Source organism: Myxocyprinus asiaticus, chromosome 19 (genome assembly GCF_019703515.2).
Source record: "Myxocyprinus asiaticus isolate MX2 ecotype Aquarium Trade chromosome 19, UBuf_Myxa_2, whole genome shotgun sequence".
NCBI lineage: Eukaryota > Metazoa > Chordata > Actinopteri > Cypriniformes > Catostomidae > Myxocyprinus > Myxocyprinus asiaticus.
The window spans coordinates 25,280,651-25,530,413 of NC_059362.1; the positions used below are offsets into that span (position 1 = coordinate 25,280,651).

A 249,763-nucleotide genomic window follows, 5' to 3' on the forward strand; every position below is an offset into this window, starting at 1 on the left:
GGGTTGTTTGCGTATAACGACTTCTGAGGATCAATATTTGTGTATACCCTCGGTATACCCACTTGTTTTCCATAATCTACAGTTGTGTTAGCTTCCCTTTGACTCTATCCCATGCTGTTTTGTGAAAGCTGAACTGGCGATTCTTTGTTGTAATTGGTGCATTATCACTTGGATTCTACCATTCCCCGCCCCTGACAATCGCTTTAATCAGCTGAAGGAATTCATGGCAGTCAGTGGAGAGACACTCTCACGCTGAAGCAATTTCAGGTCAAATTAATATAAAGAAATATATGTTGCCAACCATCCCGTATAATAAGAAACTGTCCCGTATTTAAGGGAAAAAATTGTGTTCCATATGAAATCCATATGGGATGCTGTTTGTCCCGTATGTTAGCGTCACACACCCAAACTGTTGAGAATATTTCACAAATCAAGAGAAATGGACCTGAAACAGACACGTTTTGCATGAATTGTGTGAGATACTCGTTTGAGACTTCTGATTTGGATTTGTTCATTAAACTCTTCTGCATAATGGATTCTAACCCAATCTCCAGTCTGAGTTCATTACAGAATACTTCACCAGATCTGAATCCAGCAGAAGTGTCACAGATTCAAGCAGCCTTTAACTACCAGAGTGAAGTCTTACAAGGATTCCAAACTCAACTCGCCAGTCTGCATGCCACTAACGAACATCTGACTCGGTAAGTAACAGAATCTGTAAGATTTGCCCTACCAGACAAAATTGATGGTTCAGCTGATAAATGCAAGGGGATTTTGCGCCAGTGTCAGATATATTTCTCCAATCAGCCTAAGGTTTTTCATCTGAAAAGGACTAAGTGTTAGTTTACTATGAATCTACTCACTGGAAAAGCACTGGATTGGGCATCGGCTGTCTGGGACACGGACAATCAGGTACAGACCTCATTTGATTATTTCTTGAAACAGATTAAAGAAGTGGTTGAATATCCTGTGGGGGGACAGGATTTGTCTGTACAACTGTAACACTTACGCCAGGGAAAACAATCAGCTGCTGAATACTCTGTTCAATTCCACACACTAGCCGCTCAAAGCAGATGGAATGATATTGCTTTGAAATCAGTCTTCCGTGAGAGGCTTAATAACAATTTATAAGCAGAACTGGCATGCAGAGATAAAACTACTACCCTATCTTAATATATCAACATGGCGGTCAAGATGGATGATTTAATTCGAAATAATTCCCGATCGAAAATGTCTCAAGCCTCTTCTCCACCGATCACATCAGTCAATCATTAAATTCCTGAATCATCAGAATCCATGCAAATAGGATGTACCAGGTTGTCATCAGAAGAACGCCACTGATGTCGGTGCAAAAGGCTGTGTTTCTACTGCAGACATTCAGGTCACCAATGTGCTGCATGCTCCAATAAAACCAAGACCTCCAGCAAAGAAATGAGTAAGGGAATTTCTCCATTTCCTTTTAGACAAAGCTTCAAACTACCACTAACAATAGATTTTAATGGAAGTCCTAACTATGTTTCATGATTCCGGGGCAGCTGTATTTGATCCATCATGAACTCATCACTGAATTCAGTATACCTACCTTACCATGCACACCATCCATCAACATAACAGCCGTTGACAATGAACCCATAGGAACAGGCATCACATAACAAACCATACCTCTGACTAAACGAACTGGTCTATTCCACACTGAAAGGATTTCATTATATGTAATATCCTCCCCAAAGAACCAATCATCCTGGGCCACCCATGGTTAACTGTACATAATCCCAACATATCCTGGGCACAAGGTGAACTCATCAAGTGGTCAAGTTATTGTCAGCAAAACTGCTTCCAGTCTGAAATCACTCTGCCATGTCTCTCCACCAGCATAAAAAGCCCCGATATTCAAGTTCAAACCAAGATTCCAGAAGAATATGCAGAATTGCTGAAGTTTTTAATAAAACCAAAGCAAACCAACTCCCCCTCACCGTCCTTGGGATTGCACCATCAAATTCCTGCCCAATGCAGCTCCTCCTAAAAGCAAGTTGTATCCACTATCACTTCCAGAGACTCAGGCTATGGAAAATTATTTCGAGGAGGCATTAACTTCAGGCTTCTTATGCCCTTCCATGTCCTCTGCTGCAACAGGATTCTTCTTTGTGGAAAAGAAGGATGGTGGCCTCAGACCCTGCATTGACTACCGCAGCATCAATTTAGTGACAGTCAAGTATAGATATCCACTGCCACTAATTCCTTCTGCCCTAGAACAACTGCGTGAGGCTCGAATTTTCACCAAATTAGACCTCCGAAGCATATACAACCTCACCCAAATCAGAGAAGGAGATGAATGGAAAACGGCCTTTCTCACCACAAGGGGCCACTATGAATATAAAGTCATGCCATATGACCTTGCCAACTCACCAGCTGTGTTCTAGTCCTTCATAAACGAAATTTTCTGTGACCTTCTAAACCATTGTGTCATCACCTACATAGACGACATCCTTATTTACTCACAAACCAGAGCACAACATATTCAACATGTGAAGATAGTACTAACTCGGCTACAAGAGAACCAACTGTATGTTAAAGCTGAGAAATGTGAGTTTCATACCACCAGTACTACGTCCCTAGGATACAATATCAGTCACCTAGGGGTGGAGATGGATATGTCAAAGATCAAGGCAGAAACAGAATGGCCATGTCCCACGACTATCAAAGAACTTCAAAGTTTCCTAGGCTTTGCAAACTTCTAAAGACCGTTCATTAGAAACTATAGTATCACCGCAGCCCCGTTGACTTCCCTCCTGAAAGGTAAACCCAAGAAGTTGCAATGGACTGTCTCTGTGCAAACCACAATCAAAATGCTCAAGACCAAGTTCACGACAGCCCTGATTCTCAAACACTCTGACCCTAACCTTCCATATAGAAGTTGATGCTTCCAACTGTGGAATAGGAGCTGTCCTCTCACAAAGACACAGCACACCAGGCAGAATGTATCCATGTGCTTTCTTTTCCAGGAAGCTGACCACTGAAGAGCGGAACTATGATGTGGTCAACAAGGAGCTTCTCTCCATCAAAGCGGCATTAGAAGAGTGGAGACACTGGCTGGAGGGGGCGGCTCACCCATTCCAGGTAATAACAGACCACAAGAATTTAGAATACATTAAGAGTGAAAACGTCTGAACCCAAGATAAGCACGATGGTCATTATTCTTCACAAGATTTCAATTCACAGTCATGTATCGACCCGGCAGCAAAAACAGCAAAGCAGACGCCGTCTCCAGGAGATATGACCCTTCACATGCCCCAGTCACCAAGACTCCATTCTACCACCATCAGTCATTATCACCCCCATCCAATGGGACATCATGGAAGAGATTCAGCGTGAACAACAAACAGATCCAACCCCAACAGCATGTCCTCCTACCAAACAATATGTACCACATACTCTCAGACAATGCATCACCCAGTGGGTCCATACGTCTCTCAGCACCGGACACCCAGGTATCCAATGAACTATACTGCAAATACGTAATTAATTCTGGTGGCCAAGTTTAACTCAAGATGTTACTAACTTTGTCAAGTCTTGCTCCATCTGTGCACAGTCAAAAAAACCCCCAGAGAACTCCCCACTGGACTACTTGAACCACTCCCCATTCCTCAGAGACCCTGGTCCATCTATCTGTGGATTTTGTTATGGATCTCCCTAGTTCTAATGGTTTCACTACTGTTTTGGTTATTATAGACAGTTTTTCAAAGTCATGTCGTCTGGTTCCCCTTAAAGGTCTCCCTACAGCCATGGAAACCGCTAATGCCTTGTTTCATCACATTTTTCAGAGTTTACAGAATACCAGAAGACATTGTGTCGGACCGGGGTCCCCAGTTTACGAGTATGGCAGGCATTCTGCATACAGCTAGACATTAACGTCAGTCTCACCTCAGACTGGACAGATGGAGAGACTCAATCAGGAGATCGGTTGCTATCTCAGATCGTACTGCAGCCGTGAACAGGAAAAATGGAATGATTTTCTTTCATGGGCCGAGTATGCCCAGAATTTCCTTCAACCATTCTTCCACAGGACTCATTCCCTTCTAATGTGTTCTGGGCTACCAACCACCCATGTTCCCTTGGTCAGGAGAAGTGAGATGGTGTGGGATAGTGCTCATGTCAGGCTCCAATGTGCCATACGGGCTCAAAGAATTCAAGCCGACCATAGGAGACGTCCCCACCCCAACTACCAGCCAGGCCAGAGGGTCTGGTTGTCTTCAAGGGATCTTCGACTGCAGCTACCCTGCAGGAAGCTCAGCCCCAGGTACATAGGTCCATTTCGTATCCTGAGACAAATTAATCCTGTGACTTACTGTACAAGTTGGAGCTTCCTGCTAACTACCATATCTCCTTCCTTTCATGCATCTTTGTTAAAACCTGTCCACCCTGCTTCTGACCCTGAAACCATGGAAATGGATCCTCCACCGCCTTTGGAGATTGATGGAGCTCCAGCATACCTGGTCAGAGAAATCCTAGACTCAAGAAGGAGAGGGGGCCAGATTCAATATTTGGTGGACTGAGGGATATGGACCTGAGGAGAGATCGTGGTTAGCTGCCAGAGACATCTTAGACCCCTCATTGACCCACGAGTTCCATCTAAAGCACCCCAATCACCCAGCATTTAGACCAAGGGGACACCCTAGGAGAAGAACACCGGGAGGTGTTCGTAGGGGGGGGATTCTGTAAGGCCACAACCAGAGACTCACTTATCCCACCACCAGAGGGAGCCCTCTCCCGAATATTGACTCTACTCCGTTCCTTCTACAGTTACTTCCTGTTTGTAGGTTTAAAAGCCATGTGCTTCCATACGCACATTGCGAAGTATTGCCAGTTAACCTGCCTTATTGTGCGTTTTACCAGTGTATTCTCATCTTGCCTCATGTTATGATCCTCTGCCTGTTTATTGGAATTACGTTCCTGGATTACCCTTTCTGTATTGTTTGCCTGATTGGATTGTTTGCCTGTTATCAACCTCTGACTGTTATACTGACCACGTTTGAGACTTCTGATTTGGATTTGTTCATTAAAATCTTCTGCATAATGGATTCTAACCCGATCTCCAGTCTGAGTTCAATAAACATGTCATGGCCAGTGGAAGACAAGCCTTATAATCCCACTGTCTAAACGCACTTTTTTAATGCGGAGTGTATTAACACATCGCGTTTCACTCAACGAATGCTGACCTCAGATTACACTAAAACGCGCTATTTTCCCAGCTTGTATAGCTAATGCGCATGCGCGTTAGCGAGTTGATTGACAAACGATGTCTGTATCTAAAAGGTGATTGGATCTTTTACCTGCAAGGCGGGACTTCCTTTCTACATCTATCTACATGACTGTTCGGTGCTAGAGCTTCTTGGTTGGGTGTTCCAATTTCTTCCATTCATTTAAATAAAAGTGACTCATCTCTGCTAAATAGTCTCTGGCCTTACACTCTATAGAACTACAATGCCCATCATGCACTACGTCTCCTCCCCGAAGTTTGCTCACTTTTACTCCTGATTTCTCGCAATACAGGGAAAGTAGATGTGTACAAAAGCAACATGTTACTTTATTTAAAAAGTAACTCTGATATTATGGTCTAAAATAAAAAAAAAAATAGTGCATTACTTTACTCGTTACTCGAAAAAAGTAATCTGATCATGGAACACACGTTACTTGTAACATGCATGTACATTTTTCCCACCATTGTAATTTTTAAACACCAGTAAAAGCACCTATTCATGACATGTCATTAGATTTTATTGCATATGTCAGAGTTCGTAATGGAAGAGAGAAAGACTCAGCTAAATGACGGTGAGAAAAACTGCAGCACTTTTAATACAAAAGAACAGTACAGTAGTACAGGTTTAGTTAAAACACTTAAAGGAATAGTTCACCCAAAAATTTAAATTATCTCCTCATTTACTCACCCTTATGCCATCCCAGATGTGTATGACTTTCATTCTTCAGCAGAACACATTTGAAGATTTTTAGAAGAATTTCTCAGCTCTTTTGGTCCATCCAGTGTAAGTGAATGAGTGCCAAAATTCTGATGCTCCAAAAATCAAAGTCAGCATAAAAGTAATCCATATTATCTTTTTTGCGTCAGTCCGTGCTGTTTTTCCAATGTAAACAAGCTCCTATTTAACCGTTTACCATCTAGTTTATTAACTTTTTTTTATTACAATTGTATGTATTACAATTATTCAAACAAAGGATAGAATAATAAGTGTAAGAATTTACACTTTGTACAAACATTTACACATAACAATACCATTTATTCACACTGTTTGTGTGCTTTTGGCCATCTCAACCCTACACTATAAGTACCACCTACATCAAAACATTTGAATGAATTCAATAGAGCTGTTAGACAAAGAGACAGAGTTAGCAAACCTGTCTCAGACAATCTAATGTTTGTCATTTTAATACACTCTAAATTGGTTGCAGAAACACATTTCTTGAGCTCACTTGACCTCAACTAAACAAATCAACAGACAGTCATGGTCAAGTGGGGAAAGTTTTTACATGAAAGCATTTTCATGTTTTTAGAAATGAGCTATTTTCATTTCTTTTCTAAAAACGAAAAAGGTAAATATTCTGTTAATCTCCACTATGACATGGGGAAATAAAAAAACAGTTATCCTCACATAAGCAGTTTCAGCACCTTGTAACAGAGAGTTGTAGGAAAGGTAAAATCACACATTAATGGCTATAGAGCTAAATTAATGACTCCTGTAATCAGATTCCCACCTAGACAACAAGGGACAGTTTAAGTCATTTTCTGACCCATTCAGAGCATCTTTCTTGTGACAGGGAAAGTTGTGGTGTTGCTGACCTTAATTTCATCTCCTCATCATGCTGCTATGATCTCTGTGGAGCACTTCACCGTGCTAAATGACGACTCTTCCTGCATAACTTATCTCCCTCCCTCCCACACGCACACACACACACCTCGAGAATACCAGTGATGGCCTAGCAGCACATTTCTACAACTCATGGCCTGCCATCAACATCAGTTAGAGTGAGTTCTACAGCTACTGGCTAATAATAAAAAGAAAAAGACTTGAATTGTTGAAAGATGTGGGAGGACAGTTGAATATGGTAACTCTCATTAGTGCAACATTATGCAAATAACCATTTAATTAAAACTACAGTAATCATTTGTGGATCCATCTGATTTATTATAGACCCCATGAAATCGACGAGTGCCGTTTTCTGTCTTGAATTGATGTATTTCCTGATTGAACAGGAAGTTTGAGTGGGACATATTGAAGGGCTTGTCCCCCTTTTTTAACAGCCAATAGGCTTTAATCAAGACACAGTCATGAACTTGCTACTTCCTGGTCAGTTGCAGTGGGAGGGATAGATTGCAAAAGTCTGGTTCCAGAAGTAAAAAATACCATAGATTTTTACATGGACAAATTGATTTTCAACGATAACTTAAACCTTAAGATAAACCTTTAAAAACATACCTAACGTGAGCTCAGAGGTTGTTCACCGATGGTACAGCATATGCTTCTGTTTAAGACATCAGTCTGCTTTATTTCAACTTCATGGTTTAAAAATTGTGTTTGATAGTAAAAGTCACGGTAAACAACTACATTACCCATGGTCCAGCAGAGAAAGCTTCACCATCAGAGAACCGCAGCCAACAAAGCCAGCGAAACATGCCTTGGAGCGACCGCCCACTCCCATGACACACTGTTAATGACATAATCGAGTTGGTGTCTCTTCACCCTTAAACTATTTATCTATTTGTACATATCAGAATATTTTGCAGTAAATTTAAAATATATTGTTTCTGTACTTATAATCAACAACCTAAAATCAATAGTTTTATATGTTCCCATCATTTTTAAGCAACGGCATCATTCGCAATGCTTCATGGGATTGTAGTCCGTGCTCTAATGAAAGATAGTATGTACACAGTCTTGTGCCTTTATCTTTTTGTCAGATTTTCAAATACTTTACAAAAGTTTGTGATGTTGTGATTTACTTCAGAGCTGGTTGGTTTGGTTCGTGGCTTACAACTCTTTTATGAAGGATTTTATGAAAAGTCTATGGGAAAATGAATGGGAAAAAACTTGCGGAACCCAGACGGATGTAAAAGTGGGCGAGCACTGTTGCGCTCTATTCCCTCTAGAGAGCATTTGATTGGAAAAAGATCTGTTTAATGCAGTGTAGTGTGTAGTCTCTCCTTTTAGACACTATAGCCCAGATTAGTTAAATCCGTAGGCCTATAACTAATACGCAAATTAAAGAGCAAAACCAAAGAAAGTTTTGCATTTCTACATGCTCTCCTCTATGTTTATATTTCAAAGGGGCTCCCTCTTCATTTTTAAATCACTGAGAGAACTCGACCTAATTTCTTGAGAGAATGTTTAAACATGAAAAAGGCAAGAGTTTCTTTGAAGTCTAGAATTAGATATATGAACTCTTGCCCCTCAGTTCTGTTTCTTATTTATTCATAATCTGACTCCATGCTTTTGAGGCATTCAGACGATTGATCCACAGCAAAACACTCAAGTTCCTTGCATACTCTTCATAAATGTTAGGACAAATGTATTCAAAGGCAGTTATGTTTAATATCAGTCTTCAGGATTAGATTTTTTTGCATTCCCTAAAATATTTAAAGTAAAAAAGTGCTGATTATTTTCTCAGTCTAGAACAATGTTGGATTTTACTTGAATCTGCTCTACTGAACCTTTCGATACTTCACAGGATGTTATGTGAATCAGTCACGCTCAATGGCCACTTTGCTGCCTAACCATAGTAGTAAAACTTTAAGAATTTGAAAGCCACCAATTGTGCTGTCTCTGTAGCCTCCTGTAGGAGAGTACCCACTATGAAAGCATGTATTCTCTCACTCAGCTCATACTTGGAGCTCCTCAGCGGAGACAGCTGGCAGGTGAAGCACTGTAATTAGCACCTGAAGGCTAATTCTTACCCAGAGTTTATTTTTCCATTAGGGCAGCAAGGTGGGCATGCTGGGTCACAGTGGCCATTCATTGGAAACAGTTTGATTTGATTTATGCAGGTCTACAATTAGGAACATGTCTGAACTCTAAACTCTCATGGCACATTATAAAAAGAAGACATCATTGCAAAGAGAAAACAAGGCTGCCTGTAAACAGTGTTTCAGAAAAAAACAAATTGTACAGCAAATTACTAAAGCTCTCATGTTTAATCACTGAGTTTGCACACATACATTTAACATACTGAAAATTACATTCCTAGTAACAACCATCTAGTGACAAAGGCAAAGAAACTACAAAATGCTAGAATGAAGGTGGTAAAGAGAAGAGAAGGGAAAATTGGGAGAAAATATGTGCTGGGACTGATGTTGACTCAATGTTAACAGCAATTACATAATAATCCCTAAATGAAGAAAGCTGGGAACACCTAGTAACAGCTTTGCTTATAGGTGTTAATGTTCTCCTGCTCTCCAGCTGTTGTGCTCTCACCTATTGTATTGGGTGTAGTATCCTGATGTGCCTGCAGAGGGAGACAGAAATTGATTATAGATTTAGATTTTTACATAGATTTGTTTTTAGTGGCAACAGTTTTTAACCTACATGAACTTAGTGTGTAATTTGTTTGATGTTACAGTACTTTCCCCTAACACAGCTTAATATGCAGAGACAACTGCAAGTAAGCCATTTGTAGGGTGATTTCCCCATCTCAAACAGCCTGACACAGTGGCATGAACCCTTTTCAAATTTCCAGGTTTGGAACACGGAAATAAACTATAATGGGGTAAAGTTCTATAGCAGCAAATGGGAGACCACAGCAAAAAAAAAAAAAAAAAAAAAAAAATGTATCATTCCTATTTGTTTCAACAGCAAAAGAAAAACTCCACTATTACTGTGCATTTCCACAACTATCCAAAAGAGAAAACATAGAGAGCTGTGGATGATGGCAGTAGGTTAATATAACAAAGTAATCTGTTACAAATGTATTATACACAAAATAATAATAATAATTAAAAAAAAATGAAAATATAAAAAAAGTTTTCTAGATTTACACTGCTAAATAAGGCCGAAACATCACAGTTTGTGAAAAGGGTCCAATGCCTCAAACAATGGCATAAGTTTGAGGCAGGACAATTTGTGTTTTCGACCAATGGCAGATGGGGGAGTGTTCGTGAAACCTGTTTGAAAACATTACAACATAAGTTATTTTTGCAATTCCATTTGGTGGTGCAAAATATTACACATTTTAGCTTACAAAAAATATATTGCTTTAAAGGTGCACTCAGTAATGTTTTGTTTATGTCATCTTGGGCTGACAGTGACACCTAGTGGCGTCTATGCAGCATAATTCAAACACAATAGTTTTCAGTTACAGATGCCACTGTCGAAATTTATTATTCACAGTCAGCCATGATTAGTTTAATATATGTGTGAAAGTGTCCAATAACAGAGTTGTTTCTGAGATTAAGTGAGTAGTATCTAGCTGGTCATGTGATCATTACATGGCTGCCCCAACGAGGGGACCCTCTCCATGTAGAATATAAACAGCTTTTATGAAGCTACTGATATGACTAGAGTCTTCGTCTCATGTGAGTGCTCATGATTTTATAAATATGATTCAATATTAATATTCATTTCTTTGGGTGTAAAACTTTTTTATCGAGGACATTTTTTTATAAGAGTGCACCATTAAAATAGAATAAAAACAGATCATATACAGGGATGCAGCATGACATACACACATTTAAAATGAACACTACCCACAAATTCTCCTTCCAGCACTTCAGTAAACTCAAGCTCCACTTAATATTAAAACATCTAAGATTTAAGAACTCTGATTGTAAGATTAAGTTTAAAAAAACTTGGGGTCCATGAAAGCTATTTGAATTACATCACCAGGTGTCTTTGTATACAGAACAGCACCACACACACAAGTTTAATTCTGTGTGAAATGGAAACCTATGGACTCCTACCCCATTAATTTAGACCTGGCTAATCTTTCTAGGTGGACACAGCAAGGGATAAAACCACGCAGCATAAGCTGTGCTATACTATATTCATTTACACACTCACTCTGAGCAGCCCAACCTAATCTGCCAGAAAGCCATTGTTTAGATTTCATTTCCCCCCTATGTGTGAGTGGCCCTAATAAAAGAACACACGGATGGAAAATGTAGCTTTTTTGACATTTTATTCCAAATGTAACTTTAGGATAACTGAAGTAAGAGTGTATTTCTTTTATTCCTGTTCATTTGCTCAGAGGCATTTGATGGGGTAGAAGAGCCCAAATTGTGTGGGCAAAAAAAAAGGTGGTAAAAGAAAATGTTTGAACATGGTGACATCCTAAAAGACAACAAAAATGTAAAAGTTCACACACAACTCAGGTTTCATATACAAAAGCTGTGTGACTTTTCCCACCAACTCTCTTCCGAGTCTCCTCTCGCAGAGAGAGTGTCCCCTGAAAGCTGCTCGTATTTTATCCACTCTGAGGTGATGGAGGGATATGCCTGGAGGAGAGAAATGAAAAGGATCCAAGTGAAAATTAAATGGCTCCGTCTGGCAGTCAGCTCTGCAGGGGCCTAGGGTTAATCAGAGGGGGTAAGAGAGAAAGAGAGAGAGAGAGAGAGAGAGAGAGAGAGAGAGAGAGAGACTAGGAGTAAGGAAGACAGTAATGCAGACAGACAGGAAAGCAGAAGGATGGAAACTAAGAGATCAGAGAGTGTGAGACATAGAGTCAAAAACAGACATCAGGATGGAAAGTCACAGGGACAGGAGTCATGTTAGAGAGGCTTGGCTGCCCTCAGAGAACTTTTCAACCCTCTGCAGCATGTCTGTCTGTGAGTCAGCAGTACATGTGGTGAGTGTGTGTGTGATGTGCATCAGTGAAAAAGCAGGGAAAGTTGGAAGAATGTACATGTGTGTGTGTGTGTGGAACTTTTTCAATCTCACCATGCCGATGCAAGTACATGAACTCATAAACTCCCGAAATAAACATGCATGTCCTGCAAAATATGAAATAGAAAAGGCTTTATCAATTCATTTGATTTTATTTAAAAATAAATCAAAGGGTTAAAGGGATAGTTCACCCAAATATGTAAATTCTGTCATCATTTTCTCACCCTCATGTGGTTACAAACCCATATACAGTACTTTTCTTTTTTTTTTTTTTTTTTTCAGAAAATGAAAGTAAACGTTAACTGAGGCTGTCAGTCCCTAACATTCTGCCAAACATCTTTTATATTTCACAGAAGAAAGGTAAATGGGTTTGGAAAGACACGTACATGTAAGACATGGAAATAGTACATGAAAATAAAATTTTCATTTTTGTGTGAACAACAGTAAACCTTCCTGAAATGCATTTTGAAATAAACCACTTAGTGTACCCTTCAAAAAATGGTTTGCTTCTTGAAATCTAATATTAGTATTTCATAGTGTAGTAGAAGTTATTTGGCCTGCAATTTGTTTTCTGAATGTGAAGATACCACATGCAGTTCTTCAATTAAGTGTGAAATAGAATATTTACTTTGCAATGCAGGTGTAGCTTGTTTTTGAGTGTTCCCTGAATACATTCTTTGATTTATATGTGCTCTTTCTTGTAGAGTGCTTAGAGCAATACAACTATAGAACAATGCAGTCATTCATTCTGAAATCCAATGTATTAAATAGCGTGCTGACTTGGCTTTATGTACACAGAAATGCTTTTGAAACTTTTGAAGCATGCAAAGCATTCAATCTAGTCTTCTTCAGTACTGCAAATATTAATGTTTTACTTCCATTTTTCAGCATTTTGAAAATATGTATTCCATGATGTGCTTATTTTACAAGGTTGGGTCAACTTAATGTATGTCAATGTGCTTATGACGGTGTGTCAATCTCAGCCTGGGCAGCCAGTGAAGGCTACATATCCTCAATGTGATATATATTGAAAGTTCGGCTGAGTAGTCAGAAGCAGTTTAACTCAGCATGGACCTCTGAAGTCAAGGGTATGCTGCATATTATATGTGACTGAAAGGACCCATTTGACGTAAAGTACTTACAGTGTCTATAAAATTGCTGTCTTCCTGTCTCATATAAGGGTAAATGGGTCAATCTCAATGAAGAAGCTCTCAAAACATTGCTGAAGGTCTCCCAGAACAGTAGAGATACTCTTTTTAAAGTACCTAATACTGCATCAAGGCTTCTTCGTTAGGTAATTAAGGAATGTTTTAATTATTTATTTATTTTATCATCTTTGAAACTTTAGTGGAAGAGTGTTCTACATCTTCAAAAGAAAAGCAATTTCACGCTTCAGTCCAAGATCTAAAACATTCCCTTATTGGAATTAAAACTATTACACACCAAGGCTTGAAAACTTTGTTAGCAAGTTAAAACCATTTAATTATCAGTCTGTTAATGAACCAACTTTACAAAATCTTCCTGCATAATAGCATCAATAACATCACTAGATGCCTTTCAAAACATAAATTGCCCTCAAAAACAACATTTCTCCTATTTTATTTACAATAATTACATACTATAGTTCTTGGCAGTATTAGTGTTCTCAGTTTTCAATATATTTTTATATAGTTTACTTCTGTGTAACTTCTTTTTGAAACCAGAAATTACACAATAAAAGAACTGAATTTAGATGTAATGTGCACCTTGCAGTTATTCACTGTCTTCTACTGTCCTCTTGTGTCTTTACATGAAACTACAAGGACATACATACAGTGTCTGCTTTGACAGGCTGTCCAATTGTTGATGATGTATTGCTTTTAACCTAACTGCAGTATTGTATTTCTGATGTCAATTCAAAACAACACATGTGCTTCAGGTGTTTCAATACATGGAGTTAAAAATCAGAATGATTAAACACACTCTCTCACACACACACTCTCTCTCACACACACACACACACACACACACACACACACACACACACACACAAAACAGTGCTAGTGTATCTTATCATCACTCTGAATAGGATTTGATGGATGACAGGATGGATGACTAAGCCGTAAACCCTATGACTGGAATTATCATTTTACAAGTGTGCTCTTAAACTACAATATGCATTTTCACCGCTAGATGGCAATCATTGTTCACAAATGCAAAACCGCAGAATTACATTAGAATAGAATAGAATAGAATAGAATAGAATTGTGATTTTATTGCCACATGAACAGGGCCAGAATCCATGGTTCAGGTACAGCTGTGCAACATGTGACTATATACATATTTTCTCATATTTTTTGCATAATTTACACTGGTAAATCAACAGTGGCCTCCAACCCCTTCAGAATGAAGTGTTTGTGGTGCATTGTACTTAAAGGAATATTCCGGGTTCAGTACAAGTTAAGCTCAATCAACAGCATTTGTGGCATAATACTGATTACCACAAAAATTTGTTTTGACATGCCCCTCATTTTCTTTAAATAAGCAAAAATCGGGGTTACGTTGAAGCACTTACAATGGAAGTGAATGGGGCCAATCCGTAAACGTTAAAACACTCACTATTTCAAATATAAGTATAGCCACAAGACGTAAACAATATGCTTGTTAAAATTCTTTTAGTGTGACTAAATCACTTACTAACCTTTTCTGTGTAAAGTTTTAGCCAATTTTACAGCTTCACTGCCATGATGATGTAATGTCAAAAAACCCTAAAACCACTGTAAAAATGACGATTTAAACAAATTGTCTGCTTAAATAACACATGAGTTTTAACAGAAGAATTAATGTAAGTACTTTTATAAAATTACAAGGTTCTGCCTTTAAACTTCCATTGTAAGTGCCTCACTGTAACCTCGATTTTTGCTTGACATTATTTTTTGTGGTAATCAACATGCCAAAAATAGTGTCGACTGAGTTTAACTTGTATTGAACCCGGAATATTTCTTTAATAATTCAGGAGATCCAGTACCTGTTCTTCTTCTGTAATTAAGTAATCAAGATGAGTATCTTTTAACCACTAGGTTTTAGAGTGTAGAGTTATCTGCTTTTGAACTTGACAGTGATGGCGGGAAATCACAAGATAGTCTACATTACACGGGCTTATAAATGTATTGTGACTACAGACACCGTTGATTATAATGGGAGAATAATCAACGCGTGTTGTTGCTTCAATTTTGTCGCGTCGCGTCGCGTCGCTCGCTTATGGGCACGGCGGTGTTCAGCTCTACATGTGTTTCCACATCAAAGGGGAATCGCACAAGTTTCAACAGTTCAGCGGTGGGAGGCTGCCAGCGCTTGAAAGGATAATTCCTCTCCAATGCACCAAAGCAAACAAACACTCTTGCCCTCGGAAGTTACATATTTCCATAAACTGCTGCTCTATTGATAAAAAGCGTCCTTGAATGCCGTTGGTTTGGTTTTCGGTTAAGTTCTTTGCTTCCCACGACATGTCTGAAAATAAGCTCCTTTGCGCTGTAGTTTTCTTAACTTCACTGGTTTGCTTAGCGCACTCACAGGGGACGAGATTTGTTCATTCAGCTGCTTTAGATGCGGATGGGAGATACAACATTAAGTGGGGATTTGACGAGTCAACGATAACGTTTGAAGCAGAAGTAGAAACGAGGGGATATATAGGATTTGGCTTGTCGCCGAACGGTGCGATGGCTTCGTCTGATATCGTGATAGGTGGTGTGCTCAACGGAAGTCCCTACCTGCTGGTAAGTGGAAACGCACCTTTAAGGTGTGGACCGCAGCTCTCATCAACAACTGAAGTATACAACAGTGATACAGATTTACAGCTCTTAAATGCAAGAAAATGACACGTGAAAATAGAATCTCATCTTTATAAATATTTAGCTTAAGTGATTACTGCAGTGTTTGTTCCGTTTTAGTAATGAAATGGAGCAAATTCAAAATCAATTAGGAGTTCGTTGTATTTTTATTATTATTATTATTATTATTATTATTATTATGCCAAGGGGAATCTTAAACATTCCATGTCCATATATATATGCGGCATGGAGTTTATTTAAGATTTATTATAAAATAATATAAGTCTAACAATCACAGAGTGTGAGCCACATGTGTCCTGAAATCTTCTGAACTGAAATCATCCACTGAAACCCACTGACCTGACTACAATTAGGAAGCTGTCGTGACCTGGATTTCTATCAGATAATCAGACAATGCTCACATAGCTCTTGGATAACAGACACTACTGCTGATGCCCTGTACTGAAGCCCTTTTAAAGGGATAGTTCAGCCAAAAATGAAAATCCTCTCATCATTTACTCACCTTCATGCCATCCCAGATGTGTGACTTTCTTTCTTCTGCAGAACACAAATATTTTTAGAAGAAAATCTGAGCTCTGTAGGTCCATACAAAGCAAGTGAATGGTGACCAAAACTTTGAAGCTCCATAAAGCACATAAAGGCAGCATAAAATAATCAACTGCTATGGTTTAATCCTTGTCTTCTGAAGCGATCCAATAATTTTTTAGGTGAGAATAGACCAAAATATAAATCCTTTTCACAATAAATCTTGACAAATGCAGTCAAGCACTAGGAAGTGTAATCGAGCCTGCAATCATGATCGGGCCTAGCGACTGCAATGGCAGTTAAAATACAGTAAAATAGTTGTTATATTTTGGTCTGTTCTCATCCAAAATCAATTAGATGGCTTCAGAAGACATAGATTAAACCACTGGAGTGTTATGGATTACTTTTATGCTGTCTTTATGTGCTTTTTTGAGCTTCAGTATTTTTGGAGCTTCAAAGAATTGTGAGGACCTACAGTGCTGAAATATTCTTCTAAAAATCTTTGTTTGTGTTCAGCAGAAGAAAGAAAGTCTTACACATTTGGGGTGGCATGAGTGTGAGTAAGACCCCGTTTACACCTGGTATTATTATGCGTCTCGGGTGATCCGATCACATATGGTCAGTTGAGACACATCACTGTTTACAGCTGGTCACTTAAATGCGTCTCCTGTGATCACTTGTGTTTGGATTTGGAGGGTCTCTGTTTCATGACGACATCTATCAATCACTATGTCATTGTGTTACTTCATTATATTAAATCACATCAAAGTCAGGAAAGACATGCAAAAAAAAAAAAATAACGGTGGGCTGTTTCTCACAGATGCAGTTGAAATTGAATCTAAGCCAAAATGCAACATGTCAAGCAGAATTATCCGTTATTTTAGTGGATTACCTGTTTTAAATCAGCTTCAGGTGTTCGTGCTTGTCATCTTCATGCTTGTCATCATGTTGATATCAGACAGAAGATCTGTGAAGCTCTCTTGATTGTATATGTATCCGCTTTTAAAATGTTTCCAATCGGACAGTTATTTCCTTTTTAAAGCCACTTGTAACCGGAAAAGTTTAAACTCTAGTTTTTGTGCCAGCGGTTGGTTGACAGGTGAGGGGTGGAGCTTCACTGCTGCGGGGAAAGCATACAGGACTAGATTAGCATTTACATATCAAATGTGATCTTATCACATGCGTTTCTGACCACATTTGTATGTGATTTTTGTGATCTGATCACAAAATGTTTTAGACCCAGTTTAGACCTGTATTTAGGACAGACCACATGTGATTGGATCACCCAAAATGCATCTTAATACCAGGTGTAAATGGAGTCTAAATGATGAGAGAATTTTCATTTTTGGGTGAACTATTCCTTTAAATACAAGCAGAGCAGTTCTTAAACCCACAGCTGCTGTCCATCTTCAAGCTCTAAACTGTATGATGTATACAAAAATCATAGATGTTTAGGATTCGTTTTTTAACAGTTACGCAATAACTGTTAATCAGCATTGTTTATGAAGGCTCTTTTATACATACATTGCTGTCTTTAGTGTTGTAAGCATGAATGAGTTATGGCTGCTGACTCAAAACGTCTTTAAACTAATTGTGTTTCAATGTATTGATTAAGAAAAAGAACAAGACACTTTCCAAGGCAGCTGACCGAACATTTTTTGTTCAAATGTTACATTTATGCATCATATATTGGCAGATACTCTTAACCAAAGTGACTTACAGTGCATTCACGGTTTACATGTTATCAGTTTGTGTATTCCATTAGAATGGAACACATGAGCTTGGCACTGCTATAGCACTATACTCTACTAGCTAAGCTACAGGAACATACAGTATACAGGGACCACATACAGAACCAAACAGGATTTTATGACTTGAAAGTAATACTCCATCAAAATTGGCTTCTTTTCTGATTCTAACTCATAAAACACATAAAAAAGGAAAATAAAACTACTGTCAACATTTACTCACCCTCTTGATTTTCCAAAAGCGTACATGTATGACATACTTTCTTCTGCAGAACACAAAATGAACTTCTCTTATATACTCTCACTGGACATTTTCATTGAATAATTTCTTACATTTCATGTTTGTTTCTCACCAAAACTGTATGATTTCAGAAGACTTAGAATATGAAGCATAAGTCACATACTTTTATGATACTTTTTCATCCTTTTTTTTTTAGTCAATCTTACTGCTATTGTATTAAAAGGGCTTGGGACATTCTTTTTTTTTTTTTTCTCCCCAATTTGTAATGCCCAATTCCCAATGCACTCTAGGTCCTCGTGGTGGCGTAGTGACTCACCTCAATCCGGGTGGCGGAAGACGAATAGCAGTTGCATCTGCACATCTTATCACGTGGCTTGTTGAGCGCATTACCACGGAGATGTAGCACGTGTGGAGGTTTCACGCTATTCTCCCGCCCCATCGAGAGCGAGAACCACATTATAGCGACCACGAGGAGGTTAGCCTCACTCAGCACACCCTGGATTCGAACTCACGGCTCCAGGGGTGGTAGTCAGTGTCAATACTCGCTGAGCTACCCAGGCCCCCCAGCCTGCGACATTCTTAAACATTCCTTTTGTGTTTAGCTGGGGCGTTGGAAGTGTTGGAAGAGATAAGAAGCTTTTGTGTGTCGTCCCCCTTGGTTGTTTCGCTGCCAGTCTGAAATGACCCCTGACAAAGATCAGGGGCTTGGCACAATAGATCAGGGGCTTAAAGGAATAGTTCACCCTAAAATTAAAATTATCTCATCACTTACTCACCCACCCTTATGCCATCCCAGATGTGTATGAATTCCTTTCTTCTGCTGAACACAAACAAAGATATTTAGAAGAATATCTCAGCTCTGTATGTCCATGCAATTGAAGTGAATGGTGGCCAGAACTTTGAAGGTCCAAAAAGCACATAAAGGCAGCATAAAAGTAATCCATTAGACTCCAGTGGTTAAATCTTTATCTTCAGAAGCGATATGATAAGTGTGGGTGAGAAACAGATCAATTTTTAAGTCCTTTTTTACTATAAATTCTCCTCCCTGCCCAGTAGGTGGCAATATGAATGAAGAATGTGAATCGCCAAAAGCAAAAGAAGAATGTGGAAGTGAAAGTGGACATTTATAGTAAAAAAGGACTTAAATGTTGAATTGTTTCTCATTCATACTTGTCATATTGCTTCTGAAGACATGGATTTAACTACTGGAGTCATATGGATAACTTTTATGCTGCTTTTATATGCTATTTTGAGCTTCAAAATTTTGGTACCCATTCACTTGCATTCTGAAGACTACAGAGCTAAAATATTCTCCTAAAAATCTTTGTTTATGTTCAGCAGAAGAAAGAAAGTCATACACATCTTGGATGGCATGAGGGTGAGTAAATGATGAGAGAATTTTCATTTTTGGGTGAACTAATCCTTTAGCCCCCGAAGCCGTATTCCTTTAAGTCAAACCTGAGATAGACTAACTGGGTTCCTCTTCACTCTGCTCAGGACTACTTTACAGACTCAAACAGAAAGGTACATAAAGACCCACAGCAGAGCTACCGGCTGCTGTATGGCAGAGAGAATGACACGCATACGGTCCTGGCTTTCAGCAGAAAACTCCAGACCTGTGATGACAATGACAAAGTCATTACGGTAGGCTTGACTACATGTTTTCAGTGCATTGGTACATCTGGCTACAAATTTCTTCTTTCAGTAGATTTCAGTAATTTTAATTTCAGCACATTGCCTCTTCCAGGAAAAAAACAACAGTATAATGTTTTATTGGGGAATTCAACAAGAAACTCAAATCTCTAAACGGTTGTATAATTATTATTTGTATAGCACTTGAGTGTGCACTTGTGTCTGTAATTGCCCACAATTTGTCACTGCCCAGGGCAGTACAGTAAGAGTGATCTGGGCGTTCCATGCAGAGGATGTGGGAGTGTTAGGACCAGTCTACCATGGCATGAACAGAGGCAGAAAGAGTTTACGTTTACTGAACCCTGGAAGCAGCTCCAGCATCCCAGCAGGAACAGCTTTCTTTGACCTTCAAAATGAAAAGGTGAGGAAAGTGCATTTGCCAGACTGTTGGAGCCTTTGATGAGCTAAGAGTGACAGAGAACAGATTAGCCTTAGGGAATGGTGTACCTGTTGTCTATTTTTACGTTTAAAATCAAAGTTTTTTATTGGGGTAAAAACTGGGTTTTTTTTACACTTGGTCACATAGCTGTCCGATCATGAAAAGACCAAGTGTAAATGCCTCCAAGATGGATTCATTTATGTGGCCAATTGTAAATGGAATGTGCTTATTCTATCGGACAGCAATCCGATCAGTAAAAAGTGACCAAGTGTAAATACCCCATAAGTGGTTACATATGAACCTTTTTAAAATACAAAACACTTTTGCATCCTGATTGCCTGTTTTAAATGAAAACAAGGACCCCTTTTTGCCTGTGGAATACTGCCAAAAAAACAGATTTTATGAGAGTGTTCATATTTACAACCCTCATTACAAATACTGAACATTGAATAGGACAAAACTCCAAACTCTCCAGTCATTTGCTATTTGCCACAAATAAATACTGCTGTTTGTTGCCATCTAAACTGTAAATAACTATTATTAACTGTTTTGTGACTGGTACAAATGTGATTTTATTTGCAAACATTTTTAAATATCGTAGGTTCATGTTCCTCATAAGGACACAACGTACTGGTGTCAGATCTTTAAATTCCCAGAGTTGAAGAGAAAACATCATGTAATCAGAGTGAGTAATACAATTGTTTAAATTATTACTTTATTTACTGTATGTTGTTAAATATCTAATTGTTACGCATGTCCACTCTTTCCAAAATTACAATCTGCTTTTGGTTTAGCTAGCATGATAAGCTAAAGAATTGGGAAAAAATAGCATATCAAATCAAATGTTGATTTCACACATGTTGGGGACAACGGGGGGAATGCGATCAAGAAATTTCACAAGCCAGATTCAGACTCACGTTACCCACATGAGCACCAAAACTCGGTCTATCATAGCACATGCACTGACCACTAGGCCACAGCTTTGCTCTTTTAAAAGGGGAAAGTGTGTCCACTTACATTCACCCATGTCATTGTTTAAACCAGAGATAATATAAAATTTTAAAGATACATGATTAAAGGGATGGTAAACTGAAAAATGAAAATTAAATCACCATTTACTTGCCTTTACGTTGTTCCTAACCCATGTTTTCCCATGGAACACAAAGGATGTGTTGGGCAAATTGTTAGAAACTGATAGCCTCAGTCACCATTCACCTTTATTGCATCTTTTTTCCATACAATTAAACTGAATGGTGACTAAGGCTAACATTCTGCCTTATATCTCCTATTGTTTTCTATTAAGGAAAGAAAGTCAAGGTGAGTAAATTATGACATAATTATTACTTTTTGGGTGTACTGTTCCTTTGAGAAAACACAAGAAGATTGCAAACACAAGCCATATTGCCCGTTAGTTAGTCCCTGCTGTGAATTACCTTCTACCATCTAAATTATTTTCTATCTGTATGGTTATGGACTTATATGTCGTATGTTTATTTTTCTGTTACTCGTGTCAGTTTCCATCTCTCTCTCTGTCTGTCTACAACACCCCCCCCCCCCCCCCCATCATTTTTATGCCTCACCTGCTTATTATTGTCTTTTGCAGCTGCTTTTTGTAGATCAGACATGTTTCTGAAATTATATATTCCCTAACCCAGATGAAAGAGTCTTCCCGTTACTACGCTTTTCAAGTTTTTTTTAATTATAGGCAGGATAGGTAATGTTAGAAGACTTTAATCATATATTTCACTAATTTTTCAGATATACTAACTTTTAATTTACTGATTGGCATGATACAAACTGGTCTAGTCCATGTTAAATTCAGCTATAGAGGCAGGCATTCATTCATCTGCATGAATTTATCACTATGGCTACAGCTCCACGTTTTTAGTGAATAACATACTATAAGCCCTGCACATGAGACAAGAGTGAGCAGTGCACACTATGAATGTACAGTAAGCCATTTAGTTAGCTGATAAGAATGTAGTGTGTTGAATATAAAGACTGTACAGTTAAGATGCTTTTACTTATATTACAAGAAGATAAAACGTGCAGACACATTCACCCTTTTAATCCTTCAAACTAGATAGAAGCATGTACCTTAATTTTGCCCTCAGTCAAGCCATATAAATTACTAAAATACTGGTAGAAGTATTACATATTTTATGAAAGAATATGTTTCTCATATCGCCATATATGTAAATGGCATTGTTATGCTAGATATTAGAAGTTAAAGAGATAGTTCACCAAAAAGGGAAAATTCAGTCATCATTTGCTCACCCTCATGTTGTTTCAAACTTTTTCTTCTGTGGAATGCAAAAGGAGATGTTAGGCAGAATGACAGCCTCAGTCAACGTTCCTTTTAATTGTTTAGAGAAAAAGGTGCAATGAAAGTACAAAACTACTGAGGCTAACATTCTGACTAACATTTCCATTTGTAGTCCATGGAAGAAAGGGTTTGAAACAACACGATGGTGAATAAAGAAAGTGAAATAAAGAAATTCACACAGGTTTGGAATAACATGACGGTGAGTAAATGATAATAGAATTTTAGCTGAAAACAAATCAGTTGAAACGACAAGTGAATAATAATTTTCACCCCCATCTGTCCCCTTTCCTGTCTTTTCTACAGTAGCCTGGAATTTGGAAAGTTCCAGGCTGTGTTAGTCAGATGCCAGCAGCTGCCCCATAACCACACCACTGTCTGAATGTTTCCTGTTCTGTTTCTTTCCAGTTTCATGGAGCAGATGTGTAGATGTCAAATAGGAACAGACTTTCCAGACACTGTGCTCTCTCTGTTTATATTCAGGTCATTTTTTCACTGTCCAGATTTAGATCCAGCTGTCATTGTTCATATTCAGTTTTATTAGTCATACCTCATGCTATGTAATGCTAGAAGAAGCTGTCTGGGAAGTCTGTGAACTTTCTACAGTATGGCCTTAATTTACCAAGATCCCATATAAAGGGATATTTTTAATTAGCTAGTTGTCTAACAAATTGTGTGTGTTGACATATTGAGGGTGAATTATTAGGCCTTATCTAGACTCCTTGCCTCTGAGGGTCAATAATCACAGTAAGAATTTATGAAAGGTGTTTGAAAGGGATCTTAGTTTTTTTTTTTTTTTAAACATGGTAACACTTTACAATAAGGTTCCATTCGTTAACATTAGTTAATGCATTAAGTATCATGAATGAACAATATATATTTTTACAGCATTTATTAACCTTTGTTAATGTTAGTTAATAAATATACAATTGTTCGTTAGTTCATGTTAGTTCATAGTGCATTAACTAATGTTAACATATACAACTTTTGATTTTAAGACTGTATTAGTATATGTTGAAATTAACAATAACCAAGATTAACAAATGCTGTAAAAGTATTGTTCATTGTTAGTTAATTTTAAATTAATAGTTCACCAAAAATGAAAATTCTCTCATCATTTACTCATCGTCATGCTATCATAAATGTGTGTGACTTTCTTTCTTCTACTGAACACAAACAAAGATTTTAGAAGAATATTTCAGCTCTGTAGGTCCATACAATGCAAGTGAATGGTGACCAGACCTTTGAAGCTCCAAAAATCACATAAAGGCCACAAAAAAGTAATCCATAAAACTCCAGTGGTTTAATCCATAACTACAGAAGTGATATGATAAATGAGGGTGAGAAACAGATTAATATTTTTACTATAAATAGGTGGTGATATGCACAAATAATGTGAATCAGCAAAAACAAGAGATTTATAGTAAAAAGGACTTAAATATTGATCTGTCTCTCACCCACACCTTTCATCACTTCTGAAGATGTGGATTTAACCACTGGAGTCATATGGATTACTTTTTTGCTGCCTTTATATGCTTTTTGGACCTCATTTTTCTAGAAGAAATTTTTCTAAAAATCTTAATTTGTGTTAGCAGAAGAAAGTAAGTCATACACTTCTGGCATGGCATGAGGGTGAGTACATGATGAGAGAATTTTCAGCTAAAAAAATAAGGCTGGGCATAGAAATGCATAAATCCTTTGACAAAAACTCTTCAGACATGTTCAGTAAGTTCTGTTCTCTGGTTTTTGTGCAGCTGTGTTCTGTTGTTTTTTTGTCACTATTGCTGTGGTGGACCTGTTCTTAGATAAACAAAACAAGTTTTCACTTGAATTCCCCATGTTGCGAGCGGGGGCTTCGTAAACTGTTGCTCTCGTGCCCTATCATGAATGCGCACAGGAGATCAACGGTTTTACTAAATAATACATTCGATTTCAGTTTGTTTCTCATCAAACCTTATCATATGCTTTCGTAACAATCATGAGTCTCAAGGAATAATTTATTAGACTTCTGAATAATACTTTTGTGTTCTTTTGAATCTTAAAGATGTAGTCTACCATAAACTGCCATTATATGACATCACTGAGCAAAGCATGTTTTCACAATTTCTCCCCTGTATTAAAGAAAAAGAAAGGAAGTCATACAGGGTTAGAACAACATAGGGGTTAGGACTGAATTTTCATTTTGGGGCGAACTAATCCTTTAAGTTGTTAATATTAGTTAACAAATGGAATGATAACAAATGGAACCTTATTGTAAAGTGTAACCAGAAATATATTAGCAATGTATGTAGAACTGCATATTTTCACTTTCACAACATCTCTAAAGTACACTATATTCTCTCCCCTGCTGACAGTGAGAAACTTATCCATGCATCTGTTACATCCAGACTTCATTACTGCAATAGTATTTTGGCTGGTTTACCAAACAGCTTTATCAAACGCCTGCAAACAATTTATAATTCCGCAGCTACAATCTTGACTCGTACTGAGGAGACACATTACCTGGCACACAAATGAGTTTAAGATCCTCTTATTCATTTTTACTGTAAATGTCTTCATGGTGTTGCCCAAACATACTGTACCTTATCACTATGATTACTAAATACACTCCACCTAGATCACTCAGATCATCAAACTGCAATTTGCTGGTGGTACCTGAAATACGACTGAAAAGTGTATCACTTTTAAAAAGTATCTCAAAGCACATTTCTGCGCTGGGGCCTTTCCTCAAACAATCTAATGTGTTTTTATGCATTTTATTTTCTTATTCTTTTAATTCTATTTTTATTTTTTTTTATTATTATTTCAATTTATTTGTTTTAAAAATTGTTTTAGCTTTACTCTGTCTCTTATTCTATGTATGTGAACATCTTTAAAGCACTTTTTAAACACTGTTTTAAAAGATGCTATATAAATAAAGCTTTACTTAAAATCAATCCATCAATGCACAACCATGTTTGTGAAATTATAATACGCAGGATAATGAAAACAGTGCCATTATATGGAAGATAAGACCTGTATCTGTTATAGGTGGATGGATCAGAAATAATGCTGCTACAGTATTAGTTAGAAATATTATAGAGTGCTACTGTAGAATAAGCTATATTGCAACTTGTTCATTAGCTTTCGGGGCCCCCACAAAAATGGCTTCCTGTGGCTAAATAAGAGGAGGTGGAAGAGAAATAAAGGAAAGTTTGAATATTTATTCAGCCACTGTTTGGCCCTGGGTCCCACTGCTTTAGGCAGAGGTCCCTGAAAGAGAAGCACAACGATCACTCTGTTGGAAATGCTTTTATTTAGAATTCCAGTTCCGACAGAAGAAACCCACTGAGGAGAAAAATAATTCTAAAATCAGCTACTTCCTTTTACAGAGATATCTGAGCCAGTTTTAGCTCACACAGCAATCCACACATAAACATACAGACCTGCTGTTTTCACACACAGTTTTAAATGAGAGGCTATAGTTTTTGTTAATTATCTGTGGCTGATTTGTCTTTTATCAAAGCTCAGAGCAGCATGTGTGATAGAAAGTGCTGCTTTGGATAATATAATGTAACTTGTATCAATGTATAACTTTCCAGATTCATTTTTATTTCATTTCTTTTAACTAAATTACAATGACACCTTTGCTACAGTAAATTGTACAGTATATATTACTTTTGCCCAGAAACCCATTTATAGTTTTAGACATTCCTTTTCACTTTAGTGCAAAAAACTCAAAATGTGTTTCTGGGGGGCCTGGGTAGCTCAGCAAGTAAAGACACTGACTACCACACCTGGAGTTGCAAGTTCAAATCCAGGGCATGCTGAGTGACTCCAGTCAGGCTTCCTAAGCAACCAATTGGCCTGAGTGCTAGGGAGGGTAGAGTCACCTTGGGTTAGCCTCCTCGTGGTCGCTATAATGTGGTTCTCGCTCTCGGTGGGGCACGTGGTGAGTTGTTCGTGGATGCCACGGAGGATAGCGTGAGCTAGGTCTCCGCAGTAACGCGCTCAACAAGCCACGTGATAAAATGCATGAACTGATGTGGAGGCAACTGAGATTCATCCTCCGCCACCCAGATTAAGGCGAGTCACTACGCCACCATGAGGACCTAGAGTGCATTGGGAATTGGGCATGCCAAATTGGGGAGAAAAGGGGAGAAAAAAAATGTGTTTCTGGGTCAAAGACCTATATACTGTATATTCATTTTCCTCTCTTATATTTGTTGCTTTCAGATAGAGCCATTGATTCACAAGGGTCATGAGAATCTGGTTCATCACATTCTGCTTTACCAGTGTGACAGCAATCTGAACAAGAGTGAGATTAACAGGGGACATGAATGCTACCATCCAAATATGCCAAGCTCCTTCTTTACATGCGAAACCATCATGTTCGCCTGGGCCATTGGGGGCAAGGTGGTCATACTTTTGTATTAAAAGTTTCATAAGCTTTGGAAAACACGCATAGAGCATTATTATACAGCTGAAGGTCATGCTATGTCATAGTGTAATTTTACAATATTGTTACAGTATTTTTAAATCTTTTTTCTCTGATCCCTGCTTTATTTTTCTCTACTATCTAACAGTTCATTTCATGCTAATTCTATATAGTGAGAGTTTGGGCTATTGATTGAAAATAGCTGTTTGTTTGTTTGTTTTTATTTTTTTCATATATATCCATTGTAGGGCTTCACATATCCCCCACATGTTGGAATGTCTATAGGAACCTCAATAGACCCAGTTTATGTACAGATGGAGATTCATTTTGACAACCCGTCCTTACAAAGAGGTACAATATGTTCTATCTGCTAAATACTGTATGTAGTAATCCTGAAACTGTTTAAGGCCAAACCAAACAGTGTCCAACAAATATACGTTATTTTTAAATATATGTTAATGGTGCACTCAGTATTTACTTTTTTTCTCATTAAAAAGTTTGTGCAAAGCAATTTTGAAACATATGTATAAGATCATGACCACCACTCATGTGAGATGAAGACTTGACATATCAATAACCTTATAAAAGCTGTATTCTACATGGAGAGGTTCTCCTCTCCGGGGCTGCCATGTTAGGATCACATGAGCAGCTGAATACTACTCACTTAAAGGGATAGTTCACCCGATAAAATTTCTCATCATTTAATCACTCTAATGCCATCCCAGATGTGTATGACTTTCTTTCTTTTGCTGAACACAATCAAAGGTTTTTAGAAGAATATTTAAGCTCTGTAGGTCCATACAGTGCAATTGAATGGGTACCAAAAAAGCTCCAAAAAACAATTTAATCTAGCATAAAAATAATCCATACGACTCCAGTGGTTAAATCCATGTCTTCAGAAGCGATATGATAGGTGTGGTTGAGAAACTGATCAATATTTAAGTTATTTTTTTTTACCATAAATCTCCATTTTCACTTTCACATTCTTTTTTTTTTTTATTTATTTATTTTTTTTTTTTTGTCGATTCGCATTCTTTTGCACATCGCCACCTACTGGGCAGGGAGGAGAATCTATGGTTAAAACGGACTTAAATTTGTATCTGTTTCTCACCCACACTTATATCGCTTCTGAAGAAATAGATTTAACCACTGGAGTGGTCTTATGGATTACTATTATGCTGCCTTAGTGCCTTTATGTGGTTATTTGAGCTTCACAATTTTGGTACCCATTCACTTGCATTGTATGGACCTACAGTGCTGAAATAATCTTCTAAAAATATTCATTTGTGTTCACCAGAAGAAAGAAAGTCAAACACATCTGAGACTGCATGATGAGAGATGATGAGAGAATTTTCATATGTGGGTGAACTATCCCTTTTAATCTCAGTAACTGCCTTGTTATTAGACACTTTGACTCATGGATTAAAGTAATCATGGTTGACTGTGAATAGTGAATTTCTATAATTGCATCGGTAACTGAAAAATATTGCATTTGAATGATGTTTATTTTTAAATATATGTTTGAATATAACTTTTATCATATCCTGTGAGTTTTATGTTTTGGTTATTGTATTTTTATGTATTTGTGTATGAAATAAACAGTATAGTTGCCATTATATATTCAGTCATTGTCAACCATGCAGTAATGAGGACAACAATGATACAGCTTTTCTGTAACAGTTAAACCACAAACTTCAAAGTTTCTCAGAGTATTGGTCTCACCACAGGGATAGTGGACAGCTCTGGCCTGCGCCTGTACTATAGCCCAAGCCTGAGGCGCTATGATGCTGGGGTCATCGAGACAGGAGTGTGGGTCAGTCTCTACCACATGTTGCCCCCAGGCATGCACGATTATGTTACAGAAGGACACTGCACTCAGGAGTGTCTCCAGGAGGTGGGACAGCAAAAACACACCAATTATTGTCTTTACACTCCATTTACACGGTATTAGATCATATTATAGGTAAATATGCAATACCAGGACCAAAAAAGGAGTATAACTATCTCTCTCACACACACTCTTTTTGTCTCTCTCTATTTCTTATTTTAAGTCATTGGACAGTGAAATGCCCAGTGGAGTGAATGTGTTTGCAGTTCTGCTCCATGCTCACTTGGCAGGTCGAGCTATCAGAACTCGACATTTCCGGCAACAGGATGAGCTGCAGCCACTGGCCTCAGACGACCAGTTTGATTTCAACTTTCAGGAGTTCCAGCCACTCAGCCAGGAGAGGCTCATCTTACCTGTCAGTCAGAGTTCATTTCACTTTCAAAGTTTCATTATGGCTTAGGGCCTAATGTGTCCATTCTGACTCTAAAGTGAATGATTAACTTTGGCGTTAAGCACATTCTCTTTATAGCTCCTTCCGAGGGTCTACGTGAAGTGTTGCAAAAGAGCTAGTTCACCTAAAAATAAAAATTCGGTCATTTACTCTCCCTCATGTTGTTCAGTATTACTTTCCCGTATGACTTTCTACCTTCAGTGGAACACAACAGGAGATGTTGGGTAGAATGTTAGGGACTGACGCCCCAGTACCAATTCACTTAACTTAATCATCAGATACTGCGAATCTCACACTCTTTTGTACTGAATTAAAGGTGCACTTTATTTATTTTGCATTGAGTGATATGGCAGTTGTCTTGGACGTAAGGCCCGGGTATACTTTGTATTTCTGTGTTCTTAATCGTATTGTGTACGGTTGACCACGTTGCCTTTCAAATTATACTCTTTTGACCACAAGACGATATGAATGTGTTTGTGATACTCTTTTAGTACAGTCAACAGCAGGCACATGTGGTGACAATGCACACAGAAGAGGACTGTCTGCATGTTGAGAAAATCTGGGCATGGAGCCATCAGCAAAGCAGACAACTGAAGTATACTCAGGCCTTTATACTGATACCTAGGCTATGTCCACATTAATCCCAATACATTTGAAAACTGCGTTTTCGTTTTTAAAATGCTATCCGTCCACACTGCCGTTTTCAAGCATTTTCCAAAGTTGCTGGTCCACGCTGAAACTTATGAAAACCAGTGGCAGGCCATGCATTAAAATCTAGGCCTTCAGTGTGATTTATGCCATTAAGAAAACACAGTTTCACAATGAATAAGACACCCTATGCCTTTGGGCATCATACATTATGTCGCAGCAAACTAATAATACCAATTGATATTTTCAAAAACACAAAAATGTCTCCCAAGCAGAGATTCAAAAATCATAATTTTTCATATGAATCTATCAAGGAGGTCTATAATACCTGGAAAAATCTATCTAATAATATTTGCGATTTAAATGTTGCTTGCAATAAATTTCGTTTCGTCAGGGTACACGGTTATGCTGCGTTCCATGCAAGTTGGATGTGGGATATTCCTACTTGATATCTCCGACCATAAATGCATTGCATTCCCCGATATTCGGAACTGCAACGCTCCCGTTAGCTTAGCAGGGTTTTGACTCTCATTAGAGATGTCTCCTAGCAACCCAACTGATAAACAATGCTGCAGCGCTAGCATTTGTGCTTCAGGTGTACAATTATCAAAAGAGATTATAATGTTTTATACACCTGTTTCTGCAAGCGTTTGTTAAACAAGCTTTAATATCATGTAATGTGGAAACAAACTAATTTATCGATATGACGATCTCGCGCTCTTCGCTTTCAAATTACATCACTTAAAGCGTGATTGCGTCACTCAAGGCCAGCTAGAAGGCCTCGACTGGGACATAGCACACCCACCAAGAACAAATAAATCAATCTGATTGGCTGATGAATCTGACAGTCTGACTTAAGTTGCCCATTCATTTGCACTGTTGAGGGATTCTGTGGAAATTCTGAAGGCCTGACGGGGTGGAGCTCAAACTCACGCGCTGCTTCGGCTAACGGGCTTGGCTTTGGGCATGTGATTTGTGAAACAGTTGTCACGCTTCGCTTGTAAGCATCAAGGAATAAATTCTGACTGGATAAACTTAGTTTTTTCTATTTGTTTGTAGATTAATTAAGAGTGGAAAGCGATTAAAAATACATAGGCAAAAAGGTGATTGAGAATGAAAGGATGAAAAATATTTATTATTTGGCATGTTAGGCCAGCAGAGAAGGCTTTGCTGGCCCTGAGAATTCGCCACTGATGAAAACTCTTAAACCCCCTTACTGCGCATGTGAATAATCGCTATACCATGTACGGTCTGAAACTTAATTGTCCACGTGTTCCGTAGCCGGACAGCAATTCCTAGTAAACTTCCTGTTGCTTTTGAAGGAATACAATGTGAAGGTTGTACAAAGTAACATTTATCTTTAACAATGCTATCAAAGTGAATAACAGACAAAACAACACCGCTACAACATGGGCCGCCATCTTGACTGCGTCACATGACAACAAATACGTCATTGTTTTCAGATATCTCTGTTTTCCTTGTCCACATTACAATGCGAAGACGGCGTTTTCAAGTTTCAGTGTGGACGGAAGGCCAAAACCTAAAGAAAAAGATGCGTTTTCAAACAAAAACGTATTAGTGTGGATGTGGCCCTAGCTGCATGCCATACCAGCATGTATTTTTACTAAAATTTGGTTCTAAATGTACAGTCTGTTCAATATGCCTTACCCTGTTGATTATTTTGCTGAAGAAACAAATTTCAGATTTATAAAAAACACATGGGTTGAGAAAATTAAATGTGACCTACCACCTTAAAACAGTACAAAATAGGACTGTACTTCTTTCCCTCACAGCCTTGTTTTTGTTTGTGTCTACATTAAAAATGCCTAAATTAAATATGGCATGTACTCTGACTAAGGTATTTACAGTAAACTGTTCTCAGAGTCTAGATACATTAGCTGAGGGATTGGTCATGTCCTAGCAATGAAGAGTAGAGGAAATAATTATCTGTCCTAGAGTGTCTTAGGTCATATGCAAGTACTTTGTATTACCTAAGAGTGGTGTAAAAAATTCTAATTCTTTCAGAAGAATTGGGCATCTACAGTATAGGACTAATACTTATTTAAAAGGGCCCACAGACATACTGTTCTGAAATAACAATCAGAGAGCTTCTAATAGTTTATATTTACAGTAAATGCCTTTCAATAGCCTATTGTTTTTGGCTAGCACCCAATAGTGTGAACCCTTTGCACGAATAAACATAGCATGATTTGTAATGCAGTTTTAATGTCTGAGCTAATCTACAACTTTTTCTGTCACCAGGGGGACTCTCTAATCACAGAATGCAGATATAACACTAAAGGCAGAATGAACATGACCTGGGTAAGATTAAAGCTCTTAAAGCCATGTTTGTTTATACAAACAACAATCATATAGATTTTTGTCACATAACTTGGCTACATTTTCTTGTACAATTACACCAATGTAGATTTTTTTATTATACTAGTCCTGGTTATAGCATTTTTCAAACATTTCTCTTTATAACTGAATTTGTGATGACACGTAAAGCTTGGTCAAATGTAATTAGAACCACGCATTAGTCAGAATCTCAACAAGGGCTTGGGCTGTTTTTCTCCATCCAACTTATGAAAGTCTGCACGCTCTTGGCCAAACAGTGTCTCAAAACAGCTGAAAGTCTATGGAGATGGATCCAGCCACTGACATTTACCCATACACAGAGCCAGTGTGCTGCTCTTCTGACAGGCTGAGCTGAGAGACTGAGCTGCTTTTTCTCTGTAGACATTCCACAATCCATAAACATCAGTGCCAGTTCACTGGTGTTTTGGATTCAGATTAGAGGGATCAAGATATATTTGCTGCTTAGTGCTTGTCAGTTCAGCTTTGTTCAGTATATGACAATTTGTCACAGGCCTCTGGCTGTAAAAGTGCTTTAGATCATTGGTTCTCAACCTGTGGGTCGCACCCAAAAATGGGTTGCAGGTCTGTTCTGATAGAGTCGCTGACAGTAGGGAAACACAATGCTAAGTGCAAAACCAAGCATATAATCATGCATAGTTAGGATAGCAAAATAAATAGGCTTAAAAGAGAGAAGCAAACTCTTCCCAAATATTTTGTTGTTGACATCAAAGACTGTGCAATGCATTCAATCAAACTCTACAACAGGGCAACTCAACAGTGGAAAGCTCAAGGGCCGCAAAGCTGTATCCGTACATATATATATATATATATTTGGCAGATTCGCATTGATGAGTGACTCTCAAGTGAGATTGAGAGCACGCATGTTTGAGTGACAGACCGCGAGTGTGCGCACATACTGTTTCTATGAATGCGCGCGCATACTGACTGCCACTCTCATGAAACATCAGCTATGCTCAGATATTCTTTGTTGTTAATTTCATTTGTTACATCCTTTTGCAGTTTATTTTCCTCACTAACTGTGCTGTGTTTCGGCAATATAGAGAGCTACTGTAAATACCCTGGAAAATGGATACCTCACAATTCATGCACATTTGATATGGTATTGATAAATACATTTTAGATGATGAAATCAACGTGGGCCGCAAAAGATGGCTAGAGGGCCGCATGCGCCCCAGGGGCCTCGTGTTGAGTAGCGCTGCTCTACATTATTCAAATTCATCTGTCACTTGGTAATAGCAAGCCAAATTAGGCACATGGACTGGTTGTGACATGCACCCAAATAAAACCCAGACTACATAAATATAGGTTACAGATTTGGTATTGTGTTGAGTAACCACTTGATATCCAATGTAAAATATGGGACATGAAGCAAAACCAGTTGAGAACCACTGCTTTAGATGCTTAATTTTGGTGTAGTTTTTCAAGGTCTTTTTCCAATTCTGGTTTTCATTTATGTAGAATCTCTTTTGTACAGGGAGGTCTTAGCACACGGGATGAGATGTGTTTGTCATATCTACTGTACTACCCAAGGGTCAACCTAGCCAGGTGTGAGAGTTTACCAGAAATCACCGGCCAGCTCAAATTCATCGGAGTCAAAGAGATCCAGGAACCTGTTATGTAAGTTTAAAAAAAAAACATCACTTCTCCACACTCAAGAATAAGGATACGTAAATTATATATTTTGCAACTTTTTTGTATTGAAAGGGCATTGTTGACAACCTAAAGGGTTCCCAACTATCTATCTATTATTAGCAACAAGTCCACAAATACTGTACATAGAGTACTAAATGATTTATGATGCAAGTACAGTTATTGTGAATGCGAGTAAATTATAACTTTATTTTTAGCTCACATTATTATGAATTGTTATGTCTGAAAACCACTTTATAGATTTAGATGTACAAAGTGTTCAGATTACAGTGAATTTCAAGATCATAGTAGTGTAAAACAAGCAAATAGCTAAAAAATACAAATAAACCGCCTTAGAGAAGAACTGACTCTGGACCCACTTTATATTAGGTGTCTTTAATTACTAGGTACTTAAGCATTTGATACAATGTGCTTATTATAACACCTAACACCTAACCCTACTCTTAAACCTACCCGTACTTCAACCTTAGTAGCAGCAAATGTAAATCTTGTGATAATTTTGTAGAACAACATGTAGTTACACAATAAATACATTATATTATACTGTATGTATTTCAGTGTTAGTACATAGTAGTTAAAGACACCTAATATAAAGTGGTATCCTGACTTTTATAAAAAAAAAAAAAAAAAAAAAAAAAAAAAAAACTGGAACAGGGAGACTCTGGGTCAGGGGATGAAAATAAATTCAAGGGAGAGAACCATCAAGTGGGGGGGGGGGGGGGGGGTGTACAAGTTCACTTTAATGGAACATACTTGTAAAGCTCTTTGAAATCTTAGTTCACACAAGTGTGGCGTCATCAACAAAGACTCGTAAGAGCTTAAGAAACAATGATTGATGGCTCGCCGGAATGATTGAGTGATCAAATGAGGATCAATGTATTGACTTATCATGCAATGGTTTTTGCTCAAGATAACACATCTTGCTCCCATTATTGCATCAGAAAGTACAAATAGTTTGTCCTACCCACTGAAACATCTTGTATGGTCTTTGTTACATTTGTTCGTCTCCTTCCAGTCTCAAGAGAGCTAAACAGCTGAAAGACATTTTGAAATCACAAGCTTTATCTGACAGATTGTATCAAATCTTGTTTGTTCCTATTGCATGTTGAGATAAAAATTATTATTTTTTAACTTTCTCACCCTCATGTTTTTCCAAACCCATTTGGCTCTCTTTCTTCTGTGGAACACAAAATGTTAGGCAGAAAGAAAGCCTCAGTCCCCATTTACTTTAATTTTATGGCAAAAAGTTGCAATGAAAGTAAAGGGTGGCTGAGGTTGTCAGATGCCTAACATCTCCTTTTGTGTTCAGTGTCATACAGGTTTAGAACAGCATGAGAGTAAATGATGGCGGAATTTTCCTTTTTGTGTGAACAATGCTTTTAAACACGTCTCTCTTTTTACATGTTTTGTTATTGAAATTATGCTAAACAACACATTATATTTGATTGAAAACATGCCATCTGTGGGCATCATGGTTCATCGTGGTTAATAAATGTTGCATAACCCATCTGTTTAGTGACATATTTATATATAGTGGCTCTCCCACCAGTCATCTAGAAAGATAACTACTTCTTGGCTTGTTTTGGGGGGGAATTAGTTGTGTGAGATGTTATCTCAGCCAGTGGGTATAAATTTAAAGACGCACTCTATGAGTTTTAAGGGAGGTACACATAATACCTAGACCAGAGAAGTACTGCAGTCATCTTTCTAGTAGCACCACTGTGCTGCTGATGTTTTGTATAGATTTTTTTTTTCACTAGTTTGTGTAAAGAGGGGGAGAGGGGGATAGGGAGTGATGTGTATTTGTTTATATGTCCACTTATGCTTGTTTGTGATTTTGCGTGTAAGCAGGCGAGCATGTTGGATGGATGTGGGGTATGTGTACATCTAAAATGAGGAACATCTGAAGGGCCCTGTTGGTGGAGGGTGTTTATTCTACCCCCCGAGGCTCAGAGCAGTATTGTCTCAGATGCTGGAATAAGGGCAATTCTAAGAGAATAGACCTGGCAACTTTAAACAGATTTTGTTTCAAAGCTCTCCCCCCAAGGCTCTCCGCCCTCTGTCTCTCTTTCTCTGTTCTGCACACACACATCTATAAAACATCACTGAATGGATGTTCTTTCCTAAGGTGTAACTTTGATCAGTGAGAAAATTATTGCCATCATAAATAAAATGGGGAATAAGCAGTGACAGAATTTATAGGTTCAATTTGACTTCACTGTTGAAATCCTTATCTAAGTAGCACAGAAGTATGAAACATTAATTGACTCTATTATTAACCGATTCATTATTAATATTTACACACAACAGAACAATGTCCAAAAGTGTATGTACATGCATCACAGGGGATTTATGTCATTTTTGTATTTTTTATTTTTTGTATTTATTTTTTTCAGAAAATCATGAAAATTCCCACCACAATGTTATTTCCACCACACATCAAATTCTGTAGTGATTTTAATAGAATCTGTGGTGGAAATTATGGAAATAAATGGTAATAAAATGGCCCACTCCCTTGTCTCACATACTAATTTCATAGCTAACATTTTATGTATCCTAAATACACACAACTAAATAATATGTTAACACTCTTTGCATAATTTGGCAAAGCTTGATTGGAAATAATGCCCAAAAAAAGATTCTGCTCCTATGGGATATTTATCTTGGTTTTTCTTTGTGGTGGAAATGATGCAACAACTGTGAGACAAACAATCTTTCGATTATCGCCGTTTAAAACATGTACCATTTTGTATTTTTATAATGGATTTTAATATTTCATATTAAATATTAATATCAATGTTTAATATTGAAAGTCTGGTTTGTGACAAGGCTAAAATGATCAGAGCAATACATAAAAAGGCATTTGAAAAGTACCAAAAATAAATTATGAAGTTGTGATAAAAAGTTTCCAAGTCAGTTTTAATTTGACCTTCATAACAAAAAGGAAAAAAGCTTAAATATTTTAGTTTGAATAAAAATCAACCCATGGGACATGAAAGTGCCCGAAGCTGAGTATATAAATAAATATATTTATTTTACTGCAGTATGTATGATCTGCTAGGCCGAGCATAAACAATTATATTAAGACTGTGTCTTTCAAAATATGGTGAATATTTATTGGTTAAAGATGCACTCAGTAACTTTTGTCTTTGTGTCATCTTGGAAGCAGCATCATTTAAAATCAATAGTTTTCAGTTTCAGATGCCATTGTAGAAATTTAGTATTCACAGTCAGCCAAGATCACTTTAATCAATGAGTGAAAGTGTCAAATAACAGGACGGTTACCGAGATTAAGCGAGTAGTATTCAGCTGGTCATGTGATTCTAACATGGCAGCCCCTCTCCATGTAGAATAAAACAGCTTTTATAAGGTCACTGATATGACCGGAGTCTTCATTTTAATGTAAGTGGTCATGATTTCCTACATATATTGCAAAATTACAATTCATGTCTTCAGGTGTTAAACTTTTTTAATGAGAAAAAAGTGACTGAGTGCACCTTAAAAGCTGAAGTGTGTAACTTTTACTGTATTCAAATACTTTCTCTTATTCCAGTTGAATTTACAGAGAAAACAGTAAGTAAACCATTTGTCAGTTAATTTTCTCGACAACTGTAAATACTGTGTCTCTGTGGCACTATAAAAACTCCTCTGTTTTGAGCCACCCATCCATACCAACACAATAACATTGACTCAACCAATGGGGTGAATTGGGAGCGGGACTATCTGTTCATTCGATCATCAGCAGATGGGGCTAATTCAGAAAGCTATTTTAAAATTAACAAATTTTTTTGCAATTCCATTAGGTGGTGCTAGTGGTCCAGAAATTACACACTTCAGCTTTAATATACCTCTGTAAAAAAGATTATGATGTTAACTAAATGTACATACCACACCAATAATCCCAAGCCATCTCTTTTGCAGAACGTGGCCCTTTGTTATAAAGAGTCCTAAAAAATACAGCAACCTTTCTTTCACGGAGGCAATGGATAAATACAGGTGGACGAGGAAGAGAGGGAAGGCATTCAATGAGGTTGTACGAAAACTCCCCATGAACGTCCGCTGCTCCAAGATTGGCCAGGATGAGTGGTCGGTGAGTGAATACATATCTTTAATTAACAGTCTGGACATGTTAGCAGACATAATGTAGCTTACCTTTTTATAGATTACAGTGCGCTCAGAACTCAAAAATAAGGCCAGTGGGAGAGAGTTTTGGGCCAGTTGGTGGAACTGTAACTTGCCTTATTGAGCCAGTGCTGTGCTGTCACTATGTCTTATGTTCCCTAATCATGTATGTGTGCTTTTATTCCTTGCAAATGTAAACATTTGTGTTTTTTTATTTTTTATTTTTTTATGTATTTTGTGCATAGTTAATGTGAATTCTACTGATTTACAGTAAATATGTCCTGAAATTGCAAATTGATCACACTGTGAATTCGGCAACAGTAGGTCGAAAATGTTGTTACTGAAATCAGTCTGTGCTTATCGAAATTCAAATCACTGCCCCGACCATATGTAATAATTAGGGCTGTTATAATTTTTAATAGAATTAATTACATGATGTGGTGATAAATTAATTGCAAATAGTTGCATATATCAATATTTGTTGGGAAAGAATTCAGATTTTTCAAATATATTATATTATTGTGGCAGATGATAAAAGCTATGATTATACTATACAAAAAGTGGTTTTAGAAAATATTGTTTTATTTCCATATCTTTTGACTTCCTTTCCATATATTTAGTTCCATAAGCCTATTAATGGCCTACACTAGACAGTAATCCATTTTCAATTGAGTTTGTCAGTCTCTCACAGGATGCGCTCTGTCTGTGCGATTTAAAATTACTGTCTATGTAGTATGTACACAAGCATTAGACGTACGCTCTTGGAGCGTCTCACGTTGGTTGCAACACTTTCAGCGACTTGCGCCATAAACACTCATTTGAAGATGCTGTGTCGAGTTAAAAGTACATTGAAACTTCGAAATACGTGTCTCAAGATCCCTGCATTCTGTTGTGCTCTACCCAACTGACTTTGAATGCAAAAGTGCGTCATCTGTGAAAGGCCCCGTGTTCATTTTGTGTTGCACGCTTTCTTTGGTTTAACGAGGCACGTTTCCAGTATAGCCCAAGTTGAAGCTGCCCCCTAAAAGTAGTTTGAAACTTAGAAAAACATGTCTCGAGACCCCTGCATTCAGAGTTGTGCTCCATATAGCTGCACATTGCCTGTTCAGCGGGAGTTGCGCTTACTGCCTCCTGCTGACTGAGACTTGTAGAAACATAAAGGTTGTACTTCAATTGCTCCAATGGTAAAAATATTCCCTCCTATTATGTTCCAGGGCATGAATAACTGGTAAATTATTTGTACATGTTATTTTTATATATAAATAATCTCACTGAATTAACATGTTAGATCGATAGCCCTGATATTTTACTAACCCTAACCAAAACCCCAACACTAAACCAGTCAGTGATTAAATGTTTTTATTTTAGAGCAAAAATTCAACCTCCGAATTGCGCTCAACATTGTTAATATGAGCATGAGTACCCATGTTTTAGAGGCTGCTCACGCATAGTGCTATCAATATTGCTAGGAGGAAAAGTTATCATATTTGAATTAGTGCTGTCAGTCGATTCAAATTAGTAATCACGATTAATTGCAGATTTTGAAAGTGCTGACATTTTTACTCTTTATATGCTTCTTTTCCTGTCAAAATGCATTTATTTCCTTCTTAGAAAAGAAAAGAAAAGAAAACAATATTTAACAATAATGTTTTATTATCATTTTCCAAACGAAGCCTTCCACAATATAAAGATAGAAATGCACTAAAATATCATGAATTCAAGTAACATTAAATGTTTTGCTAAGTCTAAGTGTTAGTTTGACTAATTGAAAGAACTTGTCTCCCCATAGGTTGCATATTCATTGCAATGGGCATTAAATCTCTTAAACTCTCATCATCCACAATTTTAATCAGCCGGCAGACTGTGGCTATCCACTTAGTTACAGCAATCGTGAGCCACGTTCATGATTCACATCAGGGTGTCAATGTCAGTATCGAGCGCTGCTTTGAACTCCACATGAAAATGTGTTTGCAGACAAAAACATCTCATTCTGAGGGGGTCTGGGTAGCTCAGTGGTATAATATGCTGGCTACCACCCCTGGAGTTCGCTAGCTCGCTAGTTCGAACCCAGGGCATGCTGAGTGACTCCAGCCAGGTCTCCTAAGCAACCAAATTGGCTCAGTTGCTAGGGAGGGTAGAGTCACATGGGGTAAACTCCTCGTGGTCACTATAATGTGGTTCGTTCTTGGTTGGGCACATGGTGAGTTGTGCGTGGATGCCATGGTGGATGGCGTGAAGCCTCCACACACGCTATGTCTCTGTGGCAACGTGCTCTACAAGCCATGTGATAAGATGCGCGGGTTGACGGTCTCAGACGCGGAGGCAACTGGGATTCGTCCTCTGCCACCCGGACTGAGGCGAATCACTACGTGACCACAAGGACTTAAAAGCACATTGGGAATTGGGCATTCCAAATTGGGAGAAAAAGGGGAAAAAAAATAAAAAAATAAACAAAACAAAAAAAAACATCTCATTCTGCATTTTCGTGATAATTATGACTTGACGTGCTTCTGTGGTAATTAAAATGCACCTTACAGAGGCTGCAAAGTACGTGATGTATCCCATCTGGGCTTGTTTTGTACAACAAATAATCCTTTCACCATCATTTGATTACTGACACAGCTGTCGTGTGTGTGTTTGTGCTGTATGCGTCAGTGTAATGACTCTGGGTGGACACATCGCAAAGGTTTCGCCCTACTCTGACCAGTGTATATACTGGTTTATGCTTTATTTACGGTAAATGCGTTAATCGCGATTAAGAAAAATGTAACGTGTTAAACTTTTAAAATTAATTGCGTGCGTTAACACATTACCTTTGACAGCTCTAATTTGAACTGATGCAAAAATGTCTGATGTCGGATGACGTTGTCAGTAATTCGGCAGAATGCTTTCGATTTCAGGGCACAAGAACTTTTGTGTGATCGTGTTGGCCATGTAGTTACCTGATAATTGCATAATTTCCAGAATTATTGCAAATTAAAAACCTAATTAATTATTTGTTGAGAGTTTAACATTTTTCTCTCTTTGTCAGATTCAAGGCATGATTGTCTCTCCACCGGAGCTGAAGTCAGAGCAGGTGTCTACTGCTGGTGTGCCCTGCAGGAATGTCTCACAGACACGGTGTGAAAGCTCCTGCTCTCTGCTCCTCACTGTATGCCTTCTGTTCATTTTACAGACCTACCTACACCTCTAAAGTCCACTGTCATCTCAATGTCCTATATTCATGTACACATACAGGCAGTGGTGTAGTCCACTGCAACTCTGTACATATTGTAAATGGGTCATTCCTACAATTCGGTGACATTCCGGCTTTGAAACTTTTGAAAAATAAAACATACTTTTACAAGTTTCTTCATGTTTCATCATTGCAGGGACATACTAAAGATTGTATTAATCATACTGGTAAAGTAAAATTATTCAAAAATTCAGATGTCAATCCAGTTAAATGGGCTGAATCAGGGTGGACAATAACAGGTGGATATTCAGAGCCACTACATGATCTGTGATTGATATCTAGGAAACATATTTGTAAACTAATATTTATGATTTTATTTCTGTTAACATAAATACTGCATATTGAAATTTAAAAATTATATTAATTTCCCATATATCTTCCCATAATAGGGTGGACATGTTATGCTTGACCACATATGACTAACACCACAAAATAATGGAAAACATAAATAAAACAAGTTATAAGTTATAAACTTCAAATAACTCAAAGTAATTTTGCAGAATGGCTGATGTCCACCTCCATTGTGTGTGATGTCATTTCATAACACATATTGTCAATGAAAGGTCATGGTATCATGATATAGCATGGTGCGCAGTAAATCAAGGGACACACAAAAACCTCCACTATCAGTGTTAAAATTACACATTTACCACAAATGAATACATGTTAGTGAGAAAATGTAACACTAAACTCTTAACTGTATATTGGGGGGGGGGGGGGGGGGAATAGAAATCCAATGATTTAACATTTAGTTTGACATGCAGTTTTTGGGACATGAGGAAGTGACAGTGCAATGGAAAAGGATTTCAGTTGTTTAAAATGTAACTTTTAAGCCCACAGAAGTGTGTAACATTATAAAAAGTCTTTATTCTTTTTAGCAAGCCTATTAAAATTGTAATCGGGTTAAATTAAACAATATAAATACCACTGGGGACTTAAATGTCAAAGAATTGTAGGAATGACCCATATTTACAGGTGTTCCTCTGCGAGACGTTGCTTAACATTGAAAAACAGCACAGACGGACGCAAAAACGCATTCAGTGTGAACGTCCCCTACTAAACTTAAAATGAAAAACACTTTAATACAATGACCAGGAAGAGAGAGAAAGGGAGAGAAAAGGCTTAACATGAAAATAGTGTATTTCTCACTGGATTAGTGTCATTGTTTTGGCAATAAATAATGTTTATCATAAGGGAAATGTAAGAAAATCAAGTTAAGTGTTTTAACTAAACCTGTACTACAGTAAGTTTTTCTTACCTCTCTCTCTCTCTTCCAGAACGAGCTCTGACATAGGCAATAAAATGTAATGGCATGTCATGAATAGGTGCGTTTACTGGTGTTTTAAAATCCCAATGGTGGGAAACAATTAACATGCACTCCAATGCTATATGATTTTGACAAAATTATCTTGCTTCTGACAGAAAACACGACAGAAGACGTCCACTGATTGTCATTGATCTTTCCCCCATTCGCTTCTGTAAAGTGTGCCGTCCGTGTAAAGCAACATCTGATATCTCACACAACTCATGTGAAAGGTGTGTGTGTTTCAGGTCCATTTCTCTCGATTTGTGAAACATTCTCAGCAGTTTGGGTGTGTGATGCTAAAATACGGGACAAACAGCGTCACGTATGGTTTTCATACGGAACGCAATTTTTTCCCTTAATTACTGGATGATTCCTTAATTTACTGGACGTTTGGCATATTTCGTTAATTAATTTTACCTGATACTGCTTTAGCGTGAGGGTGACTCTCTTTCTCCACTCACTGTCATAAATTCCCTCAGTCGATGATGGCGGTGACAACAGTTGTCAGGGGTGGGGAATGGTAGAATTAAAGTGATAATGCATCAATGACAACAAAGAATCGTCAGTTTCACAAAACAGCATCTAATCAGTTAAAGGGGAACTAACATGACAGTAGATTATGGACTTCTGAAGCAGCAAAATAAGCGGGTATACTGAGGGTATACGCAAATATTGATCCTTAGAAGTCATTGTACGCAAACAGCCCTGGGGAAAAAAGTAAGCATAGGGCATATACGTGTGTATGGCCCCGACTACACCACTGCATACAGGTATTCCACTGGCCCCCCCAGCCCAAGTTACTATTACTGAAGTGGTTATAAACATCAGAGTAAGACTCATTCTCTGATTTATACACATTTGGAGACACTATAGAGTAATAAGGCTGTGTGACTCACCATTACCTAAATCAAGCTAATCACTTGAATTAATCACAACTATGTTGTATTAATGTAGGCTGTAGTCACCTTTAGGACCAATTCATGCTTCTCATTTAATATCTTTTGGTTCATGCTCACTGGGGTCTCTCAGCCCCTTCAAATTAATGTCTCTCCATAGCTGTAACTCATCATAATCTTACCACGTATCTGAAATAAGCTGTTACACTGCAGAGTTCCAGCTCACCATAACCTACAATGGTGTCCAAAATCTGGGAACACTTGTGAAAATGATAATTTTTTGCATTTTTCTAATGTAATAAATTTTTTTTATTTTATTTTTTTATTATGATATCTGCATAATATTGATTGATAGAAAATCTGAGTCAAAAAATAAACATGAATTTTAATAATTTCTTAGTATTTGGTTGCCCCCCTTTTGCTTTAATGACAGCATGCATTTGAGTTGTTATTGACTTATTGATTAGTGACCTATTGTACCTGTAGAAATAGTGCAGGATTTTATATATATATATATATATATATATATATACTTCATAATGTTTCTTTGTTTTTCATATTTTCTAAATCCAACCTAAAACTTTGTCAGTTTCCATGTTTAAGATTTTCAGTATGGATTCAATGTGGACATTTGAGCCCCATTGTATGTCTTGTGAGTTGGTGATCTAATGTCAGCCATATCATCAGTCACTTTGTTTTTGTAAAAATGAGCACTGTCATACAAACTTCCTTAAAAGTTATGTATATTTGAACACTTTTCATGAGTCTCTTCACAATTTTAGTTTGATTAGAAGTTACACTTTTAAACCATCCCTAAAATGTCCCCATCTAACACATACAAAAGCTATCTGTCAAGAGCTCTGTTCCTCTCATTTTAAGCTACGTAAATGTGTGTTTCATAAATGAATGCTGGCATTACATTCAAAACCATAACTGTTTTATACTCTGTATGTCTTTGAAGTAATAAATGTTTATTTCTTGTAAATATTTGGAGACTTACTATTTGAAAAGCTAGATTTTGTGTGTGTGTATGTGTGTGTATGTATATATATATATATATATATATATATATATATATAGGACAGATTCATGGACATTTTGGATTACAGATGTATCTTAGGTAATGGGTTTGTGTTTTCTAGGCATTAATCCGTTTATTTGTTTGATTGCTTCTCCATTTCAAATGTAATTTCCCAGACAAATTCTTCCTTTGTGTTAGTAAGAGAATAACAAAGTGACTTCTATTTACTAATTATGTTTTTTGCAGCACAGTTCAGGCTGGTGAAAAAAAATAGGGTCCGGAATGTCAGTAATTATCAATCACTCAGATGTTTTGCAGTTAAACAGAATATTCCTTAGGGCTAAAACAAGTTAGGAGGATGTATTTTACAGTCATTTGTGAATGCTATCACATACAAAGCTGATAGTATAAAGGGATGTGGTTATTCTGAAAGCTTGAGGTCATTTTATCCAATGTTACCACCAGGGTACTGTGGGTACTGTACTGTAAGTCCACTGTTACCGCCTGGAAGCCCCTGGTACAGCACGGAACATCTCCTGTTAAGGCCTCAAGGCTCTCCCATTTTCACACACCAACACTGCATAAATGTGCCAATGTGTGCTTGAGAATGCCACAGAAATGTTTCCTTCTCTCACTCTTAACTCTTTGAGACTGTCACCAAGATGTTCTTTGAAGATCTGCTAGAAGAGCGGTAAGCTTTGTTTCTTGTTTACTGTTTTCAGGAGGTGCTTAACTCAAGATGGCACTAATAAAGTGCCTGTTGTAATTTAGAACTGTACCAGTATCACCAACCTAAGAGTGAGAGAGAGTGAGAGAGAGAGAGAGAGAGAGAGAGAGAGAGACAGACTGAATGAGGGAAGGAGAGGAAGTATCTCCATTATCTTTTTTCTTTTTCTACAAGAGTCAACAAAATTACAGTTGCAGTCTGTATCTTGTGCTTGTCAGGTTGGTGTGATTCATGAAGTTAAGATCTAGAATATCATATAATAAAACAGCAGCCATACTGTAACAAACTCTATTTTGCCTTTCAGTTGTCATAACTTAAAATGTAGAGTTAGAATAACTGCCCTAGATTGATCTTGTTTAGATAACTCAATTATTCAAGTTTTTGTTGGCTGAACTTGTGGTAAGTTGTTGAACTTAGAAAAACTATTCAGCTGAAATAAAATATATATATATAATTCAAGAGAACTATGCACATCACACTGGTGTGTTTGGATTTCCAGTATGCACTGCAGCATTACTAAATTCTACAAATTGCAGTGTAACTGTCCTACTTTAAATTTTCTACTGTTTGCTGATTTTATTTATGCTGTTGGTTGTTGTCACTTTCAGTTATTTGTCATGTAGCAGTCACTCAAAGCTCATAGTTTTACTCAGTGATGTGCTTGATGATTTTCACCATTTTTGTGATTTGCGTATAAAATGTCTTCTCAGCAAGCTAAAGTCAGAATGTGATAGGATTAGACTTACTAATCATAAACTACCCATCGGTTCCTAATCATAAACTACCCATTTATCATCAAATGGCAGTTTATTTTATCTCTGACAATGGGATAGCTTAAACCACTTCTGTGGAGTTCAAAAATATTGAATGATAATGTAAGTAATTGAACTTCTATATTAATTTTGACGAAGTTAATTGGACTAAGAAAGTCAAGTTTACTTAAAAATAAATTAAGTTCATTTAACAAGTTATATTGATTAATGCTGATGTAATTTCTGCAACACTAGAGCCACCAAATGGAATTGCGAAAATAAACAATGTTTTCAAAACAGCTTTCCGAATACGCCCCTCATCTGCTATTGTTCAGACAGTCAGATTGTCCTGCCTCCAACTTACACCATTGGTTGAGAATCTTTGTCGGGTCTCTCAAAACAAACAGAGGATATTTTATAGTGCCACAGAGACACAGTGGTTACACTTTTCAAGAAAACTAACCTATGAATAGCTTACTTATATTGCCTCTGCATATCAAGTTGGGATAGAAGAAAGTATTTTAACACTAAAAAAGTAACATACTTCAGCTTTAAAGTCAACTTTATGTTCTATTTAAACGGCCTTCCCTCTTAAGTTACCTCTTAAGACACAACCTAAATTTTAAGGCAGCACAAACACTTTTTTGTTGAAACAACAAGATTTTTTTATTTTTAAGTGCAGGCATTATGAATACAGACAGGGTTGGGGAGTAACGAAATACAAGTAACGGGAATACGTATTTAAAATACAAAATATAAGTAACTGTATTCCACTAAAGTTACAATTTAAATCATTGGTATTTAGAATACAGTTACATTCAAAAAGTATTTTGATCACTGAAGAGATTACTTTGCATTTTATTGTCATTTGTTTCATTTAATATTTAGTCCTTTCAGATGGAAAACATTTATCCATATAAATGATGCGATCCAAAGTGCATTTGAACAGCGGTGAAACACTTTCTTATGATGTGTTACATTCATACGAGCAGACAGAGAAGTAAGTTTGAAGAAAGTTTGTATCAGAAGAAATAGAAATAAACCTTGTGTAAACTGTCAGCTTTACGCTAAGCTAAAATGCTATTTCTAGCCATTTTACATGTACATGTTACCAGGCACGATCATATTTTTTTATCAAGAAAATTCACGTTAGATCATAATTTATTTTTTTTATGGTGAGACCTTTGATATTAGGGCAAAAATCATAATCTTGGTAATAATGTTTGTATTGTTTTCCTGTAAAAATATCTAAAAATCCTTAAAACAAGATCAGTTTATCTTGTTTTAGAAACAACACTGCATAAGATATTTAGGTTTTTCAGATAATGTATTTTTAACGTGTATTTTGTCTTACTGTACTGGCAGAGTTTTTATAGTCAAAACAAGTGAAAAAAATCTACCAGTGCTGAAGAAGTAATCCAAAGTATTTAGAATACGTTAATGACCTTGAGTAATCTAACGGAATACATTTTACAGCATGTATTCTGTAATCTGTAGTGGAATACATTCCAAAAGTAACCCTCCAACCCTGTTTACAGATATGGCTCCAAATGAGCAGCTGTAGGAGATTGTGCTGAAAGTGGGGTTTAGGAGAGGAAGTCATTGATGATAAACAATGACAGGGTCAACAGCCTTTGGCTTCAGGCTACAATTCTTCCTCTCATCAGTTGTGAAAACAGAGTCGTGAAAATTACCAAGATTTTCCTAGCTCACTCATTGTGGGAGAACGGATCTTCATCAGACACACTGTAACTTCATCCTGTTTAAGCCCCAGAAACCACAATTGATTAGTTCAAACAATGATGTCAGTGTTGGTCTCCAAATTCCAATTATAAATTAATACATAATAATGAGGATAAAAAGACAAAAAAGTTGTTTTTTAACATTAATTGTTTTATGCTGTTGTTGTTGTTGTTGTTAAATTATTGCTTGTATTATGGCCTGAATTGGTTGTATCACCTAGAGATACTTACAGAAGGAGTTAAGTCTGTGCTGAACTTTAACTGAGGTTTGGATTCATGTAATGGAACATCACAGACACCTGAGAATATGGCAGAGTAATGAGAAAGCTAGCACATCCTGTAGAGCCAAGACAACTTCCTGTTGATTTTGTTTCCATTTTGACCAAGTCATGGCTGTCCGGCTCTTTTTTAAAACATAGATGTCCTCAGTGATTTCTAAAATGCACGTTCATTCAACTGTATGGCTTGAGAGCGTTTTGTAATATTATTGAAATATTGTTTTAATTATAAATTTTAAAGATGAATGAGGAAGCCTTTAAGTTATGTAAGAGACAGAAAACCTGACATGACACTTTGACACATTCAGATAGTTTTATGTCTCAGATGGTCCCAATTCCCAACATAGCCAGCAGAGAGCAGTGTTTCCAAGGGATGTAAATCACTCATGGTTCCCATCTATCACATTCTTGTCGAAACGCTGTATGTTTTTACAGTAACTCAAAAACTTTTTCAGAATAGAGCCATGATGGGCATGAAAATGAGGCTGTGACGGATCTCTTCAAGGGGTTGTAGCTACTGTTATTTAAATTTGTCTTAATAAGCTGACAAACATTACAAAAACAAATTTTTGGTAGACAAAAACGAGTTGTGAAAATAAGATGTGTTCTAAGACCTTTAGACAACTTATAAAGCACATATCAAGCTGGTAATATCATGGTTGTTTGGACATGTACCATTGAACATGGTTGTTTGGACATCAATGGTATTCTTTTAAGTTTTTTGGGGTATCGTGAAAACAATGGTAATTTTAAATGGCAGTCAGTCAGTAACCTGTTTTTTTAAGGGACTTATTGTATGATACTTAGCACATATGGGAGCTTACAGCAATAACAGACACTTTAGATGCTATAAAAGAAAACAAGGGTTGATAAATCACCACATTCATACAGTATATTATGCAGTGTTTATTAAAGTGAAGTCTCTCAAGTGTTCAACTTCATGTTGCTGGGGAGACAAATACACTGATGATGAGTGAGCTTTTTATTGGTTAGCGGTGACATCTTATTTATATTAAGTCGTTTTTTTTGCTTCAGAAAAACTCCATTGGAAGCAATCTGCTAATGTTTGCTTATAAATGACAAAGCCCATCTACTCCCATTGTAAATTCTGTCCCTTTTCATGACTCTGGAGATTTTTGTACTGACGTTAATTCACAGCAACACTGGAAGCAAGGTAACCAGATACAAATATTTCATACATCACTCGATGCTGAACTATGTTACAAAATAGTCAAAGTATTAATGGTATTCGTCCTTGAAAACCATATTCATACATACAAATTACTAAGACTCTTTTGCTTAAAATAGCTGTCTTATCCTATAAACATCCTCAGAAGCAATGCTGGATTAGGTTTATTTAATTTTTATATGACTTTGGAATCAAGAGCTTTGAGCAGCAGCAAGTATAAAAAATTCTTTATTTCTGAGGTGAAGCCCGTTGTTTGCCCCAATCTTGGTTTCCTCAAGAAGAGTTTGAGACCAGCATTCAGATTGTAAATGGAGTACTGTAGTCTGGAACAACATGGACCTAAATATCCCTCTTACGTAACTAAGCCCAAACCAACATTTCACTATTTTTCAGTAAAGAGAATAAGAGCTTCAGTTCAGGTTGTTGGAGACTGGAACAACGATGACAGTTAAAACCACAAAAGATGTCTCATTTGATAAGTTAAGTTAACTGTAATGATTAAGCCACCTATAGCTGCTGTAAAGCACAACTGGTGTGTACAAGGTATTCCAAACAAAAGACCTTACTACAGGCAGCTCTGTGACTCCAGAGGTTCTATTGGATTTTGTTCAAAAAACTAATAATCCAAGTGTGTCATAAATAAATTATTGTATTTTTGTTTTCTTCACTGTAGATAAGTCGTTCTTAACCTGTGGGTTGTAGGTATATTCTGATAGGGTCGTGGATAGCAGGGGGAAAAACAGTACCTTCCACATCTCTTTCTGTCCTTGTTAGAGCCAGTTGTCATTTGTCTTTGAAGACTGTAGTATACACCTTACTGACCTTAAGACATGCCAGTCTATTGCATACTGTGGCAACTCAAAAACAAACACAAAGACAATGTTAAGCTTCATTTAACGAACCAAATAGCTTTCAACTGTTTTTGATATAATGGCAAGTGATTTTCTAGTACCAACTTAGCAATTTAGCATGATTACTCAAGGATAAGGTGTTAGAGTGATGGCTGCTGAAAATGGGGCCTGTCTAGATTTGATCAACAATTACTTTTTCAAATAGTGATGGTGCTGTTTTTTACATCAGCAATGTCCTGACTACACTTTGTGATCAGTTGAATGCCACTTTGGTGAATTAAAGTACCAATTTCCTTCTGAAACAGCAAAATCTGCACATTATTCCAAACTTTTGGCCACCAATATATTATATATATACACTACCGGTCAAAAGCTTTGAAACACTCATTCTTTATTATAATTTTTTTTTTCTCACATTTTAGAATAATAGTAAAGTCATCAAAACTATGGAATAACATAAATGGAACTATGGGAATTATGTTGTGACTAAAAAAATCCAAAATAAATAAAAAATGTGTTATATTTTAGCATCTTCAAAGTAGTCACCTTTTGCCTAGAATTTGCAGAAATATACTCTTGACATTTTCTCAACCAACTTCTGAGGTATCACCCTGGGATGCTTTTTAAACAGTATTGAAGGAGTTCCCATCTATGTTGGGCACTTATTGGCTGCTTTTCTTTATTATTTGGTCCAAGTCATCAATTTCAAAATTTTTTTTAATTACATTTTAGTTTTATAATGAAATAAATTAATATGGTGGCACAATTATATTTTTGTCTACAATTTCAAACATTTAAGCATACGCCTTCAGATCAAAAGATTTTTAAGATCACGAGAAACATTTCAGTCAAGTGTTTCAAAACTTTTGACTGGTAGTGTGTGTATATATATATAATCTCAGCAAAAAAAGAAATGTCCTCTCACTTTCAACTGCTTTTATTTTCAGCAAACGTAACATGTGTAAATATTTGTATGAACATAAAAAGATTCAACAACTAAGAAAGTAAGTTTCACAGACATGTGACTAACAGAAATGGAATAATGTGTCCCTGAACAAAAGTAACAGTCAGTTTCTGGTGTGGCCACCAGCTGCATTAAGTACTGCAGTGCATTTCCTTCTCATGGACTGCACCAGATTTGCCAGTTCTTGCTGCGAGATGTTACCCCACTCTTACACCAAGGCACTTGCAAGTTCCCGGACATTTCTTGGGGGAATGGCCCTAGCCCTCACCCTCTGATCCAACAGGTCCCATACGTGCTCAATGGGATTGAGATCCGGGCTCTTCGCTGGCCATGGCAGAACACTGACATTCCTGTCTTGCAGGAAATCACGCACAGAATGAGCAGTATGGCTGGTGGCATTGTCATGCTGGAGGGTCATGTCAGGATGAGCCTGCAGGAAGGGCTCAAGAGTACAGGCCTCGGTGTAAAGCTCATTCCTTCGATGATAAACGTGAGACCGACCATCACCCCCGGTGAGACAAAACCACGACTCGTCAGTGAAGAGCACTTTTTGCCAGTCCTGTCTGGTCAAGCGAAGGTGGGTTTGTGCCAATAGGCGACGTTGTTGCCGGTGATGTCTGGTAAGGACCTGCCTGACAACAGGCCTACAAGCCCTCAGTCCAGCCTCTCTCAGTCTTTTGCAGACAGTCTGAGCACTGATGGAAGGATTGTGCATTCCTGGTGCAACTCGGGCAGTTGTTGTTGCCATCCTGTACCTGTCCCACAGGTGTGATATTCTGATGTACCGATCCTGTGCAGGTGTTGTTACACGTGGTTTGCCACTGCGAGGACGATCAGCTGTCCTTCCTGTCTGCCTGTAGCACTGTCTTAGGTGTCTCACAGTACGGACATTGCAATTTATTGCCCTGGCCACAACTGCAGTCCTCATGCCTCCATGCAGCATGCCTAAGGCACGTTCACGCAGATGAGTAGGGACTCTGGGCATCTTTCTTTTGGTGTTTTTCAGAGTCAGTAGAAAGGTCTCTTTAGTGTCCTAAGTTTTTATAACTGTGACCTTAATTGCCTACCATCTGTAAGCTGTTAGTTTCTTGACGACCGTTCCACAGGTGCATGTTCATTAACTGTTTATGGTTCATTGAAAAAGCATGGAAAACATTGTTTAAACCATTTACAATAAAGATCTGTAAAGTTATTTGGATTTTTACAAAATTATCTTTTAAATACAGTGTCCTGAAAAAGGGACATTCTTTTTTGCTGAGTTTATATACAGTTGTGCTCAAAAGTTTGCATACCCTGGCAATAAATTGTGAAATTTTGGAAAAAGAAATGTCTTTTATTTAAGGATAGTGATCATATGAAGCCATTTATTATCACATAGTTTTTTGGCTCCTTTTTAAATCATAATGATAACAGAAATCACCCAAATGGCCCTGATCAAAAGTTTACATACCCTTGAATATTTGGCCTTGTTACAGACACACAAGGTGACACACACAGGTTTAAATGGCAATTAAAGGTTAATTTCCCACATCTGTGGTTTTTAAATTGCAATTAGTGTCTGTGTATAAATAGTCAATGAGTTTGTTAGCTCTCACGTGGATGCACTGAGCAGGCTAGATACTGAGCCATGGGGAGCAGAAAGAACTGTCAAAAGATCTGCGTAACAAGGTAATGGAACTTTATAAAGATGGAAAAGGATATAAAAAGATATCCAAAGCCTTGAAAATGCCAGTCAGTCCACTGTTCAATCACTTAAGAAGTGGAAAATTCGGGGATCTCTTGATACCAAGCCAAGGTCAGGTAGACCAAGAAAGATTTCAGCCACAACTGCCAGAAGAATTGTTCGGGATACAAAGAAAAACCCACAGGTAACCTCAGGAGAAATACAGGCTGCTCTGGAAAAAGACGGTGTGATTATTTCAAGGAGTACAATACGACGATACTTGAACAAAAACGAGCTGCATGGTCGAGTTGCCAGAAAGAAGCCTTTACTGCGGCAATGCCAAAAAAAAGCCCGGTTACAATATGCCCGACAACACCTTGACACGCCTCACAGCTTCTAGCACACTGTAATTTGGCGTGACGAGACCAAAATAGAGCTTTATGGTCACAACCATAAGCACTATGTTTGGAGAGGGGTCATCAAGGCCTATAGTGAAAAGAATACCATCCCCACTGTGAAGCATGGTGGTGGCTCACTGATGTTTTGGGGGTGTGTGAGCTCTAAAGGCACGGGGAATCTTGTGAAAATTTATGGCAAGATGAATGCAGCATGTTATCAGAAATTACTGGCAGACAATTTGCATTCTTCTGCACGAAAGCTGCGCATGGGACGCTCTTGGACTTTCCAGCATGACAATGACCCTAAGCACAAGGCCAATTTGACCCTCCAGTGGTTACAGCAGAAAAAGGTGAAGGTTCTGGAGTGGCCATCACAGTCTCCTGACCTTAATATCATCGAGCCACTCTGGGGAGATCTCAAAAGTGCGGTTCATGCAAGACGACCAAAGACTTTGCATGACCTGGAGGCATTTTGCCAAGACAAATGGGCAACTATACCACCTGCAAGAATTTGGGGCCTCATAGACAACTATTACAAAAGACTGCACGCTGTCATTGATGCTAAAGAGGGAAATACACAGTATTAAGAACTAAGGGTATGCAGACTTTTGAACAGGGGTCATTTCATTTTTTTCTTTGTTGTCATGTTTTGTTTTATGATTGTGCCATTCTGTTATAACCTACAGTTGAATATGAATCCCATAAGAAATAAAAGAAATGTGTTTTGCCTGCTCACACGTTTTCTTTAAAAATGGAACATATATTACCAATTCTCCAAGGGTATGCAAACTTTTGAGCACAACTATATATATTATATATATATAATATATTTTGTAATATATATATATATATATATATATATATATATATATATATATATATATAATATTTATTTATTTATTTATTTTGCTGTTAACGTTAACAGCTGTGTCCAGTCAAACTCCCACTGCATTCTGACAGCCATATTTTTGGACAAGGTGAAATACATTTCTTTATTTATCTTTATCCTGAGGGAAAGGATATAACTGCACACCAAAAAGCTACAACTGTTACAAAACGTACATTCCTCCACTGCCCAATAAAATAGTTCCAGCTAATATTCACTTACAGGCACACCAGGGGATCTAGCACATTCTGTCAAATCTATCGGAATCTCTGCAGAATGCAAACTTTACTTTGGAGAGGGCATGTTATCCATGTTGTAGCAGCCCCATGCGGGTAGATGTGTTTTGCTCATGAAAGAGCATGTTTGAGCACTGAAAAAAAAAAAAAATACAGAAGAAAGTCCCCATCTCGCCCCAGGCCTAAAAGCCATGTACATGAAGGCAGGCAGCTTGGAGTTACGTTTAGGATCAGGGCTAGTCTACATCAGGGATTTTTCAGTCTGGTCAACAGAGCCTCAGGATGTTCAGGATTCCTCTCAGGTCTGTAAGGAATGTGAAACATTTGAGGTGCCAACGTTAGTGACGCACGTGACTGGGGGAAGACTTTTCCTTTCACCTTTCCTCTTCCCTTCAAGCCAGAGTCCTCTCCAGAAAAAAAAACATGTTGGGTAGCTCCATCTCATTGTATCTTATGAAGGACGCTGCGCTGACATTTTTCTTGGATTAGGCATTTAAAATGACTCATGTATTTCTTTTCCAACTAGCGTGTTGGTGCCACCAGAAATCATGGCATATTGCGTCAAAGCAAACAGAAAAATGGGTAGAAATTAGTAACGCAAATAGGGTCCATTCTGCCAAATAAGTGACATCAGCTTTGCCAGAGTAAATCATTATGGCACGTCTGTTACCATGTCAGCAGACAATGTTTGTTGTTGAAATTGCACAGTGGAAGCTTAAAAGTGGTCTGAGCAGTTGTCCGGTTAAATCCCAGTCTTTCAATTTCCAAATAATATCACTTTCTGATTATCAGAGCCAAGACCAAACTATCCTGAGTTCAGTACCTTGGGGCACCATTAACAAATACCACTTTAACTTCCTGTTCTCCATCAAGGTAAGAACTGGCACTGTCTGGAGCTTACAGTAACATCAGGCCAAACATAGCAGGTCTTTAATCAAGAATGTTCTTTAATTCTTCATGTTACATCACAGTTTGGGTTGTGGCACAGGGCTCTATTTCCTGTGGTTGGTTTCCTTTGGAAGGGGAACATGTAAATAAGACACAGTTGGGCTTCTGTAAAACCTGTTTGACCATAGCCACTGATGCCATATTTTTTATTCTCACCATCTGTCACTTAATGTGTCTTATAGGCCTGTGTAGGGGTAACAGTTTAGACTGGAATTGTGTTTTAGTTCAAATTGTGTCTAGTTTCGTGTGGGGACCCCAAACCTATCACCCACCAATACAGTAACACTATATATACTGTAAATATACATATATACGGTGCCCGGGAAGGGACGGGTTTGGTTTACTTAGTTTTGTCACGGCCACGTCATATTAAATCGTGGGAACGTGATATGTTGTGGCCACTAGATAATATATGAAGAGGGAACGCCATCCTTTTCTCGTGGCCACGATTTTGTATGTCAAGGTAACAGCATCCTTTTGTTGTGGCCACAAGGATCTTGTTTCCGTAATATAATATTTGGCCACGACTAACGTTGATGTAAAGGGCTAATTAAAGACCTAAAAGCAAAAATGGAGATGATTAATGAAATAACATTTTATTTTTAATTATGAATGGCATACAAAGATGTGTGGTCACTGACGTTAAGGTGGTTAAGAAAAAGCCATCTAAAACGCATTCTGAAAGTTGTGGAAAATGCAAGTGAATGAGACTTTCGCATTTGTTCCAGACACCTCCACAGATAGAATGCTGCTGTCAGACCTCCGATCAATATTCACTATCCATAATAATGTCCTTCCAAGCAATAATGAATAAACCAATGTACACCTGTATCAATAACCACTGCAAATGTATTTATATATTCAGTGAATATATTAAAGATACAAACCAAAATATCATTAAAAATATAGGCTATACAATAAATATATGATACAAATACATGGATTTTAATACATTTTGGATACATAGCCTATAATTGAACTGTCTGGGTCAAGCTCTTTTAAAATTAATCGAACATCTTCTTTTCTTGCATGTATTGCATTTTCCAAACATTTTGTGTGATTTACTGTGTCATTTAAATGATACAGTACATGTAAATCCGACAGTTTCATTCAAACTTGCACATTTTCATCTGCAAAGCCCAAAACTTTTAGAAAGCATTTTAGAAGGCTTTCACTTAAGCATGTCTTAATGCCAGTGACCACACTATGTCTTTGTAGGCTATGCCATTCATAATTCAAAATAAAATATTATTTTATTAATCATCATGTCTTTGTGTGTCATTTATAATTAAAATAAAATGTTATTTCATGAGTAATTTCCATTTTTGCTGTTTGTCCATGATGCGATCATATGTCTTTATTTAGCTCTTACATCATATAAAAAAGTAATGTCCACGAAATATTATGTCGAGGGAATGACTGACATCCTTTTCACGAAAAAACTAAGTGAACCGAACCCGTCCCTTGTACATATAGTGTTGTATAAAATAATATATTGAATTATTACTCAGCTCTTTGGAATACTCAATTCTGATTGGTCAGCTTCTGCATTCAGCAGTCAAATATTTTTGAATAATGATGGCACATCCGGGAGTAAATTGGTATTTCAATCATCTTTCCTACTTCTCGTATCATTATGCAATCTCTACAAGTAAACTTCTAAAATAATTTAATCTCTAATCAATATTTCATGTCGGGATAATGAGCTGTCAGATGATACAATATAAACACCAACAGAACTCCAACACAAACTGGAGGTGGAATTCAGCTGTTTCTGGAGACTGTGCAGTCTCTTTTTCTCACATAATAACATAATTTCACCTCAAATCATTATTTCATTTCCATTTAATTATTTATTTGGTAAGTAGCATTGTAATAAGCAGGACAATCTACAGTGAGCCGGTCATTATGTAGCTTTACTCTTACAGTGTGACGAAGACCCACAGCGTCGGTCCATTTTTAAATGCATCACAAAAAGCATTGTAGACTTGGGTGACTTGAGAAATTTCCAATAGAAAATCAATTCAGATCACTGAATCACTGATAATTTGACAGAATTTTTCTGAATTTCAACAAAGCACATACATGGGGGTCCTTTCATGGTTCCTAGATTGACATTCTACACACACTCTCTTTTACACACACACACAGAGATCCCCCTGTAGTTCAGCATTTATTGACTCACAACATACTGTTACTTTCGTCATACAACGCCTCCTAAGTCACTCAGGCTACTCCATTTCCATTTTGTGGTTGTTTTCCATCTCTCATTCCACCATCCAGACAGATGAACAGAAACACAGTCGTGCTAGAGAGATCACAAGCATGTGTTTGAGGAAGTGAGGTGGCATAACGCGTGAATATGACAGGTGAGTGTGCGAACACTGTACGTCTCACTTACGTATATCCTAGATGGATCACAAACGCCTGCTGAGCTCAAACTGTCGCTATGACCTGCGCCTATTTATAGGCACTTCGTTCATTCGCCACAAAACGTTGTTTTTCCCTAGCAAACTGGTTCGAGCCGACCCCTCTGCTGGACATAGTTTCAGCATCAAAAGATATTTTTTAAAAAGTGGTCAACAGCAGTTGCGCAAACATTCTAAAGTAGCTTACAAAAACAGCCGCTAGAACGGGATGTAGAGAGAGAAGCCTTCTTACAGTATGCCCAATGGAATGTTCGTAAGGCCCCGTTTCACCACCCTCATAGACACAGGGGCTCTTTGTAACCGTTAACTGACCACACAGTACACCAGATCGCTCTGGAATTCTGGGGTTGTTTGTCCTGCAACATGCAAGACTTGTTTATTTTCTTTAACATTTTTCAATACAGTATGTCCGTGTGTGTGCACACTATTGGAGTTTGTCTGTCAGAGTTAATCCTGTGAGCCTTATGAAGTAAAATTAGAAATGGACTTTATAAGTTAGGAAAATGTTTGCCTTTACTTTAGAAGTTCAAGTTTAGCTGTAGTGAATACGGTGGCCTACTTTAAACAACTTCAAAAGTGATGGAGAAATCTGTTTACAGTTTAAAATTTCAAAGCTCTCACAGATATCGTGAGTGTGTTATAAGTAACATTTTGGTAAGGTGGGCTTTTCCCCTAGCTTTGCAAGATAATCTCTTTTTACCTTACATTACCCCAAAACAAAGAAGCAGTGCAATTAGTTGAAATGGCCACTACGGTGTCTAAACTCATGACTACATAGGCCTAGAAAATAATATAATGAAATAAATAAAACAGACGAATTCATTATGGAGTTTTTTTTTTTTCTTCTTTTTTTTTTTTAGCCCTTACATTTGAAATATCTGATGCATTTTTATCTCTTTAAGTGGCATTTTGCATTCTAGTTCATTTCTGACCCTGGGCACTATGTACTGCCATTGTATTGAATTCAGCCAACTGGATATTCATTAAATTATTTCCTTGTGTGTTCCAAAGAAGAAAAAGTAATTCGGAACAACATTGAAAATGTAAATGATGACAGAATTTTCATTTTTGGGTAAACAATCTCTTCAAAAACTAATAACTGAATTAAATTAAAAGAGCAAAAGGCCATAACTCCTTCCTTTTTGTTAGCCTGTGTTCAGAAGCAAACATTACCTAAGTGTTTTCCAACTTCCCCTAATGCCCTTATATTTTCAATAAAATCTCCTGTAAATCTTGGACACGAGAAAATGATTAGAGGGCCCCTGACAGGCCTAATGCGGGTCATTCACTGACGGATAGAATCTGGAAGTTGGAGAAAAACAAAGAGTTAGCCAAGGTGAAAATATAGCTTATAAACACAAACACCATAGCATAAAATTATAAGTGAAAACCTGTGATTATTTCTATCCTAATCCAGTGTGCAGCCTCTCTCAGCCACTGAGAAAATCTTTAAACTAAATTGTGTGTTTCAGACATAATGCAGTACATAAATGACATTACCTATGCACTTCCATCTACACACCACATATACACATATGCTGTTTGTGCAATAAATATACAAATGAAGCAATCAAAATACAGCATTACAGTGATTTGAACACAATTAAGGAGTGTTCTTTGACACAATGCAAAACAGATTTGTCCCTTACCCATGGTAAAATCTCTTTTATGCACAAGATCAAATGGCATATTCATTATTAATAATTATCAGAACAAACAATTCTTCCACCAAGTAATATAGCTTATTATCCTAACATGCAAAGCAACACAACAACTTGTCACGTTAGTATAGAATGTACTGTCACAGATGAGTGTTTATGGTCATTTTACAGGTGCTTTGAAATTGGCTTATCTATTCAGAATTTAGAGTCAGAACTACCCATTTTATTAACTGTATTTTATGTTTTGGTGTGTTAAATTTCCTAATTACTTGTGAATGGAGTATGACTTCCTAGTTTAGATTCTATAAATGACTTCTAATCACATGTAAGATGTATTGCTTTTCTGACCCTTTAAAATAAGCACAGCAATCTGGCACTGTTAATGTTCGAGATGCCAAAGAGGAGGCCACACACCAACCCCACACCACCAACTCAGCATCCGTTTTAAAGGATTTCTGGGCTTTATACTGTCTCCATTTTCCAAAAGCATCTCCAATATTTATCTTTGTTTTACTATGCATCTGGTCATGGTGGTTTTTAGATGAATGGCGAGGCTTTTTAGCTTTTTGTTATCTCTGATCCAGTTCATTTGCTAGCTTCCATGGCTGCAGCCTGCAGTGTTGTTTGCCTGCAAACTTGTTCAAATCTGGCAATCCGACAGTGTCAAAATATTATTGGTGAGTGGGCAGTGGGCAGGATCACACAGGCCAAAACATAAACAGAAATTCCGGCCCGGAATGGAAACGTCAAAGTAGAATATACTGGCTGTAGCATTGTTATCGGAGAAGCCAGTATTTCAACTTAGCATGTTTCATAATTCTCTAATGACATTTTATGGTAATTTTATGATTTAGTACAGTACAAATATTACATATAGCACCTTTAACAGTCACATACATCTCTTCCTCAGTTCATCTTTGGCAACCTAAACAATTTAATTGACTTCACCCCATCTCGAGTTCTGCCACAATGATTGCAGTGTGTGCAAGCAGTCTGTTTACTTTATTGGAACTGCATTAAATGGAGGTTATATTTGGAACTGGGATTAACTGTTCTATGATTAAAGAATGCATGGCTTTTTTTGTCTTCTCTGTAACTGTGGGCGCTGCAATAATAAGAATTATCCAATTTCCCAAGCTCTCCATTCAGCACTGTGCCAAAGACGTTTGAAACAGCACGTACTCCAATCATGGCTGAGTCTCAGCTGGGTTTCTAAAAAGAATATGATAAATTAGAACTCTTGATTGGGGAAGAAAAAAGTTCCCCAAAAAATCGTTGCTTGCTGTTTTGAGAAAGATCCTGCCATTTTTGCAATATGCATCATATGGTTTGCCATCTGAGGCTGAGACTAACTTGTAGTATACCATATTCTATATCAGTTATATCTGATATATTTATATATTTACTATATCAATAATATATCAAGTTTCCCAAAAATGTGTAAGCTACTTTTTTTTTTTTTTTTTCTGCTGGCTATGCAACACACTGAAGCCTGATCATGCACTGTATGATTTTTTTTACAGAAACCAACATCCAGTAGGTCAAACAGTTATTGAGCTCACAGTTTTATTAGGAAATGAATGTGTGAAAGAAACTTGTTTTTAAAAAGATTGTTTTTCTCTTTTCTAAATATTAGAGTGACCTGAGGTACACCGTCCTCACAGTAAGGTAGTAAATCACAGTCCCAGAGCCGGAATGTCAGCTCTAAGGGCAAATAGTTCCAGCTTTAGTGCAAACAGTCCTGCCATTTACCAAGAGGATTTTTTACCCCATTCTGCAGAAATTCCAAAAAGAGGAATTGATTATGTTAAAAAACATCCTCCAGCCCTTTATGCTCCTGTTTGCACACGGGCCCTCAGGCAGTTCATCTCTGAGAGCTATCAGACTGGGTCAGGTTGCTATAACATTCATCAGCAGAATTTATTAACATTAACATTATTCACCCCTTGTCTTTCCTAAATGTGTAAAAGTCTTTCCATGTATCACTTTACAGTAATAAAATTACAGAAAATCCCACAAAACCTATTAGGGGTTTACTGTACCAAAAATGAATACCAAATAGCCTAAAAACTGCCAACAGATGGTCTATGGACAATTCATAAACCATCTTATGCATATTGCACTCAAAAATGGCAAGAGCTTTTATTAAAGCAGCAAGCTCCAATCCTAATGGCTGGTTTTATGCAATAAAATCTTTATCTTTAGGATAAAGATTAAAAGTTTTGTTTGATACACTTAAGTAAAGAAAACTAGATAATCTTGAGCACAACTGTAAATTCCACTATAGTTCTCTGGGTTATATCAGATTTCTGATTTACAGTTGCAATCAAAATTATTCAACCCCACTGAACAGCAATACATTCTGGTAATGTGAATTAAAACACATCAACTAAAACCTCAGTAAACAGTCAAAGTAAGTTTTTAATACACATTTGAGTAATTTTGAGAACAAAGAGTTCAGTTTACCCAAATTTCCACAAATGTCATGTCAAAAATATTCAACCCCCAAAGTCAATCATTTGTGGAGCATCCTTTATCCTTAATAACAACAAATAAATGTTTCAGGTAAGTGTTCTCAGGCTTCGGACACCTCTCTATTAGAATTTGTAAACATTTCTCATGAGCAAAAGCTTCCAGCTCATTGACATTCTTTGGTTTCTGTGCTGCCACTGCTTCCTTGAAATCCCAACAAAGGTTTGCAATGGGATATTAATGATAGACTGAAAGGGCCATTTAAGGACATTCCACGACCTATCCCTGAACCAGATTTTGGACAACTTGGACACATCCTTGGTTTTATTGCTGGAAAGTCCAGTGATCACCAAGCTTCAATTTACACACTGAAGGCATCACATGCCAAAATGGCCTGATACCTGAAAGAATCCATGGTGTCAGTCACATAGTCAGAATAGCCGTTTCCTGCAGCCGCAAAACACCCCCAAAACAGGACTGACCCACCTCCATGCTTGACTGTGGGGATGGTGTCGTTCTTGTCATCACCTTGTCATCTTACTCCAGACGTAATGCTGACCCATGGATCTAAAACTCATTTTCAGTTTAGTGTCATACGTCTATAAAACCTTCCGGGACTCCACAGGTCTTTCCTAATTACTTCTTGAATATTCAAGTCAACATTTTCCTTGGTGAAGTTTTGCTTTCTTCCACACCCCAAGAAGGTTACTGTTGTACCATATTTAAAAAATTTATGAATGGTGCTGCCAACTTTGTCTATTGGAAATTGAAGTGCCTTGGAAATGTACTTTTAGCCATGACCTTTCTTGTGTAATGAAATAATCTCCTCTATTAGCTTTTGAGACAGCTTATTTTTAATTGCATTTTTTGCATAGAAATACATTTTTGCTTACAACGCTAAACTTACATTTTAAAACTTAAGTGCCATTGCAGATTGATGACTTAATTTTGTTTTAAAATAATTACTTGTATAGCCTTACATATTTAAGAAACAGCTACATGCAATAGGGGTTGAATAATTATGACATGGCTGTATTTTAAAAAAAATCCTGCTATTTAGAAATATTAAGTTATATATTCACACTATGACTTTGAATGTGTCACTCAACTGATATGTAAAGTTTAAAAATTTGGGGTCATCAGAAAAGCTTACCTTTGTAAATCCTTACTGTCTTGGGGGGTTGAATAAGTTTGATTGCAACTGTACCTTATTTACAAACTAGACTATATACAAGTGGGCTATACCAAAGACCGTACAGAATGAGTTCGTACAAACAGTGGATGTGCAAATCCCTGGATGTGTAATGCAGAAGTAAGCAAAAGTTCCGTATGTCAGATGTTGTGTACATGCTTCTTAATTGTATGCCCTTAACCAAACTCCATATCTAAAACTAAGCATAAAGTAGAGTCCCAAAGTATGATTTGAAGCAGAAAGTGTAAGTTATGTATGACAGAAGAAGGTAATGATGCATTCCATTCAACTTGGTAAGTCAGATTTCCCAACTTCCTACTAGGAAAAGTGCAATGGAACGTCACTTGAAGTCGGAATTCCAACTTGGAAACTCGTGCGAAATTTGTAATTCCAATTTCAATGAGATGCAGTTTCCTTATGTCACACAAACATGTTGGCACCCAGGAAGATATACAAAGTAAGTGATAAACATTCACTTTTATTAAATAATATCGATGAGTCAAAGTTCCTACAGTGTATGATATTAAAGTGTGTTTAACAAAGGTTTGCAGAGACAGGTGTTCAAAACATGGTATATTATACTCTCTTTTGATAATCGTATCTGTAGCACAAATACTAGCACTGCAGCATTTCTTTATCAATTGGGTTGCTAGGAGTCATCTCTTTTGACAGTCGTACACTTGCTAAGCTAATGGGAGCATCACAGTTTTGTTTCCTTTTACGTCATCTTCCTAGCATCTGGCAATAGAATGCCTTTATGGTCAGAGCTCAGAGATATCCTACATCCGCCTTAAATGGAACACAGCATAATTGTCGCATTTTAGAAGGAGATGAGGGAGAGTCACCTGATTGGCTGGTGTAAAACTCAATTTCATATGATTTACCAACTTGTACAAATCCGTACATTTTCTCAGTGAGACTGCACTGATATACTCAATTGGATAAATCTTAACTCTGAATATGGCGGCTCTCTGAATGGAAGTCCCGCCTTTCTGTTACAAAAGCCAATCATCTTTTTGATTAGAGACATCACCTGTCAGTTTTCATCGAAAACACACATGCGCATAAGCTGGACCAGCCTGAAAATAGCATTTTTTAGCGTCACCTGAGTTAAATACACACAGTTTATGACACGATTGTTAGATTTAATTGCTGATTTAAAATATGTAAAAGTGAAGTGTGATAACCTAGAGTTCCCAGATGAAAGTCCTTTGTTTGCCGTAATGTGCGGTGCCGTGAGGTTTTACAAGCTCAGGGATCAGACTATAGGCTGGGCCAATCAGCGGTGAACCCACACCATAACTCCACTGTTTTTACACTCTCACTTACTTCCCAGAACTCCAATTATTAAGCTTTAAACGAATGAGACACAGACCTAACTTCTAGCAGCCTTTTCATGTTGATCCCCTGGCACTGAGATATAAATCTGAAATGCGCAGACGACAGAGGACACAGAGAGGGTATTTCCTGAGTTTTCTGAACTCCATTCAAGGCCTGCACCTCTGGAACAATGACTTCAACATGGAGGTGCATACACACACAAAGTGATGGTGGGAAAACAAAAAACATCAGGTCAGCAGCTTTACAGACAGATTATGCCCATGCCACCCAGACTACAGAGAGTGGGATTTTGTACTCAGCTGAGACTGTACAAACTTTATGACTCATATTTTCTATGCATATAAAGGGGATCATTACTGGCATTATAACTGCTAGTTATTCAGTGCTGCATTGAATTCGTCAGGGGCCAGGGCCCCATGAGATTGTTCATTGCAGTCTGGAATGTTTGTTTTTCAGTGGTGTGGAGATACTGTAGGTGACTGGATTACACAGTTTTTAGCCTAATATTGCTGTCATTCAAAGAGAAAAGGTCAAAAGCCCATAAACTCAAATGGCACCACAAAAATATTAACACAGTCCTGCTGAAAAAAACTGGTCACCAGCATATGTTGTGTTTTGAATGCTGGTCTCTAGTATGTGATGCTGGAGTGTTGGTGTCCCCAACAGGATTCTTAAGTAGCTTAAAGGGATAATTCACCCAAAAATGAAAATTCTCTCATCCTTTACTCATCCTCATGCCCTCCCAGATGTGTATGACTTTATTTCTTCTGCTGAACACAAATGAAGATTTTTAGAAAAATATCTCAGCTCTGTTGGTCCATTCAGTGCAAGTGAATGGTGGACAGTACTTTGAAGGTCCAAAAAACACATAAAGGCAGCATCAAAGTAATCCATATGATTACAGTGGTTAAATCCATGTCTTCAAAAATAATATGATAGGTGTGGGTGAGAAACAGATCAATGTTTAAGTAATTTATTACTATAAATCTCCACTTTCACATTCTTCTTTTGTTCTTCTCACAATTCTTTTTTGGCAATTCGCACAATTTTTGCACATCACCACCTCCTGGGCAGGAAGGAGAATTTATAATTAAAACGGACTTAAATATTGATCTGTTTCTCACCCACATCTATCATGTCACTTCTGAAGACATGGATTTAACTACTGGAGTCGTGTGGATTACTTTTTGCCGCCTTTATGTCATTTTTTTGGCCTTCAAAGTTCTGGCCACCATTCACTTGCACAGAGCTGAGATATTCTTCTAAAAATCTTTGTTTGTGTTCAGCAGAAGACAGAAAGTCATACAAATCTGCAATGGCATGAGGGCGAGTAAATTATGATATAATTTTCATTTGTGGGTGAACTATAACTTTAACCAGCAAATCAGCCATAAGACATGATGATGCAACATGATCACTGGATCTAAAATTAAACTTTTACTTCTCTGATGGTTAGGTTTAGGTTAGTGGTTTGGGTTAGGGGGTAGAGTTAATAAAATATGCATTCCTCTTGATATACATAATTCAAAACTAAAAAATACAACTTGCTTTTGTCACCACTCTGTGGACATTTCACCTGGAAACGGAAGCTCAGGCCCATATGTTAAACAACACTTCCAGCTATGACAGCTTGGACTATTCATTTCAGTAAGCACAGAACAATTACAGCAGCAGAACTTTGGACCTACTGTCGCCGAATTCACAGTGTAATTATTCTGGCTGGTGACCAGGTTCTGGACCAGCATGGACATTCATAAGCTTTTCAGCAGGGACATATTACTGTACATTATTGCTTTTGTGGCCACTTACAGTTACAACCACAACCCCAGACAAACTGATTTTGAGAATTCTAGTTTCAGCAGATTGACCTAAGGCCTCAGTTGGCATTTTGATTAAGTATACAGTGTTTGTTTGTTTTTTAATTCCTCTGTCACCATGTAGGTCAACCGATTCAATTAGACATTATCAAGGTACAGTATCTCAAACTGCAAATTAAGTCATGAGTATTTTAGTGATAAAAGTAGAATGATTTGCACTAAATCTGTTGGCAAATCTAGACAGTGGCTGATATACAGTATGTACCTCAAGTGACAAAACCAGAGGTGGGTAGAGTAGCCAAAAACTGTACTCAAGTAAAAGTACAATTACTTCAAAAAAACAATTACTCAAGTAGAAGTAAAAGTTCTAACATAAATAATTACTTGAGTAAGAGTAAGAAAGTATCAAATTAAAAGAGTACTCAAGTAGTGAGTAACTCGTTACTTTCACAAATGACATAATGGACGTTAACTCCCCTATATTCCATTACATAATACACACTGAACATGTACTACAGAATTATTATTATTATTAATGGAAATTCTGTTATCATTCACCATCATGTTGTTCCAAACCCGTATGACTTTCTTTCTTCCATGCAACACAATAAGGAGATATTAGACAGAATGTTTGCCTGAGTCACTATTTACTTTCAGTGAATGTGTTTTTTATATATATATTTTTTGAAAGTGAATGGTGACTGAGACTGTCAGTCCCTAACATTCTGTCTAACATATTTTGTGTTCCACATAATACAAAACATCACACTGGTTTGGAACAACATGAGGGTAGAGAAATGATGACAGAATATTAAATTATGGCTGAGCTATCACTTTAAAGAGATAGTTTACCTAAAAATGAAAATTCTCTCATCATTTACTCACCCTCATGCCATCCCAGATGTGTATGACTTCCTTTCTTCTACAGAACACAAATTAAGATTTTTAGAAGAATATTTTAGCTCTGTAGGCCAAAATTTTGATGCTCCAAAAAGCACATAAAGGCAGCACAAAAGTAATTCATAAGACTCCAGTGGTTAAATCCATGTATTCAGAAGTGATATGATAGGTGTGGGTGAGAAACAGATCAATATTTGTCATTTTTTGCTAGACAGCAGGGGGCGATATTCAGAGAAGAATCACCAAAAACACAAGAAGAAGAATGTGAAAGTGATCTGTTTCTCATCCACACCTATCACATCGCTTCTAAAGATACATATTTAACCACTAGAGTCTTATGGATTACTTTTATGCTGACTTATGTTTGTTTGTTTGTTTAGCTTTAAAATGTTGCCACCCATTCACTTGCATTGTATGGACCTACAGAGCTGAGAAATTCTTCTAAAAATCTTCATTTGAGTTCAGCAGATGAAAGAAAATTATACACATCTGGGGTGGCAAGAGGGTGAGTAAATAATGAGAATTGTAATTATTTGGTGAACTATCCCTTTAAGGGCTCTTGTCAGATCTGGATGAATTTGTCAATAAGAGGAGAGGTTTGGAAACATTTCTAGTAAATATTACGGTGAAAACATGAAAATGTCCCACAAGGACATTATATATAATGCTGAAATATAAACCAAAGCAAGATCACGCTTTATTAATGCCTTCTTTCGCTATTTCATTTACACAGGACTTTTAAAGTCCTGTGTGGATTCTTATTTCAGTGAAGTTACAGTTTTCAGTGTCAAGAATTTAGATCATTAGTTCTGTACAGCAGTATCGCCACTCTCTAAATGCAGAGTACGCAGCCTACGTAGGCACCAACTCCGGTCGCGGAACACTTGCTGAGTCTGGAACCACCCTCTATCCACTATATAGTGCACTATTTCGAGTGTCCGCTATTTTGTAGGAGTGTCTGAATTCTGAGTGAGCCACTCGTTCCCTACTTTTGTTCACTCATTCTTACCCACAATGCACTCTAATTTCAAGTGTACATTTGATTTACACTTGACAGTGGTTAATTGCCCAGAATTCACCATGGGAAAGACGTACGAGCTGGGAGTTTACTGCTTCCTTCACTCCTGCAATGTTTTATTTCATGCTGAATGCAGTAAATTACTTTTTGACAAATCATTACTTGATTAAAATAACATAATAACATACAGAGAGGCAAAACATACAGATACATTTTAAAATGTACTCTTTATTTGATAATTGTGCTTACTCTTTATATTAACACACAGTATATATTAAAAATGACAAACAGAATGAAGATTTATTGTATTAATATAATATTTAATAAGAATAACAAGGCCCAAGTATTTTAAAATTTCATATGTGACGTTTCTACGACAGCCCCAGAGCTCTGACACTCACGTCCGAATTCACTCATTTCCTTCACTTACCGCTGAGACATAGTGCACTAACTGCCATTCACTATATAGGAAATAGTGAATGAGTGAACGATTGCGGACACAGCCACTCTCTTCGCCATACGATTGCCTCGCGCCCGCACATCTCACACGCGCGCACCCCTCGCTGTGCACGTGCAGAAATGCTGTTCACGCGAATGGCAGTGATTTACACTTAACTTGGATGTTTACATGGATTTATACAGTTAATCCACCTGAAGTAGCTGCGATAGTTTCCAGTACCCCCACGAGGGCGAGGAGTAAATGCAGAAATACTGCTTATTACATGCGGGACGCGTGACAAAGCGCACTGATATATTGCTGCACTGATTTAAAAATGTACACTTAAAAACTGATGTCATGAGAGCCCAGTTACAGAATCACCCTGAAAATGACCATCACATTACACAGAAAAGCCCGCGTTAGGATTAGAGCAAAAACGTACCTCAGCGTGCTGCCTTAAATTGGAGCTGTGATTTTAATCTTGAAATATCAGCTTGTCTTCACTTTGAAGAGTTTGATGCTGCTGCAGTGATTGAGTGACAGTCTGTGACACCGGCTCAGCGTGCACAGCTGTGTGAACTTCCGCTCTCGTAAAAGTCCCATTCAATAATCTCTCAGTAAATTACACATTAATTAAAATTAAACCCAGTAATGTAACGAAAGTAACGCCACCCAATGTAAATTCATTAGAAATTTCCTTGAGTGAGAGTAAAAATTACCCATTTTTAAACCTACTCTGAAAGAAAAAATTTTCCCAAAAAGTTACTCAAGTAAATGTAACTGAGTAAATGTAGCATGTTACTACCCACCTCTGGCCAAAACAAAGATGAAAAGTTCAAACCAAGCATGTAACGTCATCACATTACAATGGCCAGGGCATAAGTTCAGACTCCTATCTAGACTTCCTTTGAAACTGACCTACTTGAGCTCATAAAAATACATGTGCCATTGCATCACAAGAATCCAAATGTATTTAGAGTGACCTTAAAGCCTGGGCTGAACTCTTGACACAGAGCAGAATATGCATGACACAACGCACACATGCCTTTATAATGGCCATATTTCTAATAACAGCACAGCAGAAATATACCAGTACAGACAGCTTAAGAAGAGCCAACATCTGCACTGTGGCCTGCCTGTGTCCTTGCCTTTTCAAGTGTGTGTGAGAGAGGATTACTTTGGTGGTTATTTCCGCCACCCACTGCCATCGTGTGTGGCTGAGAAGGCCTCGAGACCTCCAGCATGTTCTTGGAACTGTTGCTTAGTAAGACAAATAAGTAACTATATGTACACTAGAGTGGTAACAATGACAACAACAGTGGTTCCGCCTGTATGGAGTGCACTGTAGTAATTTTAATCTGCTTGTCTGATGTGAACATTCCCTTTGTTGGTCTTGCTGGCATTACTTTTGATAAACCACACAGACACACTCCCACACACACACACACACACACACACACACACACAAACATACAGTATGTGCCTTCCGGCCCAGTTTAGATCTTTCCTCTGCGTCATCACACCACACACAGACTTGCAAACATATTAAACCATGTAATGTCATTGGGCAAAGCAACCAACTTACACAACCACACAAATGAATTGTAGTTGGGCCAGCAAGATTAGGACATCTATTTCGTTTTTTAAATTTTTGTTTTTTTTTACCTCAAGTGGTTCCAAAAGGAAACTAAAAACAACATTTCTCTTTTATTAGCAGTCAAGGGTAAAAAGGGCCAGACTGTTTAGTATGCAACCTACTCACCACCAGCAAAGATTTTTAATCATTCTATGGCAATTTTGCTGCAGGCTACTTTAATAGACACTAACGCATACGCACAACGCTCCAGACAGAACCGGACATCTGTTGTGCATCCCCTGTGTGGGCCGATGGTGTGTTGTTTTGGGTCAGGTTAGTGATGTAACGGATGTGAGCAGGAACTGTTCATTCATGGACAGCTGATGCCCTGGGGTCTTGGGATTTTAAAAATATCTCTGTTTAGATTCAGCTCACTGATGGAGGAATTCCTTCTTTATTTTTATTAGTCTTTTTCAAACTCCCCTGCTGAGTTCCTTTTCTTTTCTTCCTTTCTTTCCCTCAGTGTCATCTCTCTCTTAAGGCGTTTTCACACCTAGTTTGTTTGAGCACTCCATGTGCTCTTAGAACGGTATAACGTGCATATGTGAACAACCTAAGTGGTCTCAGACCCCCCTAAAAGGACCCAAAAGCGAACCATACTCAGACCACCTCAGGAGGTGGTTCGATTGATTTGTGCATGTGAAAGCGAAGAGGTACCAGACCGCTTTGCATTTTATGACGTAAGTACCTTCTGGCTTGCCATACATAGCTGCATTGCATACTTCATATTCCAGTCACAATTTACTGTCCACATATTGGAATTTTAAGTGAATATATATATACCATGATTACCATGACGTGTTTTTGTGTCTAATATTCCGTTCTTGTTGTATTATTTGAGCGCTTAAAATGAACGGGACAGCCGCATTCAGAGCAGAGAAGTGCATTAAGATGAATCGCTTTAAAGTCCCCTGATGGGCGTACCATCTACGGAGGTTCGTGCCAAACTCCCACGAAAATGCAAGCGAGGATTTTTGTAGTTTCACTTTAATGTTATTTGCGCAATGGCAAAGGTTTTTGGCTCATACACACAATGTAAATGGCATGCAGGAGGAGATGCTTGCTTGCTCCAGTACTCTCGAGATGATAGATGATAGTGATGGGTGGATCGAACCTAAAGTATCGATACTTCCAATAATGATGTTGTATCAAAAATATTGATCGATCCTCACACAAAAATAATATATTATATATAATATATAATAATAATAATAATATAATAATATATAAAATAATATACTATATTATTTGGTTACCATGAACATGAAAAATAATCATAATCTTCAAAGTGAAATAAAAAGGATTAGACTATATTAGCAAATACTTGTGCAGGATGGGAACTATTTCTTCTTCCGCTCATCTTAACATGCATGCTGAAAAACACAAGCGCTTGCACCGTCACAAGGCTCGTTCAAACAATAGGGATCAGTGCCTTGTAGAGATAAGGAAAGAAAATCAGAGAAACAGCTTCTGTTCTATTTTGCCACAAATTATAGCACAGATTAAAAATACGATAGATAGATGGATGGATGGATGGATGGATGGATGAATAGATGGGTGGGTGGGTGGGTGGATGGATGGATGGATGATGGATGGATGATGGATGATGGATGATAGATGGGTGGGTGGGTGGGTGGGTGGATGGATGGATAGATAGATAGATAGATAGATGGATAGATAGATAGATAGATAGATAGATAGATAGATAGATAGATAGATAGATGATGGATGGATGGATGGATGGATGGATGGATGGTTGGATGAAAGATGAATAGATGGGTGGGTGGGTGGATGGATGGATGGATGGATGGATGGATGATGGGTGGATGGATGATGGATGATAGATGGATGGGTGGGTGGGTGGGTGGATAGATAGATAGATAGATAGATAGATAGATATATAGATAGATAGATAGATAGATAGATATTCAAACAGTGTCTGCCAAATGAATGAATAAACAGTAAACATTAATGTGAAAGTGTGATTGTTTTTTTATGTTTGTAGTTCATATGTATGTTATGTGTCTATGTTATATACATTTGTTGCAAGTGGGTGCCTGTGTGTAAGAAGATCTCATGTGAGAGTGTGTATATGATCTAGGCAGGTGTTTACAGATCACAGAGGCAGCCTAGAAGTTTCATCTTTGACCTCTGACCTGTGTTAAACTGATGAGTGAATTGTGTTGAGGTGTTCAGTGAGTGGTGTTTGAGCAGCCCTGGGTCATTAGAGTAGTGTAGCCATGCAGCACACAGCTCTGAGCTTCCCGAAAGGCAGGAAATTCCTCCTATGGGCCGTTCCACACCTGCACAAACATATCGTGCCATAGCATGAGCAAGACTCTACTACTGACACCCAAACAGGGCACGCAAACCACTGGGACTTACAGATCTGAGATATGCCAGCTAGAAACACTTTTTTCTTACTCTTGCAAACACACACAGTAATTTTGGAAGTTCTGAGTGTGTAAGTGTGTGTAAACATTTTAAACAGTATAGTTCAACAGAATAATACATTGTACATTCCTCAATTTTTGCCTTAACTGTATTAAAAATGACAATTCTGTCATTATTTACTTACACTCATGTTGTTTCAAACCCGTGTAACTTTCTTTCTTCTGTGAAATACAAAAGGATATGTTAGGCAGGATGTTAGAGACTGACAGCCTCAGTCACTATTCACTTTCATTGTATGGAATAAAAATGCAATGATATTGAATGGTGACAAAGGCTAACATTCTACTTAACATCTTTTGTCTTCCATGTATGAATGAAAGTCATAGGGGTTTGAAATATCATGTTTGTGTGTGAATGATGAAAGAATTTTCTTTTGAGTCAACTATCTCTATACAAGTACATACTATTTTTACATACTATCTTGGTTAAATCTTGCTTGGAACAATTCCCATGTAAATTATGAGAGCAATTAACTTCATCTGCTCCAGTATAATATAGCTGCCCATAAGTGTTGACTTTTTCCTCTGGTTATGTACAATAAAAGTAATGACATACATAGGAAAAAATGTCAAAGTACCTTTGCAAATTAGAAGCAACTGGCAGAGCAGAATGCCAAAGTTTCTTAAATACACAGTTTTTTGTTGGTACATTTTGCTTTTCATTTAAATTAAGTCTCTGCATGTCAATCAATTCATGACATAATTGTCTTTATATCATGTCAAAATTAATTTGTTGGCTGTTAAAATTGTGAGACTGCAAAATGTTTTCAACCTCTGAAACATAAACACTGTTTACTATTTTCCTTCTTATAATACTGTTTGTTATCAAGCCTTGCCTATTTCTCACTTTTCTTGCTCTTGCTCTTTTTTTTTTTTTTTTTTTTTTTTTTGTTATGTTATTCCCAGCAGGGCCTGCTGTGAGTTATTAAGGCACTTGGGTCTGTCTGGTTTTATTTCCAGAGTCTCGTTTTTCTTCTGCAACAGCAGCTGGAAAGCAGTGCAGGCTGAGAATCTGCCAGCTGTCTTTGACCAGTTCCTCTGCTTCCTTCTGACAGGAGTGAAAGTCATGGCCCAGTGCTTACTCAGACAGAGAGAGGTTGAGGGACCAGACAAGCGAGATGGAAAGAGCATGAGATGGAAAGGATACAGGGATTCCAGACCTGAAGATCAGGGGATGCTGGACCTTACACTCAAAAAAAAATAAATAAATAAAATAATAATAATAATTTTTTAATAAAAAAAAATATTTGTTTTCCAGTAAAAATATCTAAACATCCTTTATACAAGATGAATTGACATGAGAAGTAAAATAGCATAAGATAGTAAAGGCCCAATGAAATCAATATTTGGATTCTGCTTTTCTGTATTCAATTGAATTCCATTTTTTTTTTCTTGTTTTAAGCATAAATTAAACAACTTTACTAAGGTTTACACTTTAAATAAAAAGTGGCCAATGGGCTTAATTCTGAAGTCTGGCCTCTGGATGGAGGATTGTATGAGTGTAGCAGTATGTGGGTTTATGGTGAGAGAAGTCAACAGCGAGCTGTGAGAATGGGTGTAAAGCAAACACACATGCAGCGCACTAACATTACTTAAGATGTCATCAGGACCTAACATGAGAAAGTAAGCTTCTTTGCAGAATATCAAGTGTAAAACCCTTCTCTCAACAAAATGTCAAATCTAAATGATTTGATAAAAGACACACTATGCCCTAAGTAAAGTAATATTTTTATTATGAAATACAATACATGTATCACTATGTCAGTGACATATTTGAATTAGTGTGTTTTTACTGTACAGCCCATTGACAGTGTGAATCATTTAAGCCTTGTCAAATAAAACCTTTCATCACCTTGCTTCAATAAACTGGACAAGAAAAATTGGTGAATGGAAAAATGGTTAAGATCATCCTTTATAGGTGCACTCAGTAAATCTTTATTCATTAAAATGTTTTACCTTCAAGAAATGAATAGTACTTTGGAAAAACATGTTTAAAATGTACACTCACTTGAGATGAAGAGATCCAGTCATATAAGTAGCCAAATAAAAGCTGCTTTAATTTACATGGAACTGATGGGAACAAATGGGGGGCACCATGGTGACATCACAGCCAGACAAATGCAACATATTTTTTTCTTGGTAAAATGCCTAAAAAGCTCATTGAATATACAAATTATGGCTGACTGTGAATAGCGCATTTTTACAATGGCATTGGTAACTAAAATCTTGTGATCTCTCACAGACCATAAGCATAAGGTTGAGAGTCATGGAGTCAAGAAGATTTGGTGCAGTATGTTCCAATATGTGTGTACAGGTTTAAATGTGACTGTGAGTTTTGTTTTTGTGTTTATCTACACCTCATATTTGGGAGTGTTTGTGCTTGTCTCTACGATTCTGACTTTCCTTGTCAAAATCTCCAACAATCACATGGACTCATGGAGGCACAGAAGGAGGGGTGAGGGAACACCACTCTTAAACAGACTTGGGGACTCATGGGGGAACATGGATTTTCCAACCTTTAAAAACTTACCCATAAAGGTTTTATGAACATTCCAGAATATTCAAAGAAAAAGGTTTTGGAATGCCCATGGTTGATACTGGACACAGGTGAACTTTCTGGGCCTGGAGCCAGTAAATAGGCCCTCAGTGTGGCCAGTTATAGACTCACCCCATGGAGCAACAGGACCCCCTGCATCAATATTAAAATCACATAGTCAAGTCAGTGCAAATCAACACACAGTGAACCCTCTGTAACTACTCCATTAACCTTACATCTGTACAAACTGCCAACCTTCAAACATAAATTAATGCCACCTTCATTTGTACAACTTTGCTCTGTTCCAAAACCTAGTAAGGAAGCAGAATTTTAAGGCATCACAGATGAGCTCCCAAAACAAAGGCTGTTCCAAAAGGAAGACATTTAAAGTATGCTGCCTCCTAAGATACCTCATTTAGGCAACATCACATATTTTCTTCACAGTGAAGGCAATCCTATAATGCATTGCAAATGTATTCTCAATTAAGAAATGTTGATTATAAATATACTTATATTGATTAAATACTTAGAAATATCAATAATTTATTTTTAAATATCTATGGTATTTAAGGGTATTTCACCATTTGCTTGCTAACATGCTAACGTCAAACTCCATTGAAACAAAGTCTTTCTAGCAAATTGGTCCACTGGCGGCCATCTTTGGAATGCTCCCGGTAAGCTGTTTCCCGTCATGAAAGTGCAGCTCCTGTCTACTTGAATGGGGAAACAACAAAATCTCAAAAACGGTTGGTCAAGATTATGATCAAAGAACATATTTCAAATCAGCAATAAAATCTAACAACACTGGAATCATAAATTGTGCTTATTTGCCTTAGATAATGATACAAAAAACTAAATTTTCCTCGCTTGTATAGATAATGTGCATGTGCTTTCTCAAACTGATTGACAGGCGATGTCTGTATCTAAAAGGTGACTGACTCTTTTACCTGTAAGGCGGGACTTCCTTTCTACATCTGTTGACCGTTGGGCTTTCCAATTTCTGCAATTAATTTTAAAAGAAGTGGCCCGTCTCTGCTAAATACTCTCTGATTGAAATCAATTGCAAGTTGTGTCCTGTGCACTTATGAGGTTCATGACCATCACAAACATTTTTTAATACACACTAACACACAAACAACTTTCTTTTCATTACAAATCACTCTTTATCACTACAAAATCCATCAAGCTGCCATTTGTCTAAAATTACACACTAATCAACATCAAACTGTAAGCATGAACTGTGAATCCCTGTCTAGGCTATAGTCAAAGAAGATAAAGCAGGATCCTAATATTAGTAATTCTCCAGTTCCTAAGTCACTCGTGCTTGGGACTAAAAATGCAACCTATGTGTCAGCAACCCAGATCCTTAGGCATTAGGCACCATCAACCCATCTAAAAAATCTCCACTAAGGTAATTGGAGTGACTTTCTATATTTGTAATCTTAATGAAGCACTGGAGAACCCAATGGTCTAATTATGATTCATAAATTGCAATTAACTAAAACACTTAACATTTGTTAATATTTATAATATTAAATTATAAAAAAATAAAATATAAAAATTATATTTTAATAAACACAGTTTGAATAAAGAGGGATCCTAATCAGAAACAGACCACCTTTTCACAAACTCTTAAGACACAAAAATGTTACATAACTCTCACCCTCACTCTCAAGTGTCACAGGTTAAAACCTGCTGGAAAGAGGGGAAAAAAACTCTATCGTGAGGCCCTAAGACGAAAAAAACATGGTGGTTTTAAAAGTGAGTGTGTAATTTCTGGACTCTAGAACCAAAAGAAATTCTCAAAATTTGGACATTTTTCAAATATGTTTCCCAAACACTCCCCCATTTTCCATTTGTCAATCAACAGACAGTTCTCCCACAAGCTTATGCCATTGGTTGAAACTGGTTGGGATGCTCTTACTATATTTTGATAGCATCAAAGAGACACAACGTTTACACTTTTCTGGGGAATCAACCTACCAATGGCTTAAGTACAGTACAAGTACATTTGTCTCTGCAGACTAAAATGGAATAGGGGAAAGTATTTTAACATTGAAAAAAATGTCACACTTCACCTTTCGATGTTGTTTTTAAACCATGTGACCATTTCAGTACTTCTTACAACTATAGAGCTCAACAGGATGTGTGACATTCAAGTGACAAATGTCAAATGACATTCACTTTGTCATACTCTGTCCTTGGAGATTCACTACAGTATGTAGTTGTTGGTACAGTATGTTCTCTTAGGGTGTGTGTACAGGTTTAAATGTGACTGTGAGTTTTGTTTTTGTGTTTATCTACACCTCATGTTTGGGAGTGTTTGTGCTTGTCTCAACGATTCTGACTTTCCTTGACTTCTTCTGTCTTACTCTGTCCTTGGACATTCACTACTAGAGTTTCACCCCACAGTCTCAAGCAGCTACATGGAGCACAAGGACAGACTCTGTTGAGACTGTGGGGGAATTCAGGGGCCTTGATTATTCCAGATCTCTGACTAGCCCATAGCATGGGTACAGTAAAGTTATAAGCACACTGTTTAGTATGAGTAATGCCCAGACAGACAGTGCTGCTCTCAGGGGCTCCTTCATTGACACAGACAATAAGACTCCGGATCCAAATAGGTACCTGCCAGACACATCATCCAGATAGCTCCAGTTTCCAAACGGCCCATGTAATCCACTCCATTTATATAATCCTTTCCCTTGTCTCTGGCTTAAGCTGAACAGGCAACATAAATAATAAACGCCATGCTTTAAAATTGACAGATCCACTTGCTTCATGGGAGTTTAAAAAAAATAAATAAAATGTATTTCACTGATATTTACAAGTGAGTTCCATACAGCAATGGACCACCAGCTAATCCAACAGATCTCTGATTAATGTGTGAGTTTCAGTGAAATATCAACATAATTTATCAGCTTTGTTTGACTTTCAGTGGGAATGCACACACCTGTGACCCTCCAAACCTGGGTTAAATGCAGTGTGTCCAGGATCTCTCCCCCTCTCATTAAATGTGATGAAACTTCATCATTCATTAGCTGGTAAGTCTGACTCTCTTGGGACAAAAACATTTAGAATTTTCCGGAAATTATTTTTGTGTCCTTTCTTAAGAATAGTGTGGCCAAATCTTAAAACTTTTTTTCACATTTACTTTTGTTATAAACTAACATGCAAGAGTAATTTTATTCAGGATCTATTAGCACTCACTTAACTTTAAAATGGGAAAACAAGGCTTTAAATGAATCAGGCCTGATGAAAGATCAAATCTTCAAGCAGAGATCATGTAAAGATCCAAGTTCAGTGGGAATGTACTTGAACTAATGTTTCGGTCATAAACATTTTTAAAAAATTCACTGGCTTCACCTTGTATCCCTTGTAATAACTAATATCAGAATTTTCTGTTTGCCTTTCATGTGTCTTAAAATCATCTAAACTAGTAACACTACTGTAAATAAAAGTTTCAGTCAGAGAAAATTAGTTTTATAAATATAAGTATATATTATAAAAATAAACACTTATTGACCACATACTTATTTGTGGAAAATAACACATCCTCCAGAACTGTGTTATTCAGCCTTCAGAACTTTAAATGTTACACATTTAAAGTTGATGGGCAGTTTAGTTCTAGAATTAGTATCTATATCTATAATTATCTATAATTATTAAATTATAGAACTCTATAACTGTCTACCCTTACATTTCACAAAATTACTTAACATACACCCCCACAGGAGAGCGCAAGTACAAAAAATCAAGGACGTGCTTCACACCTTGCAAAAATGTACACAAGGCCTGTTGAATCATTTGTGAGAGGTCCACATTGCTTTGAAACTCTGTAATCAATTAAATGGTCTTCAGAAGTGTATCAAACTGATGCTCTAACCACAACATGAGACATGCTAGTCAGTTCCCCTCAGCTTACAACAACAAAGTTATATTTGTCTAGCAGTAAACTCAGCTTCTAACTAACAATACTTTTACTTAAATTCTCTCATCATTTACTCACCAATATGCCATCACAGATGTGCATGTCTTTCTTTTTTCCGCAGAACACAAACAAAGATTTTTAGACGATTAAATATTTCAGATCTGTAGGTCCATACAATGCAAGTGAATGGTAACCAGACCTTTCAAGCACCAAAAATCACATAAAGGCAGCCTTGTGCCTTTGTGGTCACCATTCACTTGCATTGTATGGACCTACAGAGCTGAAATATTCTACTGAAAATCTTCATTTATGTTCTGCTTAAGAAAGAATGTCACATATCTGGAATGGCATGAAAGTGAGTAAATGATCAGAGAATTTTCATTTTTGGGTGAACTATCCCTTTTCAACTGATTTTTATTCCAATTTTCATGAATGAGTAGTTTGAAGTAAGTAGTTTGTGAGAACACCCTTACTAAGCTCTAGGTGTGCCTAAACTTTTTGAAACACACTGCTATGTACTATAGTTATATTTCATGTTACCAATTTAAGTGAATCAAATTTCAGGTAACCAATTTCAGTTAACCACCCTAAAACACACGAACAAAGAGCTAAATTATATGCTCTGTCAAGTCTCTGGGTCTTTCCTGTTTCCTGTACCTTTAAAAAAAATCTCAATGTTTTTTGAGGATTCAGAATGACCTGGTGCCAATCTGTGAGGCCTCAGACACAAAATGAATCAGGTCTTGCCAGGAACATCTGAAAGGCAATATTACCACTAAAATGAGGAATGTTCAACACAAAGAAAAAAAAAAAAAAAACTATTATGGCCCTAAAAAGGTTTTTGGACTCTTAAAATGACTTTGGGACCAGTTGCTTAAACATCATTGAGGCACATAGAGTATGGAAAACCACTCACTGAACTCAAGGTTTAAGGCTAGTTTGTGAGTGTTTGCTATTTTTCAGAATCTGTGCTATGCAATACTGTTTTCCAAAACCTTCATGATCAGCCAAGGCTGAGTGACCGCACTGCAGGTTTGCATTAAGACTTTTACCCGGCTACACCCTTAAGACACACAAGTCTTTTCTTTCCACAGGCCTGGGGTTTTAGCCTATCACATCTCATCTGATTCAGCAGCAGCCAGGTGGAGCCCAGATTACAGCTGTGGGACTCAAGCAGGCCAAATGTGCAGCATCAGCTAATAAATTTCAGTAACTGTACCAGCATCTGTATCAGATCTGGGTCAACTGTGTAGACTAAACAGGTGTAGTTTTTTTCTTGCTATGATGTCTGACATAGATTTGGGAGTGTCCAGGGATTTTGAGAGAGTGGCTGAGTTTGCAGTTTCTGATGTATAACTCTGACATCATACAGTACATGAAGTATTATGTCAATGTGAATTTATCACTGTGGTGTAATTCCATTAATGCATTATAGCCAGGGTTGGAGGGTTACTTTTGAAATGTATTCCACTACAGATTACAGAATACATGCTGTAAAATGTAATTTGTACTGTATTCCATTAGATTACTCAAGGTCAGTAACATATTCTAAATACTTTGGATTACTTCTTCAGCACTGGTAGATTTTTTCACTTGTTTTGACTATAAAAACTCTGCCAGTACAGTAAGACAAAATACACATGTTAAAAATACATTCTCTGAAAAACCTAAATATCTTACGCAGTGTTGTTTCGAAAACAAGATAAATCAAATTGATCTTATTTTAAGGATTCTTAGATATTTTTACAGGAAAACAATACAAAAAATATTATCAAGATTATGATTTTTGCCCTAATATCAAAGGTCTTACTAGAAAAAAAAAAAAATTATGATCCAACGTGAATTTTCTTGATAAAAAAATATGATCGTGCCTGGTGACCTGTGCATGGCTAGAAATAACATTTTAGCTTAGCGTAAATCTGACAATTTACACAAGGTTTATTTCTATTTCTTCTGCTCCAAACTTACTTCAAACTTACTTCTCTGTCTGCTCGTATGAATGTAACACATCATAAGAAAGTGTTTCACCGCTGTTCAAATGCACTTTGGATCGCATCATTTATATGTATACATTTTTTCCATCTGAAAGGACTAAATATTAAATGATGACAATAAAATGCAAAGTAATCTCTTCAGTAATCAAAATACTTTTTGAATGTAACTGTATTATAATTACCAATGATTTAAATTGTAACTGTAGTGGAATACAGTTACTTATATTTTGTGTTTTAAATATGTAATCCCGTTACATGTATTCCGTTACTCTCCAACCCTGATTATAGCTGGATATTTGCCAAGTGTGAAATTACTGAGTTATAATTTGAGTTATTTGAGTGTATGCACCGTGCAAAGCTGTGCATGATGTAATTTGGAGGCCATAGCAAAGCCATGATGTTGTTATATTGTATTTGTGTGTGTTTGGGTCACATGAAATTTAGCATGTGTGCGTTTTCTCACAATAGCTCTATAATTGTTGTTTTCCCTGCACAGTAAGTTACAGTATGTTTAAATGTTTAAATGGCCTTCAGCATGTAATTTAATTACTGAAAATAAACACGATAGGCTTGTACGTTTGAGAACAGTGTTGGGTAAGTTACTCAAAAAAGTAATTTACAAATGACTAATTACTACTCTTAAATTGTAATCAGATTTGACTGTTTACCATTTATTGATTGTTGACAGCTACAAGTGTCACTTTAAAAAAATAAGGCCATTGCATTCAGTAGTTAAACTTCCTAATAAGGCAAAACCACAATACTGCAGTGTTGCTGTCTGATATGGGCACACACATCCCGAAGACCAAAACAAAGTTTATCTTATTGGGACAGTTAATTCTGAACTTCAATTCCCTTTCTTTTTCACTTCATTATTCTAAAAATAACAATAATTAAGCAGAAATAATTTATGGAATGAAAATATTTATATACAATTTTAAATATTTCAATCATTTGGTTGAATAATCATTATCTGGATTTAGTAATGCATTTCTTTATGGCTTGTGGTTTTTGGAGTTACCGTTTATGAGAAATTCCCAGGGTGAAATTTTACAAACCATTTGACTGGTGGTATAAAACTGTCTGGCAAGTCATAATAAGACCACAGTTATGAACAGCTTCCAGACAGAGTGGTCATTGCTGATGGGCATCTTTAGTAGTTTGGACTACACTGTTGCTAGTGTTCTCTGAGTGTCAAGGACTGTGGGGAAGAACTGAGGTAACATGATGTGACCTTTGTCCCTTTGGACAAAGATATTACTGGACATTATATATAATTGGTCCATTATGTTTCTCTGAATACCCATTAATAATTTTCTTAATATAGTCCTGGGTAGGGTTGCACCAGCTGTGCGTAAGGTCTCACTTAAAGGTGCAGTATGTAAGATTTAGAAACCCTTGTTATTAATGACACCTGTGGCTGTTAAGTGAACTGCAGCCAGCTACCTGTTGCCCATGCTCACGCACGTGCACACACTGCAGCGTCGGCCAAAACAATGATGTGACGTATAAAGAGACAACGTGATTCACCAGCATCAAACTGACAGATGAGGTAGCATAATTAAAATTACACAGTTATGATTGTTTTACTACAAACTTTGAGACTGCATATTATATTTGACTCTCCAGTGCTGGAACAGGACTAAAACAAAGTGTGGATATAGGTCTGACTATGCGAGACTATAGTTTGAAGTAATCAATTTTCTTTGCATGATACATTGACTGCATTTATAAGATAGCCTATGACGGTGTTAGCTAGCTAGCCTGCTTTATCAATAGCTGTTAGCTACATTTGATGGATGATGAGAGTAGCTGTTTATAAAATAGACTGTACATTATAAATATGTTGACACAATTCAGTATTGATGTGATTCCATCACAACTGTCATTTTGATATATCAATGCGTTATTGTTTTATAATAATAGATTGTATATATTTTCTGTATAACCAAGTTACATTATACTAATGAATGGAGCTTTTTGCATTATCCTGAACATTGTCTAGCATTCATTTCATGTGTTATTGTAGTTTACCTTGCTGAATAATTACAGATTAACATTGTTTATGACAGTTACTGTGCAGGCAAGAACAAGTTAGCTAAAATTACACAGATCAATCCTTATGGCACTATATTTCACGTGCTTTGCAGTTATGTAAGCATACCTGTCCAATAAGAAGAACGCCAATACAGGGTTGGTTTTGATCCCCAAAACCGAACGAAGGTCCCTCCAGGAATCAAATGCCCTGCCGATGTTCACTCTAGTTTTCGCTCGACCACGATCAAGTTCCCGCTTAGCCAGACGGGATTCAGTAGATAAATGGCTTACTCAGAGTTTGTGTAGGAGTCGGTGTTGTGCTGGGAGCCGGACGTTTGCTGGATTCCATCTCTAAGATAACGTTACCTAGTGTTGCAGTTTATCTGTTTATCTGAAGCTATTACTGAGGTAAGGCTCTCGGGAGCGTGCATAAACGTCACATCCTTTGGATTTCCCGGCTAAACTGACCCGCTCCCTGCTCATGAAAATCAGTCTACTGGCTTTAATAGGCAACCTAGGAAGTCTGGGAAGGGCTCATTTTTTAAGTTGCGTTAGAAAGCGTTCACACATTACATGAAAATTGTTACATATTGCACCTTTAAGTTGAGATGTAAAGTTCACACTATGGGCTTAGTAACTACTAGTTAGTTTGTAACTAAGTCAGTGCTTAATTTGGTTGCACCACCTGTTACTAAGGCAAGACTTAACTAGTAGGTTGTAAGCTCCCCGTACAGTGATGAGTAGTCACATAATATGACATTTACCTGTATTTATCCAATAAGCAGCCTTGAAATTTGACACAGAAGTCAAGCCATGAAATTCAGTTTGATCTTGTTCAAACCTTGTTTGCTCACGTAACTGTCAGCTGTAATAAATGATATCCCCATTGAAAAACGATACGTAATAAAACAAGATTTCATTAATGACATATTTAGCAATAACTGTAACTAAAATGAATAAGGGACAATAATTAAATAAATTGTAATACAACAGGCTGGAAAAATAGACATTTATTCATTTTAATATCTATTTCGTATGTTGAAACTTGACACCGGTTAGCATACACAGGTTTCATGCTGAAGAGGTAAGTTTTTTACATAATGTTTTCTCCAGTGAATGTAAGCGCGTGTTATGCAACACCATCATATATGTCGAAAGGATTAAAGCCTCTCTACCAAAACATGAGCTCATTGATGTCATTAAGTAAGTCTGCTTTTTTATTCCATCCATTACTCCTGGTCGGAGGCTTCCGTAAATCTTTAGTTTATACGTAGGGTTACGTCCTACCTACATTTAATGGTGCAACGCTCAAATATTTAGTAGTGCATCAATTGTGACTTAGTGCCCATTTGTGCCACAACTAGGCTAAGTTGTAATGTACGTATAGTTGGTGCAACTGGCCCCAGGTGATTTTTCAAAGCCTGATTCAACTTAAGCTGCAAATGAGTTCATCATTTAGTTTCAGTAGGTCAGTGAGTGCGCTGGTACAGCCTTCTGAATTCAGCCTTCAGTTCCAAAGCTTGGATTGAGAATTCAGTGGTTAAAAAGATAAATAAAAAAGCAAAAATAAAAAGTTCTCAAAACTAAATATATTTTTTAATTGGACTGGGGGATAGAATATCAAAAGGGCTAGTCAAAAAAGCCCCACTTAAATAAGATTAGAGAGAGTGTCTGATCTTGTACCATTTTGATAAAAACCCACAAAGATAACATAACAACTACAATACTAATACTAATTATATTAATAAAATAATAATAATGTGTTTAAAATCACCAAATTCCTTCACTGTTCAAATACCTGTACATTTGAAGTAATAGCTGAATGTAATTTAAAGTCTGTCTGTGACCATTTAGTAAATAAGCCATAACACCTTTTTTTGGGCTGTCAGACTCTGATAGTTCCTGCAGTAAAGGCAAAGCTACATGTATTTACAGGGTGAATGCAATGTTTTGAATTAAATATTCATTGGGGAAAAAAACAACATACCAGGATCCTTTGATATCTTTGGATCAGGACAGGCAAAATTGGGCAGGATGGCGGCGTAGCACGCTATGAAACACCTGTTTTGGAAGAAAAAATGGCAAAATAACATTTTAGTGGTCTCTCTATGAGTTTAAGAAACATTTACTTTGGCACACAATGAAACAAACAAGGTAGATTTGACCAGTACCACTCTTAGTATTAAAAGCATTTTCAGGAAACCAGTTAGAAAAAGAAATGTAAGTGCCTGCCAAATTACAGAAAGAAAGAGAGTGAAACCGGTTTCCTGTTAAATCACCCAAAAGCCAACGGCCAATGTTGGTTTATGAAGGATAGATAATGGCTGTTTGGGTATACGGCTTCCTCGCCTTCTCAATGAGTGAACCAAATTAGACAAATAAACGAAAGGAAGTCCAGTTTCCTTTTTTCTCATTTTCATGCAGCCTCTTGCATGCCAAGTCCATGCCAAATGAAGTTAACACTTTGGCAAATTGGAGAACTTGAAAGTAAGAGAGAGAGAAGGAGAGAGGTTGCCTTTGTAGCCCAGAAGATTGAGAGATCGTGACCTACTCTGCAACTTAATGTCTGAAAGTGGCATGTGAGTAGTTATAGAGGATTGAACACATCCAAAGAAAAAATGAAGAAAAAACACAGACACTGTAGAGTTGACATCTGGCAGGGTAGCATGCTAGATTGGACGTGCTGTTAGTAGGTCAAGACTCTACAGTTGTCTGGAAAACGTCTCTCTTTTTGGCACCTCTGAGGCCTGCTTTAATAATAATAATAATAATAAATCAGTGACATGATTTGCAAGCTACAGCAGTAAAACTGTACTGATTCAGCTCTGAGCCATTGGAAATGACAAGGAACTGTGGTTTTGATGTTGAAGGTACACATGTATATTTTTTATAGTTTGATTAACCCATTTGTGGATAACACTGTGTGTCTTCTGTTGTACAGAACACTAATGTTTGCCATGGCAGCATGTTTTTTAAGAATCATGCTCATGAACCCACATGAATTGCCTTTTAAGGGAATGTTAAGCACAAAGAAAGCTCTGGATAAAAAATATGCCTTTCCATTGAGGGATTCACTACTAGCAATACTGCTAAAATGAAGATAAAACTTCCAATTTTTTGTGTATTCCATAAGCAGGATTTTCAAGGCAAATACCATTCTCTGAAACACAAAGTGTTGATTGTGTATAAAGTTAACCAATAATAATTATAACAATCAATAATTATACTTGAGTGCCCTATCCATTAGCATGAAAAACTGTAAAACCCAAGTGAAAGTTTGTTACAATAATGTGGAATTGATGTTGATAATGACCACGATTACACCTGGTATTACAATGTGTCTCGGATGAGCCAATCACATGTGGTCAGGTGAGACACATCGCTGTTTACACCCGGTTGCTTAAATGCGTCTCCTGTGACCACTTGTGTTCGGATTTGGAGGGGAGGGTCTCTGTTTCATGATGACATACTTCAGTCACTATGTTAGTGTGCTACTGCATGATACTAAAGTGCAACAAAGTCAGAATAGACAAAGAAAGCACACATACACACACACAAAAAAAAACGCCATTCTGTTTCACCCAGATGCGGTTGAAATTTAATCTAAGCACAAACGCAACATGTCAAGCATTATTTTAGTGGATTACCTGCATTAAAGGAGCTTCAGGTGTTTGTGCTTCTCATCTGTGTTGATATTAGTCACACTAAAGAAGATCTGTAAACCTCTCGTGATTGTGTATCTATCCTCTTCTTTAAATATTCCGATTGGACAGTTATTTCCTTTTAAAGCCACTCGTAATCGGCAAAGTTTAAACTCTTGTTTTAGCGCAGTGGCTAGGGGGTCAGGGGGTAGAGATAATAAAATATGCATTCCTGTAGACTGTATTACATTACAGTACTTACAACTAAAACTACAACTCGATTTTGGTGCCACTCTGTGGACATTTCACCAAGAAACTGGTTAACAACACTTCCAGGCCACTGGGGGCAGCGGTTCGAATTTTGGTTAACAGAACTTGCAGTAACGCATAACTAGCTGTTCATCCACCTAGAATAGTATAGTCGCACAACTAAAAGAATGAGTTTGACAACATTACAGCAGCACATTTTGCTTTTAAACCTCTGGAAAGCATTGCTTGCCCCATGGACTTCCATTGTACTGTAATTGTTTGTTTCATTTCTGTGCTAATTGACAGCATGTGTGAATAGAGCTTAACTTGTACTGAACCTGGAACATTCCTTGAAATGACCTGCTGAATGAAGCTGCTGAGTAACTGTATGAATCATAGACCAAAATGCCGGGGAAGTCTCAGAGTCTGGGTGATGAGCAGCAGGGCGAGGCCGTTCGAGCGGTCATGTTTGTGAGGATTAGCAGGCGACCGCGCAGGTAGCGGACAGTGAGCAAGAAGTGATAGATTCCTCACTGAATGAACAGACATTTTCCCTCTTTCCTACTGGATTATGAGTGGGAAAAAATGTTTCAGGGAAGTACTAATGTACTCACCCTCCATGTTGTCGCTTCCTGCATGACCATCCTATTTTGCTAACCTTAAGAGCCGTTTAGACAGGATGTGTTCTTGTTCTAAAAAAAATTGCTTGACGCAGTGCAACAAATGACATATAGGTTTCTAGAGACACGTTTTTCTAAGTTGAAGTTTTTTTTTAATTCGACAACTTCTATAAAACACAGCGCTTCAGCGTGAGACAATGAAAAACAATGAGACGTGGTGCAATGGTTAAAGATGTCCATCTTGCTCATGTTTTCCATAGAAAAACAATTGAAAAACAGCGTTTAAGCAGACGCAAAAAAAAATCGTCCCCTTAGAATTCCATTTTTGGCAAATAGAAAAATAACTTTGTTTATGCTATGGGTGTGATGTGATGCTGTGCAGTCATGTGTTTCAAGCTTGGCTGTTTTTTGCTGTTTTGCATGTTCTTTTTGGCTGATTTGGTGTTTTCCCAAATCCTGACCTTCATAGTTTGTTGTTTGAAATGTCAGGTAGAGATGCATCAAAACTGTGTTTGTGGCTGAGGGGTGTGTGTCTGTTTATGCACTTTTGGGTGCGTTGTGTGTCACCAGTCTGCTATTTTCTGTGCCCTGTTTTGGGGTAACATTCCTGCACTACTTGTGTTGGCACTGAAGCTCTGTCCTGTACTGGTCAGATGAATCAGAGCTTTTTACAACCCCTGCCACAGACATCCACTCCTCGCTCTCTGAACACACTCTGGAATGCCAATGTTTCAAATCTAAATGAAGCTTTACAAAGAGCAGTTATATAACATCAGAGAGAGGTAAATGGATGCAGTTTAAGGAATCATCTCTTGACTTTCTTTCTTCTGTGGAAGACAAAAAGAGATGTTACACAGTTTATTTAGCCTGTCTGTAACCTCTTACTTCCCATAAACAGCCCATCTTTGCACTCATTTTAGACGACTGTATTTGGGATATATAGGTTTACTGGTACAAACTCATCTTGTTACCATAGTTCTCACTCAAACTCAGTCTATTTTGACCTTTTTGGTCTCATTATAGTGTCTAAATGCACACAGATTCAGACAGGACAAAGCTATCCTATTTGCATGAGGTTTGGCGAGGCTTCTCCAAACAGTAGATCTCTCTGGGAGAGTTGAAAATATGGAACCACATCTATAGAATGTTCTAGTAACTGCTCTGTGGGGGCAGGAGGAGATGCATACCTTGGCGTTGTCTGGTAAAACAGTAATGTTGGTGTATGTCTGGGGGAGAGGGGTGTTCAGGGGCCTATATTTGGATCACTGCTCTTTGTCGTGATAGTGTTCAAACCATGATTTAGATTTCAGGAGAACAGAGGACTCAATAAACTAACTAAAGCCAGTCGGGCGGCCATATGGAATATCACTCAGTGTGATTGGTGGGTTGCTCAAAATTGCACTGGTTTAGTATTGTTACTGTGGAGACTTTCTCACTGCTGTAAATCTTACAAGGAGACATGTAAGACCACAACGCTGCCTTAAATTTTCAGATCTAGTCTGAAGAATACCTTAAAAGGATTGTTCAAGCTAAAATGAAAATTCTGTCATCATTTACTCAAATTCATGTCATTCCAAACCTGTATGACTTTATTTATTTCATGTAACACAAAAGGAGATGTTAGGTAGTAGGGGTGTAACGATCCATCGATCTGGATTGATGCATCGATCCAATAACCAATGATCCACTGTTATCGATACGACGTGTAAATATAGATATAGAATTTTTTTAAGGTGCGCCTTTATTTTAATACTCTCATGTCAGCCACGTCCGTACGCATTTCCTTCAGGCAATGAAGCAACCTTATTACATTCATTTCACTTTATGAGTGCTAAATACACTTTTCATGTTGGACAAGGATGTGCGTAGGGTCTGTGAAGCCAAATTGTGCTCTGCTATCCATGCGGGACTCTTCCAGGCTTCCCGCGAAACACGAGCTCCGGACCAGTGACAGAATCAGTGCGTGTGTCAACCGGGCGCTCCTTAAAATGCAAGTTCCCGTGACAAATGCAGAGCAGCACACATGCGCGATTAATTCGGGCTTCCATTGATATCGTTGTGCATGTGACCCATTTGAATTTTACATGAGAATTTTCTATTTTAAAGCACCATGGAGAAGTTCAACCATCATGTGAAACGTCTTGACATTGCCGCCATACTGAGCAGCATTAATGAGGGAAAGAGAAACACCTGCTCGGCTCCAGCATCAGTTATAAGACTTTACACATCAATTATCCCAGTTAACTGTAACAAAATTTTCCATTACAACTGTGGAAGTCGAGGGGCGAAGTTGTGGAAGGCGGAGCCGTGAGAAGCTCGAGGGGCAAAACCGTGGAAGGCGGAGCCATGGGAGGCTCGAGGGGCAAAACCGTGGAAGGCGGAGCCATGGGAGGCTTGCGGCTAAGAGTCCTGGATGACTGGGAAACGACCTCCGTGGTCGTAAACACTGGCAGAGACTCGGGAACGACCTCCGTGGTCGTGAACATGGGTAGAGATTTGGGAATGACCTCTGTGGTCATGAACACTTGCAGAGACTTGGGAACAACCTCCGTGGTCGTGAGTACAGGCAGAGACTTGGGAATGACCTCTGTTGTCATATGGGCAGAGACTTGGGAACGACCTCCGTGGTCGTGAACATAGGCAGAGACTCGGGAATGACCTCCGTGGTCGTGAGTACAGGCAGAGACTTTGGAACGACCTCTGTGGTCGTGAACATGGGCTGAGACTTGAGAACGACCTCTGTGGTCGTGATCATGGGCAGAGACTTGGGAACGACCTCCATGGTCGTGAACACTGGCAGAGACACGGGAACGACCTCCGTGGTCATGAGTACAGGCAGAGAAATCGGAAAAGGTGTCCCATTCCTTCTCCTCCTTTTCCGGACAGCTGGGAGCATGGTTACGGGGACGGTTGAGGCTACAGGCATTGGCTCTGGGACGGTCGAGGCTACAGGCATTGGCGCTGGCTCGTTAACCTTGGCAGGCAGTGGCTCTGGGTTGGACGAGGCTGGCAACGCTGGCTCTGGGACGGATGAGCCTGGCAACACTGGCTCTGGGATGGACGAGGCTTCAAGCTCATTGGACATGGCAGGCATGAGCATTGGCTCGTTTGCCGTGGGAGGCTTGGAGCAAGAAGCCGTGGGAGGCTTGGAGCAAGGAGCCATGGGAGGCTTGGAGCAAGGAGCCGCGGGAGGCTTGGCTACGACATGGCGTGGAGCAGACTCAGGCGTGTCTGTGACATGGTATGGAGCAGACTCAGGTGTGGCTGTGACAAGACATGGAGCAGATCAGGCGTTGGCTGTGACATGGCGTGGAGCAGACTCAGACTTGGCTTTTGCCTGCTGTGGAGCAGACTCAGATTGGCTTTTACCTGCCGTGGAGCAGACTCAGACTTGGCTGTGACATGGCGTGGAGCAGACTCAGACTTGGCTGTGACATGGTGTGGAGCAGACTCAGACTTGGCTGTGACATGGCATGGAGCAGACTCAGACTTGGCTGTGACATGGCGTGGAGCAGATTCAGACTTGGCTGTGACATGGCGTGGAGCAGATTCAGGAGTGGAAGTCTTGGAAGCCAGGATCAGGGTAGGGAGAGGAAGATCCTTTGAAGCTAGAGCTTCTAACGTTAACCTCACATATTCCTCCCATGTGTAGTCTCCCGTCTCCGGCAATTCCCTCCACCGGTGAGCTGTTAGTCCGATCTGGTAAATTGACTTGAGATGGGAGTCAATCCTGTGATGCTGGCAATGGCGCTGAAACAAAGGGAGTATTCCTTTATATGTAAATCCTTCTGGCTCAAATGGATAAAGCCGCTAGATCCATCTTGTATGGTCAGTTCTTCTGTCACAAATGGTTGCTGAGAGGAGACAGGAGATGTAGGATCTAAGTGCAGGCTTTAATAAAATTGATGACAGTCAAAACAACAAACTCAATACAACAACAAACAGGAACTGACAAGGTAATGCAAAAACTAGAGGGTATATATACAAACAAGAGCTAATGAGTGAATGGAAAACAGGTGAGAACAATCAGGAACAGATGGCAGTGATGAGGGCAGTCCATGATGGGAAACGTAATCTGGGGGAAACACTTCAAAGTAAGAGTCCTAGGAAACATTAGGGAGACAGACGGTGACAGGATTAAACTGAAAAATAAGCTGTCATCAAACGATTGATGATCACTTGTGTGTGACGTTATTTTTTATATTATAATCTGTATAATTTATTTCAACATCTGAAGTACCTTATTTTGTTGTGGATGTCCTTTTGCACTTTTCAGAGAGCTCAATAAAATATTCAAATTATATTCTGGTTGCATTTGAGGGCAAAATGTTTTTTAATTGACTGTGTAAAATAGGCACATAATATCGAAATATTGATCGCAGGGCCCTGAATCTAATCAAATCGAAATCGTATCGCAGCAGACTTTGAAGTATTGGCAAATTTCGGATTGCAGGCCAAGAGAATTGACATAAGATTGTATCGTGATGCAACATCCAATTTACACCCCTATTAGGTAAAATGTTAGGGTAGAAGTCTCCTACCGTTCGGGATTTTAATTAATAAAAAAAATGTCTTTGGCCATTATGCCTTGTTAAAACTGTGTATGTTTACTGTAACTATACTGTTACGAACATTGTCTACGATGCATAAATAAAATACAGCAAGTCGCAACAAATTTACTGGCTTAGAGAAAAAATTATAAGCGATTTCGTGTTGGGTTTAGGTTTAAAATTACTGGTTGGGTCACATAGCCTCAGGTATGGGACAGGTTCGGGCTTCAACTTAAAGGGACAGTACACCCAAAAATCACACACCTATCATATTGCTTCTAAATATATAGATTTAACAACTAGAGTTGAATGGATTACTTTTATGCTGCCTTAATGTGCATTTTAGAGCTTCAAAATTTCGGTACCTATTCACTCGTGGGTGGCTGTGGCTCAGGTGGTAGAGTGGGTTGTCCACTAATCGCAGGGTTAGCACATGACTCCACATGCCAAAGTGTCCTTGGGCAAGACACTGAACCCCAAGTTGCTCCCAATGGCAGGCTAGTGCCTTGCATGGCAGCTATGCTGTCATTGGTGTGTGAGTGTGTGTGTGTGTGAATGGGTGAATGAGATACAGTGTAAAGCGCTTTGTAGAACTATTAAGGTTAAAAAAGGTGCTATATAAGTGCAGACTGTTTACTTGCATTGTGAGTACCTACAGAGCTGAAATGTTCTTCAAAAAATATTTTTTTGTGTTCAGCAGAAGAAAGAAAGTCATACATATCTGGGATGGCATGAGGGTGAGTAAATGATGAAAGCATTTTCATTTTTGGGTCAACTATCCCTTTAATGCCTCTGAAGACCTCTATGTTGGGGACCTCAGTCCCCATTCACATTCATTGTATGGAAAAAAAATAGCAGTGTCAACATTCTTCAGAAAGAAAGTCATACAGATTTGGAATGACACAAGGGTTAGTAAATGACAACAGAATTTAAATTCAAGACCCTTTAAACTCTTTACACACATGTTATCACCATTTTAAAAGTTTAAAGTTTGTTGGCATCTATGCTTTCAAGGCTTCAGAATAAGGTTCATCATTTACATTTATCATAACTTTGTTGACCAAATTTTGTAATATTCAATACGCAATAGTGCATAACTTTACTAGGTATGTAATTCAATTGTTAATGAATTTGCTACATGTAACTGAACTGAAACTGAACTACATACAGATGGTTAGTGTTGTCATTTACACTCTATAGACCCTTTGAAACAAGTATGTTTATTGGCTATCATCAGCCAGGCTAGAAAAAGAAAATATAACCTCTCAGATTCTCAGATTTTGCCCTAAACCTAATGCTTCAAATCAGTTGTTGGTAATATTAGAGGCTTTGAAATGGGCCTGATCTGCACACATCCCGGCATCCTCACTCAGATCAAACTTTTCAACAAATCAGCCACGGTTTCCCACCACATTCCAGCCTTTAACTTTCGAACAAAACAAAACTCAATCCTTAATAACTACTGCCACAAACTCACACAACCCAACCATCCCATCATGCCCTTTTATTTGTCTCATAAATCAACGAACCCTTTCTGTGGGACTCAATTTCCACATTTTTGTCCATTGGCTCTCACTCAGACTACCCCAAATGATCTAATGAGCGGTGTGGGTTTTTGCCTTGAGACATTGTGATGTTGTCTGGTGGACTTGGGCCAGTCTGGACTTTGAATCAGTTCTGTCTGACCCAGCCGCACCGTTTCAAAGGACAAAAACTGCAGCCCGTAACCACTATTAACTCTATTTGCTGTGTCTGCCACATGTGGTATTTAAACTGAGGCTGAGGGAGGGTCAGTTTGAAGTTTCAAAGTACAGAACATTCTTTTAACGGCCAGCCAGAAACCAATTATAGAGGCAGCAGCTTTAGATCGTGTGGCGGATTGAGGGGTAAATAATCTTTCTCTCCGTTTATTTTATGTTTTAGCACTCATAACTACTTGAGTCCTTTGATGAGACTTTTGACACTGAAATAGTTTAGAGTTGAGCACCAGTCTAATGTCTGTCACACTTTAAATTCATTCAAGCAAAATAGCTTAAACAAGCCGAAAAAAAGTAATTAGATATACAGATTGAAAAAATAATCATTTATGATCAGCTCGAATAGCTTTCTTAAAGGAGCAGTTCCCCCAAAAATGAAAATTCTGATTTTTTTTTATTCACCTTCATGTCATTCCAAACCCCTCTGACTTTTTCCGTTGCACATTTCGTGACCAAAAGTCAGTTACGTTTTTGTGTCATGACGTTTTGATTTGATATGAGAGTAAATTTCCCTAATTAGCCTGTATTGGTTTTGCGGTCTACATTGTGTTCATTCGCACTGGCATGTGTTTTTAGAGGATAATGTGTCATTTAGCATATTTAATTTGTAAAAATTGGCAAATAAAAAAACATGTGGCTCCATAGTGCCAAAATTTTACAGTGTTTTTTGACAGTGCCTCACCCAAATGGATCGATGACATGAAGCGATGGCCCAAGGTTAGTTACGATAATTAACTACTTTAAGTGGTTATGACGACCAACAACTGCACAAGTTGAGCTTGAACTAATTTTTACTCCAACTAACACTTAAAATGTTTGTTGTTCTCCCTCTGGATTGCTCGTTTCGGTAGTATTTACATTGCTTCTTATGGAGACCGGAACCAGAAAACAGTCCAGCCCACACAGTCGCTGGTCTGGAAAACTGTGAATTCATCACTTAAAGTGATCGTATTACTTCAGAAGACTTGGAATTTGAAGACACAGACTATTTTTATGACACTTTTGAGTGCTTTTTTAAGCTTTACAAGGCCATTATATGCTTGTAAAATATGCTTCCCCATCAAAAACCATTGATAGAACACATGAAAATATGCTTGTCTTTGGAATTTTGAACATGATTAATGATCAAATGGAAAAAACAATGCTTATGCAAGAGATATGTTAAGCATGGATTGTATATCCTCCATATGGTACATTCCACAAAGCATTTGTAAATTTTGGTACCATGAGGCCAGTTGGAAAATGAAACATGGATTGTTTTTGGCATTTCTTTAAACATAAGTTGAAAATACTTCAATGAGGCCTGAATCTTTAACACATGTGAACCTGTTGACCATGTAATGGTCTCTTTTGTAGGAATGTATTTCAATTACACACAAAGTTTAGGTATACTTGATGGAACGTATGGATTTTCATTAAATACAATAAAAATACGCAAATTAGCAGCATAATTGCTGAGACACCAAAAGGCTTCAACTGCTATGACATTATGCAAGTATTGGGTGGAGAGGAAGCTGATGATATAACTAGAGGAGACATGAGAGATGCATGGGAATAAGGAGTGTCAGGCAAATCCCATGAGGAATGCTCAACCGAATCCCACAGGAATGCAGCCACAAAAACGTCTGCAGCACAACAACTGAGTAAATGAGGGCATCCCTCTAGTCTAACACTACCTAACCAGCCAGACAGAGGAAACCCTGACAAGAATGTGACTTTAAAACCATAACATGGGATTTCCAAGTGCTTTATTTAAAGAAGCGCTCAGTAATATTTTGTTTATGTTGCACTGGCCGATGTAACCGGGGTCTTGGACTTAAATGGACACTTACCAGTGTGGATGCAGCATCACACAAAAAGCCAATGTTGTCCATTTCCATTTCCATTTATTCATTTGGCAGACGCTTTTATCCAAAGTGACTTACAAAAGAGGAAAACATAAGTGAATCATCTTAAGGAGACAGTGGTATGAAAAGTGCTGTATTACAAAGTATCACTAGCATCATAATAGTATTTAAAACAGAATAAAGTGCAACAGGAATTATTTTTTTTGTTTGTTTTTTTTTTTAATGACTGGTTAAGTGCTCATGGAACAGATGTGTTTTTAGTCATTTTTTGAAGACAGAGAGTGAGTCAGCTTCACGGATGGAGTTGAGAAGGTCGTTCCACCAATGTGGTACGATGAAGCTGAAAGTCTGTGTTTTCCATCACCTTTGTCATTATAGAAAAGCCCTATTCACAGACAGCAAAGATTAATTTATTCTGCAAGCAAAATTGTCCGGTAACAGGAATGATAAAGTCAAATTAAAGTAAGTAGCATTCGGCTGATCATGTGATCTTAATATGTTTGTCCCCATGAGGTGATCCCACTCCATGTACTTTAAAATAACTTTTTATTAGGCTACTGATATGACTGGAGTTTTCATTTCATGCGAGTGTACATCATTTTAATCATGTAATATTATATTATACATTTAATAATTTTTAAAAGAGCTATTCATTTCTTATGGTGCAAAACGTTTTGAAATCGGAAAAAGTACTTTTAATGTATTTACACTTTAACATGTCCAAATATGTCTTCTTTTGAGACATACGTGTATAACGTACAATCTTCTTTCACTGATCCTTGCTAAAAACTTCCCTGTAACATGGCTATGCTGGATTTATATTACCGTGAGTAAAACAGAGGCTGCTTTTATTATTGGACTGTGTAACAGAAGGATTAGTACGTGTCTTAAACCACAAATCTGAGAACATCTGTTTATGGTTAAATGGCCAAATTGTGTTTCTTTTGGAAGAGATTGGGTCACCTGTGTATGGGAGCTGTTTATTTGTGTGTTCCAATATATGGTGCATGTTGCTATATCAGCACAAAAAAAAAAAAAAAAAAAAAAATATATATATATATTTTGAAATTGATATTTTCCAAGCACCTATGGACATTGAATCAAATGAACAGGAACAGGAATTAGACTACTGATGCAAAACTCTGTACAGATTCACTCTTTAGAAAAGCCAAATGCATAACAGCTCAAATAAATGTAGCTCAACCCATAGAGCATGTCAATAGCAATATAAAAGCCATGGGTTCAGTTTTTAGAAAACACACCTCGACAATATCGACCATAATATCTTCTCAATCGTTTTGAGTGTATGGTTGGCTTCCAGGGTATGGCCCTCCAATGGTTTTCCTCCTATCTAAAAGAAAGGACATTCTCTGTAAATTTAACTAATTTTTCTTCTACGTCGTTTCAATTACAGTGTGGTGTCCCTCAAGGGTCGATTTTAGGACCCTTGTTATTTTCCCTGTATATGCTTCCTCTGAACTCTGTATTTCAGAAGTACAGCATATCTTATCACTGTTATACTGACGATTCACAATTTTATTTCCCAGTGAGTGTAGACAAGAATTGTTCATTTGAGAATGCCCAAAATTTCTTAAAAGATATTAAATACTGGCTGGCAAACAATTTTTACAATTAAATGAAAGCAAAACCAAAGTTCTAATTTTAGGTTCATCCATGTCCTCCTTACCTGGCCTGGTTGCCCAGTTAGGCCCTCTGTCGTCAAATGTACAAGATCACGTAAGGAGTCTTGGAGTGATTTTAGACTCCTTGTTACTTTTCAATAAGCAGATCGGTGCTGTTGTCAAGGGTAGCTTTTTCCACCTGAGATCTATCGCTAAAATAAAACATTTTCTTTCACATAAAGACTTGGAAATTGTGATCCACTCACTAATTACATCAAGGTTAGACTATTGTAACTCAAACTGCATTATCCCACCTACAGCTTGTTCAAACACAGCAGCTAGGCTTTTAACAGGGTCAAGAAAGAGGGATCACATTTCCCCCATTTTGGCATCTCTACACTGGCTTCCTGTGAAATTCAGGGTCGATTTTAGAATTCTGATTTATGTCTACAAGGCACTATCTGGTCTCAAGCCCCAATATATCAGTGACCATCTACACCCTTACTCCCCCACCAGAGTGCTCAGTTCTTCTGATCAACTTCTATTGAGGGTTCCTCGTTGCCGCTATAGATCTAATGGAGGCCGTGCCTTTTCTGTGATAGGAATAGTCTCTCTTTCCATGTGAGGTCAGCTTCATCATTAGCCATTTTTAAATCTTCTTTGAAAACATATTTTTATTCTGTAGCTTTTTAATAGATCATTGAATAGTTTGAAATCGATAAATACATGATGCTGTATTTAAAGGTTATTATTTATTTTATTATGTTTTATATTTAACTTTATATCAATCTGTTTTTATATCACTCTGTCAATATTTATTTATTTGTTTGATCTGTAAAGCACTTTGGGTCAGCTTCTGTTGTTTTAAATGTGCTCTATAAATAAAGGTTGACTTGACTTGACATACAGTACTTATAAAATGTTTACCTTGATGACAAGTTGTTTTCTGTAAAAATACCTGCTCAATGCATAAATAAAAACATTACACTGCTGTAAAAATCTGTTTAAATATGCACAAATATGTTTTTATTTGGTAACACTTAAAATGAGGTTCCATTCGTTAACATTAGTAAATGCATTAGGTATCATGAACTAATAATGAACAATATATTTATTAAAGCATTTATTATTCTTTGTTAATTTTAGTTAATAAAAATACAATTGTTCATTGTTAGTTCATGTTAGTTCATAGTGCATTAATTAATGTTAACATATACACCTTTCAATTTTTAAAAATATATTAGTGTATGTTGAAATTAACATTAACCAATATTAATAAATGGTGTAAAAGTATTGTGTATTGTTAGTTCATGTTAACTAATGTTGTTAACTAATGTTATATATATAATAACGTTAATATAATAATATTGTCACCACAACTCAAATTCATTCATTGACAGAACATTTTACATAGCCAGCTAGAAATTATAGATGCATCAAGTCACTAACCATTTTTGAGTGTGGGAGACATTTATCGTTTAAAACCCTTACTGATTAAGTACTATAGACTGAGAGTGCTCTTATAGCAGCTCTGTTTTTCATCATTCTAGCCTTCTGCTCAATTATGTTGTTGCATGATCTCTATTCAAGCAGTTTCAAAAATCCACCTTTTTTTCTGTGGAAGGGCCCAGTAACTCTTTAGACTAGACAAAGGACCAGTCCAAAACAAAGATTCAGTCTTTGGTTTGGGTAGAAAATACCAATGCTACATAGACAGCATATTTTGGTTGAACATTGGTAACCTGAGTGCTCAAATGAACTGATCTGGGAACTGTCCAGACAATGAAAATGGGATGTTGGAAAATTGCTCCTGGCAGCCAGAAAACAGCTCTAAGTATTTGGGCTTTGCTCGTTTTTGTCTAGAGAACAATAGACAGCCTTCAAATTATGCACTGAACACCCACCGGCCTCCTAACTCTGACCCTCTTGGGAGGAAAGTAAAATGTAGTTATGTGACCACATACCCCAGTGACTTCTGTCAACAGTCTTTCATTTCCTAAATGGTTGGTGTCTTTTCCATTACATGGTTAGATATTGACCTTTGACCTGTCTCAGTGGTTGATACACGCACAGTGTGTTAGCTCACCAAATTTAGTCCTGTTTGCCGCCCACGTCACTCCTACCAGTTTTAGAGTCAGGTCATCATTTACAGTCAACTTTTTAAAGCCAGTTATCCACGTCCCACTTTTCAAACAGTTACCTTTTCCCTTCCCAACTGTTTTATGACACAGTCAGCTTTTAGAGCAGTGTGCCATCTTAAATAAACTGTATGCGGGGGGTATTGCTTTTCAAAGACCTGGCAGAAAGCTGTTTCTGAAATAGTTGTACTGTTGGAGGTAAAATTTCAGTCTTCCTTCATCCTCCTAGGGAGGTAGAAACCGTGACATTAAAGTTTATCAGAGCTGAAAGTATTTATCCCTGCTTCACTGAGGTAGGAATGTAGGCACTAAAAGAGCTTAGCGCACTAAGGTAAGAATGCGATTCTTACTTACACCTGAATTGTGCCACACACAGAGCTATGTTTATTTAACCACCAGACTGTGGGCATGGTCCATCCTGCTTGGCCACAGTGACACTTGCATGAACAAACATACATGCAGCACATCATTAATTACTGACAGTGTGCAACACAGAGTCGGGGGGGTTGGTGCTTGGCTGGCAGGTTTCAGCTTAGCTGGAATGAGATGTTGTTGACAGACTGGGTACATTACAATCCTGCACACAGGCAACACTGTTTCCAGACCAGAAGGAAAGAGTGTGGACAAGAGAATGAGAGTGTGTGTGGGGTGGGGTGGGGGGGGGAACAAGAGCCTGTAGTGAAGATTCCCATATAAGGCAAGTCTTCCTCTGAGACTGTTTGCATGTAGTAACAGTCCGTCTGCTGGCAGGGGGATAACATTCCTTCACCTCCCGTTTTTTCTCTGGGAGTTTTCATTTCCGATTCACCGGCTGGCAAGAGGCAGTGCTCCCTTTCATAAGAGCGAGAAGGGGAGTCTGGAGATCCTTTTTTTTTTTAATGTATACAAATGCTGAAGTCTAGCCGCTTTCCTGCTGCCCTTTAGTTTCCTCTGTCTGCTGTCTGAAGGAGCAAAATAGAATCTTACCGCACCTGCACTGTAAAACACGCAGCTGACTAAACCTTATTAGCCAGGTGAACGTGTAGAATTACAGAAAAACACCATGAATCCAGCCCCAATCAAATTGTTCCAGCTTCACAAGAAACTTATGTAAGCTGTGCAAAAATTGCACTGCTGAACTATCCCTAATTTAAGTTGATTTAAGTATAATAGTGTTCATAATTATGTGTGTTTACTTCGGTGTGAAGTATTATTAACGGCGTGTGTCATTTAAAATACTTTCTCCTATCTCAGCTTAATATGCAGAGAAATAAGACAATCATAGGTTGATGTAAACAATGCAATGTTTGTCTGAACATCCCGACCAGGGGTGCGTTTCCCAAAAAAGATATCAGAGTCTGTTCTGTTCAGCTCTTGATGGACCACTTGTATTAAAATGAATGGGAGAGATTCGAACACCCAATATGGCGAATTAATAAAAGGAAGTCCTGCCTTACAGCATTCTCAAGATGGCTGCAGACCATGCAGAGTGGACTGACTTGCCTTGAAAGGAACTTTGGTGATGTTGGCTCAAACTTTTTTCTTGTCAGCATTCGTGATAGTATTTTTAAACTTTGAGAAAAGCTATTGTTTATGATTTTCTACCTACTCCAAAAACACTTGAGGATCAGTCTTTAAAATTTTAGTCACATACTATGACAAAAGTCTAAAAGACTATTTAGCAGAGACAGGCCACTTCTATTAAAATGAATGGGAGAAACTGGAATGCCCAATGGTCAGTGGATGCAGAAAGGAAGTCCCGCCTCACATGTAAAAGAGGCAATCACCTTTTAGGTACAAATATAGCCTGTCAGTCAACTCGAGAATGTGCATGCGCATTAGCAATATGTTTTTTTTGTTTTTTTTTTCGTAATCTGAGATGAAGCACAATTTATGATTCCAGTGTTGTCATATTTTACTACTAATTTTAAATATGTTCTTTGATCGTAATCTTGACCAACCATTTTAGAGGTTTAGGTCTTTCCCCATTCAAGTAGTTAGGAGCTGCACTTTCATGATTGGAAACAGCTTACCAGGAGCGTTCCAAAGATGGCCACCAGTGGACTGACTTGCTAGAAAGACTTTGGTCATATGTCGTATATGGTGCGTTCCATTTACCTCGGAAGTCGGATGTCGGAGCTGGGAATGACGTCACACCCGAGTTGACCGCGTTCCAGTACACAAGTTGGAAAACCAAGATGGACGGGTCCAGGCAAACCTTTGCTTGCTCTTTCAGAATACAAACGGGGTGGTGGAAGTAGCCATCGTTAGCAATTCCAGTCGATAAAAACACATAAAAAAGCGGTATTTTGCACAGATAATGCTGAAATATCATGTCCACAGATAGAGGTTGGATAATACTGTGTGCACCACTGAGTTTATTGAGACACAAACAAACAGAAGTGCTAATAAACAATATATTACTACTGTTTCACTTACTGTTGATGCGCTGAGCAGCCATTTTGGATTCTGAAGTCAGGGTTGTTGCGGTTACTCCGGCTTTCCGAGTCGGAACTCCGACTCTGCGTGGATCGCAGAGAATAGCATGAGCCTCCCGTGCTGTGAGTCTCCGCGGTGTCATGCACAGCGAGCCACGTGATAAGATGCGCAGATTGACTGTCTCAGAAGCGGAGGCAACTGAGACTTGTCCTCCGCCACCCGGATTGAGGTAAGTAACCGCGCCACCACGAGGACCTACTAAGTAGTGGGAATTGGGCATTCCAAATTGGGGCGAAAAGGGGAGAAATTAAAATAAATAAATAAATTTAATCAAAACTAAATTTTTATCATTCCTTTTCACTCTAATTGTGTTGCTCAATTGATCTTCAATAAATAGGAGTACATTTTTTCACACTTTGGGACCAGAAGAGGTAACACTAGTGGTGCAGAAATTGCATCTTCACCTTTAAGAAGTATGTTTAGCATTAAAATCCAGACCTATGGTATATGTAAGTTAACATAACCCAGAGGTCTTTGTTTTACATTCGCTCATCATCTTAAAGGGCTATTATTGTATTTTTTTCCCCCCATACAATGACAGTAAATGGTGGCTGAGAAAATTATGACACAATTTTCATTACTGGGTAAATTATGTCTGTAATTGAAGCTCACCTGCCATACAGTTGTTATCCTTAACTATCAGTCATCACCTTGTTATACAGAGAACAAGACAGTAGAAGTTAAAAGCCAACTTGGCTTTATTAAATCGGAAAAACATGTAACCATCAACAAAACAAATCGGTTAAACCACAACCAAGCACAGCAAAAGCAAGGCAATGCCAAAACTGCACTTTTATTTTGATATGTGACAGCTCTGGAATGTAGGATGGCAGAGTGTGCAGGTCTAACGGAGGGGGAGAGGGGAGTGGAGGGGGGCGGGCAGGAAACTAGGAAAGAATGCTAGGAATGCCCATGTTTATCCAGCATTCCATTGAGGTGGAGGCAGTCCACCGCAGCTCGCTGTGTATAAAGGTAGCTGCGCTGCTGCCATAGAATCAGAACACTCCGAGTCCTCCTGAGAGAAGCAACAGTCACTCAGCCTAAACTCTTTACCGAAGCTAAACTCTAGCTTTCCTTCAACACTTTTAGGAGGAACTGGATTCACAGACTACACAACGAGATCAGCTCGATCAGATTTGAAGAGAAAACTGCACTTCTGCACCAAGCAAGACGTTGGAGATTCCCAAAACCAGATACTTCTTTTTTGATATTGTAAGAAGAACACAGACGAAGAAGTCACAATGTTTTCTGGAATGAACCTGATTTATCTGATGTGCTTATCTTTCCTAAGCTGGGTAAGTTCTATTTACCACTATCATGATGATGAAGTTGCTGTGTTTTAATATATACTACTGTATGTATTTTTAGAATAAAATGGATTCTATGTCTTTTAAGTGATCAGGTTATATCTTTACAGCTTTACATCACAGAATGCCTTTAGCTCTCTGTTCAAAGCAGTTTTTTTTATTTTTTATTTTTATCAAACACATTTAAAAGATTTCCTTTTTCTGTTGTTATTGGGCAAATGTACAAAGTCTCAAATGAATCTGTTTGATGAACCAGAACAATTTGTCTTGTTCTCCAGGCTGTTGCTCAGGAGTGCAGTGGACAATGCCAGTGCCCTGATGTATCTCCCCAGTGCCCACCTGGTGTGAGCCTGGTGCCAGACTCCTGTGGATGCTGCAGGGTGTGTGCCAAGCAGCTGGGTGAGCTCTGCACTGAGCGGGATGTTTGTGACCCTCATAAAGGCCTTTACTGTGATTATGGATCCCCAAGCAACCATCGTATAGGAGTCTGCACAGGTGAGAAGTCTTTTACATCTCATGCACATACTGAACCACATACAAAGCTCCCACCATTTTAAATGGATAGTTCACCCAAAAATGTAAATTCTGTCATCATTTACTCATCTTCATGTTGTTTCAGACCCTTATAACTATCTTTCATCTGTGAAACACAAAAAGAGATGTCTCAACCTCCATTCACTTTCATTGCATATTTTTTCCATACAATGAAAGTGAATGGTGACTGAGTCTGTCAGTCCCCAACATTCTGATGTCAGGTTTTCATTTTTGAGTGAACTAACCCTTTAAGCATAATAGGACATTGGTGACAGCTCAGTGATCATAGTTGTAATCTATCTTCTGTCTCTGTTCAATAGCCAGAGAAGGTGCCACTTGTGTGTTTGGTGGGATGGTGTATCGCAGTGGAGAGTCCTTCCAGAGCAGCTGTAAATACCAGTGCACATGTCTGGATGGTGCCGTGGGTTGTGTGCCCCTCTGTGGAATGGACATCAGGTTGCCCAGCCCTGAATGCCCAATGCCCCGCCGGGTGAAGTTGCCAGGAAAGTGCTGCGAGGAGTGGGTGTGTGACTCCCCTCACCAGAACACCTTTGTGGGCTCAGTTCTGGCGGGTAAGCATTCCTGACCAGTGATTAAATGATTCACACATATACAGACACAGTAATGGTCTCCATTACAGTAAGAGTGGCTGAAACGAATACCAGTGCAGTTATGTCATTATTTGAATTACAGCAAGAGTTTAGAGTATGATGACATAGTAGTGGATGGAATGTGTTGACTAATGTCTTGTCTGCTTGTTATAGCTTACAGAGAGGAGGAGACATATGGGCCTGATCTCTCCATGATGAGAGAGAACTGCCTGGTTCAGACCACAGAATGGAGCGCATGTTCAAAAACATGTGGCTTGGGAATCTCCACCCGTGTCACTAATGACAACCGCGACTGCCGTCTGGAGAAGCAGTCCCGTCTCTGCATGGTCCGCCCCTGTGAATCGCACTTGGAGGAGAGAATTAGGGTAAGCAGCAACCTACCAATCACAGCACAGCTCAGTTTTGATCAAGTTCAGACACAGTGATGACATCACCTGTTTACATGGAACATGATGACTAAATTTGCTTCTGTTTTCCTTGTCATCTTTGCAGAAAGGGAAAAAGTGTATCCGCACACCCCGTGTCTCCAAGCCAATGAAGTTTGAGATTTCCGGCTGCACCACTACCAAGTCTTACAGGCCTAAGTTTTGTGGCGTGTGCACAGATGGACGCTGCTGCACACCCCACAGAACCACCACCTTGCCCATGGAGTTCAAGTGTCCCAATGGCCAAGTCATGAAGAAGCAGATGATGTTCATCAAGACCTGCGCATGCCACTACAACTGCCCCGGGGAAAATGATATCTTTGAGTCCATGTACTACAAGAAGATGGGTGGTGACATGGCATAAGAGAAGAGAGACTGATAATGTGGAGCTGAAAAATATCCATCCAGTGACTGTCCACTTGAATCGAACAGATATCCATCTCATATCTCAGCACAAAGTACTTTTGTTTGTCTTTCTACGGTTATCTATTTTGTCTTTTTGTTTGTTTGTTTGTGTGTATGTGTTTGTATCTTGTACATGGACATTGATTTACAGTATATGTGTATATTAATTTTGTCATGGTGGATGTCTAAGGCTACCTTGCCTTAAAGTGCATAGAGGTAAAGGCTAGGGGGTGGGGATTGTAAAATAACCGGGCTCTGTTCGGACGCCCCCAAAAAGCAATAATGCACTATAGTCCGACTCTGTGACGCCCAATGTTGCTGATTTGCATATGATAGCAAGCCCCTCCCCTAAACTGTGGTGGGCAGATTCAGACTCTGAGATCATAAATGGGAAAAAGTTTAACGGATGGCAGCTTTGAGAGAAGGAGAAAGACACAGAGAGTAACTTATGTGCTCTTGTGTTTAGTTCATTTTTGTCAGTGTTCCTATGAACTCAGAGTTTGAGCTGAACTAAAGACATGAAGTTTGGCCAAGAACTATGAAGGTTGATATAGCACTGAGTGTTTGACTTTGACTATCTGGCTCCTCCTGTTAGGAGAGCGTCAGTACCCCTGTCAAAAAGACTGGATGAATTGTAGCTTCATTCTTTTTAATTACAGTATCTATTTTTTTGAAAGCTGTAAATATTGTACATATTTTGTACAGCTTAAGTTAATTTAAATTCAAAGCAATTGTCTTTCTTATTTTCTTGCTTCACTATGTTTAATGATAGCTTAATGTGCTGACTTGACTGTTCTTATTACAGTTTGTCCATTATTTTATTGAGAAGTGTGACCAAAACGTTACATGTTTTCACTTTTGTAGTTTTAAATAAAATATTCTATTTTTTATATAAACATTGCTATTTTTTGAGTCATTTTACCTAACCAGACATGCACACCACTATGTCATCACAAGGGCCTCTGATGTTCATACTAAAATGCCATTTTTACACCACTACTGCTGACCACACAGTTGCAATGTGTGTGATCCATCATCCTCAAGACCACACACACAGTCCTATGACAGACAATACATACACATAATGTATAAAACAGATTCTATAGGCATGCTTATTTCCAATGCTAATAAGGTGTGCACAGCTTTTTCATAACATAAACAGAAATACAACTGGTACAAGAAACATGCATTTAAACACAATTAAACACAATATTAAAGTCCAGAGATGTGTTCACACACACACACACACACACACACCTGCTAAAAAGAAGGTCACGAGCATATGTAATGTTTTGGATGTTGGTCCCTGGCATGGAATGCTAGTGTTCCTTGCAGGCTTTTTAAATAAGTTAACCAGCAAGACTTCCTTTGTCAACCAGCATCACAGGTAAGCAGGGTTGGAGGGTTACTTTTGGAATGTATTCCACTACAGATTACAGAATACATGCTGTAAAATGTAATTTGTAATGTATTCCGTTAGATTACTCAAGGTCTGTAATGTATTTTAAATACTTTGGATTACTTCTTCAGCACTGGTAGATTTTTTCACTTGTTTCGACTATAAAAACTCTGCCAGTACAGTAAGACTAAATACACATGTTAAAAATGCATTCTCTGAAAAACCTAAATATCTTATGCAGTGTTGATTCTAAAACAAGATCAATCTAATTAATCTTGTTTTAAGGATTTTTAGATATTTTTACAGGAAAACAATATGAAAATTATTATCAAGAATACAATTTTTGCCCTAATATCAAAGGTCTTACTAGAAAAAAGAAATTATGATCCAACGTGAATTTTCTTGATAAAAAAATATGATCGTGCCTGATAACATGTGCATGTAGAAATAGCATTTTAGCTTAGCGTAAAGCTGACAATTTACACAAGGTTTATTTCTATTTCTTCTGCTCCAAACTTACTTCAAACTTACTTCTCTGTCTGCTCGTATGAATGTAACACATCATAAGAAAGTGTTTCACTGCTGTTCAAATGCACTTTGGATCGCATCATTTATATGTATAAATGTTTTCCATCTGAAAGGACTAAATTAAAAAAATGACAATAAAATGCAAAGTAATCTCTTCAGTAATCAAAATACTTTTTGAATGTAACTGTATTATAATTACCAATGATTTAAATTGTAACTGTAGTGGAATACAGTTACTTATATTTTTTATTTTAAATACGTAATCCTGTTACATGTATTCCGTTACTCCCAACCCTGCAGGTAAGACCACGCTGTTTGACTAACTTCAATGGCTATGTTCAATGGATATCTTTTGAGCTGGGAGTGAATACATCTTAGAGACTTTCAATGATTTAAAGGGATGTTTCACCCAAAAATGAAAATTCTCTCATCATTTACTCACCCTCATGCCATCCCAGAAGTTTGACTTTCTTTCTTCTGCTGAACACAAACAAAGATTTTTAGAAGAATATTTCAGCTCTGTTGGTTCATACAATGCAAGTGAATGGTGGCCAGAACTTTGAAAATTCTCTACCCTGCCCAGTAGGTGGCAATATGCACAAAAATGTGAAACCCCAAAAACAAAGAAGAATGTGAAAGTGAAAGTGGAGATTTAAAGTTAATACAAAAGCTTTTTGTTTAAACATTGGCACCTAACACTTACTTAGTTTACTAATTTTAAACCTTGACTTGTACTACACATAAATAACTAATACTGGCATTATATTTATGCTGTTTAGCCAGAGGTGAACTGGCCTCCACAGTAAGCCTGGTTTCTCCAAAGGTTATTTTTTTCCATCAACCAACATCTTATTGAGTTTTGTGTTCCTCACTGGGGGTCTAAATATAATTATTTTCTATAATTGTTGTTTTTTTTTTTGTTTGTTTTTTTTAAACCACACTATTATTACATTACAGCTTTTTCTGTATAAGCATAATTTTTTGTAAAGCCCCTTTGAAATGATGTGTTGTGAAAAGCACTAAACAAATAAAAATTACTTGACTTGATTTAGAGTAAAAAAAATTATTAAATATTGATCTGTCTCTTACTCACACTAATCATGTCGCTTCTTAAGAAATTAATTTAACCCCTAGAGTCTTTGGATTACTTTTATGCTGACTTTATATGCTTTTTGGATTCACTTGCATTGTATGGACCTACAGAGCTAAGATGTTCTTCTAAAAATCTTAATTTATGTTCATCAGAAGAAAGAAAGTCATACACATTTGGGATGGCATGAAAGTTAATGATGAATTTTTATTTTTAGGTGAAATATTCCTATAAGGCTAGTCTTTTCAGCAGGGAGTTAATACATCTTATAGACTTCCAATGATTTAATACAAGGCTAATGATATTGTCTATCCCCTAACCCTACCCCTAAAACTAACCCTCACACAAACCAGTGCACATCAGAATTAAAACAAAAAATGTTATGGCTGATTTATGAGCCTTTTTACTAGTAAGGATCCTCTAAAATGTCAGCACTTGTCTGTTTTCATAATGTTTCACTAAATTAGTAAGACATTTATTATTATTATTATTTACAGCATAGCTAAACCTGTACACATTACTCTCGCTCAAGGATCTAGACTGGATTCTCTGTAACAAACCAATTAAGTTATGAAGAAAGAGTGACATCTAGTGTTTCAACTATAGTAATGAAAAAGGGAAACGTTTGGTTGAAAACAAGAGCATCATATTGATATGACAGAGGCAGAGCTCAATTAAAGTGATAGTTTACCCAAAAATCTAAATTCTCTCATCATTTACTCACCCTCATGCCATCTAATATGTGTATGACTTTCTTTCTTCTGCTGAACACATACAAAGATTTTTATTTCAGCTCTGTAGGTCCTTTCAATGCAAGAGAATGGTGGCCAGAAATCTGAAGCAGCATAAAAGTAATCCATAAGACTCCAGTGGTTAAATCCATATATTTAAAAGCGATATGATAAGTGTGGGTGAGAAATAGATCAATATTTAAGTTCTTTTTACTATAAATTTCCACTCACTTTCAGATGTGAAAGTGAATCTAAACAGGCGCCACATGTGCCAAAGTGAAAGTGGATATAATCCACCTTTAATTCCAATGCCCTTTGACTAGTGATACTTGATGGAATAATGTCCGACTCTAATAGTATCTGGATGATTCAAATGCTACAATCTGCAGCTAGATGGGTTCTAATTCATGGGTTAAATTAATACTATTTTTTAATTTTGTAATTGAAATGTTTTAATACTGCTGGCAAATACATTGTTTAACCTTCATGTATTCTGAATTTCTTTGAAATCATTTATCTGAAGTAGATAACGAGGTGTTACTGCAAATTTGTGACCAGGCCCATGATTTATGGAGCTTCGGGCTTATTATCTGACTTATTCACATGACTAAATTGCCATTTAGTTATGAGAAAGCATGGGGTAGCCTGTCAGCGACACCTGCCTGCTCCTGTTGACTATATATATATATATAATTGGAGAGTACAGTTTCAGAATACCTAGAATAATAAAATGTAAAAATTAAGATCACATCTAAAATAATAATAAGTATATAACTTTTAGAATGTCAGTCTAAATTCAAGGTTTATTTTAAACTTAGTCAGATTAATAACACAGTCAGATTGAAACTGAAACCATTTGAATGAATTCAGTTATTTTATTTCAAAAGACATACAGTAAATGCAGGAAACATATTGGATTTAGTCATTAGGCCAGAGGGTGGTTCTTTCATCTTGAAAGCTCATATTGAAGGGTCTGGTACTAGAAATGTCTTCAAAAATCATCAATGGGCCTGCAAAAAGTGAAGGGGAAAAAAGTAACATACTTTTAATGTGGGACTCATTTTAATTTTAAATCATTATAGATTTTAAGATTGTAACTGTTTGCCTTGCAAAATTCCTCAAACAAGACTTATATTAGCAATAAAAACCTACTGTTCAAAATATTCTAAACCTAGTAAATGTAAATGGACATACCATCTTCAGGCTTTTCTTTTGTTGTATTAACATAGCACACCAAATGATTTATGGAATGTCTATGTTTAGTTCGGAACATCTCAAAAGGTGGCTTCTCAGGGTCATCATCATAGTTGTACCATGCATCCCCCGAGGAGAGCCAAGCCATCATGTGTGTGGATAAAGAGTATAGCTTAAACTGCAGTTCAAATGTTCTGAAAGAAAATTGAAAGTTAAAAATGTAATTGAAAATATTGATTTTTTTTTTATTTATTTATTTATTTATTTTCATTTGTTTTGGATCTTGCAATATGTCACACCTGCCATACATATCTTTGATTTGTATTTGGGGTTCCACATTAGGATCATGTATGTACACCAGAATGATGGAGGGGTTAATGCAATCTCTGCCCAAAACCATAACATGGCCATAAAGCTGAAATTCCCTGGTATAGACAAAAGACAGTAACATTGAAATACTGTATATAAATAAAGAGAAAAGAGGGAATAAAGACAGCAGTCAAAAGAAAAAAAAAGCTTTGATTCTTTTTACAAAACAGGACAGAATATCTTTCAATGGTTTGGCTGATAAAAATATTTCTTAATGCAAGCTGCCTTGAAGGGGCATTTAACAGAGAGTATGGATAATTTAAGGCAAAGTTACCTTATGGTATTATTCAATAAAGCAGTAGCTTGAATATTTTCTTCAGGACAAAGCATATTGGAAAACAATGGCAGATGATCCTTTGGATTACTTCTCATATCCACCATCCTGGACAATGTGTCAATGGAAAACTTGACACCCCATTAATTCCTTCCACCAAAAGGCTTTGGCATCATCATATTTACTTGCATTCATCAAGGCCATGAGGACATAAAATGTGGGCTCAGAGCTGAAAAGGGACCTGACCCGCTTGTATCTGAGGTAAGCAGTGTGAAGGGATGCCAGAAGGGAATCAGTGACGCATGTGTTTATGAAAGTCACTGAGCCAAATTGACCTCCAGATTTGATATAGCTGTGACTCTCATCAGTCAGAAGAGTCTTCAAGTCTGTAAGAGGTCTGTAAGGAGGGCAGGTGTACAAAATAAAAAGTACATAAATTATTTTCTTTTGTTCAGCAAAACAAAAAAATTGGGAACAAATGGCCAGAGGACTAAATACAAAATACACGTACATAAATATTAATTCTTATGTATTTTCAGTTCAGTTGTGTAACATGAAGCGTTTTCATTGCTTTGTTGTACAGTAGATGTACATTATCACCCATGCTGCTACTGAGCTGGGAGGATGCCAAAGAACATCACATAGTAGGGGAGACATTGTGACTTTTTTACCTTTTCCTTCATTACTCACAGACTCTGTATGCCACTACAATGGATTTGAAACAAAGCAATCAATGTGTGATTGAAGTGCAGACTTTCAGATTTAATTCAAAGGGTTTCACAGTTGTATTGCATGGGCCGTTTAAGAATTACAGCAATTTTTCATACCCTTCTCCAAACGTTGCTTTTCCCATCATTCTGGTACAGAATCATGTGGATGGCCGGGTGCGTGTGCGTCATTTAGCTGGGGAAGAGATGGCAGCAGGATGCACCATGGAAAGAAGGCAGGCGGAGGAAGTGTGATGCTCTGGGCAGTGCTCTGCTGGGAAACCTTGGGTCCTGGCATTCACGTGGATGTTACTTTGACACGAACCACCTACCTAAAGATTGTTGCAGACCACGTACATCCCTTCATGGCAACGGTATTCCCTGATGGCAGTGGCATCTTTCAGCAGGATAATGCACCCTGCCACACTGAATAAAATTTCAGGAACGGTTTGATGAACATGACAAAGTGTTCAAGGTGTTGACTTGGCCTCCAAATTCCCCAGATCTCAATCCAATTGAGGATCTATGGGATGTGCTGGACCAACAAGTCCGATCCATGGAGGCCTCACCTCGCAACTTACAGGACTTAAAGGATCTGCTTCTAACGTCTTGGTGCCAGATACCACAGGACACCTTCAGAGGTCTTGTGGAGTCCATGCCTCGAAGGGTCAGAGCTGTTTGGACAGCATGAGGGGGACCTACACGATATTAGGCAGGTGGTTTTAATGTTGTGGCTGATCGGTGTATGTGATCTAAGAAGTACTGAGGAGAATCCAATGTGCCATATGGCTAATCTAGTGTCCAGGAATAATTTCCCTTATACTGTATAAGATGTGCTGTAACTCAATTTAAATAAATAAAAACAATGATACTTTAATCACAAATTAGTTAAGTTTAGTAAACTGTACTTAAGTAATTAAGTTCTCTTTACTTGAGGACATTTTTTTTAATGTTTCTTAGGAAAATGCATGCAAACAGATTGCCTAGAATTTACAGTTGAAGTCAGAAGTTTACATACACCTTAGCCAAATACATTTAAACTCAGTTTTTCACAATTCCTGACATTTAATCGTAGAAAACATTCCCTGTCTTAGGTCAGTTAGGATCACTACTTTATTTTAAGAATGTGAAATGTCAGAATAATATTTGAGAGAATGATTTATTTCAGCTTTTATTTCTTTCATCACATTTCCAGTGGGTAAGATGTTTACATACACTTTGTTAGTATTTGGTAGCATTGCCTTTAAATTGTTTAACTTGGGTCAAACATCTTGAGTCACACATGCTTTTTCAGTTCTGTCCACACATTTTCTATCAGATTGAGGTTAGGGCTTTGTGTTGGCCACTCCAAAAGCCTTTATTTTTATTTATTTTTTGTCACACATTTTACATTTGCACATATACAGTGAAATTCTTTTTTTCACATATCCAGCTAAGCTGGGGTCAGAGCACAGGGTCAGCCATGATACTGTGCCCCTGGAGCAGATAGGGTCAAGAGCCTTGCTCAAGAGCATCTTGGTATTGCTGGGGCTTGAACTCCCAACCTTCTGGTCAGTAGAGCCTTAACTGCTGAGCCACCACTGCCCCAATACCTTGACTTTGTTGTCCTTAAGACATTTTGCCACAACTTTGGAGGTATGCTTGGGGTCACTGTCCATTTGGAAGACCCATTTGAGACCGATCTTTAACTTCCTGGCTGATGTCTTGAGATGTTGCTTCAATATATCCAAATCAATTTCCTTCCTCATGATGCTATCTATTTTGTGAAGTGCACCAGTCCCTCCTGCAGCAAAGCACCCCCACAACATCATGCTGCCACCCCAACGATTCACGGTTGGGATGGTGATCTTCAGCTTGCAAGCCTCACCCTTTTTCCTCCAAACATAACGATGGTCATTATGGCCAAACAATTCAATTTTTGTTTTATTAGACCAGAAGACATTTCTCCAAAAATGTAAGATCTTTGTACCCATGTACACTTGCAAACTGTAGTCTGGCTTTTTTATGATGGTTTTGGAGCAGTGGCTTCTTTCCTTGCTGAGCAGCCTTTCAGGTTATGTCGATAGAGGATTAGTTTTACTGTGGATATAGATACTTGTCTACCTGTTTCCTCCAGCTTCTTCACAAGGTCCTTTGCTGTTGTTCTGGGATTGATTTGCACTTTTCACACCAGACTACGTTCATCTCTAGGAACAGAATGCATCTTCTTCCTGAGCGGTATGATGGCTGTGTGGTCCCATGGTGTTTATACTTGCGTACTATTGTTTGTACAGATGAACGTGGTACCTTCAGGTGTTTGGAAATTGCTCCCAAGGATGAACCAGACTTGTGGAGGTCCACAATTTTTTTAATGAGGTCTTGGCTGATTACTTTTGATTTTCACATGATGTCAAGCAAAGAGGCACTGAGTTTGAAGTTAGGCCTTAAAATACATCCACAGGTACACCTCCAATTCAGTACGCCTCCTATCAGAAGCTAATTGGCTAATTGTCAAAAGGCTTGACATCATTTTCTGGAATTTTCCAAGCTGCTTAAAGGCACAGTTAACTTAGTGTATGTAAACTTCTGACCCACTGGAATTGTGATATAGTCAATTAAAAATGAAACAATCTGTCTGTAAACAATTGTTAGAAAAATTACATGTGTCATGCACAAAGTAGATGTCCTAAACTTTAATGATATAAATGAACTTAAAGCAACATAAAACATAAACGAACACAGACACACATGCAACGTGGCTGCATGCGTCTCTCTCTCTCTAACCGGCGTCTCCGGCTGTCCCTTATCGTGCTCTCCCGCTGATCAGCTGATTCGGTGCTCCATCATGGCCTGACCACGCCCTCCTCTTCGTCACAGTCAACTAATTTGATTTTACAGTGTATTCTGCGATTATCCACCATAGTTGTCTTCCGTGGTGGCCAGGTTTTTTTGTGTTTCTGAGTTCACCAGTGAGCTCATTCTTTTTAAGAATTTACCAAATTGTTAATTTGGTCACTCCTTAGATTTCTGCCTTCTCTATGATGGGTTTGTTTCATTTTTTCAGCATAAAGATGGCCATCTTTACTTGCATTTGGCAGCTCTTTGGACCTCATATTAAGAGCTCACAGCAACAGCTTCTAAATGCAAATTTTTGAATCAATTCCAGACCTTTTAACTGCTTAATTGTTAATGCAGGAATATAGGAACAGCCCAAACCTGGCCACGAAACAGCTTTTAATTAAATTGCCCAATTACTTATGGTCTCTTGAAATGGAGGGAACTACATATAAAAAGTGCTGTAATTCCTAAACAAATCACACAGTTTGGATGTAAATTTCCTCAAATTATAGCTGACAGTCTGAACTTCAATCACATCTTCATCACATTTGTAGACTTTAAATGGTCTCCAGAATAGAAGGATTTTGTGTCGTTTTTACATAAAATCTGCAAAATCCTTGTGTTCTGAAATTATACAATAAGTCTTAACTATGTGTAAACCAAAAATAACTTAAATTAATGCATAATTATACCAACCTTAATGGCATGTTAATCCACAATTCTTGTACTGTGTTAGAAATAGAAAATAAGTCAATATTTAATGTACTGTTTATTGCTATTATGAGTTTAATATAATGGATCTTAGATATTACTGATTTGGTTTCATACCTTTTTGCAGTAGATCAACTTCTGCTTTAAAACTGTAAAAACAAAAGAAGCTTTACGAATAACTACAATTTTAAATTTTTCATTTTACATGCAAAATTTGAAACAAATGCTAAGCTATGGTTTTCAGTAATGCAGCAATACTATTAATGTCTATGTTGTTTAGAGCCAATATTATAAAAAAGTTATTTAACTGGTTTAGCTAAGCTAGGGTAATGGTTACATTTTGACAAAATCAGAGCACATGTTCAAAAACTTTACATTCAAACATATCTTAAGAATATAACGAAAGTGAACAGAAAAGTTACAACCATGAAATGATATATTACATGTCTATTGCCTGAAGGTTCTGAGGTTTTATATATATATATATATATATATATATATATATATATATATATACACACACACACACATACACACACACACACAATGAATAGTTCTTTCATTTGGTTACTGACACGAGAAAAAGTTTCTCTGAACACTTGGATCGCATATTGCTTAGTCATGGCCTAGGCAAATATGTTTGTAACATTAAACTTAAAGCATAAAAGATGTTCCTATTGTTACTCAAGTGTGATTTACATAAAAGTAACCTTTCAGACAAAGATTGTTCATATTTACCAGCATTGTTGGGCTTCCATCCTTCGTTTGTGGTTGTTTTGTGTGCAATGGCGGTTCTACAGGTGTTCTTTCTGGAAGTACTGTAGGGTAATGACTGCTGGCTAAAACTGGTTATGACATCTATTGCATACCAGTAATACCACAAAAATCTCAAATGGCTACACAAGTTTCAATTTCATATTGCATTTTGTGAATATTTATATTGTATGTACTCTATTCAGCTCTTCAGGTGCCTGTTGCCTGCTAGTCTTTGGCAATAGTGGGCCTTAGTATGTAATGTAATGTTTCTTAAATTTAACTGTCACAAAGTATAAAAATGCTTTATGTGTTTGTGCTTTGATTGCTTCAGGACATGTTGTCATTTTTATTGTAAATGCTTTTTGTGCTATGTGAACCAGAGGTGAAGCTATGTTGATTGCTAAAGGACTTCTGATCATCAACTTTGTTGGGGTTTTTTTAACAGGCTAATGCCCATGCTGTGTGCTATGCCTGCTTGGAATCAGTCAACTTATTTTCTTGTGCATTTGCAGCTCCCTCAACTCCACGATCTTGAGTTGGGAACTTCCTCCATGCACCCATCAACATCACCCAAAGTTAGATGACCAGTACATCTGCAAGGTGCTGGATTATAAAAAATGACATTGAACAATTAAATAAACTATGAAATATACTGTACAGTAGGTAGTAGTACAGTACGTATATACTGTATATATATTTATTTAAGCAATATCACACGAGCAAGAGTGCTGTATGGCCTTACATCAGCACGGCTGTGATTCGGCACAGATGTGTAATCAGTGTGATTTAGTGTGATATTGCTTGTATACAACAGTTCAACGAACAAGTAAATAAAACAATGAGAAAAAACTAAGGACTGTCACGAAAAAATCGCATTTGTGCATGGAAATACTTTCTTACACCACGGATCAGGATCTGCTGTTGCTAGTTCAAAAGATGCGCCCAATCCTCTGTTACTAATTCGAAAACGTCACTTTAGAACTAGTAACAGTGACTTGGGCTGTTTCTAACAAATTATTGGAGAAACAAGTGTGCGTGTGTTTGAGAGAGAGAAAGGGAGAGAGCGATTGAGTGATTACCTGCGTCTGTAGTAACTCTTAAGCAGAGATGAACAGTAAAGCTCTAGTTGTTTAACTCTATTCCTCATCTTTAGTGTTAGTCAGCTTGCTGAAGATAAAATAAAAAATAGCCGTCCAAGCGGAGTCTTCCCTGAGTATTTCGTGGTAGCTGGTTCGTTTTGCTCTTCCGCCATGTTGGATGTTCTGCTCCCAATGCGGAAACTCCAGTAGGTAAGCACCTTGAGCATGTGTGATTGCTTCGTCTGTTGTGTCTCTCAGCTGTGATAAGCCTTAATGCAGAAGCTGTATTTTCCAGTTGTGGTCTAGTAGTAATCCGAGCGATCATGGAGTGAAAGACAATAGCCAGTGACTTAAAAGATACCGCTCACTGATTGGCAGCGCTGACTGAAATTAAAGTCAGTTCAACTAGCCACCTGCTGGCTAAAATCTTTAATGTCACAGGGAAAAATTAAAAGACACATATCTAGCTTTTTACACATCTGCGCTGCTCTTTCACCTTAGTTTAGATGCCGTGAACATCCACTATAAAGTTATACATAGATCTTATATAACTCCTTACAAAAGATTTAAAATGAAACTACAACCTACATATGATTGTCATATATGCGATACCGCTTCACCAGGTACTATTTTATATATGTTCTGGGATTATCCTGTTGTATCAGCTTTTTGGACTCATGTGAACTCTGTTTTGTTTGACATACTCAAATTTGTATATGCTCCTAATCCAGGGCTGTGTCTCCTTAATGAGAACTCTGATCTTCAGTTGTAATCTAAAAGTAAAATGCTGTTTGCTGGTTTTACTTCCACAAAGAAAACAATCACACAAAATTGGTTCACACCAGATTTTCCTTAAAATAGTAGACTTTGAATGCACTACAGCAAGATTGAACCATGCCCAATGAAAAACTGTTGAAGCCTGGAAATCCCTCTCTTCCTGAATCTGAAGAGCAGGGACTCACAATCATGAACAAGGAACAGATCCCCCACTTGCCTTATACTCAATTTCTGTATGTAATTTATTCAGTTATTCTGCTTTATATTTCACTTTAACACTGCTGTGTATGTGTCTGTATTGCTGTTTGTGTAAAAAGCAATAAAAACTTTTGATCATTAAAAAATAATGCTGCAAACAAAAGCGGAGTGATACTAAGAGTGAAGCGTCTGACTTCTGTTCATAGACATCAGCACTCAAGGAACATCTCTCGTCCAATCAGATTCGAGGAGCAGAACTAGCTGTTGTAAATATATCATACCTGCCAACACTCCCGATTTTACCAGGTTTCTCCCATTTTTCCATCCCCCCTCCCGCTGTACTCCCGATTTACAATTTCTCCCGATAATCTCACGATTTTCCGCATCCACGCTTTGCTCATGAGAATGAATAAGCCCTCCAGGTAGGGTTACCACCTGTTGAAAATTACGGGATTGACCCTGTAATTAAATATGAAATGATACGTCTCGTATCTAATCAATACAGGACACAATTTGTCCTGTAAGCTGTTCAGATGGCGTCACAGAGAAATTGTTCCAGATCTAAATTATAAATTTTTCATCTGGTGAGTAAGGGGTCATCTAAAAAAGTCCACATATTGTGCTGAAACATGCTAATACTGTGAATGGTGTGGTAATACACCGTATTCTCCCCCGTCGACATTCTCGAGAAGGCGCTCATGAAAACTCACTTAGCGGGAGATGGTAAAATCTGTCCGTGTAGTGCATGATAATTAAGTGCAAACGTCATTCCCGCTCTGACGGCTGACAGAGGCCCAGCGAAACATTAAGCTCCGGGGCCCCAGAGCACATTAATACGGCCCTATGCGTAGTGCAATTACTCCCTATGGGGGCACCATCTTACCCTAGGGGGAGAACCAGAAACTCCACAGGCTGCCGTTCCTCGCATATACGAACCACGTACCAGTATGTCTCCATAATTTTCACAATACGATGTTGTCGACATTTTCTTTACATGTGTGCTTTGCCTTTATGCACCCAAAGACTGTACTTATAGCCTAATATTTGCCTATAGCCAACTGTATTACTGTGAATTATATTTATTTACTGTAACACATCACAGTTATTCCAACGAAATAAATACAAGGCAGGAGGCTCAAATTGAGACGGGATACTTCTCAAGAGTTCTTTATAGAACTGCACGTGTCTAGGGAGCGCGCCCATAATCCCATTGCGTTGGATAGACGTCACCATAGCAACACAATGGAGTGGAGGGAGGGAACGCGCTTTGGGCATTTCGTGTCTGACTCCTGCCAAAAAGAGTAGATTGGTGCTTCTGTGTTCCGCATCAATTCGACGACGCTGTGAGTATAAAAAAAATATTTGAAATATGCAATGATTTATGATTCAATGACTTTCTGTTCTAGTAGTGTGAGTTTCACAAATATAATTAGCCTGCTTACAAAGGTATGTTAATGTTACAGCACGACTAGAAAGAATTTGGAAAGAAATAAAGTTAAGACCGTTTTAATGAAGTGGGATAGTTTTCGCAAGGGAGCCAAATCAAACCAACAACAAACTTTGGTGTTTTTGAATTCTTTTTGAATCTCAACTGATCCAGAACCCATTTGCTCCGGATTTTAGGACAATAGGCCTATTTTATTTTAGATCTGTTTAAATTATTAAAAGTGCATTGTAAATAAATTTGCATCTCTCACACAGAAGCAGACAGATATCTTACATTGTTCTGCACTGGTGTTTAATTTTACAGAATGCACCATTCTTTCAACCCTTTGCATTCAAGCTAGTCTGAACCTGCTGCTTACAAATTATTCATCAGGAGCAATGAGGGAAGCTTGATCAGTTTATCTGAATACACAAGCAACCGCACTTAAAGTTATAGTCCACCTCTGCTGGACACTTTTTTAGAAGATTATCTCAGCTCTGTAGGTCCATACAGTGCAAGTGAATGGTGGCCAGAACTTTGAAGGTCCAAATAGGAGATTATTAAAGTAATCCATAAAACTCCATTGGTTTAATCAATGTCTTCTGAAGTGATACAGTTGGTTGTTAGGTGAGAACAGACCAAAATGTAACTCCTTTTTTCTCTGTACATCTTGTCATTGCATTCTCTAAGCATGATCATGATTTCAAGCTCGATTACACTTCCTAGTGCTTGACCCATGCAGAGCACTACATGGCAATATAGGAAGTGTAATTGAGCTTGAAATCATGAGACTGCTGTCAAGAGGTACAGTGAAAAAGGAGTTAGATTTTGTTCTGTTCTCACCCAAAACCAACTGGATCGCTTCAGACGACAAGCATTAAACCACTGGAGTCTTATGGGTTGCTTTTATGCTGATGTTTGGAGCTTCACATGCTTGATCACCATTCACTTGCACTGTATGGACCTACAGAGCTGCTTCTAAAAATCTTCATTTGTTTTCTGCAGAAGAAAGAAAGTCATACACATCTGGGATGGCATAAAGATGAGTAAATGATGTGAGAATTGTAATTTTTGGGTGAACTATCCCTTTAAACCTCACAAACCCCAGCTTCACAGCACAGCAAAACATTATTGAGCTTTAATAATGCCAAAGTTTCGGTGAATGGTGGTGAACATTTTTAACTTTAAGTCCATTGTCTGCTCCAGATTATCTAAAATTATTTTTAAAAGGCCCTGCCAGGCAGAGTCTTTCAGCACTGTACAGTTTGTTACTTCATGCATGAATACCTTTTCTTTCTTACCTGGTTCTACAGAGTGGTGTCAGGGTGAGCTGTGTTGAATGCCCTGGGGAATTAGATACTACAACTGTAATTAGACCTGACCTGTGATGTCACAGTCTCCTTATATTTTGTCACATAAACCCAGAAGAAAATATTTTGCTATGTACAGTAAGTCAAATCAGTGTGGTTAATCAAATTCTTTAAAAATGTAATTTTATGTTGTTATTATTAAAGCTGTGTCAGTACAGTAGGAGGAAGTAAGATGTTGTCATTTCAACAATACATTTTAGAATGGAAGTTAATAATTAAACACTTAATTTTGAATGCATTGTGTATGAGTAATGATTGGAGCATGAAAGCAATGCATCAGCTACTTTTTGTTTTTCCTAATTTAATAGATTTTGCATTTAAATCTCCAATAAATGTTGTGTATATATTCAGAATCTAGGAATATTTATTTACACAAATGCACTTGAGCTGTTATTTTATCAAGCAGCTGCCATTAGTGAAATGATCAGACAGGAAATCTCTTTTCAATAAGAATGAAACTCCAACAAACAAGCACAATCACACAAAGGAGGACTGCAGATGACATGAAACCCACAATCTGTCTCAGCTCCAAAAAGCAACTACTGGTACATGTTTGCATACACACAAAATACATATTAAATACATATTGTACACACCCAACTCCTTTGTCTGTTCACTTGCAGGAACAATTACACTCTGAACAGCAAGAAGTTAATGCCATTACGCAGCCACTGCTGGAGACTGAGGCTGGATTCATAAAGGTAAGAGTTTTGTGCAATAATTTAACTGCATATTCAGGATTGGAGGGACCAAATAAAAAGGTTTAAGAATCAGCCATTAAAAAAAAAAAAAAAAACAATACTGATTGACCGCTAATCTGAATAGTTGGTAGGACATGTCTCCTTCAGTGTCTATTTACTGTAGGTTATGGCCCTGTGTTGATAGTTAACAATATTTGGGGTTAGACCTGACTATTATGTTGAATAGCTCTGAGCCATTTGTGTTTGTGTCAGAATCTGGAGCACTACCTAACTCACAGAGACACATTGGCCCTGAGGAAGAAGGAACTGCTCCATAAGCGCTGGACACAGTGTGTGTGGCTACCTGTACAGCGCTGCATTGAGCAACACTTTACACACCACGGCTATTATGAGACAAAGAACATGAGGAGCATGCACATGCACTACATTAACTACTGTAATGCTAAGGTATACTGTACACTCAAATGGCAGCGTGAGAGTATATGCAATATTTTCTTAAATTTAGTCATTAGCTGTTCTGATTTTACAGTAGCATTCAGTGTTGGGTGTAATGCACTACTAAGTAATTAATTACTGTAATTAAATTACTTAATTTGTTAGTAATTTAATTACGGTTACTTCTAATGTAATTGCATTAAATACTGTATAGACTATAGAACAATTCTATATAAAACAATAGTGAATTTAAAATCGAAATTTAACGTCTAATGTTAAAATATATGTTTTCTAATTTAATGCTGCCCCCTTAAATTCTTTGGCCAGTTCATGAATAATTTATTGATTTTATGTGATTTATTTGAAAGAATTAAAAGAACAATTTCATGTCTATCCTTGTATTTTTCATCTAGTTGAGGATCTGGTAATATGTAATGTAATTACTTTTCAGACAGAGTAATTAGTACAGTAATCTAATTACACTGTAGAAGATGTAATTAGTAGTTAGTAATTAATTACTTTTTTAGAGTAACTTACCCAACACTGGTAGCGATGTATTGAAACCTTCAGATACACTCTGTAAGCTATAAGTTATAAATTCAACGCAGTAACAACATCATTTACAGTTCCCTTTAATCATGGAATTTAAAGGGATAGTTCACCCAAAAATGAAAATTCTCTAATTTTCTCACCCTCATCCAATCCCAGATGCTCTTCTGTTGAACACAAATGATTTTTAGAAGAATATCTCAGTTCTGTAGGTCCATACAATGCAAGTGAATGGTGGCCAGAACTTTAAGGTCCAAAAAGCACTTAAAGGTAGCATAAAAGTAACCCACGTGACCCTAGTGGTGTGAGTGAGAAATAGATCAATATTGAAGTCTATTTTTAAGTCTTTTTTTCTGTAAATTCTCCTCCCTGCCCAGTAGGTATTGATATGCAGGAAGAATGCGAATAAAAACAAAAGAAGATGATTGTGGAGATTTATAGTTAAAAAAAGGACATAAATAGTTATCTGTTTCTTAGCCACACCTATTATATGGCTTCTGAAGATATAGATTTAACCACTGGTGTCATATGGATTACCTTTATGCTACCTTTATGTGCTTTTTGGACCTTCAAAGTTCTAGCCACCATTCACTTGCATTGTATGGATCTACAGAGCTGATATATTTTTTTCTAAAAATCTTCATTTGTGTTCAGCAGAAGAAAGAAAGTCACACACATCTGGGATGTCAGTGGGTGAGTAAATGATGAGAGAATTTTCATTTTGGGGGGAACTATCCCTTTAAGCTTTAGAATCTGATAGGTTAAACAGAAATGCAGTTAACTGCAGTAGTTAACTTTCAATAAACATTGAAAATAGTTTAATCAAACACATGAAAGATTATGGAAAACCATAGTAATGATGTCAAAAACCTAAGAACTAAAATGTTACTGTGATTTCAGGGTTTTGTGTTTCTAGAGAGCTATGATCCACTAGAGTACAATCCCTTCCTGCACCATTTCAACAGACCACATTATCGCAAAGTGAGTCATGTTCCTTTTAAGTTGTTATATCTAATACACTGCAAACTTTGATGGATAAATACATAAATAAAAAATGGATAAGTTATAGTTCATATAATAGGTGAACAACTTGTCTTCTGATGTAGGTTTCTACCCCACCGTTGCAGGATCCACTGTCTCTTCATTCACGAACCAGGATTAAGGAAAAAATGACAATACTTCACTGCCAAACAGGTGTCATCTAGTTATTAATATAATTATTTCAGAAATGTAGAAGATATTAATTATTAGTAGCCTCTTGCCCTAGTTTAGTTTTTTCTTTGCTGGTTCTACAGAGCATTAAAAGACACTTGTAAACTATGTGTGATGACTTTTGTATGACCTTTGACCTCTGTGTGCAAGGTCATGTATATCGCCGTCAGCAGGTAGAGGAACTTCTCCAGAGGCAGAGTGCACCCGTTTCCCAGAATAGCCCTAAAAATGTATGGGCCAAACCCTCCAAAGATACTGTCTCAGAGCCAGTGTGGCAGGACCGAAACGTGTGGAGATCAAGGTACTAGCTGCAGGCTCACTGTTGAACTGTCATTGTGTCAGTCAATATCTGCTACTCGAGCTTCCTTCAGGTAAAAGTAATATTGAGATCTTTAATTTTGTATCATTATTTCTGTTGATCATAGTCATTCTATGCATTGTTCAGGAGTAGAGGCACTCCATGCATGGTTATGGCAGATGGACGTGCTTCCAGCCTAATTGCTGGTCCTCACGTGGTTAATGATGTCATGGCATCTTTCAAAAGGGTCTTACTTTCATACATTTCTTCCTCCTTAGAGACGTGTGGGTCTTCCATTTCTGAGAATGATGCTCTTGTTATGCTTTATTATCACTATAAAATAAATCAGGAAGTGTGTATAATGTGTGTGGCACTTATTAAAGGGATAGTTCACCCCGAAATGAATTCTTTCATTATTTACTCACCCTCATGCTATCCCAGATGTGTATGACTTTATTTTTTTCTGCAGAACACAAAGATTTTTTTAGAAAATATCTCAGCTCTGTGAATGGGTACCAAAACTTTGAAGCTCCAAAAAGCACATAAGGGCAGCATAAAAGTAATCCATACAACTACAGTGGTTCAATCCATTTCTTCAGAAGCAATATTATAGGTGTGGGTGAGAAACAGATCAATATTTAAGTCCTTTTTTTACTATAAATCTATATTTTCACCAGCGCCACGTACTGGCCAGGCAGGAGAAAGAAAAAAGAGAGGGATTAAGCAAAGGATAATAATAAATAAAGCATATTTGCACAACAGCCCAGTAGGTGGCAAAATGAAGAATGCAAATCTGCAAAAAACAAAAGAAGCTCTCTCGCAAATGTTCATAGGAGGGCTGTGTGAAAGTATATTTATAGTTTTTTTAAAAAAGGACATAAATATGATCTGTTTCTCACCCACACCTATCATATCACTTCTGGATATATATATATTTAACCAGTGGAGTCATATGGATTACTTTTATGCTGCCTTTATATGCTTTTTGGACCTTCAAAGTTCTGACCACCACACTGAGAAATTCTTCTGAAAATCTTCATTTTGTCTTCAGCAGAAGAAAGTCATACACATCTAGGATGGCATGAGGGTGAGTAAATAATGAGAGAATTTTAATTTTTGGGTGAACTATCTATTAAACAATGCAGATTATGTAGCACAGTATCAGGGAACATTAACATGAGCAGATTCTGCCTATCACATGTACAGTAGTTTGTGCCTTACCTATCCAAAGAAAGTAGATTCTTTGGACAAACTGATGGAAAAGAGAAAATAAATCTAATTTACTCATAACTAAATGTCAAGTTCTATACATTTAAGGAATCAAAATGTACAATTTTATTTTTTAAAAATAAATGATGTGAATTAAAAAGTAAATGCATTTATGAGAAAATAATGGCTTAAAAAAATATATGTTAAGAAGTATTTTCTTTTCTTTTCTTTTTTTTTCCTTTGGTGTATATGAATGATTGTACTCATTCCAAACAGATCATACAATATTCCAGTGAAAGTATTGTTTAACAGTAGTATGCATTAAATTAACAAACAGCATTTAAACAGAAACAACACATAAACTTTCACCATCTGGCAGGAACAAACCAAAATGTAACTGTACAATATCCAGATCCAGTCTGTATTTAAAGCCCAATACAGTTGTTAAAAAACTGCAACATATAAGACCCATATTATGCATTCTTTAAGCTTCTATAAAGTTTCCCTAAATGTGCATGTTACTTAAAAAGTAGATTCATTAAAGAAATTAGATTTTGTATGTTCTGTCACATATTTTTAGATTATATGAGTGTTTTAAAACATTGTGTGTATTAGTATTTTAAGAAATAATCTATTCTCTGACCTCACCTTGTGAATATCACTTTTAAAACAATTGTTTAACGTATTGAATGTACTGTATATCAGTAAGGCCCTGTGTCCTATTATGAATAACATATATTAATAAAGGACTATACATATTGAAAAGTCATCAAGGATATATCTGCATTCATATACAGTATTGCTCTTAGATTCAGGGTAGCTTATGGCGAGATGTATGCTTGGCTCCATAGATTCTACAAACTACTGAATTAATGTTTGGCACTTCCTGAGTACAGGCAGTTGTAAACATAATTTCAGCAACAGTGGCATTTTTAAACCTATTTATTCATAGGATGGCAATAAAACTAAATGCAACCAGGAGGCATTGTAACTTATATCCATATAAATATATAAACATGTTTAAAACCAGAAGTCTAATTTTGACTTCATTTCTGCAAGATTTGTTCTTGGCTGCTATAGAATATACATTCACTAGGCACTTTATTAGGAGCACCTGTGCACTTACTTATTAATGTGATTATTTAATCAGCTAATCGTGTGGCAGCAGTGCAATGAATAAAATCATGCAGATACAGGTCAGGAGCTTCAGTTAATGTTTACATCAACCATCAGATTGGGAAAGGAAAAAAAAGGTGATCTCAGTTATTTTGACCGTGGTATGATTGTTGGTGCTAGACATGCTGGTTTGAGTATTTCTGTAACTTCTTCTGGTATTTTCACGTGCAACAGTCTTTAGAGTTTACTTAGAATGGTGCCAAAAAACAAAAACATCCAGTGAGCGGCAGTTCTGCAGACAGAAATGCCTTATTGATGAGAGAGGTCAATGGAGAATGGCCAGACTGGTTCGAGCTGACAGCAAGGCGACAGTAACTCAGATAACCACTCTGTACAATTGTAGTGAGCAGAATAGCATCTCAGAATGCACAACATGTCAAACCTTTAGGCAGATGGGCTACAACAGTAGAAGACCACATCGGCAATTTATTAAGGCCATAGTTTTTCTAATAAAGTGCTCAGTGAGTGTATATTTCAGAGTACTCTAGCTATAGTAATACAGATTACTCTTAACTCTGCTCTATTCTAACTATTTTGCAATTTTGGTGGCTTTGGCTTTAAAACCAGACATTTGACAGGTCAGAATTTGACCAAAGAACAAAAAGAGTAAAATTGGGATTCTCCAGTAAAACAAATGTATATTCAGGATCTAATGTTCATTTCTTTAAGGAAACTGCCTTGAAATAGTGCTGAGACTGAAACTTCTTGTCAGAAGGAATATGTTCAGTGCACTCATTCAATGTTTAAAGGAAATATTTAAAAAAAGGTTCAATATATCAGCCTGTTCCTTTTCTAACCATCATGTTATTAACCAAGATTAGCCATTGTTTGACATCATGAGCATGTATTAGAGGAAATAGCATGAAACTACAAGGCTGTCTGCATGTTAAAGCACATAAACATTTGTAAAGTGGTCCACCTTCACCATATCAATATTTCGCACAGTGTAAAGGAGCTGTCTCTCCTTTAATTTCGCAAATTAACACTATTTTAATTAATGATTTGTTCAAAGTCAGCATCCAACGATAACACAAAGGAAAGTCTTGGAGAGTCTGCAGTTAAAGCTTAAGCTGAACAACAAGATTAAAAAAGCCAAACACAGTTCTGAAGTACTCAATATAGAATTTAGAAATATAATCCTGTAGATGAAATAAACCAAATGTATTAATGAGCTGTTTAATGTTCTAGTGCTCAAGTGTAAGTTATTGTAAAACAGATGTGGAGTTCACAGATGAGGTGTTTGCTCATAGAGCTGCAGGTCAAGGCGCACTTTGACTTCTCCAGTCGGAACTTCATGAAGAAGCAGACGTCGTACCAACGGACCCTTACCATCTTGATCCTTCTTTATAGTTGCAACAGGAACTTCAGTACGACCTAGAAAATCTGTATTGAAATAACATTCAATTACGAAAGACTTAGATGCTGACATATGTGTGTGAGGTTAAAGAAATGTTCAAAGGGACAACATTTGCTAGACTGAAGGCGTAACATCTAAATTGATCAATCTAGACTGCTTTTATTCAAGTCAATATTATTACTTAATATGCCTAAATCAAGCTGAATACATTAGGTTACACCAACAAGACTAATATTAATGGTCAGATCAGGCAGAATATAGCTCCTTAAAGTGGCAATTGAAGGTTACTACTTTTTACAGTGTATGTATTACAATTAATAAAAAACATTTTTGTATTTGCATATTTCACAAAGATGTATTTTTTGTATGTATGTATATGCATAGTGATAAATGTGTGCTGTCTACATGCATTATAGAGAATAAGCATGAAGGTGGAACCATGCACTGGTGGAACTACCCTGCTGAAAAAAAAAACAGACTAAGGCTGGTTTGCTGGTCTTAGCTGCTTTAAACTGGGTGGCCAGCTGGTATCCCAGCCTGACCAAGCTTAAAAGTGCCCAAATGCCCTCTAAAACCATCCAAACAGACCAGTTTAACTAGCTTGGCTAGGCTGGGAGACCAGCTAACCACCTTTATCCTGTTTTCCCAGCAGGGAATGCATCTTTCTCAATAATCTTATGAGTGTTTGCATGCAGTATCGCTTAAAACCCCACCGTCTGGAGAGAACTGGTCCCTCTCAAAGATGGTGAGGCAGAGGACGTCCTGATAAAGGTCTTTGATGAAGAAGTGGCAGCTGAAATTCCATTTTGGGTTGAGCGTGTCGGGCTGATGGCGGGAGGTGTAGCACTGAGCACCCATAGTTAGCTCACAGTATGGGTTACTCTTGCCTATAAAATACACAGCAAATCACAGGAGATCAGTAAGGATACAACAAGAACTGACTTAAAATTAGGCGAGTGAATAAATGAACCAGTTGAATGATGAGTAATGATTAAGACATTTGGCAAAAAGAAAAGATGACTTGATACTAATCAGGGTTCACTGTCAGTAAATGTGAAGTACCATAAAAAAGATAAATGTCTAAATATCTTTAAATGAGTGATTTAAGGAAATTTTTAAATATTAAAGGTGCACTCAGTAATTGTTTTTTCTAAACTCTTAAAAGTAATAGTAGTAGCAGAATAGTATTTTTTTTTTAAATTGTTTAAAATGCTGCTTTATTCAACATTTTGGGCTGGGCGCACATTCATGAGCATTACCTCATCGAGATAATATGGCCAGCCAAATGTTACTCGCTGTATCTCCTATGTAATTGAACGCTTTTGTTCACAGAATAATAGCATTTCTACAATAACACTGGCAACTAAAAACTTCTGTTTTTGCATCTATGCTGCTAGGTGTCATACATAACAACAAACACAAATGTTACTGAGAACACCTTAAAAATGAGGAAATTGTTGATGAATTTGTGTGAATAAAGCTGTGCATTAATTCCGAACCATTTGGCTTGCAGGGCTTCAGCTCAGTTGCTTCAAGGACTGTTACTAACAGTCGCCCAATTCCACTATTCTTCTGAGAGCGAGCTAAACAAAATACACAGGCTTTTGTCAGTAAAGTTGCATTCAGGCATAATGGCTTTGAACTGACTCTTAAGAAGATCACTGATTTCCAACCTTGGTATGCTTTCTCTCTTTTTAACTTCTCAGTCTCTATGAAGTGGTCAGATGCTGCTTTGATCTTCTGTACCCATGTGGTCCTGATTAAACAGAAAAGTGTTCAATATCAATAATGTTAATGACTGTATTCATTTAGAACACATACTTTACCGTATTTATTCAGTACTTTTTTTGTTTCTTTAAGAGGTCAATTATACTGGTTTATTGATTTTATTTCACTTTAAAGGATAGTTCCCCCCCCAAAATGAAAATTCTCTCATCATGTACTCACCCTCATGTTAGCGCAGATGTGAATGACTTTCTTTATTCTGCTGAACACAAACAATGGTTTTAAGAAGAATATCTCAGCTCTATAGGTCCATACAATGCAAGTGAATGGTGGCCAGAAATTTGAGGGTCCAAAAAGCCCATAAAGGCAGCATAAAAGTAATCCATATGACTATAAAATTCTCCCTGCCCAGAAGGTGGCGATATGCACAAAAAATGCAAATCGTCAAAAACAAAAGAAGAAAGTGAAAATGGAGATTTAGAGTAAAAAAAGGACTTAAATAGTGATCTGTTTCTCACCCACACTTATATCGCTTAGTAAAACATGGATTTAACCACTGGAGACATATTAATTACTTTTATGCTGCTTTATATGCTTTTTGGACCTTCAATGTTCTGGCCACTATTCACTTGCATTGTACGGACCTACAGAGCTGAGATATTCTTCTAAAAATCTTTGTTTGTGTTCAGCAGGAGAAAGAAAGTCATACACATCAGGGATAGCATATGGGTGAATAAATGATGAGAGAATTTTAATTTTTGGGTGAACTATCTATTAAACAATGCAGATTATGTAGCACAGTGAACTAATTTTGGGTGAACTATCCCTTTAAGTTTGGTGGTTATGTCTATGAGTGTGTGCCACTGTGTATAATTCCAGATCTATGGTCTTTACATAAGAAGTTGAGTGTGAATGTGTTCATGTGTGCACAAAATATGTGTACCTTTCATTAATAGTGTCAGTCTTGAGTGTGTACACACGGTCAATGTGTGAGATGTGAAAAACTGGATCGTCACTGGATGGGTCAGAGGGCATTTTGACCAAGACCTCATTCAGAAACACTGGCTAGAATATGAGAGTTAGAATAAGACATATTAATCATGTACAGCATAACACTGTCCAAAACAATCTAAAATAATTTTAGCATTACCGTTTTATACATCTTGTACTGTGCAGTGGAGTTTGGGTTGAAGAGTTTGTCTGCACCAGATGAGAACTGTTTGGAGGTGTAGGTGAGGAGCAGGAAATCATTAAACAGAAAGGCCCACAGCTCCTTGCTGCTCTTGGTCTTATGCAGCTTGCCACAGTGCAGCAGTTTTCGAGGGCCCAGGCAGTTAGTCAGTGAGTTAAAAACAAGGTGCTAAAATATGACAAAGAAATACAGTCGTATTTCACATAAAAATATTAATAACCCATGATTATAAGCTGTTGTTTTACAGTAGCCTACAGTGCATCCGAAAAGTATTCACAGCGCTTCACTTTTTCCACATTTTGTTATGTTACAGCCTTATAGGGCAGTGGTAGCTCAGCGGTTAAGGCTCGGGGTTACTGATCAGAAGGTTGGGGGTTCAAGCCCCAGCACTGCCAAGATGCCACTGTTAGGCCCTTGACCCTATTTACTCCAGGGGTGCTGTATCATGGCTGACCCTGCACTCTGACCCCAGCCTAGCTGGGATATGTGAAAAGAAGAATTTCACTGTATATGTGTGATTAATTACTATTATTATTCCAAAATGGATTAAATTCATTATTTTCCTCAAAATTCTACAAACAATACCCCATAATGACAATGTGAAAGAAGTTTGTTTGAAATCTTTGCAAATGTATTAAAAAAAAAAAAAATAAAAAAAAAAAATCGCATGTACATGAGTATTCACAGCCTTTGCTCAATACATTGTTGAAGCACCTTTGGCACCAATTACAGTCTTTTTGAGTATGATGCTACAAGCTTGGCACACCTATTTTTGGGCATTTTCTCCCATTCTTCTTTGCAGGACCTCTCAAGCTCCATTAGGTTGGATAGGGAGCGTCGGTGCACAGCCATTTTCAGATCTCTCCAGAGATGTTCAATCGGGTTCAAGTCTGGGCTCTGGCTGGGCCACTCAAGGACATTCACAGAGTTGTCCTGTAGCCACTCCTTTGTTATCTTGGCTGTGTGCTTAGGGTCACTGTCCCTTTGGAAGGTGAACCTTCGCCCCAGTCTGCGGTCCAGAGTGCTCTGGAGCAGGTTTTCATCAAGGATGTGTCTGTACATTGCTGCATTCATCTTTCCCTCGATCCTGACTAGTCTCCCAGTTCCTGCCGCTGAAAAACATCCCCACAGCATGATGCTGCCACCACCATGCTTCACTGTAGGGATGGTATTGGCCAGGTGATGAGCGGTGCCTGGTTTCCTCCAGACATGACGCTTGCCATTCAGGCCAAAGAGTTCAATCTTTGTTTCTCATGGTCTGAGAGTCCTTCAGGAGCCTTTTGGCAAACTCCAGGCGGGCTGTCATGTGCCTTTTACTGAGGAGTGGCCACTCTACCATATAGGCCTGATTGGTGGAGAGCTGCAGAGATGGTTGTTCTTCTGGAAGGTTCTCCTCTCTCCACAGAGAAATGCTGGAGCTCTGTCAGAGTGACTATCGGGTTCTTGGTCACCTCCCTGACTAAGGCCCTTCTCCCCCGATCGCTCAGTTTGGCCAGGCGGCCAGCTCTAGGAAGAGTCCTGGTGGTTCCAAACTTCTTCCATTTACGGATGATGGAGGCCACTGTGCTCATTGGGACCTTCAATGCTGCAGAAATTTTTCTGTACCCTTCCCCAGATCTGTGCCTCAATGCAATCCTGTCTCGGAGGTCTACAGACAATTCCTTGGACTTCATGGCTTGGTTTGTGCTCTGACATACACTGTTAACTGTGGGACCTTATATAGACAGGTGTGTGCCTTTCCAAATCATGTCCAATCAACAGAATTTACCACAGGTGGACTCCAATCAAGTTGTAGAAACATCTCAAGGATGATCAGTGGAAACAGGATGCACCTGAGCTCAATTTTGAGTGTCATGGCAAAGGCTGTGAATACTTATGTACATGTGATTTTTTTTGTTTTTAATTTTTAATAAATTTGCAAAGATTTCAAACAAACGTCTTTCACGTTGTCATTATGGGGTATTGTTTGTAGAATTTTGAGGAAAATAATGAATTTAATCCATTTTGGAATAAGGCTGTAACATAACAAACTGTGGAAAAAGTGAAGCGCTGTGAATACTTTCCGGATGCACTGTATATACAGTACTTAACAATCTTAGTAAACACCTCAATTACTCCATCACATTGCACATGGTTTTGGATCCATTCCAGCCGATCTGAGTTTTCTTTCTCTCTCACGCCCTCATTCACTTGTGAGCACAACTCCTCGGCCTGCTCTAGCGCTGCCTGCAGGTTTGCATGATCTGCATGACTCACAGGGGTATTCTCCAGAATCTAAATGACCAGATTCAAAAACAAAGAATAAAACAAAAGTATTGCTTAAATAAAATGTACAAATCAGTAATAAAAACTATATTAAAGAAGCTTTAATTCCGTCGCTCACATTGTTCATATTTCAATATTATTGTAATAATGTTATCTGTGAATATGTGGTTAATTATTCCTCCTGCTATTTTTAAGAACCAACTTTAGTTACTTTACGAATGAATTTGCTCATTTATCTAATTTCCTTTTACATGATCTATCTTTTATTACTTTCAGTTTTCATTTTCCTTTCTTTTTTATAATACTGTAGCTTCCATTCTTCTTTTCATTCTATTGTTCAGGACTGTAGGTGATGCTTACGTACGTTCTTGATAAGTAGTGGGTAGCGTGTTATCCTCTGCATGGGTTTGAGGAGGAAGCTGGACAGTGGCATTCCTTTACAGCGGTAATTACTGGCTATTTTCTACAAAGCCACACGAGAACACAAGGAAAAATGCATAATTAATGTCCTCGCTATCTGCAGAGTAAACAGAGTAACCCTTTGTACTGCAGTACACAAAGAGTAGTATTACAGCAACCTCTTGTGGTCTACTGTGGAAAATGCAAACAAGGCAGGCACAGCAATGCTATAAAATACGCTAGGCATGGAACACACATAATCTTGGACTAAACTATTGCAATTTATAAATAAATAAATAAATACTTTCAATATAGGACAATAGTCAATCTATAGTCTAGCCCAGGAACCTCAGCATAAGTTAAAGAGAGTATTTCCAGATCACAGAAAAGATTAACCCTAACTCTAACCATACTTTGAATGTGTATGGAATCCAAATCATAATATACAATTTTCTTGTTTATATTTAATGTTTAATAAAGACGGTCACTTATGCTACCCTGCTGAGAAAATTGCCTTAAAGGTATAGTTCACCCAAAAATGAAAATTCTCTCATCATTTATCATGCCATCCCAGATGTGTGACTTTCTTTCTTCTGCCAAAAACAAACGAAGATTTTTAGAAGAATATTTCAGCTATGTAGGTCCCCACAATGCAAGTGAATGTGTACCAACATTTTGAAGCTCCAAAAAGCACATAAAGGCAGCATAAAAGTAATCCATATGACTCCAGTGGTCATCCATCCAAATCCATGTCTTCAGAAGTGATATGATAGGTGTGGGTGAGAAACAGTTCAATATTTAAGTCCTTTATAATTATTAATTTTCCTACAGTAGGCACAAAGAATGCAAATCGGCAAAAACAAAAGAAGAATGTGAAAATGAAAGTGGAAATTGATAGTAAAAAAAAGGGCTTGAATATTGATCTGTTTCTCACCCACACTGATCATATTGCTTCTGAACACATGGATTAAACCACTGAAGCCAATGGATTACTTTTATGGTGCCTATATGTTCTTTTGGAGCTTCAATATTTTGGTACCCATTCACTAGCATTGTATGGACCTACAAAGCTGAAATATTTTTCTAAAAATTTTTGTTTGTGTTCATCAGAAGAAAGAAAGTCACACACATCTGGTATGCCATAAGAATAAGTAAATGATGAGAGAATTTTCATTTTTGGGTGAACTATCCTTTTAATTATCCTAAGGCTGACCAGTTAGGCCAGCAAACCAACTTAGGCTGGTATAAGCTGTTGTTGTTTTTCCAGCAAGGTACATTTAAACTTGTCTAAAAACAATACAGTTTTAAATCTTTTAAAATTTGAGAGAGTGAACTACAGTTGTTCTGTTATTATGTATTGAACATAAACTGTATCTTCTCACCTTTAGGAAGAGTTTGAAGTCAGGTGATTTGTCTGTTTTCTGTTGCAGCATGGCTGCAGCATTGAGCTGGCAGCTGCAGAAGCGAATGTATGCCTGCATATGAGAGAGCTCAGAGGACAGGATATCACCCACTACCTGCAATGGCATCCGCTCTCCAGCCATCTTCTTACGAACACGCAAAGCTCTAACACGCACACACATACAGGATATCACCCACTGAGATTTATGTATATTACACATTGAATGCATTTGCTTTTGTTTGCCAAGGTGCTACACTCTCTATTGTGGTAGTTTTGGAAATCTACTTTTATTTTCCATGTTACAACAGTGCTACAGTGTAAGCTGTGGCCCAGTAGGATTCTAGCAGTCAGCGTTGACTCACTTTAGGAATTTGGTGCTACACATTATCAGTTCTTGCCAGTTCACAAAGATCATGCCCATCTCAGCCTCCGTCAACCGCCCTGATTCTGCCATTGGCTTATAGAACACCTGAATATATCCACACATGTACACTTTTCAATTAAACAAATCAACATATTGTATTTATGTATAGTTTACAAGCTAAAAGAGATATAGTGTGGTCCAAAAGTCTAAGCTCACTTAATGAAAAAAAAATAAAAAAATTCTAACCTGGATACAGACAGAAAGTTGCAAAATAGTAATTAAGCAATGTTGTAAAAATATAGGTGACTAATTGAATAAGCAAATTTGTGACATCATCCATGTTAACTCCTTTGTACAAAAGGTCAAATTTCATTGCTTCCACTGAAATGCACAAGATGCTCTTTGAAACATTCTCAAATTATGCTGGGATAATATGGATCATCAAGTTTTGCACAAACTTGTGCAGTCCATGCCAGCTTGAGTGCATGCTGTCATTAAAAGCAAAACGGGGACACCAAATACTTAGAAATTCTGACATTTTTCGATTGAACTTACTACTCAAATTATTATGCTGATAATATAATTTGAAATGAAATATTTTGTTTGACACTAGACCAATGCAAAATAGACTTTTGGAACCCACTCTTCCAATTCAAAAGTGATTTCAAATATGCGAAAGCGCATTGCTTTCTAAAAGCAGGGACATCATAAACACTACTCTGTATAATTACAGCTACAGCAGCATTAGATTGTTAAATTGTTTATAGGTTTACCTCCAGTGCAAGCTCCAGATCCTCCAGGTAGGACTCCTCTGTTTGAATGAGCTCATGGATGTAACCTTGCCTCTTCCTCTCCTCAATGCACATAGACTCTAAACTTAACAGATCAGCACACCCTACACACACACAGGAAAGGCATGCCACATGCATGCAGGCAAACATCCATACTCATCAGTGACCACAACACTACAGCATCTCACAATTAGAAACTTTATTTCTAAAATTCTGATTCATATATTTGTGAATACTTTCAATACAAAAATGCATCCAGAGGTTAGCACATTCAGAGCTAAATCTAATGATTTCTAAGGCCATGACTGTTAGCTGGCTGCATAGCTGGTCGAGAATGAGGGCAACACATGTTGCTGGTCATCAGTACCTTCTACTACAATTAAACACACAGTGGCAGACTAACATTACCATAATCTACAAATACATGATTTGTACTGATGAGCAGTACTTGCTTAGGTAGTTCACTTTAAAGGGGTTATGTCATTCGAGCTCTGAACATGTTTTCATAGTACAATAAACTCTTTTATTTCAAAAGTAAGAAAAAGAAATTTGGATTCTGCATGACATGACCCTTTTAATGCATCTCACTCCTTAAAAGAAATAGATAAAAGAAGCCTGATGTTGCAAGTAATAGCTAACATTTCCCAATGAAACAGAAACAAAAATATGTCCTAAAGCCAGACGGAGTAAATTAATTTGTTCATTTGTGTCTTTTAAGCAAAGTTTCAACACAAATAGTAAAAGGGGAGGAGTCAAATCCAAACAGAGCTAGTCAGGACAGAGTCTTGAGGCTGCTTCCTGGACCAGACCAGTGTTCTGATTGGCCCAGAAAAGAGAGGAGGAAGAGGGAGGAGGGGCCAGAGCTATCATCCTACAATAAAACATATATGAGGCGAATGACACGGAAAAAAAGGTAGAAGAGAGGAGATGAAGGCAAAGGAGAGAATGGAGAATAATGAAGAGATGAATTGAGAATATATATTAGAACACAAGAAAGAAAGGAAGAAAGAAAGAAAGCAATATTCTCATATTGTCACTTTAATTATATCAACAAAACACTTCATCCTCTGTTAAGTGTACAGCCAATTCTGAAAGGGTACATTAAGCTTGTTTTGAATACAGCAGATTTTAATGTCTGTCTTGTATATACTATGGAGGGCCAAATTACTCAAAATTAAATCATTAAATATTTAAATATATCATCAAAAATAAGTAACATTTATTGATTTAATCAGTAATTTAATATTTTTAGTTTTATTTTTTTACAATTTCATTATGTATTTAATTATTTAATTTTGAATGTAATAAATTCACTATGTATTTAATGTTTTTTTTATTTTATTTTTTTTTATTTAATGACGCATTTAATTAATTCACTATGTATTTAATGATTTATTTAAATATTTATTTTATTATTTAATTTTGAGTAATTTGGCCCCTCCATAACGTACAACATCTCTGTGTATTTATGAATTTATACTTCAATTCACACTGGGTGTAATCAGGGATGATGAGCTTTCATTCAACTTTTCAAACACTGAGAACGATGAGACACTGTCTGTGTTTCAGCTTTGCAATGAGCAGATCCTCTTTTTAAAAGTATCTTTCCAGCTCTTTCAAACATGTAAAGGCATCAATTAACTGAATTTATTTTGTTTATATTTTGTACATCCCTGCCCTTTAAACATACAACTCTCAACACTGACGTGGAAATAGGAACTGATCAAAGTAGCCCTACTTACATTGCTGACTGGGATCACATTCTGTTGTCATCTTCACATAATTAGTTGGAAACAGCCCTAAGACCCCACCGACCTCTCCTTTCCACCAGTCAGGGTTATCCTTGTTGTGGACGGTGATCAGCTGACCTTTTTGGAAGCTCATTTCATCCTCATTTGCTGCTTTGTAATCATACATTGCAATGACCTGGCACACTACAGGGGGGAGGAAGAGAGAGAGAGAGACAAAGTATATGTATGGAGCAGAATGTGAGTGGGCCTAAGTAAAGAGAAGGAAAAAGAACACATAAAAACTACCACACAGAAACAAGTATGTATGAGTGTTAATATCTTACATGCTTGAGGTGCAGGAGTTATTTTGCCGCTGTTGGCCTCCAGCAGTCTGACATTTGAGGAGTGGAACCAGCCCTTTTTACGCTTCTTACCCCGTGCCTTCAAACATACACACACATTGGTTTTTCACACCATGATGGAGAACTTACATTGACTTCTGTTGTTTTAATACTGAGATAATACTATTTTCTATCCCCTAACCCTACCGTTAAAGCTAACACTCTCATAAACCTTTCTGCATTTTTCATTTTCATTAGACAACATTTAGATTGTTGATCCTCCTGAGACCCGAGTGTGACTGTGGTGTGCATTTTCCATTTCCCTATTTGATTTGTAACTAGTAGCATCTAATAATCATGCAAGAAAAAAATAATTTATAGAGCAAATAGTTTTCCTAAAAATTGATGCCAACATACAGTATGTGAAAAGCGGGACTAAGTTGTGAAAGTCCGATTTTTTTAAATCAAACTATTTATTATGTTTCCAGGAGTGTTGATAATTAAAGTTTTTGAGACATTTCAGACATTACATCAGAAATTAGCATAAATAATTCTGATTCAAAGTAATGGCCAGCATCATCCACTGTCAACCATGTTAAAATAAAATTATACATTATAAATTCTGAATCTATGTACTGATTACCATTGTCCCATGTCTGCCAAACATGTTGAGTGGTCCAAACATCATCTGCAGCTTGAAACATAGGTAGGATTTTAGTGAATGCACTTGGCTGCATAGGAAGTCTATAGGATGCTCCCTTGCTGGCTAGTTAGTGAATAACTTAACCTCCAGTGTGCTGTCTGTCTGCACTGGTCTCAGAACAGTTCGAAATGGACCGTATTTTCATTCTAACTACATATAAAGCCTCTGAAAGCCAAAAATTCTCAATGTGAAAATGCAGTACATATAGAATTTCTAATGAAAAAATAGAGCTATTGTCCACTATAGTGGTCATTGTGTTTAACAGCATGCCGTTTTGTGATATATCGCTAAATTTTTAAAAAATGGCATATCGGATGAAACTAGAGACTCTAATATTTTGATTCAAACAGGTTTTAATGTAAAAAAATGTTTTACCAGATGTAGTTTTGTTGCCGTTTCTCCCAAAGACAAACTCCGCTGTGATCAGCGCCATGTTGTTTTGTCACATAACTCGTATGTCGAAAGTTGAAACCTTTCCTGACAGCACAGAGTCTTCTGAACTGAGATCAGTCGTTTTAAATGAATATAAATAATGCGTTGCGTATAGCAAAGCCAAAACACAATGTTCACGCAAAAGGACAAATGGTCATACAAGGTTGTAAATCTGTTTCCCTGGTCCCCACAAAGTAGGTGATTTCAGGTTTTACAAACAAAAAAAGGATATTTGTGAAGTCAAGTCATTTTTATTTGTATAGCGCTTTTCACAACATACATCGTTTCAAAGCAGCTTTACAGAAAATTATGCTTTAATGTCTGTAATGCCTTAAATTTGTCTGACAAACACAGATAACTGACCACTACCTACTTTTGAGGTGCTATTATAACAATGTTGTTATTAAAACTCTCATTCGTTATATACTTTAATATCAACAACAGAGGGTTTTTTTGACTAAACCACTTGTTAGGCCACATCCACACTAATCTATTTAATTTTGAAAACTCTGTTTTCAGTTTCCTTCGTCATCATTTAAATTAACACTCAGTTACAGTATCGGTGCTGTGCAGTGATACAAATAGTAGCTCAATGAAAAGGTAATAGCTGTGTTTGAATAAAGCACAGCTATTGACCAATCAGCATTCAGGACTGGAACTATATGTTTTATAATGGTTTAATTGGGGGCACAAACTGATATTGCACTTAGAGTTGCTGTCCTGTGTTTAGGTATAGTCTGATTATGTGATATACTGACCTGTAGTTCACCCAGCCACCAGCTGTTTGAGTTCTTATGCAGCACGACAATTAGTTGACCAGGCGTGAGACTCAGCTGCTCTGGGGTTGTTGCAACATTGACCGTGGTTACCTGGGCAATTTCTTAAGACCAATCAAGATTGCAGATGTTTAACATTTAAACCAACCAGCCTTGATTCTTTCTTCTGTGTATTGGCACATATTGGCATATGCTTTCAAACCTCACCTGGCTTTTTGCAAAGAACTCCAGCTTTGGCAGTCTGAAAACATAACACAATATGCACATGATTATAACAATACATAACAACTTTAATATCTCTGAATGTGTGATTTCATTAAAAAGAAACTTATTTAAAAAAAAATGTCTTTCCCAAAAGAACATTTACAGTACCAAGAACAGTTTTAGCTTGTTTTTTGGTCTTAGCTGGTTTAAGCTTGTCTAGCTGGTCTCCGAGCCTGGCCAAAGTGGTGTTTATAGACAGCAAACTGGTCCCCAGCCAGACCAGCTTCCAAGAAAAACAAAAAGTTCCCAAAACCCTTCTAAACCAGCTTGACAAGGCTGGAAGACCAGATCAAATCAGCAAACCAGCTTAAACCAGTTTAAGAAGTATTTCTGCAGGGTATTCTAAATAATATGATTAAAATAACAAAAATACAATTAACCCTTTAATGCATGCCACAGGTCTTCAGTGACCCGGAACCTCATCCATTTTTTGGAGTTAAGCCCACACCTCTTTAGTATTACTCAACATTTCTCTTTTGAATAGTGTAACAAAACAAAAACAAAAATGGCAGAATTGCAAAAACATATATATATTTTTTATAACTGCTTAATCATTTTTTTTTTAAAAGTGTATAGGGTTATTAAAGACCCGAGATATGTAATAGTGTTGCTTTTTTATTGTTTTGTTTTGCACTTCCATAAATCATATTTTTATGATTATTTCATATGTGTATGTTTATTGTCACAGGATATATATTTATCTGTTTATTACAAGACAAATGAGAACTATATTAATACAAATTACTACTACTGTATATCACATTGATTTTCTGTGTGACAATGGTGAATTATCAGTATTAATTTGCTTGTACACATACATATTATACATGCTATTGGTTACTCAAGGTGGAGCTGATGTGTCAGTGATTGACTTGATTTACATTTGACATTGATATTTGACGAAGACGCAATGTGAAAGTAAACTATAGCAAGTACAACACAAAAACAGCATGATTTGGCTATTGTCATCTGGGTGTACTTCTGAAATTGTCAGTTGTGCGTCTATTTAGACTCAAAAAGTGCCTGAGAAAATACATATGTGTAGCTAATGTGTAGCTTATGTATAGTTTATGTGTTATGTGCAGCTCAGTATGCGTTTGAGAGCCAGATGAGTCTCAATTTTCAGTGTGGAAGTAATGAATCCTGTTCTATATTTGTTGCATCATCTCTTTGATATATGAAAAATAAAATATCAAAATATATCTGAATATATTCTATTCTATTATTTTCTAATTGTCTTGAAAATGTTTTGAAAATTTGACACTATCTGGGCATTTTGAAGATCCATTTGTGATAGATATACACAGGGTTGGGGAGTAACGAAATACATGTAACAGGATTACGTATTTAAAATACAAAATATAAGTAACTGTATTCCGCTACAGTTACAATTTAAATCATTGGTAATTATAATACAGTTACATTCAAAAAGTATTTTGATTACTGAAGAGATTACTTTGCATTTTATTGTCATTTGTTTCATTTAATATTTAGTCCTTTCAGATGGAAAACATTTATACATATAAATGATGCGATCCAAAGTGCATTTGAACAGCGGTGAAACACTTTCTTATGATGTGTTACATTTATACGAGCAGACAGAGAAGTAAGTTTGAAGTAAGTTTGGAGCAGAAGAAATAGAAATAAACCTTGTGTAAATTGTCAGCTTTACGCTAAGCTAAAATGCTATTTCTAGCCATTTTACATGCACATGATACCAGGCACGATCATATTTTTTTACCAAGAAAATGTACGTTAAATCTATTCATTTTTCTAGTAAGACCTTTGATATTAGGGCAAAAATCTTATTCTTGATAATAATTTGTATTGTTTTCCTGTAAAAATATCTAAAAATCCTTAAAACAAGATCAATTAGATTTGTCTTGTTTTAGAAGCAACATTGCATAAGATATTTAGGTTTTTCAGAGAATGTATTTTTAACGTGTATTTTGTCTTACTGTACTGGCAGAGTTTTTATAGTCAAAACAAGTGAAAACATTTAACAGTGCTGAAGAAGTAATCCAAAGTATTTAGAATACCTTACTGACTTTGAGTAATCTAACTAAATATTTTACAAATTACATTTTACAGCATGTATTCTGTATTCTGTAGTGGAATACATTTCAAAAGTAACCCTCCCAACCCTGGATATACGTGCCGGGTCACTAAAGACCCGAGTATGTAAAATTACTAACAAACTGAAAAAAAGAATTACATCAGTAAACAGTAACTGAATATTCATAAGGTTACTATCAATACATGATAATTTATAACATTTGTTAAATATGCTTACATCAGGCTCTATGGGTTTAACGTAGTTGGAAGGAAAGAGGCCAGACTGCTCACCGGTGCACCCTCTCCACCATTCTCCTTCCCTTTCTGTTACCAGGACAACATCCTCCGCACAGAACGTCAGGTCACCAGACTCCGGACTCTCATATGTGTACAGAGCCACATACTCTGATTAGATGAAATTAATTATAAACCATGACAAAAATCTCTGTAAAGAGATTAATCAACTTAATGTGCCAAACTACTAATGAGTATGTCATAATAACTGATTTGGTTGATGATTCTAGAAAAACATAAATAGTGTTCTAACCCTCAAGCAGACCAGAATCTGAAAGTTTAATCTCATCAACAGTAGAATACAAGGGTCTAGAAGAGACACAAAAAACACAAAAGTTTTAGCTTTAGTAGCAGATAAAACATGCGCAAGACAGACATCTTTGCGCCACATCTCTCTCTGGGTTTAAGTCCTGGTAAGACAGTACATTAAATAATTAATTACCTGTTGATATCAAAAATAAAATACAAATTCTGTTGAGTTCTAAAGCATGTTAGTGTCAGTTTAATCAGTTAAAAAGCAATAATGATTATATAATAGTATGTTATATAAATTATATATAGAGTAGAATTGTGATAGACTTTCATGTTGACTGGATGCATGTTTGTGAGGTATTTCATTGCTTACTCTGTCTGTGTGTTATTGGTGGTAACCATGGACACATATGTACTAGGGAACCAGCCCAGACTATCGTTAATTTCTCCATACCACCAGTTCTCTTGCTGCTCTAGAACCGTAATGATGTCATCTTTAGAGAAGCTCAGGTGACTATCAGTCTTAGCACTCCATTCGCACAAAGCTACAGCCTACAGCAACAAAAACATACACAAACAAATGTGCACACACAGACAAAATGGCAATAATAAAATATAATATTCGGCTTGTAAATGATATTTTACACAAGCAAAAATAAATAAATAAAAATCTTAAAACAGCCTAAGATGGTTTGCTGGTCTCAATTGGTCTCCCAGCCTAATCAGGCTGTTCTAGTGGAGACCAGATCGCAGATCAGCTAAACCTGCTGAAAACCAGCTAGACCGTCTTAAACTAGCTAAGACCATGGAATCTGCTGGTTACCATTTTTCAGAAGAGAAACGACTAATGTGAGAGAGATAAACAGTATGTACGTATTATTCACACATGCCAACCTGTGAGTGTTGTGTGTTTGTAGACGTTGGTGTGTGTGTTGGTGTTGGTCCTTCTATGTCCACCCGAGGAATTCTGAAAAAGTTAATGAGAAAGAATAAAGTATTCATTAAATTCAAATAGACGATATATATAAGATGTAAAAACAAAACTAACAATGCAACCCTAAGGCAAAAGTGAGTATATGCCAGTCTGTTAAAGGAATATTCCAGGTTCAATATAAGTTAAGCTCAATGGACAGCATTTGTGGCATAATGTTGATTACCATAACAAATAATAAAAAGTAAAAAATAAAAAGTCAAATTGGAAGTGTATGTGTACTGTACATACTGTGAACAGTGTGAATTTTCCTGAATGCATGGAATACCCAAAATGTACAGTGTACAACAAAGTCAACAGAGTATTTTTAGTGCCATACCCAGGGTTGTTGGTAGAGGACGATGTGGAGTGCGTAACAGCTGCAGTCAGTTCAGTCTGACTGTCTTTGCTGCATCTCTCAGCATAACTCTCTGGAAACCAGCCACTGTTACCACGGTAACTCCCATACAGCCAGCCGGTCTCCCTAACTGTTGATTCATTTACCTATGGATCAATAGGAAGCAAAAATATGAGTACTTGATAGAGTTAATTAAAAATGTGAATTAAGTCGATGTGTGTACATGTACGACATGTACCTCAATTAAACAATCTGCCTCCAGTGAGAGTTCGTCAGAGTTGCGTGCTGTGAAAGGATAGAGAGCTCTGTAGGTGATGAGGAAAGTAGATGTATCTTCAGTGGTTATCACTGGCAGCAAACCTGCAAAAAACATACATAACCAACTTATAACCATATCACAACAGTCTCACAATCATTCAACACATCTACAAAGTCATCATAGAACAGTCCTTTAACCATGGTCATAGAGTAAAAACCATGCTCATATATTTGGTTTATAAAATGTATAGGACAAAACAGACATAGTAAGAGTTCAGAGTCAGTGTATGACAAGAAATTATATATGTAAATATTAATATATATAAACATCCCAAAAACATCCCAAACCCACTGTCTGCCTCGAGAGCATAGTGCAGATGTGAGACAGGTGTTATTTGCGCATGCGACAGTAGGAGGCGCTCCTGACTCAAGTGAGTCATGAGAGAGAACCCGAAGAGAATGCAAATCTAAACCATCTCTCACTCTAAACAAACAGCTGTCTGTATCACTTTATGCCAGGAAAATGCACTATTTCTTTTGTCAAAAATTTTAATTTGTAATCTTTACAAAATTTTTGAAAAAGTAACTGTAATCTGATTATGATGGGTTTTTATGTTACTGTAATGGATTACAGTTACCTAATTTTGTATCCTGATTACCTAATGCCGTTACAAGTAATCTGTTACTCCCCAAGCCTGTTTGGTAGTAATGAGCTCCTATCCACCTTAACGCAGAAGTAAGCAGTGGCTGCATTTCTGGCAAATGTGTAAAAGTTCCGCTGTTATTGATCGCAATGTAAATAAACAGAAGGATAATAATACCAGAATTTTGTGATATAAGTTTATAAACTATCACACAACCACACGATGTACAGCAGAATGATGGCCTAATGTTTTTTACATTGGTAAAAAAAAAAAATAAAATAAAATAAAAAAATCCCCTTTTGTGTTTATACAGAAGAAAGTCATATGGATATGGAACGACATGAGGGTGAGTAAATTATGACAACATTTTCATTTTTGGGTCAACTATTCCTTCATACATGTTTAGGTATATTACATACTGATAATTCTCTTAAAGCTCACATTCTGTTATATTAAGTTATATAATTAATAGGAGGTAATTAAAGTGAACCATGAACCTCTGAGACAAACGGCACTAATTACAATGAATATAATGAAAACATCACATTCATGGCCAAGTGGATGTAATACAAGCCGATTTTAGGTTTTAGCAGAGCACCTCATCCACACACACACACACACACACACACACACACACACACACACACACACACACATATTCTTAAACACACTTACTTTTGTTCTCTCTGCTATTGTATGACATGGAGGCCTGAGTGTGAAGCACCAATTCATTCCTTTCTCTCTCCTCCCTCTCTTTCTTGTCCCTCTCTCTCTCCTCTGCTTTTCTCTTTTCCTCTTTCTCTCGTGCCAGCTCCTGGGCCTCCTGAATTTGGGCTTGGGCCTGCCGCTGCTGTTCTTCCTTGAGTTTGGCCTCTCGTTCCTGGACAAGTTTCCTCTGACGCTCTGCCTCCTCCTGCTCCAGACGCTCCTGCTCCAGATGCTCCTGCTCCAGACGCTCCTGCTCCAGACGTTTCTGCTCCAGATGTTCTTGCTCCAGACGTTCCTGCTCCAAACGTTCCTGCTCCAGACGCTCCTGCTCCAGCTTTGCCTTTCTAATGTACACATGAATAAATGCTTGTTTATTAAACTGAACATAGCCATATTTTATGAAGGTAGCTTAATCTGACAAAAACCTAATTTTAGGGATTTCCTAAAAGGGTAAAGTGGTTTATAAATAAACAAAATTAAATAAACAAATAAATAAACAAAACTAAATTCTAAAAACAAAATGTTTTCTTTTAGGGGTAGTGTCAGGGCTTGGTTTAGAGTTAATCTATAGACATTTTACTCAGCTTCATTTTAAAACAAAGGAGGTTTATGGTAAGTCCCCATCTAAATAGAGGGTACCCACACCAATTTGACCAATGAATTTTCAGGACTTTTCCATTACTTCTGTCAGTTGTTAGTGATTATTAGATAAGGATTTTTTTACTATTATTATTTTATACATTCTGCAATCACAAAGCCCAAATTCTATCTGAATAAATATTTTAGAGCTAGGAAAACCCAGAAAAATCTATATTTACCATAAAAATTTCCATGACAATTTTCAATTTACATTTTGTTTTTTAGGATTCTGTTCATTTCCATGACTTTTCCAGGCTTAGAAATTTACATTTTAAGATGTCCTGATATTTCCAGGTTTTCCATAAGCCTAGGGACCCTCTAAGTAAATGTATGTGTGTGTGTGTGTGTGTGTGTGTGCGCGCGCAAGCAAAAGATTACCTAGCAGCCTCCTCCTCTTGTTTCCTCTTCTCCTCCTCCTCTTTCCTGTGTCTCTGTAGCTCTTTCAGTTTCTCTGATCTCACTCTTCTCAGCTGCTGTAGGACGTCCTGCTGCTGGTTTTGCCTCTGTCTCAACTCCTGAAATGTTATCCATATGCTTCTTTAACATTTGGATTATGTTTATAACAAAGATTACAATAATAGAGGGACATTACATATATGTCAATATTTGGTATAACAATGTGCTGAGCTCTACTGACTGCCCAAACGTACTTAACCAAATTACAGATCGACCAATATTGTTTTTTAACAAACAATACCGGTAATTATTATTTTAAGTTGCCGATAACCGGTATACAGAACCGATTTTTTTATATTTGTTTTATTTCTGCCACAGTAACTAAATAATAATTAAGACTACAAAACATGATGAATATTTTATTTAAAATAATAATAATAATACTTTATTGCATCGAGCATTTCTGTAACACATAAACTAATAAATTTATGCGAACAATACAGTAAAATATTTAGTTAATTTAAATGTTAACACTTAAGTGTTACGTTTTGTAAAACCAATTATTGGTCCATCTCTAAATCAAGTTAATTTGGTAGTAATGAGCTCCTATACCTGCCCAAGCAAACAGTTCTGGATCCGTTCAAATTCAACACAAATTGTTGCTAATACATTAACTATTTATATGAAATTAATGTTGCAAACATTTTAAACAAAGAACCTATTACTTTGTTATTTGGTAGTTTTTAGGCAGTGAGTAGAAATTGTTAGTTTGCTCTATGACACAATGGCTTTGCTATGAAGTGATGGAAATGGAACAGACAGACACAAAGATGTTATAAGATCAAAAGGTAAGTAATTTAAGATCATTTGAGTATAATGTGGGGAAAATGAGGCTTCTTCCATGGAGAATAATTGGGGCAAAAGATGTCAAGAAAATGAATGAAAGACAGGAAGCTGAGATGAGCATGAGTACCGAAAGAGCAAGACAAAGAGAGGTCAACCTTTATTAGAAGGAAGAGATTGGTTAAGCAGCCCAGCAAAGAGAGAAGTCCTTGAAGCACACAGTCATCCATTTCCACAAACTATTAAGACAGACAGGGTGGAGAGGCAGAGAAAACAGACATTGCAGGGAAAGAAAAGGATGAGAAAATGTGCTCTTGTGCAAAGTTCTATCTATCTATCTAGATAGATAGATAGATAGAAAGAAAGAAAGAAAGAAAGAAAGAAAGAAAGAAAGAAAGAAAAGCTCAGACCAGAAACATTAGAAGTTCCCTAAACAATAGCTAAGTGCTATAATGATAATGCTCAGGTTGCAGATCTAACCAACCTGTGACGTATGGTATGTGTTAGTACAGTTTTTGTGTGTTGTTGAGTTTCTTATTTAGTGTGACTATGTGTGAAAGTTAGTGTGTAATGAACAGTGCTCGTGTCCTCAGGGCTGGGATTTGAGCTGCAGGTTTTAATCACAGGAACATCTAGAACAGTGAACTAGATATTCCCCACCCGAGTCCAGATTACCTTTTAATCAAAACATGGCACTTTCCATGTTTTCAAGGTTTACTTGTAAGAGAATGTAAGAGAAGCCTGACCTTGATTTCTCTATTGTACTGTTCCATCTGTGAGAGTTTAGCTGTGGTCTCTCTCTCCAAAGCATCCAACTGCTCCTTAAGCTTCCGACAGCTCAGATCTTTCTCACACACACTCTGTTTCACATCATTTATCAAAGGGCCTGAAAGGGAAACAGAAAGAGAGAGAGGGACAGAGAAAAACAGCTCTTTTTTATAAAATCAATGCTTTTGTCCCTGAGTGCAAGAGAAATTAAATGGACACAAATGAAATCAGTCATCCACCCTTCAATTAATTTATTGCTTTAGTTCTATGCAAGTTCTCACTGGTGTTGTTCTGGGTGAGATGTAGCAGTCTGTCTGTCAATCTCTGCTTTTCAGGACCAAAACGATTCATCTGCCTCTGAATTTCCTGTGAGAACCATAATCTGTTATCATTTTTGTTAAAGGAATAATTCACCCAAAAATAAAAGTTCAGTCATTATTTATTTCCCCTTAGTCATTCCAGAACTGTATGTTATGGTTTTCATTGAACACAATAGAACAAATTATGAAACAGCTGCAGTATATATTAATAATAATAATAATAATACGGGTTTGGGATGACATGAGTGTGAGTAAATAATGACAGAATTTTCATTTTTGGGTGAACTATTCCTTTGAATGATATAAATGACAAAGTAATGAATGCAATACAATTCAATCAACAAAAACATAACATTTATACATCAAACTTTAACTGTTGAGAGTTGATATCCACAACACGACTGTCTATCTTCTGATTGATCAAGTCAAGCTCGGCCCTCTGGACCTGCCTCTTACTCTTGGCATTCCGGAGACAATCAGAGATCTGCTTATGCTTGTTACCCTGGGAAAAGAAGGGACTGAAATGTCTTTAATTTGTAATACAACCATCAATCCCATTACACCACAGAGAAGAGGATCTAAGTGACTGGATGGAGAACAGGTAGTGTCGAGGGTGAAAAACAAAATGAAAAAAAGAGGAGCATGAGGAAAAGGAAAACTAAACAGGTAGAAATCTGACCACAGCCTCCAGTTCCATTTCTAGGCTCCTCTTCTTGTCCTTCAGTTTCTGTATGTCGCTCTGCTCTTTTTCTCTCTGTGTCTGAAGCTCCACTCTTTTACTTCTCTCCCATTCTATCCGCCTCTGACGTTCCGCTTCCTTAGAAAGGAATAAAGAGAGGGAGAGGTTAATCCAAAGATTTACTATCTAATCATTTATTCTGACATGGACAAATTGTCTAAAGTCACTTTCCCAGGAACCCAAACTAAATGGAGAACCACTCCACTATTGTATATATTTGCATACATGTACAGTAAATATCAGGGCTGCCAAAGTTAACATTCTAATTTATGAGGTTAATTAAATATGTTTAATGTCATTAAATGTATTTAACTTAATAAACACATTTAACTAATTTGACATTAATGCTTCATTAAGTTTTATAACTTCTAAATCAAACTGTTGAAAAAAGTTTTTCTATTCTGCTGTCCTCACTGGTTACATGCAACAATAAACATACAGCACAACCAGTGCACACAACCAGACTTTTATGACCTTGGGCCTCATATATAAAGATTTGCATGCACTCACTGAGCACTTTATTAGGAACACCTGTACACCTACATATTCATGCGATTATCTAATCAATCATATGGCAGCAGTGCAATGCATAAGATCATCCAGATACGGGTCAGGAGCTTCAGTTAATGTTCACATCAACCATCAGAATGGGGAAAAAATGTGATATCAGTGATTTCGACCATGGCATGATTGTTGGTGCCAGATGGGCTGGTTTGTGTATTTCTGTAACTGCTGATCTCCTGGGATTTTCACACATAATTGTCTCTAGAGTTTACTCAGAATGGTGCCAAAAACAAAATATCCAGTGAGTGGCAGTTCTGCAGATGGAAAAGCCTTGTTGATGAGAGAGGTAAATGGAGAATGGCCAGACAGGTTTGAGCTGACAGAAAGGCTACAGTAACTCAGATAACCTCACTGTACAATTGTAGTGAGCAGAATAGCATCTCAGAATGCACAACAAGTCAAACCTTGAGGCGGATGGGCTACAACAGCAGAAGACCACATCGGTCACTTAATTAGGACCATAGTCTAATTAAGTACTTAGCGAGTGCAGGTTTTACATTATAATGTGGCGTATGCCTAGATCGGGAAAAGTGCATTCGCACAAAGGTTTTCAGATTTATAAAACCGTGCGTAAGCCAAAACCTGTGCAAAGTTACAGTAACTATATAAATCCCAGTATGTGGAACACCTGTTTTTACTATGCATAACCTAATCTACATACAGTATAATTACCATATGCATATTGCCATCCAGACACGTGACACTATTGCGTTTAACAGTACGAGAAACCAGGTAAACAGAAGATAATACAGACTGAAGCCTACATGTTGAGAATATATCTTATTATATCTAGAATAAATGGACCCACTTTATATTTAACTACTATGTACTTAAGAATTTGCTACAATGTTATTATTATGGACATACTGTATGTACGTATTATGTGTTGTTGCATTGTACTTACATTTAAAGTACTTGCATCTAATCACGTGTGTAGTTAAACTGTTAACCTTACTTCTAAACCCTACTCCAACCCTTACTCTAAACCCTAACCCATATCCCTAACCCCAACCTCAACTTCAGTAGCAGCAAATGTGAATCTTGTGAACAACATGTAGTTACACAATAAATACATAGTATTGTATATATTTTAATGTTAGTACATTGTAGTTTAAGACACCTAATATGAAGTCGGACCTGATAAACCTTATCATATAATTTAAGTGTCTTCTTCTCACACTATTTGGAATGTATTTTTCAGTGTATTAAGCGTAAACCTAACTCAATTTATAAGCCAGTCATCATCATGGGACAAAAAAAGAGCATCATCCCAAAGCACATGCTCCCTCATGATCCATCCTTGAGGTAAGTCTTCTAGAAGTGCTAATTGTCATTCAGAGCTGCATTCATCTGCATTCATTTACATCAACTCATTTAATTAATTACACGTTGATTTCGTGGACATATTTATAATGCATACAGTATATCAATTATTCATATTCAGTGTAACTAAAGTGCACACAACTGGCAAGTAATAATTAAGCTTCATTAGATTTCCACAATCCATCAGTAGACAGAGGATGGCACATCTGCTGCAATGACAGATGTGGAAGATCTCCTGTTCTTGGTTGCACTCTTTTGCCAGTGGCGTCGCTATTTGACCAAACACAGCAAATCAGTGTGTTCAATTCTATATTATTCCCATCACTAGCATTAAAACTATGATATTATAAAAAGCATTCAATACATGAGATTAATTGCAATTGATTATTTTCATCTATTGAGAGCCCTGGAACATATACAATATATGTATTCATGTGAAAAGCATGTCATGTTTTGCTGTAATACTGTAGTGCTCTTTAATGACCACACTGCTGTGCACTTGTGTGCTATACAGTACTTGCCTCTTGTCGTTCTACTTCTTTCAGTCTTTCTTCCTCTCTCTGTCGTTCCTGCTCTCTCTGCCTCTCTATCCTCATCTCCTCCTCCCTCTGTCTCCTCAGCTCCATCTCCCAGGCCTCTCTCTGCTTCCGTTCTCTCTCTTCTCTCTCTTTCTGTCGTCTCCTCTCCTCCTCTCTCAGCTCTTCCTCTCTCAGTCTCTCCTCCTCTCTCTTTTGTTCCTCCTGCAAAGCCAGTCGGCGTTTTTCCAGCTCTTGACTTCCTTTTTGAAAATTCTCCTTCAGTCTGTCCTCAAATGACACTGAGAGAGAGAGACAGAGAGAGCCACAGGTGGTGAGAGATGAGGTAAAAAGTGTTATCCGAGTCAACATGACAAAAGTAGCATAAGACATAAAGCAAAGGTGTAATCGAAAGACATAATTGTTAAACATGATAACATAAATCTAATGCCATAGAACTTACAGAAGAGACTTTTTAGCTGTTGGTTTAGCTGAATCAGCTCTATTTGGGAGGTTAATTTACAATACAGTTTTGACATTAGGACAATGTGTGTGTTTGTGTGCCTGTGATCATGCTTTTGTGTGAGGGTGCGAGTATGTATTAAAGATAGACAGATATATCGGTAAAAGCATGCACCTTTCATCTGGTATAATTCAAATGCATTAAATATTTCATATGCACTCACTGAGCACTTTATTAGACACTATGGTCCTAAAAAAGTGCCCGACGTGGTCCTCTGCTGTTGTAGCTCATCTGCCTCAAGGTTCGACGTGTTGTGCATTCTGAGATGCTATTCTGCTCACTACAATTGTACAGAGGGGATATCTGAGCTACCATAGCCTTTCTGTCGGCTCGAACCAGTTTGGCCATTCTCCGTTGACCTCTCTCATAAACAAAGCGTTTCCGTCCACAGAACTGCCGCTCACTGGATGTTTTTGTTTTTTTGGCATCTTTCTGAATAAACTCTAGAGACTGTTGTGTATTCAAACCAGCCCGTCTAGCACCAAAAATCATGTCACAATCGAAATCACTGAGATCACATTTTTTTTCCCCATTCTGATGGTTGATGTGAACATTAACTAAAGTTCCTGACCCGTATCTGCATACTTTTATGCATTGTACTGCTGCCACATGATTAGCTGATTAGATAATAGCATGAATAAGAAGGTGTACAGGTGTTCCTAATAAAGTGCTCAGTGAGTGTATATAGGCATATATTGGCTATCAGCCACCCTGCTTTCTAGATATCTGTCGATCACATGTACTGTATGTGCATATGCATATACCATTAGTTTTACTTTTCTGTGGCTGTTCTGGCTCAATCAGCTCAGTGTTGATCAGAAGAACAGGTCCATTCAGCATGTCACATAACTTCCCTGTTCTGAAAATAAACAGAAAAAGGAAAGAGTTTTGTCTAGTCTCCTCCATTTATTCCAGCATAAGTGGGTCTGTGTGTGCCTTACCTGAGTGAGGGGGGCACCAGGTCATGAGGTAGTGTTAGAGGTAAGGGATGGCCAGTCTTGGCAATGTCAACCAGGTGCATTGCTAGAATAAACTCCTCTGCTCTTAACCGCCCGTCACGGTCTACATCAGCAAGAGTCCTACACACATACCCATGCACAAGCACACACACATTTTTGATTAAACCTGGATGAATTTCCTGTAAACCTGGTGTTTCACATAATACAATGTGCTTAACCTGTGATCCAGAGCAATACAGCGTGCATATATGATTAATATACCAGATTATGAGGGGGAATTTCACAGTTCTGTCAAGAGCATTTTTGGGTCATATTTCACCCCAAAATCAAAATGCATAATCTTTGCATGTTTATATGTATTATCTTTGCATAAAGAAAAATAGGTCTATTTTAGAACCATTATCAGGATGTTGTATTTTGTATTATGAATGAAATGTATGAGTTATGAATGTATTACAATTGCATTATTGTAATACAGCAATGAAAATCATCCAGTCCAGCCACAATATAGTTTTATTAGGGCTTTCAATAGATTACAATTTCTAATCAAATTAATTACATGGTATTCCGATTAATTAATCGAATTAATCGCATATATAAATATTTGCAGCGAAAGACCCTCAAAAAACAATAATTTAATATAAAATGAAGTATTTATAAATATATTTAAATAATTACAAATAAAATACATTTATTATAAAAAATATATAATTCAGATAATTAAAATGCATTACATTATTGTGGCAGAGGAGTAAAGCACTAATAAGATGGCTTTGGAATCCAACGTATTGTTTATTTGCATATTATTGAACATAAGCCAATTATTGGCCTACAGTTCACAGCAATCCATTTTGCAATTACATTCATCAATCAATACGTGATTTATTATAAGGGCTTTTCCATGGACGTGTCAGTGTAAACCTGCGTCAGACAGACGCTTTTGGAGTATCTCACTTTGATTGCGTCTCGTCATAAATACACTGTTTTTAGGTCACTTAAACATAGTGTCAAGTTAAACATAGTTTGAAACTTAAAAAAACATGTCTTGAGATCCCTGCGTTTGGATTTGCGCAACACCAAGTATTTGAATGCAAGAACGGGTCCTCATTTTGTTCTGTCTGCTGTTGGTGAGTTTGGTTTGTTCTGTGTATAAGCTGCGCATATCCTATAGAGCTGTTCAGCTTGTAGTCCAAAAACCCGGAAGAGAATTTGCCATGGGTTCCCTCGGGATTTTCCTATGGGTTTTTATAGTGGTGTTTTTGAACTTATGAGTAAAATAATGTCTGTGGTAAATATTACATTTTGTTCTTCAACATAAATTACACACGTGAATTTTAAAGTCTTATTGAATTATATACTTTTTTTTTTAAACGCACGGCGGCTTCAAAATTCACGTTTGAGGTATGACTGTGTTTAATTTATGTTGTAGAACAAAACATCCACATATCGTCAAGTAATGTTTACCACAGACCTTATTTTACTCATAAGTTCAAAAACCTCATAATAAAAACCCATAGGAAAATCTCGAGGGAACCCATGGCGAATTAGACTTCAGGGTTCGCCTACAAATTGACGTTGCGGCTGAACAGCTCTATACAGCTGGAGTTTTGCTTACCGCCCCCTGGAGAAAACAGGTGTTATTTAATTCTTGAATTGCTCTAATGGTAGGAATATGCCTTATTACTGTACTGGAACACGTTATCTTTTATATAATCGAATAGCACTGAAATATGTTAAATCAACAGCCCTATTTTGTATTATTATTAAAATCAGCATTAATGAATGGCAGTGCAACATATACTACCGTGATAGCATAGTAATGTAATTACTTATCAACTGAACATGATTACCTAGTTATAACCTAGTTACTTAGTAATAAAAATTAGAGGTGTGCTTAATTAAGTCATGTAAATCATGTCAATGTTGCATCTGGTTCACTGTTAGATTGTGTTTTGTGTAGGCCTACTCACCATATGGTGGCAAGCTGTGTTTGTGTGAGGTTTGAGGCTGTGAGGGCATTTCTGACCTGGGGACCTTTAAATATACACACTGAAGAGTTAACACGTACACATATCGCAAATGCAGAGATGCTTACACAGTGTCATATACAAACACGACCATGTCCTCTTCTTTACATCTACAAACTTAGACTTACCGGACAAGTATCCACTCATCAGCTTGTCTAGGCTGTTGAACTGCTGTCGGTATTTCAGACGGGACGACTGAGGTACTGCCCAATCAGATGCACCCATTTTAGGGGAGTTACTCGCAAGGGAGGTGGTGGAAGAAGAGTTAGAACTGTGGGAACCAGTGACATTACAAGGGAAAAAGTTATTTGTTATGCTTTTCTGTATAAGTAGTTTAATCTTTAAATATTTTATTATCATTGTTTTCTAATAAATAAACGAAAAAGTGACAGTTTCCCCAAAATGTCAAATTATGCCATTATTTACTCATCCTCATGTTTTTCCAAACTTTCTTTCTTCTGTGGAACACAAAAGAAGATGTTAGACAGAATGTTAGAGACTGAGAGCCCCCATCACCATTCACTCATAAAAGGCGACAGCCTGTCAATCCCTCAGATTTACCCCAACATCTACTTTTGTGTTCCAGGGAAAAAAGAAAGTCATATGGGTTTGGAACAACACAGGGGTGACAGAATTTAAATTTTTTGGTGAACTATCTCTTTGAATTCTTGTTATGCCAAATAGAGACCCAATTCATCTTCAAGTAATTCCTGAAAGTTTTCATTTGTACAGCACTTTTAAATCCAGATATTGCATTTGCATGCCAAATGCTTTATAAATTAGCTCTGCTTAGCAGCTGCTCATTAACACTAATATAAGAGCACTAATCCTCTCCTGAAACATAACCCAGGCCATCATAAAGACACAGCAAACTGGTCTCAGACTAGCCTGCAAGATCAGCTTTTCCTACAGTGCTGTGGGGTTCTGCAATGGCATCATCCATTAATAATTTATATGTTTAAGCAGCATTTGCTGAATCCTTGCTAGGCCACTAATTACCAGGGCCATATAATTAAAACTCACAATTATGAACAATTCTAAGTATGCTGACTCACTGCTGTCAGTTTACTCAGTTTTAAACATTCTATGATAACACTAACAGGATTTAAATAGTTGTATGCAGTTTGGCATGGCTTGGAGTGATAGAAAAGTAAGGGATTAAATATGAAGAGAGTGTGAGATATGAGTTTATGTACTCATAGGGAAATTCTGATCCTACTAATACATCTATAAACAAACCAAAACACAATACTGCAAAACAATTCTTAATCATTATTTTTGTTCTGCTTCCAGTAAAAAAAAGATCTAAACAGTTTTAGCCCTTAAATGCATGGGTGTTTTCCCAAACATTATTACATACCTCGGGTCTTTAGTGACCTTGGCACTTATATCTATCACAAACGGATCTACAAAATGCCCAGATAGTGTCAAATTTTCAAAGTATTTTAAGACAATAAGAAAATTATAGAATGGAATATATTCTGTTATATTTTGATGTTTTATTTTTCATATATAAAAAAGATGATGCTTATTACTTCTATACTGAAATTTTATGAGACAACTGGCTGTCAAACACATATTGACCTACATAAGCTACACAAAAGTTACAAATATGTATTTTATCAGGCACTTGTTGAGTCTAAATATATGTACAACTTACAGAATTTCAGTAGTACATTTTATATGCTTATATAACAAGAAAAAACCCCCAAAACTTGTCAGTTGAGTAAGACAAATAATAATAATAATAATAATAATAATAATAATTCAAAATATATTTTTGCAGTAATAATCATTCCATCTCGCACACACTCTCATTTGCACATATGGATGGACAAATTCATTTTTAAACAGGCACTGAGCAGATATTAGTGGGTTTATTAACGGCTTCTGTACCACCATGTGGAGGTTGAATGGCTCTCAAAGGAACCCTAACAAGATCTTATTAAGAGACTAAGAGACAGCTGTGGTATTCAAGCACTCTGTCAGCAAACACACGGTTATTTACTACAAACTTCCAGTTCTAGCAAAACAAGCCTAGAGTAACAGGGTGTCTCAGAAGACAAAATCACTGTCCTTTCAGCACTCACAGAAACAAACACATTAACAATGTACCGACACACTCAAACACATATGTTACGGATATTAAATATAAATCCAACAGAAACGTGCCCGTTTATGTGTAAGTAGAATTCATTAAGCATGGTTCACACCTGCTAGAGCCAAGGTCCAACATCGAGTTAGATTTGCTCAAACCACAGGAAACTGGGAATGCTGGAAAGGTAAGAGAGAAGAGAGAAAGAATGAGAAAGATAATTGCTTAGGGCGGTTTCACAATATCATATGAAAGCAATCCTGCTCAATTTGGAAATGTAAACATGAATGATGAAGTATATTTTTCACATTTGCATGCTCACAGAAATTATTATAGTATAATGAATTTATCACAGCTGTTTGTCTTAAAATAAACTCTCTATGGAAAGCAGCTGACATTCTTTGCATGTCCTGCAATGCATCCGCTGCAGACAAACACAAGTGGCTTTCTGTGTGTGTAAAGTTTTGATGCCAAATCTAAAAGGACAAATACTTCAATAACACATTGAAACTGGCATCTTCTACTCCTGAGTTGTTACCTAGTAACTGTGGTAAACAGCTGCTGCTAGTACTCGCAGTAGTACTCACATTGATGACGCAAACATAACATGGTTCAATCCCAAATAATACAATGTAAAAAGAGACTTGTGAGGGTAGGGGAAGGGGGTTAGAATCAAATTTGGTATCGGACCAAGCGATCGAACCAAGTGTGAAAGCAGTACAGATAAACATTGTGCTGTAGATAAGTCAGTGAATCAATGCTTGAGTCCCATTGCAGATACATTTTCTAGTAATTTATGCTGATATTTCATCTAAAATTCAATTTTCCAGGAAGCACATTTTGTGTACTGAGCAGTCAGATTGTCCTGTGCAAAATGCTGAATGTGCATGAATGCAGAATAACGTGTGATAGTGTGTTACCTGGTGTTAGTGTGAGGAGAGTTGCATTGCCATTGGGTAAGGCTGGCACACTGAGAGAGTTGGGGATCTGAGGCAGGACCCCTGACACCAGGGTGGGTGCAGGGACCACAGGGGTCACAGCAGGGCCTGCAGGCATGGGTGTTATGATGGGCATCACTGACATGGCAGAGAGATTTGGCATTGAGCCCATTCCTGAAAATAAGACATTATTAAATCTGTTCATTGAGATTTTATAATTGCAAATATTATTTTGTTTTACACTAATTTAATATTTGTCTTAATATCAAGATCATCTTAGTTTCAACATGTAGATAAATAAACGGGGGGGGGGGGGGCGTTGATTATGTCATCATTACCCACCCCCATGTTCTTCCAACCCAGTATAATTCTTTTTTTTTTTCTGTGGAACTCAAAATGAGTATGTAAAAAATATTGACACTGCTCTTTTCCATACAATGAAAGTGAATGCTTTAAAATGCTTATTTGTAATTTTTAGAGCTTGACAGCCCCTGGTCATCATTCACTTTCATTGTACAGTAAAAAAAGCAGTGTGAACATCCTGCTTAGCATCTCCGTTTAGAGAAAAAGAAAATCTTTTTTTTAATTTTTTTTTTAAGTTTGGAACAACAAGAGGGTGAGTAAATGATGACAAAATAGTCATTTTTGTGTGAACTATCCCTTTAATAACAAAACAAACAAACATCTTGTCATAATATAATCAGCTTTTCTACCAACTCATATACCAAAACGTGATGATATCATAATGGGGGTAGGTGTCTGCTTCATGACGATTGGCAGACCGGAGGGGAGGGGCTGACCCTGCAACTGCAGTTTAATTAGTTTCATTGCGATGGAGAATTCCAATCTGTCCATCTTCCCATCCTTCCCCATGTCCGCCAGTGCCCTGAAAGAAAGGAAGTTAGCAGCCACTGAAGCTTTTCATCAAATGTGGCTTACAGAACACTAATTGCCATAACAGTCCCAGTGGAGCAGCCCAGAATTAACTGGGTGATGACAGAGCAGCATTATTGTGACTTCAGTAACACAGCTCAAAAATGTATCTGTTCTGCTTTCAACATACTGTATTTATTTATAAATAAGATAATTTTCGAATTATCATGGTGCAGAGAAGACAACCTGCTTTGTTATAAACTCAAATCAGAAGTTCTGCATCCAGCATCAGTAAATCTACATCCTGTTTGTGGCAGGGCAACAGTGTTTACCAGTAGACTAACCGCAGACAGGAAGATGTTGCTTCAGGGAACCTCCAACCTCCAGAGAGGTATGTGGTTACAAAAACACATTGTGCACAGACATTCACACACACACACACACAAATTTCAAAAATATTTTCCTGCATGTATAAATCAGATGCAAAACCAAAGCACGGTCTTGGAAATTAGTAACTGTTTGGGTTATATGTTTGTTTTTATAAATATTGGTTCATATATGGTATATTCTGTATGTACAGTAGGGTCCAAAGGTTTGAGACCACTAGTGCAAATGCTTCTATTCAATACAAAATTTCTAATTACAAGTTATGTTATCAGCATAACAATTTGTTCCCTATCTGTCACTCACTCGACGTTGTGTCGATGTAGTGAAACTAGGGGTCACTCTTGGGAGCCCCAAACACCTCTGCTTTTTGAAAAAAGGCCAATGGAAATTGGCGAGTGGAATTTGCATGCCACTAACCCGGACATACGGGTATAAAAGGAGCTGGTATGCAACCACTCATTCAGATTTTCTCTTCGGAGCCGATCGGTTCTATTCATTGAGCTGAATTCACCGAGTTTATTCACCTCGTCTGCTGGATTTATGGTGCATTTCAGCGGCTTCTCCCCCTGCAGAATGCCCCTGGGTGCTTCGGCAGAGCAGCAAAAAGAGAGAATATTCTAAAAGAGTATATTTTCAACTCTAAAAGAGCGGCACACACGGAATGTCTTTTTAAAGATGCCTTTCCGTGTGTTATTCCTGGTTGCGGTCATTATCTCTCCGCTTCTGACGGCCACAATCGCTGTCTTACGTGTCTGGGTGCTGCCCACGCGGAGACTTTTGTGGATGGGTCTTGTCCTCATTGCGAGAACATGACCATGGCAATGTTGCGGTCACGGTTTGCCTTCGTAAGAAAGCAAGACACCCCAGCAGCTCCCCGCCTCGTCCTTCTACCTACGGGTATGAGGCCGCATCGGTTAGCACTGGGGGCGATTTGGGGACTCCAATGGGACCACCTCCGCTGGGTAACCCCCCATGGACCTCCCATTCCTCAGCATGCTCGCTTGCCCTGGTCAGGCTCTCGGATGAGAACGCCGGCTCGTCTCAGGGCGAGTTCGACCTCTTATTCGGGGCCCGGGAAGACGATGAGTTATCGAGCGCAGCATCAGAGAGCGGGCTCGTCCATTCTGATGCGGAGGCTTTGGCTGGGCTTCCCCCTTCTGCCATGGTCGCCCAGTCTCAGGCTGACGCAGAGATGACGGACATGCTTTCCCGGGCAACCGCAAGCATCAGGCTAGAGTGGAACCCTCCACTCTCCCCTGAATCCTCACGGCTCGATGATTGGTTCCTGGGCCAGAGCGCCGCTCACGGCCGTGCCCCGCACCGGTTCCTTTCTTCCCGGAAGTGCATGAGGAACTGACAAGATTGTGGGGGTCACCTTTTACCACCCGGTCCCGATCTTTCAGCTCCCCCGCTCTCACTACCCTCAATGGTGGGGCAAGAACGTCGCTACCTTGCATGTGGAGATCGCTACCCTTCTATGGAAGGGTGCGATAGAGCCTGTCCCTCCAGCCGAGATGAAGAAAGGGTTTTACAGCCCCTACTTCATTTTACCAAAGAAAGGCGGTGGGTTGCGGCTAATCTTGGACCTGCGAGTACTGAACCAGGCCTTGCACAGACTCCCGTTCAAGATGCTGACGCAAAAACGCATTTTAGCGAGCATCCGGTATCAAGATTGGTTCGCGGCAGTAGACCTGAAGGACGCGTACTTCCACGTCTCGGTTTTACCTCCACACAGACCCTTCCTGCGGTTTGCTTTCGAGGGCCGGGTGTACCAGTACAAGGTCCTCCCCTTCGGCCTGTCCTTGTCCCCTCGCGTCTTCACGAAGGTCGCAGAGGCAGCCCTTGCCCCGCTAAGGGAAGTGGGCGTCCGCATACTCAACTACCTCAACGACTGGCTGATCCTAGCTCACTCTCGAGAGTTACTGTGCACACACAGGGACCTGGTGCTCAGGCACCTCAGCCGTCTAGGGCTTCGGGTCAATTGGGAAATGAGCAAGCTCTCCCTGGTTCAGAGCATCTCTTTTCTCGGCTTGGAGTTGGACTCGGTCTTGATGACGGCACGCCTCACGAACGAGCGCACACAGTTGGTGCTGAACTGTCTGAAGGCGTTCAGACAGAAGACCAGTGGTTCCACTGAAACTTTTTCAGAGGCTCCTGGGGCATATGACATCCTCAGCAGTTGCCACACTGCTTGGGTTGATGCATATGAGACCACTTCAGCACCGGCTTCAGACTCGAGTCCCGAGATGGGCATGGCACATCGCGTGGTCATCACGCCGATCTGTCACCGCCTCTTCAGCCCTTGGACCGACCTTGCATTTCTACGGGCAGGGGTTCCCCTAGAGCAGGTCTCCAGGCATGTCGTGGTTACAATGGACGCCTCCAAGACGGGCTGGGGCGCCGTATGCAATGGGCACACGGCCGCTGGCTCCTGGACTGGCCCGTGGCTGCGTTGGCACATCAACTGCCTCGAGTTGTTGGCAGTACTGCTCGCCCTGCGGAGGTTCCGGCTGTTGATCCAGGGCAAGCATTTGTTGGTCTGAACAGACAACACGGCGATGGTAGCGTACATCAACCGCCAAGGCGGTCTACGCTCCCGTTGCATGTCACAACTCGCCCGCTGTCTCCTCCTCTGGAGTCACCAGCGCCTCAAGTCGCTACGAGCCACTCACATCCCGGGCGACCTCAACACCACAGCGGATGCACTGTCACGACAGGTTACGCATAGGGGAGAGTGGAGACTCCAACCCCAGGTGGTCCAGCTGATTTGGAGTCAATTCGGTCGTCTGTTTGCTAAGTGGTGTTCTTCCCGACGCGAAGACCCCCAGAGATGCACAGTCGGATCAGTTCTTTCCTTCCTGCAGGAGAGGCTGGAGGGGAGGCTGTCCCCCTCCACCTTGAAGGTGTATGTAGCTGCCATTTCAGCACATCAAGAGGTAGTGGATGGTAAGTATTTGGGGAAGCACTACTTGGTCATAAGGTTCTTGAGAGGCACTAGGAGGTTGAATCCCTCCAGACCGCGCCTCATGCCCTCGTGGGACCTCTCTGTAGTCCTTCGGGGTCTACAGGGTGCTCCCTTTGAGCCCTTGGAGTCAGTAGAGCTTAAGGCACTCTCTTTGAAGACTGCCCTCCTGACTGTGCTCATTTCCATCAAGAGGGTAGGGGACCTGCAGGCGTTCTCTGTCAGCAAATCATGCCTGGATTTCGGTCCGGGTTACTCTCACGTGATCCTGAGACCCCGGCCGGGCTATGTGCCCAAGGTTCCCATGACCCCGTTTAGGGATCAGGTGGTGAACCCGCAAGCGCTGCCCCAGGAGGAGGCAGACCCAGCTTTGGTGTTGCTGTGTCCGGTGCATGCTTTATGCATCTATTTGGATCACATGCAGAGCTTCTGAAGCTCCGAGCAGCTCTTTGTCTGCTTCGGGTCACCATCGTGATGGCATATCACGCCCAGGACGTGCCGCCCCCCGTGGGACTACAAGCCCACTCTACGAGGAGTGTAGCGGCCTCCTGGGCCCCGACCAGTGGCGCCTCTTTAGCAGACATCTGCAGAGCAGTGGGCTGGGCAACACCCAACACCTTAGTGAGGTTCTTTAATCTCCGGGTTGAGCCGGTTTTGTCCTGTGTGTTGTCAGGTCCGAACAGGTAAGTTCTGGGAAAGCTGGCTGGGTGTACCACTTGCACATAGCGCCCATCCCCTCCCATGAGGTGAAGACGTGCGCTTTTGACTCCCAGTCGTATTCACAAGTTGTGATCCCTGGTTGACTTTCCTCCTTAGCCTTGTGGCAGACGAGTTTGCGGAGAAACTCACTGCCGGCCCAGTATGTGTGCTAACTAGGCCCTGTACTGAGGTAGGTGCTCCACGTGTGGTGATTCCCCGTAGGTGACCCCATGTGATATCTTCTGCTAAATCGTTTCCCTGTCAGTAAACTGCGTCTTCCGGTCACCATGTTTGTAGAAACTCCTCCCCCTCCGGTAGGACCTACCATGGGACTTCTCAACATGACATACTTCCAACGAGACTCGGTAAGACCATGTGATGTATTTCCACTCAAAATACCCATCCCCTTCATGGTGTCTTCCCCTACGGAGTGACACCCCCCCCCCAACGTAGACATTTATGGCCCCAGTCAGTTAACAAATTCCACTCTTTTTGGGGAGAAAAAAGATGAAAAGAGGCCACAGCTGGGCTAGCCTATCCCTATTTTTTGGGCAGTCGACTTGTTCCCGAAGGACCGTTTGACACTCATAAGAGTGTTGGGGGAGGTTACATGACGGCCTGGTGCACTGGCTATGAGGCACACAGCGGTCTGCCCGTCTCGCACCGCCAGTCCACGTAACACAGTTCAGCTAGTTGTGGCGTTCTGTATAGGGACCCCTAGTGTCACTACATTGACACAACGTCAAGTGAGTGACAGATAGGGAACGTCCTGGTTACTTTCGTAACCTCCGTTCCCTGATGGAGGGAATGAGACATTGTGTCCCTCTTGCCACAACGCTGAACTACCCGCTGAAATGGCCGGGACCTTGTCTCAGCTCCTCAGCACAAAACCTGAATGAGTGGTTGCATACCAGCTCCTTTTATACCCGTATGTCCGGGGGAGTGGCATGCAAATTCCACTCGCCAATTTCCATTGGCCTTTTTTCAAAAAGCAGAGGTGTTTGGGGCTCCCAAGAGTGACCCCTAGTGTCACTATATCGACACAATGTCTCGTTCCCTCCATCAGGGAACAGAGGTTACGAAAGTAACCAGGACGATTGACAAGTTGAATTGGAAAGTTAACATGAACTTCAGAACTTCTCAGTATTTGGTGTCCTAATTGCTGTAATGACAGCATGCAATTGAGCTAGAACTTGAACAGGAAGTCTGTGCAAAACCTGATGATTCATGTTATCCCAGCATGATTTGAGTATGTTCCAAAGAACGCATCATAGCGCCTCTATGGAAGCAAGGAAAAGTGACCTTTTGTATAAAGGAGTTATTATGCTCAATGTCACAAATATGCTTATTTGATTAGTGACCAAGAAAAAGTACAACATCTTAAATTGTTCTGATGTGATAATTTTTATCTGTTTAAAATCCTAAAATATTGTTTACTTGCAGGTAAGTAAAAAAATAAATAAAATCTATGTGGTTTCAGACCTTTGGTGCCCATTAATGGTGGAGATGGTTTTGGACTTTAGGAGGAACACCCCAACATTGACCCCCCTCACCATTCTAAACAGCACTGTGGCAGCAGTGGAGTCATTCAGGTTCCTGGGCACTACCATCTCAAAGGAGTTGAAGTGGGAGACCCACATTGACTCCACTGTGAAAAAGGCCCAGCAGAGGTTGTACTTCCTTCGCCAGTTAAGGAAGTTCAACCTGCCACAGGCACTGCTGATACAGTTCTTCTCAGCAGTCACTGATTTGGTGCAGCTACGACATCGGATATCAGAAGACTACAGAGGAAAGTTCGGATTGCTGAGAGGATTATTGGTTGCCCCCTGCCCTCCCTTCAAGAACTGTACACTTCCAGAGTGAGGAAAAAGGCTGGAAAAATCACTCTGGACCCCACTCACCCAGCTCACTAACTTTTTGAACTGTTGCTTTCTGGCCGACGCTACAGAGCTCTGAGCACCAGAACCATCAGGCACAGGAACAGTTTTTTCCCTCAGGCTATCCATCTCATGAACAGTTAAAACTGCTCCATTGAGCAATAATTAATGTGCAATACACAGCTTAGTCTATTTATATTTATCCAACACCTACCTTTTCTGCCATTACATTCCCTTGCACTGTATATAACAGATTTGTATTTGCACTACGTATATATATATATGTATATATGTGTGTGTGTGTGTGTGTATATATATATATATATATATATATATATATATATATATATATATATATATATATATATATATATATGTATGTATATATTTGTCTAATTGTGTATTCTATATATACACTTTATTTTCTATCCAATTTCTATTCTTATTCTATTTCTATTTATTTATTTATTTTTATTATTATTATCTCTGTCTTGTTGCGGTATTGTATTGTTGTGCACTGGAAGCTCCTGTCATCAAGACAAATTCCTTGTACTGTATGTGTAAGCATACCTGTCATTAAAGCTGATTCTGATTCTTACCTCTTTATTTTTATATGCCACTTTGTGAAACATTTTCAGTAAACATCACAACAATTGGCTCTGAGTGTTGAAAGCAGCCTATATACGCAAAGATCGAGGGAATGCAAGAGAGAAGGGAGGAAACAGGAAGGGCAAAGCAGTACACAAAAAACTGTCTGAAAAAAAAACTGGGTTAAGTGTGTATTTACAGTAAGGGTGTGTATATATGTGTGTAAATTTACCAGATGTCAGCCAGGACTGCTGTAGGAAGACCAGATTGCAGAAAAAACGTTCGTGCTTGATCTCCTAGAAAGAAATATAGCACACACGGTAATTTACACTGTCCTCAATGCACAACACATGTGTAAATGAAGCATACTGTATGTATTTGTGTGCTCTTACCTGACAGATGACCCAGAGTTGGGGCCAGAGAGTCAAACTGTTTGTCATGTTTCTCTCTCTCTTCTGGAGTTATAGCCCAAATATTAAAACCACCTATGATAGATAAAGAAAGAAAGAAAGAAAGAAAGAAAGAAAGAGAGAAATGTTTATTTTGATTTGAACTTTCCTTGAATCAGATGTTGTTTTTCATCTTTTTGGGTCATAACATTCCTAGCAGTTCTCTGGGAAAAATCTGGTATATTGCATGTTCATTGACTAGGGCTATTGTCTCGTGTGTTCCAAGCATTTGTTCGGGGAAGGCTGCCTGGTATCTAATGACTATTGGGATGACTTGGGCCTTCATTGTTAAAATTAATAATTATTTGTAATAAATGATGGCTATTCACCACAATAAAATTAATAATGATTATTTTATAGTTATCATTTCCTCTTCAGCTCCGCAGGTCCAAAAAGGGGCGCTATGTTGCGAAAAAGGTTTACGCTTAAAATGTTCAAGTTCCTGGATACATGTGCCAGGTATCGTTTGAAAATCGTTTTGCTTGTGTGAATAATCCAATGTTATTTCTTAAATGTCCAGAGTAAAATATGTGGTCCAGAAGGAAAAACATGCTAAACAAATCATCAGAAATATATCTTATCAACTATTAATGATAAAATGTTATACACCATCGCAAAGGGGAGGATCTATGAACACCATAGATTGAGCTTCTAGTCCACTAAGAGGCCGAGAAATTTGATGAAACAATGGAGGTGGTGCATGAACTTAAAATTAGACTGAATGTCTATTGACGAGCACATCTGTTGGGGCAAAAATACCTTAGAGTGCCTCCTACATTTCAGATTGCTATTTTGTGAAGGAAGGAGACAGATGATATTTTTTTCTTGTACTTGCTGCCATTTAGTGGAATAAAATAAGACTTTTTGGTGGGAGATAGAGTGAAAAGAACCAGAATTACATGCTTACTGTAATGATGTTGTCAACAAGCAGACAATGACGTGATGAACTCAAGTGCAGTTTTATTTACAAACGTGGAATCCCAAAAAACCCTAACTATAAACGTGAACTAAACATGAACATAAACCATTTGACTTGACATGAAACTAGACTAGACATGAAACTAGACCTGGCTTGACTTAAACAAAACAATGTTACATTCACAATACCTGGCGAGAGACAATGGCAAACATAAGGGCTTAAATACACAGATATGGGTAACAAGACAACCAATGAACAGACAGAACTATAAACAATATAATAAGACTAATAAACTTAAACCAATGACAAACTAGAACTGATAACAAAGTAATCAAACAATGAACCAATGAAAACAAGACACATGAACAGGAGAAACACGACAAGATCACATGAGGGAACAGGAAATCACATGACATGACAGGAAATAAACTTCAAAATAAAAGACTTGAAAAAACATGAACAAAACACATAAACGTGATATATCCCCCCCCTCTAGGGGCGGCTCCCGATGCCACAAAACATAATAGCAAAGTTAATAGGGAGCTGGGGGGGGGGGGTCCTTGAAATGTGGCCTGGCAAGACATGGCATGGGGCGTGGCCTGGTGAGACAGGGCGTGGGGTGTGGCCTGGTGAGGCAGGGCATGGGGTGTGGCGAGACAGGGCGTGGGAACAGGGCAAAGTCAATGGAAAGTTGGGGCCTTGAGAGGCTCGAGGGGCAGAGCTGATGGGGATGAGGACCAAGGTGGAGCCGCAGGGATGGAGGTCCCCAGTGGAGCAGAGGCAGGCCTGGACCGTGGAGCAGAGGTGGGCCTGGACCGTGGAGCAGAGGCGGGCTTGTGACATGGCATGGAGCAGTCTGGGGCTTGGCTGAGACATGGCATGGAGCAGTCTGGGGCTTGGCTGAGACATGGCATGGAGCAGGCTGAGGTTCGGCTGTGACATGGCCTGGAGCAGGCTGAGGCGTGGCTGTGACATGGCCTGGAGCTGACCCTGGCGTGGCTGTGACATGGCCTGGAGCTGACCCTGGCGTGCCTGTGACATGGCCTGGAGCTAACTCTGGCGTGGCTGTGACATGGCCTGGAGCTGACTCTGGCGTGGCTGTGACATGGCCTGGAGCTGACTCTGGCGCGGCTGTGACATGGCCTGGAGCTGACTCTGGCGTGGCTGTGACATGGCCTGGAGCTGACTCTGGCGTGGCTGTGACATGGCCTGGAGCTGACTCTGGTGCAGCTGTGACATGGCCTGGAGCTGACTCTGCCCCGGCTGTGACATGGCCTGGAGCTGACTCTGGCGTGGCTGTGACATGGCCTGGAGCTGACTCTGGCGCAGCTGTGACATGGCCTGGAGCTGACTCTGGCCCGGCTGTGACATGGCCTGGAGCTGACTCTGGCATGGCTGTGACATGGCCTGGAGCTGATTCTGGCTTGGCTGTGACATGGCCATGATGTGGAACTCTGGCTTGGCGGCCATGACGTGGAACTCTGGCTTGGTGGCCATGACGTGGAACTCTGGCTTGGCGGTAATGATGTGAAACTCTGGCTTGGCAGCCATGATGTGGAACTCTGGCTTGGTGGCCATGACGTGGAACTCTGGCTTGGCGGCCATGACGTGGGGCAAAGTCATGGAAGGCAGAGCCACGGTAGGCTTGAGATTAAGAGTCCTGGATGATTGGGAAAAGACCTCAGTGGTCATGAACATAAGCAGAATCTTGGGAGCATCCTATGTGGTTGTGGGCATGGACTGAGTCTCGGGAACGACCTCTGTGGTCATGGGCGTAGACAGAGACTCGGGTATGACCTCCATGGTCATGAACATGGGCAGAGACTTGGAAACGACCTCCATGGTCGTGTACATGGACAGAGACTCGGAGACGACCTCCATGGTCGTGAACATGGGCAGAGACTCGGAGACGACCTCCGTGGTCGTGTACATCAAATCAAATCACTTTTATTGTCACACAACCACATACACAAGTGCAATAGTGGGTGAAAGTCTTGGGTGCAGTTCCGAGCAACATAGCAGTCATGACAGTGATGAGACATATACCAATTTACAATAAACAGATTTACAGTTCACAATTTACATATCTAATATACACATAATTACACACAACACAATATACAAATAATAATATACAATGTACAGTATACAATACACACAATATAGAATACACATACAATACACACAATATAGAATACCCGTTATACAATAAAAATAGTATATATAGTTTATATCAAATATACAATAGGTTGTATTGTACTGTATTGACATTCAGGCTGTCGGTTGATAGTCAGTTGCCAGTGTGTTGTTAAGAAAGAATATAATTTATGACAGTCCAGTGTAAGATAATAAGATTAATAAAGTGCAGTGCTGATGTATATTGATAGTGAGAGATCAAGAGTTCAAAAGTATAATTGCTTGGGGGAAGAAGCTGTCATGAAGTCGACTGGTGCAGGTCCTGATGCTGCGATACTGCCTGCCTGATGGTAGCAGTGAGAGCAGCCCATGGCTTGGGTGGCTGGAGTCTCTGATGATCCTCCGAGCTTTTTTCACACACCGCCTTGTATATATGTCCTGGAGGGAGGGAAGCTCACCTCCGATGATGTGTCTGGCAGTTCGCACCACCCTTTGCAGGGCTTTGCAGTTGTGGGCGGTGCTATTGCCGTACCAGGCAGTGATGCAGCCAGTCAGGATGCTCTCTACAGTGCTGATGTAGAACCGTGTGAGGATGTGGTGGTTCATTCCAAACTTCCTCAGCTGTCTCATGAAGAAGAGGCACTGATGAGCCTTCTTCACAATGGCCTCAGTGTGGACGGACCATTGTGAGTTCCTTAGTGATGTGGACACCGAGGAACTTGAAGCTGCTGACTCTCTCCACCAGTGCTCCATTGATGGTGATGGGACTGTGTTCTCTGTCTTTTCTCATGGTGACGTCATGGTGGACGTTTTGAAGCATGTGGGGACTACAGACAAGGAGAGGGAAAGGTTGAAAATGTCCGTAAAAACACCAGCCAGTTGGTTCACGCACGCTCTGATGACATGGCCCGGAATGCCGTCTGGACCCACGGCTTTACGGATATTCACTCGTCGGAAGGATCGGGTTACATCCGCTACAGAGACGGAGAGTGAATTAACCTCTGTAGCTTCGGCCGTGAGAGCTCTCTCCGCGAGGGTGGTGTTATTTCCCTCGAAATGAGCATAAAAATATTTAGCTCATCCGGGAGAGAGGCACCAGTGTTCACGGTGGAGTTTTTATTCCCTTTAAAGTCCGTGATGATATTAATTCCCTGCCATATGCTTCTAGAGTTGGTGGTGTTAAACTGTCCTTCAATCTTGTCCCTGTACTGGCGTTTGGCTGCTCTGATAGTTTTGCAGAGGGCATAACTGGCTTGTTTAAAAGGGGAGGTCCGTGCATCAAGTGCAGCGCGAACATCATTATTTAACCATGGCTTCTGGTTGGGGTAGATCCGTATTGTTTTGGTTGGAACAACATCCTCTATGCACTTTATGATGAAACACGTTACGCTATCAGCGTAACTCTCGATGTTGTCATCAGAGGTGGACCGGAACATCTCCCGGTCCGCGTGATCAAAACAGTCTTGTAACATGGAATCTGATTGGTCCGACTAGCACTGGATCATTCTGAGGGTGGCTGCTTCCAGTTTCAGTTTCTGCCTGTAATCTCAGCAGACATCTAAGTTTCTGTAAGGCAGATAATGCAGCAGTCCCTCGTCTCTCGTTGGAAAGAGATCCGCGCTCTCAGCTCGCAGAGCTTGTTTTTCAGAGACTGAATATTTGCCAGTAGAATACTGGGTAGCGGGGGTCGATTTGCGTGACGTCTTACTCTGATGAGAACGCCGGCTCTATTTCCCCTTTTCCTTCTGCATTTCCGCAGCAGGTCTGCCCAAACAAAGGGCTCCACTTGTGTGTTTGTTAACAGCAGGTCGGCATTGAGGTATTTAAAGTCTGGTTTTCTGTGTGCTATTGCAGAACCAATGTCCAAAAGTGTTTGTCTGTCGTAGACAATAAGCCAGACAACATCCAAGACAAAAAAACATAGAATTGTAAACAAAACAAACAAAAAACTGCAGTGTTGTGTCAGAGCTCGCAATGCAGCAGCCATACTCGGCGCCATCTTGAGTCAATTGGCAGAGACTTGGAAAACAAAAGCCTTTCTCCTCCCCCTCCGGGAGGCCGAAGTTGGCAACGCAGGCTCTGGGATGGATGAGGCTGGCAACGCAGGCTCTTGGACGGATGAAGCTTCCAGCTCGTTGGCCGTGGCAGGCGTGGCCGTTGGCTCGTTGGCCGTGGCAGGTGTGGGTGTTGGCTCATTGGCCATGGCAGGCATGGGCGTTGGCTTGTTGACCATGACGTGGGACTCCCGCTCGGCATCCGCCTCCCCCACAGTGAACGTAGAACCATTGATCTTCAGGGCAAGGTCGATATACTGAGCGAGGCTGAGGGAAATGCGACCACCAGGCATCAGGGAGGAAATTGGCTCAGTTAATCCGAAACGGAAACAGTCTTTGAGGGCGATCTCATTAAAGTCCACCTCGCTGGCCAGAGAGCAGAATTCCCCCACATATTCCTCCAGGAATCGAATCCCCTGACGTAGGCGTAGTAGTCGGACCACTGGGTTCATGGTTGGCAGTGAGGTATTCTGTAATGATGTTGTCAACAGGCAGACGAAGAGACGATGACGATGACGTGATGAACCCAAGTGCAGTTTTATTTACAAATGTGGAATCCCAAAAAACCCTAACTATAAACATGAACATAAACCACTTGACTTGACATGAAACTAGACTTGACATGAAACTTGGCTTGGCTTGGCTTGGCTTGGCTTGGCTTAAACAAAACAACAAAGTTACATTCACAATACCTGACGAGAGACAATGGCAAACATGAAGGCTTAAATACACAGACATGGGTAACAAGACAACCAATGAACAGACAGAACTATAAACAATATAACAAGACTAATAAATTTAAACCAATGACAAACTAGAACTGATAACAAAGTAATCAAACAATGAACCAATGAAAACAAGACACATGAACAGGGGAAACACATGACAAAATCACATGAGGGAACAGGAAATCACATGACATGACAGGAACAGGAACTAAACTTGAAAATAAAAGACATGAAAAAACATGAACAAAACACATAAATGTGACACTTACAAAGTTAGGGGAAAAAATAGATTTTTAAATTCTATTCATCATAAGATTTTAAACATATACAATATTATTTATGAATAATTTGAGTCTTTTTTTATTTTTAATTTGGGGGGTTTCTGAAAAATTAGACACAAATTTGGCAATTAGTCCACAGTATGTGTAAATGGTGAGAAATTTGATTGTGAACAATTGTAAGGCGGCTGCCCAAAAATGCCCTGGAGTCGAAGAGGTAAATGTAAACATTGATGGCTTTCATAGGCAACATGCGAAGATCCATCAAGAAGATTTAAGTGGCCAATAAGAACTGCCTTTCAAATAACATGCTTGAAATGGGCCAATTTCAACACAACTTTTATAAAGAGTGCTGAAGAATGCACCCGCTGGTGCATTCTGGCACTGATCTAAATGGGTGGAGAAAGCACTTATTTTTGAGTAATGGAGCTAATCAGCAGCATTGACTACTTGGTTTGCTTCAAACAGACAGAAAGTAAACTTATACATCAGGCCATTTCCAGCTAAAGGCATTCACCAGCACTCCTATGCACATTATACACATATATTTACATAAAAATAGAGCATATATTAATACTGCTACAATAATATGCTGAATTGTATTTAGTTAATGAAGAGAATGAGGCTAATGTGAACACACCCTCTTTTTCAGTCTTTTCTTTCTCAGTCTCTTTTCTTTGTTTTCCCAACAGGGAACACATGCACTACTTTCAGCTCATGTTTCTTGCATTGTCAGCAGCACAGAGATTCAGAAAAATGCCATCATGATTCATTAAGTGCAGGCCTTTGAAATCATGTGAAGTCTTTCTTTACAAATTTAGCCTATTGGACATAAGTTTTTTTTATTTTTTTTTTATCTACCAACTAATTAGCCTTAATTCAATAAAATTGGACTGCTTTTGAATTTTTCCCATTTTTATTACAAAAAGGAACAATTTGTCTGACCATAAAAAAGTATAAACCAAAAATCTGAACTACACTGAAACAGTTTTGCAACCAAAAAAAATTTGCTTCATGTGGTAACAGCTATATTAACTGGTTTTATTCAAGTCAAAAATATTAGCTTCAGTAAATTTTTGCCATGATGACATTTGCATTTTTGTCACACTTTGCTGCCTTATTGACATATTGACTGAACAACAAATGTGGCTTTTTGTGAAATTGTTTCGGTTGTTGGGTCTAGGTGAAGAAATTATTAGAGGAGTTTATCAGATAGCGTTGTAAACATGCTATCCAGAACTCTGACATAACAAGAAGTCCTCAAGTAGAGTGACCAGATTTTTTAAGCCTCAAATAGGAACACTTGTGGAGGCTTTCAACATAGGTTTGGCTCAATTATGCTCAGATTCAGAGAAAAACTGCAGTAACTACAAAATCCACACTTTTTTTCTATAAGACGTTTGTGATCAGATGTCAAACAGACATTCAGCAGATGTCTTAGAGATGTTAATTATTTAGAATGTATGAAAATCTGCTCTATGTTTATCATATGTTAATTAGACTGTGATGTTTTCCAGATGAAACGCTCTTAAACAGAGAAGTGCGTGTGCTATCTGAGTACAGACAACCATATGTATTGCAAGCTGATCTGCCGAAAGTGGTTCTGGAATGAAAGTAAGCCAACAGCTCTTATATAGCAATGTCAGGAACAATAGTGCTACCTTCTATGCAACAGTTCTGCTAAAAGTCATGTTTAAGATCCAGCAAAAATAGCAAAAACCACTATAACATCTGCACATTTTCACTTTAAACAGTGTATTGACGGTCACACAGTTTCACAATCAGGTCTCCTAACAATGAATCGTGGCAACGAAGTGTGTCATGTGGGAATCAGGGAGTCTTGTGTGTGGGAGTACTCAGGTGCTTCTTTGGGAAAATGTAATCTCAGACCACACACAGTGAAACACGTACTTAAGGTTTATTATGAATTCACACGTTGCCCCATTTAAGTGTTAAGTGCAATTGTTTTTTGGTTTTGAAAAGCAGTTTTGCTTTATTTCAGTAATGTAAACGATCCTTTTCAGCTCAAATGAACATTCAACCATGTCAATGAGTCAACCGTGCAAATTTCAATGAAAATACCAACTGACACACATTTGATTTACGGAAACATAGAAAACCGCCTAGCATCCAGCAAACAATATCTGTTTCTCTGTTGTGTACTTCCAGGTTGATTATACTGTGAACAGGCAACCCTTTCCTAATAGCGCTAAGAGGATTAGCCACCACACACACAATCATGCCCATATACAGATGAATGGAGTACACACCAACACAAAATAAGCACACGTACAGTATATACACACAAAACATGAACAAGAGATGCATCTTACCCGCTCAAACTCACACATCACAAACTTGCATACATGCAGATAGAGCACAGTTTTAAAACTCCTGCCCAAATTCTGCCCAGCATGCCATAATAAGCATTTATTTGAGATTATTTAGTCATTTAGCATCAATTTAACTTCCAGAGTTTTTGCCACCACCCTGACACTGCATGCAGGAAATGGACAAAGTCCTGATTTTCTAAAAGTGCGACATGTAATGGCTAAAAGTAATGGCTTAACAGTAAAACTTTTGTGTAGCTTTACTTTAAGGTCACATAAAACACACCCAAGACATTAAACACACACACTCTACCCACCCTGCACGCTCTCTTTCTCTCTCTAGCTTATCATACACTGCAAGATAAATATTTCATTAAAACATCAAAGAAAGCAAACAGGATCCACAACAGACTGGAGTCTCATTTAGTACATCTGAAAGGCAACTTCCACAGATCTTACTTACAAAAAAGTATGATGGTACTACCATGGTTTTTGGACATGGTACCATTGTAATACTTTAGTATTCCTTGAAGTACACTACCAGACAAAAGTTTGGACACACATTGAATTTATGTTTCTCATTATCTATAAGCCTTTTGATCTTAGGCAATACTTAAATCCTTGAAATTAGTTTTGTAGGCAAATATAAACTGTGCCATAGTATGATTTTATTTTGTTATTTTTTTGTAATACAGGAGTTGGATAGTGAAAGAAAAGCAGCCAACAAGAGTCCAGCATTCATGAGAACTCTTTCAATACTATTTAAAAGGCATCCAATGTGAATACCTCAAGAAGCAGGAGGACAGTATGCCAAGAGTTTGCAGAGCTAGGCAAAGGGTGGGTATTTTCAAGAAGCTTAAAGGATAGTTTTGATTTGTCATAGCTTTTATTTTGTCATAGTTTTGATGACTTTTATTCTAAAATGAGGAAATAATTGTAAAGAATGGGCAGGTGTGCCCAAACGTTTGACCATGTACATACCATGGAATATTAATAATATTAATTCACTTATATACCCAGTACCATGGTATTACCATATTGTTCCACAATTGCACCACGGTAGCACAACAGTACTTTTTGTATGGGTGTTCACCAAAGTGCTGCAAATATTCAGTAAACCTTTCAAAATCATTTGTGGTGTTTTAGCAAATATTTGACCTATCCAAATATAAATAGGGAAGCAGTCATTTGCAACTTTTGCTGGGCATGTTGTACACACAATGCGCTGCATTTAGAAAATGTGGTCAATCTGATAATGGCTTCATCATAATTCACTTTTAAAGCAATAAGCCACAGAAGGCCATGCGTTACAGTGATTTTAAGGGAATTTTAGGCATATACTAAGAACACGGCTAACACATGGTAAAATCTCTCTAAAGCATGCCTTTGCGTGGCTTTTAGCTTTTCATTTAGCTTACAGTGATGGCAAGAGCAATATGATAAAAGACACCAATGTTCAATAAATAGTAAAGCTTATTAAAAGTAATAGTCGGAATAAACCATTATTCCATCAAGTAATATAGTTCATTTATCTAACTGTAGGCTGTTTAGCCAAGCAATATACCCTGTTGGCACATGAATATAGAAAGTGTGGTCACAGGTGTGAGTTCATCTGCATTTTACAATTACTTAGAACAAATTATATTTTTATGAAACAACATTGAAGTAAACTATAGAAAGTACAACACATGAACAGTATGATATTACTATTTGGTAATTTGTACTACTGAAATTCTGTAAGTTGTGCATCTATTTAGACTCAATATGTGCCTTAGAAAATAGTGTACTTATGTGAAACTTATGTGTAGCTTATGTTTAGCTTATGTGTTTTGTGTAGCTCAATATGTTTGACAGCCAGTTGCATCTCATGAAATTTTTGTGTGAAAGTAATGAATCCTGTTCTAGATTTGTCCTGATTTGTTGCATTGTCTCTAGGGATGCACCGATCCAAAACCTGGATCAGTATTGGCTCCGATACTGAAGCTTTTAAACGGATCGTGTATCGGTCCGATGAGCCCAATCCAAATCCGATACTGTGTGTTAGTCATGTTCGTTACTGTCAAGCTCCAAAAATGACATAAAAGAACCATAAAAACACCATTAAAGCAGTTCATATGACTCGTGCATTTTATTCAAAGCCACTTGAAGACGTGCGATAGCTCTGTGAATCACAAAAGGCTGTATTTAATAAGTAAATATATAGTATGCGCAGCGCTAGCGCATTAGTGAATTGGTGCTGCTCTGTTGACACAAACCACGCAAAGGCTGGTGATGCACTCGTGGCCATTTTTTGCCTTCACAGCGGTGCGCAATATTTGAGCGCTACTCAAGAACAGCATCTCAGATGTAGATGCTCAATAGTTCGGTTCACTTATAATATGCAATTAGAATGGCACCAGAGGTGCATTTTACCAGAATTTGAATAAAAAGCGAATTAAACTACTGTGAACTTGCCTATAAACAGACACATACAGGACTTCCTGGAGAGTCTAGAATGTCAAAATAAAATCGTGAGGGTTTAAAAAGTGCACGATTTAAATATATTACTGTTGTATTTAAAATTAAAATTAAAAGTCAATAATAATAATATTAATAACAATTTATTATTCTTATTATTATTGTTGTCATCAAAAGTATTTGTTTACAATTTATAACAATATTTAAGTTGAATGGGTTCCAAAAAATAACTGTGTGAATGAAAAGTGGACTGATGTCTTACAAATTGAACAAATAAGAGATCTGAATCCTTTAAAGTCCAGATGCAAGTTGAAACATTAAAAAAAAAAAACAAAAAAAAAAAAACAAAGGGCAAAAATACAACTGGTTTCTTTTCTACTGAAGAATTACTGTTAATTTTGCTGCTACATTATCCAGTATACTAGTTAATAATAAAGTGTTTCTTAATAAGCTATACATTTATATTGAAATAATGTGTAGTTAGAGGTTTATGTTTCTTTACATATTAAAGAGTACTCCCAGTTAGTTCCACACAATAATGTAAAGATATTCTAAACTGTTTATGCAAAAAAACAACACCGGTATCGGCTTGGGATCGGTATCGGCCGATACTGAGATTTCCGATATTGGAATCGGATCGGAAGAGAAGAAGTGGTATCGGTGCATCCCTAATTGTCTCTTTGATATATGAAAAGTAAAACATCAAAATATATCAAAATATATTTTATTCTATTATTTTCAAATTGTCTTAAAATTTACATTTAAATTTGACACTATCTGGGTATTTTGAAGATCCATTGTGATAGATATAAGTGCCGGGTCTCTAAAGATTCCCATGCATTTAAAGGTTAAAGGAAAATGCATGTCCCTGATACACAAACACAAAAAGAGCTGTGTTCTTACCATTCATGACTGCAGGTGGGATGCGAGGGACCCTCTGCTCGACTGGCTAGCTAATGCTCTTCTGCAGAAACAGAGGGAGAGAGAGAGAGAGAGAGAGAGAGAGATGAGGAGGGTTTTACACACAGAGGAGCTTCTAAAGACACACTGTGATAGAAAAAGGCAAAGCAAAGGAAAGAAAACAAGTACAGAGTAATAAAAATGTGAAAGGAGTGTACAAAAGGATGAAACACTCTTTCTCAGCCTCTTGATGCTCGTTTTGTTGATAGCTTTTTATCCATTTTCCTCTTATTCACAGTCATGTACATGCAACAAGCAACATAGCCTGCAAAGTATCACACAATGACACACACAAAGAGGATATGATTGTGCCATAGCACTTTCGTGTTGGTGCACACGTGTGTGTTCATCTCTGTCTTCGCTCTAAAGCTCTTTCTGGGAAGCTAGCCCTGCGTCTCACAGCTGAGTCTTAGAATCAGTGCTCTATGGGCTAAATGAACAAACACAGGCCGAACACAGGCTCGACCCAATTAGAGCTGAAGAGCTCTGAGCTCATTACAAACATTTGCTGGAGAATTTGAGAGCTGCAGTTAAGGTGAGAGTTCTAGAACAGTGTAAAAGGGTGTGTTTACATGTACAACAAAGCATTGAAAACTATCAAAAATAAGCTAATTAAAAAAACCTGACAACACAAAAAACTGTTTATATTATATTTTGAAATCATGTATTTTGGTTCTGGTTTTGATGTCAATGAGTACACAAACATGGTCGTTTGTCTTTTCAATACAATAACTTAAAAAAGCACCCAAAAGTACCATAAAAGTGTTCCATGCGACTTATGCGTCATATTCCAAGTCTTCTGATAGGTTGGTGAGAAAAAAACCTGAAATAAACTCATTTTTTGGTGAAAATATTTACATCTGTTGCATGTTCATGCATTAAACTGTGCTGTTAAGTGCTAAAAATTACACAAGGTCAATTATGACAATTTTTTTTTATTTTTGGGTGAACTATTCCTCTTTATACTTTATAACCTTTACACAATAAATAAACACATAAAGGCATTTACATGATCTTACACATTGTCGGCTTATTAAGCATAATTGATGTACGATTGTGCATGTAAACGTACTCATTGTCAGTGCCCTGTTTATTTTCTAGTGCACGGCTAGTCAACTGGCAGCCCGAATCTCTTTTATCTGTCCCTCCGACTGATTTTGATAACATCCCGTCGCGGTCTGACCCTTACAAAAAATCTAGAGTTCTAATTTTTCTAAATTTGCTGCAAATTTGCCACTCACTATTTTCACATGAGCTTGTGATTCACCACAAATGTTTGCAGCTCTTCACTGGTAGTGGTGAACCTGCAGCAAACATTTGGCAACAATGGAAAATTTGCCGCAAGTTTGCCACAAAGCTCATTTGCATGTGAAAATAATCAGTGGGTAATTTGCGGCAAATTTGCCACGAACTCTAGATTTTTGTAAGGGAAACATCTGAGCATGCAACAGCATCAGCGGGCATCAGAAGAGATCTGTGCCATTTTGGAAAGGAGCCTGCATTTTTTAGCTCGTTTGGGGATAGTTCAGTTACACTGCTCTCTAAAACATGAGTCAGCAACTTTTAGGTGAGCATATTTTTTCGCGTCTTATTATTCAATCAAATGTATTTATGCAAATTGCTTAGCTGCTGGGTGCATTCAAATCTACAGACTTCAAAATAAAGCACACTGGTGCATTCAAGTCATGTCAGAATTATCGTATTTACGAATTGAACGCACATGAATGCCACCATAAAGTCGTAATTACGAGTGGGATTTTCTTCGAGCCCCGACTTTTCGATTTGGGGATGTGCCAATTTAAGAAACATGGCGGAAGCAAATTGTTATTGGTAAAAATTCAGTTTTACTTGAGGATTTTGACTGTGCAGTTCAGTATGTATGCATTTTATTGTACTTTTAATGAAAAATAATGATAAAACTTGCTAGAAAATAAGCCTCATGTAGCTGGTTAATGCAGCCACAAACGTTTGCAATAAAACTACATTTCCCATCATTATATGTGGACGCACAAGAATGATAAAATAGATAAATAAAGCATTAAATACACACCTAATGCGTGGCTTTGCACTTCATTTTGTAGCATTGGTGCTAAAAAAGCTGCCTCCGCTAGTACAAAGTGAAAAAGAGAGAAAGAAATATGACACCGCAAAACGGGTACGTTCTATCAGAGTAAAATCACCTGAACGCACATCACAGCGTATTTACGATTTCCAACCTCGTAAGTACGAACTTCACAGGAGGACTTGAACGCACCATACATCACAGAAGTTGTAACAGATGCGAAGTCAGCTCATATGCACAACCTTTTTCAACAAAAGATAAATCGATGATGAAAACCGAGCCTTCAAAAAATGCACAGAAAAGTTTACTTTTATTTTCCCTTCTTCAAATGTTAAACGAGCATCTGTTTAGCAACTGTAGTGCTAGTTTAAAGTGATAACATGAAGCACCACTAAACCAGCATACATGGATATTTCCTGACAATGTTTGGTTCTGTATACAGATGTGTGTCAGCGTCCTGAATCCCGAACATCATTAAATTAGTTTGTTCTCCGTTTACCAATGATTATCTGACTCCTGCACATATTCACATATGAGCAGGACAAGGAAAGGCTAATTTCCCCTCACTGAATATAAGGATAATACAGAAAAAATTAAGAACAGATATTTTCTCTTTTTTCAGTTTTAAATGTATTTTATTTAAAAAGACAGATATTAGATTGCCACTGTTTTGTGGATTTTTTTCAAAGATACAAACTTTAGCCAATCTAAATATTATTTTCATTTTACTAATCTGTAAACAAAAGCCCTACATTGTTAAAATGATAATTATGTTTTTATTTTTCAAAGTAAAGTTAATCAAAACCTATGTGTTAGTTGAGAGGGTGTGAGTTCATGTTTGTTCTTGAGCCAGAACTTTAGAAAGAATTTATGGCCAGACCATAAAAAATTTTCATTGTAAACCTCTGACTATTTTTAATGTAAATACACGCATATTATTAATGCCGTTTAGTTTAGTTTTTCATGTTTACATGTTAGTTACAATTTAAGTGTTACCTAAGATACATACAGAAAAACATTTTGTCCCCGTCAAGTTTTCATCTGGATAATCTGGCCCCTGCAAGAAAGTAGTTGATGAGCCTTGGTCTAGTGCGTTTTATCACCTGGACTGTTTTCCTTTTGCCTACAAGCTGAATTGTAAACCAGAGATCATGGGTAAACAAAGATCACCAGCGTGAGAAATTTTCATGTGTACAAACACTAAAATAAGTTGGGAGGTGCAATCATTTAGCCAATGACTTTTAGCCAATGAGTTTACGATAAGTAAAGTCAAGATGATCTTGAAAGAAGGTTCATGATTCAGCATTTCTTTACTAGAAAATGTACTTTGAATTATTTTCATAAATAACATGTTATCCCTATCCCAAGTTACTTGTTATTTACAACAAGTTATTAAAAAAAAAAAAGTATATATTAAAACAGATCTTATATAGACTCAGACATCATATACTGTTATGAAACAATTATCCATCACTTACAGTAATCATTAGTTTAGGACGACGTCATTCCTCTTGGGTATACCCAATAGAGATCACTGCTACGTCGAAAACACATTTAAGTAGTCCAACATCAGACAATTTCAGTCTGCCTAATTACTTTAAAACCATTTACTGTAGTTGATTTATATTAAATAGAAGTCAGTGGAATGTTTTCAAACCTCTCTACAGTATTTCATCCCAGCAGCTGGTGTGGAGGAGGCAACAGTGGTACAGCTTGGTTATTACCCATTTAGAGGTGAGAGACAAAACATTACATCTTTCAGTAAATGTTCCATTATGGTACAACACATTAGTATACAAATCAGCTATGAGCAAATTTTCATGCAGTATTGGGAGTTTTTGAATCTGCATTTTCATGCAAAATAACTGCTAAGATGCTAATTAGTCTAGCCACTCCAGAAAGTGGCATAATAGTGCATTAATTTCCACTACTTGCTCTAATTCTATTAGATCTGTCAGCTACATTTAAAAATAAAATTATTAGTTATTAGATTATTAGTTGGTTGAGAAAATCATGATATATGTACCAAAGATATTCTCTTCTGGTGTCCCACATGGCACTATATTCAAAGCTATAAGTTTCTGAGTTCTATTATTGAATTATTGGGTTATTTTTATATTACTTGAGTATTATTTATTACAGCAGGACAAACTGTAATTAATGTAATAATGTAATAATTGCCATATTTTTTATGCATTATTTTAGTACAATAATTACACTGAATTACCTTTAATTAAATTACAAATTAAATCGACAGCCCTAATTGTCACATAAATCATGTACATGTACCATATGAAAAGGTCAAACTAACAACCAAGGCAAGTTACTAAACAACATCTGAATTATTTGCATACAGGCCCAAAGTATGTATTCTGGTCTTATTCATTCCTTGCAATGTAAACTTTATATTAACCCTAAGCATAATAACCCGGCTGGCTAGACGTCATCAAAGCTTAAGTTTACTCATCAGCAAGTATTTCTATTGCATTTATAATTATTAATCAACTAATAGTTTGTCCTTACAGCCGCACACACAAGTTTTACATTTTAGAATTCTTTTTTAAAACCTCTTTGTTAATACAGTCTTGACAATGTCATTAACAGCTTAGCCAGTCCACATTTACAAAATTGCAGCTTACAAAACAGAACTGCATTATTGCATTGCATTGTTTTGTGCTGCATTTATGGCTCTCAGGAGAGTCAGAGCTCTGTAATAGCATTGACTGGTGGATTCTTTCTGCCTTAAGGCTTACATTTCTTTTTAAATGGGGTATGATTTCCCACTATTACAAAGAAATCTTATGGTACCTTTAATACTTCTTTTAATTCAAATTTACCAGCATGCTGCAATACAATATTAGCAAGTTACCAGTGTCAGAATCAACCTATTGAATACAACTGGTTCTACGACTTTTATTTCTTTGCTGTAGACTCAATATTTTCATTGCAACTTTCCTAATAAAAAGCATAAGAGGTCCTTAAGTTTTTAAGAGTTTACGGACCACTGAAAATCCACCAGCAATACAGACAGATGTGTATAAATCTGAACTTTTCTCACTGGCATTAAAATAGGAGTACTGAGGATGTGAAAGAAAGTGAAGGGGCATCATCAGTTTTGCATTAAAAAGTGCAGAGGCATACAGTATTTGATAAGAGAAAAATCTCTGTAAATTATTCAACAGCACAGTGTCATTATCTTTCTGTAGACTCCAGAGGTTAATGGTATTTTTTTACATTGTAGCAACCAGCTGAAGAGATCAGATATAAAGGCTTCTGTTCGTCTCAGTTTTATGTCAAATCATAAAACTGTTGTTTATGTTTTGTGTCTTTTTGTTTAAGTTTAAATTAAAATATTACTTTGACTGTTCAGCCAGTCTCGCTGACTCCTTTCCCATTTTAACCTTGTTACAATAGCATACCAAACTGAAACTACTTTAATAATCTGCTATTAATGGTGACTGAGGTAACTCAGCCTGCAACACTCTGCCTAATATCTTATTATGTGTTACACAGAAGAAAGAATATGGGTTTGAAACAACATGAGGGTGTGTAAATATTTTTGGGTGAACTATCCCTTTAAGAATCCTGAAAATGAAACTGAAAAATACAACTTGCCTCTGACCAAGATTGAGTAAATGCTTAAAAACCCACATAGTAATAAAGAAAATAAGAGTGAAGAAGTGACCCAGGTTCTTATACTTTAATAATCGGGGGGATAGACTAAACAGACTGACGGGTAGAATGAAGAGCCACAAGGAAAGGTAAACACGCAGGAACCGATGCAAACATGTCTGATAGGAAATGCCGCTTGTCGGTGAGTCTGCATAATGTGACTGATCCTAGGGTACTGGAACTCTCGGAAACAACAAGCCGACTTCCTGTGTGATTACACTGCGACAGCATCAGTTTGAACTGGACCCTCACACATGCAAATAAGAGCACATTCAAACTCACAAACTAGGCACTTCTGATTGCTTTTACTACATAGGAATTCTCTTCAATCTTAAAGCTGAAGTTTGTAACTTCTGCGCCACTGAACGGAATTGCCACAATAACCACAAAGTAATATCTGCAAAAAATAACTTTCTTCCTGTGATATATATATATGTGTATATTATTATTATTATTATTATTATTATTATTACAGTAAAGTTTGGTAAGCTACCAGGTATCCTGTTGACTATTCAACTAAATTCAAATATATTTATACAAAAAATATGAACATAAAAAAACAAGTGCAGAGACAAAACATGAATATAAAAGAAACAACACACATTTTGTCCAAATACAGACATACGATTCTTATCTCATTTATATGCATATAATGTAACAAAGACCTAACATTTGCATGCCGTAACTTGTTGAAACGGGGGAATATTATTCAGATTTATTTCTAAATCAGTTTTGTATAATCCACAATATGATTGATTTGCAAAAAACCCCACACCACCAAATATGATTCACATTCTATTAATAACAAGCTTAGACAAATTGTTTATGGGAATGAGGAAGGGAGTGATTTCTATTATTTCATTCAGGAATTCAGCTACTTCACATTGAGGAATTCTAGAAAAAAACTTGTTCTCAGGAGAAGCTCAGGATGTCGATTAGAGGTTGAGAGGTGGACCCAGAATCAATTGCTTATTAAAGACTTCTCTCTAAATTCCATTCTAAATTTCACAGTTTTCATGCAGACTAAACTAGACTGAATATTAAATTGGGTCGCTTGTGAGAGAGGAGAGGAGAGTAGAGGAGAAGAGAGACTTCTTACATCAGTAATCTTATTGCATTGCTTGCAGGGCCATTTTTATTAGAGTAGCTTGAACCTCCATACAATTCTCTCTATATTGACTGGAGTAAAAGTCATTGTGGGTATTTTTTGTGTTTTTGTGCAATTAAGTCAAGCTTTGCAGCAGCAAAATTTCTATTTACACCCACACAAATGCAAAACCACACGACTACCTCTCCCTAAGGTTCTGAGAAAACTGAAGAAAACATCACATGGGAAGCTGGCTTAGAGCGAAGCAATAAAACAAAAACAAAAATATATACCTTGATATCTTGATATTTTTCATATACACAGTACTGTGCAAAAGTTTAGGCAGCTGCGAAAAATGTTGTATAGTGAGGATATAAAAATAAATAAAGCCATAAATACAAAGTGCAGTAAACATTTTTTTTAATTTACATTTTTTATTTTTTTAACTATCAATATTTGTTGTTACCACCCTATGCCTTTAAAACTGCACCAATTCTCCTTTGTACACTTGCACACCGTTTTACAAGTTTGTTGGCAGATAGGTTGTTCCAAGCATCTTGGTGAACTTGCCACAGTTCTGTGTATTTATTTAGTTTAGAGTAAATAAATACAGTGGAAAGGTGTGCAAAAAATGTTCTTACACCCTGAAATAAGTGTCATGAGATATCTCAACTGTCTCTGTGACAGCTCTAGACTCCGTAAACAGAAAATAAAAATGTGTCTGCAGACCGTGGACAATGACGCATTCGACCTGTCAATCATTTTGTGTGTTCTCATAGTATTGTAGTTTAAGCAAATTATTGAGGCTTACTGCCATTTTTAAGCCATGTTGTTCATAACGGCTGTCTGTTGAGGGCGCTATTTTGCTGTTGTTGTTTTAAACAACCATTTCTGCATGATATCGATTTCAGTAAAGCTCATTCTAGTATCTTTGGAGTGGTTTTGGAAAGAGGGGGCTTGGCTAATTCAACGGCTCAGTCTCATGGAAGTAGAATGACTGAAATCGCTAACAGCACCTATAAGATTACATGAAAAGAGAATTCTACTGTTATAAATACGGTACCGGAAGCTTGTTATCGCCCTCAGATTCTACCTCAGATTACATTTCCGTTTGGTGGCACAGAAATCACACACTTCAGCTTTAAAGTGTCACTCTCCCTTTTCATTCTGCCTGTTCCTGTCCCTCATCCTTCACTTAATCTTTCTCTCACACAGTCACAAATGTTCCTTTAACTAGTAGTGATGGACACCTGGATGCTGCACTGGCCAATCAGCATTCAGCATGTCACTCTCCTTACACAGCACATGTCTGTTCTAACCGCACTTCCCAGCATGCTTTGTGCAGGGAAGGCGAATAAGGGCTCTTCTGTCCGTGCAGGAAACAAGCATATCAGACATGCCAGCAGACACTACAGGAGCCATTCAGAGAGTTGTATATGTGATTTTGCAGTAGTAAACATGTTTAAATAATAGTGGCAACACTTTGTTTCATATCTGTATTATTGGCAGACTGTTGTTAATATGAATCTCCAAGAAAAATGCCCACAGTTGAAACGTGAGTCAATATTCCAGGTTGAATACATATTAAAGGGATAGTTCACTTAACAATGAAAATGTGATTTCTGTACACAAATTTTATTTATTTATTTTGTTTACAGAGCTAAACATGACAATCGTAATAAATCAGAAAGGACAACTGCATCACCAGATCTTACTGTTCTCACACACAACTTTCTGAAGTTTTTATCTAAAGTTACACAAGTGGCGTTCACACTTCAGTTCACACTTTAGCTCTCTTTCTCTCTTCATCTGTTTCACAGTGTGTGTAAACAGTGGTACAGCAGGTGGGGCCATGTTCCTTCGAAAGTATATGTTCAACGAACCGTTTGTCTAACACTTTGTCTCACTCAGGTCCATCATCCATGTAATTTATTTTTTTCCTCAACAGAGGTTTATGTCAAGCTTTTTTCAATCTTTTTACATTTGAAGGTGAATGAGGACAGCAGTGAGGTTTCTCTGTGAATCCATTGATGAAGTGATGTTGTCATGTTCTGGATGATGTACAGCCAAAGAATTTGACTCTAGCAGATCTGATTATATCAAAGAGTGTTTTGAGGACACATGGTAACAAAACACCATTTGATTTTTTATCCCTTTCTCTCCTCTTTCTATCTCTCTGGGAAACTCACAAGCAAGTGCACACACACACACACACACACACACACACACACACCACTGTTGGTATTTAGGGCAGCCAACATCCTCTAGTAGGAAGCAATCCTCTCTCTGTGTGTGACATATAAGGCATATTTCTGGGGCACTCCACCCTTCTCCCACCGGGGAGACTAACACACACAGTAGCACTCTCAAAAATGATCAAGTACACCAACAATCCGTCTTCCAAACCATGTTTTTGCCTTATCCCGATTTAATTTGGTAAGCTTATAATAATTATTTATATTTAAGGGCTATTGGGATGGATTTGGCAGGAAATTTCTTACTTCCATCATTTGTCCGTGTGTGTTTATGTCATGTCCGTAAATAAAGAAAATAAGTTCCAGCTACTACAGCACGTTTATGTGCGGTGATATGTATGGTAGTTGTTTGAAGCTGAAAGCTTGTAGCCACAACAAATGAACAAAATTGACCATGGATCATTCAAAAAGGAAACCTTCTGGGGAATCACCCGTTTTCAAAATAAAGACACCTCGAACCGCTAAGAGTCTGCAAGCAAAAAGGGAAATGACAGAGCCCGTAATAAAACATGCAACAACATCGGATTGGCTTTTCAGAGGTGGCGAAAACTCAGAGATCTTAAAGGATTTAAAACCGACCCAGAGATGGAGTTATTCAAGCTGGAATGGTAAAATGTTTTATTGGACTGATAGTGAGCCAGGTAACTCTCTCAGCACTGTAGTTCATTAGAGAGCGTTAGCCACTGTAATGGGGCATTTTTATTATGAATTGTGATACTGCAGTGCTTTCTATTTCATTTTCGAGGAAAATTTTACTTTTATGCTGGTAACAATGCCAATCTCTAAACCAGTTACTAACTTGGCCTATTTGCCTGCTAGCTAAGATATAATAGTTTTCATCGTTTGATTTTATCTGATATGACTAGCAATCATTATGTCTAATGTCATTGTTGCCTAACTTTTGTAACGCTGTTTATTTTAAAACAACTGTTTTCAATAAGTCAAAACAACAACGGAAGATATGCTACTTACCTGCTCAGTGCTCATAAGACACTTTCATTATTTCATTATTTATTTATTTCTTTTTGAGGGGAGGGGCGAGTTTTATTGTCATTAGTGTCATTCGCTCTGATAAGATGATCACCTGTAACCAAGGATACACGGTACACTTCAAACCATCAGATTCATTTGTGCAGAACAGCAAAATCGAAGACCAACTCATGTAATTATCAAAACAATGTTCCTCTGCAAGTAACTTGCAGTTTAATGCTTTAACTGCTAAAGGGCCAAAAGTTACATAGTGTAGCTTTAAATATTCGACTAGTAAAAACACTACTCGAATTTTGCATATTGACCTTCCTTTGTGCCTTTGGGGTGTAGATTCTGGGGGTGATGGGGGCAGGTACCCCCCCCCCCCCAGTAATCAAGACTAGCAAGTGCAACCCCCCCATACCCTAACACCCACCCCCGCTTCACAGTACAACCACACCAATGTTCAAACCAAATCTATTTTCTTGGCCTTGTCCAATAATGAAACTGCTTATGTTTATGTTGTTATAGAAATAATTCATTATTTTAAATGATTCACTTCAGAAGACTTGAAATGTATGTTTCTATCTTTTTTTCTAGATGGTTGTTTTGCATAGTGCTAATTTTTTCATAAGAAAAACAGGTTCAAAGGTTTAAGGTTGAACTTAAGTTCTAAATTTCAAGTAAGCGATTATTCGCTTTTTTATATGTTAGAGTACTCGACTATAAAATTACTCTAAATCCCCATCCCTTGTCTGTCTGCAAAGATTTTCAAGTCCAGCAACTCAAAAAAGCATTAAAATTAATTTTCATTCGTGCATTTTAGGATATTTTTTAGAGATTTGCACAAACACACAATACAGCAACATGAAGGAAATTATGTCATAAGTTTAGATTCTTCAGATAAAGGCCTTTCCTGTATGCCTGCAATCTCTGAAGAACAATTCTGATTAGCAAAGTACGGTACTGCATGTCCTCCAAGGTCATTTGCAATAAGGTATAAATTCCATTGACATTTACACAAAGATTAGACTATTCCAGACCTCAGATAGAATCCGACCAAACATGTTCTGTTGCACCACAAAGCAACGCAAGCTTATTCGAGAACACTGATTCAGCCTTTTACAATAACAATGATAACTGCATATTTGAAAATGACTTCCTAAGGTCATCACACATACATTCACTGACACTTAAAGTGTGTGACACCAGAGTATTTTTAATGTTATCATCTCAACATATCCCACAGTGATGGTGTAAAGAAACGCCTGGGACAGAGTATCACTGTGCTGATAAGCAGGGGTAGATTAAGGCATGGGCAACATGGGCAGCCGCCTGGGGCGTCATCTTGCCGGGAGTGGAATGAGGTGCCCACACAAACAAGTGGGCGCCCTGAAGTCCACCAGCCATCTCATGACTCTAAAAATGTACAAAATCACCTGAATCTAAAAAACCCAGGTCACACCTCACATTGTAGTGGTTTATAATTGTGAGAGCAACTTACAGTATAATATGGTTACTCAAAATAAACCTGCACACTGCTGTGAATACGTAGCTAATTGTTAAGCTCCTTACACGTTGTTATTGCTATTGTATAATATTATAATGTAATAAGTTTAATATGGACTCCATAATGGAAAAAGGTGTAACTAAACAGCAAACTTCTTACAGCTGAAGTCAGAAGTTTACATACACTTAGGTTGAAGTAATTAAAACTCATTTTTGAACATTTCATATTAGCAAACTATAGTTTTGGTAAGTCATTTAGGACTACTTTGTGCATGACACAAGTAATTTTTCCAACAGTTGTTTAAACACAGATTGTTTCACTTTTAATTGACTACACTACCGGTCAAAAGTTTTGAAACACTCATTTTTTATTATAATTTTTTTTTCTTCACATTTTAGAATAATAGTAAAGTCATCAAAACTATGGAATAACATAAATGGAAAAAAATCCAAAATAAATCAAAACTATGTTATATTTTAGCATCTTCAAAGTAGTCACCCTTTGCCTAGATTTTGCAGACATGTACTCTTGACATTTTCTCAACCAGCTTCTTGAGGTATCACCCTGGGATGCTTTTTAAACAGTATTGAAGGAGTTCCCATCTATGTTGGGCACTTATTGGCTGCTTTTCTTTATTATTTGGTCCAAGTCATAAATTTCAAAAACATTAATTAATATGGTGGCACAATTATATGTTTGTCTACAAAACTAATTTCAAACATTTAAGCATAGGCCTTCAGATCAAAAGATTTTTAAGATCATGAGAAACATTTCAGTCAAGTGTTTCAAAACTTTTGTCTGGTAGTGTATATCACAATTCTAGTGGGTTAGAACTTTACATATACTAAGTTAACTGTGCCTTTAAGCAGCTTGTAAAATTCCAGAAAATGATGTCAAGCCTTTAGACAATTAGACAATTAGCTTCTGATAGGCTAATTGGAGTCAACTGGAGGTGTACCTTTGGATGTATTTTAAGGCCTACCTTCAAACTCAGTGCCTCTATGCTTGACATCATGGGAAAATCAAAATAAATCAGCCAAGACCTCAGAATAAATTGTGGACCTCCACAAGTCTGGATAAACCTTGGGAGCAATTTCCAAACACCTTAATGTACCACGTTCATCTGTACAAACAATAGTACACAAGTATAAACACCATGGGACCACGCAGCCATCATACCGCTCAGGAAGGAGACGCATTCTGTCTCCTAGAGATGAACATAGTTTGGTGCGAAAAGTGCAAATCAATCCCAGAACAACAGCAAAGGACCTTGTGAAGATGCTGGAGGAAACGGGTAGACAAGTATCTATATCCACAGTAAAACGAGACCTATATTGATATAACCTGAAAGGCTGCTCAGCAAGGAAGATGCCATTGCTCCAAAAAAATGCCATAAAAAAGCCAGACTACAGTTTGCAAGTGCACATGAGGACAAAGATCTTACTTTTTGGAGAAATGTCCTCTGGTCTGATGAAACAAAATTGAACTGTTTGGCCATAATGTCCATTGTTATGTTTGGAGGAAAAAGGGTGAGGCTTACAAGCCGAAGAACACCATCCCAACTGTGAAGCATGGGGGTAGCAGCATCATGTTGTGGGGGTGCTTTGCTGCAGGAGGGATTGGTGCACTTCACAAAATAGATGGCATCATGAGGAAGGAAAATGATGTGGATATATTGAAGCAACATCTCAATACATCAGCCAGGAAGTTAAAGCTCGGTCACAAATGGGTCTTCCAAATGGACAATGATCCCAAGCATACCTCCAAAGTTGTGGCAAAATGGCTTAAGGACAACAAAGTCAAGGTATTGGAGTGGCCATCACAAAGCCTTGACAAAATTTGTGGGCAGAACTGAAAAAGCGTGTGCGAGCAAGGAGGCCTACAAACCTGACTCAGTTACACCAGTTCTGTCTGGAGGAATTGGCCAAAATTCCAGCAACTTATTGTGAGAAGCTTGTGGAAGGCTACCCAAAACATTTGACCAAAGTTAAACAATTTAAAGGCAATGCTACCAAATACTAACAAAGTGTATGTAAACTTTTTACCCACTGGAAATGTGATGAAAGAAAAGCTGAAATAAATAATTCTCTCTACTATTATTCTGACATTTCACATTCTTAAATAAAGTAGTGATCCTAACTGACAGGGAATGTTTTCTACGATGTCTCATGTATAATGCACTCACAACTGGCAAGAACTTTCTCGATCTGGCAAACTCTAATCTGACTGGCACTTTACGCACCTTTCGGAAATAAGGGTGAAAATTTTTTTAAAAGTTTATACACATTTTCTATTTTCCCAAGTTTTCTGTATAACCATTCCATGCCGGCTGGCATAATCAATTTCAAATAAACTCATCCCTAAACCAAGAATGGGTATTTTAGAGTAATTTTGTAGTCAAGTACACTAACCCTCAAAAACATTGTAATCTATTACTTGTAAATTAAAATCTGTGTTAAAAATATCAAGTATGACATGTACATTAAATTTATAGTTAGTAGTGATCCTAACTAATCTAAGACAGGGAATGTTTTCTACGATTAAATGTCAGGACCTGTGAAAAAAGTTTAAATGTATTTGGCTAAGGTGTGTGTAAATTGATGACTTCAACTGTAATTTAGTAGACAAATTAGTCAACTGTGATCAAAATCAATGCATTTTCTATATGCTTTGAGTCCATAATTAAGATTGGATGTACTCAGGTATCTTAGAGGATGGCAGGTGCTCTGGTGGAACAGGTGTGTTGCATCTCTGACGACACTTTCAGTGCCCCTATGGGGAAACACTTACAATGTTGTCGGTCTAACATTACAGGATATTATGGAGCTTAAAACGGATAGAGTTGCTGTGTGCGCAACTAAGTTCACAACCGGTCGAACAAGTTTGTCCGTTATGTGATTGAAATCAATGACAGCTATTCCGTTCCTTCTCCCGCATACGGGCTTTTGTTCTACAACTGTGTTACCTCTTTTTCTTGCATTAAAGCATATAGCTAAACAAATTATGTATTACAGCTATTAAACATTGCTCATAAATCTAGACTATGTTTACTAAGCAAGTTGTAAATATTATAAAATATACGGTAACCTCATCACGAGCATCAAAATAGAGTAACCTAATAGAATCTGCACAAGATACATGTCGCGAGGTATTGTTAATACTTACCATGCATTACGAAAAAAAAGAGAACGACCCTGTGTTCTTTGGATTTGATGAAAATAACGCCAGATATATCCTTGGATAGCGGACGATGTGTGCTTCCCGTATCCAGGTGACAGTTCAGCCGTACCTGCTCACTGCAGCTCGCTGACTGCGGCGTCGTTACACTATCCACAAGCGATAGTGCTGACGTCACTGACAACAGGGCGGAGTTTCGCTCGTGCTCTTTAGAACGTTGCACAGATGTGCGCGAGGATTAGCGGGAGCTGCACCAGATGAGGTCGGAAAAAATACACCAAGATAATGTGACAAGTTCATGCTGTGGATTATACATATATAGATCTAGCAATGTGTCTGAAATGAAATGAAATGAAAAAGCGCGCTTGGATATTAGAAGTCACTGATATGGAAATCACAAATCAGTGCACTCCTTTGTTCAAGTGAAGAGTTGGAAAGTGAAAAAATGGCGATATGCTTATTGAGCAGGTGTTGCAAGAGACTGTGAGGTAATTAATATTGGAATGCAGAGTAAATTGATAATAATGTACTATTTTACAAATGGCTAAATGATAACAAATATTTGGGTTATATTAACAGCACTTAAAGGAATATTTCGGGTTCAAAAGCTCAATGGACAGCATTAGTTGTATAATATTGATTACCACAAAAATACATTTTTAATTTTCTCCTTTTCTTTAAAATAAAAAGCAACAATCTGGGAAATTACTGGAAAGCCACCTAAAATGGAAGTGTATGGGGCCAATCCATAAACGTTAAAATACTCACTATTTAAAAAGTATAGCACAAGATATATAGGCTACAATATGCGCGTTAACATGATTTTAGTGTGATAAAATCACTTACTGACCTTTTCTGTGTAAAGTTATATCCAATGTTACAACTTCATTGCCATGATGATGTAATGTCAACAAAGACTAAAATGAATGCAAACATTACGATATAAACGACTTTACAACTCAAATAATCGATGAGTTTTAACTGAATAATTAATGCAAGTGCTTTTATAAAATTATAAGCTTCAAATGTCTGCCTTTAAATCCACCAAAAATTGGCCCCATTCACTTCCATTGTAAGGTCCTCACTGTAACTCTGTTGTTGCTTTTTTTAAAGGACGGACAAGTCAAAATTATTTTTTTGTTGTAATCAACATTATTCCACAAATGCTGTTGAGCTTAACTTGTATTGAACCCAGAATATTCCTTTAATATAAATTCTTATTTAAAGCCTCAGTTTCTCTACTCATATTCAGTACATCATATAGCAAACCGCAGTTGTTAATTAAAACAAATAAAAATAATCACTTTTTAAAAAAACTTTTATTCCAACAGAAGGCGTCAACTTTTACTAACTTCCCTTCTAATTTCTTAGCAAATTGGAAGACATGAACCTTAAATATGATTAATTATTTTAAATATGGAATTAGGATTTAATCGTTTATGATATTTGATCAACTTCTCAGATATTCACATTTGTGTGTTCTCTGCTGCCCTCTATTGCATACTGCATAAACTTAAAAAATGACACTCCATTGTAGACACTGAAGATGAGACAGATATGAGATAATGATAAATAATAGCAAATACATTATTGGGCCACTTTTAATTGAATATGGTTATTTGTAAATAAGCACTAGCTTCAAAGATGTTGAGCTGGTGATAAACATTATGTACATGTCACTGTGTAAAATACACAAACACACATTCTCACAAAAAGTTCCACTGATAAAGATTTTTCGAGGCACTAATGTTTGCTCTTCTGAATGCATCTCCAGGATCCATTTTGAAGCACACACCAGAACTGGGGTGGTTGAGTGGCTGAGTCTATAGCCAAACTGAATAAATGTAACACTTCTCAAATTCAAATCTTTTCAGCATCCTGACTCACTCAGTTACCATATCTGCCCCAGAGCCCTTTAGAAAGACTCTCTCTGTGGACTGCTCACTTGCTGAGGTTTCCTTGTACCTCCTGTAGGATCTGCTCCTCCAGACTGGACGTGTCATATTCCCGCAGCATATCATACTGCCTCCAAGGTTTGGCCCACTTCTGAGCATGCTCCATATTCTCTGGGGTCAAACATAAGTCAAAGCGGATCCCCTGAATGTTAAACTTTGGACGTTCCCACCGTTTAGACCATGGCTTAGGCTTCATTTTCACTTTCAACTGCAAGTGAGAGAAAGAGAGTGGTAAAGACAGGTTAGGAATAGTTTTACCAGTGTGCTTTACTCATGAGTTTTCACAAATGAGCAGTCTCTTACTGAACTGATTGCAACATCTCCAGTGAGCTCGAAATGGACAGGTTTCATATCAAAGTCAAAGGTGCTGTACTCGGGTTGCGCGTCTCTCAAGTACATGAGATTGTCATCCAGTCTCTTTTCCAGCTTCAACACCTCAATCTGCTGCAGACGTGGACTGTACAACTCGTAGCATAACTCCACTCCTACAGTTAACACAATATACATTATTTCTCATTCATTATTAACTTTACATTAACATTCAGTCAATATTTCTCCTAGGGATGTGCACGAGTAATCGACTACTTGTTCAGCACCAGCTAGTTGACTATTAAAAACACTACTGAAATCGCAAATTGATTTTCCTTTGTGTATTTGCCTGCCATGAGCAGTGCTGAATTATACTTACTTTCCCTCTGATTCTCTCACAAAATCTCACAGTTACAATTGAGTCCACTGAGGGCGTGCTATGGATGTGTGTCGTTGAGGTGTTGGATGAGAGGAGGAGATTTCATGGTGTCTTTAATGTGTGCTTTCAACAAGTGTGGCAATTCTTGTAATATTTTTAACTCTACTTTATTGGTATTTGGTTCTTGATAGAGTCATTCATACCAATGGACTAGGATCTGCTTGTATGGTGGAAAGAAAATGCAAAACGGTTCGAGAAACTTGGAGGCTAATCCGACCAGTGTGTGTGTGTGTGTGTGTGTGTGTGTGTGTATGTACGTGCTTTAAATCTCTAAACATGGGCAGATCACATTGTCTAAAAGCCAACTTTCACCACTTGTTTTTCTGAATATGTGAAATGATAAAATGTGATGGCCTTTATGTAGACACAGTTTATATACAGTACTGTGCAAAAGTCTTAGGCACATAAGATGTTTCACAAAAGCACTTGTCTTAAGATGGTTATTTATATCTTCAGCTTTAGTGTGTCAATAGGAAATATAAATGTTAGACTCCCAAACATTACTTTTGCAAATAGAAAAGATTAGAATAGAAGAACAGGGAGCCCTGCAACAGATGTCATGGCCCCCACAGAGCCCCCCACTGAACATCGTGTCAGTCTGAGATTACACAAAGAGACAGAAGCAATTGAGACAGCCTAAATAGATAGAAGAACTGTGGCGAATTCTCCAAGAAGCTTGGAACATCCTATCTGCCAACAACCAAGAAAAACTGTGTCTAGGTGTACCTAGGAGAATTGGTGCTGATTTAGCTATTTTATTGTTTTATTGTTTACTGGACTTTGTATGACATTAAGTGATAAATGAAAACTATTTATGTAATTATTTTTGAAGACATCCTCACTATGCAACATTTTTCACAAGTACCTAAAACTTTTGCACAGTACTGTTTGTGCAATACCCTTATGCCGTCAGAATTGGTTTATGTAAGCTCTGAGTTTTTTTTAGTTAATATTTTCATCTTTTTTTCAGTTTTAATAATGCATATTTTTCAATTCATTTTTTTCCCAAAAACAAAATTTTGAAAAGTTAGCTTATTTTGAAACTGTTCTTGGTGAGAATTTGTAAATAAAACTAAATATAAATTTCACATACATGTCATACTTATTTTAACTTAAATTTTAATTTATGAGTAATTGATTACTCATTTTTTGTGGGTTAGAGTATTTGACTACAAAATTACTCCAAAATGCCCATCTCTAATTTCTCCATGTTACCTCTGAATACCATTAGAAAATTACTACCAGTACAATCAGAACAGATAAATGGGATATAACAATTTTAGCTATGGTTCCACAGCATGGGTTAAAACAAATCATGACAGCTCAGCTGAGGGCCGTTGGGTGATGTAAAAAGAAATGTTACGGTAAGCATTTTGTACCTTGGCCATCAACCACATTCCTGAGGATGAAAGTAGCTCCCAGTCCTTTTCCAGAGCGCTGAATGCAGATCCCAACAAAGCGATTCAGTTTCCCACTCGCATGAGGGTCAGTCATGCTTACTGCTAAGACACTGCCTACATAAAACAGGTGTATGTATAGGTTATGCTAGGAAAAATAAATCAGTGCGACACAGATTGTCTACAGGGATGTTACAATTATCAGTATTTCTTACCAACATAAAACTCTGGAATGTTCAGAACTTTCCGCCTCTGTATCATGTCTTTCCGTTCTATGGAAAACTTCACAGGATTAATGCGCTGACGAGGGGGGATGAACTCTGGACTCACAAACCTAGAAAAACAGCCATTTTAGTAGCATTTTATTATGTACATCCATACTGTTCTCAATAAGCCAAAACTGGTTAAGCTGTCATTAATTCAGTCTATAAATGTTGCAAACTATATGTCATGTCATATTATGATCTTTAATAGCTAATTCAGTGACAGATTCCATTAAACTTCTACTAAAGAGCCTGCAGTAATATCGGTTTATTGTGCGCATTTGTTTAACACAATAAAGATGAGGCCATTCAACAAGAGAGTGATGTACAAACCGTCGCAGTGATGCCTCGCTCTGTGTTTTGTCTATGATGACAGGTTTTGTCGGAGGGAGGAATTTTGGTGGTCCATCTGACGCCGCAGCATGCCTCAACACAGACGTGGAGAGAAATCCTAGGAATAAAATAAAGATTGTCTATAAACCTCTATCAACCACTGCTGCAACTCATTTGAGCAGGTGATGGCTCAGCATGGCAACTGTTTTAGTAATTATGTCGCCAATACTCTCTTCTTAACCCCACATTTAGTTCTGATACTGTCGTTTAAAATTAACTTGGTAATGTAAAACATCAGTAACATACGTTCGCTCTTAAGTAAATTTCTGAAAACTCGTAACAACCCCGTCATCTCTCTCGCCCTCCCTGTGCACGTCGCCATGTTTGACCTCTGACGGGAGTATGCGTACAAAAAAAAACGTTCTGATTGGCTGTCGATAAGCAATAAAGACCAAAGTGATTGGCTAGATTAACCGAATCCGCAGGGAAAAAACAGTTGAATAAACTAAAAAAAAGTCGGCCTAAAAAATCGTGTTTTAAAACAACAACAACATAAATAATTAATTCAACAGTATTACAAATGCTTGCAACCTATTAGTCACTATATTAAAGAGTAAACAACCAGCAATCGTTACTGAATGCACATAAAAAAAAAAAAAACTTTTTAAAAGCAGAATACAGATATAAGAGGATGCATATCGAATTAACAAATGAATACAAAGCAGAACATTGGATATTGGATTATAAATCACAAAAACAGATGTTGCATGTATAGGCCTATGTTATCTTTCTGATTCCTGTTTCTTCACCGTTTAAATGAAGCATTTAACCGTTTCAGAAATCTACTCATTTATTTTTTCCAGAAAGATGATGTGCAGTCAATGCTGTTTTTATGAGTGATGTTTTCTTTAAAGAGATTACTGGATTTGAGGTTACAATATTTATTTAGATTTTTCTATGATAAACCCTTTGTTACGTCCTTAACTTATTTATTATTTTAGGTAAATATTATTTTCATAAATGTAGGAGATCAATAAGATCAGTTTAAAAGAATATTCCAGGTTGAATACAAATTAAGCTCAATCAACAGCATTTGTGGCATAATGTTGATTACCACAAAAAATAATATAGACTTGTCCTCTTTTTCTTTTTTTTTTTTTTTTTTTTTTTTGTTGTTATATTTTTATCCCCTTTTCTCCCCAATTTGGAATGCCCAATTCCCACTACTTAGTACTCGTGGTGGCGCGGTTACTCACCTCAATCTGGGTGGCGGTGGACAAGTCTCAGTTGCCTCCGCTTCTGAGACCGTCACGTGGCATGTTGAGCGTGTTATCATGGAGACTCACAGCATGTGGAGGCTCATGCTATTCTCCACGATCCATGCACAACTCACCACGTGCCACATTGAGAGCGAGAACCACTAATCATGACCACGAGGAAGTTACCCCATGTGGCTCTACCCTCCCTAGCAACCGGGCCAATTTGGTTGCTTAGGAGACCTGGCTGGAGTCACTCAGCACACCCTGAGATTCGAACTCGCGACTCCAGGGGTGGTAGTCAGCGGCAATACTCGCTGAGCTACCCAAGCCCCCCATCCATCTTTTTCTTTACATTTTTGTTTTTTTGTGGTAATCAATATTATGCCACAAATGGTGTTGATTGAGCTTAACTTTTATTGAACATGGAATATACCTTTAAAACCCCTTTGTACTTCTGTTATTATTTATTTTTCTTTTTTCTCTCTTTTTCTATATGCTTTTCTTACATTCGTTATGTGAAATGTAATGGTAAATAAAGCATTAAAAAAAGTGTAGTCTGGCGCAAGTCGAAATGCGCATGCGCAGAGAGGTTGCTCCTTTTGGCGGAAGGTTCGTGTTTTCCACACTGACACACGTGGATCTGTTAGCAGTCTGCAGTGGTCAACAATTATTACACAGAAGGCTTTCTATCAGCTGACAAGTCTACGAGCGGACTACTCAAGCAACTGCTAAGTAAGATACTTGCTACCATTTTGAGCCCCCCAAAAAAGTTATAAAAATATTTAAGTTTGTTTTGCTAACATACAAAACAAAATGGATCTTCTGAGTTGTGACATAACTCGCGACCGAAAATGGTATAGATATTTAATAGGCTCTTTGTTAGTGTCGAGTAAATAATTTTGAAAACGCTTGCATATGACTCTTTTTGTTAACAATCTTTTGTCTTGCTATAGTTCATTCATTTGAGTCAAAGTGATGTGCTGAATACATGCAAATTAAGTTGCCATTTAAATCTGACCCATTTAACTTTAAAGCCGCTTATCTCTCTACTAAATATGTGATTCCTGACTAGGTTGTGATTGTATGCCTTGTGATGCAACTAGCAAATGATCTGTTTGACCCCTGACTCAATTCATTCACCATAGAATCTGATTATTACAGTGATGTTTTATATATATATATATATATATATATATATATATATATATATATATATAAACCGGCACTATCCAGCAGTCATCACTTATACACTGATACTTGTCTACTATTTTTCACTTGGATATCAATTATGGTTATGGTATGTCACAGTCATGTAGTTATGTAATTCTCTCTCTCTCTCAGGGTCATGACTGTGGTGCGGTTCTACAGGAGAGAGGAGTCAGGGGACAGTCGACTCATACGAAGAATTGCACAACTCTATCCTGAGGTCACCATAACCACTGAGCTTTGCTACAATGTAGAGCTTGATGGTGAGAGAATACAGTAGAGAAACGCCAGTAATGGAGAGTAATGAGTTTGTTACTCTACGTCTCTTGTCATCTCTGTTTCTCTTTCCCTCTCAGGACATGAGTCTTTAAGTGTGGAGCAGAAAAATGTTTTGCGCTGGTTGTTCAGCCCCCCTTATTCTGTCGGTCTGTCAGAGGACCCCATTGTCAAATTAGTGGAGGTTGCGAGACTGGTGGAGATTGGACCCAGGTAACACCTGCCTCTTTTGGATAACCAGTTTAGGTGTATTCCTCTTATGGTATTGTAATCATTTAGTTAAGTCTCGTAATTTACGTCTTTCAATGTTGCCCATTGTAGGTTGAATTTCTCTACCGCATGGTCCACCAATGCTGTGTCCATCTGCCGGAGTGCAGGCCTGAGCCAGGTGACCAGAGTGGAGCTCTCACGCAGGCATCTCATTCAGGTCAGGACTCGGGAGAGAGCATAACATTTAATAGACAAACAGCAAGACTTTTATTAGCTCTTCCTGAAGCAGACATGCATCACATGCACTGATCTTAAAGGGTTAGCTCACCCAAAAAGGAAAATTGTGTCATCATTGACTCAATCTCATGTTATTCCAAACCTGTATAACTTATTATTGCGTGCAACACAAAATGTTCACCCCAGTCACCATTGATTTCCATTGTATAGAAAAACAATGCAATGAACTGAGGCTAACATTCTTCATAACATCTCCTTTTTCTGAACATAGTTCTTAATGAATGAATGAATTGTATTGTAATGAATACAATTGGCTTTTCTGAACCCATCTTATTAAATGTTATCTCTCTCTTTTCAAACCCAACTAGCCCAAGCAAGGACATAATGGTGTAAAGAAGGACGGAGAGATGGAGAGACTGGTTTCCTGCCTGTACGACAGCATGACAGAGTGTGTTTACTCCCAACCAATCACGTCGTTCGCTGTTGATATTCAGCCACAGGAAGTGTTTGAGGTGGACATTCTAGGAAAAGGTCGTGCTGCCTTGGAGATGGCCAATGATGAACTTGGTAAGAAATGTACCTGGTATGTCGGTAATAACATGTTTTTTGGACATGAACCATGGGAAAACCATGGTATTATTTATAGTACTTTGAGGTACCATGTAAATACCGTGGTATATGAATATGGTAATAATTTAGTACAATGGTAGGTATACACCAGAGTACCATAGTATTACCGATTCCAATACTGTTACTTTTAGGGCTTGGTATTGATACAGATTTCCCTATCTGATTCCGATTTTGATTCAGTATCGATACAGATATGTATGTTTAATTTATTATGTCCCTTTTTCTTACATATGAGAGAAATTCTCTCCCAGCTAATGGTGTTAATTATACAGGAGACCTTCTCACTAGGTACATTAAAAAATATGTACATTTTACTAATGATATATTTTTTAGTTTTTCATCATTTTGGTCACATTTTGGTTTTTTTAAAAATGAACAAATCAATTTATTCAGTCAATAAATAAGATATTATATTTCATATATTATTTTTGTTACACGTTTATTGTTTAATTGCATAATTTGTACTATTTACAAGTATTTATGTTGATTTGTTGAACACGAGCTAAAAGCGGTACCGTCTCTTTAACAAAACCAGCATTTCTGTAAAGAGCGTCTGTAGATAAGCGCATGTTAACGAGAGAGACTCGAATGACTGTGCCATGCGTGATTAGAATTACATTTTAGTTATTATTTTTTGATCAACAATTGATTATAAAGAACAGAGGTTATTAAAAGAGACATTATTAATTGTCAAATCGGTTGCGTGGATCTCGTATTTGAACTCACACGGAACAATATTACTCTCAACACGCAGTGAAAGGATCTCGCTGCTGAATACTCCAACACTATACTACACAATCACTGGTGAGTGAAATGTAAACATTTACCAGCCAGTTGCCAAATATATACATTTTAGTCATACAGCACAAAATTTTGTTGCAAATGCGAGTGATTTTCTCTCATTGTAGTAGAGGGTTGCGTAAAAGATCGATCTTGGAATTTAAGAATCAATATCGAGATTGTTTAAATGAAGATTGTGATGCATCAGAAAATCTATATTATTACCTACTCCTAGTTACTTTACTGTGGTATCACCACAGTACGAGTACATGGATATAAATCTAGTTGGATTATTGTTGAAACAATATCAATAGTTAAAGAATATTTGAAAAGTGAGTCAATCAACTGCAGCCAGTCAACTATGTGTAAGCACTACTGATATAGTGTTGCAGTCTGCAACTTTTTCTTATACACATATTAGGGTCACGTGATACCTAACATGATTAGAAGAAGTATAGATGTCACAAGATTAGGCATGCCTATTTGATTAGATCACAAGCTGTGTGTGTATGTGAATGGAGAATGAATGACTGTTTGAGAGGCAAAGTAAGCTATTGGGTGTACACCAAAGCAACCATACTGTGTCTGTATTATAGATTAGTGAAGGCCAACTGGGTTAGAAATAAACAAATCTAGTGAAATGGTTTTGAGTGTCATTCTCTATTATACAGTATAACCCTTTGATACATACTGTACAAAGACAACACATTGATCCTGAACAGTCCCATTAAATTGAATTAAAACAATATCTGATATTTATGAAGGATTAAAATGTTTTTGGAAATGGGCATTTAGGGCTTTAGAGTTTTTGTGATTTAATTGTACAGTGTTTTGTCTTTGTGATTGTTTTTGGTCATCTATTCTTCATATAATGTATATCGATCTGCTGTCTGTCTTTTTGTCTTTCTTTCTGTGTCTTTGTGTGTGTGAGCAGGGTTGGCATTTGACTCTTGGGATCTGGACTACTACACTGCACTCTTCCAGAGGGTGAAGAGGAATCCCACTAGTGTCGAATGCTTTGATCTGGCCCAGTCCAACAGGTGTTTGTTCTTCACAGAATAAACAGGGGAAAATTATTCTAAGTGTGCCTTTTATGTAGACTAACAGTTACTATTACTCCTGTTCATGTTACTTACAGTGAGCACAGTCGCCATTGGTTTTTCCGAGGGCGAATGATCATTGATGGAGAAGAGCAGAAGGAGAATCTCTTCAGCCTAATTATGGGCACTCAGCACCATAGCAACCAGAACAATGTCATCAAATTCTGTGACAACAGCAGGTTAGGAGTTAGAGCATGAATGTCAACCTTTCTAAATGGCATTTGGGCAAAGAACACAAGTCCTTTTGTCAATAGAATGCATTTGCATTGAATGATTAAGAAATCACTTTGGATAAAATAGAAAAAGAAAAGAAATGTAACATGTAACGTAATGACATGTAACATGTAATCTTGACATTGATATTAATGGATTCTAGTGAAGAATGACCTTAGAGCACTATCTGGTTGAAAACCTGGTTCTTGTGTGATTTCTAGTGGTATTAAAGGCATTGAGCTGATGTGTATGTTCCCCACAAACCCTGCGCAAGCCAGTCAATATGAAAGCCGACGGACAACCAGACATGTCATTTTCACCGCTGAGACACACAACTTTCCCACTGGTCTGAGCTTAAATACATTTAATCTGCTCACTTTTCTCTTGTTCTTGTTTTAAATTGTTACATTCTTAAATTATCTTCAAATTAATTGATTATTAATTCTAATTTGACAACCATGATCATAAAGGAGAATACCTATATGCATTATACTGCATTAAAGGAATGTTCTTGGTTCAGTACAAGTTAAGCTCAATCGACAGTATTTGTGGCATAATATTGATTACCACAAAAATTAATTTTAACTTGCCCCTCATTTCTTTAAAAAAAGCACAAAAAAAAAAAAGAAAAAACTGGATTGACAATGACAACGCCATTGTAGATATTCACTATGCACAGTAAATCAGGATTAATTTAATCCATGAATGAAAGTGTCCAATAACATGGCAGTTACTGAGATTAAGCGAGTAGTATTCAGCTGGTCATGTTACGATAACATAGTTGCCCCCACGAGGCGCCTCTGCTCCATGTGTAATAAAAGCTTTTATAAGGTTACTGATATGACTGAACTCTTCATCTCACATGAGTGGTAATGATTTTGTACATATGTTTAAAAAAAATTACTATAAATTTCTTTAGAAGTAAAACTTTTAAAATGTGGAATAAAATTTCTGAATGCACCTTTAAAAAGATTTTAGTGCGATAAAACTGCTTACTGACTTTTTCTGTATAAAGTTATTGCCAGTTTTACAGCTTCATTGCCATAATGATATAATGTCAACAAACCCTAAAATGACTAACAAATTAAGAGTTATACAACTCAAATAATATGTTAGTTTTAACAAGAATTAATGTAAGTACTTTTATAAAATTATAAGCTTCACATTTCCACCTTTAAACCCTCTGAAAATTGGCCCCATTCACTTCCATTGTAAGTGCCTCACTGCAACTTTTGATTTTTGCTTTTATATATATATATATATATATATATATATATATATATAAGGAGGGACGAGTCAAAATGATTTTGTGGTTCTCAACATCATGCCACAAATGCTCTCGATTGAGCTTAACTTTTTATTGAACTCAGAGTATTCCTTTAAGGAAACTGACACTGTGAGTCATATTTGCATGCCATTGTCTTGTACATTTTAGAGTAATATCTAGTCATAATATGCTCTTTATTATGCTCAGGTGTTGCTCCATTCAGCGGCGCCACAACAGGTACTGGCGGGCGAATTAGAGATGTGCAGAGTGCCGGTAAGGGTGGTCATGTGATCGCAGGGACTGCCGGGTACTGCTTTGGTAACCTACACATCCCAGGTAAGTCTTAAAGGAATAGTTCAACCTAAAATGAAAATTATCTCATAATTTAATCACCTTTATGCTATCCCAGATGTATATGACTTACTTTTCTTCTGCAGAACACAAAGTAAGATTTTTTGAAGAATATCTTAGTTCTGCAGGTCTATAGACCATTTCAAGGACTGTTCGTTGGTGACATCAAGTGACATCACTATTCCGTGAACATTTCCTGCTTGTCAAAACAGAGACCATTTAGCAGAGGCAGGCCACTTCTATTCAGATGAATGGAAGTCAACAAAAAAAATACAGCCTCATCACCACTGCCTTTAAACACCGAGTGCGCCTCTCCTCAGGAGACTTGTCTCTACCTGCTGGCGTCTTCGCGGGTCCAGAAACGGAGCGGTGAGGGTCTGGTGCGAGTTAGATGCATCGCCGGACCCGCACCCCCGGCACAATTTAGATGTGACACCGGGGATTGGAGCACGCATCAAAGCCGGGCCGCTCGAGTGAAGCCGGTGCCATACGTGCCTCGGACCAAAAAAATTTGACTGCTTATTTGAAATATGTTCTTTTATCATTATCTTGAACAACTATTTTGGAGATTTCGGTCTTTCCATATTCAGGTAGATAGGAGCTGCACTGTCATGTTGCTTGTTTACATAGAAAAATAGCTGCCCCAACAGCGTTCCAAATACGGCCGCCGAGTGGACTGACTTACCTTAAAAAAGAGACTTTGTTGAAAGGATCCGGAAATACGTTTGGACCGTTCTAATTCATTTATTTTTGTTTACATTCTTGAAATGGTCCATACAATGCAAGTTAATGGGGTCCAAAACTTTGAAGCTCCAAGAGGCACATAAAGGGTGTGAACAGACCAAAATGTAACTCCTTTTACTGTACATCTTGCCATTGCAGTCTCTAGGCACGATCATGTTTTCAAGCTCGATTACACTTTCTAGTGCTTGAAGACTGCGCAGAACACTAAATGGCACTATAGGAAGTGTAATCGAGCTTGAAATCAAGATCAAGATCAAAACCGATTAGATCACTTCAGGAGACATGAATTAAACCACTGGAGTCTAATGGATTACTTGTATGCTGCCTTTATGTGCTTTTTGGAGCTTCTTTTTGGACCCCATTCTTTTGCATTGTAAGGACCTACAGAGCTGAAATATTCTTCTAAAAATCTTCTTTTGCTTTCTAAGTAGAAAGAAATTCATACACATCTGGGATGGCATGAGGGTGAGAAAATGACGAGGGAATTTTGATTTTTAGGTGAACTATCCCTTTAATCACTGGACTCCTGAAAATCTGACTTAAAATCACAGTGATCTTATAATTGTATAGAGCACTGAAACGAATTTCCAGTACTGCATATGCCTGATGTGCTTCTTTTAGAGTTTTGTTTCTATGAGCACATGTTCTTGCATCATACATCACAATAGGGCTGCAACTAACAGTTATTTTGGTAATCAATTAATCGAAGATTAATGGATTAATCAGATAAATAACTGAATTGTATTTTGAAAAGTTTGAATTTCTAATTATTATTACTTTCAGGACATATGCAAAATAGTTCCTTTCCTTTATTTGTAAAACTTAAAAAGTACTGTTCATTAAAGACTAAAATCGGGAAAGGAGTGGAAAAAAAAAAAAAAAAAGAAATCAACCCAGCAGACATCAGTGGTGACAGCAGAGTAGAAATAGTAATTCTAACCAGCTCAAAAATACATAATTATGTTTGATACATTTGCTTGTACACTATCACTGATTACAAACATTTTAAGTATTTTAAATTAATATTGGAAGTTTTAAAATAGCTTTGTCACTAATTACAGGTTTCTAAAGTATTCTTTTCAAAAAATAAAAATTTAATGGTAATTTGTGCTTATCCAGTAAAATAATATTTGCCATAGTGTACACTTACTGGTGAAATCAGATTTGGTATAATCAGGAGTCAGGACAATTAAATATCAGGACCCTTAGCATTATTATACATTATATTCAGCATTATATACAGTTTAATACAGCACAATCATCTGTAAATGCAGTGCAGATTCAGCTACGTTAACATGCACCCTCATAATGTGATTGCAATGCAAATAAGTCAATACTGTGATTAAACTGTTGCTCATATAAACAGAATATTGCGATAATGCTAATAATCAGAGTAATGATAATTGCTGTAAGTTATGTGGGGTATTCCTATTTTAATCACTTTATACTGGCATGAAAACACTTTAATCGCATTTCTTCCAGTCTGACCAAAGTGCATCTGCGCCAGTGCTGCAGACGGATGATGTTACTCTCAAGCCCAGGTTCAAAAACATTGCGAAACGGAAGAAGCTGCACTTACTTCTCGGCTTCATGTGAAACGGCAGTTTTTTGCACTGTTTTTCAGCAGTGGTGCTCCCCAACTGCAGAATCTACAGCCCCACAGCAAAAGAAAACATTTTCCCGAGTTGTGAATGTCCGTTTGCAGTCTTAATTGAATGCTGGTGAGATAAAAAAAAATTGTATTCCACAAAAAAAATGGCAAGTATGTCTTTCAAATGAGTTTGTCCTCACGGGCGGAACACAACAACATCCAGTATTCCAATTCACAAACAAGTGACTCTTATGAAACGATTCTCTTTAGTGAATCAAATGAGACGGCATATCCAGTGTAGTCGAAAATGACTTATTAACCGGTTCTTTTAAGAAATTGTTCAAAAATGCTCTACTAATTTTCCTTATGCCAAACTGTATTTAAATATACATATTTGCAACAAGAGGTTTTTTGTAATGTTATGTTATAAAAAAGCATTAAAACATCACTTTTCTCAGCAATAATCAGAGTATTTGCAAGTAGCATGTAAACTGGTTTGAAGAGGTTTGCCCAAATCATGTAAACATCTTAATCTAATTATTCCTTATACTCAGATTATTGCAATAATCAGAGCATTGGTGTACATGTAAACATAGCCACTGTCGTGCTGAAAATTCTCATCCCGGCAGTGCTCATTGTGTTACAAGCGCTTACATGATGAGAAACGATCTAAAACACTTAAAAAACCAACACGCTTTGAGCTCTGAGACATCAGTGTGCCCCATGAAAGCTGCATGATTGATTACATTGAAATTGAAATTGCGGTATGAAGTTGCACAGTTTAATCAAAATGATTGTACTCCCTTTCTCCATTGCGATCGGTTTGATTGACACGGATGTGCGTGCTTGCTTGCTCAGTGAAGTTTAACGGAGATGCGCTTGTGGTAAAGACGAGCAAAACATGCAGAAATACATACCTGATTTTGAATTCATAACAGGTCCGGCTCCTGCCAGCTATGCTAGAGTGAACTGGGAAATGTCATAGGTGGACATTTGGGATTGGGGGGGTGGCTCAGACTTCTTATTTTCATGTCTGTAATTGGTGTAATATGGCGTGATTGTTAAGATCAAAGCCAATTACCCCTATATTTTTACAGTTTTTCCCTATATTAAAATATATGGTAAACATTGTACATAATCATAAGATTGAAGTGGGCCATGACAACCTTATTATTGGTATACTACTATCATTTTTAAGAAATAAAATACAGTAATAGTCTTCCAATCTTAAAGCAAATTACAAGGACAAATCCCCACAAATGTCAGGATGGAGTGGAGAAATAAATCAAGGATGTATACGAGGATGGAGTGGAAGGAAATGTATTAGATGGGGAGATCAATAACATAAGATTAAGAACCTAAAATTTGAACAAATATGGGGAATGCTTAAAGAAGTCATGATATAATATTAAATTATGATGATTCTTTCGCTTTGACTTTTCTGGTTAAATGGAAATGTAATTAGAAATTATACTGCCATACAAAGGCAAAATGCAAAATTGAGTTATGGCTGAAATCAGGTCTCTTAGACTATGATCTGTCCTGTGTCAGACAAGTCTGGCTCATTTGCGGAGATTCAGAGAAAACTTAATGTGAAAATGCAGTAAATACAAAATCCAATCAAAATAATTCCAAGCCATTTTTCTCAGTGTCAGTGTTAGTTGCTGAGTTTGAACTCTGTAGGGTAGTAAAGGATATTGATATTTTTACCAGTGAAACTAAACATGTGTAAAGTCATTTAGGTAAATATACAGGAGTTTGGATGGATGGATAGAAAGTAATGCCATGTCAGCACCAAAGGTAATTTTCATGGCAGAAACAGAGTAGTTTAAAGCGCAATTACAAAAAACAACAAACTATAACAGCACTGTAAAAAGATGTAAATAAAAAAGTCATAAGATGTTAGGTGAAGACAGCATCTATCAACAACACCGAACTTAAAACAAGGGAAACAGAAGCACGCGTCCCGCAAAACACTGTATCCAGCCATGTTTGCCAATGGTACCATCAGCTCATAGTGGCTGGGATGATGCTTTACAATTCAGATTCAGTGGCACTGAAAACCACAACGTGATTTTGGGGAACAGAGATGGATGGAGATATTTGGTGAGTGGGAAGAGGGAGCAATACATTAATAGAAGCCACATAGATTCACTGCTAGAAGCACCACCTGGTTTCTTTACGGGCACTAAAAACCATTGCACAAAAATTTCTCGGATTACCGTTCTTGTTCGCGTGACGTCTCTGACTCTGGTTTGCAGCAGCTGCTTCTTGAGTGTGTCGTTGCTTTCGGCCTATGACAAAAATAGAAAAATACTACAAATATCTGGTGATATTTTGTGATTGGTTGGGGTGGTCAACAGTCCACCCTCAGTGTTTGCAACACATAGCCCACCCCCAAATCGCTTTTAACCAATGCACGGATCGTAAAAATGAAATTCTTTTTAATACCATATTTGCCAAATGCTTGATTGGGAGGGCAAGACTCACGTTTGGGTGGGCTCAGCCCACCCCGCCCATGCCTGTATCCGGCCCAGATCATAACATGAAAACATAGAAAATAGCTGTAAAATGTAATTTATATGCATCAAACAGCACAAGCACTCTGTCAACTCACCTGATGCAGAAACCAGTCCATACTAAACTGTATGCTTATTGTGATCTTCTTTGAAGTGTTTATAAAGTGCTCTCGTGTGATGGACATCTTGGGTCGTGTTTTTTCCCTCTCAAATTGTCTCCATTTTTCAAATGAGTTTCATCATGCAACACATTTTTCACTGGGCTGTAAAGTGACGTCACTGATGGAGCTTCTCCATGCTCGCCGCAAATATCTAGTAATCGGAAATTACATTCGTTGTCGATGATTTTCGTTATCGAAAATTATAGATTTTATCGATTAGTTGTTGTAGCCCTACATCACAACATGTTATTACCTTCTGTCTCCTCAGGATTTCTGCTCCCCTGGGAGGAAGAAGGGTGGGAGTACCCATCCAGCTTTGCTTCTTCACTCCAGGTGGCCATAGAGGCCAGCGATGGAGCTTCTGATTACGGGAATAAATTTGGGGAGCCAGTCCTAGCAGGTAAAATCTTTGCTAATGAGGGTCCACACCACAGGATATCAGGGATGCAATGACATGCTGACATATGTGAAACAGATGTTGCTTCTTTTTATTCATTGTTTGTCAAAAATGGCTTAATCACTTTTTTTTTTTGTTCTTTTCTCTTTTCCCCTGGAGGCTTTGCACGTTCCTTTGGAATGCGATTGGCTAATGGTGAACGACGGGAGTGGATTAAGCCAATCATGTTTAGTGGTGGGTTGGGCTCTATCGAAGACCAGCATGTGAAAAAAGAGCAAGCAGAGCAAGGTATGAGTGGACAGAGATGCACCTGATATGCCATAATACTTTTAGAGATGTTCCTGTTTGTCCACAAGTGAACTCTGTCTCTTTCTCCTTATATATGTCTCTCGCTCTCTTTATTTTGTCTTTGGAAGGTATGGAGGTGGTGAAAATTGGAGGCCCAGTTTACAGGATTGGTGTTGGTGGAGGAGCAGCCTCCTCCATACAGGTACATTCAATAAAGATAAAAAAAATAATTTTATTTATAAAAAGCTCTTTATAGCCTCAGTGTTTTGATTGAGTTTGCAGTCTGTTTATGTGTATTACATGTCTCAAATGCATGTACTGTATGTGTATATGTTTCATAGGTACAAGGTGATAACTCCAGTAGCAGAGATCTAGGAGCAGTTCAGAGAGGAGATGCTGAAATGGAGCAGAAGATGAATCGGGCTCTCAGGGCCTGCCTGGAGAAAGTGGAAGGAAACCCCATATGCAGCATCCATGACCAGGGTGCTGGGGGCAATGGTAGCTCACTTTTTATATAACATGGGATGTCAAGGGTGTTCATTTTCCATTGAACATGATCACATCGTGCTCACAGTGAAACAGTCTGAATTCTAAAGTTTAAGAGGGCCATGTGATTTGTTTAGGTAACGTGCTAAAGGAGCTGAGTGAGCCTGCAGGTGCAGTTATCTACACCAGCAGGTTTAAGGTGAGATACAGTGTATTAAAACATTGATGTCTTGATTTTTATTTCAAGCTTTCATTTTGAATCCGTTATAGAAGTTTCTTCTCTAATACTCAGACAGGTGACCCCACCCTTAGTGTTTTGGAGCTGTGGGGGGCGGAGTATCAGGAGAGTAATGCTTTGTTGCTCCGCCCCTCTGACCGGAGCTTCCTAGAGAAGGTGTGTCAGAGGGAGAAATGCCCTGTCGACTTTGTGGGCAAAATCACTGGTGATGGTAAGGTGAGTCGATCATGTATACAAGCATGTGATTTGCAGAGCATGTGTGCCGTATGTGCTTTTTTATAGTTAGAAGTGTATTTTAAGGCCCTGTGCTTCTGTGCATGTATTACTCTATAGATTGTGCTGGTGGATGACCAAGATAAACAGGCCAATGGGCTTGATGGTGGGCGGAGACCTGTGGATCTGGAGCTGGATTGGGTGTTGGGGAAGATGCCACAAAAGGTGCACAAAATGCTGTTTTTAGATTAAACTTTTACTAGACTGTTTGAATCTACTCAACTTTAAGGGATAGTTCACTCAAAAATGGAAATTCTCTCATCATTCACTCACCTTGAGTTTATGGAAAGGGTTAGGTTAGGGGCTCCCTATATCTTTGCTGGTGGTTGGGAGCTCCCACCCCATTTTGGGGCTCTGCCTGCAGCTATATCCTTCTCAAGAAAAAAGACATTGTGCTAGAGTGCACCCTCTTTTGGCTTATTGTAAATTGCAGTCGAGTCCAGACATCCAAATGTAAATAAGTTATTCATCAGAGCATGTAGATTTAAGTTGTTTCAATTTTTTACTAATTACTGCTTTCTTAACTTGTACCACATGTATAAATTAGATTTTAAATTGGGACTTTGTCTTTTCAGGAGTTTGTGCTGGAACGCATGGCTGTCTCTCTTCAGCCACTCTCTCTCCCTGCGGGTCTATCTGTGCTTCCAGCTTTGGAGAGAGTTCTCCGGCTGCCTGCAGTTGCCAGCAAACGCTACCTTACTAATAAGGTACCATACACCCTCAGCACAATAACTATATATATGTATTATTCAAGCTCCATAGCAACCATTGAAACATGCACTTCTTGACATATCCAGATACTTAAAGGTGCACTCAATAATTTTTTTATGTTTATCTTTGTCAGCTCTCACAGTTCCCATCCCAGACTGCTCAACCGTGCTTGTGTAATGGCTTTAGTGACGTGGCAACTTATAATTGGTCACTTGTTCAGTACATACATTCTAATCCTGATTTTCCAGTACCACAGTGCAAAAAGAAACCATAATAGAGCCCGGATCAGATTTAAATAAAATTCAGTACAAAATATCCATAAAGACTCTGCCACAGCATCAGTATATAAATGTCAGTAGTTTTTGGACATGACAAAAAAATCCTTTCTTCTAGGTTGATCGATCTGTGACCGGTCTGGTTGCTCAGCAACAGTGTGTGGGTCCTCTTCACACACCGCTGGCAGATGTAGCTGTTGTTGCCCTCTCCCCGTTCAGCCTCCAGGGTGCAGCCACAGCAATAGGCGAGCAGCCAATCAAAGGCCTGGTGTCAGCTGCTGCTGGGGCTCGCATGGCTGTGGGAGAAGCCCTCACTAACTTGATGTTTGCAAGAGTGACTGCTCTCAAGGTGAAAACATGTGTCTGTACATTTTTGTATGTTAAGTGGTTAAGTGAATATTTCGCTGTACATATATTCTTCTGTAAATATCTTGGCAGGATGTGAAGTGCAGTGGTAACTGGATGTGGGCTGCTAAGCTCCCAGGAGAGGGGGCGTGCCTGTGGGAGGCATGTCAGGCAATGTGTGAGGTCATGGGCCAGTTGGGTGTGGCCGTGGATGGGGGAAAGGATTCTCTTAGCATGGCTGCACGTGTCAGCGGAGAAACTGTTAAAGCTCCAGGTACTGGTCCTATGCTTGAGTGTTTTTTTGTTTGTTTATTTTTTGGCTACGTTCACACTGCAGCTGAATACGGTTACGTTAATACACAATTTGGTTATAAACGAGAGTGACGGCACATTGTGTGAACGGAACCACACTGGACAACTATTTGTATGTCACATCATATAGTTTGATAGCCACTTTGCAATGTACACACGCTTGTTTCGTGTTTTGCGTTTTTTTTAATTTTTATTGGAGGTTCCTGTAATTTCTGGTTTCATGTGGAGTTTCAGAGTAAGATATATAAACTGTGTCATCCAAAGGTTTTATTCTTCCATCAGAGCTGCTCTCATCAGTTTTGTGGTCTGTACGCAACCCAAACACAGTGCTCTACACATTGCATTTGAAGCCAGTGTCAGTTAATTAAGATTTGTCAGATGAACTCTTGCCTCATTGAGCTTGTTTATTTAAAAACGTTGTTAACTGCTATTGCACAATTAGAAAAATGGCTTGACGTTAGTTACTCCTTCATAGAGACAGTATTCGAGACACCTCTGTAAGCTGTTGTATGAACAGGACAATTCGAGAGTCACGCCTGTTCATTAATACGTTGTCAGTCCTGAACACTGTGTTAAAACAGCCTGTGTGATTTTAGTTCTATGTAATCCATTGTCTGCTTGTGCTTTGTTCACGTCGCACAACAACCTTTTCACTTTCTTTTTTTAGGCTCTCTGGTTATCTCTGTGTATGCTGTGTGTCCTGACATCACAGCCACCGTGACCCCTGATTTGGACAACCCTGATGGCAGAGGTCAGGCCTGCACATCATTAGCCTAACTTTTAACTTTTTAGCACCTTTCACCTTTTCATATCCATCTTGTATTTCTGCTGATATATTAAGAGTGTACAAATCTCATTTGCTGCTCCTCTCTCGTCTCTTAGGTGTGCTTCTGTATGTACCTGTGAGCTCAGGTAAATACAGACTGGGTGGCTCTGCGATAGCTCAGTGTTATGGGCAACTTGGAGACTGCAGTCCAGATCTGGATCAGCCAGACAAGCTCTCTGCCTGTTTCAACACTACACAGGCACTGATTCAGGGTTAGTGTATGCTTTTAAAATGCAATGCTACAACACTGAGAACCCGATTGTTTACTTCCTCGGTATTGGTACATTAAAGGGATAGTTCACCCTAAAATAACAATTCTCTAATCATTTACTGACCCTTGTGCCATCCTAAATGCATATGACTTTCTTCTGCAGAACACAAACGAAGCTGTTTAGAAGAATATCTCAGCTCGGTTGTTCCTTACAATGCAAGTGAATGGTGATCAGACCTTTTGAAGGTCCAAAAAGCACATAAAGGCAGCATAAAATTAATCCATATGACTCCAGTGGTTTAATCCATATCTTCAGAAGCAATATGATAGGTGTGGGTGAGAAACAGATCTATATTGAAGACCTTTTTTTTACCATAAATCTCCACTTTTACTATATATCTATGTATATTGATCTGTTTCTCACCAACACCTATCATATTGCTTCAGAAGACATTGATTAAACCACTGGAGTTGTATGGATTACTTTTATGCTGCCTATATGTGATTTGGAGCTTCAAAGGCCTGGTTACCATTCACTTGCATTGTATTTACCAGCAGAGCTGAGATATTCTTCAAAAAATCTTAGTTTTTGTTCAGCAGAATAAAGAAAGTCATACACCTCTGGGATGGCATGAAGGTGAGTAAATGATGAGAGAATTTTCAATTTTGGATGAACTATCCCTTTAATAGCACAATTTTTCTGCTACGGGTATGACATCAGCAGCTACACTACTAAAATTATCAGCAACATTTGTAAACTTATCTAGGACCAGCACTTACTCCTCCCAAATACTATTGCCCCTAAAATTGTGATTTTCAGGCCTAAAGTTATGAAAATAAACAAAATCTTGCAATTCATTGAAAAGTCAAGGAAATTTGTAGTGAATGTAGATTTTTCAAGTTATGCTCAGCTCTAAAATATTTAAATGGTTAGAAAAGGCTCTTTGTGAGTACATTTTCTATAAAAAAAAATAAATAAAAAAAAACGTGATTACTCGGTAATAACAAATGACTGGAAAAGTAATATAACATCTTTGGTCAAAAGGTGTGGAAACTATTTAGCCATTTATATCTTACAATATTTGATCAAAAACTTCTTATATTGCAGAACGACTGCTGACTGCCGGACATGATGTCAGTGATGGAGGGCTTATTTCCTGTCTGCTGGAGATGGCCTTTGCAGGCAATCATGGGATTGAGGTAGACTTGCCTTTAGTAGGCGTTGAAGGTTAGTAATAAAAATATGATTTATATTTTGGAAAAAGTAGTCTTTAGCCAGTAATATCTTTTCTCTCTCACACCCTTTCTATGTCACTTCCTCCCTCTCTTTTAGTGATGGAAGCTCTGTTTTCAGAGGAGCTTGGCCTGGTTTTAGAAGTGTGTGAGAGTAATGCAGTGAATGTCTGTCAGAGGTACACAGATGCTGGTCTCGTCTGTCACAGGATTGGCACAACCTCTAGTTTTGGACCTGAAGCTAGGGTGAGCTGTGATCAAAGGAATGGGATCTGTAGAAACTAAAATATAGGTGGTTTCAGCAATACTCTTGAACATTAACGATTAAGTGGTGTGCAGAGTAAAGCATTTGATAACTGGCACTGTTTAAGATGTGTAAATGGTCATGGATTTTTTCTTTATACTAAATTTAAGGTCAGAGTGAGTTTGTGTGGACAAGAAGTGCTGAATGAGCGTCTACCCACACTTCGGGCGATATGGGAAAGCACAAGCTTCCAGCTGGAGCGACTGCAGGCCAATCCGTTCTGTGTCCAACAAGAGGAAGAAGGGCTTACTTCTCGCACACAGCCTTACCTCAAACTTACCTTTGACCCTTCCCAAACACCAGTCGTTAAGGAACTTGGTGAGGCCATGAACAAAATGTAACATAAGTAAACTTGTATTTATTCTATCCTTATTTCTGCACTGTACCAGAACCAAGAGAATAGCAACAATATTGATGCAGCTCTCAGTGTCTGTACTTTAGCTTCAGGAAAACCTCGTGTTGCGGTAGTGAGAGAGGAAGGCAGCAATGGAGACAGAGAGATGTCTGCTTCTCTCTTCATGGCTGGATTTGAGGTAAAAATACACCAACATCTAAAAAATAGCTATTATTATAATAAAATAGATTATAGTTTTATTAGGGATAGTTATTTTCAGAAATACAACACATGCTGCTTGTTTTTGCTCTTATTTCAAACTATTAACAAGGCTGAATTTGAGTTTTTTTGAGGTTTGACCTTTTGTCATTTATGATCTGTAGGTGTGGGATGTCACAATGCAGGACCTGTGTTCAGGCCCCACGACCCTTGACCCCTTTCGAGCTGTGGTGTTTGTAGGTGGATTCAGCTATGCAGATGTGCTGGGGTCAGCTAAAGGTAAAAATAAGCTATTGCATGTTACAGCATTTTGATATCACTGCTGAACTATGTAAGGTTAAAGGGCTAGTTCACCCAAAAATGAAATTCTTTATTCATTTACTCACTCTCATGCCATCCCAGATGTGTATGACTTTGTTTCTTCTGCTGAACACAAACAATGATTTTTAGAAGAATATTTCAGCTTTGTTTGTCCTCACAATGCAAGTGAATGGTTAACAAAATGTTGAAGCTTCAAAATGAACACAAACGCAGCATAAAAGTAATCTACAGGACTCCAGTGGTTAAATCTATGTCTTCAGAAGTGATATGAGAAACAGCGTGGGTGAGAAACAGATCCATATTTAAGTCCGTTTTTACCATAAATTCTCCCTGCCCAGTAGGTGGCGATATGCATTGAGAATGCGAATTGTCAAAAACAAAAGAAGAATGTGAAATTGAAAGTGGAGAGTGATCGTAAAAAAGGACTTAAATATTGATATGTTTCTCACCAACACCTATCATATCCCTTCTGAAGATATAGATTTAACCACTGGAGTCTTATGGATTACTTTTATGCTGCATTTATGTGCATTTTGGAGCTTCAAAGTTCTGGCCACCATTCACTTGTATTGTGGGGATCTATAGAGCTGGAATATTATTCTAAAAATCTTTGTGTTCAGCAGAAGGAAGAAAGTCATACATATCTGGGATGGTATGAGGGTGAGTAAATGATGAGAGAAATTTAATTTTTGGGTGCCCTCTGTTGCTTTTGATTCTGATTTGCCATTGCATGTTTAGATTAATTTAATGAATTTGTGACCCACTTTATAGGTTGTTTAGTATGGTCTTGCCAATGTGCATATGAAAATAAGCATTTTGGTGCTTGTTCAGCAATTGATGATCAGGTGCTATTACTTTATTTTTCAGGGTGGGCTGCCACGGTGACCTTTAACCCCAGGGCTCGAGAGGAGTTTGAGCGTTTCCGTAATCGTGGTGACACGCTGAGTCTGGGAGTGTGTAACGGATGCCAGCTCCTTGCTTTGCTGGGCTGGGTGGGGGGAGGAGAGGATGGAGGTGAGATTGAACTCTCTGATTGTGTAATTGGCAACCAAAGCCTCAAGAATTTCCCCCTTTCCTGCTCTGCCTTGCCACATTAATGTCTTCTGTCACTGTCTTTCATTTTATTTACCAGTACTTTGTTCTCCACTGCAGGTTCTGATGTTACTCTGACCCATAATAAGTCGGGTCGGTTTGAGTCGAGGTTTGTGAGCGTAAGCATCCTGCCCTCACCAGCCATCATGCTCAGGGGAATGGAGGGTTCTGCTCTGGGTGTTTGGGTTGCTCATGGAGAAGGTTCGAAATTTGTACTTCATAAAACTGTACATGACAAGTATGGTACATGTCTGTGTTAGCCTTATAAAGCCCATTTGAATGTAGTTAGATATCTTTAGTGGCTAGAATACAAGAACACAATATGCTAACTGCATACTGTGCAGTTATAATAAATATTACAATATAATATTTACTGCTAGGGATGCACCGATGTATCGGCGGGCAATATTTATTGGCCAGTTATTAACCAAAACCATTGGCATATCGGTTATTAGTATGAAAATGCTGATATGAAAAACCGATGGTTTATTTTATAATTCATTAGTAACACATTAGTAACACACAAAACTCAGTGAATTCAAAGGCACAATCTAGAAATAATAAAAGTTACAATATGTAGAAAGGTTGGCACTCCTTAGAAAATGTTATATTCCATTTTTGTTCTTTCTCAATTTCACATTAATGTGAAAAAACCGCCATAAATGGATGTGACAGTTGTGAAAGTGGCAGTTACTTGTAGGCTACATGATGACCATCTAAAATGCTTTGAAACCAGCAGAATTTGACTTCTAAGACACTGGTATGATATCCATTAATGCTGCATGACTGATGGAATTAAGACTGAAATCGCAATATGGCCTTGTGCGATTACTAATCCTTGAAAGGCTGTGTTTTAGTCTGCATTCAGCGCTTCATTCAGCACTGTGTGAGCAAGCGGCGCCCTCTAGCGGTTTGAATGGCATTATCGCTCATACATTATACCACTATAATACACAATTTAAAAGGTTTTTTTTTTCCTTTGGTTTAAACTTTTTATTTTAGCATGATGTGGCTGACCTTTCTGTGAAATTGACCAACATATGCATAGTATGAATTTGTAATGTTCTATGTAATGTTCTATTATATACAGTATATACATGTAAAATGTGAGCTCTGTTGCTTTGAACTGCAAAAACAAGTGCAAAAATGTTTTAGAATGACAAAATAACCTTTTTTCATATCAATCATGTATCATATTTGATTATTTTTTTTTTTTTTTTTTTGTATCTTTTTAACTAAATCTATTTATTTTTGATTGTGGCTCTCTTTAAAGTTTTGGCCTGTGTTCAACAGATCCAATCCATGTTCAGTGGGAGTTATTTATTGTTAGAACAGTAAAAAAGCTTTTGTACCTCTTTGTACATATTTAAAGCATAGTTCCTAAGTAAAATGGTGATCTGATGACAAATTAAGGTAAGTGGCAAAATATCTGTATTGTTATCAGTACTGGCCTATCTATTTTGTTAAAATCTGTATCAGACAAAAATTTTAACATCGGTGCATCCCTATTTACTGCCTACTTTAAAAAAAAAAAAAAAAAAAAAAAAGAAAACACTAAACATTTCAAACAGTAGTATGCTTCATTGTAGTCATTATGTTGCATGTTTGATTCAGCGAGTGCCAGTTGCCATCTTAGAAATAAATATGGTTATTAATTTTTATTCCAATTTTGTGTAAAAATGTCAACTTTTGTCAGTCCAGTGAAATTATGTTAAAATGAACACATTGCTTCAGCGTTATGTACGCTCGTTGGTTGTATATTGCACATTTTGGCAAACGTAGGTCATCCTGGTATTCTATGCAAATAAAGTGTATTGTAGTATGTTATTGTGAATATACCTTGAGACTCACATTTCCTCTTGTGTGGCTTTTAAATACACCTTTCCTCTGCTCCACAGGTCTGATGCAGTTCCGTTCTCCTAAAGCTCAGCAGAAACTGATCAGCGCCTCTTTGGCTCCTCTGCGTTATGTGGATGACTCGGGAGCCCCTACTGAAATCTATCCCATGAACCCCAACGGTTCTACACAAGGTGTGGCAGGCATCTGCTCAGCAGATGGGCGGCACCTGGCCATGATGCCCCATCCGGAGCGGGCCGTGCTGGGCTGGCAATGGGCTTGGGCACCTCACCACCTCAGGGGATCACTGGAGCCCTCACCATGGCTTAGTATGTTCCGTAATGCCGCAGCGTGGTGTCAGAGTTCATAGAAAGTGGTAGGCGGAGACACTGAATGCTATTTGTACGTTCATAATGTAATTTGAATTAACTATAGAAACACTATTTTGTGAAAGGACTAACCAAATAGCCAAACTTGCCATCTCATTAAAAAAACTTAACTTGGAGAATAGTGAAAGTACTCTGGATCTTCTTGGACTGGCAAGTGGAGATCTAACACTCATCTTTATTTTTGTTTTATACAGTCCTTGTTGTTATGTATGTAGTAGAATTTAATTAACATATTTCCTGCTGGAAAAATCCACACAAAAATAAATCCTAAATTTATAATGGGCTTCTTAAGTTTCACTATGGAATTTTAATTTGCCAATTTAAAATATCATGATTTTTTTGTAGCTCTGTTTCTCTACTCCAAATTTACATTCCAGAAATTATGAACATTCCATGGAAATGGTTTACTGATAAAACACTACAATGCATTTAATAAACAAATGAAATATTTCTTTGTTAAATGTGGGGTTTTTTGAAAGGTAAACAGAATAAGTTTAAATATTATGATAAATAATTATTTATTAGAAACATGTATATTTACAAAAGTACTTTACATTCAATACATACATTTGTTTGTAAGAAAACACCTTAAATTGCCCTTCAAAAAATAACCTTATCAGAACTCTTCCTATCTGTCTGTGCCTTATGTTTGTTTTAGACACATCTTCATTGAAAATCCATGTTCACAGAGAACAAAGTGCACCAGGTCATAACACTGTTAACCTTTGCCAACAAGGTTCATTAGTGTAATTTCAACATTCTAGTTAACACATTATCAATGTCCTCCTCTATAATGTGTCGGTCAGCACACCATGGGTGACCGAATGCGTTCTTGCCCTCTGTGGCCCCATCTGCTGGTTAATGTTAATAATGCAAATAAGAAGAAGGAAGACCACAACAAAATCATCAAGTATGCCCAGCACTCTGCTCAACAGTCCAGGAAGTGCCTCCAGTGGGGATGCCAGAGACAAGGCTGCCCCAAAGCCACAGACAGCCACCCTCAAGAGAAACAGCCACACCAGGCTGCCCATGTTCCCCAACCATCGCACCAACAACAGCAGAAAGAGTGGAGCATCACACAGGTAATCTTTAACCTGGGAAAGGAAGAAATACATATTGTAAAACATACTGTATAGTGTGTGTCTTCCCACTATACACCACAATGCCCTACACACTCACTGACCTGTGGTTTCACAACCCTGTGTACTAGCAGAGTATTAAAAAGTAACGGAAATAGGTGTGGTGATGTGATATAGCCCAGTGCAAATAAAATGATAAGGTCTTTTCTGAGAAGTAATAATGGTAACAGAATCTGCCAAACGGATTTACTGGGAGAGGCGCAGACGTGTCAACAAAAGAGAGAAAGGTTATATAATTAACAATAGTTTTGCAGTATTGTTCTGAGCAGCACCATCAATGAACACTAAATGAATCTAAAGTAGGCTACATTTCCTTAGACTGAAATAATGTAAAATGTTTTAGTTTTTGATACACATTATATTATCAAATTTAAAACATGCCTTAATTAAACATGAATATGCCACTAGAAAGCTATTATACTAAGGCCCTGTGAAATGTAATAGCATTTAATATATTTAAATAAAATTATTTATCGTATTTACTATGGAAGCCCAAATTACTAAAACTTAAAAACAAAATATACTGAAAAACTACACACTGAAACTAGAAAACTAAATGAGAGGTAAAACTAACGATATATCAGCTCTGCAGGTCCATACAATGCAAGAGAATGGTGAAGCTTCAAAAAGTCAGCCTAAAAGTCACCAAGGAAACTGCTGATTTCAAGATTTATAGTGAAAAATGAGTAACATTTTGGCATGTCCTCCCCAAAACCAATTGGATCGCTTCAGAAGACAAGGATTAAACCACTAGAGTCATATGGAATACTTTTATGCTGACTTTGTGCTTTTTGGAGCTTAACGTTTTTTGGTCACCATTCACTTGCATTGTATGGACCTACAGAAATGAAATATTCTTCTAAATCTTTGTTTGTGTTCTGCATTTTTGTGTGAACTATTCCTTTAACTAATGTTAACATAGAACTTTTTAATTGAAAAAATGTTTTAGTATATGTTGAAATGAACATTAACCAAGTGCTGTAAAAGTATTGTTTAAAAAGCACATTCAAATAAAAACAAAATTCAAAATAACCCTGTTACTGAGCTTTACCTCTCTTGGTGCTCCAGAGAAGCGCTTGTTATAGTCTCTGACATGTCTTAACACTTCTCTCTCCTTACATTCAGCTGTGTTCTCACTGAAGAGACAACACATCTTATTCACCTGAGAATAAAGAATAAAAGACACAAAAGAGAGTCAGAGATTGACCCTTTATATGATTTCAAATGATTTTAGAGATGGTATGAAATACAGGATGTAGGTATCTTACCTTTTGTCTGCATAAAGGACAGTTGATGGCATCTAACCAGCAGCCATGTTTCCAGTATGATATCAGACATGGTGCTGGAGAGGGAAAGAGACAGAAGACAGGTAAGCGTGGGCTACGTGTTAACAGAATAATGGCCTCTCCTTCACCCTCTGCCTACTGCCATGTGCCAAAACTTCTTGGCAGACAGAAATCTTTGTTTATTACTGCAATAGTCTACACAGGCATTTTATTGCTGTTTCACAGAGGTAAAGCTGTGAATTGTAAACTATTTTTTATAGGACTTGGTATCTTTTTAAATGAAGTGTATTGACTCAAGTAACACAAATTAGGATTCTATTGTTCACCTTCTGTTAAAAGCACACAAAAATATGGATTAGTTTTGTGTTTGTTGCAGTTACTTAAGTCATTTTTGGATTTCTGGCATTCCCATTTAAATAGAATCAAATTTGTTTTCTAATAAATTAATATTTGAGAGAAATGACACTAGTGTCTGATTCGAGGTGATCAGGTCCACTTCTATATGGTTAATATGTGAAGAGTCATAACAAACAGGCCGTCTAAGTGTAGTTTGAGGGCATTGTGAAATTAGGCATGTGTGTATGTGTATCAGCACATATCTTTTTACTGTATTTATTTTTCATTGAATTACTTTAATATCTTTGCTGCTTTTAAATAACAGTCTCTTTGTTGTGTTTATAGAGGGCCTAATGTGTAAGAATTCATGTGATCTGTGTCAGGTGAGAGAGACAGCTATCGTAACTATGACAACAGTATAATATTAAACTCCATACACAACACTGTAGATGAGTCATGTGACCCAGTAAGCGTTGAGTACTTGGAGAGAACACCTTCTGTGTAAATGCCCACCACCATCTGCTCTCAAGTAATGTAGACCAGTTTATCTAGTCTACGATTTGCTAAGTACCTAAAGTAAATCTAAATTGAACTAGCATGTTATCAACATTATTATACATACAAATCTGTGTAAATGTCATTGATTTTACCATCCAATCTCAAAATAAATTTGATTAATTTACATTCTGACCCACAAGATGGCTGATTCAGTTTTAAGATAGCTACTCTTTGTATACAGACAAGATTAAGTACTTTTAAATTAAGTTAGTGTGAACTTGAAAATATTAAGTAAATTCTACATTCAAATAATAAAAAAAAATCTCTAGCTTATTAGTAATTATTATTTATGATTGTTTGTTATCTTTACAATGTCATCATATATCAATCCTAAAGTAACTTTTTTTTAATTTGAGTACATTTTACTTAACTTTTCAAAGGCTTGAATAATTAATGAGCTTGCATGGTTTCACTGTTTGCAAGTTTATCTACACTGTTTCTATTGTTAATTTTGGTGTTATGTTTGGTAACTTCTTGTGCAGTCTGAAGTTCATTTTGTACTCAAAATTACCCATTAATGAAAAAAAAAAAAGAATTATCATCGTGTTTTGTGTTTTGTGTTATTTTTATCACCAGTAATGCAAGACAGTGTTGTCCTATAGACTATATATTGTGCATTAAGCTTCCCTGATGGAGGCTTCCATATGTCTTGTTTTAATAATGTCCAATTCAATTTGACTGTTTAAGTAACATGTATATCATAGGGTTATTTATAAGTAAAAGTTACTGTATTTACTAAAATGTTTAAGTTACATTTACTCACTCACTTTAAGCAATATTATGTCATGAAGTTAAGTAGATTTTACATATTTTTATACCATTAAGATTTTCTTAGAAAAACTACGTGCAAAAACTTGTGAAAGACAAACTAAGTAAATCATACAAGTAATTTTTTTTTGTCAGTGTACGAAATGACACCACAGACCAGAGATCTGGTGTTATGATTAACAAAACAAGCTTTTCTTTGCAGTGTGATGTATTTAGGCAGTAGGTTGACACGCACCACAGAAAAGGTGCCCACAGTTGGTCACTATAGGATAGCTGGCTATTTGTAAACACACGGGGCAGTGGAGGTCTCTGTTGCCTGCTGTTAACCATGGCTTGTGCAAATCCTGCAAGCATGAAAATAAGGGATGATTATTCCGAAAATAAAGTCTCAAAAACTTTAAAGTTGCAACAATACTAAACAATAAATTTAGTTGTTGAATACAAATGGAACACAATAAATACTGCTCCAATGCACAAAGCATTGTTTATTTCTAATGATTGCTTCAGTCTTGCAGTATTTCGCTGTGAATAAAATCAATGTTAGGGATGTGTATTCACCTCTCTGTTGTCAATGTCAGGATTGTGTGGCTGACTCCTTATAGAGGACCTTCAGAAGTGAGAGATGCAGTTATTGAAGAGCTATACTGTGGAGTTTATATTCACCCATTCATACATTGTTATTTGAACTGAAAAAATTCAAATAACAATGCAGGACTCGAGTTTAAAAAGTAATCTCAGGACTGGATATAAATTGATTCATGAGCATAATTACTTTAGATTTTCTTTTGAAATTCTGAGTAGCCTAAAGTACTTCATTCTTTTTCATAAGAATAAAAGCATGTATTCATCTCAAGCTAGAAACTGAATTATCTCTTAAAACTTAAAAAATGTATTACACTTTTCATTACTGAGTAGTCTGGACAAGATGAACGATGTCTGGAGGAGCATGTACGACATCTAAATTTAGCTGGCTGACACACCTGTGTTTTACTCACAACAGATAACGCAATATCAGACAGCTTTGAAATACTGTATGTCAGTACCAAACTAGTATTTGCCTTTAAAATAAATTAAAAAAAAATTGTTTTCCCTAGCTACAGTCTTCTTTTTTGTTTGTGTTGAACACTAATAAACGTGATTCAGTGTAATCTTGATGCAGCAAACTTGGCACAATGGCACCTCATGCCATAGGAAGGTATTTGAGAGTTGAATAGTTAAATTTATAATTGAATGAAGTTTGACTGACATACTAAACTCTCTGATGTCATAGTGTAGGGCTTAGCGTGTCTGTGCGGTGTCTTTTATTGCCCCAACATACCATAACACAATCAACCTGCAGCCTTAGAACAGCACAAAACACAGCATTATATATATATATATATATATATATACACACACAAAATTATTACCAGTCTAACATTGAGGTGAACTTATACTACTAAATCTTTTCCCCTCTCTGTATAAATCAAATTTGTATCCTTTAGACACATGCTGGATGTGACTGAACTCTTTAGATAAAAGCTTACATCAAACAAAATGTATATAATATTGAGGGAAGTTCCCAGCTAGAAAATTTGCTACATAATGCAAGACAAATGTCATAATTTAAATGTTCAAATTACACAACATATAGTTTTAAATAGGAATACACAGCACAGGAATTTGCATAAGATACAAATAGTTTGAGTATCTCACCTATTGTGAAAGCTGTGACTGATGGCCATGTTTCTTGTTAGAAATTCAGTTGCTCCTCTCGCAGAAGGCAGAGATTGGAATGCTTTCTCACTGCTTCACTGTACACAGTAAATCTGACAGACAGGTCAATCATTTACCAGGGATTTCAGTCCACATTTGTCCCTTTTTTCTGGGATTAAGTAACTACACAGACTTCCTAGTGGATTTGCAAAATTAAGGAAATTTGCTTGCAGACTAACTGGCCTCCACAAATACACACTAAATGTTAATGCAAATTGAAAATATATCGATTAGCAATAGTAGATCAGTGTTTGGCTTTGTGTTGAACAAAGCCTTGCCCATTTCCAGGTGTGTGATGCTGTATTTTTGTCGTGTGACCGGCTACACTGGTTTAAAGACTGTAAGTCTCCTCCTACTTTAAGAATTGGCATCTGGTTAACCTGTCTGTCGTTTACCATAAGTTTACACAATCTAATGTGCTGTCCCACATGGATGACCAAAGAAAGGCATTTCCCTGGGATGCCTGGAAATCTCATCACTTGGGCAATCTAGTAAGTTAAAATAAAGCCACATCCGAATTAATACTATAACCCTTAGTCTTATGATATACAGAATGCATATAATCAACTCTCCAATCTAATTAGCCATATACACTCACTGAGCACTTTATGAGGAACACTATGATCCTAATAAAGCGCCAACATGGTCTTCTGCTGTTATAACCCATCCGCCTCAAGGTTCAACATATTGTGCATTCTGAGATGCTATTCTGCTCACTACAATTGTACAGAGTGGTTATCTGAGTTACTGTAGCCTTTCTGTCAGCTCAAACCAGTTTGGCCATTCTCCGTTGACCTCTCTCATCAACAAGGTGTTTCTGTCCGCAGAACTGCCGCTCACTGGATGTTTTTTGTTTTTGGCACCATTCTGAGTAAACTCTAAAGACTGTTGTGCGTGAAAATCCCAGGAGATCAGCAGTTACAGAAATACTCAAACCAGCCTTTCTGGCACCAGTAATCATGCCACGCTCTAAATCACTGAGATCACTTTTTTTTTTTCCCCATACTGATGGTTGATGTGAACATAAACTGAAGCTCCTGACTTGTATCTGAATGATTTTATGCATTGCACTGATGCCACATGATTGGTTTGTTAGATAATTACATGAATAATTAGAAGTACAGGTGTTCCTAAAAAAGTGTTAAGTGAGTGTATGTAGTCTAAAACATATGTGTGAGTGTGTTATTTATAATATGTCTCTTGAAGAAACAGACCCCTGCTGTAATCAAGGATGTAACCAAATGTTCAAGATTGCAGGGGACACAAAGTAAAGTTTAATAATCTAACACTGAAAACCTAATATTAATCAACCACTATAATGTCTATGGTGATTATGGGCCTGAAAAAGGGATAGTTCACCCAATAAATAAAACGCTTTTATAATTTATTCATTTACACATGATGTTCCAAACCTGTATGACTTTCTTTCTTCCATGGAACACAAAAGGAAGTGGAAAACACATGCAATGAAAGTGAATGGTGACTGATACTACCATTCTGCCTAACATCTGCTTTTATATTCTACAGAGAAAGTAATATAGGTTAGAAACGACATGAGGGTGAATGAGGTTTTATTGTTGGCTGACCTAACCCTTTAAGTAAAATCTTGTAATATTGTTAGCTCACGTAACTCAGTTACCCCTCTTTCAAATTGGTTCCATACCATATCGGTCTATTTGTCCTGGACCTTTTTGCTAAAAATTTCTCAAGCTAATATTTACCTTTCTAATTTTTGCTCAAAACGGCAAGGTCACAGTGGCTAAAAATAGCATCAGTTGATCCACAAGGGCCTTGATGGCACAGAGGTAGGTTAAAGACCCCAGCTCCCAATCAGAATCTGAGAGCTGGTAGTTTCTAGGCCAAGGCTTTCATGGTCAAGTCCAGTGTCATGTCAGTCAAGCACTACCGCCACCAGTTATGCTGTCCCACATATTGTTGTTATCAGGTTGAAGTTGCAGCAGAAAACCATTTTTGGTATATTTCTAACCAGAGCTTGTATTGTTAAATGGGACCCCAATGTTTGGCTTTATGGTAAAATTATTAAGACTTAAGACAGAAATTTGTGCATTATTATGTTGTAGTACATTTTAATCACCAATTTCTTTAATGATGATGTTGTATAAATAATATGTAGACTACAGCCAAAATTTTAATGGATGCATAAACATTCCATTTCTCAGTTGAATATTTATGCAGTTATGGAGTGTGTCTCTCTTAATGTTACTGGAATGAAGTGAACTTATCTATAAAGCTGATTTGCGATAAACCAATTTTATATGTGGTTTATAAAGAATTCCCATATATTAGTGTGCTCATTCCACACTAGGTGTGCATGTGACAACACAATCTTATCTTATGTTTTTATTTCAAAAGGGGTAATAAAAGGTCTGAGAGGTGTTTTATACATGTTAATGTTAATGTTTAACTGCAGAAAAAACTAATCCATAGACATTGGGGTAAATCAGTATAAAGCCTCTACATTCATCATGTTTTAAAGCTCTTTAATGGGCCCAGTGATGTTCCTTCAAAGGTTTCATCTATTTCTCTTGATCTTTTTGCAGCAAATATGGAAAAGATCAATTGTTTTGTCATATTTGCATAAGTGCTACTAAAATAAAATATAAATACAAAAATATTCTCTGTCTTTGTAGACTGAATATAAAATAATGCGTGTTATGCCAAATTTGTGTTTACTATGGTGGCCGTGAAGTTCAAAACAAAACAACAAAACTGAAAACACAATGGCAAATGCAAAAACAAAAAACTATTTAGAGACACAACAAATAATCATAAAAAAACAACAACAAATCCAAAAGCAAAGCACAAATCAGAAAACACAACGTAAAATCTCAAAACAAAAGAACAAATCAGAAAACACAATTCCAAATCTGTAAACAAAAGAACAAGTCTGAAAACACATCGGCTGAAAGTAAATGCCAAAATCTCATTGACTGATGCACTGAATAATTTGGAATGGTTTCTCACTCAGTAAAACAGAAGATATTTTAGTAGACACAGGGATATTTCAACACAGAAAAAAAAGAGCAAGCAGGTACGACATGCGCCAATGGTGAAGAAATCGGTGCTAAAATGACAGTATGTCCAGGCATTCTTTCAATTGACTTGAACGTGTCCTTACATAACAAATACTGTTAAAAACATTTTTGTTAATGTTGTTTTTAAAAACCATGTTTGTTTTGTTTGAACATCAAAGTCAGTCAAATGAAAGCTTGGACGCCATCAACATTTTAGCACATTTTGTGGACTTTTTAGACAGTCCCTTATGCACCTTCACTGTAGGTGACCTGTAGGTTAGTATTTCAGACCCAAAGCTAATTTTTTTTTTTTTTTCATTCAATTTGGAATGCCCAATTCCCAATGCGCTTTTAAGTCCTCGTGGTCGCGTGGTCGCCTCAATCCGGCTGGCGGAGGACGAATCCCAGCTGCCTCTGTGTCTGAGACCGTCAACCCGCACATCTTATCACGTGGCCTGTTGAGCACATTGCCACAGAGACATAGTGTGTGTGGAGGCTTCACGCCATCCACCACGGCATCCACGCTCAGCTTACCACGCGCCTCACTGAGAACGAACCACATTATAGTGACCACGAGGAGGTTACCCCATGTGACTCTACCCTCCCTAACAACAGGGCCAATTTGGTTGCTTAGGAGACCTGGCTGGAATCACTCAGCACACCCTGGGATTTGAACAAGTGAACTAGCGAATTCCAGGGGTGGTAGCCAGCGTCTTTTACCACTGAGCTACCCAGGCCCCGACCCAAAGCTAACTTTATCCCGTTTGTTCTTTTTGCTCTCTGTGTTGTAAAGTATCCCGTTACTGTTTTACTAAGTGGGAAACCATCCCAAATGATTCAGTGCGTCAGTCAGTGAGCTTTTGGCATTTCTCTTGAAATAATCGCACAGGTGGACAGTGAACCAATCGTCAAATCGTCTCGGTTACGTACATAACCTCGGTTCCCTGAGACGATGGGAACGAGACATTGCGTGCTAACGCATATGGGGAGTTGTCCTTCCACACGACCTAGTTGAAACCTTTCTACAATAATTCCAATATTTTAATATTGGCTATGGCGTTTGAGCCCTGCCCTTTTAGGCGCGAAGCTATAAAGGCAGGTGCACAAACACCATTCCTCAGAATTTTCTGACTGAATCTCTGACTGAGATTGAGGGATTCGCAGGGTGTGTGCCAGCACGAAAACCACTTCAAATTCATCCTGCTCGACCTCCCTCCTCAGGTATCACAGAAGAGGCGGGTGGGAGGGCGCAGGAGGCTGAATTGTCCCTCAGAACGAGGGCGATTCGTGAGCAAAGCATCTTGAGACTCATGCCCTCACAGTGAAGGCAGTCTGTTTCCATGAAAGCTGACTCTGCGTGGGCATGGCCCAGACAGAGAATGCAGCACTCATGCTGATCTGACAGCGGGATGTGTCTCTTGCAAGTAACACTTACGGAACAACATCTTTAAAAAGACGCGAACACGTAAGCGACTCTTTTAGATATGATATATATATATATCACACATATACAATTGCTTTGTAAGGATACACAACACCTGCTGAAGCGCTGCAGGAAATCAGGATGCTGAAGCAGCCCGTTCACCAGCAAAGCGTCAAGCGTTGAGCGATGTTCGCCGGAGCACTACAGGGGAGCGGAGAGTCTTCTCCCGTGAGGATCCCGCCCGCTGATTTGTGTAGTCGACGGCAAAGCAGTAGAGGGCTTCTAGACCAGAGATGAATCACTGTCTTGAAGGAAGAAAATTCTGAGGAATGTGTTTGTGGACCTACTTTTATAGCAGACAGCTTTGCGCCTAAAAGGGCGGGGCTCAAACACCAAGCCGAATATTGGCGTTATTGTAGAGAGGTTTCAACTAGGTTATGTGGAAGGACAACTCCCCATATGCGTTTGCACGCAATGTCAAGTGTACTGAGTCAAGTGTACTGAGTCAAGTGTACTGTGTCAAGTGTACTGGGTCGAGTGTACTGAGTCGTAAGGGAACTGTCAAATACTGGGCAGCTCTTGTTACTACATTTTGTCTAAACTCGACCGTTTTTCTAATTCATTTTAATAATTCACATTCTGCGCCTCATGAGCCCGCCTTTTTTTAATGTTGAGGAAACCAAATCATTAAATCAGCCGTGTTCACTGGCTCTCTTATACACGATGCGCTGCCAGTCTTCTCAGATATATTTTGATTGGCTAGATGGCATCCTTAACTCAAACACCATTGGTGTTTTATTCCATGCTGTAACGCAGAGTATCAGTGGCGTACATTCACCAAACGTTTACGCTTCTACAAGTGCGTAGACGCAATAGACTTGAACGCTGCGCTGGTCAGCACTAGGGAAATACACTCCCAGGTGAGGTGTAATGCAGTGGGAAAGGGAAGCGCATTGTTGACAGGTGGACGGAATTATTAACCCGACAGCACAGAGCAGAGATGGATTTAAATAAAACGGTGCTGTGTGAGAGCCTGATTATTTGGGTAAGGTTCTGTCTTTCATATAAAGGTCACATGAACATGTGCACCAGGTGTCGTTTATTTATGTGCGATCAGATGATAGCGTTACCTGTCGCAGGTAGTCGTTACATCTAGCACCATGGTTAAAAAACCCGGAAATAAGACATTTAAGTGAAGCCTTGACTTTGCACTTGTTCACGTAAACCAAATGGGGTATGTAGTACATTCATCACAACAGTAACAAATGACGCAAGACACGCGCCCCTCATTTATATTCAGTGAGCATTAAAATATGAAAGACGAGACTCGTTCGATCCAAGTTAGAGATGTAAACAACACAAACAGTAACAGCCAACTCCAACCTCATCCGATTTAGGCGTCTAATCTGTTTAGCTAGGGTATTCGTGGAATGTCTCTTATTCGGTCTTTTCAGAAGCTCTTATGCAATCAAATATTTCCTGGCACCGGCGTCTAATATGAGGTCGCTTTGATTTTTGCCTGAGCTGTATGATGGCGTGCAGATAGTGGTTACAGCAGGTTCTAGCCTATATGGCTGTTTACATTGAGTATGCACCATGGGACCTTTATAGTATTTTTCAGAAATACTTGTAAGGTGCAAAATAAATAATATATATATATATATATATATATATATATATATATATATATATATATATTTATGCATTAGACAAAGAACTGTGGCGTCTCCAATACAGTCATTATCCATTCTGCTGCAATGAGTGTCATGCCCCTGGTTTGAATTCTGATTTTTTTCAGATGTGTGACACATTTTATTATTTTCTATTGTCCCAAAGTAACATTTCCATAGTGATCCTAAGTGCTCAAGTGCATTAGTCAGAACTGTATGCTTTGCTGTATATCCAGATTTGCACAATTTGTGGGTCTGTGCAAATCTACAGTATATCACAGAAGCTTAGACGTGCCATGCTACAATAGTGCAAAGATTTTTGGTAACAGTAAATATTAACTACATGATGGAATGTTTTTGTTAATGTTTACACCACTCCATTCCTTTTAGTGAGAGTGGTATTTGCAATATCAAAGCGGTTTCACAGTTTAAGACCTTATTTTGCTCATTTGAATGGATGACTAAATTGGTACTCTCACTTTTTAATACAAAACCTACTACAACTTCATTTACATATACATGTATCATTGCTGTACGATACGATGATTTATTTTGCTGTCAATACTTATGATTTTCATTTATTTGTGTATGTGTCCTCAGCTGCAGACTTTTAACACCGCAGCCCCTTGTAAGACAGTGGAGGATCTGACCTCAGGGGTAGCCATGTCTCAGGCTCTGCATCAGATGTGAGTGGGTTTACATTTGCATGGCATTAAGATACTAAAAGCATTAGGCAGATTCAAGGTTTACATTTGGTCTGTATCTGTGTTTCCTTGTTATTGAACCCATGACCTTGGTGTGTTGCTAGATCCATGCTGTTCCAGTTAAGTTAACCCTTGTGCTGTGTTTGTTTGTGCTAACACCTTTTGTCAAAAATGACCAGCCCACTAAGTTTGTAAATAAATCCTTCATATTGCATTAAATCGTTTTTGGACATATTTATGAAAAAATAAAATATATATATATATATATATATATATATATATATATATATATATATATATTTGTGGAAGGATTTATTGAACTGAGCTTATGGCTAGTGGGGGGCACTCCCTGCAGAAAAAATAAATAAAAATAATAATAATTATGTAATAAATTAATAACCACTTGCTTGATGTAAACAAAATAGGTGTCATTTCAAAGCTTAGAATCTGGACTTTACAATGAACAAAGCCTACCAATTCTTAAATAATGCCTTTAATTTGCTGGCAAATTAGAACTGTTTTATTCTTACAATTTTCACATTTGTTATCTCTACAATTATAATCAGAGTTGGTAAAAACATAAAAAAGATGAGATAGCCATGTGTTATATATCGTTGGAAAGGTCTCTATTAGTAAAATGCAATGAGCAAATTTGTTTCGCTCAGAGACCAAACTGCAGTGAGTAGTAGTGTATGGAATTCCCACTGACACACAGATATAATAAACAAGAGTGTCATTTTGTCAAGTTTTCCTTATTACTTCCTGAAACATGCATAAAAGACAATGACATATCGTAACTGTCAGACTTTCACGATTCAAACAAGCCAAAACACAACATCATATGATAAGTAGATCTAAGAGTATACATGGAAAGACGATGCACAAAAGGGCGCTCAACACACTTTGTGTGTGTGTGTGTGTGTGTGTGTTTGTGTGCGTGCATGTCCGAGGACATATGTACTCATCTAAAGGATTGGGATGCTCCTGAACACTAAATAATTCTGTATTTTGTAGTCTAATCCATTCATTTCCAATGGCTGGTCACTTTAGGTGAAATAAAACCAATAAAATGTTATGAAAATTATCTAAAAACATTTTTGTGTTCAGATGCCCTGTGTGGAAAAAAAGTCATGGAATTCCATCTGGATGAAATAAACTACAGTTTACAGAAGAAAAAAAAAAAAAAGTTAATCAGTCATTTTTGACTGGAACACAATATAAGGGTTAAATGAATCATGTCCTGCCAGTTGAGCTACAGTGTGTTGATAATTTTTGCACTCCTATGATGTAAAAAAAAAAAAAAAAAAACATCAGCTCTCTTTTACTCTTTCTGTCTTCCAGTAACTGTTTGTTACATTATGTATTATTTATATATACCTGAGTGTGTTTACATTCTCATATACTTCCTATATTTCTTCTCCTTGCTTTCACAACTATATAAAATTTGTCTTTTCCAGGCCATCTCATCTTGATAGGGTCTGAATTTTTTATGACTTGTACCAGAATGTGGGTAGTCTTCGGAGTCACGTTATCTGAGATGTATTAGTTTTCTTTATTTTTGCGTTTTCCTGGATTACAATCCAGTGTAATGAAATTGAGCATGTTTTTGTTTTTAGTGAGTCAGTGGAACATGGGAATATGAAGTAATCCTGATTACATTACAGTAGAATGTGATGAAAACAAAACATTAATTTATTACATTCTATTTTACTGATTGTACTCGTTTTAAATTGATCTGAACTAAAGAATCTGATTTAGATCAGGCTGAACTGCACTGATCACTATTTCAATTTCAGAGATCCTTCATGGTTCAATGAGAGCTGGCTGGCACGTATTAAACAGGATGTTGGGGATAACGTTAGACTCAAGGTAGATTTATTTTAGGCACAATAAAAATCGAACAAATCTAATTTTAAGACATGTCAAATGCAGTATGTTAACTACATTTTTTCTCTCCATGTGTACAGATTAACAACCTCAAAAAGATCCTTCAGATGATTGTTGATTATTATAATGAGGTAAATGACACACTAAGCTTTGGCTTATTAAAATGCTTGCATAATTTCAGTGTCAGTCTTAATTCCTCTGAATTTACAACAAGAAATTGTAAATGTGCAATTTCTTCACTGCTAGCAGCATCAAATGGAATTGAAAAAAATGTTAACATAAAAAAGTACACTTTTTAACTTGCTCACAAAGCTTTTTAAGTTTGCACAAATGACATTTACAAGACATGGATGTGTGTAATTGTTGGAAACTCAACTTTTTATTATAGCTCCGTCTGTGTAAGCCACAGTTAATTGTATAATGTTTAAGACTGCAATTTATGTTTTATTTTAATACATAATGGCCGTACTTAGTCTTTCCAAGTATGTTTGTTAGTCTGTGCATGTATGTGTAACATTGTATGAGTTATGATCTCTTTGTGGTGTAGGTATTGACCCAGCAGATCTCAGATTTCCCACTGCCTGACCTGTTGCGCATGGTAGAGCACTCTGACCAAGTAGAGCTTGGGCGCCTTCTACAGCTCGTCCTGGGGTGTGCTGTCAAATGTGACAGGAAACAAGGTACAGCTTTAAGGAAGGGTCTGGAGCTTCTTGAACAAAACGATAAAAAGAAGATAACACGTTGGAGTTCTGAAATAGAAATTATATTCTGATATATTTTACAGTAAATACATATTTCATAACATTTAATCCTGTGAAATTGCTGTTTGTCCAGAGTATATCCAGATCATCATGACCTTAGAGGAATCTGTACAGCATGTAGTAATGACTGCCATCCAGGAGGTCAGGAGGTTCAACTCGCCCATTTCTTATTATTAAAATGTAGTTTTGTAAAGAAATTCATACACAGGCTCATTTTATTACGTCTGCAAAACTAATTTCAAGCATTTCAGCATAAGTCTTTAAAAAAGGGGTTTTAAGATAATGAGAAACATTGCAGTCAAATGTGTCTAAACTTTTGACTGCTAGTTTTGCAGGAAGAGAAAGGACATTCAAAGCTTTTAAAAATGTTGTGTTAACAGCTTATGATCAAGGAGAACGTTTCTCCGTTAGGAACAGAACCTTTAGGAGACAGTGAACAACAGGTAAGAAATAAACAGCTCTTCATAAACAGTGTTTTCATAATGCCATTTAATGTTTTTGTTGTGTCAAGCTCATTGCCTTTAAAGGAATAGTTCACCCAAAAATGAAAATTCTCTTTTTATTCACTTACCCTGATGCCATCCCAGAAGTACATGGGTGCCAGCACTTCGACGGTCCAAAAGTCATATTTAGGCAGCATAAAAGTAATTATCAATCAAATATAAAAGATAAGTTTGTGTAAAAAATACATAGATAATTAAAACGTTTTTAACTTTAAATTGGCGGTTTCATCCAGGGCTCTGATGCTATTTGAAATGGCCGAACTCTAGCGTAAACTTGCCGTCACGCTATGTGTCAGCTGCTGGCAAGAAGCGCTTTTTAAAAGTTAATAACATTTTAATTGCCGATTTATTTTTTACACAAATGTATCGATTAGCTTCAGAAGACATTCATTGATTGACTGGAGTCGCGTGGATTACTTTTATGCTGCCTAAATATGACTTTTGGACCGTCAAAGTGCTGGCACCCATGTACTTCCATTATAAGGACCTGACAGAGATCTGTCTTCTTCTAAAAATCTTCATTTGTGTTCTGCTGAAGAAAGACAGTCATACACATCTGGGATGGCATCAGGGTAAGTGAATAATGAGATATTTTTTATTTTTGAGTGAACTATTCCTTTAAGATCAATATGTCTCTATTAGCATTGGTAAGTGATGCTATGTGTGTCTGTCCATGTGTACATATTTCATTTGTAGTTAAAGAAAGCCTTAGAGGATCTAGCTGAGGTGATGGCAGAGAAAGATGAGTTGGCACAACGCTGTCAGGAGCTCGACATCCAGGTGAGAGACCCGTTTCAGTTATACATTTGTCAAAAAGTGTGCATCAACAAAGATACTATAAGATAAGACAAAAAATGTTGTGGCATAATAGAACTGTAGGTTTTCCTCTAGAAATGAATGTACACAGATGAAGAAATATCTACATGCTGTCTACATATAAAAAGATAGTGCAAGCACCTCTTGCAGTAAAGCAGTGGACAGTGAATTGTTCAGAGACAGCATGTGTCTGTGTTTGCAGACTGTAAGTGTCAGTTCAGTGAACATAATTTGTGAGTCCTGCTGTTCTGTTGTTTCACCTTCATGGATGAACAGATTTTGCCTTAGGGTGCAAGTATTTTTTTGTTTGACTCTGCAGAGGCAGATATGTGTTTTGGTTTACCAAGAGGTGTAAAATGCAGTATTTTTTTAATATAAAGTAGTAGTTCACCCAGAAATTAAAATGCTTTCATCCATTTACTCACCTTCCAAAACTGTTTGCCTTACGTACTTCTGTGGAACACAAAATGAGATGTTAGCCTGAATAACAGCGGCAGGCATCATTCAATTTCCATTGCATCATTTTTCCATAAAATTACAGTGAATGGTGACTGAGGCTGTCATTCTGATTTTGTTTTAAATTGTGAGTTTTCATTTTTGGGTGAAATATTCCTTTAAAGGGATAGTTCACCCAAAAGTGAAAGTTCTCTCATCATTTACTCATCCTCATGCCATCCCAGATGTGTATGACTTTCTTTCTTCTGCGGAACACAAACTACGATTTTTAGAAAAATATTTCAGCTCTGTAGGTCTATTCAATGCAAGTAAATGGTGGCCAGAACTTTGAATGTCCAAAAAGTATATAAAGGCAGCATAAAAGTAACACATATGAATCCAGAAGTAAAATCCATGTCTTCAGAAGCAATATGATAAGTGTGGGTGAGAAACAGATCAATATTTAAGTCCTTTTTTACCATAAATCTCTCTCTTCTTCTACTTCCCCCCCCCCCCCCCCCGCAATTCACATTCTTTGTGCATATCGCCACCTACTGGGCAGGAGGAGAATTTATAGGTAAAAAAGGACTTAAATGTTGATCTGTTTCTCACCCACACTTGTCATATCGCTTCGGTAGACATGGATTTAACCACTGGAGTCATATGGATTACTTTTATGCTTATGTCCTTTTTGGAGCTTCAAAGTTCTGGCTACCATTCACTTGCATTGAATAGACAAACATGAGGCATGAGGGTGTGTAAATGATGAGAGCATTTTCATTTTTGGGTGAACTATTCCTTTAATGTTTAGATATAAATTTCCCTTTTGAGGTTTATATCATTTACTGTATGATAAATGTAATACAGTAAAGGATTATATTGTTGCATTTAGAAATTTAAACTGCCATGTTACCTTTTATATGCCTATACATGGGTTAGAAATTCATGTGTTGCTGATTCTTGACAGATTGAGTTGTAAAAGTATGGCCAGTGAGAGGTACTGGTAAGTCGAATGCATGGCAACATAGCCTAACTAAAACTAAAATCCTGCGTTGCCACTAACCAACTTAACACTCATAAACTGGGGAGCTACTGACAAATTTTTAATGGGTTATGAGGAAATAATGGGTTATCAGGTTGCTGATATTTTTATAATGGCATACTTTAAAACAAGGAGATTAAAAGCCATTGGGCAGTGGGAGAGTTCTAACATGCTTAACATTAGCATTGGATTTGTTTTATTCACAAATAATCCCCTTCCAAATAAAATGGGAAACTGCATTCATTTGGAGTTTATGTAACAGGGAAAGCTATGAATATGCCCTTAAAATAATCTCTAAAGCTGGAGGTTGTTCACACAGGTAATTTACTGAATTGTAATTTACCAGTCACTTACATATTTTGCTTGTTTTGAAGGCCTTCCTCTTTCATAGCATATGATGTTGGTTATAGTTGTTTTAACTTTTTTTATTTTGTTTAACAGTTGGAATTTTAACATCAGCCTTACACGTTGTTATAATATACACGATTTGCAAACATACAAAAGATAAAGTTTTATGTGTATGCACTATATAACTCTGTTTTCATGGGTGCTTCATATTTAAGCATAATAAAACTTCTTGGTTAAGCTTTACAACTTAATTGAGGGGCATCACAATAAAAAAAAATGCAAACCCAGTTGTAATTTTTAATAAGTTCCATCATTTATTTGAACCGTTTTCCTAACTTCATTCTAAATACATTCAAATAGTTGTCACACATGTCACATATGGTGCCTTGGTTTAGCATAATAAACAGATGGGAACTGCAATGAAGTTCCCCAGAAACCCTTGACATTGGACTCCCTTGCCATTTGGTCAGGTAACAATGCTGCAGGAGGAAAGGAATAGCCTGCTGGCAGAAAATGACCTCTTGACCGATCGAGCCAATCAGCTTGACACATTTGATGACCCCAGCACTCCATCAGGGAGGAAGCACAGCCAGCTACAGCTGCAATTAGAGCAGCTTCAAGAAGAAAACTTCAGGTACAGTTTTATCTGAACACTACTCCCACACATCGATACGCATGCTATCAGGGGTGTTCTACCAAGAGCTCTCCGAAATAATGAAATGATTGAGTTAAAATAATGTTAGACAGGCATTGATCAAATACATAATGACCCAACCATGAGTAGAATGTTAATTTAAAGTTTACTGTGTAAATAATGAATGTGTGTGTAATAACCAGACTGGAGGCAGCTAAAGATGATTATCGCATCCACTGTGAAGAGCTGGAGAAACAACTAGTGGAGCTTCAGCATAGGAATGATGAACTTACCAGCCTGGCTGAGGAGTCACGATCGCTTAAAGATGAATTAGACATATTAAGGTGTGTGCATGTGTTGTCTTTGCCATAAATGTTTTTTTACTGAATGTTATATAATCTTTGCCATTTTCCTCTTTGGGTGTTTCAAAGACGTCTTACAGATTCTGTGATCAATGCATATATGTGTGTTTGTGTGTGTGTTTAGGAGTTCCTCTGACCGGGCAGTGAAGCTAGAGGCTTCTGTTGAGACGTACAGGAAGAAGTTAGAAGATCTGAGTGACCTCAGACGGCAGGTTAAAGTTCTGGAGGAGAAGAACATGACCTACATGCAGAATACAGTCAGTCTTGAAGAGGAGCTACGCAAGGCCAATGCTGCAAGATCTCAGTTAGAGACATACAAGAGACAGGTACGAACACAAATTAAGACATAACAGCTAGAGGCAATTGTACAGAAACACAATAAGAGAATTAACACAGTAGTACACCCCAAAATTTTAATTTTGTCATCATTTACTCACCCTCATGTCATTCCTTGTACCTGTATGACTTTCTTTCTGCCATGAAACACAAAAAGAGACATTTTGAAGAATTCTATTATAGAATTTAAGGGTTTTATTATGCTCTTAATGGGATATTTCACACAAAAAGGAAAATTCTCTCATCATTTACTCACCCTCATGCCATCCCAGACATGTATGAATTTATTTCTTCTGCTGAACACAAATGAAGATTTTTAGAAAAATATCTCAGCTCTCTAGGCCCATACAATGCAAGTGAATGGTGGCAAGAACTTTGAAGCTCCAAAAAGCACAACTCCATTGGTTCAATCTATGTCTTCAGAAGCGATGTAGGTGTGGGTGAGAAGCAGATCAATATTTAAACATTTTTAAATATAAATTCTCCTCTCTGTCCAGTAGGTGGCAAAAAGCACAAACAATACGAATCACCAAAAACAACAGAATGTGAATGTGAAAGTGAAAGTGGAGATTTATATATATATAAATACAAATAAAAAAAAAGGATTTAAATATTGATCTGTTTCTCACCCACACATATCATATCGCTTCTGAAGTTATAGATTAACCACTGGAGTCTTATGGATTACTTTTATGTTTCCTTTATGTGCTTTTTGGACCTTAAACTTTCTGGCCACCATTCACTTGCATTGTATGGACCTACAGAGCTGAAATATTTTTCTAAAACTCTTCATTTGTGTTCAGCAGAAGAAAGAAAGTTATACACATCTGGAATGGCATGAGGGTGACTAAATGATGAGAGAATTTTCCTTTTTGGGTGAACTATCCCTTTAAGATGCATACACAGACTTAAAAGTGCCCACATAACCTTGAAACTGAAACTTAAGGTGCAGGAGCTTCATAGAAAATTGTCTGAGGAATCTCGCAGGGCTGATAACCTGGTGTTTGAGATGAAGAAGTTTCAGGAGAAGTATGACGCTGTACTGAAAGAGAAAGAGGTAGATACACGCTCACATATAGACACTCACAATGCAGACATTAAGACATCAGTTGACCAAATTTGCCTGTCCTGTGCATTGTGTGTGTGTGTGCGTGCATGCGTGCATGTGTTTCCTCCATCAGAGGATCAGCACTGAGCGAGACACACTCAGAGAGATCAATGAGGAGCTGCGATGTACACAAGCTCAACAGGACCAGCTATTACAAGCAGGTATATCTGCAAATACCACACCTATGTTCTGAAGAATTGGATTAGTTGATATTTAGCATGTACCACCATGCATAGGAAAAGATTGCATTTTAATGAAGATGGTTGCCCACTGACATAATTCAGTGCAGACAGGGTCTGGCCGTGTGCGATAAGACTGCTGCAATGATTTGTTTAGCATAGCCAATTAAAGTTTCAAGCAAATCTGTTGCTTCGGAGATACAGCCACTTACATTGATATTCCTACCACATAAGTGGAATGTTGAACCCAGCTATTTCAGCAGTCTGTCTTGGTCACTGCACAGCTCTCCCAGCACAAATTGAAAATGTGGTTTAGATTCTGGGAGACGCTTTTACATTTTTAACTTGTGCTCATTTTATACTTGACAGGAAAATATCAAACAGAAAGTCCAACCCATGTTAACCTAGCAGCTGAGATGTTGCCCATCGAGTACAGGTATGATGTGTGAGGTACATAATATAGATTTGAACAAATATAGTGTATAATAATAATAATAATAATACATTTAATTTGTATAGCACCTTTCATACATCAAATGCAACTCAAAGTGCTTCACATATTTGAAAGTAAGAAAGTGATTGCGTTAAAAAAAACCATCCTTAAAATAATGTTTTTATTATATTGATGTCTTTTTAGATGCTTTTTACAAATATAAATGCTTGAAGCCTGTCAGATTTTAATTGATAAAAAGGTCCGGGTCTTATGAGCATAATGGCAAAAAGCAGCGTCTAATCTCATAACAATATGACATAACAATATTCCAAAAATCAGCATTTCTTCTCAAATAATGATATGGAACATATTTTGACAGAGAGAAGTGTATTAAAGGGATAGTTCACCCAAAAATGAAATTCTCATCATTTATTCACTTTCATGCTATCCCAGATGTGTATGACTTTGTTTTTTCTGAAGAACACAAACAAATACTTTAGAAGAATATCTCAGCTCTGTAGGTCCATACAATGCAAGTGAATGGTGACCAAACCTTTCAAACTCCAAAAATCACAGAAAGGCCAATAATCTTAAATAATAAGACTTAAATAATGATCTGTTTTTCACCCAAAGTGATTGTATCACTTCAGAAGACCATATATTAAACCACTGGAGTCATATGGATTACTTTTATGATGACTTTATGTGATTTTTTTGGAGTTTGAAAGGTCTGGTCACCATTCACTTGCATTGTATGAACCTACAGAGCTGAAATATTCTTCTAAAAGCCTTTTTTGTGTTCTGCAGAAGAGAGCAAATCATACACATCTGGGATGGCATGAGGGTGAGTAAATGATAAGAGAATTTTCATTTTTGGGTGAACTATCCCTTTAAGGTGACAAGCCATTCAGTGCTTTAAAAACTACTGTGATTCACATATATTTGTGTGCGTTTAAAATCCAAGTAACAACTGGAGGTCACTTTAATGTTTTATTTGTGAATGTATATTCATGTCTGCTCCTCTAGGGAGAAGTTCATCCGTCTGCAGCATGAGAATAAAATGTTGCACCTGCAACAGGAGGAGTCAGAGAATGAGCGCATGACTGAGCTGCAGGAGCAGCTGGAGGAGGCTCGCCGTGGACGCAGTGAACTGGACACTGAGAACAGGTAGCAAGCTGAAAGCAAACACACACACTGTCACTATGTATAAATATTGGGTATATACAATGGGGTCCAAAATGCTTCTGTTTTGCATTTTGTTAATTTAATCCATTTATAATGTATTATTATAATATTTGCTTAACAATTTGAATGAAAAGTTGAATGTAAAAACCCTAAACTTGAACCATGTCATCCCAGCATGATTTGAGAATGCTTCAAAGAGCATCTTCTGTGCTTCAAAGGAAACAAAGAAATCTGACCTTGTCTACAAAGGAATTAATAGGGTGAATTGATTTGTTACCTAGGAGTAGTGCATGTCTTATCATTTTGCATCATAGCATTTCTTTGTTTTGTTTTTTTATATTTACAATCCTAAAACTTTTTGTTTAAGTCCAGGTTAAAATGGAATTGAAATCCCATATTTCCAATGTGGTCTCAGACGTTTTGACCCTACTGTTTTTATTTAGATGATACTGCTGCATGCTCAAGATGACTCAAATTCAGTAGAATCGCTAGATTTTCAACCATCATTGGGAAAGAGCCTTTTAAAACGGTTTCAGCTTTTGTACACATAAACATTCCAATGTGAGTGAATGTGTTGTTCTGTTTTGTGTGTACTAAGGTTAAACAGAGAGAGAATCAGTGAACTCCAGCAGCAGGTAGAGGATCTTCAAAAGACTTTACAAACACAAGGAATCAAACCTGAAGATGTAAGTGTGTATTGTGCCTCTTGATGGCATTGCTGCTACATAATTGTGTACTCGCTCAGCAATACTGTATTTCCATAATTCATGGATTTAAACAGCTTGTTCAAAATCCTCAACCTTAATTGCTTAATTGTCTTTGATCTATTTTATATGCAGCATGCTATTTACATTTTCATAAAATGTCACATTGCGTCTTGTTTACTTTCACTACAGTCTCATTTGAAAAGAAAGCTGGATGCTCATATGTAAGTTTCATGTCATTTTAAATACTACTAATTGATGTTCTGTGACAAGAAGGTCATGCAATCAGATTAGTTTCTTTTAGCTACATTTAATCATCTTGTTCATATTCTGAAGATGTTCTGATGTTCTTCCCAGGGTGCAACTGAATGAGGCACAAGATGAAATCATGAAGAAGAAAGAGCTGTTGGCGGACCTTCAGCCAGATGCTACTCAAACCAGTCAGTCTCTAACCTTTGACCTGACCTTATATTTGACCATAATTTGCACTGCATGACCTGGGAATACCATATGTACCTTAAAGGAATAGTTCACCCAAAAATGAAAATTCTGTCATCATTTACTCACCCTCATGTTGTTTTAATATCCCGGTCCTTCTTTTCAGTACAATGGTACTGGATAGTGATTCCTCTTTCAAGCTTCAAAAAGGACCCAAAAGTAGTCCATGTGACTCTTGTTTCATATTCTATACGTTTTCTGAAGGCATACAATAGGCTTGGTTGAGAAACTAAATGAAATAAAATCATTATATAGTGTCAGCTTTGACATCTGTTGTACATTCATGGGCGCTATAGAGAAGCTTGTTCACAGTGACTCGCATTTTCACACTAGAACTTAATGCAGTAATTCATGATGTTTTTCAAAAATACTCCTTTTGTGTTACGCAGAAGATAGAGAATCGTTTGGAACGACGTAATGGTTAGTTAATAAAATCATTTTCATTTTGGGTTCAGCTATCACTTTAAAAGACAAGACTGAATCACACTCATACTCTTAAAGGGATTGTTCGCCCAAAAATGAAAATTCTCTCATCATTTACTCACCCTCATGCCATCCCAGATGTGTATGAATTTCTTTCTTCTGCTAAACACAAATGAGGATTTTTAGAAAAATATCTCAGCTCTGTAGGTCCATACAATGCAAGTGAATGGTGGCCAGAACTATGAAGGTCAAAAAAAGCACATAAAGACAGCATAAAAGTAATCCATACGACTCCAGTGGTTAAATCCATGTCTTCAGAAACAATATGACAGGTGTGGGTGAGAAACAGATCAATATTTAATAATTTTTTACTATAAATCTCCACTTTCACTTATACATTCTTCTTTTGTTTTTGGCGATTCGCATTCTTTGTGTGTATCACCACCTACTGGGCAGGGAGGAAAATTTATAGTAAAAAAGGATTTAAATATTGAGTTGTTTCTCACCTACACTTATATCGCTTCTGAAGACATGTATTTACCACTGAAATCGTATGGATTACTTTTATGCTGTCTTTATATGCTTTTTGGACCTTCAAAGTTCTGGCCACCATTCATTTGCATTGTGTTGACCTACAGAGCCGAGATATTCTTCTAAAAATCTTCATTTGTGTTCAGCAGAAGAAAGAAAGTCATACACATTAGGGATGGCATGAGGGTAAGTAAATGATGAGAGAATTTTCATTTTGGGTGAAGTATCCCTTTAAGTTCTCATCATAACCCACACACTCTAAGATCTAATACTGTGAGATTATTATCCTCTTTGAGCTGCGCTTAAAATGTGTCAATATGTTCCTTTCAGGTGTGAAGCTGGATGAGCTGATGGCAGCATTGAAGAAGAAAGACGAGGACATGAGGGCAATGGAGGATCGATACAAGATGTACCTGGAGAAAGCTCGAGATGTAGTTACCTTTACTTCAATTCTCCAATAAGTGGCTTCAGTTTTATATGTATCCACCTCTAAACATCTCAGAAGAGTTTATCTTGGAGATTAAGTACAAATTATGCTTTTTGAGGTGGTGTAATTGTTTGGAGTCAGTTGTTGTACTTAAGCAGTGAGTAATTTCTGCACCATTCGCAACAATGTATATTTGCTATGTTTTGATTACAAAAGCCCAGTACCACGCGCATCTCCTTGATTACAAATCAGCCAGTATATACAGTACATAGTTGCAATTTTTTAAGCTCTATCATATTCCTTTGAAAAATACAAAATCTCCCAACAGTTACAGTACACATTTGTTTGTGCATTTTTAAGGTTATTCGAGCTCTGGATCCCAAGCTGAACCCAGCCTCAGCTGAAATTCAGTCCCTGAAAAGTCAGCTCTCTGAGAAAGACAAGAGGATCATTGCTCTGGAGGTAATGGACATCCATATGTTCCTTTCATGGATTGTCGTATCTGTTATTCTGTTCTAGTAAATTCAGGCAATCTCATTCTTGCCTGTTTGCTGTCTATTTTTTTCTTTTCATTAATGGCTTCTCTCAACACCTTTTCTTTACTTAGCGTGAGTGTGATCAGGCCAAACTGAGGGAATATGAGGAGAAGTTAATTGTGACAGCTTGGTATAATAAGGTAAGGTGACGTTTCAATAATTTGTTAAAATACAGTGTAAAATAAACATTTCATATTTTTCAGTGTCATCTGAATAGTTGCTGTAAAATCAATTCTGCAGTACTTTTTCTTTATTTTTCTCCACACATCTTGGAACACATACAGAGTCTGAACTTCCAGAAGATGGCAATCGAGTCACGTCTCACTGGGCGGTCCAACTCTCTAGTGCCACCTGGCCAGTCTTTTCTGGCTCAGCAACGTCAGGTGACCAACGCCCGTCGCACAATGTCCATCAATGTGCCTACCTCTTCTTCCAAGTAACATTGCCCTTAGTATATCTCAGCTTCCGGCTCTACTTCTCCTTTTCCTCACGAGCACACTCAAGTGACCTTAAGTAAACTTAAAACACAACAACACTTACACAAGGGGACAAGCATGCCATTATGTAAACATTAGCTTGCCCCCATTTGCTCTCTATCTACAGTTACACTCCATCAACAACACACACGTGTATAATAATGTACTGTACATACTAATGATATCAAGGGATAGTTCACCCAACAATTACAGTTTTGTCATTATTTATTCACCAACATATTGTTCCAAATTTGTATGACTTTCTTCTCTAGAACACAAAAGGACATGTTAGCTCCAGTCACCATTCACTTTCATTGTATGGAGAGAGAAACAAAATGCTTTGAAAGTGAATGGTGACTGAGGTTATCAGTCCCTAACATTCTGCCTAACATCTCCTTTTGTGTTCAACTGAAGAAATAAAGACATACGGGTTTGGAACGACATGGGTTGAGTAAATGATGACTGAATTTTCATTTGTCAGTGAACTTTCTCTTTAAATTTACTCAAGCACTCAATCAGCACACATTATAATGTACATTTGCAGTCTTTTGTTCATTTTCAATGCTAAGCGACAATAACACACTGACCTGAAACAATTTGCAGCAAGGTCACTTTTGAACCAGCTTTGATAATAAATCTGCCTGAATTGAAGGGCTTAAAAGTGACAGGTCAGTCTTTTTTCTCAAATTATTCTCAGTGTCTCTGTGTGATGACAGAAATGCATAAAGTCTGAATCAACAGGCTCTGCAACAGTAGCATGAATGCTTTTGCTCGACTGGCTTCCAACGATACACTATGCAGTCATGGAGTATGTTTGTAATTCCCTGAGTACATATAATGCAGTGTAGGTATGTACAAAGTACACATTCTGACTAAAAACATAAGGTCATCTGTCCTAATTAATCAAAATCCAGCCAAGCATGTTAATCCGCCACATGAAAGCTTAATGTAAGTAGCAGTTCAGGATAAAAATGTATTCGGCGCTGGACACAAGTTTTCTTTGTTTCTTCCTACTACAATGTCTTTTTCTCTGAAACAACAACATAAATACAAAAAATACATTTATATATATATACATAAAAAAAAAAGAAATTAATTGGATCAAACTGATTGATTAATCTAAATCCAGGTGCTTCGTTTGATCTTTACTCAGTTAAAATGTTTTGTATTCATTTGACTGTGATAGGACTCTTGCATATTCTTTTAACAAGCAAAAGAGCCTTTTTTAATCTACTTAATATTTCTTGTCTGCGTGAAGACATCAGATATCAGGATTTAAACACCAGCGCATAATCATAGCAGGCCAGCCAAGCTGTCTCTGATAAAGCAAAATGCTATACCAGCTTTGAATGTCTTGTATGCCATTAGCATGTTTTGGCTTCACTCTTTAGGAATACATTTATTGCCTGTGAAAAATAGCTGCATTGTACATCTAAAATGGCTTTGCTGTATATAGTAAAAATAACTGCACCTGATTAGGTTGATCTTATTGAACTATTTGCCAATACTCACTATTCTGAAAAATAGACAGTTCTGTTTGTGTTGGAACTTATTAGAAATTCTCTGTTCATTTGCTGTTTTAAGTGGTAAGGTTTATCATTACAGTTCTGATTTGTCTTTTCTCATGTTTTTTTTAATATATTTATGTATGATGTGTTTAAAAGAAAGAACTCCTAAATTTGTGTACTCAATTTTATGAGCACTATTGTTTGTGAGAGGTTATGATTAATAAGATTCATATGGAATTACAAAATGGATTTAAAGAGCAATGGGAGCCTTAATTTTCATGTGATGAATAAACAGTCTGAAATTTGTTTTGCAATATTGCTGCCTTGTGTTTTATTTCTCAAGCTGAAATGGTAAAGCCTTTACTTACCACTGGATGGCTACTACTACATCCTGGCTGCAACAAAAGTTCAGAATATTTTGACGTTATGGAGTTCTTCTATATTAAAGATCTCTGTAAAATAGTTAGATAAGTTTTATTTTTTTAAATGACAAAACCTTGAGTGTTTCTTCACTGACCCAAATTCATGTATTATATTAAAGGGATAGTTTACCCAAAAATGAAAATTATCTCATAATTAACTCAGTTTCATGCCATCCCAAATGTGAATGACTTACTTTCTTCTGCTGAACAAAACAATGATTTTTTGAAGAATATTTCAGCTCTGTAGATCCATACAATGCAAGTGAATGGTGACCAAAACCTTGAATCTTCAAAAATCACATAAGCTAGAATAAAAGTAATCCATAAGACTCCAGTAGTTAAATACATATCTTAAAAAGCAATATGGTAGGTGTGGGTGAGAATGATATTTAATATTTAAGTCATTTTTTCTATAAATCTCCTCCTTTGACCAGCCCTGACCAGTAGGTGGCGATATGCACGATGAATGCGAATTGCCAAAAAAACAAAAGTAGGAGAATGCGAAAGTGAAAGTGGAGATTTATGGTACAAAATGACTTAAATATTGATCTGTTTCTCACCCACACGTATCATATCACTTCTGAAGACATGGATTTAACCACTGGAGTCTTATGGATTAATTTTATGCTGCCTTATGTGATTTTTGGAGATTCAAAGTTCTGGTCACCATTCACTTGCATTGCATGGATCTACAGAGGGGAGATATTTTCCTAAAAATCTAAAAGTCATACACATCTGGGATGGCATGAGAGTAAATGATGAGAATTTTTATTTTTGAGTGAACTATCCCTTTAAGATATATTATATAATATACATTCATTAATTTATATATTCATCATTTATATTTTTTATTTATAATAATTTAACAGGTTTGTAATTGCTGTTTACTGTGTGGGACTTCAGGCTCTTTCAGTTATGTAAAAGCTGAAGTACTTTCCAACATGTGCACAATGAGATAAACTCTGCTGATTCTGTTTACATAATAGCAGCCATATTTTCAATATGTTCATTTATTTCCCCATTGAATATTTACAGTTAAACAAATTAATCTTAGACAGGCACTAAAAAAACACATGTCACGGTTATACAATCCAGGATGAAAAAGTCATATTAGGATAAATGTTAATTTTAGGTCAGAGATCAGAGATAAACTCTGCTTAACCTTTGTATTCCAGTCAGCAAAAACAGACACACCCTGCAATGGTTTCCTCAGAGATCTCTAAACGTTTAAACTTCAGACTAGTTTTCAGATATTCTTGAATACCACATCGAGCCTTGTAAGGACAAATGAGCATCAAGAATATCAATGAACAAAGTGAAGCATGTGATTTGCCTAAAGTTATTAACATTGGCACTGCTAATTGTGATTATGTAGTAGGCTTCTCTTTTTAATTGTATTTATTATTTACCATGTCTGTGTTTGTGGGGAATTATGAGTATTACAAATTAATCTGAAATTAAATGATTTTATATTATTATATTTGGGGTATTTGCATTCAGTTTCACATGAAGAATACACTTATTTTTAATGATCAATCTGAAATGGTGCAAATCTGATGCAATAAATACCAACAGGTACATGTAGGAATTT

The 249,763-nt window shown here is 37.7% G+C and overlaps 8 protein-coding genes and 1 long non-coding RNA gene across 9 annotated transcripts; 5 read left to right on the top strand and 4 right to left on the bottom strand.

Annotated features, from left to right (window-relative positions):
• Positions 1-9,444: 9,444 nt before the first annotated feature.
• On the bottom strand, positions 9,445-17,259 carry LOC127410330 (uncharacterized). The gene is made up of 3 exons (XR_007892111.1): positions 17,133-17,259; positions 11,940-11,992; positions 9,445-9,513 (listed from the first exon to the last, which is right to left on the bottom strand). It is a non-coding gene; the product is annotated as an uncharacterized LOC127410330 (long non-coding RNA).
• On the top strand, positions 15,269-44,478 carry moxd1 (monooxygenase, DBH-like 1). Its single transcript, XM_051645531.1, has 12 exons — positions 15,269-15,640; positions 19,727-19,873; positions 20,115-20,282; positions 20,902-20,985; positions 26,839-27,018; positions 27,289-27,391; positions 28,768-28,934; positions 29,092-29,283; positions 32,230-32,289; positions 33,821-33,963; positions 37,918-38,086; positions 41,150-44,478. Exons 1-12 carry the CDS (start codon positions 15,326-15,328, stop codon positions 41,309-41,311), a joined length of 1,890 nt encoding a protein of 629 aa, XP_051501491.1. The 5' UTR covers positions 15,269-15,325; the 3' UTR covers positions 41,312-44,478.
• A 58,449-nt stretch (positions 44,479-102,927) lies between these two features.
• ccn2a (cellular communication network factor 2a) lies at positions 102,928-106,146 on the top strand. The gene is made up of 5 exons (XM_051645393.1): positions 102,928-103,263; positions 103,554-103,770; positions 104,130-104,381; positions 104,574-104,785; positions 104,913-106,146. Exons 1-5 carry the CDS (start codon positions 103,210-103,212, stop codon positions 105,207-105,209), a joined length of 1,032 nt encoding a protein of 343 aa, XP_051501353.1. The 5' UTR covers positions 102,928-103,209; the 3' UTR covers positions 105,210-106,146.
• Positions 106,147-120,628: 14,482 nt separating this feature from the next.
• fam228a (family with sequence similarity 228 member A) lies at positions 120,629-123,881 on the top strand. Its single transcript, XM_051644942.1, has 7 exons — positions 120,629-120,754; positions 121,128-121,221; positions 121,300-121,377; positions 121,630-121,824; positions 123,262-123,342; positions 123,468-123,555; positions 123,724-123,881. The coding sequence occupies exons 2-7, from the start codon at positions 121,129-121,131 to the stop codon at positions 123,879-123,881; spliced, it is 693 nt and encodes a 230-aa protein (XP_051500902.1). The 5' UTR covers positions 120,629-120,754; position 121,128.
• A 1,301-nt stretch (positions 123,882-125,182) lies between these two features.
• Positions 125,183-192,832, bottom strand: itsn2a (intersectin 2a). Its single transcript, XM_051645281.1, has 40 exons — positions 192,603-192,832; positions 177,826-177,886; positions 165,964-166,056; positions 165,804-165,867; positions 158,911-159,071; positions 158,168-158,359; positions 157,366-157,426; positions 155,281-155,423; positions 155,096-155,159; positions 153,108-153,245; positions 152,931-153,025; positions 151,650-151,945; positions 149,182-149,319; positions 148,864-149,004; positions 148,464-148,548; positions 148,161-148,300; positions 147,573-147,653; positions 146,554-146,690; positions 145,504-145,880; positions 144,165-144,286; positions 143,909-144,072; positions 143,493-143,565; positions 142,972-143,150; positions 142,600-142,655; positions 142,291-142,457; positions 139,941-139,974; positions 139,716-139,837; positions 137,826-137,922; positions 137,494-137,685; positions 135,734-135,855; positions 134,959-135,065; positions 134,577-134,760; positions 133,160-133,258; positions 132,637-132,804; positions 130,489-130,698; positions 130,282-130,403; positions 129,287-129,369; positions 129,113-129,196; positions 128,327-128,500; positions 125,183-127,639 (listed from the first exon to the last, which is right to left on the bottom strand). The coding sequence occupies exons 2-40, from the start codon at positions 177,830-177,832 to the stop codon at positions 127,482-127,484; spliced, it is 5,130 nt and encodes a 1,709-aa protein (XP_051501241.1). The 5' UTR covers positions 177,833-177,886; positions 192,603-192,832; the 3' UTR covers positions 125,183-127,481.
• Positions 192,833-193,914: 1,082 nt separating this feature from the next.
• mrpl19 (mitochondrial ribosomal protein L19) lies at positions 193,915-197,705 on the bottom strand. The gene is made up of 6 exons (XM_051645020.1): positions 197,617-197,705; positions 197,311-197,428; positions 196,930-197,048; positions 196,697-196,831; positions 194,873-195,054; positions 193,915-194,777 (listed from the first exon to the last, which is right to left on the bottom strand). The coding sequence occupies exons 1-6, from the start codon at positions 197,690-197,692 to the stop codon at positions 194,556-194,558; spliced, it is 852 nt and encodes a 283-aa protein (XP_051500980.1). The 5' UTR covers positions 197,693-197,705; the 3' UTR covers positions 193,915-194,555.
• A 1,465-nt stretch (positions 197,706-199,170) lies between these two features.
• pfas (phosphoribosylformylglycinamidine synthase) lies at positions 199,171-220,394 on the top strand. Its single transcript, XM_051645323.1, has 29 exons — positions 199,171-199,301; positions 199,911-200,038; positions 200,132-200,264; positions 200,373-200,478; positions 200,867-201,065; positions 202,843-202,948; positions 203,047-203,187; positions 203,443-203,567; positions 204,696-204,824; positions 210,123-210,254; positions 210,411-210,539; positions 210,668-210,741; positions 210,881-211,037; positions 211,163-211,224; positions 211,318-211,479; positions 211,597-211,701; positions 212,112-212,243; positions 212,641-212,871; positions 212,961-213,141; positions 213,847-213,930; positions 214,062-214,217; positions 215,325-215,444; positions 215,550-215,695; positions 215,864-216,071; positions 216,195-216,286; positions 216,471-216,585; positions 217,495-217,641; positions 217,780-217,920; positions 219,618-220,394. Exons 2-29 carry the CDS (start codon positions 199,915-199,917, stop codon positions 219,923-219,925), a joined length of 3,945 nt encoding a protein of 1,314 aa, XP_051501283.1. The 5' UTR covers positions 199,171-199,301; positions 199,911-199,914; the 3' UTR covers positions 219,926-220,394.
• Positions 220,395-220,445: 51 nt separating this feature from the next.
• si:dkey-183n20.15 (RING-HC_RNF170 domain-containing protein) lies at positions 220,446-226,065 on the bottom strand. Its single transcript, XM_051645324.1, has 6 exons — positions 225,727-226,065; positions 224,590-224,638; positions 224,267-224,375; positions 222,352-222,425; positions 222,135-222,245; positions 220,446-221,038 (listed from the first exon to the last, which is right to left on the bottom strand). The coding sequence occupies exons 1-6, from the start codon at positions 225,753-225,755 to the stop codon at positions 220,733-220,735; spliced, it is 678 nt and encodes a 225-aa protein (XP_051501284.1). The 5' UTR covers positions 225,756-226,065; the 3' UTR covers positions 220,446-220,732.
• Positions 226,066-231,103: 5,038 nt separating this feature from the next.
• Positions 231,104-248,064, top strand: hook1 (hook microtubule-tethering protein 1). The gene is made up of 22 exons (XM_051645390.1): positions 231,104-231,289; positions 232,515-232,600; positions 234,415-234,487; positions 234,586-234,636; positions 235,053-235,185; positions 235,340-235,407; positions 235,647-235,709; positions 236,466-236,549; positions 238,881-239,044; positions 239,248-239,388; positions 239,531-239,732; positions 240,689-240,799; positions 240,924-241,011; positions 241,399-241,465; positions 242,489-242,629; positions 243,246-243,333; positions 243,544-243,575; positions 243,709-243,791; positions 245,134-245,234; positions 245,591-245,692; positions 245,838-245,906; positions 246,051-248,064. Exons 1-22 carry the CDS (start codon positions 231,245-231,247, stop codon positions 246,204-246,206), a joined length of 2,148 nt encoding a protein of 715 aa, XP_051501350.1. The 5' UTR covers positions 231,104-231,244; the 3' UTR covers positions 246,207-248,064.
• Positions 248,065-249,763: the final 1,699 nt, after the last annotated feature.

What these genes read in the sequence shown, in the direction of transcription:
- moxd1 (XM_051645531.1), top strand. Translation starts at nt 15,326, where the DNA reads ATGCCGTTGGTTTGGTTTTCGGTTAAGTTCTTTGCTTCCCACGACATG. An exon ending in ACAATGACAAAGTCATTACG is followed by an intron (nt 19,874 to 20,114) that starts GTAGGCTTGACT and finishes GTCACTGCCCAG; the next exon opens with GGCAGTACAGTAAGAGTGAT. An exon ending in CAACCCGTCCTTACAAAGAG is followed by an intron (nt 27,392 to 28,767) that starts GTACAATATGTT and finishes GTCTCACCACAG; the next exon opens with GGATAGTGGACAGCTCTGGC.
- ccn2a (XM_051645393.1), top strand. Translation starts at nt 103,210, where the DNA reads ATGTTTTCTGGAATGAACCTGATTTATCTGATGTGCTTATCTTTCCTA. An exon ending in TCGTATAGGAGTCTGCACAG is followed by an intron (nt 103,771 to 104,129) that starts GTGAGAAGTCTT and finishes TCTGTTCAATAG; the next exon opens with CCAGAGAAGGTGCCACTTGT. An exon ending in ACTTGGAGGAGAGAATTAGG is followed by an intron (nt 104,786 to 104,912) that starts GTAAGCAGCAAC and finishes TCATCTTTGCAG; the next exon opens with AAAGGGAAAAAGTGTATCCG.
- fam228a (XM_051644942.1), top strand. Translation starts at nt 121,129, where the DNA reads ATGAAACTCCAACAAACAAGCACAATCACACAAAGGAGGACTGCAGAT. An exon ending in GCTCCAAAAAGCAACTACTG is followed by an intron (nt 121,222 to 121,299) that starts GTACATGTTTGC and finishes GTTCACTTGCAG; the next exon opens with GAACAATTACACTCTGAACA. An exon ending in TTAACTACTGTAATGCTAAG is followed by an intron (nt 121,825 to 123,261) that starts GTATACTGTACA and finishes CTGTGATTTCAG; the next exon opens with GGTTTTGTGTTTCTAGAGAG.
- itsn2a (XM_051645281.1), bottom strand. An exon ending in TCTCACCCAGAACAACACCA is followed by an intron (nt 148,301 to 148,463) that starts GTGAGAACTTGC and finishes TTTCCCTTTCAG; the next exon opens with GCCCTTTGATAAATGATGTG. An exon ending in CAAGAGGAGGAGGCTGCTAG is followed by an intron (nt 145,881 to 146,553) that starts GTAATCTTTTGC and finishes TGTGTACATTAG; the next exon opens with AAAGGCAAAGCTGGAGCAGG.
- mrpl19 (XM_051645020.1), bottom strand. Translation starts at nt 197,692, where the DNA reads ATGGCGACGTGCACAGGGAGGGCGAGAGAGATGACGGGGTTGTTACGA. An exon ending in AGCGAGGCATCACTGCGACG is followed by an intron (nt 197,049 to 197,310) that starts GTTTGTACATCA and finishes CTGTTTTTCTAG; the next exon opens with GTTTGTGAGTCCAGAGTTCA. An exon ending in CATTCCAGAGTTTTATGTTG is followed by an intron (nt 196,832 to 196,929) that starts GTAAGAAATACT and finishes TGTTTTATGTAG; the next exon opens with GCAGTGTCTTAGCAGTAAGC.
- pfas (XM_051645323.1), top strand. Translation starts at nt 199,915, where the DNA reads ATGACTGTGGTGCGGTTCTACAGGAGAGAGGAGTCAGGGGACAGTCGA. An exon ending in CACGCAGGCATCTCATTCAG is followed by an intron (nt 200,479 to 200,866) that starts GTCAGGACTCGG and finishes AAACCCAACTAG; the next exon opens with CCCAAGCAAGGACATAATGG. An exon ending in TGGTAACCTACACATCCCAG is followed by an intron (nt 204,825 to 210,122) that starts GTAAGTCTTAAA and finishes CTGTCTCCTCAG; the next exon opens with GATTTCTGCTCCCCTGGGAG.
- si:dkey-183n20.15 (XM_051645324.1), bottom strand. Translation starts at nt 225,755, where the DNA reads ATGGCCATCAGTCACAGCTTTCACAATAG. An exon ending in CTGTGGGCACCTTTTCTGTG is followed by an intron (nt 222,426 to 224,266) that starts GTGCGTGTCAAC and finishes TTCCCTCTCCAG; the next exon opens with CACCATGTCTGATATCATAC. An exon ending in TCTCTGGAGCACCAAGAGAG is followed by an intron (nt 221,039 to 222,134) that starts GTAAAGCTCAGT and finishes TTCCTTTCCCAG; the next exon opens with GTTAAAGATTACCTGTGTGA.
- hook1 (XM_051645390.1), top strand. Translation starts at nt 231,245, where the DNA reads ATGGATTTAAATAAAACGGTGCTGTGTGAGAGCCTGATTATTTGG. An exon ending in GAACTGGACACTGAGAACAG is followed by an intron (nt 242,630 to 243,245) that starts GTAGCAAGCTGA and finishes GTGTGTACTAAG; the next exon opens with GTTAAACAGAGAGAGAATCA. An exon ending in ACCTGGAGAAAGCTCGAGAT is followed by an intron (nt 245,235 to 245,590) that starts GTAGTTACCTTT and finishes TGCATTTTTAAG; the next exon opens with GTTATTCGAGCTCTGGATCC.